At 48.0% G+C, this 288358-nt stretch overlaps 2 protein-coding genes across 2 annotated transcripts; both read right to left on the reverse strand.

The window, feature by feature from the left end:
• Positions 1-21773: 21773 nt before the first annotated feature.
• On the reverse strand, positions 21774-85660 carry LOC132395788 (SLAM family member 5-like). Its single transcript, XM_059972827.1, has 7 exons — positions 85571-85660; positions 71998-72079; positions 64580-64900; positions 54577-54849; positions 27823-27987; positions 27383-27468; positions 21774-23124 (listed from the first exon to the last, which is right to left on the reverse strand). The coding sequence occupies exons 2-7, from the start codon at positions 72041-72043 to the stop codon at positions 23002-23004; spliced, it is 1014 nt and encodes a 337-aa protein (XP_059828810.1). The 5' UTR covers positions 72044-72079; positions 85571-85660; the 3' UTR covers positions 21774-23001.
• A 23051-nt stretch (positions 85661-108711) lies between these two features.
• On the reverse strand, positions 108712-197398 carry LOC132395786 (SLAM family member 5-like). Its single transcript, XM_059972825.1, has 6 exons — positions 197303-197398; positions 165161-165481; positions 146800-147102; positions 115741-115905; positions 115302-115387; positions 108712-111407 (listed from the first exon to the last, which is right to left on the reverse strand). Exons 1-6 carry the CDS (start codon positions 197346-197348, stop codon positions 111285-111287), a joined length of 1044 nt encoding a protein of 347 aa, XP_059828808.1. The 5' UTR covers positions 197349-197398; the 3' UTR covers positions 108712-111284.
• Positions 197399-288358: the final 90960 nt, after the last annotated feature.

Genomic DNA, 288358 nt, shown 5'->3' on the forward strand with positions numbered 1-288358 from the left:
TATTTCCAGCTGTCCGAGCCCCTCTGGACCATCCAGGGGGATCAATTGTTTCTAGCTGCTCAAACCATAAGATATAGTAGAAGTAGGCCATTCAGCCCATCGAGTCTGTTTTGCTATTCAATCATAGGCCGATCCAATTCTTCCACTTCCCTGCTTTCACCCCATACCCCATGATGCCCTGGCTAATCAAGAACCTATCTATCTCTGCCTTAAATGCACCCAATGACTTGGCCTCCACAGCCACTCATGGCAACAAATTCCACAGATTTAACACCCTCCGACTAAAGTAATTTCTCCGCATCTCTGTTCTAAATGGACGTCCTTCAATCCTGAAGTCCTCTTGTCCTAGACTCCCCTAACATGGGAAATAACTTTGCCATATCTAATCTGTTCAGAGCTTTTAAACATTCATTCAGATTGTTTCTATGAGATCCCCCCCTCATTTTCCTGAACTCCAGAGAAGACAGCCCAAGAGGAGCCAGATGTTCCTCATACAGTAACCCTTTCATTCCTGGAATCATTCTCGTGAATCTTCTCTGAACCTTCTCAACTGTCAGTATTTCCTTTCTAAAATAAGGAGCCCAAAACTGCACACAACACTCCAAGTGTGGTCTCACCAGTGCCTTAAAGAGCCTCAACATCACATCCCTGCTCTTATATTCTACACCTATAGAAATAAATACCAACATTACATTTCCCTTCTTCACAACTGACTCAACCTGGAGGTTAACATTTAGGGTATCCTGTACAAGGGCTCCCAAGTCCCTTTGTATCTCTGCATTTTGATTCTCTCCCCATCTACCTGTTTATTTCTTCCACCGAAGTGCATGATCATACACTTTCCAACATTGTATTTCATTTGCCACCTCTTTGACCATTCCCTATACTATCTGAGTCTCTCTGCAGGCTCTCAGCACTACCCACTCCTCCAACTGTCTTTGAATCATCGGCAAATTTCCCCACAGGTCTATTAATCTCATGGTCCAAATCATTGACATACATCGTAAAAAGCAGTTGACCCAACACTGACCCCAGTGGAACTCCACTGGTAACTGGCAGTCAGCCAGAATAGGATTCCTACTCTCTGTTTTCTGCTGAACACCCAATGCTCCACCCACTAATAACTTCCCTGTAATTCCATGGGCTCTTAACTTGTTAAGCAGCCTAATGTACAGCACCTTGTCGAAGGTCTTCTGAAAATCCAAATACACCACATCCACTGCATCTCCTTTGTCTACCCTGCTTGTAATTTCCTCCAAAAATTGCAGTAGGTTAGTCAGGCAGGATTTTCCTTTCAGGAAACCATGATGGCTTTGGCCTATCTTGTCATGTGCCTCCAGATATTCTGTAATCTCATCCCTAACAATTGATTCCAACAACATCCCAATCACTGATGTCAGGCTAACAGGTCTATAGTTTCCTTTCTGCTGCCTCCCACCCTCTTAAATAACAATTTTCCAGTCATCCAGTACAATGCCAGAATCTATTGATTCTTCAAAGGATGCCTCTGCAATCTCTCCAGCTATTTCCTTCAGAACCCAAGGATGCATTCCATCAGATCCAGGAGATGCATCCACCCTCAGACCTTTAAGCTTCCTGAGCACCTTCTCAGCTGTAATTTGTACTGTACAAACTTCACTTCCCTGACACTCTTGAATGTCCGGTATACTGCAGATGTGTTCCACTGTGAAAACTGAAGAAAAATTCATATTCAGTTCCTCTGCCATCTCTGCGTCTCTCATTACAATATCACCAGCATCATGTTCTATTGGTCCTATATCCCCTCAACTATCATTTACCCTTTATATATTTATAAAAGCTTTTACTTTCTCCTTTGATATCAGTCATCAGCTTCCTTTCATAATTAATCTTTTTCTTCCTAATGACCTTCTTAGTTTCCCTGTGCAAAAGCATCCCAATCCTTTATCTTCCCACGAGCTTTGGCTTCCTTGTATGCCCTCTATTTTGCTTTTACTTTGGCTCTGACTTCACTTGTCAGCCATGGTAGTGTCCTTCTTCCATTCAAAAATTTCTTCTTATTTGGAATTTCTGTCTTACACTTCCCTCATTTTTTGCAGAAACTCAGTTATTGCTGCTCTGCTGTCCCTTTCCATTCAACTTTGGCTGGTTCCCTTTTCATACCATTGTAATTTCCTTTATTCCACTTGTTATGGATTCAAGCAACAATAAATATATGAGTTAGGCAGGGGTTTATATAACAAGTAACTCGTTTATTAAACACTGAAAACAAACCCCCCAAAAGTAAACATATCACTAACATAACCGGAAATCAGCTGCTCTGCAGCAGCTTAAACAGTTCTTAAAGCAATGAAGCTTAAACAGTTCTTAAAGCGATGTTGCAAAAACAGTTCTTCAAAGCAGTATTGCAAAAGTTCAAAATGCTCACGGTCCATTTAAGGGAGAGACTTATTAAGACGATTTAAGTTCTCTTTCACGTCGTGATGTTTCAGTTCCCAAATTGAACTTTTCCCACGAAGGATTTATGTAACAAAACGGCTTAAAGGCACTGACCTTTCCTTTATAGAACTGTTCCCAATCCTTTCTGCTATTTTACAGGGATTAACATGAGAACAGTTAATGAATTCCTTCCGAATAAGGATCAAACAAGGTCGAACTTGTTCCACCATCGAAATCGACTCTCCTCGATCTTTTATCTCCCAAACTCCGATCTTCACTCTCCACTGATTCTCAACTAGCAGTGTTATAAAGAAACTGCTGGCAATGACCTTTTAATATTTAGGCATTAAATAAAATTTCATCTTCCAACTAAACTGTGTCATAACATTAAATCACGCAGTGGCATGAAGTCAACATGGCAAATCCAGCCACGAACTGCCCCTCCTCAAAGGGAGGGGTCCTCCTTTTATACCCTGTAAAAAAAACCTGTCACATGACCTCTACTGGCAGGAAAATGATGTCACTCCACCATCACAAGTCCAGTATAGCTTCAACCCCAGTCACGTGACAAGGGTACGTAACACCTCCCTCCAAAGAAAATTGTCTGTCAAGAACAAAAATTTTAACAATTATTTACAAGAACAACAAATGTATACATTTTATAACATACACAATATACAATACAGTATCATCATATAACATCTTACAATACAGTAGGAGTGTTACAATTGTAAAAAAAACCACTCCATAAAAAAATTACATTGTACATTCAATATCAAGATAGACAATCAGCAACCACATTATCTTTACCTTTAATATGAGTTATCACAATATTGTACTCTTGTAACATCAAACTCCAATTTAATAATCTTCTGTTTTTGTTTTTCATCTTACTCAGAAAAACTAATGGATTATGATCAGTGTAAACAATAAGTGGTTTTTGAGTTGTACCAACAGATACCTCAAAATATTCCAAAGCTAAAACAAGAGATAACAATTCCTTCTCTATTGTCGAATAGTTTCTTTGATGCTTATCAAATTTCTTAGAAAAGTAAGCTACTGGATGATCAACCTCATCACCCTCATTCCTGTGCTTCCCTGTCTCTGTAACCCCAACAATTGTAGACCTCCCTGTCTCTGTAATCTGCTCCAATCCTATTAGAATTTCCTGTTTCTGTAAAACCATTCAACAACTTTAGATCTCCTTGTCACTGTAAACCCCACCAAACCTTATAGGCCTCCCTGGCTCTCCAACATACTCCAACCCCTGTAGACATCCCAGACTCTGCAAGATCCATCCAAACACTATAGACCCTCCTGTCACTGTAACAGGGGTCCTCCAACCCCTATGCTTCCAGCTCTGAACACCCCTCCAACCTCTATAGAACTTCCTGTTTCAGTGACCATTTCCAGACCCAAGACATGTCCCTGTAACTCCACTCCAACCCCGAAAGACCTCTCTTTCTCTGTCACTCTCTCCGAGCCCTTTAAACCTCCCTGACTGTGTAACTGACTGCAGACCCGACATACCTTGCTGTGTCTGTAACCTGCTCCAAATCCTATTGACCTCCCTGGCTCTGTAAAACCCTTTTAGACCTCTATGTAACTCTTTCCAAGCCCTACAGAATGCCCTGTCTCTGTAGACCGTCCAAAAACTATAGACCTCCCTGTCCCTGTAGACCAACCCCTATATAGACCTGTCCATTTCTGTAATCTCCTCCAAAAGCTATAAACCTCCCTGTCCATTTCCAGACTCAAGAGACGTCTCTGTCCCTACATCCCCTTTAGACGTTCCTCTCTGTAAACTCACTCCATTTCAGTAACAGTCCCTAGAGCCGAACGACCCTCCCCTGTCTCTGTAAAAGCCTCTAGACCCTATGTAACTCCATGCGTCCGTAACCCCCTCCTCTATAGAACTCCTTGTCTGTGACACCCCTCCAACTCCTATAGATAATCCTAGCTCAGTGACAGTCCTCAGACCTGCGACCTCCTTGTCCCTATAACCCCAAACAAACCATTTAGACCTCCCTCTCTGTAATCTCCTTTAGACCTCCCCCTCTGTAATCTCCTTTAGACCTCCTCTTTAACCCCACTCCAACCCCTATAGGCCTTTATGTTTCTGAAAATCTCCAGATTCAGATTCAGTCAGATTCTGACTTCCCTTTATCTATAACCCATCCAGCACTTTCAGACCTCCCTTTCTCTAAAGGGGTTGGAGGAGGCTTGTGGCTGGGATCCCAACATTTATAGGAATCCCAGTCTCTGTAGCCTCCTCCAACCCTTTTAGACCTCCCTGTTTCTGTCACCCCCTCCAACTTCTGTAGAAATTCCCTGTCTCTCTAATCCCATCAGACCACTATTGACCTCCATATCTCTACATACCCCTCCAACACCAAAAGACCTCCCTGTATCTGAAACAACCTCCAGATCATATAGAACTCCCTGTCTCTGTAACCACTTCCAAACCATATAGAAAAACCTGTCTCTGTAAGTGCCTTCAACCACCATGGACCTTCCTATCTCTGGAAACTCCTCCAGACCCAATAGACCTCACTGTCTCTGAACAGCCTCCAACCTTTTCTACCTCCCTGTTTCTGTAACAGCCTTCAACCCCAAAAGACCTTCCTGTCTCTGCATCCCCCTCCAAGCTCCATAGGCCTTCCTGTCTCTGAGATAGTTTCCAGTTTCTCTGGAACCCCACCAGACCATATAGACCATAGTCTCGGCAAACCTCTCCATCCTCAGTTTCTAGAACTCCATTTGAACCCCTTTACACCTTCCTCTCTGTAATCCCATCGTACAGACCACCCTTTCCCTGTAAACCACTCCAACTCTATAGACCTCCCCTCTCTGTAACATCCCTTCAATCGCTATAGACTGAGAGTCTGTGAGTCTCCGGACTCTGGATTTCCCTTTCTCTATAAATCCCATCAACCCCTTTAAACCTCCTTGTCTCTGTAACAGCCTACAACCTCTTTAGAGCTCCCTATCGGTAACACCCTCCAAACCCTATAAACCTCCTCGTCCATGGAACCTCTCCAACCCCTATAGACCTTCCTGTCCTTGTAAGCACCTCCTATCTCTATAGACAACCCTATCTCAATAACAGTCTACAACCTCCAATGCCTGTAGACCTCCCTGTCTCAGTAACCATCTACAATACCGACCCTATTGACATTCTGTCCATAACAGTCTATAACTCCAATAGACCTCCCCAATTCTGCAATTCCCTCCAACCCCTTAAGTCCTCTGTATGTCTGTAACCCCCTTCAACCCCAATAGACCTCTGTGTCACAATAACTCCCTCCAACCCTTATAGACCTCCCTGTCTCTGCAACCCACTCCAACCGCAGTAGATCTCCCTGACAGTCTCATATATATAACAATCACAGCATGGAAACAGGCCATCTCGGCTCTCCTAGTCCATGCCGAACTCTTAATCTCACCTAGTCCCACCTACCCGCACACAGCCCATAACCCTCCACTCCTTTCCTGTCCATATACCTATCCAATTTTACCTTAAATGACACAACTGAACTGGCCTCGACTACTTCTACAGGAAGCTCATTCCACACAGCTATCACTCTCTGAGTAAAGAAATACCCCCTCGTGTTTCCCTTAAACTTCTGCCCCCTAACTCTCAAATCATGTCCTCTCGTTTGAATCTCCCCTACTCTCAATGGAAGCAGCCTATTCACGTCAACTCTATCTATCCCTCTCAAAATTTTAAATACCTTGATCAAATCCCCCCTCAACCTTCTACGCTCCAATGAATAGAGACCTAACTTGTTCAACCTTTCTCTGTAACTTAAGTGCTGAAACCCAGGTAACGTCCTAGTAAATCGTCTCTGCACTCTCTCTAATTTATTGATATCTTTCCTATAATTCGGTGACCAGAACTGTACACAATATTCTAAATTTGGCCTTACCAATGCCTTGTACAATTTCAACATTACATCCCAACTTCTGTACTCAATGCTCTGATTTATAAAGGCCAGTGTTCCAAAAGCCTTCTTCACCACCCGATCTACATGAGACTCCACCTTTAGGGAACAATGCACTGTTATTCCTAGATCTCTCTGTTCCACTGCATTCCTCAATGCCTTACCATTTACCCTGTATGTTCTATTTGGATTATTCCTGCCAAAATGTAGAACCTCACACTTCTCAGCATTAAAATCCATCTGCCAACGTTCAGCCCATTCTTCTAACAGGCATAAATCTCCCTACAAGCTTTGAAAACCCACCTCATTATCCACAACACCTCCTACCTTAGTATCATCGGCATACTTACGAATCCAATCTACCACCCCATCATCCAGATCATTTATGTATATTACAAACAACACTTACAAGGTCACAGATCACAAGACAAAGGAGCAGAAGTAGGCCATTCGGCCCATTGAGTCTGCTCCGCCACTCCACCATGAGCTAAACTATTCTCCCATCTAGTTTCAATTTCCGGCTTTTTCCCCATATCCCTTGATACCCTAATTAGATACCTATCAACCTCCTCCTTAAACACCCTCCATGATCAGGCCTCCACAGCTATATCCTCGTCCTGGCTGTAGCCATAAATCCACAACCCTCTGGCTAAAAAAAAATACTTCTCATCTCTGTTTTAAATGGGTAGCCTCTAATTCTAAGATAGTGGCCTTTTGTCCTGGACTCACCCACCAAGGGAAACAGCCTTTCCACATCTACTCTGTCCAACCCTTTCAACATTCGAAATGTTTCTATGAGATCTTCTTTTATTCTTCTATACTCTAATGAATACAGTCCAAGAACCGACAAACGCTCCTCATATGTTAGCCCCTGCATTCCAGCAATCATCCTCATAAATCTTCTCTGAACTCTCTCCAACATCAGAACATCCCTTCTAAGATAAGGGGCCCAAAACTACACACAGTATTCCAAATGAGGTCTCACCAGTGCCCCATAGAGCCTCATCAACACCTCCTTACTCTTATACACTATTCCCCTTGAAATGAATGTCAACATAGCACTTGCTTTTCTTACTGCCAATTCAACTTCATGGTTAACCTTTAGCATATCCTGCAAAAGGATCCCCAATCCCCTTCGCACTTCAGATTTGTTTTTTAATTTTCTCTGTACATTTCTCAACATTGTATCTCATCTGCCATTTCTTTGCCCACTCTCATAAACTGACCAAGTCTCTCTGCAACCTTTCTGTTTCTTCAACACTTCCTGCTCCTCCACATATCTTGGTGTCATCCACAAACATAGCCACAAAACCATTTAATCCATAATTTAAATCATTGATATACAGTGTAAAAAGAAGTGGCCCCAACACAGACCCCTGCGGAACACCACTAGTAACCAGCAACCAACCAGAACAGGATCCCTGTATTCCCACCCTTTGCTTTCTGCCTATCAGCCAATGCTTCACCCATTCCAATATCTTGCCTGTAATTCCATGGGATCGCAGCTTATTAAGCAGCCTCTTATGCGGCACTTTATCAAAGGCCTTCTTGAAAATCCAAACACACAACATCCACAGACTCTCCCTTGTCAATTTTATTTGAGATTACCTCAAAAAATTCCAATAGGTTGGTGAGGCAGGATTTTCCCTTTATGAAACCATGCTGGCTTGGGCCTATCTTGTCATGCACCTCGAGGTATTTCATAATCTCATCCTTGAGGATCGACTCCAATAAATTTCCAGCTACTGATGTCGACTAATAGGTCTGTAATTCTCTTTTTGTTCCCTCCCTACTTTCTTAAACAGCGGAACTACATTTGCGACCTTCCAGTCCTCCGGAACCATGCCAGAGTCTATTGAATTGTATAGTCTCCTGGAAGATCACTTCCAATGCCTCCACAATCTCCAAAGCCACCTCCTTCAGAACCCATGGGTGCACCTCATCCAGTCTGGGAGACTTATCTATCCTTAGTGCATTTAGTTTCCCAAGTGCATTCTCTCTAGTAATCTTGAGTGTACCTAATTCTATTCTCTGAGGCCTCTGGCTATCAGGTATGTTGCTAATGTCTTCCACTGTGAAGACTGGTGCAAAATACTAATTTAGTTCCTCTGCCATCTCTTTGTTACCAATTATAATTTCTCCAGCATCATTTTCAATTTGTCCTATATTTACCTGTGTCACTCTTTTACACTTCATGTATTTTAAAATCTCTTAGTATCCATTTTTATGTTAATTGCCAACTTCCTTTCATAATTCATCTTTTCTTTTCTTTCCTAATGACTTTCTTAGTTTCCTTCTGTAAGTATTTAAATGTCGTCCAGTCCTCAGTTTTCCCACTAATTTTTGCTTCCTTGTACGCCATCCCTTTTGTCCAACTAGCAGAATCACTTGTCTGTTCCCCCACTATACAATTCCCTATAATTACTGCATTTCTCCTTGCTCTCTTGATCACGGCACTGGGCAGAGTGCCAGAGTCCCATTCACTGTGGTCTTCCTCTGTCAAGCCAACCTCTCCAACTGTATCTAAAACGATATATCGATTTCTGAGGGGGACTGTCACAGAGGTGCTGTCCACCATCTCTCTACAGGTATTATCAATCACCTCCTCACTTTCACTAATTATCTGAAGGTCATCAAGTTGCAGCTCCAGATCCTGAACATGGTCCTTAAAGAGCCTCATCTCAATGCACCTGATGCAGATGTAATCCTGGGGGAGGCTGGGAGTCTCCCAGGGTCCCCACATCTGGCACTCCAGACACAACACTGATCCTAGATGCATACCTCTAGTGCTGCTGTTATTACTAAATAAATAAACCTGTAACTTACCCCTTTACTATAAGACTAACTGGTTGTAGGAAGCCTCTTCCCGTTTCCGCCAAAGCCCGATCACTCTGCACCCTCTCACTCCGCTGCCCGCTGGATATGGTGGTGTTCTTTTCAAGCCTTCTGCGCTCTGAGGTTACGCGCCTGCACAGTCATGCCTCTTTAGTCCCAAGTAGTTAAACAAAAACTATCTGAATTTTCTCCTGAGAAATGGTGACTTACTCCGCTGCCTGTTTGTTGTGAATCAAAAAAACCATTGAAGATTGCTTCCCTTTTTAAACCTTCTGCGCTCTGAGGTTACGCGTCTGTGCATTCGTGTCCCCTCTTTCTACAATCCCCTCTAAAACCTTTAGGGTACCTTGTCTCTGTAACTCCCTCCAATTCCTATAAACCTCCTTGTCTTTGTAAACCCCTTCTATTCCTATAGACTTCCCCATCTTTGTAACCACCTCCAACCCCTATAGGATTCCCTGTCTCTGTAACTCCTTCCAACCCCTATAGAATTCCCTGTCTCTGTAACCACCTCCAACCCCTATAGAATTCCCTGTCTCTGTAACCACCTCCAACCCCTATAGAATTCCTTGTCTCTGGAAGCACCTCCAACCCCTATAGAATTTCCTGTCTCTGGAACTCCCTCCAAACCTATAGCGTTCCTTGTCTCTGTAACCACCTCTGTAACCAGAAAAGGTAGGTAATGTCACAGGATCCTCTTTTGAGTCAGTAGGGGTGGAAGTCAGGAACAGGAATGGAGCAGTTACTCTACTGGGGGTATTCTATAGGTTCCCTGGTAGCAGCAGAGATACCGAGGAGCAGATTGGGAGGCAGATTTTGGGAAGTTGCAAAAATAACAGGGTTGTTATCATGGGTGACTTTAGCTTCCCTAATATTGATTGTCACCTGATTAGTTCCAATGGTTTAGATGGGGCAGAGTTTGTTAAGTGCGTCCAGGACAGATTCCTGTCACAGTATGTTGACAGGCTATAAGGCTAGAACTTGTGAATTGGGATGATGTTTTTGCAGGGAGCTGGACTATGGACATGTGGTCGATGTTTAGGGATCCCTTGCAGGATGTTAGGGTAAAATTTGTCGCGGTGAGGAAGATAAAGAATGGTAGGGTGAGGAACCATGGGTGACAAGTGAGATGGAAAATCTAGTCTAGGTGGAAGAAGGCAGCAGACATGAGGTTTAGGAAGCAAGGATCAAATGGAGCTATTGAGGAATATAGGTTAGCAAGAAAGGAGATTAAGAAGCAGCTGAGGAGAGCAAGAAGGGGTCATGAGAAGGCCTTGGTGAGTAGGGTAAAGGAAAACCCCAAGTCATTTTTCAATTATGTGAAGAGCAAAAGTTTGACAGGAGTGAAGGTAGGTCTGATTAGAGATAAAGATGGGAAGATGTGCCTGGAAGCTATGGAAGAGAGCAAGGTCCTGAATGAATACTTCTCTTCAGTATTCACCAATGAGAGGGAACTTAATGACGGTCAGGACAATATGAGTGAGGTTGATGTTCTGGAGCATGTTGACATTAAGGGAGAGGAGGTGTTGGAGTTGCTAAAATACATTAGGATGGTTAAGTCCCTGAGGCCTGACGGAATATTGCCCGGGCTGCACACAAGGCAAGAGAAGAGATAGCTAAGACTCTGGCTAGGATCTTTATGTCTTCGTTGTCCACGGGAATGGTACCAAGGATTGGTGGGAGGCAAATGTTGTCCGCTTGTTCATAGAAGATAGTAGGGATAGTCCGGGTAATTATAGACCAGTGAGCCTTACATCTGTGGTAGGAAAGCTGTTGGAAAAGATTCTTAGAGATAGGATCTATGGGCATTTAGAGAATCATGGTCTGATCAGGGACAGTCAGCATGGCTTTGTGAAGGGCAGATCATGTCTAACAAGCCTGATAGAGTTCTTTGAGGAGCTGACCAGGCATATAGATGAGGGTAGTGCAATGGATGTGATCTACATGGATTTTAGTACGATATTTGACAAGGTTCCACATGGTAGGCTTATTCAGAAAGTCAGAAGGCATGGGATCCAGGGAAGTTTGGCCAGGTGGACTCAGAATTGGCTTGCCTGCAGAAGGCAGAGGGTTGTGGTGGAGGTAGTACATTCAGATTGGAGGGTTGTGACTAGTGGTGTCCCACAAGGATCGGTTCTGGGACCTCTACTTTTCGTGATTTTTATTAACGACCTGGATGTGAGGGTAGAAGGGTGGGTTGGCAAGTTTGCAGACAACACAAAGGTTGGTGGTATTGTGGATAGTGTAGAGGATTGTTGAAGAATGCTGAGAGACATTGATAGGATGCAGAAGTGGGCTGAGAATTGGCAGATGGAGTTCAACCCGGAGAAGTGTGAGGTGGTACACTTTGGAAGGACAAACTCTAAGGCAGAGTACAAAGTAAATGGCAGAATACTTGGTAGTGTGGAGGAGCAGAGAGATCTGAAGGTACATGTCCACAGATCCCTGAAAGTTGCCTCACAGGTAGATAAGGTAGTTAAGAAAGCTTATGGAGTGTTAGCTTTCATGTCAAGGGATAGAGTTTAAGAGTCGTGGAGTAATGATGTAGCTCTATAAAACTCTGTTTAGGCCACACTTGGAGTACTGTGTCCAGTTATGATTGCCTCACCACAGAAAGAATGGGGAAGCATTGGAAAGGGTACAAAGGAGATCTACCAGGATGCTGCCTGATTTAGAAAGTATGTATTATGATCAGAGATTAAGGGAGCTAGGTCTTTACTCTTTGGAGAGAAGGAGGATGAGAGGAGACATGATAGAGGTGTACAAGATATTAAGAGGAATAGATAGAGTGGACAGCCAGTGCCTCTTCCCCAGGGCACCAATGCTCAATTCAAGAGAACATGGCTTTAAGGTAAGGTGGGGGGAGTTCAAGGGGGATATTAGAGGAAGGCTTTTCACTCAGAGAGTGGTTGCTGCCTGAGTCAGTGGTGGAGGCAGATACACTAGTGAAGTTGAAGAGACTACTAGGCAGGTATATGGAACAATTTAAGATGGGGAGGATATATTGGATGCAGGGTTTAAGGGTTGGCACAACATTGTGGGCCAAAGGGCCTGTACTGTGCTGTACTATTTTATGTTCTATGAAAATAATTAATCTGCCATAACTTCCTGTTCCTATTCTCTCTGTCTGATGGCACAGGCAGCAATCTCAAGATTACCACGCTTGAGGTCCTGCTTTTTAACTTCTTTCCTAACTCCCTATATTCCTCTTTCAGGACTGCATCCCTACTCCTATCTATGTCATTGGTCCCCACGTGGACCACGACATCTGGCTGCTCCCCCTCTCTCCTGAGAATACAGAGAACTTGATCAGAGATATCGCTGACCATAGCACAGACCATCCGATATTCTCGATCTGTCCCACAGAACCTCTTATCTGTCCCCCTAACTATCGAATCCCCTATCAGCTTTCCTCTTTTCCCTCCTTCCCCTCTGAGCTGAGGGTCTAGTCTCGGTGCCAGAGACATGACCACTACAACTTATCCCTGGTAGATCGTCCCCACCAACAGTATCCAAAACAGTAAACTTTTTGTTGATGGGAACGGCCACAGGGGTGCTCTGCTCTTCCTGTCTATTCCCCTTCCCTCTCCTGACAGTCACCCTGTTAGCTACCTGTCTCCTGACTTTTAGGGGTGACTGTCTCCCTGAAACTCTGATCTATTATTGTCTCTGCCTCCCGAATGATCTGAAGTTCATCCAGCTCCGGCTCCAGTTCCCTAATTGGGTTTGACAGGAGCTGCAGCTGGATGCAGGTGTAGACATCAGAGACAATTGTGCTGTCCCTGACTTCCCACATCCTACAATCAGAGGCTGGACTGCCCTATCTACTGCCTCCATCACCAACTCCTAAGTTAATTAAAGAAAGAAACTTATCCACCCTTACCTCACTGGGAGCAAGTTCGTCCTCCGCCTCTTCTTGAGCCAAAGCCTCAAAGATCCACTCCTTTACAGGCCACTCGCCACTGGCCACTCTGCTTCAGCTACCCCTCTTTCTATTTGGCTGAGCTTCTCAATTTTCGATTGCCCAATCAAACTGATTGATCACCTGACCTCGATTGCCCAAATCGGCTGCTTTCTGCTGAGTCTGAGCTATTAAAACCCTGATTGACTTGATTGCACAATCCAACTGCCAAAACCTCTTGAGCCAAAGCCTCAAAGCTCCACTCCTTCACGGACCCACTCACTCACTCGCCGCTCTCCACTCCTGGTGGAGATAGTGCTGCCTCCACTTGTTTCTGGTTTGTTTGAATGGCCTCCCCAAGGCTTTTGCTGCTTCAATAGTCTTTTCATCTTTCCATATCGGAGGGGTGTTGCCTCCTCCCAATGGGATCTGGGATCCAGCAGGCATGGGGCACCCAATTGGAACCTCGAACCGAGTCAATTTAGTTCTTCGGTTGGCCTGATTCTGTAAGGTGTACAGGATGATAGGCAGAGCCTCGGGCCATTTTAACCCAGTTTCTTGACATGTTTTAGCCAACGTATGCCTTTGTATCCCGTACATTCGTTCCACCAGCCCAGGGGACTGGGGTTGATATGAGAGGTGGAATTCCGAGCCAAAACCCAGAGCCTAACTCAAATGTTTCAAAGGAACATTTAATGTCAGAGAAATGTATAAATTATACATCCTGAAATGCTTTTTCTTCACAACCATCCACGATAACAGAGGAGTGCACCAAAGAATGAATGACAGTTAAATGTTAGAACCCCAAAGTACCCCCCCTCCAGCTCCCCTCCCTCCTGCAGGTAAGTGGCAGCAAGCAACAATCCCTCCTCCCCCCCACCAGCAAAAAAAACATTGGCACCCACCACTGAGTACTAGAGCATGAGCAAAACAACAGCAAAGACAAAAGCTTGCAGTACTCCAAGACTACTTGTTCACACAGTATTTGACATACCACAGGCTCTCTCTCTCCCTAATAACTCAATTCCCTAATCAACTTCTCGTAAAATACATTCCCCTGTCCCTTTGACAAGGGTCCCCAAAGTGGGGAATGATATCCTTAATAAGGGTTTTGACCACAATTCTGGTATCATATTTCTGGGGTGGAAAGACCTCCATCCACTTATCAACCATTACTAACAAGTATTTAAACCCCTCCTCCCCCCACACTAGCTGCCATGTGCTCAAATTCAACCTGTAGGTTAACGAAAGGAGTCTCTGCCGGGGGCTCGTGAATAAATGTAGAGGATGATTTCCCTCTATTATATGTTAGGCAAATTTTACAACCTCGTAAAGTGTGCTCAGCCACTGATTGTAGACCCAGTGCAGACCACTGTTTTGATACCTGATGTATCATACTTCCTTTTCCTACATGACCCCTTCTGTAACTCATGCGAACGAGGACGTGTGGGAGACTCTGGGGACAAACCGGCCACCCACCAGAGTGGCACCACACACTGTTGGAGTCAGGAACACGTTTGGCCTTTTCCTGCGGTGGGGCAGAATTTTGGTTCGCTACTAGGTCCTCCAGGGTGGGCTGTGTGGGAGGTGTAATTTTACATGCTGCTTGGCTGTTGCATCAGCTGCCACGTTGTCTTGTGCTTCAGGATCTGTGGAATCAGTGTGGGTGTCGCACTTGATTGTTGCCGAACTATTTGGCAGCTGCACCGCCTGTAGCAGGTTCACCATCACACTGGCGTGTTGTATAGGCTTCCCAGATGAAGTAATAAATCCCCTATTTTCCACAGGGTCCCTAAGTCATGTACTACCCTACAGGCTTAACGAGAGTCAATATAGATATTGGCGGTCTTCCCGGCAGCGAAGATACAAGCCCAGGTTAACGCACAGAACTCGCCTGCCTCAGCAGATGTGCCTAGAGGGAGGACTGATGTTACTATCTCCACTACATTCAGGCAATCATGGGGTTGGGAGGACCAGGGAGAAGCATTAAAGTGGAGGGATTTAGGGCTGGTGTTCTGTGAAAAGAGAGGTTAGGTTTACATAGCAACATCACCTCTTAGCCGGTTCGGCGAGGTACGGTCAAATGCTGTGTTGTTGTTGAGTTGAGGAGCGGCATCTCTGAGTGGGGAGTGAGAACGGTGCAGCCATGATCTAAGACCAATGGCGTGGCCTTTCCCACCATAATGACAGTGGTGGTGACCACAGCACGGAGGCAGCAAGGACCTCGGGGCAGAAGGGTCAAATAGTTGGCTACAGACCATCGAAGTCCACTGTGTTCTTGGGTCAAGCAAACCCCTCCTTTTCATTCTGAAACCTTGGGAAGGGATTATTATAGTTCGGTAGCCCTAGTAGGGAAGCTTGTGTCAGAGCTTCTGTCAGTGCGGTGAAGGCCTTTTCCATTTCCTCCGTACAGTGGATGATTTTGGGCGCAGTTTATATCAAAGCCTCCTGAAGGGTCTAGTTATAGATCCTGTATTCAGGGACCCAGTGCCTGCAATAGCTTGTCATGCCCAGAAAGGTCATCACCTGCTTCTTGGTGAAAGGCTTTGGTGTGATGGCAGAATACATTTAGGACCTAAACTTCAAGTGCCCTCCTGAAATATCTACTCCAAGTAGGTGACAATTGTTTGGCAGTACTGTAATTTAGACAGAGAGGCTTGATGACCCTCTGCCGCAAGGTGGTTTAGGCGAGATAGTCTCCTTGCTACAGACAGCGAGAGTTTGAGAAGCGAGCAGCAAGTCACTGGCATAGTGTGACAGAGCACTCTCTCCAGAGAGGGGTACATCAGCCAGATCGTCTCTGACTACAATGGCGTAGACAGTGGGCTTTCCACGTAGCCCTGAGCACGTCGAGTCCATGTATATTGTTGACCATTGTAAATAAACGCCAAGAGGTACTGGTTGTCTTCATGCAGGGGGATGAAGAAGGCAGAGCATGTTGACCACAGAGTACAGTGGCTTTGGGAGAGAATGGGGGCCAATATAACATTGATATCCAGCACTACGGGCAAAATCAGTGGCATGATTTGATTAATGGCCCACAGGTCCTGGACAAACTGCCATTCCTCAGGCCTTCCGGGCCTAGGGACTAGCAAAATAGTTGTGCAGCATGGGCTCGGAGTGTGCTGAAGAACCCCACATTGTAGCAGGGTCTCGATCACAGGCCCGATGCCCTGCAGGGCGTCTGGCGAGATGTTGTACTGTTGGATAGAGGGTAGATGGCCAGTGTGCTTCAGAATAACCCAGTGGGGTGGGCAGGGAGTAGTGGTCATGGTCTTGACAAGACCTATGTGATGTTTATGTGGCATCCATAATCTGGGTTCACTTGGTGGATTTCGGCAGTTCAAGACCATAGTGGTTGGGACAGGGGATTACCATGTCCTGACTATTTGGGTACTGACAGGTGGTGACCACGACCTGACCATTGGGGTTGGGATGGGGATGACCATGCCTTGACCATTGGGGTTGGGACAGGGGGTGACCACGTCCTGACCATTGGGGTTGGGATGGGGATGACCATGTCTTGACCACTGCGGTTCTGATGGAGGGTGACCACGTCCTGACCATTGGGGTTGTGATGGGGATGACCATGTCTTGACCATTGGGGTTGGGACAGGGGGTGACCACGTCCTGACCATTGGGGTTGGGATGGGGATGACCATGTCTTGACCACTGTGGTTCTGATGGGAGGTGACCACGTCCTGACCATTGGGGTTGGGATGGGGATGACCATGTCCTGACCATTCGGGTTGGGATGGGGATGACCATGTCTTGACCACTGCGGTTCTGATGGGGGGGTGACCACATCCTGACCATTGGGGTTGGGATGGGGATGACCATGTCCTGACCATTCGGGTTGGGATGGGGATGACCATGTCTTGACCACTGCGGTTCTGATGGGGGGTGACCACGTCCTAACCATTGGGGTTGTGATGGGGATGACCATGTCTTGACCACTGGGGTTCTGACGGGGGATGACCACGTCCTGACCATTGGGGTTGGGACAGGGAGTGACCACGTCTTGACCATTGGGGTTGGGATCGGGGTGACCATGTCCTGACCATTGGGGTTGGGATGGGGTTGACCATGTCTTGACCACTGGGGTTCTAACGGGGGATGACCACGTCCTGTCCATTGGGGTTCTGATGGGGGATGACCACATCCTGACCGTTGGGGTTGGGATGGGGATGACCATGTCTTGACCATTGGGGTTGGGAGAGGGGATGACCATGTCCTGAGCATTGGGGTTGGGAAGTTGGATGACCATGTCCTGACCCTTGGGGTTATGGCAGGGGATGATGACAAGAAAATGTATCTTGTGGTGTGAGGGGTATTCATATTAATGTCCAATCTGGGGTTCAGGAAATGTAGCCTGGGTTCACAGGATAGGGACACGTTGACCAGTGTTCTCTTCATCATGAGGCACATCCTTCAGTGTGAAAGGTGGTTTCAGGGATCAAGAGACATAGGACCCTAGTGTATTTAGGAATAATTGAGTCTAAGCATGGAAAAAGCCAGGGTCTAAATAAACTTTGGCAGCTAGTCCAGACCAACTAAAGAACTTAATAGGAGTAATGCCATCTGGCCCACTGAACCCACTCCAACATTCAATAAGATCATGGCTGATTTTTCCATGGACTCATCTCCACCTACCTGCCTTTTCCCCATATCCCTTAAATTCCCCTACTACACAAAATTCTATCGAAACTTGTCTTAAATATGTTTACTGAGATAGGCTCCGCTTTTTTGGGCAGAGAATTCCACAGATTCACCACTCTTTGGAAAAGCAGTTCCTCCTTATCTCCGTACTAAATCTAATGCCACAAATCTTGAGGTTATGTTCCCGAGTTCTAGTCTCATCTGCCAGTGAAAACCACCTTCTTGCCTCCATCTTATCTATCCCTTTCATAATTTTATCTATTTCTATACGATCTCAGCTCATTCTTCTGAATTCCAGTGAGTACAGTTCAAGGAGACTTGGTTTCTCCTCATAGTCTAACCCCTCATCTCTGGAATCAACCTCGTGAACCTCCTCTGCACCTCCTCCAAAGCCAGTATATCCTTCCTTAAGTCAGCAGACCAGGACTAGACTCAGTACTCCAGGCGTGGCCTCACCAGTAACCTGTAAGGTTGCAGACTCTTGAATTCAATTCCTTTAGCAATAAAGGCCAACATTCTTGATAGTCTGCTGCACTTGCAAGCCAACCTTTTGTGATTCATGAACAAACACTCCAATGTTTTATCATTTAAATAATAATCTGCTCTTCCATTTCTTCCTTCCAAAATGAAAGACCTCGCATTTACCAACACCGCCACGCCCTTGCCCACTCACTTAATCTATCTATATCTCTCTGCAGACTCTCTGTATCTTCTGCACAATCTGCTTTTTCACTGAATTTACTATCATCAGCAAACTTAGATACACTACACCTGGTCCCCTCTTTCAGATCATTAACGTATGTCATGAACAGTTGCGGGCCCAGCACCGACCCCTGCGGCACACTGTTCACCACTGATTGCCAACCAGAGTAACACCCATGTATCTCAACTCTCTGCTTTCTCCTCTATCCATGCTAATACACCAACCCAACCCTATGCTCCTTATCTTACAGATGTCTTTTATGTGGCACCTTACTGAATGCCTTCTGGAAATACAAGTAAATAATGTCCATCTGTTCCCCTCTATCCACTGCGCTCATTATATCCTTAAAGAACTCTAATAAGTTTGTCAAACAGGACCTGCCTTTGCTGAATCGATGCTGTGTCTGCCTGATGGATCTATTTCTTTCCAGATGTCTTGCTATTTCTTCTTTAATGACAGCTTCAAGCATTTTCACAACTACAGATGTTAAACTAACTGGCTTACAGTAAACACGAGGAAATCTGCAGATGCTGGAAATTCAAACAACACCTACAAAATGCTAGTGGAACACAGCAGGCCAGGCAGCATCTATAAGGAGAAGCACTGTCGACGTTTCGGGCCGAGACCCTTCTTCAGAACTAACTGAAAGGAGAGATTGTAAGAGATTTGAAAGTAGTGGGGGGAAGGACAAATGCGAAATGATAGGAGAAGACCGGAGGGGGTGGGATGAAGCTAAGAGCTGGAAAGGTGATTGGAGAAAGTGATACAGAGCTGGAGGAGGGAAAGGATCATGGGACGGGAGGCCTCAGGAGAAAGAAAGGAAGGGGGGAAGCACTAGAGGGAAATGGAGAACAGGCAGAGTGATGGGCAGAGAGAAAGAGAAAAAAAAACAACTAAGTATGTCAGGGATGGGGTAAGAAGGGGAGGAGGGGCATTAATGGAAGTTAGAGAAGTCAATGTTCATGCCATCAGGTTGGAGGCTACCCAGCCGGTATATAAGGTGTTGTTCCTCCAACCTGAGTTTGGATTCATTTTGACAGTAGAGGAGGCCATGGATAGACATATCAGAATGGGAATGGGACGTGGAATTAAAATGTGTGGCCACTGGGAGATCCTGCTTTCTCTACAGTTACCTGCCTTTTGCCTATATCCTTTTTTGAACAGTGGTATGTCATTTGCCACCTTCCAATCTGCCTGGACCTACCCAGAGTCTAGAGAATTCTGGTAAATTGTCAGCAAAGCTTCTATAACTTCTATAACTTTTTCTATGATCATCTTCTATAACTTCTGCCATTTCTTTCAGCAGCCTGGGATGCATTCCATCAGGACCAGGGGATTTGTCTATCTTCAAGCCCACAAGTTTGCTCAGCATTACCTCTTTAGTGATAGCTATTGTATCGAGGTCCTCACCTCCCATTGCATCCATAACATCTCTCATTGGCATGTTAGAGTGTCCTCCATCATGAAGACTGACACAAGATAGTCATTCAAAGCCTCTGTCATTTCCTTCGTTACCCAATATCAATTCCCCCTTCTCATCCTGCAAGGGACGTACATTCACTTCAGCCACCCTTTTCTGCTTTATTTAAAAATACAGGTGGCTCCCGTTTTCCGAATGTTCAATTTACAACTGCTCGCTGTTAAGAAAGACCTACATTAGTTATCTGTTTTCGCTAGCCGAAGAGTGTTTTCACTGTTACAGGAAAAACCCAAGCAACCAAGCTCCTCCCCCGGAACAACATTCTAGCTGCCATAGCATAAACACGTGTCTGTGAGCATTTGTGCTTTATCTCCATTCAATTTGTGCATCTGTTAACAATATGAGTTCTAAGGTATCGGAAAAGCTCGTAAGGGTGTTATACTTAGTGCAAAACCAGACCTAATTAAGCATTTTGATCGTGGTCAACGAAGTAAGGACATTATCTGTGCGTTCAACTTGCCTGTGTCCACCATTCGCACTATTTACACGCAGAGGGAAAGAATCTTGAAAGCTGCCAATGTTACTGTTGGTTCTGCTTGTAGCAAAGTGGTCTCTTTTAGTCAGCATCCAATAATGGATAAAAAGGAAAGACTATTGCCTGAGTGGATTGATAGGTGTATAAAGTGTGGGGTTCCATTAAGTTATCTTAAACTTAAGGAGAAATCAGTTAGTCTTTTTAATAAGCTGAAACAGAAAGCACTCGACGATGGTGATTAAAGTGTTGTGAAAGTGGAATTTAAAGGTAGTCATGGGTGGTTTGATCAGTTTCTGAGGTGAGAGCAACTTCATAGTTTAACGTTTACTGAAGAGAGTTCTTCGGTTGATACTGAAGCTGCCGAAAAGTTTCCAGCAGAACTGAAGAAAATATTTACAGAAGGTGGTTATTCTTATAAGCAAGTGTTTAAATGTGCCGATACTGCAATTTATTGGAAAAAATCTTTCCAATATAAATTAAAGATATTTTGTGAAAATGGAATTTAAAGGTAGTTATGGGTGGATTGATTGTTTTTTGAGGAAACGGCAGCTTCATAGCGTAGAGGTTACTGGAGAGAGCGCTTCCACTGAGAGTGCTTGCGTTAGATTTTCACTATTCTTGACAGTGTCGCAATGATTGCAAAAAAGTATTTCTACTTTATATAGGCTGCATATTTATCATATCATTCCTGCTTTTACTATATATTAGTGTTATTTTAGTTTTATATGTTATTTGGTATGATTTGGTAGGTTTATCTTGTTGGGTCTAGGAAGCTCACAAATTTTTCCCATACAACTTATTGGTAATTACTTCTTCATTTTACGACATTCCAGCTTATGAACCATTTCACAGGAACACTCTACCTTTGGAAAGCGGGCGAAACCTTAAAAACTTATACTATCTGCTTTTATATTTTGTGCTAGATTATTTCCATAATCTATCTTCCCTTCCTTTTTACATGCTTAGTGGTTCTTTATTGCTTTTTAAAGTTTTCCCTATCTTCCAGTTTCCTATTACTCTTGGGGACATTATATGCACAAGCTTTTAGTTTGATGCCTTCTTTTATTTCCTTAGTTATCCAAGGCTGGTTGTCCTCACCCTTACTGTCCTTGCTTTAGGCATAATACTTGGTTTTAGATCAAACTATTGCACACTCCATTTCTCAATCATTTCTCAATGATTGAGAAACTCAATCATTCTGTGATCTCTTTCTAAGAGGATTCCTAGCAACAAGATCACTAATTTTATCTGTCTCATTGCACAGGACCAGATCTAAGATAACACATTCCCCTGTAGGTTCAGCAACATGCTGTTCAAGAAAGCCATCACCGATGCATTCCTCCTCAAGAGTGCCTCGACCAACCTAATTCACCCAATCTATCTGCAAGTTAAAGTCCTCCAAGTTAACTGCTGTTCCAATCTTACATGCCTCAGATATTTCTCTGTTTATTGCCTAAGCCACTATAATATTATTCAGTGGCCGACAGACAACTACCACCGGTGATTTTATTCCCTTTACTTTCACGAGTAGCTTCAGATTCTTCTGCTTGGAGCTGAGTCTGATCTGCGCTAATGATACATTGCTAGGACACTGCCATAACCGTAAACTACTTGAAAGTGGTTAGCAGCTTGAGCAGGGTGATATGATCATGAACAAGGCAGTTGCAAGGAACCGCTGACGAGGATTTGATCCAGAATAGCTATCAAGTTCTTGCAGCCTATGTAGATGCTAACAAAGACTGTGGCGAGGATAAGCTAAACGAAAACAGGTTCACACTGTCTATTCCAGCTCTGGGAGCAAAAACTGTGGGGCATAGAGGAAATATAGTTCAGGGTATAAACACTACTCTCTATTCCAACCTGAAATGTGTGACCTGTTTCATTGAGTTATAAAAATGAGAAATGCTGGATGGCTGTAATGAAGACAGAAAGAGCTCATGACTAATGCCTCCCCTGTCAGCACCGAGGTCTCGTCACTCAGATAGTGAACAGCTTACTGGTCCTGCAGACTACATGTGCTCTGAATTACATTTTATTATTTGTGGTAATAATGTGATGTTTTATGTGTTGTGTGTGGTATACGACTTGTGGGTGTGCCACACTCCAGAGGATGTTTGATTCATTTGGTTGTAAATAAAAACAGTCAGATGACAATAAACTTGAACTTGAGTTAGTAATTGGCAGATAATGGAGGCATCCGGTACCAGAGGGCATAGGTTTAATCTGAGGAGTAGAGGCATTCGAGGGGATCTCAGGAAAGCAAGTTTGCAACCTGAAACACAGTTCTCTCACAAGATTTGAAAGTATCTGGAGAATACTTGAATAGTCAAAGCACAGAGGCTACGGAGCAGGTGTTGGGGTGAATGGGTTTGGTACAGATGGTACTCGGTGAGCTGTATGAACAGGAAGGGTGAAGGATGGGGTGGGCAAGTTACCCGATATACATGCTCTACCTACCCCACCCACACCTACCCTCACGGGGGCACTGCCTGGGCCACAAGAGAAACCCATTGCAATATCTGCCCTCCCACCATCCCCACCCTGATTTAACACCCAGCACTCGCGACTGTGGCTGTCGAACACGGATCACATCCGTGGAGGATGGTTGTCTCCTGGTTCACAATGGTGGGTTATTTGAGGGGACCTAGGGGTCTTGACGGTGTCATACACGGTGGGAGGAATCTTCATCGTCTCCTCTTGACTGTGAACCTGCAGAGAAAGCACAGATTTCAGAGACGAGATGCAATCCTGGACATGGGAAATGCAGGTGGGGGACAAGACCATTCTCTCATTCTGCAGATACCCTCATTCCTCAACATTAACTACCTCTTCACCAATCTTTATATTATCCACAAACTTTACCACAAAGCCATCAGTTTTATGATGAAATTCATTGACATATAACATGAAAAGTCCCCAACACCAACCCCTGTGGAACACCACCGGTCACCGGCAGACAACCAGACAAATTCCCCTTTACTCCCACTCTTTGTCTCCTGCCAATCAGACAATCGTCTGTCCATATCGAGAAAATCTGTAATTGTTGGAAATCCAAGTAACACCCGCTGAATACTGAAGAGCAGGCCAGGCAGCATCAATGGAAATAGTCTCAGACTGACCCTTCATCAGGACTGGAAAACAGATGAGAAGTCAGAGACAGAAGGTGGGGTGAGGGGTGGGGAGGAAGAAGTACAAGGTGGTAAGTGATGGGTGAAACCGGGAGACGGGGAGGGGTGAAGTAAAGAGCTGGGAAGTTGATCAGTGAAAGAAATAAAGTTTTGGGAAGGGGGAATCTGATATGAGAGGCAAGAAGACCATGGAAGAAAGGGTAGGGAGGGGCACCAGAGGGAGGTGAAGGGCAGGTAAGGAGATAAAGGGAAAGAGGGAATTGTGAAGGGGAGAGTCAATTACCAAAAGTTTGAGAAATCCATGTTCATGCCATCAGGTTGCAGGCTACCCAGATAGAATACAAGGTGTTGCTCCTCCAACCTGAGTGTGACCTCAGTGCTGAAGCAGAGGGTGTTGTGGACTGACATGTCAGAATGGGAATGGGAAGTAGAAATGACATGGGGGCCACTGGAAGATCCTGCTCTACCCCAGCCAGCTCTCTCTTATACCTCTGTAATACCCATTGTACTACTAATAAATCTCACTTCAGCTTCTCCCTCTCAAACTGCAGGAGGGAAATATTTTATATCATCATCACTGCCTTCTACAGATCCTTTACCTCAAGCTCCCTGATGAAATCTGATCAAATAGCAGTGATTGGGTGTGAGGGTGTAATCTACCCCAGTGACTGGGTCTGAGAATGTAATCTACCCCAGTGACCAGGTGTGAGAATGTAATCTACCCCAGTGACTGGGTGTGAGAATGTAATCTACCCCAGTGACTGGGTGTGAGGGTGTAATCTACCCCAGTGACTGGGTGTGAGGGTGTAATCTACCCCAGTGACCAGTGTGAGGGTGTAATCTACCCCAGTGACTGGGTGTGAGAATGTAATCTACACCAGTGACTGGGTGTGAGGGTGTAATCTACCCCAGTGACCGGGTGTGAGGGTGTAATCTACTCCAGTGACCAGGTGTGAGGGTGTAAACTACCCCAGTGACTGGGTGTGAGAATGTAATCTACCCCAGTGACTGGGTGTGAGGGTATAATCTACCCCAGTGACCGGGTGTGAGGGTGTAATCTACTCCAGTGACCAGTTGTGAGGGTGTAAACTACCCCAGTGACTGGGTGTGAGAATGTAATCTACCCCAGTGACTGGGTGTGAGGGTATAATCTACCCCAGTGACCGGGTGTGAGGGTGTAATCTACTCCAGTGACCAGGTGTGAGGGTGTAAACTACCCCAGTGACTGGGTGTGAGAATGTAATCTACCCCAGTGACTGGGTGTGAGGGTGTAATCTACCCCAGTGACCGGGTGTGAGGGTGTAATCTACTCCAGTGACCAGGTGTGAGGGTGTAAACTACCCCAGTGACTGGGTGTGAGAATGTAATCTACCCCAGTGACTGGATGTGAGGGTGTAATCTACCCCGGTGACTGGGTGTGAGGGTGTAATCTACCCCAGTGACTGGGTGTGAGAATGTAATCTACCCCAGTGACCGGGTGTGAGAATGTAATCTACCTCAGTGACTGGGTGTGAGGGTATAATCTACCCCAGTGACTGGGTGTGAGAATGTAATCTACCCCAGTGACCGGGTGTGAGAGTGTAATCTACCCCAGTGACCGGGTGTGAGGGTGTAATCTACCCCAGTGACCGGGTGTGATCTACCCCAGTGACTGTGTGTGAGGGTGTAATCTACCCCAGTGACTGGGTGTGAGGGTATAATCTACCCCAGTGACTGGGTGTGAGGGTGTAATCTACCCCAGTGACCGGGTGTGAGGGTATAATCTACCCCAGTGACTGGGTGTGAGAATGTAATCTACCCCAGTGACTGGGTGTGAGAAGTTAATCTACCCCAGTGACCGGGTGTGAGGGTGTAATCTACCCCAGTGACTGGGTGTGAGGGTATAATCTACCCCAGTGACCAGTGTGAGGGTGTAATCTACCCCAGTGACCGGGTGTGAGAGTGTAATCTACCCCAGTGACCGGGTGTGAGGGTGTAATCTACCCCAGTGACCGGGTGTGATCTACCCCAGTGACTGTGTGTGAGGGTGTAATCTACCCCAGTGACTGGGTGTGAGGGTATAATCTACCCCAGTGACTGGGTGTGAGGGTGTAATCTACCCCAGTGACCGGGTGTGAGGGTATAATCTACCCCAGTGACTGGGTGTGAGAATGTAATCTACCCCAGTGACTGGGTGTGAGAAATTAATCTACCCCAGTGACCGGGTGTGAGGGTGTAATCTACCCCAGTGACCAGTGTGAGGGTGTAATCTACCCCAGTGACTGGGTGTGAGAATGTAATCTACACCAGTGACTGGGTGTGAGGGTGTAATCTACCCCAGTGACCGGGTGTGAGGGTGTAATCTACTCCAGTGACCAGGTGTGAGGGTGTAAACTACCCCAGTGACTGGGTGTGAGAATGTAATCTACCCCAGTGACTGGATGTGAGGGTGTAATCTACCCCAGTGACTGGGTGTGAGGGTGTAATCTACCCCAGTGTCTGGGTGTGAGAATGTAATCTACCCCAGTGACCGGGTGTGAGAATGTAATCTACCCCAGTCACTCAGTGTTTGGATGGAGACAATGTATCCCAGCGACTGGGTGTGTGTGTGTGTGTGGGAGGGACAGTGTACCCCAGTAACCCAGTGACCGTGTGTGTTTGGGCGGGGAGGACTGTGTACCCCAGTGACTGGGTGTCTGGAGGGGAAATGACAATGTACCCCAGTCACCAGGTGAGGGGTATATGATCGGACAGTGTACCCCAGTGACCGGTGTGTGTGGGAGGTCAGTGTGCCCCAGTGACAGTGTGTAGGTTGGAGGTTTGGGTGACAGTGTACCCCAGTGACCAGGAGTGTGTGTGCAGGGAGGTTGATAGTGTACTCCAGTGACTGAGTGTGGACAGAGGGGGACAGTGTACCTGTGTGTGTGTGTGTGTGTGTGTGTGTGTGTGTGTGTGTGTGTGTGTGTGTGTGTGTGTCTGGACAGTGTATCCCAGTGTTTGGGTATGTGGGAGCTCTCTTCCCCAGTGAATGGGTGCAGGGGAAGGTCAGATAACCACAGTGACTGGGGGGGGGCGTGGAGGGGTGGTGACAGTTAACCTCATTGACCAGGAGCAGGGAGGGCAGTGTACCCCAGTGGGCCAGGGTTTGGAGTGTACCCTTGTGACTGGTTGTGGAGGGAGGGGGATAGTGCACCTCAGTGACCGTGTATGTGTCTGGGGGGAGCAGTGTACTTCAGTGACCGTGTATGTGTCTGGGGGGAGTAAGTGTACTTCAGTGACCGTGTATGTGTCTTGGGGGAGCAGTGTACTTCAGTGACCGTGTATGTGTCTGGGGGGAGTAAGTGTACTTCAGTGACCGTGTATGTGTCTGGGGGGAGCAGTGTACTCCAGTGACCGGGTGCAGGGGAGTAAGTGTGCCCCAGTGTCTGGGTTTGTGTGTGGAGATTGTGCTGTGACAGTGTACCCCAGTAACTGAGTGTGTGGGGGCAGTGTACCCCTGCATATGAGTGGGAATGGAATCTTGCTGCCCTGGTTGAACCAATGTGAAGGTCACTGTTCAGTTTGAGGGGGATTCTCTTTGTTTATTGCCCGGGATCTCACAGAGCCTTTGTTTATGTTGCTCAGCTCTGTGGAATCTTTGACAGGACTGTAAGGGCGCTCAGCTTTGGCTCTCGATGAGCCTGCGATTGTCCTTTGTGCCAGCAACACCCAGTGGTCTGAGGATGGTCCGAGGACATTAAACTAGTACCCCTTCCCGAGGTAATGTGGCTGTCCTTCAGACTGTGAGAGTGGTCCCAGGGGATTGAAGAGTTCAGTCTGCAGTTTCCCCTCCCTTCACGGGGTAATACATCTCCTCTTACCATCTCGTTTCCCTCTGGAGGCTGCCGGTTGGTTGCTGTTCTGTTTATTGCCTGAACTTCTGAGTAAATAGTGCAGGGACTTGGGTCTGTGGAGCAGAGGAAGAGGAGATGAGGACCAGGCCCACCACAATGTTTCCTTCATGCCCCAATTACTGTCACCCCTCTGCACCACATCCACTGCCAATCCCCCATCTCTCTTGAATCCCCCCCTCATCTCTCCTTTCCCTCCCACCCTCCACTCCCTCTAACCTCTTTATTCCTTTCTCCAACCACCCACCTCCTCCCTCTCCCACCTGCACCCCATCTCCTATCGACCCCACACACCAACTACATCCCTTCTCTCACCTTCTGTCCCGAGATGTGAGGGTCAGGATGTGAGACACCTGCCTATACCACTCCCCTGCTCCCCGGTCCTTCGGGTAGGACAGTTGGGTACTTGCCTTCAGGCCTGCTCCCTTCTGTTGTCCTCCTCCCGTGGGTGAAATAAATCGAGCGAACTGAGCCCTTCATCTTAATGGCAACCACAAAGACGATGATTAGAGTGCCTGCAATGACTGCAATGGCTGCAATGACTGCAATGTTGTTGCTGTTTGACGATTTGTCAGCTACACCAGGAGAGGAGAAAAACAGCAGTGAATAATCCCATCCTCACGCTTCCAGTGATGGGAGATCGAAGGATCAATTTCATCCCACCTGCGGATGAAGAAAACTCCCATTCACCCCAACCATCACTCCCCACCCTTCTATTACCATCACTCCCCACCCCTCCATTACCCCTCATCACACCCCTCCACTTCATTACCTCTCCACATCACTCCTGATATCACTCCCCTCCAATACCCCTCATCACTCCCATCCCATCCATTACCCATTATCACTCAAATCCCCTCCATTACCCCTCATCACTCAGATCGCCATCATTAAACCTCATCACTCTCTCCTCCATTAACATATCTCCTGACCCCTCCATTAACCCTACCACTCTTCACATCACTCCCCTCCATTACCTCTCATCAGTCCCATCCCCTCCATTACCCCTCATCACTCCCCTCCCTTCCATTACACTTCATCACACCCTTCCACTCCACTACCCCTTATCACACCATTTCCCTCCATTAACCCTCATCAATTCACTCCCTTCGATTACCCCTCATAACTCCCTTCTCCTACATTACCCATCATCACTCCCCTACTCTCCATTACACTTCATCACTCAAATCCCATCCATTATCCCTCATCACTACCCTCCCCTCCATTACCCCTCATCACACCCCTAGACTCGATTACCCCTTATCACACCACTTCCCCTCCATTACCCCTCATCACCACCCTCCCCTCCATTACACCTCATCACTCTCCTTCCAGCCATTACCCCTAAACACTCCCCTCTCCTCCATTGACCCTCATATCTCCCATCCCGTCCATTAACCCATCACTTCTCACATCCTTCCCCTCCATTACCCTCAATCACTCCCTTCCCGTCCATTACTACTCATCACTTGCCTCCTATCCATTACCTCTCAGCACTATCCAGCATCCCTTACCTCTCATCACTCTATTCCCCACCATTATCCCCATCACTCCCAGCCTCTCCAAGTCCCCTTATCACATCACCCTCCTCCATTATCCCTCATCACTATCCTGCCCTCGATTATCCCTCATCACTCAAATCCCCTCCATTACCCCTCATCAATCCCATCCCTTTCATTACCCCGTTCACTCAAATCCCCTCCATTATCTGTGTTACTCCAGAAGCCCCCTCCTTTGTGAGAATCACAAGATCACTGTTGGGTTGGGTCAGGAGCGCCAGGAAATGAGAGAGAGATGTACGGAATGTCTCGTTCCCCCGGCAATTTAAAGCTACGGGACACGGCCATTGTCTCTTGGAGACGAACTTGTGGATTGAAATACTGTGCTACGTGGAAGCCCTCAGGCAAAGTGGGCTGGTTGAGGGAGGGATTGCATCACCCCCAGCCTGATTGACATCTGAGACCCTGTGAGTCAGGATAAAAGAGGGTCTGTGGGAACAGCCCCTCAGATGCACCAGAAGAAATGCTAGCGATCCCGTAATAGCGGAAGCCAGTAGGGAGGAGGCCACGTGCGTTCAGTTCCATTTGCCTGGAACTGGTGGCTGTACCACGGAAAACGGCTTTTAGCTAACAACGGGGAAACCAACTCCCCACGACTCAAAGGATTGGCATCATAAAAGACCTGGGCAAGTTTAACCCGTCTCTCTCTTAAACCCAAAACGCTGCAGCTTGAACCAACTAACAGTGACTTTTATATCAGACAATACATTATCCCCTAGACAATGATAGAGCTATTTCTTATTGATTATTATTATACCCGCGCTTTTAGATTTAGTATTGAGGATGTATATTATCTGTATGTTTGCATTACTCTTATTTTGGGCCCCTTTATCAATAAATACTTTTAAAAAATAGTACCATCAGACTTCAACGGACCTCTCTATCTTTGCTGGTAAGTGACCCAGTTACGGGGTTACGTAACAATTGGAGTTCTCACCTTGGGATTTGACACCAAATTGGGAGGCCTGTGAATCGAGCTTGTAAGTCCAAAACTTGGATCTGGTTACGTGGATAGCCAGACGGGGAACCAGCAAAGATGGACATGGGTGAATTTATAGAAAACCCAACTCTGGAGGCGCTAGAGGCGGCCACCAAATCAGACTTGATAAATTTGGCGAAGGAGTTAAACCTCGCAGAGGTGAGGTTGTCAATGAAAAAGCGGGAGGTGCGAAGGGCCATAACTCAGTATTATATCGGGAAGAATGTGTTTGCAGCTAAGGTATTGGAAGATATCCCTGAAAAGGTACCAGCTAGTGGGACGGCTCAGTTAGAGTTGGAGAAATTAAGGTTGGAACATGCAATTAAGTTAAAGCAGCTGGAAGCAGCCGAGAGAGAAAGGGAGCAGGCGCTCCAGCTAAAGGAGTTAGAGGTGAAACGGGAGCATGAAATTCAGTTGAAACAGCTGGAAGCAGCTGAGAAAGAGAAAGAGAGAGCTGAGAAAGAGAAAGAGAGAGAGAGAGAGGGCCAAGAAGGAGAGAGAGTATGGGGAGGCAGAGAAACAAAGGAAACATGACTAGGAGATGCAGAAGTTAAGGCAAGGGTGAAGAGATCAAGGGTCAGACTGAGAGGAGCGGTTTAATGTTAGTCGAGAGTTGAGGCTAGTACCTCCATTCAAGGAGACGGATGTTGATAGTTATTTCTTGCTTTTTGAAAAGGTGGCAGTGAATCAGAAGTGGCCCAGAGATCAGTGGGTGGTGCTGTTACAAAATGTGTTAAAAGGGAAGGCACAGTGGGCATATACGACGTTGGCCATGGAGAAGGGGAGTTATGACAAAGTAAAGGCGGCCATTCTCCAGAGTTACGAGTTAGTACCTGAAGCGTATAGACAAAAGTTTAGAAATTTAATGATAGGGTGGAATCAGACGTATACTGAGTTTGCCTATGAGAAGGGTGTGCTCTTGGACCATTGGTGCACCGCAGAGATAGTGGCAGAGGATTATTGGCGTCTCGGGGAGTTAATTCTGATTGAGGAATTTAAAGGTTGTGTTTCGGAGGATATCCGGATGTATTTGAATGAGAAGCCGAATAAGTCCATTTCAGAATTTGTTAGGTTCGCAGATGAATATGCCCTAACCCACAAGACAAAGTTTTCCTCGAATAAAAGTTCCCAGAGAGACCGTGGAAACGATCGAGAAAGTCCACAGGCTGAGGCAGAGGTCCCGCCAGGAGCTAGTGGTAAGGTTGAGGGGGAAAGGCCAGACGGCCAGAGATTTCCGGGCTTGACCTGTTTTAATTGTGGAAAGTGGGGGCATATTGCATCTAGGTGCTTTGCTCGGAGGAAAGAGACAGGAAAAGGGAAAGCAGCAGTCCCTATCGGATGTGCCGTGGTAATCAGTAAATCGACAAGAGAGCCCCGGGTAGACAGAGTACGAGAAGGGTCTGAGACTTGTCTGTCACATGGAACTGTGTCTGTGAGGGAGGGAGACACACCATTTCCCGTACGGATCTGGAGAGATACGGGGGCTGAGCTGTCGTTGATCAGCAGTAAGGTACTAGAGTTTGGTCACAAGACGAGAATGGTAGCTGTGAAAGGAATAAGTAAAGGGACAGAAATGGTGCCCTTACATAAGGTCATTATGGATTGTGAGCTGGTGTCTGGACCCGTTGAAACAGGGGTGCGATCAGAATTCCCGGACGCGGACGTCCTTCTCGGTAACGATTTAGCAGGTGGTAAGGTTTGGGCAACCATGATGCCGACCCGCCGACCGGCGAGTGCGGTGGCCCCGCCCCTAGAGTCCCAGATCTATCCCGCATGCGCGGTCACTCGCAGCCTGCCGAGAGAGGCAGCTGAGAACGAGAGCAGTTTAAATCCGGCCAGTTTCTATTTGGCCGAGACGTTTCTACCGACCCTGTACCACGAGGGTTTAGAGGATGGTAAAACGAAGAGTAGTAAAGTGAAAGAGGGTAAGGGAGAGGAGGTAGATCTGCCCTTAGCAAGGAGAAAGGTTCCAGAGGCAGAAAATAAAGATGAGGAACTGATAGAGCAGTTAAAAAGTCCAGGGTTGGACCTGGATGATCTGACTGGGTTGGCAGAACTGTTTGAAGAAGTTGAAAATGTTGGAGGTGTTCCCGATAATGAAATGAGGGCAGTCTTAGATGAAAAGGGTGCCCTTACCTTGAAGAAGTCTGCTGGGTTGGCAGATGAGGTTGTTTCAACGGCGGGGTTGAGTTTACTCCGGAAGGGAGTTGCCCAGAGAGTAACTGGGAGGATCAGGGGAACTTAGAATTTGAAAAGGGTATAGGTATTGAAAGCCTGGAAGAGGCCAATGTCCCGTTTGAGTGTGTCCAAGATGGGGATGCACATGGTACTGAACCTAGAAACGGAGCTCAGAAAAAGTCTGAGGTATTTGATTCAGTTGAATGAGACGGCTGTCCTTTTGGGTCAAATAGACTTGGTTCAGTGAAGAAAGGGTTAACCTTGGTAATAGTGAGAAGTGAGAGTTCCCAGGTGTTTGTGCTTGAAGGTGTGTTAAAAGTTAATGTGGAGCTCAAAACTGGGGAGATAAATATTGTTATTGAAGGAAACGGGAAATATGTAGTTCCCAAATCGAATGAAAAAATTTTAAACCCTGCGGATCGCTTCCAGATAAAGCCGGGAGGTGACCGGGGGGGGGGGGGGGGGGGGGGGCGTGCTATTGTTATTCCAGAGTGTGGTGTGAAAAGGCAGAATTTGAAAATGCTGCTTGAACAAAGAGTTCGAACTGAAACACACATACCCTGAAGGGTCCTGAAGAGAGGGCTAGCCACCGGTATAAAATTAAAGAATTGGGTGGAAATTCAGAAGATGGTCTAAGTTTGGGACACGGTGTTGATAAAATAACTCCTATGAAAGAAATGGGCGACAGTTTACCTCGCCAAGGTACCCAAGCCCCCCACATGGGAACTAACTGGAAAAGAGGTGATGGTTAATGGGGATGCCATTTTTAAATAGCAAAAGCCGGTTTTACGGAATTTCGACAAAGCATGTGAACAATAAAGACAACTCCATGGAAACCTGCCTGTTAAGTTTGAAAACAACCGAAAGAATAGTATTTACATAAACTTTTGTAGATGCACGGCAGCTAAGATCACAACTCCTTAGTTTTGTTGCTGAAGGGAAGAAATAAAAATAGGTGGTTATTAAATTGAAGTATGATGGTACAAGACTTTAGTATGGTACAAGATGTTGATATTAAAGGAAGTGACACTGTAATCGTTAACTGTTTGGATGCTGAATTGGATGTATAACTGTATTACTCTGTAGAGAAAAGGAAAAGCTTTTGTATTGTGTTAGATTCCACAATCCTGTAAGACTCTGTACTACTTCATTTTAACCGCTGGTAAAAACGCGTTGAAGAAAGGGGGTGTTACGCCTGCAGCCCCCTCCTTTGTGAGAATCGCAAGATCACTGTTGGGATGGGTCAGGAGTGCCAGGAAATGAGAGAGAGACATGCGGAATGTCTCGTTCCCCCGGCAATTTAAAGCTACGGGACACGGCCATTGTCTCTTGGAGACGAACTTGTGGATTGAAATACTGTGCTACTTGGAAGCCCTCAGGCAAAGTGGGCTGGTTGAGGGAGGGATTGCATCACCACCAACCTGATTGACATCTGCGACCCTGTGAGTCAGGATAAAAGAGGGTCTGTGGGAACAGCCCCTCAGCCGCACCAGAAGAAACGCTAGTGATCCCATAATAGCGGAAGCCATTGGAAGGAGGCCACGTGCGTTCAGTTCCGTTTGCCTGGAACTGGTGGCTGTACCACGGAAAACGGCCTTTAGCTAACAACGGGGAAACCAACTCCCCACGACTCAAAGGATTGGCATCATAAAAGACCTGGGCAAGTTTAACCCGTCTCTCTCTTAAACCCAAAACGCTGCAGCTTGAACCAACTAACAGTGACTTTTATATCAGACAATACATTATCCCCTAGACAATGATAGAGCTATTTCTTATTGATTATTATTGTACCCGCGCTTTTAGATTTAGTATTGACGACATATATTATCTGTATGTTTGCATTAATCTTATTTTTGGGCCCCTTTATCAATAAATACTTTTAAAAATAGTACCATCAGATTTCAACGGACCTCTCTATCTTTGCTGTTAAGTGACCCAGTTACGGGGTTACGTAACATCTGTCATCACTACCTTCTCCTGCGTTACCCTCATTACATCCCTTCCCTCTATTATCCCTTATTACTACACTCCCCTTCATTATTCCTCATCACTCACCTCCCTCCATTACTCCACAAACCTCCCCTCCACTCCATTAACACTCATATCTCCCAGCAAGTCCATTGCCCCATCACTTTTCACATCCCTCCCCTCCATTACCTTCAATAACTCCCGTCCCCTCCATTACCACTCATCACTACCCTCCCCCCATTACCCCGCATCAATATCCTCCACTCACATTACCCCTCATCACTCCCCTCCTCCCCATTACCCTTCAGCACTACCCTCTCCATTACCCCTCATCACTCAAATCGCCTCCATTATCCCTCATCACTCCCATCCTATCAATTACCACACATCACTCCCCTCCCCTCCATTAGCCCTCATCACTCTCCTCCCTCCATTACCCCTTAAACTTCCCCTCCCGTCCATTAACACTCATATCTCCCAGCAAGTCCATTGCCCCATCACTTTTCACATCCCTTCCATCCATTACCCTTCATCAGTCCACTCCCATCCATTACCCCCATCACTCTCCTCCCCTCCATTACCCCTTATCACTCCCATCCCCTCGATTACCCCTCATCACTACCCTCCATTACTCCTCATCACTCCCCTCTCCATTAACACTCATCTCTATTACCTCGATCACTCTTCACATCACTCCCCTCTGTTACCCCACATCACTCCCATCCCCTCTATTATGCCGCATCACTCAAATGCCCATTATTACTCATCACTCCCATCCTCACCATTACGCCTCATCACCGCATCCCATCCATTACCCCTCATTACCATCCTCCCCTCCATTACCGCTCAACACTCCTGTTCCCTTCATTAACCCTCATCACTCCCATCCCCTGAATTACCTCTCATCACTTAAAACCATTCCCTTACCCCTCATCACTCCCTTCTTCTCCATAACCCCTCATCACTCCCCTCCCCTTGATTACCCCTTATCACTCAAATCCCCTCCATTATCTCTCATCACTTCCCTCCCCGCGATTACTCCTAAACACTCCCCTCTCAACCATTAACCCTCATATCTCCCATCCCCTCCATTGACCCATCACTTCTCACATCCGTCCCCTCCATTACCCTCAATCACTCCCATCCCCTCCGTTACCGCTCAGCACCCCTCCACTCCATTACCACTTATCACTTTCATCTCCTCAATTACCTCTCATCACTACCCTCCCTTTGACTACCCCTCATCACTCCTATCCCCTCCATTACCACTCATCACTCCCCTCCTCTCCATTACCTCAATCACTCCCGTTCCCTCCATTACCCCTCATCAGTACTGTTCCCTTCCTTACCCATATCACTCACATCCCCTCCGTTGTCTCTCATCACCCAAATCCCCACCATTAAACCTTACCACTCCCCTCCCATCCATTACCCCTCAACTCTCCCATCCCCTCCATTACCCCTCATCACCCCCCTCCCCTCCATTACCTTTCATCACTTTCTTCTCCCCATTACCCCTCATCACAAACCTCCCCTCCATTACCCATCATCACTCCCGTCTCTTCCATTTACTCTCATATCTCCCTTCCACTCCATTACCCTCATCACTCAAATCCCTTCTATTATACCTCATCACTCCCATCCCTTCCATTACCCTTCATCACACCCCTCCACTCCACTACCCCTTATCACACCACTCCCCTCCATTAACCCTCATCACTGCACTCCCCTCCATTACTCCTCATCACTGCCCTCGCCTGCATTACGCCTCATCACTCCCATCCCCTCCATTACCCCTCATCACTCCCATCCCATCCATTACCCCTCATCACTCAGATCGCCACCATTAAACCTCATCACTCTCTCCTCCATTAACACTCATATCTCCCGATCCCTCCATTAACCCTATCACTCTTCACATCACTCCCCTCCATTACCTCTCATCACTCCCATCCCCTCCATTACCCCTCATCACTCCCGTCTCTTCCATTTACTCTCATATCTCCCTTCCACTCCATTACCCTCATCACTCAAATCCCTTCTATTATACCTCATCACTCCCATCCCCTCCATTAACCCTCCACTACTTTCTCCCCCATTACCCCTCATAAGTCCCCCCATTACCCATCATCAATATCGTCACCTCCATTACCTCTCATCACTCCCCTCTCCTCCATTAACCCTCATATATCCCATCCCCTCCTTTAAACCTATCACTCCTCAAATCACTCCCCTCCATTACCCTCAAGCACTTCCATCCATTCCATTACCTCTCATGACTCCCGACCCCTCCAATACCCCAATCCCTCCTACATTACCCCTCATCACTCCCCTCTCCATTAACCCTCATCTCTCCCATCCCATTACCTCGAACACTACTCACATCACTCCCGTCCCCTCCATTAGCACTCATTACTCTTGTTCCCTTCAATACCCCTGATCACTCCCATCCTATCCATTACCCGTCATCACTCAAATCCCTTCCATTACCCGTCATCACTCCTCTCCATTACTCCTTAGCACTCCTCTCCCCTCCATTACCCCTCATCACTCCCCTCCCTTCCATTACCCTTCATCACACCCCTCCACTCCACTACCCCTTATCACACCACTCCCCTCCATTAACCCTCATCACTGCACTCCCCTCCATTACTCCTCATCACTGCCCTCGCCTGCATTACGCCTCATCACTCCCATCCCCTCCATTACCCCTCATCACTCCCATCCCATCCATTACCCCTCATCACTCAGATCGCCACCATTAAACCTCATCACTCTCTCCTCCATTAACACTCATATCTCCCGATCCCTCCATTAACCCTATCACTCTTCACATCACTCCCCTCCATTACCTCTCATCACTCCCATCCCCTCCATTACCCCTCATCACTCCCCTCCCCATTACCATTCATCACTCCCTTCCACTCCACTACTCCTTATCACACCACTTCCCTCCATTAACCCTCATCAATACACTCCCTTCGATTACCCCTCATAACTCCCTTCTCCTACATTACCCATCATTACTCCCCTCCTCTCCATTATTCATCACTCAAATCCCATCTATTATCCCTCATCACTCCCATCCCCACCATTACCCCTCATCACTACCCTCCCCTCCATTACCCCTCATCACACCCCTAGACTCGATTACCCCTTATCACACCACTTCCCCTCCATTACCCCTCATCACCACCCTCCCCTCCATTACACCTCATCACTCTCCTTCCAGCCATTACCCCTAAACACTCCCCTCTCCTCCATTGACCATCATCTCTCCCATCCCATTACCTCGAACACTACTCACATCACTCCTGTCCTCCATTAGCACTCATCACTCTTGTTCCCTTCAATACCCCTGATCATTCCCATCCCATCCATTACCCGTCATCACTCAAATCCCCTCCATTACTCCTCATCACTCCCCTCCATTACCTCATCACTCAAATCTCCTCCATTACCCCTCATCACTCAGATCGCCACCATTAAACCTCATCATTCTCCTCTCCTCCATTAACACTTATATCTCCCGTCCCCTCCATTAACCCGAACATTCTTCACATCACTCCCTCCATTACCTCTCAACGCTCCCATCCCCTCCATTACCACTCCTCACTCCCATCCCCTCCATTACCACTCATCACTCCCATCCCCTCCATTACCCCTCATCACTACCCTCACCTCCATTACCCCTCATCACTCCCCTCCCCATTACCATTCATCACACCTCTCCACACCACTACCCCTTATCACACCACTCCCCTCCATTAACCCTCATCAATACACTCCCTTCGATTACCCCCATAACTCCCTTCTCCTACATTACCCTCCATCACACCCCTCCACTCCACTACCCCTTATCACACCACTCCCCTCCATTACCCCTCACACTGCCCTCGCCTGCATTATGCCTCATCCCACCCCTCCATTATCCCTCATCACTCTCCTTCCAGCCATTACCCCTAAACACTCCCCTGTCCTCCATTGACCCTCATATCTCCCATCCCGTCCATTAACCCATCACTTCTCACATCATTCCCCTCCATTACCCTCAATCACTCCCTTCCCATCCATTATCCCTCATCACTCCCACTCCACTCCATTAACACTCATCACTCACCTCCAATCCATTAACTCTCATGTCTCCCATCCTCTCCAGTACCCCTCATCACTGCCCTCCCCTGCATTTCCCCTTATCCCGACCCACCCCTCCATTACACCTTATCACTCCCGTCCTCTCCATTACCCCTCATCACTCCACTCTCCTACATTACCCCTTATCACTCCCATCCCCTCGATTACCCCTCATCGCTCCCCTCTCCACCATTACCCCTCATATCTTCCATCCTGTCCATTAAACCATCAATTCTCACATCCGTCCATTACCCTCAGTCATCCTGTCCCCTCCATTACTGCTCAGAACTCCCCTCCCCTCCATTACCCCTCAATACTCCCACCACTCCATTACCCCTCATCACTCCCATCCACTCCATTACCCCTCATCACTACCCTCCAATTACCGCTCATCACTCAAATCCTCTCCATTATCCCTCATCACTCCCATCCCGAATTACCTCTCATCACTTAAAACCCCTCCCTTACCCTCATCACTCCCCTCATCTGCATTACCCCTCATTTCTCCCCTCTCTGTCATTAACTCTCATACCTCCCATCACCTCCATTAACCACAACACTCCTGTCCCCTCAATTACACCTCATCAATCCCCTCTCCTCCATTAACTCTCATATCTAACAGTCCCTCCATTACCCCATATCACTCACATTCCCTGCATTAATCCTCATTTTACCCCTCCCCTCCATTACCCCTCATCAGTCCCATCCCCTCATTTACATCTCATCCCTCCCATCCATTTCCCCTCATCACTGCCTTCCCTTCCATTACCCCTCATTACTCCTGTTCCCTTCATTACCCCTCATCACACCCATCCCCTCCATAACACCTCATCTCTAAAATCCTCTATTATCCCATATCACTCCTTTCTCCTCCATTACCCCTCATCACTGTTTCTCCATTACCCCTCATCAATCCACTCCCCTCCATTACCCCATCTCTCCCCTCTCCTCCATTAAATGTCATATCTCTACTCCCCTACGTTACCCTTCATCACTATCCTCCCCTCCATTACCCCATCATTCCCTTGCCCTCCTTTACCCCATTACTACCGTCCACTCCATTAATCCCTCATCACTCCCATCACCTACATTACCATCATCACTATCCTCCACTCCATTACTAGTCATCACTACCTTCTCCTGCATTAACCCTCATCAGTTCCCTCCCCTACATTACCCCTTATCACTACCCTCCCTTCCATTACCCTCAACACTCCCCTCCCCTCCATTAACCCTCATATCTCCCAGCTCGACCACTGCTCCATCACTTCTCGCAACCCTCCCCTCCATTACATTCAATCACTCCCATCCACCCCATTACCACTCATCAATCCACTCCCATCCATTACCCCTCATCACCCCCTCCTCTCCATTACCCCCATCACTCAAATCACCTCCATTATCCCTCATTACTCCCAACTCCCCCATTACCACTCTTCACTGCTCTCCCTTCCATTACCCCTCATCACTATTCTCCCCTCCATTACACCTCATCATACCCTTCTGCATTACCCCTCATCACTCCTGTCCCCTCCATTACCCCTTATCACTACCCTCCCCACCATTACCCCTCACTCCCGTCTTCTCCATTAACTATCTCTCATCCCCTCCATTACCCCTCATCACTCCCCTCCACTGCATTACCCCTCATCACTATCCTATCCTCCATTAATTCTCATATTTCCAAGTCCACTCCATTACCCCTCATCACCCCATCTCCTTCACTCTCATACCTCCCATCCCCTCCAGTACCCCTCAGCACTCCCCTCTCCTCCATTAACTCTCATCACTAACCTCTGCTTGATTACCCCTCATCACTCAAATCCCCTCCATTATCACTCATCACTCCTTTCGCCATTATCCCTCATCAATCCCCTCCCCTCCATTACCTCCTATCACTACCCTCTCCACCATTACCCCTCCTCACTCCCATCTTCTCTATTGACTCTCATATCTCCCATCCACTCCATTACCCCTCATCACTACACTCCCCTCCATTAGCCCTCATCACTCCCTTATACTCCATTCCCCTCATCACTCCCTTCACCAATTAACTCTCATAATTCCCATCCCCTCCATTACCCCTCATCACTATCCTCTTCTCCATTAACTCTCAGATCTCCCATCCCCAACATTACACATCATCACTCCCATCCCATTCATTACCCCTCATCACTCCCCTCCCCTGCATTACCTCTCATCAATCCTCTCTCCTGCATTACCCATCATCACTCCTTTCTCCTCCATTAACTCTCATATCTCCCAGACCCTCCTTTACCCCTTATCACTCCCCTCCTCTCCATTGCCCTCAATGACTCCCATCCATTCCATTACCTCTCATCACTCCCGTCCCCTCCAATACCCCATTAATCCCCCTCCTACCCCCAGCTCTCCGCTCTCCATTAACTCTCATCTATCCCATTCCCTCTATTACCTCCTCACTTCACTCCCCTCCCCACCATTCCCCTTATCACCATACACATCACTCCCGTCTCATCCATTACCCCTCATCACTCCATCCTTTCATTACCCCTCATCACTGCTCACATCCCTCCCATCCTCACCATTTCCCCTCATCAGTCCTCACATCACTTCCCTCCATTATCTTATAAGACCATAAGATATATTAGCAGAAGTAGGCCTTCAGCCCATCAAGTCTGCTCCACCATTCACTAATGGGCTGATCCAATTCTCCAAGTCATCCCCACTCCCCTGCCTTCTCCCTATATCCTTTGAGGCCCTGGCTAATCAAGAACCTATCTATCTCTGCCTTAAATGCACCCAATGATTTGGCCTCCACAGCTGCTCATGGCAACAAATTCCACACATTTCCCACCATTTGACTGATGTTACTTTTCCTCATCTCTATTCTAAATGGACGTCCTTCAATCCTGAAGTCATGCCCTCTTGTACTAGACTCCCCTACCTTGGGAAATAACTTTGCCATATCTAATCAGTTCAGGCCTTTTAACATTTGGTATGTTCCTATTCTCCTCATTCCCCTGAACTCCAGGGAATACAGCCCAAGAGCTGCCAGACTTCCTCATATGGTAACCCTTTAATTCCTGGAATCATTCTCGTGAATCTTCTCTGAACCTTCTCCAATGTCAGTATATCCTTTCTAAACTAAAGAGCACAAAACTGCACATGATACTCCAAGTGTGGTCTCACGAGTGCCTTATAGAGGCTCAACATCACATCCCTGCTCTTGTATTCTTTACCTCTATAAATGAATGCCAACATTGCATTCACCTTCTTCACTACTGACTCAACCTGGAGGTTAACCTTTAGGGTATCCTGCACAAGATCTCCCAAGTCCCTTTGCATCTCTGCATTTTGAATTCTCTGCCCATCTAAATAATAGTCTGCCTGTTTAATTTTTCTACCAAAGTTCATGACCGTACACTTTCCAACATTGTATTTCATTTGCCACTTCTTTGCCCATTCCCCTAAACTATCTAAGTCTCTCTGCAGGCTCTCTGTTTCCTTAACAGTACCTGCTCCTTTACCTATGTTTATATCATCGCCAAATTTAGTCACAAATCCCACAGTCCAAATCATTGCCATATATCGTAAAAAGCAGTGGTCCCAAAACCGACCCCTGTGGAACTCCACTGGTAACCGGCAGCCAGACAGAATAGGATCCCTTTATTCCCACACTCTGTTTTCTGCCAATCAGCCAATGCTCCACCCATGCTAGTAACTTCCCTGTAATTCCATGGGCTCTTATCTTGCTAAGCAGCCTCATGTGCGGCACTTTGTCAAAGGCCTTCTGAAAATCCAAGTACACCACATATACTGCATCTCCTTCATCTATCCTGCTTGTAATTTCCTGAAAAAATTGCAGTAGGTTAATCAGACAACCATCTTTCAGGAAACCATCCGTCTTTGGCCTATCTTGTCATGTGCCTCCATGTTCTCCTGAATCTCATCCCTAACAATCGATTACAACAACTTCCCAACCACTGATGTCAGGCTAGCAAGTCTATAATTTCCTTTCTGCTGCTTCCCATCCTTCTTAAATAGCAGAGTAACATTTGCAATTTTCCAGTCATCCGGTACAATGACCAAAACTCTGCCTCTGCAATCTCTCCAGCTACTTCCATCAGAACCCAAGGGTGCATTTCATCAGGTCCAGGAGATTTATCCACCCTCGGACCATTAAGCTTTCTGAGCACATTCACAGCTGTCATTTTCACTGTACAAACTTCACTTTCCTGACACTCTTGAATGTCCAGTATACTGAACACGTCTTCCATTGTGAAGATTGATGCAAAATACGCATTCAGTTCCTCTGCCATCTCTGCGTCTCTCATTACAAAATCTCCACCGTCATTCTGTACTGGTCCTATATCTACCCTCAACCCTCTATTACCCTTTATATACTTTAAAAAGCTTTTAGTTTCTTCTTTGATGTTAGTCACCAGCTGCCTTTCATAATTCATCCTTTCCTTCCTAATGACCTTCTTAGTTTCCTTCTGCAAGTTTTTAAAATCTTCCCAATCCTTTATCTTCCCACTAGCTTTGGCTTCCTTGTATGCCCTCTCTTTTCTTTTTACTTTGACTCTGACTTCACTTGTCAGCCACGGTAGTGTCTTCTTCCATTCAAAAGTTTCTTCTTATTTGGAATACGTCTGTCTTGCACGTCCCTCATTTTTTGCAGAAACTCAGGCCATTGTTGATCTGCTGTCTTTCCTGCAAGTGTCCCTTTCCAGTCAACCTTACCCATCATCACTCCACACTCCATTCCCCACCCCTCCATTACCTCTCATCACTCCTCAAATTACACCTCTCTCCTCTATTACCACTTATCACTCCTCACATCACTGCCCTCTCTCCCCACACTCCGCTGGATTCTACCTCTCCATATATCAGTATACCATCTCTTTGCTCACCCTCCATTAATGTGTTTAATCAGCTCCTGTGTCAATCATGTGCACTGTTATCAACAGTATGTACGCAGGCACTTACATCTTGCATGCAAGTGAAACTCCCTGACCCCCATGAGGCCGTAACACGATGGGTTTGGACTGGATGTACCACACAGTTCCTCGTTTGTGCTCATTATCCGGGCTTGCACTTTCTCAAAAACAGCTCTGAACACGGGGTGAATGGGCAAGGTTTCAGAAAGCTCTCTCTAATTCTCTCCTTGCCACAATAGGAGTATTTATTCCCAAAAAGAATTGAAGCTTCGTCCTTCTGGACCAGGTCCAGATAAACCAACATTAACGTGTCAAGGATCTCAGCTACTCCCACATCTTTTTCCGAAAACTCCAGCTTCAATGACAAGTAACCATCATATGGGTAGTCATTCATTCTAAGACCTCAGATCTCTAGTGCACTGAGTGGTGTCACTGGTAAACTCGTCAAATACCAGTTGTAAAGTGAACAGTACAACAGAGTAACCTGAGACCCAGTGTCAAATATGGGTCTAGCATAAATACCCTCAATCCATAGTGATACACTGGAGCTTGACCCACTAAGACTTCAGAAATAGGGATTTTTTGCTTTTGGGTGTTCCTTGATACACTGTTTGGAATGTGTTCCTGTGGTGAACTACATATACCTGTGTAGACATGCCCCCTGCTGACTGCTCCTGTGGCTCCTCCCACAGACCCCTGTATAAAGGCGATCAAGGCCTGAGCCCGGCCTCTCAGTCTCCAGGATGTAGTATGGTGGTCACTCACTGTTTGTTCCTTCTTCCAGTCAATAAAAGCCGATATCTCGCCTTACGTCTCAGAGTGAGTTATTGATGGTGCATCAGTTCCCCTGAGACACCAGGCTGTTCCCTCTCTCTGAAGTTTCCCAACTTCCGCCGGAAGTGTCCCTCCTCAACACAGTTGTAGCAGACAATACCAGTCACTCCCCTTTTGAAAGAACCACATTCAATAGCAGTCCTCCAGAGCTCAGTAAACGAGTGTGGGGAGGGGGCTCATCTTACAAGGCTAAAAGCAATCATGTCCTGAGACTGTGCGCCCTTCACCACTTGGTCCACCCCTAATCGATTCACCTCAGCTAGTTCAATGGCTCCTTTACGCCACAAGCAGCTCAGCTCTCTCTCGAGCAGAAAAATGTAGGCAGGAAGCTTTTCCCCTTTCTCCTGGAACATGCTCTTAAACCCCAACCGACATAAGCTGCATTGGCCTTCCCATCATGTGAAAAACACTTTCTAGTGCATGCATGGAGCCCATAGAAGTAGCAAAGGACATTTGACGATGTCTCACCTCAGCAGCCGGAACTATCTTTTCACATTATCTGACACTGCCACTCATCCAGCAGCTGAGATGTCTGCTCTGCCCAAATCTCAAATTCCATCTCCCCATCGGGGTGGGCTTCAGTCCGAGAACAGTCTCAGCCTACGATAACTTTGACTCTCTGTTGGTGCACATTGCTATGTATCCACCAGGGACGTAATTGCCGCTACCAACTTAGAATGCTCACCCCTCGCTGGATGTCTCAATAGACCTTCCACATCAGACCACTCATCCCCTCACTCGGCAGCAATGAGAACAACTTGTCTTTAAAGTATTTGCCTTCAGCTTCCAATTCAGCACCTTCACCTACATCCCCTCCTCACTGAAAGTATGGATGGTCCATGGCCCTGACTCTCCCTGGACCCCAATAGTACCGGGCCAACCCATTTCAGTCATGCCATTGCTAGTCTGAACTAAAACGACATCTGTGCCTGTCTTCTAGTCAAACTGCTTTCACTAATACTTTAACAGTGATCGTACCTTTCCCTAATACTTTGACAGTGATCATAGCTTTCCCTGATACTTTGACGGCACTGAAAAACCCTAATCAACAATTCATCTGGGCTTCGGATATCGATGCCGCTCGGAACACAAGCCTTAGTTATGTGTGATCACTTTGAATTGCACCAATGCTTAATGCCTGCCTCATATCTTAATCACTTTCCTAGATAATAGTTTAACACAGGCTGAAACACAAACCCACTTAATCAATTCTCAACACAAACAAGAGAAAATCTGCATGTGCTGGAGGAACTCAGCATTTTTTATGTGTTAATCACTTCAACAAATTCAATCTGGGACGATAGCCCCCACAATGAAATCCCTTTTCACTGGGTGTTTCTAGAGACGCGGCTCGTTAACCCCTCGCTAACAGCCGGCGGACTCAGCGGTGAGGAAACCACCTTTCCAGAATCTGCATGTCCAGGGTCGATATAACTTTAGTCCCATCAGACCCGGGAAGTTGGCATGTCTCGCCCACACGAACCCCAATTTCTGTGAATACTGTGTAATTACTGCTCCCATGCAATCACCCAGTGGCAAGAAATAACAGAATGCACACTGCACAAAATTATAAAGAAAGTATATTTATGAATGTTAGCTTAACCAGTTAGTAAAGAAAAGAAAGAAAGCAAAAGGACCCATCATTATTAGACTGTCTAATGTGCACAGGGTGGAGCTCAAACCTTCCAATGTACTGAGAGTCCTGACCCATTTTCACCGATCACCACTAGAATTCCCTCTTGGGCTCTATCAGACTGCGCAATCCCATCGGACCAAATCCTATGGCCAGTTCTCTTGAGCTTCTCTCTCCATCTTCTACCGAAAAAAGACCTTGACCCACCTCAGTGTCGCTCACAAAACCTTTCCCCCAGCATTCTCTAGAACCTTCTCCCAGTTTCACCCTCCTGATTGGATGACACAAGATTCCTAAGCATCCTAACCCAAACACCTCCAGCAGCACACATTGCTTCCACAGAAAACCATTCAATGAAATACCCTACAACTTCAGCAGCAAAATCTTTACCGGGGGTTGCACTAGAGGAGATAATTTAAAGTGAGAGAGGTGAATTTTAAATTAGATGTGAGAGGAAAGTTTTTTCTCTCTCTCTTTTAATAATATACCACTGAAAGTACTGAATGCCTAAAATAAACTGAGCTGAGTGGAGGTAGAGCAGATACATCAGGGACTATATGTTTAGATGGGCACGAGAATATGAGGAAAACAGAAGGATATGGACATTGTGTAAGCAGATGGCGTTAGTTTACAGGTACAGGGGCCTCAGGACATATCCCACCAGGTTCAGGAATTTACTGCCCCTCAACCACCAGTTATTCCCTCCAGTCTTGAACCAGGAGTGGGGGTGGGGGGGGGTACTCTTGAACCAGAAAGAATACCTACACACACCTGAATGAACATAACATGGGGTAAAACAGTGTTAAATGAAGTTTTACAAAGTCTGTCCAGTTTCTTATACCATCTGTAACAAAGTAGCCAGTGAGCTGGATCGCATAGAGACAGAAGGAATTCTTTCCAAGGTTGCCTGGAGTCCATGGGTAACGCCAGTGATCCAGCAGCCAAGAATAGGTCTATCAGGATCTATGATGATTTAAAGGTCACCATCAACCCAATACTGAAAGTAGATCGATACCCTCTGCCCAGGATAGAGGATATCTTTGCAAACCCACCTGGAGGGAAACATTTCAGCAAAGTGGACAGCTGAGGCCTACGTACAGAAGGAGATGGAAGAAGAGTCCAAAGTGTTTCTCACCATGAACACTCACAAAGGGCTTTATCACTATAATAGGGGTATTTTTGGAGTAGCATCTGCAGCTGTACACTGGCAGAAAGCTCTGGACCAGGAGCTGCAAGGCTGCCCAGGCATTCAGTGTTACCAGAATGGCTTAATTGTTACCAATCAGGATAAGAAGGAGCATCTATCTCCAAAATCTCAAGACAGTGTTAAAAAGATTAGAAGATTATGGGTTCAGAGCATGACACAAGAAGTGTGAATTCTTTAAACCGAGCATCAGTTACTCTGGTCACACCATTGACACACAATACTTACACAAGTGTGCTGGGAAAATTCATGCACCCCTTGGACTAATTACTACAGATTATGAAGAAATGGCAATGGAGAAAGCAATGTGTGGTGGATTTCAAAAAGGCAAAGGAACTGGTGACATTGGACACTGTACTCACATTTAATGCCCTGGTTAAGAACATGTTTTATTGTATTTCTTCACTTATGCTGTGAGGTATTTTATTTTAGCAGTTTTTCTGCAAACACCGTGTACTCAGTTAGTTAAGCTTCTTACGTAAGTGTTTTTGGCTTCAGTTGAGATAAGGAGCCATTTGTTCAACTTAGGAATGTTACGTCAGCCAGTCGAGTTGGCCTTGTAACAGGTTGTAAGTCTGTTCAGTGGGATGCCATGAAACATTTGAGAGAGCTGGGTGGGACCAGACTTCTGAGGAACAGTGGGCTGGCTTTGATTGGCTGATGTTGGAAGAAAAAAGTGTGGAGAAGAACCCAGGGGAAGACACTGGCAGAATCCCGCCTGAAGGGGAGACCCTGTTGCAAGAATGTGTAGATGACTAGCACAGAGGAGGAGTTAGCCAGTTTGTTTGTAACATTTTTTGAGGGAAGTTCGACCAGTGGCTGGTGACGTGGGTTCAGCACCGTGAGTAAAGTGATACACCCAACTATTTTAGAAACGAGTTCTGATATTTATGTGCACATTTAGTCTGGTTTAACTGTGATGGTCCCTTTTTTCTTAACTTTTACTATGAAATGTTTGTGAAAGTTGAAATATCTGTAAATATATTTGCACTGTAAGTTTATGCTGGTGTAAGATATAAATCGCATAGAGGCAGTAGGAGTTCTTTCGAAGGTTGCCTGGAGTCCATGGGTAACGCCAGCGGTCCAGCAGCCAAGAATAGGTCTATCAGGATCTGTGCTGATTTAAAGGTCACCATCAACCCAATACTGGTGGTGGTATTAAGAGGAATAGATAGAGAGGACAACAAGTGCCTCTTCCCCAGGGCACCACAAGAGGACGTGGCTTTAAGGTAAGGGGTGGGAAGTTCAAGGGGGATATTAGAGAAAGGTTTTTTACTCAGAGAGTGGTTGGTGCGTGGAATGCACTGCCTGAGTCAGTGGTGGAGGTAGATACACTAGTGAAGTTGAAGAGACTATTGGACAGGTAATATGGAGGAATTTAAAATGGAGGGTTATATGGGGGGGGGGGGGGCAAGGTTTAAGGGTCGGCACAACATTGTGGGCAGAATAGTCTATACTGTGCTGTAATGTTCTTTGTTCTTTGTAAGGTCTGTTATTTCCTGGCAAACGACACCTTGGCACGGGAAAGCATTCGCCTCAAATCTGCATTCCCTCAGGGGAACATTCAACTTTCCTATTTGGTTAAACCTGAATCATACCAGCCCTAGGTATGTATTGCTTATTGAAGTAATGCCTTCTCACCATTACCCATGCAATACTGAGTCACGTGGCTGTTGGCCAGAGTTAGCCTATGAACTGAGTTGGTTAGAAGCCTCAGTGACAGGGTTATCCACATCATCCAGTGAAGCCTACCCATGATGCCTCACCTTACAGAATAGGTGTAATCATGTCACATGTTCTGAGTGATGAAGGCTTTGCATCACGCTCCCTAACTGCTGCAGATAAAAATCATGCGCAGATTGACAGAGGCGTTGAATCCGGTTTGGGGTATAAAACATTTCAACCAGTACTTGTATGGTGAGAGTTCACCCTCATTACTGATCATCATCCACTGGTGTCCATTTTCAATCCACAGACGGGTGTTCCAATAACAGCAGCAGCAGAAATGCTGAGATGGGCTCTGATTCTTGTAAGACACAAATAAAACATTGACTACAAGATGATTAATCATGGAAGTGCTGATGGATTGTCCTGTTTACCCTTAGAAAAGGAACTACCTGCAAAATTTACAAAAGAGGACACATCCTTTGATGCATTCACCCTCACGCAAATCGAACGTTACAGCAGAGCTGATCCAAAGGGAAACCAGGAAAGATCTCTGATCTACATGGCCACCCAAAATGGCTGGAGTGTGCTGCAGAAATCCCAGTCCCCCCATTTTTACCAGCGCTGGGATGAACTTGTCCTTGGTGGAGTTTTCCTTGTTTGAGTTTTCCTTGTTTGGGTTGTACCATCCAAGCTGACAGCTGGAGTGTCGGAGGACCTACATGCTGGTCATCTAAATGTGGTCAAAGTGAAAGCTTTGACTTGAAGCTTTGTCTGGTGGCCTCAGATAGATCAGCACATCGAGCAACTTGCCATGCGCTGTTCAGGTGATAAATGGAAAAAGTAGATAGCAGAAAGAGGAGGAATCTGATAGGAGAGCAGAGTAGACTATGGGAGAAGGGAAGGAGGAGGGAACTGAAGGGAAGTGAGGAGAAGGGGTAAGAGGAAAGCCAAATGGGAAATGGAATCATTTTGGGGGTTTTAACCAGGCCAGCTTGAAAAAGTCACTAAATAATTATCTTCAACAAATCATAAACACACTGGACCACTGTTACACCACCATTAAGAATACCTACCGTGCTATTCCACGCCCTCACTTCGGGAAGTCTGATCACCTGGCTGTACTTCTACTCCCTGAGTATAGACAGAGATTGAAGACTGCAGCTCCAGTCGTGAGGACCAAGAAGGTTTGGACCAGGGAAGCACAGGAGTGCCTACAGAACTGCTTTGAATTGGTGGACTGGACTGTATTCAGGGATTCATCTTCAACCCTGGATGTGTATACTGCAGTTGTTACCGACTTCATTAAAGCCTGTGTGGATGACTGTTTGCCTATGAGAACATACTGTATAATCCCAAACCAAAAGCCATGGGTGAATCAGGAGATTCGCTGTCTGCTGAGGACATTTAAGTCTGGGGACCCAGATCTGTACAAGAAAGATGTATGATGCAGGGGGCTATTTCAAGAGCAAAGAGATGATTTTGTGTGAGGTTGGGGGTGAGATCAGATGCATGTCAACTCTGGCAGGATTTGCAGGATATTATTTCCTACAAAGTCAAACCCAACAGCATAAACATAAGATCATAAGAAATAAGAGCAGGAGTCGGCCATCTGGCCTGTTAAGCCTGCTCCGCCATTCAATAAGATAATGGCTGATCTGGCCATGGACTCAGCTCCACCTACCTGCCTTTTCCTTTTAACCCTTAATTCCTCTACGATGCAAAAATCTATCCAAACTTGTCTTAAATATATTTACTCAGGTAACCTCCACTCTTTCATTGGGCAGAGAATTCCACAGTCTCACCAGTCTCTGTGAAAAGTAGTTCCTCCTCATCTCCGTCCTAAATTTACTCCTCCGAATCTTGTGGCTATGCCCCCGAGTTCTAGTGTCATCTACCAGTGGAAACAACTTTCCTATTTTATCTGTTACTATAAGATCTCCTCTCATCCTTTGAATTCCGGTGAGTACAGTCCCAGGAGACTCAATCTTTCCTAATATTCTAACATCTTTGTCTCTGGAATCAACCAGGTGAACTTCCTCTGCACCAATTCCAAAGCCAGTATATCCTTCCTCAAGTAAGGAGACCAGAATTGCACTCAGTACTCCAGGTGCGGCCTCACCAGCACCCTGTACAGTTGCAGCGCAGCCTCCCTGGTCTTAAATTCAATCCCTCTAGCAATGGAGGGCAACATTCCATTTGCCCTCTTGACAGCCTGCTGTACCTGCAAACCAACCTTTTGTAGTTCATACACAAGCACTCCCAAGTTCCTCTGCACAGCAGCATGCTGCAATTTTTACCATTTAAATAATAATCTGATCTTCCATTTTTCCTTCTAAAGTGGATGACTCAGTCTGCCAGACACTTGCCCACTCACCTATCTATATCTCGCTGCAGATTCTCCGTATCTTCTGCACAATTTGCTTTTCCACTGAATTTAGTATCATCAGCAAACTTAGATACACTACACCTGGTCCCCTCTTTCAGATCATTAATGTATATCGTGAACAGTTGCGGGCCCAGCACCGACCCCTGCGGCACACTGTTCACCACTGATTGCCAACCAGAGTAACACCCATGTATCTCAACTCTCTGCTTTCTCCTCTATCCATGCTAATACACCAACCCAACCCTATGCTTCCTTATCTTATGGATAAGTCTCTTATGTGCCACCTTATTGAACGTCTTCTGGAAATCCAATTAAATAACATCCATCTATTCGCTTCTATCCACTGCACTCATTATATCCTCAAAGAACTCCAGTAAGTTTGTCAAACAGGACCTGCTTTTGCTATTTCTTATTTAATGATAGCTTCAAGCATTTTCCCAACTACAGATATAAACATATAACAATTACAGCACGGAAACAGGTCATCTCGGCCCTTCTAGTCCATGCCGAACGCTTACTCTCACTTAATCCCACTGACCTGCACTCAGCCCATAACCCTCCATTCCTTTCCTGTCCATATACCTATCCAATTTTACTTTAACTGACAATATCGAACTGCCTCTACAACTTCGACTGGAAACTCATTCCACACAGCCACCACTCTCTGAGTAAAGAAGTTACCCCTTGTGTTACCCCCAATTACTGGAAGTTAGAGAAATCAATGTTTGTGCGATTCTCTGACAGAATATCAGGAGTTGCTCTCCAACCTGAGAGAGCTCGCACTGTGACAGTCGAGGAAGCCAATGGTCAAACTGTCAGAATGGGAGTGGAATGTGGGTTTGAAAGGGTGGCCTCCAGGGAATCTTGCCTTTTGTGGCAGATAGAGCAAAGCTGCGACACAAAGCAGCCCCCAGTCTACATAGGGTCTCACTGATGTAGAGGAGGCCGCACGAGGAGCACTGGATAGAGCAGATGAGCCCATCAGACTCACAGGTGAGGTGTCACCTCACCTGAAAGGAATGTTTGGGGCCCTGAAGGGTGATGCCCTTGTTCTGCTTGCAGGGATAAGTGCCATGAAGCTGATCATTGGGGAAGGGCAAGTGGACCAGGTACCCTCAGAGAGATCCGTCCCTGTGGAAAACAGAGAGTGAAGGGAGGGAGGATGTGCCTTGTGGTAGGATCCTGTTGAGCATTGTGGAAGTTATGGAGAATGATCTGCTGTACATGGCGGCCCATGGAGTGATAAGGGGAGCTCTATCCCTGATACGGTGGCAGGAAGATAGACTGAGGTGGATACCGGGAAATGAAGAAGATGTGAGTGAGGGCAACAGTGATGGTGGAGGAAGGAGAACACTGTTCTTTGAAGAAAGAGGACTCTTCAGATGGTCCGGAACGGAAAGCCTCATCATAGGAACAGATGTGGCAGAGATGGAGGAACTGAGAAAGGGGAAGAGTCAGGATTCCTGGAAGAGTAGGTTCTCTGTAGCTGTGCATGTGTATGTGTTCTGCATCATAGTGACGCCATGCTTGGATGATCATGTGGTGTGGGTCAAGCTCACCCCACTATGCATGTGGGTAGGGTGCAGCTCACTGTCTCTTTGACATGTAACTGGTGGAGGACAGCTGATTTTCAATCATCTCATCTAACTGAGAACTTATCTGGGTCCCACACTGACAAATTGATAGGAGGTAGCTTTTGAAAGTCACCAGCCACAAGGGTTTTAGTCATGACTGTTCCAAGTATTTTCCAATAAGGGCCGAGCACTGGTTGTAAATCAACTGGTGATTTCCATGCCATGGTCACCTTGCTCCCACCCCACGTCTCTCCCGCCAAGATCCAGAAGCAGATGGTGGATTTTCTGTGTGGCAAGGATTTCTGATATAGTTCTGAGACTCCTGATTGAGGAGAGTGGTCAGTCACGGGTGTGCTTCTAAAACCAGGTGGCAGCTGTCTGAATCTGGACCCTGCAGATCCCTGTATGTTGAGCATCTTCCCAGAGTGTAGTCACTCCTGATGCATTTCTTCCCCCAGGAATAGGGCTGAAGGGCTCTTTTCTCAGCTCTGTGTTACATTATGACGCCAGGCCCTCAGGACAACAAACGGCTCCCAGTGGCGAGCACCTGTTTCCCTGTTAAATCTGCCTGCCATTCACTGGAATCGGGGAATCCCTACCTCCAGGTACTGCGACTTGACAGGGAAGGAGTGAAATGCTTGAAGAGCGAAGCTGCACAGCACCAAGTCTTCTAGTGGATGATTTTGGTTTCCATGTCACCTTGTGATAAGAGATTTCTACATATTTTTACAGATATACTGTGGAGACATTCTAACAGGTTGCATCACCATCTGGTATGAAGGACCATTGCAAAGGATTGGGAAAAGCTGCAGATGGTTGCAATCTCAGCCAGCTCAGTCATGGGCACCAGACTCCTGAGTACTGGGGACACCTTCAAAAGGTGACAGTTAAACAAAGGAGATATCCGTCATTAAGGATCCTCATTACCCAGGACTGGCTCTAATCTCATCGCTGCCATCAATGAAGACATTTTAGGAACACCTTCCTCCATCAGCTTTCTGAATGGACGGTGAACCAACTCATGAACACTGCCACACTATTTGTTTTGCTCGCTTTTTGCACTACTTGTTTAATTTTCTTACTGTATTTTATATTCTATATATAAATAATACACAAGTGTCTTACTGTGACTTGGTACTTGACTGCACTGTGACCACAAAACAACATATGCCCGTCATATTAAACCTGATTCTGATTCCAATCAGGGGTCTCATGACCATTGTCTGCTCCCAACTGGACAGACTCCCATTTTCCAGGAATTGCTTCTTGGCCTGAGAGTCCTCAGAGACAGTCTTATACAATTATGCGCTGCTTCTTGCAAATGCCTTGTATCCACACACAGGCATTTCCTGTACACCCTAACTGTTCACCGTCATCTCCCCCATCTCTGGCCATTGTTCTGTGTCCTGGATATAGCTATATGGGACCTGGGGTGGGGTGTGTGCTGGTGGAAGCAGTGCTGTGCAGTAGAATTTTAATTTTATATTCACCTGTGGACTCATGGGTTCCTGTCTTTTTGTAGCCTGGATGAATATATGTTCCGTGTACAAGAAGGTGTGTCTCAATTCAGTATTTGATGTTTGCCTGGACTTAATCCCTGAACAAAGTGTGGCCAGATGTGAAGGGAGGGAGACCTCCTCATCATTCTGTTCATGAGCAAGGTGGCCATTCCTAGTGCAGACAATATCCCATCGAAAGCTCCACCTGAACCCACAGCCTGCCCATCATCCGAGGATATATCCATTCATGGACGTTAAATTAGAAGAAGTAAGCATTGTCTGCTGGAGACTTTCAAGGAGCAGTGGGCTCCACAAAGCTGGGTCCATTCTAGGAATGGGACAAATGCTTTAATCAAGCTTTGCCTAAAATAAGTGGGGAAAATATTGGGTACAGAATAAACCCCTCTCTCCAGTGATCTGTCAAACACTGCCAAGATACGTCAGATCTAGAGTAAAGCTCTTCTTTGCTGTCCCACCACACACTCTCAGCACAAGATTCAAAGTGAAGCTCTCTGTACACTGTCCCACCTAATGCTTCCAAGATACGGGCTAGATGCAGACTGAAGCTCCCTCTGCAGGGAAACAACACCCTCAGAATAACCTGGGTTCTTTACTCTGACACTCACCAGATGTGTCCAGTTTGCAGATGTCCTTCAGCTGGATCTCTGCCTTTCCATTACTGATGGGGTTCCTGTACACAGCGTCCTCGACCTCTGCAGTGTGATGAACCTCTAGCATATTTCCGAGTACCCAGATGTGCCGCGTGCTGTCATTTACCAAAGTTTCTCCTTCCCACCACCACTTGAAGCTGGTGGGGTCACCTGAGGTCACGGTGCAGGTCAAGGTGAGGTTGCAGATCCCAGTGGTCTGAACTATGATGTTTGCTCCTGACACAAGCTCTGAGGTTGGGACAGAGAGATGCAAGATGAGTAAAGGAAATCTTTGTGGACACTTCAATCACCAACTTCCCCATCCCATGCTGAACAGTCCCAAGTGAACATAAAGCTGATCCCAGTTCATATCCCCCCACCCGTTTAACCCTTCACTCATCTTCCATTCAGCCAGTTGCTGCTAGAGGAAGTTCCCACATGTGCTGTGCCCTCCATCCCAAAAATTGCCCAGGCTCATCCACAAGCACTCAGCTATGTCTTGTTGATGGCTCTGTATGCTGGGAATTCTCTCAGTTCCATGTCTTTTGTTGCTCCTGTGAGTGGTCCTGAATCTGGACCAAGAGCAGTAACCATGGGACTGTGACTGGCACAGAGCTAGACTGGAACAGTGTGCAGTGTTCCAGAGTGAACCTGACACTGGAGATCCTGGGTCACACACCTCCTCCCCCATTCATCAGCTCACAGACCAGGGCCATGGGGATGTTGTTTCCCATCTCACATTCTGAGAAGGGAAACGAGGCAGAGTGGGGAGTAGGATGCAGTGATGGGCAGTAATTTGGGATGACAAATTCAGCCTTCACTCAAGGGCAGCACTCCAAGTACAGCTGCAGCTTTGCAGAGCTGGAGACCGAGGTTCAATCCTGATCTTGGCTGGTGTCCGTGTGGAATTTGTATGTTCTCGGTGGAACGGCTTTGGTTTCCCCCGGGAGCTTTGGTTTCCTTCACATGTCAAAGTCATTAGGGTAGGGAAGCTAATTAGACATTGGACATGCATTGCCACTGGTCTGTATGTCTAGAGCAGTTTGATGAGAATGTGGGAGCAATTAAAAATGGAATTAGTGCAGGATTAGTGTGAATGTGCGATGGTCAGCGTGGATCAAGGGCTTAATGGCTTTTTGTGTTCTGATCATGGGCTAGAGGGCTTTTCCTGTTCCTTATATCAAAAAGACTTTCTCTGTTTATGCATGGGAGGGCAGGGAGCTGGGGGGACTTTGGGTTCTAACATTTAACAGTCTTTGGGGCATTTTTCTTTTCATGGATGGTTGCGATGAAAAAGATTTGGAGCAGGGATGTGAGTGAATGGCTGATTATTCGGAGCGAAGGGAGTTCTTTACTACTCGGGGTAAAAGAGAGGTGAGGCTGCGCAGGCACATGACATCAGCCAATAGTGCGCGAAAGGTTTAAAAAGAAGACCGCCGTATCCAGCGGGCAGTGGAGTAAGATGCAGCAGAGTGACAGGGCTTTGGCGGTAACGGGACGAGGCGAGGTAGGTTTAACTGTGTTAATTGCGGAAAGGAAGTAGTACGTGTGTGAGGCCAGTTTTCTGTGCTCGGTGTCAGATGTGGGGTATCCTGGAGTCTCCTAACCTCCCGGACGGCCATATCTGCACCCCGTGTGTCAAGCTGCAACTTCCCTAACTCTGAGTTAGGGAACTGGAGAGGCAGCTCGATGAACTTCAACTAGTCAGGAGAGCAATGAAGTGATAGAAAGGAGTTATAGGCAGGTTGTCACACCAGGGCCATGGGAGATGGACAAGTAGGTCACAGTCAGGAGGAGGAAGGGGAAGAGTCAGGTATGAGAGAGTACTCTTGTGGATGTACCCCTTGACAATAAGTACTCCTGTTTGAGTACTGTTGGTGGGGACAGCCTACCTGGGGGAAGCCGCAGTGGCCAGGCCTCTGACACAGAGTCTGGCCCTGTGGCTGTGAAGGGTAGGGAAGGGAAGAGGAAGGCAGTAGTGATAGGGGGTTCCATAGTTAGGGGGTCAGACAGGCAATTCTGTGGTCGCAGGAAAGAAACTCAGATGGTAGCTTGCCTCCCAGGTGCCAGGGTCTGCGATGTTTCAGATTGCGTCCATGATATCCTGCGGTGGAACGGAAAACAGCCAGAGGCCATGGTAAATATTGCTACCAATGACATAGGTAGGAAAAGGGAAGAGGTCTTGAAAAAAGACTACAGCAGTTAGGAAGGAAGTTAAGAAGCAGGACCACAAAGGTAGTAAGCTTGGGATTACTGCCTGTCCCACTCGACAGTGAGAATAGGAACAGGATGAGGTGCAGGATAAATGTGTGGCTGAGGAATTGGAGCAGGGGGCAGGGATTCAGATTTCTGGATCATGGAACCTCTTTTGGTCAGGTGTGACCTGTACAAAAAGGGACCGGTTGCATTTGAATCTCAGGAGGACCAATATCCTGGGGGTAAGGTTTGCTAAGGATACTGGGGAGAGTTTAAACCAGAATTGTTGGGGGCTGGGAACTGAACTGAAGAGACTGGGGAAGAGGAGGTTGATTCACAGATAGAGAAAGCTTGTAGATGGTGTGAGAGGGAGGATAGGCATGTGATAGAGAAGGGATGTGCTCAGGCCAAAGGTTTGAGATGTGTCTATTTTCATGCAAGGAGTGTTGTGAAGTTCGTGGAGTTTTTGGTGTGTTCAGGAAGGTTTCTTGACACAATATGTAGATAAGCCTACAAGAGGAGAGACTGTACTCAATTTGTTATTGTGAAATGAACCTGGTCAGGTGTCAGATCTCTCCGTGGGAGAGCATTTTGGAGATAGTATTCATAATTATGTCTCCTTTACAATAGCAATATAGAGAGGTAGAAACAGACAAGTTAGAAAATTGTTTAATTGGAGTAAAGGGAATTATGAGGCTATCAGGCAGGAAATTGGAGGCTTAAATTGGAAATAGATGTTCTCAGGGAAAAGTACGGAAGAAATGTGGCAAATATTCAGGGGATATTTGTGTGGAGATCTGTGTAGGTACATTCCAATGAGACAGGGAAGTTATGGTAGGGTACAGGAACTCTGGTGTACAAAGGCTGTAATAAATCTAGTCAAAAAGAAAAGAAAAGCTAACAAAAGGTTCAGAGAGCTAGGTAATGTTAGAAGTCTAGAAGATTATAAGGCTAATAGGAAGGAGCTTAAGGAGGAAATTAGGAAAGCCAGAAGGGGCCATGAGAAGGCCTTGGTGGGCAGGATTAAGGAAAACCCCAAGGCATTCTACAAGTATGTAAAGAGCAAGAGGATAAGACTTGAAAGGATAGGACCTATCAAGTGTGACAGTGGGAAAGTGTGTATGGAACCGGACAAAACAGCAGAGGTACTTAATGAACACTTTACTTCAGTATTCACTGTGGAAAAGGATCTTAGTGATTGTAGTGATGACTTACAGCAGACTGAAAAGCTTGAGCATGAAAATATTAAGAAAGGGGATGTGCTGGAGCTTTTGGAAAGCAACAAGTTGGATAAGTCACAGGGACCGGATGAGATGTACCCCAGGCTACTGTGGGAAGCAAGGGAGGAGATTGCTCAGCCTCTGGTGATGATCTTTGCATCATCAATGTGGATGGGAGAGTTTCCAGAGGATTGGAAGGTTGCAAATATTGTTCCTTTATTCAAGAAATGGAGTAAAGATAGCCTAGGAAATTATAGACCAGTGAGTCTTATCTCAGTGGTTGGTAAGTTGATGGAGAAGATTGTGAGAGGCAGGATTTATGAACATTTGGAGAGATATAATATGATTAGTAGTCAGCATGGCTTTGTCAAGGGCAGGTCGTGCCTTACAAGCCTGATTGAATTTTTTGAGAACGTGACAAAAATCATTGATGAAAGAAGAGTAGTAGATGTAGTGTATATAGATTTCAGCAAGGCATTTGATAAGGTACCCCATGCAAGGTTTATTGAGAAAGTAAAGAGGCATGGGATCCAAGGGGACATTGCTTTGTGGATCCAGAACTGTTTTGCCCACAGAAGGCAAAGAGTGGTTGTAGACGGGTCATATTCTGCATGGAGGGCAGTTACCAGTGGGGTGCCTCAGTGATCTGTTCTGGGACCCTTACTCATCATGATTTTTGACCTGGATGAGGAAGTGGAGGGATAGTTTAGTAAGTTTGCTTTAGACACAAAGGTTGGAGGTGTTGTAAATAGTGTGGAGGGCTGTCAGAGGTTACAGCGGGCATTGATAGGATGCAAAACTGGGCTGAGAAGTGGCAGATGGAGTACAACCCAGATAAGTGTGAAGTGGTAGGTCAAATATGATGGCAGCATATACTATTAATGGTAAGAATCTTGGCAGTGTGGAGGATCAGAGGGATTATGGGGTCCCAGTCCATAGCACGCTCAAAGCAGCTGAGCAGGTTGACTCTGTGGTTAAGAAGGTGTAGGTGTAGATGAAGGTATTGGCCTTCATCGATCTTGGAATTGAATTTAGGAGCCAAGAGGTAATGGTGCAGCTATATAGGACCCTGGTCAGACCCCATTTGGAGTACTGTACTCAGTCCTGTTTGCCTCACTACAGGAAGAATGTGGAAGCCATATAAAGGGAGCAGAAGTAAATTTACAAGGATGATGCCTGTATTGGGGAGCATGCCTAATGAGAATATGTTGAGTGAACTCGGCATTTTCTGCTTGGAGGGACGGAGGATGAGAGGTGACCTGATAGAAGTGTATAAGATGATCAGAGGCATTGATTGTGTGGACAGTCAGAGGCTTTTTTCCCAGGGCTGAAATGGTTACCACAGGAGGAAACATGAGGAAGTCTGCAGATGCTGGAAATTCAAACAACAACACACACAAAATGCTGGTGGAACACAGCAGGCTAGGCAGCATCTCATTTCTGCATACCTTGACACTGTCTTATCCCCCCTTGTTAAATCTCTTCCCACCTATGTTCGTGACACTTCTCATGCTTTGAATTTTTTCAATGATTTTAAGTTCCCTGGCCCCCACCGTCTTATTTTCACCATGGACGTCCAGTCCCTATATACCTCCATCCCCCACCAAGATAGTTTCGAAGCTCTTCGCTTTTTTTTGCATTCCAGACCTAACCAATTCCCCTCTACCACCACTCTCCTCCATCTAGCCAAATTAGTTCTTACTCTCAATAATTTCTCCTTTGCCTCCTCCCACTTCCTCCAAACCAAGGGTGTAGCCATGGGCACCCATATGGGTCCCAGTTATGCCTGCCTTTTTATTGGCTTTGTGGAACAGTCCATGTTTCAAGTCTATATCGGTATCCATCCCCCTCTTTTCCTTCGCTACATCAACGACTGCATTGGCGCTGCCTCTTGTACGCATGCTGAGCTTGTCGACTTCATTAACTTTGCCTCCAACTTTCACCCTGCCCTCAAATTTACCTGGTCCATTTCCGACACTTCCCTCCCCTTTCTTGATCTTTCTGTCTCCATCTCTGGAGACGGCCTATCTACTGATATCTACTATAAGCCTACAGACCCTCAATGCTACCTGGACTATTCCTCTTCCCACCTTGTCTCTTGCAAAAATGCTATCCCCTTCTCACAATTCCTCTGTCTCCGCCGCATCTGCTCTCAGGATGAGGCTTTTCATTCTAGGATGAAGGAGATGTCTTCCTTTTTTAAACAAAGGGGCTTCCCTTCGTCCACCATCAACTCTGCTCTCAAACGCAACTCTCCCATTTCCCGCACATCTGCCTTCACCCCATCCGCCCGCCACCCCACTCGGGAAAGGGTTCCCCTTGTTCTTACCTACCACCCCACCAGCCTCCAGGTCCAACGTATAATTCTCCGTAAGTGCCGCCACCTCCAACGGGATCCCACTACCAAACACATTTTTCCCTCCCCCCCCTTCTGCTTCTCACAGGGATCACTCCCTACATGACTCCCTTGTCCACTCGTCCCCCCCATCCCTTCCCACCGATCTCCCTCCTGGCACTTATCCTTGTAAACAGAACAAGTACTACACCTTCCCTTACACATCCTCCCTCACCACCATTCAGGGCCCCAGACAGTCCTTGCAGGTGAGGCGACACTTCACATGTGAGTCGGCTGGTGTGGTATACTGTGTCCGGTGCTCCCGGTGTGGCCTTTTATATATCGGTGAGACCCGACGCAGACTGGGAGACCATTTCGCTGAACACCTACGCTTGGTCCGCCAGAAAAAGCAGGATCTCCCAGTGGCCACACATTTTAATTCCACATCCCATTCCCATTCTGATATGTCTATGCATGGCCTCCTCTACTGTCAAAATGAATCCAAACTCAGGTTGGAGGAACAACACCTTATATACCGGCTGGGTAGCCTCCAACCTGATGGCATGAACATTGATTTCTCTAACTTCCGTTAATGACCCTCCTCCCCTTCTTACCCCATCCCTGACATATTTAGTTGTTTGCCTGTTTTCCATCTCCCTCTGGAGCACCCCCCCACTTTCTTTCTCCTGAGCCCTCTCGTCCCATGATCCTTTCCCTTCTCCAGCTCTGTATCACCTTTGCCAATCACCTTTCCAGCTCTTAGCTTCATCCCACCCCCTCCAGTCTTCTCCTATCATTTCGCATTTCCCCCTCCTCCCACTACTTTCAAATCTCTTACTATCTTTCCTTTCGGTTAGTCCTGATGAAGGGTCTCGGCCCGAAACGTCGACAGTGCTTCTCCCTGTAGATGCTGCCTGGCCTGCTGTGTTCCACCAGCATTTTGTGTTTGTTGTTGTTCCCACAAGAGGAAACAGGCTTAAGGTGCTGCGGAATAGGTACAGAGGAGATGTCAGGGGTAAATTTTTTACTCAGAGCGTGTTGAGTGCGTGGAATGGGCTGCTGTCAAGGGTGGTGGAGGCGGATACGATTGGGTCTTTTAAGGGACTTTTAGATACATACATGGAGCTTAGTAAAATAGAGAGACATAGGTAAGCCTAGTAATTTCTGAGGTAGGGACATGTTCGGCACAACTTTGTGGGCCGAAGAGCTTGTATTGTGCTGTAGGTTTTCTGTGTTATTTTCAGGATGTATATTGTATACATTTCTCTGACATTAAATGTACCTTTGAAACTTTTGATCATACTTGGCTGGACCATCCATAGTACCTATAGTTTTTGCCTGTCTTGGTTTAGAATCAGGAAATAATTCATAAAGCAGAATACAGACGTTCAACCAATCCCAGCTGTGGCAGTTGGGATGGATCTGTCTAGCACTGTTCACTCTGAGCTATGGGGATGCATGGCTGCACAGTGGCTGAAATACTCCCCACACGTAGCCTATGTTGATGCATTAACTGGAATTGGACGCAGCTAGAATAAGCTTTTGGGGACCCTGCAGCTCGTGCTCGTGTTCCCAGTATTATTTGTGTACTATTTCATTTGCACAGTTTATCCTCTTTTCTCCTCTGGATGTTTGTTGTTCTTTGTTCTATGTCTTTTTGTGGATTCAATTGTATTTCTTTGTTTTCCAGTGGTTCACTCACAAACACAATGAATCTCCCGGTAGTGTAGTGGTTTGTGAGATGCTAACGCTCAGGGCAATGGAGTTCAGTGTCCAATCCCAATGTTCTTCATTCTCCCCGTGACCGAGTGGGTTTCCTCCAGGTGCTCCGGTTTACTCCCACAGTCCAAAGCCGTACAGTTAGTTTGCTAATCAGTCATTGTAAATTCTCCTGTGATCAGGATCATATTAAATCTGTGGGTGCTGGGGGGTACGGATCATTGGGCCGGACGGGCCTGTTCCCCATTGTATCTCTAAGTAAGTACAAATGTGAAAGATCTTCTTTTTTGTACTCTGTTTCATTATACCCTACAACTAATAAAATCAGAAGAATGCGAATTATCAATTGTCTAGGTATTTATAGTATGCACATTACAGAGAAATTTCATGTGCTGTGGTGTCCAGGCTGTTTAAAGATTTCCTGCTCAGAACAAAGGTGCAGTTGTAAAAAATGTTTGCGTGAATGCTGATATCCAGCTTGATCCCAGCTTTCTACCGTGGCTCCATCCCTGCAGGTCGCAGTGTCTCAATTCACCTGTGTGCTGCTTGGATGTGGTAGGGCCTTTGCCTTCTCACCCTACCCATCAGCAAGTCCCAGATGTCCTGGCCCTCTTTGAGAAACCCCTTGATTCTGTCTCCTCCACCACCACAAATTTGTGCTTCGTGTCAACCCGACTGTCCAGGAAAACAGGTCCTCGTGAGCTTGTATTCAATCCTCTGTTTGGTAGTAAGAGTGTAATCTTAAACACACAGATGCTGGGAATCCAGAGCAACACACACAAAATGCTGGAGAACTCTGCAGGTCAGGCAGCATCTATGGAGAGGAAGCCTTCCTCAAGACTGGATAGGAAAGGGAAAGAAGCTGGGATAGAAAGGTGGAGGTGAGTGGGGTTCAAGAAGAGGTCAGCAAACAGGCTGTCTCCAGAGATCAAGGGAGAGGAGAGAGAGGTCAGAAATAGACTTAGTCAATCTCAGGGTGGAAGTTGGAGGCAAAGTTGACAAACTCCCCCATCTTCTTCTCCCTTCCTTTCCAATCCTGTTGAGGGGGTCTCGGCCCAGAACGTTGACTCTTTTTTCCTCTCCATAGATGTTTCCTGACCTGCTGAGTTCATCCAACATTTTGTGTGTGTTGCTCTGGGAGCAGAATCTTCCTGCTCTTACATTCTTTTTCTTAACTGATAAATAACATTCTGTTTGCCTGTTTAATCCCCAGTGGTCTGAGTTTTAAAGGCGTGTGGACACACGATCTGATGTTCTGTTGAATCTCCACTCTGTGTATGGCAGCAGCTCAACGCATAAAATCCATGGTCAAGGGATCAAGTTGTTGTTCAAACCAAAGATCAGAATGGGAAAGAAATGTGATCTTTGGCTGATGGGGTGTTTTGAGTATCTCCAAAACTGCTGATTTCTGGGATTTTCATGCACAATAATCTCAAGTTTACAGAGAAGGGTATGTAAACCAAAAAAAATCAATGACCAACAGATCTGTGAGCAAAAGTGCCTTGTTAGTGAGAGCAGTCAGAGGAGAATGGCCAGACTTGGCTTTGAAGTGGACAGGCTCCAGCAGGAGAACCCCACACCCTGCGGGTTCCACTCCCCTATCTAATAAAGAGGGCACTGACTCTACTTTTACATGACTATCAGTGTCCTCATCTCTCCAATACTTTGGACAGAAACTCTTCAGAATAGAGAATGACAGCTACGGGGGCGAACAGTGGCAAATGGAGCTGAGGTGTAATGGGGCCGAGGCAGTGCAGGGCTGGGGGAGATTATGAAGTGCCCCGGGACAGGGTGTGCACAGTACATAGAGCGAGGTGGAGATCACTTTACTAGGTACACGTACACCTGCTCCTTCATGTAAATGTCTAATCAGACAATCCTGTGACTACAGAAAGTTGTAAACTCAACCATCGTGGGCACTAACCAACCCAGCATTGAGCAGAACTTCAAAAAGTGGCATCTACCATTAAGTACCCCACCACCCAGAACATGCCCACTTCTCATTGCCTACATCAGGGAAGAGGTACAGGAGCCTGAAGTCACACACTCATCATTTCAGGAAAAGCTTCTTCCCCTCCCCCATCAGATTTCTGAATGGACAATGAACCCATTCACTCGACCTCACTTTCCTTTCATTGCTCTCTGTTTTGACTGTTTATTTAATTTTATATATATATATATATTCTTTATTGTTAATTGGAGTGTTTTTATCATGTACTGCTGCCTCGAAACACTAAATTTGATGACATATGCCAGTGATATTGAAACTGATTCTGATTCTGGTTCTGTTCTAATTGCACGTGTTTGTATCACACTCCTCCCTGCATGCTGTTTCTACAGGCTCAAGGCCTCAGGATCACCCTGAACAGCCACTGGCCTCATCTCCAGGGATGCAGTGGATGTGTTCCCCCAGCCCTGCACTGTCTCAGCCCAAATGTGGACACAGGCAGACAGTACATGATCTGCCCTCACCCATTAATCCAGGACCCTACACAAAGGTTTTACTCACCGTACACCTTAAGTTGGATATGCTCTAAGCGTTCTTTTCCTGAATCTCTTTCTGTAACAATGACCTCATATTCATCAGCATCCTCTTTCCTCAGATCATGGATTTCCAGGCTGAAGTTTCCAGAATGAAGAGTTATTCGATTGTTGTGATTGGTATTAAAGTACTTAATCGATCCTTGTGAGTATCGAGCTATCTTTTTTATGGGTGATAACCTTCTCCACACAACCTCATCCAAGTCCTGTCTGACTGGGATCGAAGGAAGCAAGGAAACCGAGTGTCCCAGGGTTCCATTCACGATGGCAGGGGAAGCTCCAGTCCTGGCTGAGGAGACAAGAGGAGGCAGTCAGAATGTGAGCTCAGTGACCGGAGGAGGAATCAGAGCTTGCAGGATCACAGACACAGGGGCAGGCCATGCGGCCCATTGTCTGGCTACTAGCCCATGAGTGATCTGCCCCACAGTTCCTCCATCACACAGTGAGCTCATGGGGGGAACAGAGTGAAGATTCTCCGCAGCCAGGCCTGAGAAATGAACTCATGGAGGTAGAGAGATGGCAAAGGAACTCAGTCAAGTGAACGGTTTCAGTGGAGAAGGTAGAAGCATTTGAGGAGTTTGAACAAAAGAGGAATAGAGCAACACTCTTACAGTTCAGCGCATTGGAGTTCAGAATCAACTCTGGCATCCTGTGTAAGCAAGTTTCTCCGTTCTTACCGTGAGTCCACCCACTGCCCAGAGACATACCGGTTAGAAGGTCAAATGCTCTTGTAAATTGTCCTGCAGTTAAGCTCGGGATAACTAGTTGGATAACTCGTCTGGCCGTAAGGACCTGTCCAAGTCATATCTCTAAGCTAATAAATAAATTGTATGGGGTAAATGGGAGGGTGTGAGCCATGTGGAGGAAGGGATTTCTGAAAATGGTGAGACATAAACGGTGAGGTGGAGAATCGAATACGAGAGAGTCTGAGGTTGGTAGCTTTGGAATAGAGATGGGCATTAGAAACGGTTTAAAGCAGTGATGAGGTTGCTTCGTTCATGTCAGTCATGATGCAGGCCTTGGTACAATTAATGAAATTAAAGTCATGTGCAAAGTGGTCATTCAGTAATCTGGGAACTTTAACAGGGAAAATTACGAACATCTCATTCTGTACTGTATAAAAGAAGGAACTGCTTATTTGGAATCCAGGATGCCCTGATTGTGAGGCAGACTCCCCGTGATATATTTTGTAAATATAGTGGGTTTGAGCCCTATCTTCAAGGAGTCCAATATCAAAATAGTTAGTTCAGCTAACAGCAGGAATTAATAGCACAAGAAAGTCTGTGGGCACAGGGAACCCAAAGCAACACAAACAGAGTGCTGGTGGAACTCAGCAGCTCAGGCAGAATGAATAGAGAGTCAAAGTTTTGGACCAAAACACTACTTCAGGACTGAGAGGGAAGGGGGAAGGTGCCAGAATAAAAAGGTGAGGGGAGGGAAAAGAGGCTAGCTGAGAGGTGGTAGGTGAAGCCAGGTGGGTGGGAAAGGTCAAGCGCTGGAGAAGAAGGAATCTGACAGGGAAGGAGAGTAGACCAACAAAGTGAGACTGCCTGGAAGTGCAGGTAATTCTCAGTACAAAACACTGTCTGCTGTTGTCTAAGTTTAGTACACTGGAGTATTAGATAATTCTGTTTATCTCTGAGAAAAAAAGAGTGAATAAACCTTTATAACTTGCATTTGTGGAGTACCGTAGGGACATTGTTTCTGTCCCAGACTACCCACAGTCATATCAGTGTGGAGTACCGTAGGGACATTGTTTTTATCCAAGACTACCCACAGTCATATCAGTGTGGAGTACCGTAGGGACATTGTTTTTATCCAAGACTACCCACAGTCATATCAGTGTGGAGTACCGTAGGGACATTGTTTTTATCCAAGACTACCCACAGTCATATCAGTGTGGAGTACCGTAGGGACATTGCTTCTGTCCCAGACTACCCACAGTCATATCAATGTGGAGTACCGTAGGGACATTGCTTCTGTCCCAGACTACCCACAGTCATATCAGTGTGGAGTACCGTAGGGACATTGTTTTTATCCCAGACTACCCACAGTCATATCAGTGTGGAGTACCGTAGGGACATTGTTTCTGTCCCAGACTACCCACAGTCATATCAGTGTGGAGTACCGTAGGGACATTGTTTTTATCCAAGACTACCCACAGTCATATCAGTGTGGAGTACCGTAGGGACATTGCTTCTGTCCCAGACTACCCACAGTCATATCAGTGCGGAGTACCGTAGGGACATTGTTTCTGTCCCAGACTACCCACAGTCATATTAGTGTGGAGTACCGTAGGGACATTGTTTTTATCCAAGACTACCCACAGTCATATCAGTGTGGAGTACCGTAGGGACATTGCTTCTGTCCCAGACTACCCACAGTCATATCAGTGCGGAGTACCGTAGGGACATTGTTTCTGTCCCAGACTACCCACAGTCATATCAGTGCGGAGTACTGTAGGGACATTGCTTCTGTCCCAGACTACCCACAGTCATATCAGTGTGGAGTTCCGTAGGGACATTGTTTCTGTCCCAGACTACCCACAGTCATATCAGTGTGGAGTACCGTAGGGACATTGCTTCTGTCCCAGACTATCCACAGTCACAGTGTGGAATTCTGTAATGATATTGCTCATACCTCAGACTATATCCAGTCATATCTGTGACCAAAATGATGACACCAAACCTAATATTTACAATTTTGACAATGATACCAAATGAAGTGAGATTTAGAGTTGTATTGTGAGTGTAATGATGTTTTAAAATGACAGACAGGCTGTGTGGGTGAGTAAGACCATGACAGATGGAGTATGTTATTGAAAAACATGGTTATCCTCGATCGAAAAGACAAAAGTACTAAGTTTAGTAAGTGTTGTTCAAAGGAAATAGATCCCCTGTACACATTGTCACATGGAATCAATGTTCAGATACAGGAAGTACTTTGGAAGGCAAAAACAATAGATTCTGCAGATGCTGGAAATCCAGAGCAACATACAGAAAATGCTGGAGAAATTCAGCAGATTAGCAGTCGATGTTTTGGACCGAGACCCTTCATTGGGACAGGAAAGGATAGGGGAAGATGGCAGAAAAAGAAGGAGGTGGGAGGGGAGATGCTCGGCAAAGTGGCCCCTTAATTTACATCGGGTCTCACCAATGAAGAGGAAGCACTGGACAGAATTGATGTCTCAAGTCGATTTGCAGGTGAAGTGTTGCCTCATCTGGAAGGACTGTTTGGGGCCCTGAATGGAGGTCTGTCCTCACTCCCACTGAGAACTTCTGTGGAAACGTTCAGAGGTGGCACAAGTGCAGAAAGAGAGAGAGACTTTGAAGCAGGTCAGCAGATCTCCGACTTCCATGAGAAATGTTGCAGAATTTGAGGAGAAGAAAATCAATAAACACTCAGCCAATGGGGCATGATGTTACTGAAGTTATTGAGAGGGGAGATGTTTCTGGCATTTTGTATAAAGTACTTGTAAAGTCTGGATTGTTTTCAAGACCTTTGACCTCGCTGAGAGAAATAGCTCTCTCAGATGCTGAGACAGTAGAAGTTGATTTGTTTAACTATGTTTTGGAATTTAAAGATAAACAACTTGGTGATGTTCAAGTTTGTGATTTGGAGAGATGAAGTTTGGAGACTTCTCAAAACAAAGGGAAGTGTTGTTTTGACCAAGAGGGGCCATCTGCAGGTGCTATTATGGAAACATAGAGATCTAAAGATCTTGGAAATAGATTTAATGACTTGTTTGGAAGTTCAGCGAATGGGCTTAGTTTAGAAAACATGAGTGATGGGTTGGCACCTGTGCAGGATGAAGTTCAGGATGTCCTTGAAAGCCCTGTTTGAGCTGATCACGTGATGGTTAAGTGTTCTGTGGTGAAGGGGAAGAAAGAAAATGGTTGATCAAACTCCATTTTGAATATAAAAAGATCTGGTTTTGCAGGAATTTGATTTTGTAACAAACTAGGTGAAAGGTAAAGGCAAAAACATGGTGGATTGATTGGATGTTAAGTTTAAGAATGAAATAGAAACTAGTATTTGTATAGGCTTCTGTAATGTGCTACATGTTAATCACAAATGTTTTGCTTTATATTCTGTAAACTACAGTTTAGAAAAATTTTGCTCTTTGATCAAAATTGTTCTTTCTTGGGTTTATGTGTTATGTACCCCATAGATCCTATCATATTCACCTCCTCCACTGTAGCTGGCAGCCCATTCCATGCACTCACCACTCTCTGCGTAAAAAACTTACCCCTGACATCTCCTCTGTAGCTACTCCCCAGCACTTTAAATCTGTGTCCTCTTGTGGTCACCATTTCAGCACTGGGAAAAAGCCTCTGACTATCCACACAATCAATGCCTCTCATCATCTTGTACACCTCTATCAGGTCACCTCTCATCCTCCTTTGCTCGAAGGAGATAAGGCCGAGTTCACTCAACCGATTCTCATAAAACATGCTCCCCAATCCAGGCAACATCCTTGTAAACATTCTCTGCACTCTTTCAACCTTATTAATATCTTTGCTGTAATTAGTTGACCAAAACTGCACACAATACTCCAAATTTACTCACCAATGTCTTATACAACCTCACCATTACATTCCAACTCTTATACTCAATACTTCGATTTATAAAGGCCAATGTACCAAAAGTTTTTGTTACAACCCTATACTTCTGGAACCACTTTTAAGGAATTATGTATCTGTATTCCCAGATCCCTCTGTTCTACTGCACTCCTCAGTGTCCTACCATTTACCTTGTATGTTCTACCTTGGTTTGACCTTCCGAAGTACAATACCTCACACTTGTCTGTATTAAACTCCACCTGTCATTTTTCAGCCCATTCCTCCAACTGGTGCACTTCCTCTGCAAGCTTTGAAAACCTTCCTCACTGTCCACTACACTTCCAATCTTTGTATCATCAGCAAATTTGCTGATCCAATTTGCCACGTTATCATCCAGATCATTGCTATAGATGACAAATCACAATGGACCCAGCACTAATCCCTGTGGCACACCACTAGTCACAGGCCTCCACTCAGAGTAGCAATCCTCCACTACCACTCTCTGGCTTCTTCCATTGAACCAATGTCTGATCCAATTTACTACCTCACCATGTATACCTAGCGACTGAATCTTCCTAACAAACCTCCCATGTGGGACCCTGTCAAAGGTCTTACTGAAGTCCATGTATACAACATCCACTGCCTTCTCTTCATCCACATTCCTGGTAACTTCCTACAAAAACTCTAATAGATTAGTTAAACATGACCTACCATGCACAAAGCCATGCTGACTTTTTCAAATAAGTCCCTGTCTATCTAAATACTTATCTCTTAGTATTCCTTCCAGTAATTTACCTACTACCAATGTCAAACTATAATTTCCCAGCTTACTTTTTGAGCTTTTTTTTAAAAAAATGGAACTACATGAGCAATGGAATAACACTGGAACTCCAATCCTCCAGCACCTGACACATGGATATTGACATTTTAAGTATTTCTGCCAGGGCCCCTGCGATTTCAAGGTCCGAAGGAATAGCCTGTCAAGTCCTGGGGATTTATCTACTCTGATATATTCATTTATTTTTTGTATGATTTTTAAGTTTATTTTGAAAGAAAGAAGTTCCGTTCTAATATTATCTACTTGGACTTATTCTTTTCTGAATACGTGATTAATACACTTTAGATGAATTTAAGATGGTTGTCACCAGTTACGATGTTATTGCTGTCAGACGTAACATTGCAGTATTTGAAATTTTATTATGGCTAATTTTGGTGGGATAATGGAGGATGGGGTTAAGTGTCATTAGCCTTAGCATGCAACTATCCTATCGGTCGCTTTTTTCTGGGCTTTCGGGGAGGGGGGCTATTAGAATAGTTTTTTTTCTCGACTGGGCGGTTCTAATGAGGTTACTTTTTTTCTCAAATATGTCGTCACTTCTGGTCAAATCAGTTTCTTTTGGATTAATGTGCGCTTCCACAATACTTTTCTTCATAAAACTTTAAATTAAATCTTAACCATGGATGTTAATAAGATTTTTGAATTTTCTCCCTATTTAGAAAACGGCATCAGGAAGTGTAGGGTCATGCGCTTTGGTAGAAATTAAAAAAGTAGACACTGTATTCTATCTGTCACTTCTTTGCCTATTCCCCTAATCTGCCAAAGACCTTCTGCAACCATCCCTGCTTCCTCAACACTACCTGCCCCTCCTGTACCTTTGTATTGTCCTCAAACTTGCCCAGAAGTCCATCAATTCCATCATCCAAGTCAATGAAAAGAAGTGGTGCAAACAGAAACCCCTGCAGAGCACCACTACTCTCCAGCAGCCAGCCAGAAAAAGCTCTCCGATGAGGGGAGGTTTGATAGAGGTATACAAAACTATGAGGAGTATCGAGTAAATGCAAGCAGACTCTTTTGACTGAGTTGGGTGGGTGGAACTAGAATTCATGGGTTCAGAATGAAAGCTGAACATCAGGACGAGCTTCTTCACTCAGAGGATGGTGAGGGTGTGGAATGAGCTGCCGGAGAAAGTGGTGAATGTGTGTTCAATTTCAAAATTTAAGAGAAATTTGGGTAATTACATGAATAGGAGGGGTTTGGAGAGTTTGTCTGGGTTTTGGTTTAATGGACTAGGCAGAATAACAGGTTAGCATGGTCTGGATGGGCTGAAGGGTCTGTTTCTGGACTGAAGTGCTCCATGAGACTATGCATCTCTGAAATCCAAATAGATCAATTAAAGCATCCTGAAAAGAATGTGATATCCCCTCCCTCTCTCTGGGAGGAGTTTCTCCCTCATGTCTCCAGACTGAAGGGATGGACAGGGAAGCAGGTGCTGGAGTCTAAGAGTTGGCGGGTCTAAGTGCCCCGAACTTCTATGAAAGGCGAGGAAAATGTCAGGATGTGATAAGCACGGCATCAAATGGTGACCAGACTGGAAATACATAGTTCGATGGTCACAGCAGGAGGCCAGCAATACGTGCAGCAGAAAGAGGAACATTATTTACCATTCAGACAAGTATACGGGAGGGGGAGGGAGGCAGATGGACTTGCTTGGATAGATATGTTGAAGGACCAAAAAAAGGTGAGAGCTATATGAGCAAAAGGAAAAAAGGATATTGAGGGTGAAAGTGTGTAGATAGACGGAGGTATAGAGCGAGCGAGAGAGAGAGACTTGTGGAGGTAGACCGAGATCAAGGCAGTTCAACAGAAGCTGAGGAAGTCAAGGGCTGAAGGTGAAAATTGGAATTGCGTATGTTCTGAGAAAGGGTTTGAATCAGCGGATCGGGACGTAACCACGATAAATAGTGCTTTCAGTGCTAGCACTGAAAACCTGATCACATCAAAATGTTCTGTAACCTGAGATGAAACATTGAAATCTGACCTTACCGAGATAGATGGCCAATACAAAAGCACAGTTCCAGGACGTCCCCATCTTCAAGCTTGTCTGGTGAGTTCGATGGCCTTGTGACTGTCTCAGGAGGAAGTAGAGCAGGAACTGAATATGTCATCACGAGACGAGAAGTACATATTTGACAAAAGAATCATACTGGGCCCACCCAGTTCCTTTATCTGACTCAAGTTTTAACTTTCCGATTTTGAACTACTAGCTCCCTCCTCACTACAAGCGTGCAGTACTGACAAGGCTGCTTCCACTGTGGTTTGCAGAACCGATCACCATCAGCTCTCAGCAACAGACCTCATTTCTCCGGATCATTTTCACTTCTCCCCACTGCCACACAGCCATTCCGAGCCCATTTGGAGCTTCAATTCCAGAAAAAGAAGTTGGATTGTCCGGGTGGATAAACGTTTTCAGTGGCCCGAGCCTCACTGGATCGTCCTGGTGGATCAGCTATTTCCAGCTGTCCGAGCCCCTCTGGACCATCCAGGGGGATCAATTGTTTCTAGCTGCTCAAACCATAAGATATAGTAGAAGTAGGCCATTCAGCCCATCGAGTCTGTTCTGCTATTCAATCATAGGCTGATCCAATTCTTCCACTTCCCTGCTTCCATACCCCTTGATGCCCTGGCTAATCAAGAACCTATCTATCTCTGCCTTAAATGCACCCAGTGACTTGGCCTCCACAGCCACTCATGGCAACAAATTCCACAGATTTAACACCCTCCGACTAAAGTAATTTCTCCACATCTCTGTTCGAAAAGGACATCTTTCAATCCTGAAGTCCTCTTGTCCTAGACTCCCCTACCATGGGAAATAACTTTGCCATATCTAATCTGGTCAGAGCTTTTAAACATTCATTCAGATTGTTTCTATAAGATCCCCCCTCATTCTCCTGAACTTCAGAGAATACAGCTCAAGAGGTGCTAGATGTTCCTCATATGGTAAACCTTTCATTCCTGGAATCATTCTTGTGAATCTTCTCTGAACCTTCTCAACTGTCAGTATTTCCTTTCTAAAATAAGGAGCCCAAAACTGCATACAATACTCCAAGTATGGCCTCACCAGTGCCTTATAGAGCTTCAACATCACATCCCTGCTCTTATATTCTACGCCTATAGAAATAAATACCAACTTGCCTTCTTCACAACCGAATCAACCTGGAGGTTTTAGGGTATTTAGGGTATCCTGCACAAGGACTCCCAAGTCCCTTTGTATCTCTGCATTTTGACTCTGTCCTCATCTAAATGATAGTCTGCCTGATTATTTCTTCCACCGAAGTGCATGACCATACACTTTCCAATATTGTATTTCATTTGCCACCTCTTTGACCATTCCCTAAACTATCTAAGTCTCTCTGCAGGCTCTCAACACTACCCACTCATCCAACTGTCTTTGTATCATCGGCAAATTTACCCACAAGTCTATGAATCCCATAGTCCAAATCATTGACATACATCATAAAAAGCAGTGATCCCAACACCGACCCCAGTGGAACTCCACTGGTAACTGGCAGTCAGCCAGAATAGGATTCCTACTCTCTGTTTTCTGCTGAACACCAATGCTCCACCCACTAATAACTTCCCTGTAATTCCATGGGCTCTTAACTTGTTAAGCAGCCTCATGTGCAGCACCTTGTCAAAGGTCTTCTGAAAATCCAAATACACCACATCCACTGCATCTCCTTTGTCTACCCTGCTTGTAATTTCCTCCAAAAATTGCAGTAGGTTAGTCAGGCAGGATTTTCCTTTCAGGAAACCATAATGGTTTAGGCCTATCTTGTCATGTGCCTCCAGATATTCTGTAATCTCATCCCTAACAATTGATTCCAACAACATCCCAATCACTGATGTCAGGCTAACAGGTCTATAGTTTCCTTTCTGCTGCCTCCCACCTTCTTAAATAACAATTTTCCAGTCATCCAGTACAATGCCAGAATCTATTGATTCTTCAAAGGATGTCTCTGCAATCTCTCCAGCTATTTCCTTCAGAACCCAAGGATGCATTCCATCAGATCCAGGAGATGCATCCACCCTCAGACCTTTAAGCTTCCTGAGCACCTTCTCAGCTGTAATTTGTACTGTACAAACTTCACTTCCCTGACACTCTTGAATGTTCAGTATACTGCAGATGTGTTCCACTGGGAAAAATGATGAAAAATTTATATTCAGTTCCTCTGCCATCTCTGCGTCTCTCATTACAATATCACCAGCGTCATGTTCTATTGGTCCTATATCTACCATCAACTCTCATTTACCCTTTATATATTTAAAAAAGCTTTTACTTTCTCCTTTGATATCAGTCATCAGCTTCCTTTCATAATTAATCTTTTTCTTCCTAATGACCTTCTTAGTTTCCCTGTGCAAAAGCATCCCAATCCTTTATCTTCCCACGAGCTTTGGCTTCCTTGTATGCCCTCTATTTTGCTTTTACTTTGGCTCTGACTTCACTTGTCAGCCACGGTAGTGTCCTTCTTCCATTCAAAAATTTCTTCTTATTTGGAATATCTGTCTTACACTTCCCTCATTTTTTGCAGAAACTCAGTTATTGCTGCTCTGCTGTCCCTTTCCATTCAACTTTGGCTGTTTCCCTTTTCATACCATTGTAATTTCCTTTATTCCTCTGAAATATCGACACATTGGAATTCAGCTTCTCCTTCGCAAATTTCAAAGTGAAATTTGTAATATTGTGATTACAGAACCCTAAAGGTTCCTTAACCTTAAGCTCTCTTATCACCTCTGGATCATTGCACAACACCCAATCCAGCACAGCCGATCCCCTAGTGGGCTCAACAAGCTGTTCTAAAAAGCCATCCTCCAGATATTCTAAAAATTCTCTCTCTTGAGGTCCAGTACTGGCCTGGTTTTCCCAATCCACTTTCATGTTAAAATCCCCAACAATTATCATGACATTGCCTTTCTGACATGCCTTCTCTATCTCCTTCTATCCCGGCTGTTGTTTGGAGGCATATATACAACTCCTATTAAGGTCCTTTTGCCCTTGCCATTTCTTAACTCAACTCATAGAGACTCTACACCTTCCGATCCTATGTCATTTCTTTCCAATGATTTAATATTATTTCTTATACACAGAGCTACACCACCCCTTCTGTCTACTAACCAATCTTTCTGATATACTGTATATCCTTGAACCTCCAGCTCCCAATGGTAGCCATCTTTTAGCCAAGATTCAGAGATGGCCACAACGTTGTATTTGCCAATCTGTAGCTGAATTTCAAGATTGTCCATTTTATTCTTTATGCTGTGTGCATTCAAATACAACACTCTCAGTCCAGTATTTGTTGCTTTCTGTTTTAGCTGCACCACACCTCTATTGCCCTATAACTCACGCCACTGGCTTTGATTAAGCCTTATCTCCTACATGTTCTTTCTATAATCTCTGTTGCACACTATCTTTGATTTATTTCTGTTTTCCTCTTCCTCAGCCCTATCACTCCGGTTCCCATCCCCCAGCCAAATTAGTTTAAACCCTCCTGAACAGCTGAATTAAATGTGCCTGCTAGAATATTGGACCCTTTTGGTTTCTGGTGTTACCTGTCCTTTTTGTACAGGTTGTACCTCCCCCAGAAGAGGCCTCAATGATCCAGGAATCTGAAGTTCTGCTCCCTACACCAGTCTTTTAGTCCCAAAATGATATGCCTGATCATGCTATTCTTGCGCTCACTAGCAGGTGGCACGGGCAGCAATCCTGAGAGGACTACCCGGGAGGTCCCATTTTCAGCTTCCTACCGAACTCCATGAATTCTTTCTTCAGGGCCTCCTCCCATTTTTTTCACCAACGTGTACCAAGACTTCTGGCTGGTCACCCTCTTCCTTCAGAATACTCTGCACCTGATCCGAGACATCCCATACCCTGGCATCTGGAAGGCAACACACCATGCGGCTAACTCTATCAGGCTGACAGAACCTCCTCTCTGTTCCCCTCACTATGGAATCCCCTATGACTACCACATTTATCATCTTCCTCTTTCCCTTCTGCACCACGGAACCAGGCTCAGTACCAGAGACCCGATCGCTGTGTTCGTCCTCTGTCAGGTTATCTCCCTCAACCGCTTCCAAAACAAGGTAACAATTACTGAGGGGGATGGCCACAGCGGTGCCCTCTACTATCTGAGCTCTTTCCCTCGTTTCCCTGATGATCACCCATTTATCTAACTCCTGCAGACTTGGGGTGACTAACTCCCCGTAGCTCCTCTCTATCTCCTGTTCACTCTCCCTAATCAGCTGTAGGTCATCAAGCTGCAGATCCAGATCCCTAACATGGTCTCTCAGGAGCTGCACCTGGTGCAGATGTGGCCACCTGGGAGACTGGAAGATTCCCAGGATTTCCATATCCAACAGCCTGAGCATGCCCTCCATGCAGTACTTCCCTGTCTTCCCTCTGCCTCAGTAAAGCAGCCACCATTGTCAGAGACCCCACCCATCTCAGACATTCTCTCCCATCCACCAGATGACTCAAAAACCTGAAGGCATTCACCAGCAGGATCAAAACTGTTGGCAGATACAGTGGGGACAATTAAGAAACTGTAACACAGGCAGATGGATGATAGAAAATTTAAGAGCAATGCTGGAAGTTCAAAGGTCTATTGTATAGTCAAAGTATGCATGTAGAACACAACTCTGATTTTGCCTTCTCCAGATAGCCAAGGAATATTGAAAGATCATGAGTATGGATAAAAGAAAAGACATCAACTCCCCCATCCCCGGCACAAAAAAGAATCAAAACAGAATAGTGTTTATTTCATTTCTTACATCTATCTCTCAACATGAGGGATTCAAAATCTTAATGTTGCATCTCCGTTGCCACATGTTGCCCAAACACTAAGATTGTGCATGTTATTGTTTTGTATACGTATTTACAATCAGATACAATGTCCAGTCAGATATACAATCAGATCAATGCGTATTGATAAATCTAATTGCCTGGTGAAAGAAGCTATCCCGGAGCCTGCTGTTCCTGGCCTTTTGCTGTGGTACCTCCATACGGAGGCAGCCAAAACAATTTGAGCTTGGGGTGGCTGGAGTCCCTGATTATCATCTGGGCCATTTTTATGCACCTGCTGCTGGAAATGTCCTGAATAGAGGTGGAAAATGACCCACTATAGACCTCACTGCTTCTGTGACAGTCCTCAGGCCCTATTGACCTGCCTGTCTCTACAATCCTCTCCAAACCCCATAGACCTCCCTGTCTCTTTAATCTCCTCCAGACCCTATATTCTTCTCTCTCTAATCTCCTCGAACATATATAGTCCTCCCATTCTCTGTAATCCCCTCCAATACCTTTGGTTCTCCCTGCCTCTGCAACAGCCCCCAACCCCTCTAAAATTCCTTGTTACTGCGACGTCCTCCAAGCCTCATAGACCTCACTGCCCCTGTGATGGTCTCCAGACCCTGTAATCCTCCCTGTCTAACCCTAACCCTAACCACTATAGATCTCACTGTCTCTGTAACCCCCTCCAGGCCCAATTGACCCCCTCTATCTGTAAGCCTACAACCCCAATAGGCCTTCCTGTCTCTGTAGCCCCCTCCAAGCTGCATCAACTTTGCTGGCTCTGAGATAGTCACCAGATTCTAAAATCCTCCCAGTCTCTGGAACCCCATCTTTGTCCTTCCTGTCTCTGGAAACCCAAAAACCATTGTACAGTAAACCTCCCTGTGTCTGTAACCTTCCAGATCCCATAGACATCACTGTCTCTGAAACAGCCTCTGATCCTTTCAGACCCTCCTGTCAACGTAACCCCCTCCAACCACTCTGGAGCTTCCTTTCCCTGTAACCCTCTCCAATTTCCATAGAGCTCCCCATTTCTGAGATAGTCTCCAAACCCTATAATCCCCCTCCAGGTCAAATAGACCACCCTACATCTATAACACCCACCAAATGCTATAGATCATCCTGTCTCTGGAAATCACTCCCAACCCCATATTCCTCACTGTATCTGAATCAGTCTCCAACCCTTACAGCCTCCCTGCCTTTGTAACACTCTCCAACACCTATTGACCCTCCTGTCTCTGTAACAATGCAGAGCCCATGGACCTCCTTGTCTCTGTAACCCCCACCTACCTCTGTAGAACTCCCTGTCTCTGTGACAGTCACCAGACCCTAGAGACCTCCCTGTCTCTATAACCCCACTCGAACCTCTTTCCACCTCCCTCTCTGTAACCCCACTCCAACCCCTTGTCTCTGAAAACCCTCCAACCGCTATAGACCTTCCTGCCTCTGGAAACCCACTCTGAGCTCCATAGACCTTCCTGTCTCTGAGACAGTCTCCAGATTCTATAATCCTTTCTATCCCTGTAAACCCCTCCAGACCAGATACATCTTCATGTCTCTGTAAACCCCTCAAACCACCATCGACCCTCCTGTCTCTGTAACTCCAGCAGACCATATAGACCTCTCAATCTCAGTAACCCACTCCATCCCCTATAGATCACTCTTTCTCTGTCACCTCCTCCAAGCCCTCACTTTCTGTGTAAGCCCCTCCAACCGCTATGGACCTCTCTCTGTGTAGCCCCCTCCAGAACATAAAGACACATCTGTCTCTGTAACCCACTCCAGTAACTGTTGCCTTTCCTGTCTCTGTAAACCCTTGCAGGCCACATGGACCTCCCCAACTTTGTAACTTCCTCCATTCCCTTTACTGAATCCTGTCTCTGTAACCCCCTCCAACCTCTATAGAACTCACTGTCTCTATGACAACATTCAGACCATGGAGACCTTCCTCTGTAGCCCCAGTCCAACCCCGAAAGACCTCACTTTCTCTGTCACCCTCTCCGAGCCCTTTAAACCTCCCTGTCTGTGTGACTGACTGCAGACCCGACATACCTTGCTGTGTCTGTATCCTGCTCCAAATCCTATTGACCCCACTGGCTCTGTAACTCCCTCTAAACCCCTTTAGACTTCTCTATGTAACTGCTTCCAATCCCTACAGAATGCCGTCTCTGTAGCCCCCTCCAAAAACTATAGACCTCCCTGTCTCTGTATCCCCCTCCAACCCCTATATAGACCTATCCATCTCTGTAATACACTCCAAAACCTATAGACCTCTCTGTCTCTGTAATCCCCTTGAACCCCTATAGACCTCCCTGTCTCTGTAATCCATTCCAAAGCCTATAGAACTCCGTCTCTAATTCCCCTCCAACCACTATAGATCTGCCTGTTTCTATAACCACCTTCAGACTCTATCAACCTCTCTGTCTCTGTAACAAACCACAACTCCAATTGAACTCCATGTCTCTGTAACCCCCTCCAGACCTTATCGACCCCCGTCTCCGTAACAGTCTAGAATTCCAATAGACCTTCCAATTTCTGTAACCCCTCCAAACCCTCCCTGTCTCTGTAACACCCTCCATATCCCTATAGATAACGATCTCCAACCCCTACAGATCTCCCTGTCTCTGTAACCCCCTCGATATCTCTATAGATAACAATTTCCATCCCCGATAGACCTCCATGTCTCTGTAACACCCTCCAGACCTTATCGACCCCCGTCTATGTAACAGTCTAAAATCCCAACAGACCTTCCTGTTTCTGTAACCCCTCCAAACCCTCCTTGTCTCTGTAACCCCCTCCATATCCCTATAGATAACAACCTCCAACCCCTATAGACCTCTATGTCTCATTAACCCCCTCCATATCCCTATAGATAACAATTTCCAACCCCAATGGTCCTGCCTGTCTGTGTAACAACTTCCAGATTACATAGACCTGCCTGTCTGAGTAACCCCCCCTCCAACCTCCATGGACCTTCTCTCTCTGAAACCCTTCCACATCCCACAGACCCATAGTGAATGGTGACTCCTTTGCATTATTGGAAACAGCTTTATTTCTCAGTTTGATATCTCTTTTTTCCCCTTTCAAGGTTCCTTTGAAGACCCTGACCTGAAGATAAACTCTGACTTCGGATCTTTGTGGGAATGGGACCCGCTCTCCGCCGCTTTTTGATATCCCAAGGACGCGCTCTGGAAGACTGGTTCAGCTTCAGGCTGCTGGATTTTCGTGCCTCTGGAGACGGGCTGATTCAAGGCTGACTGACATGTCGCGGGAGAACACGGAAGATCGGAAGCAGCGGGCTTGCTGCTGGCTGTGTGTCCAGAGGTACAGAGCTCAGAAAAAAGCGAGACCACAGACTTTTAACACCATAAATCAGTGAGTTGTTTTGTAGTGTCTCCCTTCTCGCTGTGAAATGGTGCCGCCTCTTTTTTCCCTTTTTCTGGAGAAAGGGAGTCTGTGGGTTGTCAAATTACCGGGTGAGCGAGTAGTCTTTGGGGTACTGCAAGACTGTGTCTTTATTGATGCTTTGCTGCACATTTGAGTGCTTGGTGGAAAGTGTTGAAGCATTTTTGCTCTTGTGGGGGAAGTTGGGAGGGGCTTTGGTGTTTTATCATTTTAACTGTCTTTCATTCTTTGGGGCACTCCTCAGTTTTCCTGGATGTTTACAAAGAAAAAGAATTTCAGGTGACATTAAATGTACCTATTGAATCCTCCCTGTCTCTAACAGCACTCCAACATTTATTGACCTTCCTGTTTCTGTAACGTCTTACCAGCTCCATAGATCTCCCTGTCTCTGTGATAGTCTCCACAAACTATAACCCTCCCTGCCTCTGGAACCCCACCAGACCATACAGACCTCCCTGTCTCTGTAACAGACCCTATAGTCTTTGTCTCTATAACAGCCTCCCTATCTTTATAATCTCATGCAGCTGCTTTAGATCTCCCTCTCCAGGTAACTCTCTCCAACCCCTGTTGACCTTCCTTTCTCTGTGATGCCCTCCAACCGCTATAGACCTTCCTGCCTCTGTAATCCTCTGAAGATGCCACAGACCTCCCAATCTGTGTAATTGCCTCCAGACCATGTACACCTCCTTGTCTCTGTAACCCCCTCCAGACCAGAAAGGCATTCCAGTCTCTGTAACCCCCTCTAAAACCTCTTGATCTTCCTGTCTCTGTAACAACCTGAAGACCCCATAGACATCCCTGTCTCTGTAGCGACATCAACCCCTATCAACCTCACCGTCTCCACACCCCAGAGACCTCCATGACCCTGTAACCCCCTCCAGATCATATAGATCTCCCTACCTGAGTAACCCATTCCAACCACTATAGACCTTCCTGTCTCTGAGTCCCCCTCCAGTCCACGTAGACCTCCCTGTCACTGTATACCCCTCCAAACCCCAGAATCTCCATCTCAGTAACCCCTTCCAACCCCAGTAGTCCTCCCTGTCACTGTATACCCCTCCAACCCCCGGAACCTCCATCTCAGTAACCCCTTCCAACCCCAGTAGTCCTCCCTTTCACTGTATACCCCTCCAAACCCCAGAATCTCCATCTAACCCCTTCCAACCCCAGTAGTTCTCCCTTTCACTGTATACCCCTCCAAACCCCAGAATCTCCATCTAACCCCTTCCAACCCCAGTAGTCCTCCCTTTCACTGTATACCCCTCCAAACCCCAGAATCTTTATCTCAGTAACCCCCTCTAGACGACATAGACCTCCCTGTCACTGTATACCCCTCCAACCCCCAGAACCTCCATCTCAGTAACCCCCTCCAGATCACGTAAACCTCCCTGTCACTGTATACCCCTCCAACCCCCAGAACCTCCATCTCAGTAACCCCCTCCAGATCACGTAAACCTCCCTGTCACTGTATAGCCCTCCAACCCCCAGAACCTCCCTCAGTAACCCCCTCCAACCACAATTGTCCTCCCTTTCACTGTATACCCCTCCAACCTCTCTAGACCTCCCTGCCTGTATAACACACTCCGACCATAGACCACCCTGTTTGAATAACCCTCTCCAGACCATAGACATCCCTGTCTCTGCAACTCAATCCAAAATCTATTGATCTCCCTGTCTTTGTAACCCCTCCAAGCCTTAGAGACCTCCCTGTCTCTGTAACAGCCTCCAGACCCTTTTGTCCTCCATCTTTATAACCCCCTCCAAATCATATAGACTTCCTTGTCTCTGTAACACCAACAATTGTAGACCTCCCTGTCTCTGTAATCTGCTCCAATCCTAATAGAATTTCCTGTTTCTGTAAAGCCATTCAACAACTTTAGATCTCCTTGTCACTGTAAACCCCACCAAACCTTATAGGCCTCCCTGGCTCTCCAACATACTCCAACCCCTGTAGACATCCCAGACTCTGCAAAACCCATCCAAACACTATAGACCCTCCTGTCACTGTAACAGGGGTCCTCCAACCCCTATGCTTCCAGCTCTGAACACCCCTCCAACCTCTATAGAACTTCCTGTTTCTGTGACCATTTCCAGACCCAAGAGACATCCCTGTAGCCCCACTCCAACCCCGAAAGACCTCCCTTTCTCTGTCACCATCTCCGAGCCCTTTAAACCTCCCTGTCTGTGTAACTGACTGCAGACCCGACATACCTTGCTGTGTCTGTAACCTGCTCCAAATCCTATTGACACCACTGGCTCTGTAACACCCTCCAAACCCCTTTAGACCTCTATGTAACTCCTTCCAATCCCTACAGAATGTCCCCTCCAAAATCTATAGACCTCCCTGTCCATTTCCAGACTCAAGAGTCGTCTCTGTCCCTACATCCCCTTTAGACTTTCCTCTCTGTAAACTCACTCCAACCCCCATTTCAGTAACAGTCCCTAGATCCGACAGACCCTCCCCTGTCTCTGTAACAGCCTCTAGACCCTATGTAACTCCATGCGTCTGTAACCCCCTCCTCTATAGAACTCCTTGTCTGTGACACCCCTCCAACTCCTATAGATAATCCTAGCTCAGTGACAGTCCTCAGACCTGAGACCTCCTTGTCCCAATAACCCCAAACAAACCATTTAGACCTCCCTCTCTGTAATCTCCTTTAGACCTCCCCCTCTGTAATCTCCTTTAGACCTCCCTCTCTATAATCTCCTTTAGACCTCCCTCTCTGTAATCTCCTTTAGACCTCCCCCTCTGTAATCTCCTTTAGACCTCCCCCTCTGTAATCTCCTTTAGACCTCCCCCTCTGTAATCTCCTTTAGACCTCCCCCTCTGTAATCTCCTTTAGACCTCCCCCTCTGTAATCTCCTTTAGACCTCCCTCTCTATAATCTCCTTTAGACCTCCTCTTTAACCCCACTCCAACCCCTATAGGCCTTTATGTTTCTGAAAATCTCCAGATTCAGATTCAGTCAGATTCTGACTTCCCTTTATCTATAACCCATCCAGCACTTTCAGACCTCCCTTTCTCTAAAGGGGTTGGAGGAGGCTTGTGGCTGGGATCCCAACATTTATAGGAATCCCAGTCTCTGTTGCCTCCTCCAACCCTTTTAGACCTCCCTGTTTCTGTCACCCCCTCCAACTTCTGTAGAAATTCCCTGTCTCTCTAATCCCATCAGACCACTATTGACCTCCATATCTCTACATACCCCTCCAACACCAAAAGACCTCCCTGTATCTGAAACAACCTCCAGATCATATAGAACTCCCTGTCTCTGTAACCACTTCCAAACCATATAGAAACACCTGTCTCTGTAAGTGCCTTCAACCACCATGGACCTTCCTATCTCTGGAAACTCCTCCAGACCCAATAGACCTCACTGTCTCTGAACAGCCTCCAACCTTTTCTACCTCCCTGTTTCTGTAACAGCCTTCAACCCCAAAAGACCTTCCTGTCTCTGCATCCCCCTCCAAGCTCCATAGGCCTTCCTGTCTCTGAGATAGTTTCCAGATCCTATAACCCTCCCTGTCTCTGGAACCCCACCAGACCATATAGACCATAGTCTCGGCAAACCTCTCCATCCTCTGTTTCTAGAACTCCATTTGAACCCTTTACACCTTCCTCTCTGTAATCCCATCGTACAGACCACCCTTTCCCTGTAAACCACTCCAACTCTATAGACCTCCCCTCTCTGTAACATCCCTTCAATCGCTATAGACTGAGAGTCTGTGAGTCTCTGGACTCTTTGGATTTCCCTTTCTCTATAAATCCCATCAACCCCTTTAAACCTCCTTGTCTCTGTAACAGCCTACAACCTCTTTAGAGCTCCCTATCGGTAACACCCTCCAAACCCTATAAACCCCCTCGTCCATGGAACCTCTCCAACCCCTATAGACCTTCCTGTCCTTGTAAGCACCTCCTATCTCTATAGACAACCCTATCTCAATAACAGTCTACAACCTCCAATGACCTCCCTGTCTCAGTAACCATCTACAATACCGACCCTATCGACATTCCTCTGTCCATAACAGTCTATAACTCCAATAGACCTCCCCAATTCTGTAATTCCCTCCAACCCCTTAAGTCCTCCATATGCCTGTAACCCCCTTCAATCCCAATAGACCTCTGTGACACAATAACTCCCTCCAACCCCAGTAGATCTCCCTGTCAGTTTCCACACCCTATAAGATTTCTGATCACAAGAAAAAGGAGCAGAAGTAGGCCATTCAGCTCCACCACTCCACCATGAGCTAAACTATTCTCCCATCTAGTTCCAATTTCCGGCTATTACCCCATATCCCTTGATACCCTGACTAATTAGATACCTATCAATCTCCTCCTTAAACACCCTCAATGATCAGGTCTCCACAGCTATATCCTCTTGTCCTGGCTGTAGCCATATATCCACAACACTCTGGCAAAAAAAAAAATATTTTCTCATCTCTGTTTTAAATGGGTACCCTCTAATTCTAAGACTGTGGCCTCTTGTCCTGGATTAACCCACCAAGGGAAACAGCCTTTCCACATTTACTCTGTCCAACCCTTTCAACATTCAAAATGTTTCTATGAGATCCCCTCTCATTCTTCTATACTCTAATGAATACAGTCTAAGAGCTGACAAACACTCCTCATATGTAAGTCCCTGCGTTCCAGCAATCATCCTCGTAAATCTTCTCTGAACTCTCTCCAACATCAGAACATCCCTTCTAAGATAAGGGGCCCAAAACTACACACTGTATTCCAAATGAGGTCTCACCAGTGCCCCATAGAGCCTCATCAACACCTCCTTACTCGTATACACTATTCCTCTTGAAATGAATGTCAACATAGCATTCTCTTTCCTTACTGCCGATCCAACCTGGTGTTTAACCTTTAGCATATCCTGCACGAGGATCCCCAATTCCCTTTGCACTTCCGATTTTGAATTTTCTCTGTACATTTCTCAACATTGTATCTCATCTGCCATTCCTTTGCCCACTCTCATAAACTGACCAATCTCTCTGCAACCTTTCCATTTCATAAACACTTCCTGCTCCTCCACATATCTTGGTGTCATCCACAAACTTAGCCACAAAACCATTTAATCCATAATCTAAGTCATCCATATACAGTGTAAAAAGAAGCAGCCCCAACACTGAACCCTGCGGAACACCACTAGTAACCAGCAACCAGCCAGAGTAGGATCCCTTTATTTCCACCCTTTGCTTTCTGTGATCAGCCAATGCTTCACCCATTCCAATATCTTGCCTGTAATTCCATGGGGTTGCAGTTTATTAAGCAGCCTCTTATGTGACACCTTATCGAAGGCCTTTTTGAAAATCCAAACAGACAACATCCACAGACTCTCCCTTGTCAATTTTATTTGAGATTACCTCAAAAAATTCCAATAGGTTGGTGAGGCAGGATCTTCCCTTTATGAAACAATGCTGGACTCCATCTCCCGCTTAAGGACATGTAAGACTTAGTAGCTTGCTGTCCGCCTTTAATATCTCCCTTTTCCGATTGAAACTTTGAAATGGCTTGAGTGAAGTGTCTCGCAGTGTAAAGACTGATAAGATTGGAAGATTTTATGGTTACAGAAAGTCTTTACCTTAAAATGCATTTTTTTATCTCTGAAAAAGACTGGTTTGGATGGTTTTAACCTCAGAAGATTTAGTGGGAGAACTGTTGATAGGCTGTAGTTAAGTTTGAACCATCTAGAATTTTTTTTCTGCAGCATTTAAATGAATTAATTGCTTTTTTTAAATTCCGTATCCTTTAGTGAAGATCTTTTAAGTAATTATTTGGATTTCCTTGTGTTTTAAAGATAGATTGGACAATTTAAAGATGGCGATTGTTTTTCTTTTGTGCAAATATTTCAAGAATATTATGAAGGTTACTCTCAAATTGAAGGTTGTCTTGTTTTACAAAAAAAGACCACTATCCTTCCAAGTTAATTATATTGAGATATACTTCGATTGTAATGAGATTTATGTTCAGTAGAGGGAGACAGAGATGACTTTTTAAAAATGTTTTTTATTACTTAGGTGGGCGGAGCTGTATCTGCATCTATGCTTTCCTTGGGGATTGCGTCAATTGATATCGACTTGTTTCTGGGCTTTGTAGTTTGGGTGGGTTTTTCCTTCTTTTCTTATCCCCATTATGGAATCCTGGAACATACGCTAATTATTTTTATTGTTGTTCATCTCTGCCATTTTCGACCACCTTATCCTGACATGCATCTAATTACTCTTTTTTAGATACAAAGTTTCATGATAATATCTAAACAGTTAAATGTTTTAACTTGGAATGTTCGTGGTTGGAATCATCCTATTAAGCGAGAAAACATTTCAAGTTATAAATCGACTCCAGCCTAATATAATCTTTACTCAAGAGACGTATATCAGGTAAAAATCAATTTTTTAAATTCTGGAAGGATCTTCAGTTTCATGCAAATTTCCAAAGTAAAACTAGAAGAGTCTCTATTTTTATTGATTCTAATATTCCTTTTAACGAGGAGGATATTATAGCCAATATTAATGGTAGATTTTTGAAAACTATTTCCTAGTATAGGCAACTACTGTGATAGATGTAAAACTGAAATAGCAACTTTGTCGTGTTATGTTCTGGTCATGTTCTTTGTTAAAATTATTTTGGAAATCTTTATTTTCTACAATTTCTAAAGCTCTGAAAATTAGTTTACAACCTAATAGACTGACTGTTCTATTTGGAATAGTTCCACATCATATTCAGGGTATTTCATCTTCAGATCAACATGTAATTGCATTTGTTACATTATTGGCAAGAAGGGCTTTTCTGTTAAAATGGAAAGGTATCTCTTCCCCTACATCAATTGAAAGGTTTTCTCAAGTAATGTTATATCTCAGTTTGGAAAAAAATTAGAAGTAGAACTTTTGAATCCTGATTCGATTTTGAGGGAAATGGGGTTCTTTCGCCAAATATTACCATTGAATTTGAATTATTCTATATGGTTTCCTTCCAATTTTATTTTTTTTAAATATGAATTGGCAGTTGATGACTCTTTCTCTTTGTATATTTAGATGATGGTTAAACGTATTGCTCTGGAGGGTAGATTCCTAATGGTTCTTTTTCCTCTTTTTTTGTAGTTATAGGGTTTTTTTTTTCTTAGACAGGTTTTTTTTCCCTTCTTTTTCCTATACATATATTTTCTTTTGTTACGTACTCGTGACACATGACAGTGGTGCCCTTGTCATGTGACTGGGGTTGAAGCTGTACTGGACTTGAGGTGATGGTCTTGTGATGGTGGAATGACGTCATTTTCCCGCCAGTAGAGATCATGTGATGGGTTTTTTACAGGTTATAAAAGGTAGACCCCACCCTGTGAGGAGGGGCAGTTCGTGGCTGGATTTGCCAAGTTGACTTCATGCCACTGCGTGTTTGAAGTGATGACGCAGTTTAGTTGAAGGATGAAGTTTTTATTTAATGCCTAAAGTTTAAAAGGTTAATGCCAACAGGTTCTTTATGATTCTGTTAGTTTGAGAATTAAAGGAGAGTGAAGATTCAAGGTTGGAAGTTAAAGATCGAGGAGAATCGCTTTCTACGGTGAAACGGGGGCGACCTTTGTTTGATCCTTATTTGGAAGGATTTCGTTGACTATCTTCGTGTTAATCCCTAGGTTTACCTAGAAAGGATTGAAGGTAGTGGAGAAGGAAAGGTCAGTGCCTTTAAGCCGTTCTGTTTCGTAAATTCTTCGTGGGAATTTCGACGTCGGGAATCGAAGCAAGCGACGTGAAAGAGAACGTAAATCGTCCTGTAAAGTCTCTCCTTTTAAATGGACTGTGAGCATATCGAACTTTTGGCAATATCACTTTAAGAACTGTTTTGGAATATCACTTTACGAACTGTTTGAACAGCCGCTCAGCAGCTGTTTCCGGTTACGGTAGTGTTTGTTTACTTTTGGGGAGTTTGTTTTCTGTGTTTAATAAACGTGTTGTTTTATTATAAGAAACCCTTGCCGAACTCATATATTTATTGTTGCCTGAATACGTAACACTTTTAATTCCCATTTTTATATATTACGATCAGCTTTTTTTTTTCTTCAGCTCTATTAATTGTATACATATTAATTTGTTGAAGTTTTGTATCATTCTATAGCTGTAGAAGATTATGTACCAGTAAAAATATTCTAAAAATGAAAATGAAACCATGCTGGCTTGGGCCTATCTTGTCATGCACCTCGAGGTATTTCATAACCTTATCCTTGAGAATTGACTCCAATAACTTTCCAACTACCGATGACAGACTAATAGGTCTGTGATTCTCTTTTTGCTGCGTCCCTCCTTTCTTAAACAGCGGAACTACATTTGCGACCTTCCAGTCCTCCGGAACCATGCCAGAGTCTATTGATTCCTGGAAGATCACTTCCAATGCCTCCACAATCTCCAAAGCCACCTTCTTCAGAACCTGTGGGTGCACCTCATCCAGTCTGGGAGACTTACCTATCCTTAGTGCATTTAGTTTCCCATGCATTTTCTCTCTAGTAATCTTGACTGTACCTAATTCTATTCAGATTCAGACTCAGCTTATTGTAATTTAGAAACCACAAATGCAATGCAGTTAAAAAATGAGACAACGTTCCTCCAGAATGATATCACAAAAACGCATGACAGAACAGACTACACCAGAAAATCCACATAACGTTTGACAATCCCCAATCCAGAGTCCGGAGAGGCTGCTGCATATTAATATCATGCTACCATCTTAACACATTCCCCGGAAAGGAGCTCCAATCCCACCAGACAAACTACAAGACCTGCACAAAACCACATAGTTACAACAGTGCAAACAATAGCATAATTGATTAAAAAAAACTGACCATGGGCACAGTAAAAATAGTCCAAAGATGTTAAAAGACTATAAGTTCGAAAGAAACCACCACACAGTTTCCACAAGTCCCCAGGGTCCCGATAGACTCATCATCCCACGGCGGCAGCAGAAGGGAATACCCTCGCTATGGACTTCCACGGCACCGCCCGACTCAGCCTCACAAACGCAGCACACAAAGCGACCTGATCGCAGCGGACCGTCGACAGTCCGTCAAACCTCTGAGCCTCCGACCATCCCCTCCGGCACAGCTTCTCCGAGCACCATTCTCTGCCGAGCGTATTAAGATAGCCCCGCCAATGGCCATCAGCAATGTGACCCCGAGGACAGTGGGCCTGTTCTTCCCAGCAGAGTCCCGGACCTCACAGCAGCAGCAGCAGCAACGAAGAAGGTCTTCCTGGAGATTTTCAGATGTTCCTCCGTGCTCCCACGTCCGTTTTTCATCTGATTACGATTGCGCATGGCACCCCGCTTCACAAATAACAGATAATCTGCTCTGGAGTGGCCGCTGCAATCTGCGTTGCGTCGCCATCTTGGAATATCAGGTATGATGCTAATGTCTTCCACTGTGAAGACTGATGCAAAATACTAATTTAGTTCCTCTGCCATCTCTTTGTTATCAATTATAATTTCTCCAGCATTATTTTCAATTTGTCCTATATTTACCTTTGTCACTCTTTTACTCTTCATATATTTTAAATCTCTTAGTATCCTTTTTTATGTTAATTGCCAACTTCCTTTCATAATTCATCTTTTCTTTCCTAATGACTTTCTTAGTTTCCTTCTGTAAGTTTTTAAAAGTCGTCCAGTCCTCAGATTTCCCACTAATTTTTGCTTCCTTGTACACCGTCTCTTTCGCTTTTATTTTAGCCTTAACCTCTCTCGTTAGCCACGTGTGTGCCATTTTTCCATTCATGATTTTCTTTTTTCTGGGAATATATTTATCCTGTACTTTCCTTATTTCTTGTAGGGATTTCATCCAATCCTGCTCTGCCGTCCCTCCATCTAGCTTATTATTCCAATCAATTTGGGCCAGTTCCTCTCTCATACCACCATAATTTCCTTTCTTCCACTGAAATATTGATACACCTGATACCAGCTTCTCCTTTTCAAATTTGAAACTGAACTCAATCATATTATGATCACTACTTCTAAGGGGTTCCATTACCTCTAGCTCCCTAATTGCCTCAGGTTCATTACACAGCACCCAATCCAAAACAGCTAATCCCCTGTTGGGCTTATAGAAACATAGAAACATAGAAAATAGGTGCAGGAGTAGGCCATTCAGCCCTTTGAGCCTGCACCACCATTCAGTATGATCATGGCTGATCATCCAACTCAGAACCCTGTACCTGCTTTCTCTCTATACCCCCTGATCCCTTTAGCCACAAGGGCCATATCTAACTTCCTCTTAAATATAGCCAATGAATCGGCCTCAGTTGTTTCCTGTGGCAGAGAATTCCACAGATTCACCACTCTCTACAATTATGGACAAGCTGCTCCAACAAGCCATCCTGTAGGCATGCTACAAACTCCCTCTCCTGAGATCCAGTGCCCACCTGCTTTTCCCAATCCGCTTTCATATTAAAATCCCCCATAATTATCTTGACATTTTCCTTCTGACATGCTTCTTCTATTTCCAGCTGTAACTTGTGGTCCACATCCCAGCTGCTGTTTTGAGGCCTGTATATAATTACTATTAGTGTCTTTTTACCCTTGCCATTTCTTAACTCAACCCATAAGGATTCTACCTCTTCTGATCCTACGCCCCATTCTTTCTAGTGATTTGATATCGTTGCTTACCATCAGGGCCACTCCACCCCCTTTACCTCCCTTCCTATCTTTCCTATACACTGTGTATCCTTGGACATTCAGCTCCCAATCACATCCATCATTTAGCCATGACCCAGTGATGGCCACAATGTCATATCCTTTAACCTGTAGCTGTACAACTAGGTTATCCACTTTACTTCTAGTGCTGTGTACATTTAAGTATAGTACATTTAGATCAGTATCTGTTACCGATTTTGCTATATTTCTGTCACACAGCAAATTACCCTGTCTACTCACCTGCCTGTCCTTCTTGCCATCTTTGCTGCACAGTATCTTTGACTTATTTCTATTTTTCTCTTCCTCGACCCGAACACATTGGTTTCCTTCCCCCTGCCAACTTAGTTTAAACCCTCCCTAAAAGCTATATTAAACAATCCCACCAGGATATTAGTACCCTTTGAGTTCAGGTGTAACCCATCATTTCTGTATAAGTCATGCCTCCCGCAAAATAGATCCCAGTAATCCAAGAATTTGAAGCCCTGCCCCCTGCACCAGTTACTCAGCCACACATTCATCTGCTTAATTCTGCTATTCTTATCTTCATTAGCGCGTGGCTCAGGCAGTAATCCTGAAAGATTATTACTCTGGAGGTCTGTCTTTCCAATTTTCTTCCTAGCTCCCAGTAATCTTCCTTCAGGACCTCCTCTCTTTTTCTGTCTATGTTATTGGTATCAACATGTACCAAGACTTCTGGTTGCTTGGTCTCTCCCCTGAGAATACTCTGGACCCAATCCGAGATATCTCAGACCCTCGCACCAGGGAGGCAACACACCATCCAGATATCCTTGTCCGGCTCGCAGGATCTCCTGTCTGTTCCCCTCACTATAGAATCCCAAGGCTCTCTTGATCACGGCACTGGGCAGAGTGCCAGAGTCCCATTCATTGTGGTCTTCCTCTGTCAGGTCAACCTCTCCAACAGTATCTAAAACGATATATCGATTCCTGAGGGGGACTGTCACAGAGGTGCTGTCCACCATCTCTCTACAGGTATTATCAATCACCTCCTCACTTTCCCTAATTAGCTGAAGGTCATCAAGTTGCAGCTCCAGATCCCTAACACTGTCCTTAAAGAGCCTCATCTCAATGCACCTGATGCAGATGTAATCCTGGGGGAGGCTGGGAGTCTCCCAGGGTCCCCACATCTGGCACTCCAGACACAACGCTGATCCTAGATGCATACCTCTAGTGCTGCTGTTATTACGAAATAAATAAACTTGTAACTTACCCCTTTACTATAAGACTAACTGGTTGCAGGAAGCCTCTTCCCGTTTCCGCCAAAGCCCGATCACTCTGCACCCTCTCACTCCGCTGCCCGCTGGATATGGTGGTGTTCTTTTCAAGCCTTCTGCGCTCTGAGGTTACGCGCCTGTGCATTCGTGTCCCCTCTTTCTACAATGCCCTCTAAAACCTTTAGGGTACCTTGTCTCTGTAACTCCCTCCAATTCCTATAAACCTCCTTGTCTGTGGAACCACCCCAGAGGACTTCTTGTCTTTGTAAACCCCTTCTATTCCTATAGACTTCCCCATCTTTGTAACCACCTCCAGCACCTATAGAATTCTCCGCCTCTGGAAGCCACTCCAACCCTATAGAATTCCCTGTCTCTGGAACTCCCTCCAACCCTATAGAATTCCCTGTCTCTGGAACTCCCTCCAACCCTATGGAATCCCCGTCTCTGGAACTCCCTCCAACCCTATAGAATCCCCTGTCTCTGGAACTCCCTCCAACCCTATGGAATCCCCGTCTCTGGAACTCCCTCCAACCCTATAGAATCCCCTGTCTCTGGAACTCCCTCCAACCCTATAGAATCCCCTGTCTCTGTAAACCCCCCTTCAAAAACTTCAGACTTCCCTGACTCAGTAATCCCCTCCAACCCATATAGACCTCTCTGCCTCAGGAAACCCCACTAACCTCAATAGAACTCCCTGTGTCTGTAACTGTCTGCAACCCCTATAGATTTCCATGTCTCAAAAACTTACTCCAACCACTATAAACTTCCTTGTCTGTGTAACTCCCTGTAATGCATATAAATCTCCTTTGTCTGTAAACCCCTCCAACCCTTACAGACCTTACTGTCTGTCTAAACATCTCCAACCTGTATAGACTTCCCTGTCTCTATAACATACTCCAAAACTGATGAATTCTCCTCTGGGAAAAGGGGGTTTAATGAAGGGTCTAAGGAATGCAGAGCCAGACAGTCCTCTTATCGTATTCTGGATCACTGGCCGTCTCGTGTCGGGGAGCTCAGATCCCCTGGCTAACTGGAGAATCACATCACCTGTATGAGTGTTTCTAGGCACTGGACACTAGAATACTACAGCACAGTACAGGCCCTACAGCCCTTGATGTTGTGCCGACCCATATATTCCTTAAAAAAGAAATACTGTAGCGGTGTGCTACAAGCAGCGCTAAAATTACGACACGGAGTCGGTAACTGCAGTCGAAGGAAAAACTTTATTCGAAAACTTCAGCCTCACTTTTAAGCCTCTGTCAACCGGCCCCCCATGGCGAAGAGGCTCCAAAGCTCTGTGCTCGCAAACCCCCGTAGGCTATCTAATTGTGAGTCGGTTCGCATACGCTAGGAAATGAGCCGCCACATAACCCCCCCCCAGAACCGGCGATACACCCCCCAATGTCCACAGCCTGGGCCAGAACCTGCTTGGGAGGTCGGCCTCTGCGCCGAGGCGCCGGAAACTCGGCCGGTTGCGCCAGGTCCACATGGGCCGGCTTGAGGCGGTCCACCGTGAAAACCTCCTCCTTCCCCCCAACGTCCAGCACGAACGTGGACCCGTTGTTCCGGAGCACCGTAAACGGCCCCTCGTATGGCCGCTGCAGCGGTGGCCGATGCCCGCCCCTTCGTACAAACACAAACTTACAGTTCCGTAGGTCTTTGGGTACGCAGGTCGGGTGCCGCCCATGCTGTGAAGTGGGTATGGGGGCCAGGTTACCGAGCTTCTCGCGAAGTCTGCCCAGGACTGCAGCGGGTTCTTCCTCTTGCCCCCTTGGGGCTGGTAGGAACTCCCCGGGGTCGGCCAGGGGCGCGCCGTATACCAACTCGGCCGACGAGGCGTGCAGGTCGTCCTTGGGCGCTGTGCGGATGCCGAGAAGGACCCAGGGAAGCTCGTCCGCCCAGTTGGCTCCTCGCAGGCGGGCCATGAGGGCCGACTTCAGGTGACGGTGGAAACGCTCCACTAGCCCGTTCGACTGTGGGTGGTAGGCAGTTGTGTGGTGCAGCTGAGTCCCCAAAAGGCTGGCCATAGCTGACCACAGGCTGGAGGTGAACTGGGCGCCTCTGTCGGAGGTAATGTGGGCTGGTACACCAAAGCGAGATATCCAGGTGGCGATCAGGGCTCGGGCGCAAGATTCGGAGGTGGTGTCGGTGAGCGGGACCGCCTCTGGCCATCTTGTGAACCGGTCCACGATAGTCAGAAGGTGCCGTGCTCCGCGCGACACTGGCAGGGGGCCCACGATATCCACATGAATGTGGTCGAAACGCCGGTGGGCGGGATGGAACTGCTGCGGTGGGGCTTTGGTGTGCCGCTGAACCTTGGCCGTCTGGCAGTGCATGCACGTCCTGGCCCATTCACTGACCTGTTTGCGGAGTCCGTGCCAAACGAACCTGCTGGAAACCATCCGGACAGTTGTCCGGATGGAGGGATGCGCCAAGTTATGAATGGAGTCGAAAACACGTCGCCGCCAGGCTGTCGGGACGACGGGACAGGGCTGGCCGGTGGCGACGTCACAGAGTAGGGTCCTCTCACCTGGGCCCACGGGGAGGTCCTGGAGCTGCAAACCAGAGACTGCAGTCCTGTAACTCGGAATCTCCTCATCTACCTGCTGTGCCTCTGCCAGTGCCTCAAAGTCTACCCCTTGGGAAAGGGCATGAACGGTAGGGCGAGAGAGCGCATCCGCCACGACATTGTCCTTACCCGAGACGTGCCGGACATCCGTCGTGTATTCAGAGATGTAGGACAGGTGGCGCTGCTGGCGGGACGACCAGGGGTCGGACGCTTTCGTAAACGCAAAGGTAAGCGGTTTGTGGTCCGTGAACGCGGTGAAGGGCCGACCTTCTAGGAAGTACCTGAAATGCCGGATTGCCAGGTAGAGCGCCAACAGTTCCCGGTCAAAAGCACTGTACTTGAGCTCGGGTGGCCGCAGGTGTTTGCTGAAAAACGCCAGGGGTTGCCAGCGACCTGCGATGAGCTGCTCCAGCACCCCACCGACTGCCGTGTTTGATGCGTCCACTGTGAGGGCGGTAGGGGTGTCCATTCTGGGATGTACTAGCATTGCGGCGTCAGCCAAAGCTTCCTTCGTTTGAACGAAAGCGGCGGCGGACTCCTCGTCCCAGGTAATGTCCTTGCTCGGACCCGACATCAGGGCGAACAGGGGGCGCATGATCCGGGCAGCTGAAGGGAGGAAGCGGCGGTAGAAATTGACCATACCTACGAATTCCTGAAGGCCTTTGATCGTGGTGGGTCGGGGGAAGTGGCGGACCGCATCTACCTTAGCGGGCAGAGGGGTTGCCCCGTCTTTAGTAATCCTGTGGCCCAGGAAGTCAATGGTATCAAGTCCGAACTGGCATTTGGCAGGGTTGATTGTAAGACCGTACTCACTCAGTCGGGCGCAGAGTTGACGGAGGTGGGACAGATGCTCCTGACGACTGCCGCTGGCTATGAGGATGTCATCCAAATAGATGAACGCAAAGTCCAGGTCCCGTCCCACCGCGTCCATTAACCGCTGGAACGTCTGTGCGGCATTCTTCAGGCCGAACGGCATGCGGAGGAACTCGAAGAGGCCAAACGGGGTGATGAGAGCCGTCTTGGGGACGTCGTCAGGATGCATCGGGATTTGATGGTACCCTCGGACAAGGTCGACCTTGGAGAAGATCCGGGCGCCGTGCAGGTTTGCCGCAAAGTCCTGAATGTGCGGCACAGGGTAGCGGTCCGGTGTGGTAGCCTCGTTCAGCCTGCGGTAGTCGCCGCACGGTCTCCAGCCCCCCGTCGCTTTGGGCACCATGTGCAGGGGGGAAGCCCAGGGGCTGTCGGACCGCCGGATGATCCCCAATTCCTCCATTCTCTGGAACTCCTCCTTCGCCAGTCGGAGCTTGTCCGGGGGAAGCCGCCGAGCACGGGCATGGAGGGGTGGTCCCTGTGTCGGGATGTGGTGCTGTACGCCGTGCCTGGGCATGGCTGCTGTGAACTGCGGTGCCAGAACCGATGGGAACTCCGCCAGGACCCTGGTGAAGTCGTTGTCGGACAGCGTGATGGAGCCGAGGTGAGGGGCTGGCAACTGGGCCGCGCCCAGGGAGAACGTCTGAAAGGTCTCGGCGTGTACCATTCTCTTCCTGGGCAGGTCAACCAGCAGGCTGTGAGCTCGCAAAAAATCCGCACCCAGAAGCGGTTGGGCTACGGCGGCCAGTGTGAAGTCCCACGTGAACTGGCTGGGGCCGAACAGTAGCTGCACCTGACGGGTGCCATAGGTCCTTACTGTGCTGCCATTCACGGCCCTCAGGGGGGGACCCGGTGCCCTGCTGCGAGTGTCGTAACTTGTCGGAGGTAAAACGCTGATCTCAGCCCCAGTATCGACCAAAAACCGGCGTCCCGACCTTCTATCCCACACATACAGGAGGCTATCCCGATGGCCAACCGCCGTAGCCATCAGCGGCGGCTGGCCCTGGCGTTTCCCGGGAACTTGCAGGGCGGGCGGCAACGGCGGGCTTCTGCGCCCCACCGCTGGTGGTAGAAGCACCAGTGGTCATTGGGCCGGGGGTTAGTGGGCTCTGCGGCCGGGCCTGGACTGGTTTGCTGCCGGGAGCGGGGCTGGGAGATCCGTGCGATGGACGCCCCGCTCACCTTTTTGGCGTTCCACAGCAAGTCCGCCCGGGCTGCCACCTTCCGGGGGTCACTGAAATCCGCGTCGGACAGCAGCAGGCGTATGTCCTCGGGCAGCTGCTCCAGGAATGCCTGCTCAAACATGAGGCCTGTGTGTCCCTCGGCCAGAGACAACATCTCATTCATTAAAGCCGATGGAGGTCTGTCGCCCAAGCCATCCAGGTGCAGTAAACGGGCAGCCCGCTCGCGCCGTGAGAGTCCGAAAGTCCTGAGGAGCAGGGCTTTGAATTCCATGTACTTGCCGTCTGCCGGGGGCGACTGTACGAACTCCGCGACCTGGGCCGCTGTGTCCTGGTCGAGGGAGCCCACCACGTAGTAGTAGCGGGTGTCTTCTGAGGTGATCCGGCGAACGTGGAATTGGGCTTCGGCTTGCTGGAACCATAGGTCCGGGCGCTGTGTCCAGAAACCCGGCAGTTTCAACGAAACCGCATGAACAGAGGCGGCGTCGGTCATTTCTGGTCCAAAAATCGTTTGGACCGTCGGGGTCACCAATTGTAGCGGTGTGCTACAAGCAGCGCTAAAATTACGACACGGAGTCGGTAACTGCAGTCGAAGGAAAAACTTTATTCGAAAACTTCAGCCTCACTTTTAAGCCTCTGTCAACCGGCCCCCCATGGCGAAGAGGCTCCAAAGCTCTGTGCTCGCAAACCCCCGTAGGCTATCTAATTGTGAGTCGGTTCGCATACGCTAGGAAATGAGCCGCCACAATACTAAACCCACACTACCCTGTAACCCTCTATTTTTCTTTCATCCATGTGCCTGTCCAAGAGGCTCTTAAATACCCTGAAAGTTTTAGCCTCCACCACCATCCCTGTCAAGTATTCCAGGCACTCACAACACTCTGTGTTAAAAAACTTACGCCTGATGTCTCCCCTAAACTTCCGGAAGCAGAAATAGACTGGAGTTTCCGGGGGATAATCACCCCTAAAAGTCAGGAGACAGGTAGCTGGGTGATTGTCAGGACAGGGAAGCGGATTAGACAGGAAGAGCAGAGCACCCCTGTGGGCCGTTCTCATCAATAATAATTATACCATTTTGGATACTGTTGTTGGGGATGACCTACCAGGGACAAGTTGCAGTGATTGCGTCTCTGGCACCAAGACTGTACCCTCAGCTCAGAAGGGAAGGAGGGAAAAGAGGAGAGCAGTATTGATAGGGGATTCGATAGTTAGGGGGACAGATAAGAGGTTCTGTGGGTAGATCTGTGGGTGAGCAGCCAGATGTCGTGTTCCATGTAGGGACCAATGACATGCATAGGAAGAAGGAGGAGATCCTGCAAAGAGAGTTTAGGGAGTTGGGTGCAAAGTTGAAGGACAGGACCACCAGGGCTGCAGTCTCAGGATTGCTACCCATGCCACGTGCTACTGAGGCTTGTAACAGGAAGATAATGCAACTGAATACGTGGCTAAGGAGTTGGTGCAGGAGGGAGGGCTTCATGTTTCTGGACAATTGGGCCTTGTTCTAGAGAAGGTGGGACCTGTTCCGATGGGATAGGTTGCAGCTGAACTGGAAGTGGACTAACATCCTTGCCGGAAGGTTGGCTAGTGCTGCTCCAGGGGGTTTAAACTAGGTTTGCAGGGGGAGGGGAACCAGAATGTTAGACCAGATAGTGAGGTGGAAGAGGTTAAAGGTCATACAAGTATAGCGCATGGAGTAAAGCCAGATCTAACATATGAAGAGGCTTTGAGGAAAGAGAAGCAGAATAAAAGGTTTAAAGGTAGTAAGGTAGAAGGGCTAAAGTGCGTGTACTTCAAAGCAAGAAGCATCAGGAACAAAGGTGATGAACTGAGAGCTTCCATGTACACATGGAATGATGATGTAGTGGCCATTATGGAGACCTGGCTGGCACCAGGGCAGGAATGGATTCTCAATATTCCTGGATTTCAGTGTTTTAAAAGGGATAGAGAAGGGGGAAAAGGGGAGGAGGGTGGCATTACTGGTCAGGGATACTATTACAGCTACAGAAAAGGTAGGTAATGTAGCAGGATCCTCTTTTGAGTCAGTATGGGTGGAAGTCAGAAACAGGAATGGAGCAGTTACTCTACTGGGGGTATTTTATAGGTCCCCTGGTAGCAGCAGAGATACCAAGGAGCAGATTGGGAGGCAGATTTTGGAAAGTTGCTAAAATAACAGGGTTGTTATCACGGGTGACTTTAACTTCCCTAATATTGAATGGCACCTGATTAGTTCCAATGGTTTAGATGGGGCAGAGTTTGTTAAGTGTGTCCAGGATGGATTCCTGTCACAGTATGTTGACAGGCTGACTAGCGGGAATGCCATACTAGATCTAGTACCAGTTAACAAACCGGGTCAGGTTACAGATCTCTCAGTGGGTGAGCATCTGGGGGACAGTGACCACCACTCTGTGACCTTTAGCATTATCATGCAAAAGGATAGAATCAGAGAGGACAGGAAAATTTTTAATTGGGGAAGGGCAAATTATGAGGCTATAAGGCTAGAAATTGTGAATTGGGATGATGTTTTAGCAGGGAGCAGTACTATGGACATGTGGTCGACGTTTGGAGATCTCGTGCAGAATGTTAGGGATAAATTTGTCCCGGTGAGGAAGATAAAGAATGGTAGGGTGAAGGAACCATGGGTGACAAGTGAGGTGGAAAATCTAGTCAGGTGGAAGAGATGAGGTTTAGGAAGCAAGGATCAAATGGGCCTATTGAGGAATATAGGGTAGCAAGAAAGGAGATTAAGAAGGGACTGAGGAGAGCAAGAAGGGGGCATAAGAAAGCCTTGGCGAGTAGGGTAAAGGAAAACCCTAAAGCATTCTTCAATTATGTGAAGAACAAAAGGATGACAGGAGTAAAGGTAGGACCGATTAGGGATAAAAGTGGGAAGATGTGCCTGGAGGCTGTGGAAGTGAGCGAGGTCCTCAATGAATACTTCCCTTCGGTATTCACCACTGAGAGGGAACTTGATGACGGTGAGGACAATATGAGTGAGGTTGATGTTCAGGAGCATGTTGATATTAAAGGAGAGGAGGTGTTGGAGTTGTTAAAATACATTAGGACTGATAAGTCCCCGGGGCCTGACAGAATATTCTCCAGGCAGCTCCATGAGGCAAGGGAAGAGATTGCTGAGACTCTGGCTAGGATCTTTATGTCCTCGTTGTCCATGGGAATGGTACCAGAGGAATGGAGAGAGGCAAATGTTGTCCCCTTGTTCATAGAAGATAGTAGGGATAGTCTGGGTAATTACAGACCAGTCAGCCTTACGTCTGTGGTGGGAAAGCTGTTGGAAAAGATTCTCAGAGATAGGATCTATGGGCATTTAGAGAATCGTGGTCTGATCAGGGACAGTCAGCATGGCTTTGTGAAGGGCAGATTGTGTCTAACAAGCCTGATAGAGTTCTTTGAGGAGGTGACCAGGCATATAGATGAGGGTAGTGCAGTGGATGTGATCTACATGGATTTCAGTAAGGCATTTGACAAGGTACCACATGGTAGGCTTATTCAGAAAGTCAGAAGGCTTGGGATCCAGGGAAGTTTGGCCAGGTGGATTCAGAATTGGCTTGCCTGCAGAAAGCAAAGGGTCATGGTGGAGGGGCTACATTCAGATTGGAGGGTTGTGACTAGTGGTGTCCCACAAGGATCGGTTCTGGGACCTCTACTTTTCGTGATTTTTATTAACAACCTGGATGTGGAGGTAGAAGGGTGGGTTGGCAAGTTTGCAGTCGACACAAAGGTTGGTGGTATTGTGGATAGTGTAGAGGATTGTCGAAGATTGCAGAGAGATATTGATAGGATGCAGAAGTGGACTGAGAATTGGCAAATGGTATTCAACCCGGAGAAGTGTGAGGTGGTACATTTTGGAAGGACAAACTCCAAAGCAGAGTACAAAGTAAATGGCAGGATACTTGGGAGTGTGGAGGAGCAGAGGGATCTGGGGGTACATGTACACAGATCCCTGAAAGATGCCTTACAGGTAGATAGGGTAGTTAAGAAAGCTTATGGGCTGCTAGCTTTCATAAGTTGAGGGATAGAATTTAAGGGTCGCGAGGTAATGATGCAGTTCTATAAAACTCTGGTTAGGCCAAACTTGGAGTACAGTGTGATTGCCTCGCCACAGAAAGGATGTGGAAGCATTGGAAAGGGTACAGAGGAGATTTACCAGGATGCTGCCTGATTTAGAGAGTATGGATTATGATCAGAGATTAAGGGAGCTAGGTCTTCACTCTTCGGAGAGAAGGAGGATGAGAAGAGACATGATAGAGGTGTACAAGATATTAAGAGGAATAGATAGAGTGGACAGCCAGTGCCTCTTTCCCAGGGCACCACTGCTCAGTACAAGAGGACATAGCTTTAAAGTAAGGTGGGGGGAGTTCAAGGGGGTTATTAGAGGAAGGCTATTCACTCAGAGAGTGGTTGGTGCGTGGAATGTACTTCCTGAGTCAGTGGTGGAGGCAGATACACTAGTGAAGTTTAAGAGACTACTAGACAGGTATATGGAGCAATTTAGGATGGGGGGGTATATATGGGATGCAGGGTTTAAGGGTCGGCACAACATTGTGGGCCAAAGGGCCTGTACTGTGCTGTACTATTCTATGTTCTATGTTATATGTCCTATGAAAATAATTAATCTGCCTGTTCCTATCCTCTCTGTCTCATGGCACAGGCAGCAATCTCGAGATTACCACCCTTGAGTTCCTGCTTTTTAACTTCTTTCCTAGCTTCCTATATTCCTCCTTCAGGACCGCATCCCTACTCCTATATATGTGTCATTGGTCTCCACGTGGACCATGACATCTGGCTGCTCACCTTCTCTCCTGAGAATACAGAGAACTTGATCAGAGATATCGCGGACCATAGCACAGTCCATCCGAGATTCTCAATCTGTCCCACAGAACCTCCTATCTGTCCCCCTAACTATCGAATCCCCTATCACTACAGCTTTCCTCTTTTCCCTCCTTCCCTTCTGAGCTGAGGGTCCAGACTCGGTGCCAGAGACATGACCACTACAACTTATCCCTGGTAGATCGTCCCCACCAACAGTATCCAAAACAGTAAACTTTTTGTTGATGAGTACGGCCACAGGTGTGCTCTGCTCTTTCTGCCTATTCCCCTTCCCCCTCCTGACAGTCACCCAGTTAGCTACCTGTCTCCCGACTTTTAGGGGTGACTGTCTCCCTGAAACTCTGATCTATTGCTCCCTCTTCCTCCCGAATGATCTGAAGTTCATCCAGCTCCGGCTCCAGTTCCCTAATTCGGTTTGACAGGAGCTGCAGCTGGATGCAGGTGTAGACATCAGAGACAATTGTGCTGTCCCTGACTTCCCACATCCTACAATCAGAGGCTGGACTGCCCTATCTACTGCCTCCATCACCAACTCCTAAGTTAATTAAAGAAATAAACTTACCCAGCCAAACCTCTTGAGCCAAAGCCTCAAAGCTCCACTCCTTTACAGGCCACTCGCCACTGGCCACTCTGCTTCAGCTACCCCTCTTTTTATTTGGTTGAACTTCTCAATTTTCGATTGCCCAATCAAACTGCTTGATCACCTGACCTCGATTGCCCAAATCAGCTGCTTTCTGCTGAGTCTGAGCTATTAAAACCTTGATTGACTTGATTGCACAATCCAACTGCCGAAACCTCTCGAACCAAAGCCTCAAAGCTCCACCCTTCACTCACTCACTCCCCACTCTCCACTCCCGGTTGAGGTAGAGCGGCCTCTACATGTTTCTGGTGTATTTGAATGGCCTCCCCAAGGTTTTTGTTGCTTCAATAGTCTTTTCATCTGGGCCGTGTGGGAGGTGTAATTTTACATGCTGCTTGGCTGCTTTATCAGCTGCCACATTGCCCCATGTTACGGGATCTGTGGTACCAGTGTGGGCACCGTACTTGATTGTTGCTGAACTATTTGGCAGCTGCACCGCCTGTAGCAGGTTCACCATCACACTGGCGTGTTGTATAGGCTTCCCAGATGAAGTAATAAATCCCCTATTTTCCACAGGGTCCCGAAGTCATCTACTACCCCACAGGCTTAACGAGAGTCAATATAGATATTGGCGGTCTTCCCGGCGGCGAAGATACAAGCCCAGGTTAACGCACAGAACTCGCCTGCCTCAGCAGATGTGCCTAGAGGGAGGACTGACGTTACTATCTCCACTACATTCAGGCAATCATGGGGTTGGGAGGACCAGGGAGAAGCATTAAAGTGGAAGGACTTAGGGCTGGTGTTCTGTGAAAAGAGAGGTTAGGTTTACATAGCAACATCACCTCTTAGCCGGTTCGGCGAGGTACGGTCAAATGCTGTGTTGTTGTTGAGTTGAGGAGCGGCAGCTCTGAGTGGGGAGTGAGAACAGTGCAGCCATGATCTAAGACCAATGGCGTGGCTTTTCCCACCATAATGACAGTGGTGGTGACCACAGCACAGAGGCAGCAAGGACCTCAGGGGGCAGAAGGGTCAAATAGTTGGCTACAGACCATCGAAGTCCACTGTGTTCTTGGGTCAAGACAGCACTAGCAAACCCCTCCATTCATTCTCAAATTTCAACAAATAATTGTTTCTGTGCATGGAAAAAGCCAGAGTTCAAATAAACTTCGGCAACTAGTCTCTCCAGGCCAAAACCTATGGCCCCACCAAAGAACTTAATAATAGGAGTAATGCCATCTGGCCCATTGAACCCGCTCTGGCATTCAATAAGATGATAGTTGATCTGTCCATGGACTCATCTCCACCTACCTGCCTTTTCCCCATATCCCTTAAATTCCCCTACTACACAAAATTCTATCGAAACTTGTCTTAGATATGTTTACTGAGATAGGCTCCACTGCTTCTTTGGCCAGAGAATTCCACAGATTCACCACTCTTTAGAAAAGCAGTTCCTCCTTATCTCCGTACTAAATGTAATGCCACAAATCTTGAGGCTATGTCCCCTAGTTCTAGTCTCATCTGCCAGTGAAAACCACCTTCTTGCCTCCATCTTATCTATCCCTTTCATAATTTTATCTGTTTCTATAAGATCTCATCTCATTCTTCTGAATTCCAGTGAGTACAGTATAAGGAGACTCGATCTCTCCTCATAGTCTAACCCCTCATCTCTGGAATCAACCTCGTGAACCTCCTTTGCACCGCCTCCAAAGCCAGTATACCCTTCCTCAAATAAGCAGACCAGGACTAGACTCAGTACTCCAGGTGTGGCCTCACCAGTAACCTGTACAGTTGCAGCCTCTTGAATTTAATCCCTTCAGTAATAAAGGCAAACATTCTATTGGCCTTCTTGATAGTCTGCTGCACTTGCAACTCAACCTTTTGTGATTCATGCACAAGCACTCTCAAGTCCCTCTGCACAGCAGAATGCTGCAAATTTTTTACCATTTCTTTACCATTTAATAATCTGCTCTTCCATGTCTTCCTTCCAAAGTGAATGACCTCACAGTTACCAACATTGTATTCCATCTGCCACCCCCTTGCCCACTCACTTAACCTATCTATGTCTCTCTGCAGACTCTCTGTATCTCCAGCACAATTTGCTTTTTCACTGAATTTAGTATCATCAGCAAACTCAGATACACTACACACGGTTCCCTCTTCCAGATCATTAACGTAGGTCATGAACAGTTGCGGGCAACTGGATCTTCTGGTCTTTCATGTGGCACCTTATCGAACACCTTCTGGAAATACAAATAAATAACATCCATCTGATCCCCTCTATCCACAGCGCTCTTTATATCCTCAAAGAACTCCAATAAGTTTGTCAAGCAGGATCAGTATTGGCTGAATCCATCCTGTGTCTGCTTCATGGATCCATTTCTTTCCAGATGCCTGACTATTTCTTATTTAATGATAGCTTCAAGCTTTTCCCAACTACAGATATTAAACTAACTGGCCTACAGTTACCTGCCTTTTGCTTAAATCCTTTTTTGAACAGTGGTGTGGCATTTGCCACCTTCCAATCTGACTGGAGCTGCCCAGAGTCTAGAGAATTTTGGTAAATTATAACCATATAACAATTACAGCACAGAAACAGGTCATCTTGGCCCTTCTGGTCTGTGCTGAACACTTACTCTCACCTAAACCCACTGAACTGCACTCAGCCCATAACCCTCCATTCCTTTCCTGTCCATATACTTATCCAATTTTTTTTAAATGACAGTATCGAACCTGCCTCTACCACTTCTACTAGAAGTTTGTTCCACACAGCTACCACTCTCTGAGAAAAGAAGTTTCCTCTCGTGTTACCCCTAAACTTTTGCCCCCTAACTCTCAACTCATGTCCTCTTGTTTGAATCTCCCTTACTCTCAATGGAAAAAGCCTATCCACGTCAACTCTATCCCCCTCATAATTTTAAATATCTCTATCAAGTCCCCCCTCAATCTTCTACGCTCCAAAGAATAAAGACCTAACTTGTTCAACCTTTCTCTGTAACTTAGGTACTGAAACCCAGTAATGTTCTAGTAAATCTTCTCTGCACTCTCTCTATTTTGTTGACATCTTTCCTATAATTCGGTGACCAAAACTGTACACAATACTCCAAATTTGGCCTCACCAATACCTTGCACAATTTTAACATTACATCCCAACTCCTACACTGAATGCTCTGATTTATAAAGGCCAGCATACCAAAAGCTTTCTTCACCACCCTATCCACATGAGTTTCCACCCTCAGGGAGCTATGCACCATTATTCCTAGATCACTCTGTTCTACAGCATTCCTCAATGCCCTACCACTTACCATGAATGTCCTATTCTGATTAGTCCTACCAAAATGTAGCACCTCACACTTATCAGCATTAAACTCCATCTACCATCTTTCAGCCTACTCTTCTAACTGGCCTAAATCTCTCTGTAAGCTTTGAAAACCTACTTCATTATCCACAATGCCACCTATCTTAGTATCATCTGCATACTTACTAATCCAATTTGCCACCCCATCATCCAGATCATTAATGTATATGACAAACAATATTGGACCCAGTACAGATCCCTGAGGCACACCACTCGTCACTGGCTTCCAACTTAACTAACAGTTATCCACCACTACTGTCTGGCATCTCCCATCTAGCCACTGTTGAATCCATTTTACTACTTCAATATTAACACCTAACGATTGAACCTTCCTAACTAACCTTCCATGCAGAACCTTGTCAAAGGCCTTACTGAAGTCATTATAGACAACATCCACTGCTTTACTCTCATCGACTTTACTAGTAACTTCGTCAAAAAATTCAGTAAGATTTGTCAAACATGACCTTCCTCTCACAAATCCATGTTCCTAATCAGACCCTGTCTATCCAGATAATTATATATACCATCTCTAAGAATACTTTCCAGTAATTTACCCACCATTGATGTCAAACTTACAGGCGATTATTGCTAGGTTTACTCTTAGAACCCTTTTTAAACAATGGAACCACATGAGCAATACACCAATTTTCCGGCACCATCCCCGTTTCTAATGACATTTGAAATATTTCTGTCTTCTATAACTTCTAACTTCCATAACTTTTTCTATGATCATCTTCTGTAACTTCTGCCATTTCTTTCAGCACCCTGGGATACAGTCCATCAAGACCGAGGACTTGTCTATCTTCAGGCCCACCTTCAGACCAAGTTTGCTCAGCATTACCTCTTTAGTGACAGCTATTGTATTGAGGTCCTCACCTCCCATTGCATCCATAACATCTCTCATTGGCATGTTAGGCGCGTCCTCCATCATGAGGATGGAGTTATTCAAAGACTCTGCCATTTCCTCATTACCCAAAATCAATTCCCCCTTCTTGTCCTTCAAGGGACCAACGTTCACTATAGCCACCCTTTTCTGCTTTATATAATAATACTGGTGGCCCGTTTTCCAAACGTTCACTTTACGACAGCTTGCTGTTACGAAAGACCCACATTAATTATCTGGTTTCGCTAGCCGAAGAGTGTTTTCACTGTTACAATAAAAAGGCAGCGCGCACCCCGAGCAGCCAAACTCCTCCCCCGGAACAACATTCTAGCTGCCATAGCTTAAACACGTGTCTGTGAGCATGTGTGCTTTATCTCGATTCATTTTGCGCATCCGTTAACAAGATGAGTTCTAAGGTATCGGAAAAGCCTAAGAGAGCTCGTAAGGATGCTATACTTAGCGCAAAACGGACTTAATTAAGCACTTCGATCATGGTCAACGAAGTAAGGACATTGTCCATGCGTTGAACTTGCCTGTGTCCACCATTCGCACTATTTACACACAGAGAGAAAGAATCTTGAAAGCTGCCAATGTTACTGTTGGTTCTGCTTGTAGCAGAGTGGTCTCTATTAGTCAGCATCCAATAATGGATAAAATGGAAAGTCTATTGCTTGAGTGGATTGATGTATGTACAAAGTGTGGTGTTTCTTTATCTTATACTTAAGGAGAAATCAGTCAATCTGTTTAATAAGCTGAAACAGAAAGCACTCGACGATGGTGATGAAAGGTAGTCATGGGTGGTTTGATCGGTTTCTGAGGTGAGGGCAGCTTCATAGTTTAACGTTTACTGGACAATGCGCTTCGGCTGATACTGAAGTTGCTGAAAAGTTCCCAGCAGAAGCGAAGAAAATAATTACAGAAGGTGATTATTCATATAAGCAAGTGTTTAACTGTGATGAAACTGCAATTTATTGGAAAAAAAATTTCCCACATGAATTAAATATTTTTGTGAAAATGGAATTTAAAGATAGTCATGGGTGCTTTGATCAGATTTTGAGGAGACAGCAGCTTCATAGCGTAAAGGCTACTGGAGAGAGCACTTCTACTGAGAGAGTTTGTGTGAGATTTTCACTACGCTTGACCGTACTGCAATGGTTGCAGAAAAGTATTGCTACTTTATATATAGGCTGTATATTTATCATATTATTCCTGCCTTTACTATATGTTAGTGTTATTTGGTATGTTATTTTGTTGGATCTGGGAACAGTCACAAACTTTTCCCATACAAATTATTGGTAATTGCTTCTTCACTTTACCACATTCCAGCTTACGAACCAATTCACAGGAACACTCTACTTTCGGATAGCAGGGGAAACCTGTAAAAACTTTTACTAAGCAACACGAGTGAATCTGCAGATGCTGGAAATAAATAAAAACACAAAATGCTGGCAGAACTCAACAGGCCAGACAGCATCTATGGGAGGAGGTAGTGATGACTTTTCGGGCCGAAACCCTTCATCAGGAGGGTTTTGGCCCGAAATGTGGCCACTACCTCCTCCCATAGATGCTGTCTGGCCTGTTGAGTTCTGCCAACATTTTGTGTTTTTAAAAACTTTTACTATCCTTTCTTATATTTTGTGCTAGTTTATTTCCATAATCTATCTTCCCTTCCTTTTTACTTGCTTAGTGGTTTTTTGTTGCTTTTTAAAGTTTTTCCTATCTTCCAGTTTCCCACTACCCTTGGTGACATTATATGCACAAGCTTTTAGTTCTTTTATTTCCTTAGTTGCTGGCTGTCCTCACCCTTACTGTCCTTGCTTTTAACTGGAATATACCTTTTCTGAGCACTGTGAAAAATGTCTGAAAGTCTTCCACTGCTCCTCAACTGTCCCACCATATAGCCTGTGTTCCCAGTCTACACTAGCCAAATCCTCCCTCATCCCATTGTAGGCGTAATACTCTGGTTTTAGATCAAACTATTGCACTCTCCATTTCTATGAGAAACTCAATCATTCTGTGATCACTCTTTCTAAGAGGATTCCTAGCAACAAGATCACTAATTTTATCTGTCTCATTGCACAGGACCAGATCTAAGATAGCACATTCCCCTGTAGGTTCAGCAACATGCTGTTCAAGAAAGCCATCACCGATGTATTCCTCCTCAAGAGTGCCTTGACCAACCTGATTCACCCAATCTCTGTGCAAGTTAAGGTCTTCCAAGTTAATTGCTGTTCCAATCTTACATGCCTCAGATATTTCAGTTCAGTTCAGTTTCTGTTTATTGTCATTTAGAAACCACAGGGTCAATGCAGTTAAAAAATGAGACAATGTTCCTCCAGAATGATATCACAAAAGCACACTACAAAACAGACTACACCAGAAAATCCACATAACATTTGGCAATCCCCAAATCCAGAGTCCGGAGAGGCTGCTGCATATTAAAATCATGTTACTGTCTTAGCACATTCCCCGGAAAGGAGCTCCAAATCCACCAGATAAAACAAGACTACCCAGACACACTAAGTCAGGAGACCAACTCTACCACCCAACAAACCAAAAACTAAAGCTACAAGACCTGCACAAAACCACATAGTTACAACAGTGCAAACAATAGAATAATTGATTAAAAAAAAACAGACCATAGGCACAGTAAAAATAGTCCAATGATGTTAAAAGACTATAAGTTCAAAAGAAACCACCGCACAGTTTCCACAAGTCCTTAGGGTCCCGATAGACTCATCAGCCCATGCAGGCGGCAGAAGGGAATACCCCCGCTCTCTCTGTTTCTCTGTTTATTGCCTAAGCCACTATAATATTATTCAGTGGCTGATAGACAACTACCACCGGTGATTTTATTCCCTTTACTTTCACAAGTAGCTTCAGATTCTTCTGCTTTGAGTTGAGTCTGATCTGCGCTAATGATACATTGCTAGGACACTGCCATAACCGTAAACTACTTGAAAGTGGTTAGCAGCTTGAGCAGGGTGATATGATCATGAACAAGGCAGTTGCAAGGAACCGCTGACGAGGATTTGATCCAGAATAGGTATCAAGTTCTTGCAGCCTATGTAGATGCTAACAAAGACTGTGGCGAGGATAAGCTAAACAAAAACAGGGTCACACTGTCTATTCCAGCTCTGGGAGCAAAAACTGTGGGGCATTGAGGAAATATAGATTAGGGTATAAACACTACTCTCTATTCCAACCTGACATGCGTGACCTGTTTCATTGAGTTATAAAAATGAGAAATGCTGGATGGCTGTAATGAAGACAGAAAGAGCTCATTATGTCAGCATCCTTGCGGGGAGATTGAGAACAGCTTTTCTTCACACTGCAGCTTCTTCATCAGGACTGACTGGGAAAGAGTGACTTCAGAATATGAACTACAAAAGGTAGTTTTCAGGTGTCACATGTTATCAAGTGGAATCTTGGCCTTCATTGTGAGAGGAACTGAGTTTAAGAGTAAAGCATTTTGCTGCAAATGTACGGGATACGTGGAGTCCAAGAATCCAGATAAGAACTTAGAATTAAGAACTAAAGTAGCTTTATTAATTTTATTAACAGTGACAATGCAGACTTTGTGGCACTACTGCATACCTGTCTTTTCTGGGCAAGCTCATGCAGTTCTCTCACACCAGTTGGACATGACATGTTAAACGCTCAACATTGCTTTTTCTCAGCACTATAAGGCAATCGTTCTACTTTGCTTTAAAAGTGTTGCAATGCATGAACACCCCCAGACGTGTCCTCCACTGTGAAGAATGACACAAGATAATCATTCAAAGCCTCTGTTGTTTTCTCATTCCCCAATATCAATTCATCTTTCTCATCCTCCAAGGGATTTACATTCACTTTAGCCAACCTTTTCCACTTTATATAATTTTAAAAACTTTTACTATCCATTTTTATATTTTGTGTTAGTCTCCATGTAGACAAGACAAAAGATGACTGTGGACTTCAGGAAGGCTCCTGTCAACCACTCTCCATTGCACATCAGTGGCTCTGCTGTAGAGAGTCTGAAGAGTATGAAGTTTCTTGGTGCGCTCAGAATAAAAGCCACCGAGAGGTTCAGCTGGGTCTCCCTCCCCCTGTTTGTCACATTTACTGGGAGTGTTGATAAAAGAGCCCAAAGTATTGATGAGGACCCCTTCCACCCATCTCAAAATCGCCAACACCATCAGGAAGGAGGTACTGAAGCAACAGGACTGGGACTGACAGATCGGGAACAGATTCTTCCCTCAGGCTGGGAGACTAATGCCTCCCCTGTCAGCACCGAGGTCTCGTCACTCAGATAGTGAACAGCTTACTGGTCCTGCAGACTACATGTGCTCGGAATTACATTTTATTATTTGTGGTAATAATGTGATGTTTTATGTGTTGTGTGTGGTATACGACTTGTGGGTGTGCCACACTCCAGAGGATGTTTGATTCATTTGGTTGTAAATAAAAACAGTCAGATGACAATAAACTTGAACTTGAGTTAGTAATTGGCAGATAATGGAGGAATCCTGAACCAGAGGGCATAGGTTTAATCTGAGGAGTAGAGGCATTCGAGGGGATCTCAGGAAAGCAAGTTTGCAACCTGAAACACAGTTCTCTCACAAGATTTGAAAGTATCTGGAGAATACTTGAATAGTCAAAGCACAGAGGCTACGGATCAGGTGTTGGGGTGAATGGGTTTGGTACAGATGGTACTCGGTGAGCTGTATGAACAGGAAGGGTGAAGGATGGGGTGGGCAAGTTACCCGATATACATGCTCTACCTACCCCACCCACACCTACCCTCACGGGGGTACTGCCTGGGCCACAAGAGAAACCCATTGCAATATCTGCCCTCCCACCATCCCCACCCTGATTTAACACCCAAGCACTCATGACTGTGGCTGTCGAACACGGATCACATCCGTGGAGGATGGTTGTCTCCTGGTTCACAATGGTGGGTTATTTGAGGGGACCTAGGGGTCTTGACGGTGTCATACACGGTGGGAGGAATCTTCATCATCTCCTCTTGACTGTGAACCTGCAGAGAAAGCACAGATTTCAGAGACGAGATGCAATCCTGGACACGGGAAATGCAGGTGGGGGACAAGACCATTCTCTCATTCTGCAGATACCCTCATTCCTCAACATTAACTACCCCTTCACCAATCTTTATATTATCCACAAACTTTACCACAAAGCCATCAGTTTTATGATGAAATTCATTGACATATAACATGAAAAGTCCCCAACACCAACCCCTGTGGAACACCAGTGGTTACCGGCAGACAACCAGACAAATTCCCCTTTACCCCCACTCTTTGTCTCCTGCCAATCAGACAATCGTCTGTCCATATCGAGAAAATCTGTAATTGCTGGAAATCCAAGCAACACCCGCTGAATACTGAAGGAACAGAGCAGGCCAGGCAGCATCTATGGAAATAGTCTCAGACTGACCCTTCATCAGGACTGGAAAACAGATGAGAAGTCAGAGACAGAAGGTGGGGTGAGGGGTGGGGAGGAAGAAGTACAAGGTGGTAAGTGATGGGTGAAACCGGGAGACGGGGAGGGGTGAAGTAAAGAGCTGGGAAGTTGATCAGTGAAAGAAATAAAGTTTTGGGAAGGGGGAATCTGATATGAGAGGCAAGAAGACCATGGAAGAAAGGGTAGGGAGGGGCATCAGAGGGAGGTGAAGGGCAGGTAAGGAGATAAAGGGAAAGAGGGAATTGTGAAGGGGAGAGTCAATTACCAAAAGTTTGAGAAATCCATGTTCATGCCATCAGGTTGCAGGCTACCCAGATAGAATACAAGGTGTTGCTCCTCCAACCTGAGTGTGACCTCAGTGCTGAAGCAGAGGGTGTTGTGGACTGACATGTCAGAATGGGAATGGGAAGTAGAAATGACATGGGGGCCACTGGAAGATCCTGCTCTACCCCAGCCAGCTCTCTCTTATACCTCTGTAATACCCATTGTACTACTAATAAATCTCACTTCAGCTTCTCCCTCTCAAACTGCAGGAGGGAAATATTTTATATCATCATCACTGCCTTCTACTGATCCTTTACCTCAAGCACCCTGATGAAATCTGCTCAAGTAGCAGTGATTGGGTGTGAGGGTATAATCTACCCCAGTGACCAGGTGTGAGGGTGTAATCTACCCCAGTGACTGGGTGTGAGAATGTAATCTACACCAGTGACTGGGTGTGAGGGTGTAATCTACCCCAGTGACCGGGTGTGAGGGTGTAATCTACTCCAGTGACCAGGTGTGAGGGTGTAAACTACCCCAGTGACTGGGTGTGAGAATGTAATCTACCCCAGTGTCTGGGTGTGAGGGTATAATCTACCCCAGTGACCGGGTGTGAGGGTGTAATCTACTCCAGTGACCAGGTGTGAGGGTGTAAACTACCCCAGTGACTGGGTGTGAGAATGTACTCTACCCCAGTGACTGGGTGTGAGGGTGTAATCTACCCCAGTGACTGGAAGTGAGGGTGTAATCTACCCCAGTGACTGGGTGTGAGGGTGTAATCTACCCCAGTGACCGGGTGTGCGGGTATAATCTACCCCAGTGACTGGGTGTGAGAATGTAATCTACCCAGTGACTGGGTGTGAGGGTGTAATCTACCCCAGTGACTGGGTGTGAGGGTGTAATCTACCCCAGTGTCTGGGTGTGAGAGTATAATCTACCCCAGTGACTGGGTGTGAGGGTGTAATCTACCCCAGTGACCGGGTGTGAGGGTATAATCTACCCCAGTGACCGGGTGTGAGAATGTAATCTACCCCAGTGACTGGGTGTGAGGGTATAATCTACCCCAGTGACTGGGTGTGAGGGTGTAATCTACCCCAGTGACCGGGTGTGAGGGTATAATCTACCCCAGTGACTGGGTGTGAGAATGTAAACTACTCCAGTGACTGGATGTGAGGGTATAATCTACCCCAGTGACTGGGTGTGAGGGTATAATCTACCCCAGTGACTGGGTGTGAGAATGTAATCTACCCCAGTGACTGGGTGTGAGGGTATAATCTACCCCAGTGACTGGATGTGAGGGTGTAATCTACCCCAGTGACTGGGTGTGAGGGTGTAATCTACCCCAGTGACTGGGTGTGAGGGTATAATCTACCCCAGTGACCGGGTGTGAGAATGTAATCTACCCCAGTGACTGGATGTGAGGGTATAATCTACCCCAGTGACTGGGTGTGAGGGTGTAATCTACCCCAGTGACCGGGTGTGAGGGTATAATCTACCCCAGTGACCGGGTGTGAGAATGTAATCTACCCCAGTGACTGGGTGTGAGGGTATAATCTACCCCAGTGACTGGGTGTGAGGGTGTAATCTACCCCAGTGACCGGGTGTGAGAATGTAAACTACTCCAGTGACTGGATGTGAGGGTGTAATCTACCCCAGTGACTGGGTGTGAGGGTGTAATCTACCCCAGTGACCGGGTGTGAGGGTATAATCTACCCCAGTGACTGGGTGTGTGGGGATAGTGCAGCCCGGTGAATGGGTGTTTGGGGGAGTGTATCCAGTGAGTGCATGTGTCGGGTCAGTGTACCCCAGTGATTTAGTGCTGGAGAGGACAGTGCATTCCAGTGAATGGATGCAGGGGGGCAGAGTACCCCAGTGATTGGGTGCGGAGGGCAGTGTACCCCAGTTAATGCGTGCGGGGGACAGTGTACCCCAGTGACCGTGTGCATGGAGGGGGAGAGTGTACTCCAGTGACCACGTGTGTGTGGGGGGTGCAGCGTAACCAAATGACCAGGTGTGTGAGGTGGGAGAGGCCAGTGTACCCCAGTCACTCAGTGTTTGGATGGAGACAATGTATCCCAGCGACTGGGTGTGTGTGTGTGTGGGAGGGACAGTGTACCCCAGTAACCGGGTGTGGAGGGGGGGATGTGTATCCCAGTGACCGTGTGTGTTTGGGCGGGGAGGACTGTGTACCCCAGTGACTGGGTGTCTGAAGGGGAAATGACAATGTACCCCAGTGACCAGGTGAGGGGTATATGATCGGACAGTGTACCCCAGTGACCAGTGTGTGTGGGAGGTCAGTGTGCCCCAGTGACAGTGTGTAGGTTGGAGGTTTGGGTGACAGTGTACCCCAGTGACCAGGAGTGTGTGTGCAGGGGGGTTGATAGTGTACTCCAGTGACTGAGTGTGGACAGAGGGGGACAGTGTACCTGTGTGTGTGTGTGTGTGTGTGTGTGTGTGTGTCTGGACAGTGTATCCCAGTGTTTGGGTATGTGGGAGCTCTCTTCCCCAGTGAATGGGTGCAGGGGAAGGTCAGATAACCACAGTGACTGGGGGGGGGCGTGGAGGGGTGGTGACAGTTAACCTCATTGACCAGGAGCAGGGAGGGCAGTGTACCCCAGTGGGCCAGGGTTTGGAGTGTACCCTTGTGACTGGTTGTGGAGGGAGGGGGATAGTGCACCTCAGTGACCGTGTATGTGTCTGGGGGGAGCAGTGTACTCCAGTGACCGGGTGCAAGGGAGTAAGTGTGCCCCAGTGTCTGGGTTTGTGTGTGGAGATTGTGCTGTGACAGTGTACCCCAGTAACTGAGTGTGTGGGGGCAGTGTACCCCTGCATATGAGTGGGAATGGAATCTTGCTGCCCTGGTTGAACCAATGTGAAGGTCACTGTTCAGTTTGAGGGGGATTCTCTTTGTTTATTGCCCGGGATCTCACAGAGCCTTTGTTTATGTTGCTCAGCTCTGTGGAATCTTTGACAGGACTGTAAGGGTGCTCAGCGTTGGCTCTCGATGAGCCTGCGATTGTCCTTTGTGCCAGCAACACCCAGTGGTCTGAGGATGGTCCGAGGACATTAAACTAGTACCCCTTCCCGAGGTAATGTGGCTGTCCTTCAGACTGTGAGAGTGGTCCCAGGGGATTGAAGATTTCAGTCTGCAGTTTCCCCTCCCTTCACGGGGTAATACATCTCCTCTTACCATCTCGTTTCCCTCTGGAGGCTGCCGGTTAGTTGCTGTTCTGTTTATTGCCTGAACTTCTGAGTAAATAGTGCAGGGACTTGGGTCTGTGGAGCAGAGGAAGAGGAGATGAGGACCAGGCCCACCACAATGTTTCCTTCATGCCCCAATTACTGTCACCCCTCTGCACCACATCCACTGCCAATCCCCCATCTCTCTTGAATCCCCCCTCATCTCTCCTTTCCCTCCCACCCTCCACTCCCTCTAACCTCTTTATTCCTTTCTCCAACCACCCACCTCCTCCCTCTCCCACCTGCACCCCATCTCCTATCGACCCCACACACCAACTACATCCCTTCTCTCACCTTTTGTCCCGAGATGTGAGGGTCAGGATGTGAGACACCTGCCTATACCGCTCCCCTGCTCCCCGGTCCTTCGGGTAGGACAGTTGGGTACTTGCCTTCAGGCCTGCTCCCTTCTGTTGTCCTCCTCCCGTGGGTGAAATAAATCGAGCGAACTGAGCCCTTCATCTTAATGGCAACCACAAAGACGATGATTAGAGTGCCTGCAATGACTGCAATGGCTGCAATGACTGCAATGTTGTTGCTGTTTGACGATTTGTCAGCTACACCAGGAGAGGAGAAAAACAGCAGTGAATAATCCCATCCTCACGCTTCCAGTGATGGGAGATCGAAGGATCAATTTCATCCCACCTGCGGATGAAGAAAACTCCCATTCACCCCAACCATCACTCCCCACCCTTCTATTACCATCACTCCCCACCCCTCCATTACCCCTCATCACACCCCTCCACTTCATTACCTCTCCACATCACTCCTGATATCACTCCCCTCCAATACCCCTCATCACTCCCCTCCAATACCCCTCATCACTCCCATCCCATCCATTACCCATTATCACTCAAATCCCCTCCATTACCCCTCATCACTCAAATCCCCTCCATTACCCCTCATCACTCAAATCGCCATCATTAAACCTCATCACTCTCTCCTCCATTAACACTCATATCTCCTGACCCCTCCATTAACCCTACCACTCTTCACATCACTCCCCTCCATTACCTCTCATCACTCCCCTCCCTTCCATTACACTTCATCACACCCTTCCACTCCACTACCCCTTATCACACCACTTCCCTCCATTAACCCTCATCAATTCACTCCCTTCGATTACCCCTCATAACTCCCTTCTTCTACATTACCCATCATCACTCCCCTCCTCTCCATTACACCATCACTCAAATCCCATCCATTATCCCTCATCACTCCCATCCCCACCATTACCCCTCATCACTACCCTCCCCTCCATTACCTCTCATCACACCCCTAGACTCGATTACCCCTTATCACACCACTCCCCTCCATTACCCCTCATCACAACCCTCCCCTCCATTACACCTCATCACTCTCCTTCCAGCCATTACCCCTAAACACTCCCCTCTCCTCCATTGACCCTCATATCTCCCATCCCGTCCATTAACCCATCACTTCTCACATCCTTCCCCTCCATTACCCTCAATCACTCCCTTCCCGTCCATTACTACTCATCACTTGCCTCCCATCCGTTACCTCTCAGCACTATCCAGCATCCCTTACCCCTCATCACTCTATTCCCCACCATTATCCCCATCACTCCCAGCCTCTCCAAGTCCCCTTATCACATCACCCTCCTCCATTATCCCTCATCACTATCCTGCCCTCGATTATCCCTCATCACTCAAATCCCCTCCATTATCTCTCATCACTCCCATCTCCTCCATTACCCCTCATCACTCCCATCCCTTTCATTACCCCGATCACTCAAATCCCCTCCATTATCTGTGTTACTCCTGCAGCCCCCTCCTTTGTGAGAATCGCAAGATCACTGTTGGGATGGGTCAGGAGTGCCAGGAAATGAGAGAGAGACGTGCGGAATGTCTCGTTCCCCCGGCAATTTAAAGCTACGGGACACGGCCATTGTCTCTTGGAGACGAACTTGTGGATTGAAATACTGTGCTACGTGGAAGCCCTCAGGCAAAGTGGGCTGGTTGAGGGAGGGATTGCATCACCCCCAACCTGATTGACATCTGCGACCCTGTGAGTCAGGATAAAAGAGGGTCTGTGGGAACAGCCCCTCAGACGCACCAGAAGAAATGTTAGCGATCCCGTAATAGCGGAAGCCAGTAGGGAGGAGGCCACGTGCGTTCAGTTCCATTGCCTTGAACTGGTGGCTTGTTCCACGGAAAATGGCCTTTAGCTAACAACGGGGAAACCAACTCCCCACGACTCAAAGGATTGGCATCATAAAAGACCTGGGCAAGTTTAACCCGTCTCTCTCTTAAACCCAAAACGCTGCAGCTTGAACGAACTAACAGTGACTTTTATATTTCCATCGGACAATACATTATCCCCTAGACAATGATAGAGCTATTTCTTATTGATTATTATTATACCCGCGCTTTTAGATTTAGTATTGACGATGTATATTATCTGTATGTTTGCATTAATCTTATTTTGGGCCCCTTTATCAATAAATACTTTTAAAAAATAGTACCATCAGACTTCAACGGACCTCTCTATCTTTGCTGGTAAGTGACCCAGTTACGGGGTTACGTAACAATTGGAGTTCTCGCCTTGGGATTTGACACCAAATTGGGAGGCCAGTGAATCGAGCTTGTAAGTCCAAAACTTGGATCTGGTTACGTGGATAGCCAGACGGGGAACCAGCAAAGATGGACGTGGGTGAATTTATAGAAAACCCAACTCTGGAGGCGCTAGAGGCGGCCACCAAATCAGACTTGATAAATTTGGCGAAGGAGTTAAACCTCGCAGAGGTGAGGTTGTCAATGAAAAAGCGGGAGGTGCGAAGGGCCATAACTCAGTATTATATCGGGAAGAATGTGTTTGCAGCTGAGGTATTGGAAGATATCCCTGAAAAGGTACCAGCTAGTGGGACGGCTCAGTTACAGTTGGAGAAATTAAGGTTGGAACATGCAATTAAGTTAAAGCAGCTGGAAGCAACCCAGAGAGAAAGGGAGCAGGCGCTCCAGCTAAAGGAGTTAGAGGTGAAACGGGAGCATGAAATTCAGTTGAAACAGCTGGAAGCAGCTGAGAAAGAGAAAGAGAGAGCTGAGAAAGAGAAAGAGAGAGAGAGAGAGAGAGAGAGGGCCAAGAAGGAGAGAGAGTATTGGGAGGCAGAGAAACAAAGGAAACATGACTAGGAGATGGAGAAGTTAAGGCAAGGGTGAAGAGATCAAGGGTCAGACTGAGAGGAGCGGTTTAATGTTAGTCGAGAGTTGAGGCTAGTACCTCCGTTCGAGGAGACGGATGTTGATAGTTATTTCTTGCTTTTTGAAAAGGTGGCAGTGAATCAGAAGTGGCCCAGAGATCAGTGGGTGGTGCTGTTACAAAATGTGTTAAAAGGGAAGGCACAGTGGGCATATACGACGTTGGCCATGGAGGAGGGGAGTTATAACAAAGTAAAGGCGGCCATTCTCCGGAGTTACGAGTTAGTACCTGAAGCGTATAGACAAAAGTTTAGAAATTTAAAGATAGGGTGGAATCAGACGTATACTGAGTTTGCCTATGAGAAGGGTGTGCTCTTGGACCATTGGTGCACCGCAGAGATAGTGGCAGAGGATTATTGGCGTCTCAGGGAGTTAATTCTGATTGAGGAATTTAAAGGTTGTGTTTCGGAGGATATCCAGATGTATTTGAATGAGAAGCCGAATAAGTCCATTTCAGAATTTGTTAGGTTCGCAGATGAATATGCCCTAACCCACAAGACAAAGTTTTCCTCGAATAAAAGTTCCCAGAGAGACCGTGGGAACGATCGAGAAAGTCCACAGGCTGAGGCAGAGGTCCCGCCAGGAGCTAGTGGTAAGGTTGAGGGGGAAAGGCCAGACGGTCAGAGATTTCCGGGCTTGACCTGTTTTAATTGTGGAAAGGGGGGGCATATTGCATCTCGGCGCTTTGCTCCGAGGAAAGAGACAGGAAAAGGGAAAGCAGCTGTCCCTATCGGATGTGCCGTGGTAATCAGTAAATCGACAAGAGAGCCCCGGGTAGACAGAGTACGAGAAGGGTCTGAGACTTGTCTGTCACATGGAACTGTGTCTGTGAGGGAGGGAGACACATCATTTCCCGTACGGATCTGGAGAGACACGGGGGCTGAGCTGTCATTGATCAGCAGTAAGGTACTAGAGTTTGGTCACAAGACGAGAATGGTAGCTGTGAAAGGAATCAGTAATGGTGCCCTTACATAAGGTCATTATGGATTGTGAGCTGGTGTCTGGACCCGTTGAAATAGGGGTGCGATCAGAATTCCCGAGAACTGACGCGGACATACTTCTCGGTAACGATTTAGCAGGTGGTAAGGTTTGGACAGCCTTGACGATGACCAGCCGGCCAGTGAGTGTTGCGGCCCCACCCCTAGAGTCCCAGATCTATCCCGCATGCGCGGTCACTCGCAGCCTGCCGAGAGAGGCAGCTGAGAACGAGAGCAGTTTAAATCCGGCCAGTTTCTATTTGGCCGAGACGTTTCTACCGACCCTGTACCATGAGTGTTTAGAGGGTGGTAAAACGAAGAGTAGTAAAGTGAAAGAGGGTAAGGGAGAGGAGGTAGATCTGCCCTTAGCAAGGAGAAAGGTTCCAGAGGGAGAAAATAAAGATGAGGAACTGATAGAGCAGTTAAAAAGTCCAGGGTTGGACCTGGATGATCTGACTGGGTTGGCAGAACTGTTTGAAGAAGTTGAAAATGTTGGAGGTGTGCCCGATAATGAAATGAGGGCAGTCTTAGATGAAAAGGGTGCCCTTACCTTGAAGAAGTCTGCTGGGTTGGCAGATGAGGTTGTTTCAACCGCAGGGTTGAGTTTACTCCGGAAGGGAGTTGCCCAGAGAGTAACTGGGAGGATCAGGGGAACTTAGAATTTGAAAAGGGTACGGGTATTGAAAGCCTGGAAGAGGCCAATGTCCCGTTTGAGTGTGGCCAAGATGGGGATGCACATGGTACTGAACCTAGAAACGGAGCTCAGAAAAAGTCTGAGGTATTTGATTCAGTTGAATGAGACGGCTGTCCTTTTGGGTCAAATAGACTTGGTTCAGTGAAGAAAGGGTTAACCTTGGTAATAGTGAGAAGTGAGAGTTCCCAGGTGTTTGTGCTTGAAGGCGTGTTAAAAGTTAATGTGGAGCTCAAAAATGGGGAGATAAATATTGCTATTGAAGGAAACGGGAAATATGTAGTTCCCAAATCGAATGAAAAAATTTTAAACCCTGCGGATCGCTTCCAGATAAAGCCGGGAGGTGACGGGGGGGGGGGGGGCGGTGGGGGGCGTGCTATTGTTATTCCAGAGTGTGGTGTGAAAAGGCAGAATTTGAAATGCTGCTTGAACAAAGAGTTCGAACTGAAACACACATACCCTGAAGGGTCCTGAAGAGAGGGCTAGCCACCGGTATAAAATTAAAGAATTGGGTGGAAATTCAGAAGATGGTCTAAGTTTGGGACACGGTGTTGATAAAATAACTCCTATGAAAGAAATGGGCGACAGTTTACCTCGCCAAGGTACCCAAGCCCCCCACATGGGAACTAACTGGAAAAGAGGTGATGGTTAATGGGGATGCCATTTTTAAATAGCAAAAGCCGGTTGTACAGGATTTCGACAAAGCATGTGAACAATAAAGACAACTCCATGGAAACCTGCCTGTTAAGTTTGAAAACAACCGAAAGAATAGTATTTACATAAACTTTTGTAGATGCACGGCAGCTAAGATCACAACTCCTTAGTTTTGTTGCTGAAGGGAAGAAATAAAAATAGGTGGTTATTAAATTGAAGTCTGATGCTACAAGACTTTAGTAAGGTACAAGATGTTGATATTAAAGGAAGTGACACTGTAATCGTTAACTGTTTGGATGCTGAATTGGATGTATAACTGTATTACTCTGTAGAGAAAAGGAAAAGCTTTTGTATTGTGTTAGATTCCACAATCCTGTAAGACTCTGTACTACTTCGTTTTAACTGCTGGTAAAAATGCGTTGAAGAAAGGGGGTGTTACGCCTGCAGCCCCCTCCTTTGTGAGAATCGCAAGATCACTGTTGGGATGGGTCAGGAGTGCCAGGAAATGAGAGAGAGACATGCGGAATGTCTCGTTCCCCCGGCAATTTAAAGCTACGGGACACGGCCATTGTCTCTTGGAGACGAACTTGTGGATTGAAATACTGTGCTACGTGGAAGCCCTCAGGCAAAGTGGGCTGGTTGAGGGAGGGATTGCATCACCCCCAACCTGATTGACATCTGCGACCCTGTGAGTCAGGATAAAAGAGGGTCTGTGGGAACAGCCCCTCAGCCGCACCAGAAGAAATGCTAGCGATCCCATAATAGCGGAAGCCATTGGAAGGAGGCCACGTGCGTTCAGTTCCGTTTGCCTGGAACTGGTGGCTGTACCACGGAAAACGGCTTTTAGCTAACAACGGGGAAACCAACTCCCCCCGACTCAAAGGATTGGCATCATAAAAGACCTGGGCAAGTTTAACCCGTCTCTCTCTTAAACCCAAAACGCTGCAGCTTGAACGAACTAACAGTGACTTTTATATTTCCATCGGACAATACATTATCCCCTAGACAATGATAGAGCTATTTCTTATTGATTATTATTGTACCCGCGCTTTTAGATTTAGTATTGACGACGTATATTATCTGTATGTTTGCATTAATCTTATTTTTGGGCCCCTTTATCAATAAATACTTTTAAAAATAGTACCATCAGATTTCAACGGACCTCTCTATCTTTGCTGGTAAGTGACCCAGTTACGGGGTTACGTAACATCTGTCATCACTACCTTCTCCTGCGTTACCCTCATTACATCCCTTCCCTCTATTATCCCTTATTACTACACTCCCCTTCATTATTCCTCATCACTCACCTCCCTCCATTACTCCACAAACCTCCCCTCCACTCCATTAACACTCATATCTCCCAGCAAGTCCATTGCCCCATCACTATTCACATCCCTCCCCTCCATTACCTTCAATAACTCCCGTCCCCTCCATTACCACTCATCACTACCCTCCCCCCATTACCCCGCATCAATATCCTCCACTCACATTACCCCTCATCACTCCCCTCCTCCCCATTACCCTTCAGCACTACCCTCTCCATTAACCCTCATCACTCAAATCGCCTCCATTATCCCTCATCACTCCCATCCTATCAATTACCACACATCACTCCCCTCCCCTCCATTAGCCCTCATCACTCTCCTCCCTCCATTACCCCTTAAACTTCCCCTCCCGTCCATTAACACTCATATCTCCCAGCAAGTCCATTGCCCCATCACTTTTCACATCCCTTCCATCCATTACCCTTCATCAGTCCACTCCCATCCATTACCCCCATCACTCTCCTCCCCTCCATTACCCCTTATCACTCCCATCCCCTCGATTACCCCTCATCACTACCCTCCATTACTCCTCATCACTCCCCTCTCCATTAACACTCATCTCTATTACCTCGATCACTCTTCACATCACTCCCCTCTGTTACCCCACATCACTCCCATCCCCTCTATTATGCCGCATCACTCAAATGCCCATTACTCATCACTCCCATCCTCACCATTACGCCTCATCACCGCATCCCATCCATTACCCCTCATTACCATCCTCCCCTCCATTACCGCTCAACACTCCTGTTCCCTTCATTAACCTTCATCACTCCCATCCCCTGAATTACCTCTCATCACTTAAAACCATTCCCTTACCCCTCATCACTCCCTTCTTCTCCATTACCTCTCATCACTTCCCTCCCCGCGATTACTCCTAAACACTCCCCTCTCAACCATTAACCCTCATATCTCCCATCCCGTCCATTGACCCATCACTTCTCACATCCGTCCCCTCCATTACCCTCAATCACTCCCGTCCCCTCCGTTACCGCTCAGCACTCCCCTCCACTCCATTACCACTTATCACTCTCATCTCCTCAATTACCTCTCATCACTACCCTCCCTTTGACTACCCCTCATCACTCCTATCCCCTCCATTACCACTCATCACTCCCCTCCCCTCCATTACCTCAATCACTCCCGTTCCCTCCATTTCCCCTCATCAGTACTGTTCCCTTCATTACCCATATCACTCACATCCCCTCCATTGTCTCTCATCACTCAAATCCCCACCATTAAACCTTACCACTCCCCTCCCCTCCATTACCCCTCATCACTCCCATCCCCTCCATTACCCCTCATCACTTTCTTCTCCCCATTACCCATCATCACAAACCTCCCCTCCATTACCCATCATCAATCCCGTCTCTTCCATTTACTCTCATATCTCCCTTCCACTCCATTACTCCTCATCACTCCCCTCCGCTCCATTACCCTCATCACTCAAATCCCTTCTATTATACCTCATCACTCCCATCCCCTCCATTAACCCTCCATTACTTTCTCCCCCATTACCCCTCATAAGTCCCCCCATTACCCATCATCAATCTCGTCACCTCCATTACCTCTCATCACTCCCCTCTCCTCCATTAACCCTCATATATCCCATCCCCTCCTTTAAACCTATCACTCCTCAAATCACTCCCCTCCATTACCCTCAAGCACTTCCATCCATTCCATTACCTCTCATGACTCCCGACCCCTCCAATACCCCAATCCCTCCTACATTACCCCTCATCACTCCCCTCTCCATTAACCCTCATCTCTCCCATCCCACTACCTCGAACACTACTCACATCACTCCCGTCCCCTCCATTAGCACTCATTACTCTTGTTCCCTTCAATACCCCTGATCACTCCCATCCCATCCATTATCCATCATCACTCAAATCCCTTCCATTACCCGTCATCACTCCTCTCCATTACCCCTCATCCCTCCCTTCCATTACCCTTCATCACACCCCTCCACTCCACTACCCTTTATCACACCACTCCCCTCCATTAACCCTCATCACTGCACTCCCCTCCATTACTCCTCATCACTGCCCTCGCCTGCATTACGCCTCATCACTCCCATCCCCTCCATTACCCCTCATCACTCCCATCCCATCCATTACCCCTCATCACTCAGATCGCCACCATTAAACCTCATCACTCTCTCCTCCATTAACACTCATATCTCCCGACCCCTCCATTAACCCTATCGTTCTTCACATCACTCCCCTCCATTACCTCTCATCACTCCCATCCCCTCCATTACCCCTCATCACTCCCCTCCCCATTACCATTCATCACACCCTTCCACTCCACTACCCCTTATCACACCACTTCCCTCCATTAACCCTCATCAATACACTCCCTTCGATTACCCCTCATAACTCCCTTCTCCTACATTACCCATCATCACTCCCCTCCTCTCCATTACACTTCATCACTCAAATCCCCACCATTACCCCTCATCACTACCCTCCCCTCCATTACCCCTCATCACACCCCTAGACTCGATTACCCCTTATCACACCACTTCCCCTCCATTACCCCTCATCACCACCCTCCCCTCCATTACACCTCATCACTCTCCTTCCAGCCATTACCCCTAAACACTCCCCTCTCCTCCATTGACCATCATCTCTCCCATCCCACTACCTCGAACACTACTCACATCACTCCTGTCCCCTCCATTAGCACTCATCACTCTTGTTCCCTTCAATACCCCTGATCACTCCCATCCCATCCATTACCCGTCATCACTCAAATCCCCTCCATTACTCCTCATCACTCCCCTCCATTACCCCATCGCTCAAATCTCCTCCATTACCCCTCATCACTCAGATCGCCACCATTAAACCTCATCATTCTCCTCTCCTCCATTAACACTTATATCTCCCGTCCCCTCCATTAACCCGAACATTCTTCACATCACTCCCTCCATTACTTCTCAACACTCCCATCCCCTCCATTACCACTCCTCACTCCCATCCCCTCCATTACCCCTCATCACTACCCTCACCTCCATTACCCCTCATCACTCCCCTCCCCATTACCATTCATCACACCTCTCCACACCACTACCCCTTATCACACCACTCCCCTCCATTAACCCTCATCAATACACTCCCTTCGATTACCCCCATAACTCCCTTCTCCTACATTACCCTTCATCACACCCCTCCACTCCACTACCCCTCACACTGCCCTCGCCTGCATTATGCCTCATCCCACCCCTCCATTATCCCTCATCACTCTCCTTCCAGCCATTACCCCTAAACACTCCCCTGTCCTCCATTGACCCTCATATCTCCCATCCCGTCCATTAACCCATCACTTCTCACATCATTCCCCTCCATTACCCTCAATCACTCCCTTCCCATCCATTATCCCTCATCACTCCCACTCCACTCCATTAACACTCATCACTCACCTCCAATCCATTAACTCTCATGTCTCCCATCCTCTCCAGTACCCCTCATCACTGCCCTCCCCTGCATTTCCCCTTATCCCGACCCACCCCTCCATTACACCTTATCACTCCCGTCCTCTCCATTACCCCTCATCACTCCACTCTCCTACATTACCCCTTATCACTCCCATCCCCTCGATTACCCCTCATCGCTCCCCTCTCCACGATTACCCCTCATATCTTCCATCCTGTCCATTAAACCATCAATTCTCACATCTGTCCATTACCCTCAGTCATCCTGTCCCCTCCATTACTGCTCAGAACTCCCCTCCCCTCCATTACCCCTCAATACTCCCACCACTCCATTACCCCTCATCACTCCCATCCACTCCATTACCCCTCATCACTACCCTCCAATTACCGCTCATCACTCAAATCCTCTCCATTATCCCTCATCACTCCCATCCCGAATTACCTCTCATCACTTAAAACCCCTCCCTTACCCTCATCACTCCCCTCATCTGCATTACCCCTCATTTCTCCCCTCTCTGTCATTAACTCTCATACCTCCCATCACCTCCATTAACCACAACACTCCTGTCCCCTCAATTACACCTCATCAATCCCCTCTCCTCCATTAACTCTCATATCTAACAGTCCCTCCATTACCCCATATCACTCACATTCCCTGCATTAATCCTCATTTTACCCCTCCCCTCCATTACCCCTCATCAGTCCCATCCCCTCATTTACATCTCATCCCTCCCATCCATTTCCCCTCATCACTGCCTTCCCTTCCATTACCCCTCATTACTCCTGTTCCCTTCATTACCCCTCATCACACCCATCCCCTCCATAACACCTCATCTCTAAAATCCTCTATTATCCCATATCACTCCTTTCTCCTCCATTACCCCTCATCACTGTTTCTCCATTACCCCTCATCAATCCCCTCCATTACCCCATCTCTCCCCTCTCCTCCATTAAATGTCATATCTCTACTCCCCTACGTTACCCTTCATCACTATCCTCCCCTCCATTACCCCATCATTCCCTTGCCCTCCTTTACCCCATTACTACCGTCCACTCCATTAATCCCTCATCACTCCCATCACCTACATTACCATCATCACTATCCTCCACTCCATTACTAGTCATCACTACCTTCTCCTGCATTAACCCTCATCAGTTCCCTCCCCTACATTACCCCTTATCACTACCCTCCCTTCCATTACCCTCAACACTCCCCTCCCCTCCATTAACCCTCATATCTCCCAGCCCGACCACTGCTCCATCACTTCTCGCAACCCTCCCCTCCATTACATTCAATCACTCCCATCCACCCCATTACCACTCATCAATCCACTCCCATCCATTACCCCTCATCACCCCCTCCTCTCCATTACCCCCATCACTCAAATCACCTCCATTATCCCTCATTACTCCCAACTCCCCCATTACCACTCTTCACTGCTCTCCCTTCCATTACCCCTCATCACTATTCTCCCCTCCATTACACCTCATCATACCCTTCTGCATTACCCCTCATCACTCCTGCCCCTCCATTACCCCTCACTCCCGTCTTCTCCATTAACTATCTCTCATCCCCTCCATTACCCCTCATCACTCCCCTCCACTGCATTACCCCTCATCACTATCCTATCCTCCATTAATTCTCATATTTCCAAATCCACTCCATTACCCCTCATCACCCCATCTCCTTCACTCTCATACCTCCCATCCCCTCCAGTACCCCTCAGCACTCCCCTCTCCTCCATTAACTCTCATCACTAACCTCTGCTTGATTACCCCTCATCACTCAAATCCCCTCTATTATCACTCATCACTCCTTTCGCCATTATCCCTCATCAATCCCCTCCCCTCCATTACCTCCTATCACTACCCTCTCCACCATTACCCCTCCTCACTCCCATCTTCTCTATTGACTCTCATATCTCCCATCCACTCCATTACCCCTCATCACTACACTCCCCTCCATTAGCCCTCATCACTCCCTTATACTCCATTCCCCTCATCACTCCCTTCACCAATTAACTCTCATAATTCCCATCCCCTCCATTACCCCTCATCACTATCCTCTTCTCCATTAACTCTCAGATCTCCCATCCCCAACATTACACATCATCACTCCCATCATCACTCCCATCCCATTCATTACCCCTCATCACTCCCCTCCCCTGCATTACCTCTCATCAATCCTCTCTCCTGCATTACCCATCATCACTCCTTTCTCCTCCATTAACTCTGATATCTCCCATCCCCTCAATTAACCCCATCACTCCCGTCCCCTCTATTACACCTCATCACTCCCCTCTCCTCCATTAACTCTCATATCTCCCAGACCCTCCTTTACCCCTTATCACTCCCCTCCTCTCCATTACCCTCAATGACTCCCATCCATTCCATTACCTCTCATCACTCCTGTCCCCTCCAATACCCCATTAATCCCCCTCCATTACCCCCAGCTCTCCGCTCTCCATTAACTCTCATCTATACCATTCCCTCTATTACCTCCTCACTTCACTCCCCTCCCCACCATTCCCCTTATCACCATTCACATCACTCCCGTCTCATCCATTACCCCTCATCACTCCATCCTTTCATTACCCCTCATCACTGCTCACATCCCTCCCATCCTCACCATTACCCCTCATCAGTCCTCACATCACTTCCCTCCATTACCTTATAAGACCATAAGATATATTAGCAGAAGTAGGCCTTCAGCCCATCAAGTCTGCTCCACCATTCACTAATGGGCTGATCCAATTCTCCAAGTCATCCCCACTCCCCTGCCTTCTCCCTATATCCTTTGAGGCCCTGGCTAATCAAGAACCTATCTATCTCTGCCTTAAATGCACCCAATGATTTGGCCTCCACAGCTGCTCATGGCAACAAATTCCACAGATTTGCCACCATTTGACTGATGTTACTTTTCCTCATCTCTATTCTAAATGGACGTCCTTCAATCCTGAAGTCATGCCCTCTTGTCCTAGACTCCCCTACCTTGGGAAATAACTTTGCCATATCTAATCAGTTCAGGCCTTTTAACATTTGATATGTTCCTATTCTCCTCATTCCCCTGAACTCCAGGGAATACAGCCCAAGAGCTGCCAGACTTCCTCATATGGTAACCCTTTAATTCCTGGAATCATTCTCGTGAATCTTCTCTGAACCTTCTCCAATGTCAGTATATCCTTTCTAAAATAAAGAGCACAAAACTGCACATGATACTCCAAGTGTGGTCTCACGAGTGCCTTATAGAGGCTCAACATCACATCCCTGCTCTTGTATTCTTTACCTCTAGAAATGAATGCCAACATTGCATTCACCTTCTTCACTACTGACTCAACCTGGAGGTTAACCTTTAGGGTATCCTGCACAAGATCTCCCAAGTACCTTTGCATCTCTGCATTTTGAATTCTCTGCCCATCTAAATAATAGTCTGCCTGTTTAATTTTTCCACCAAAGTTCATGACCATACACTTTCCAACATTGTATTTCATTTGCCACTTCTTTGCCCATTCCCCTAAACTATCTAAGTCTCTCTGCAGGCTCTCTGTTTCCTTAACAGTACCTGCTCCTTTACCTATGTTTATATCATCGCCAAATTTAGTCACAAATCCCACAGTCCAAATCATTGCCATATGTCGTAAAAAGCAGTGGTCCCAAAACCGACCCCTGTGGAACTCCACTAGTAACCGGCAGCCAGACAGAATAGGATCCCTTTATTCCCACACTCTGTTTTCTGCCAATCAGCCAATGCTCCACCCATGCTAGTAACTTCCCTGTAATTCCATGGGCTCTTATCTTGCTAAGCAGCCTCATGTGCGGCACTTTGTCAAAGGCCTTCTGAAAATCCAAGTACACCACATATACTGCATCTCCTTCATCTATCCTGCTTGTAATTTCCTGAAAAAATTGCAGTAGGTTAATCAGACAACCATCTTTCAGGAAACCATCCGTCTTTGGCCTCTCTTGTCACGTGCCTCCATGTTCTCCTGAATCTCATCCCTAACAATCGATTACAACAACTTCCCAACCACTGATGTCAGGCTAACAAGTCTATAATTTCCTTTCTGCTGCTTCCCATCCTTCTTAAATAGCAGAGTAACATTTGCAATTTTCCAGTCATCTGGTACAATGACTGTCGATTCTTGAAAAATCATTGTTAGTGCCTCTGCAATCTCTCCAGCTACTTCCATCAGAACCCAAGGGTGCATTTCATCAGGTCCAGGAGATTTATCCACCCTCGGACCATTAAGCTTTCTGAGCACATTCACAGCTGTCATTTTCACTGTACAAACTTCACTTTCCTGACACTCTTGAATGTCCAGTATACTGAACACGTCTTCCATTGTGAAGATTGATGCAAAATACGCATTCAGTTCCTCTGCCATCTTTGCGTCTCTCATTACAAAATCTCCACCGTCATTCTGTACTGGTCCTATATCTACCCTCAACCCTCTATTACCCTTTATATACTTTAAAAAGCTTTTAGTTTCTTCTTTGATGTTAGTCACCAGCTGCCTTTCATAATTCATCCTTTCCTTCCTAATGACCTTCTTAGTTTCCTTCTGCAAGTTTTTAAAATCTTCCCAATCCTTTATCTTCCCACTAGCTTTGGCTTCCTTGTATGCCCTCTCTTTTCTTTTTAGTTTGGCTCTGACTTCACTTGTCAGCCACGGTAGTGTCTTCTTCCATTCAAAAGTTTCTTCTTATTTGGAATACGTCTGTCTTGCACGTCCCTCATTTTTTGCAGAAACTCAGGCCATTGTTGATCTGCTGTCTTTCCTGCGAGTGTCCCTTTCCAGTCAACCTTACCCATCATCACTCCACACTCCATTCCCCACCCCTCCATTACCTCTCATCACTCCTCAAATTACACCTCTCTCCTCTATTACCACTTATCACTCCTCACATCACTGCCCTCTCTCCCCACACTCCGCTGGATTCTACCTCTCCATATATCAGTATACCATCTCTTTGCTCACCCTCCATTAATGTGTTTAATCAGCTCCTGTGTCAATCATGTGCACTGTTATCAACAGTATGTATGCATGCACTTACATCTTGCATGCAAGTGAAACTCCCTGACCCCCATGAGGCCGTAACACGATGGGTTTGGACTGGATGTACCACACAGTTCCTCGTTTGTGCTCATTATCCGGGCTTGCACTTTCTCAAAAACAGCTCTGAACACGGGGTGAATGGGCAAGGTTTCAGAAAGCTCTCTCTAATTCTCTCCTTGCCACAATAGGAGTATTTATTCCCAAAAAGAATTGAAGCTTCGTCCTTCTGGACCAGGTCCGGATAAACCAACATTAACGTGTCAAGGATCTCAGCTACTCCCGCATCTTTTTCCGAAAACTCCAGCTTCAATGACAAGTAACCATCATATGGGTAGTCATTCATTCTAAGACCTCAGATCTCTAGTGCACTGAGTGGTGTCACTGGTAAACTCGTCAAATACCAGTTGTAAAGTGAACAGTACAACAGAGTAACCTGAGACCCAGTGTCAAATATGGCTCTAGCATAAATACCCTCAATCCATAGTGATACACTGGAGCTTGACCCACTAAGACTTCAGAAATAGGGATTTTTTGCTTTTGGGTGTTCCTTGATACACTGTTTGGAATGTGTTCCTGTGGTGAACTACATATACCTGTCTAGACATGCCCCCTGCTGACTGCTCCTGTGGCTCCTCCCACAGACCCCTGTATAAAGGCGATCAAGGCCTGAGCCCGGCCTCTCAGTCTCCAGGATGTAGTATGGTGGTCACTCACTGTTTGTTCCTTCTTCCAGTCAATAAAAGCCGATATCTCGCCTTACGTCTCAGAGTGAGTTATTGATGGTGCATCAGTTCCCCTGAGACACCAGGCTGTTCCCTCTCTCTGAAGTTTCCCAACTTCCGCCGGAAGTGTCCCTCCTCAACACAGTTGTAGCAGACAATACCAGTCACTCCCCTTTTGAAAGAACCACATTCAATAGCAGTCCTCCAGAGCTCAGTAAACGAGTGTGGGGAGGGGGCTCATCTTACAAGGCTAAAAGCAATCATGTCCTGAGACTGTGCGCCCTTCACCACTTGGTCCACCCCTAATCGATTCACCTCAGCTAGTTCAATGGCTCCTTTACGCCACAAGCAGCTCAGCTCTCTCTCGAGCAGAAAAGTGTAGGCAGGAAGCTTTTCCCCTTTCTCCTGGAACATGCTCTTAAACCCCAACCGACATAAGCTGCATTGGCCTTCCCATCATGTGAAAAACACTTTCTAGTGCATGCATGGAGCCCATAGAAGTAGCAAAGGACATTTGACGATGTCTCACCTCAGCAGCCGGAACTATCTTTTCACATTATCTGACACTGCCACTCATCCAGCAGCTGAGATGTCTGCTCTGCCCAAATCTCAAATTCCATCTCCCCATCGGGGTGGGCTTCAGTCCGAGAACAGTCTCAGCCTACGATAACTTTGACTCTCTGTTGGTGCACATTGCTATGTATCCACCAGGGACGTAATTGCCGCTACCAACTTAGAATGCTCACCCCTCGCTGGATGTCTCAATAGACCTTCCACATCAGACCACTCATCCCCTCACTCGGCAGCAATGAGAACAACTTGTCTTTAAAGTATTTGCCTTCAGCTTCCAATTCAGCACCTTCACCTACATCCCCTCCTCACTGAAAGTATGGATGGTCCATGGCCCTGACTCTCCCTGGACGCCAATAGTACCGGGCCAACCCATTTCAGTCATGCCATTGCTAGTCTGAACTAAAACGACATCTGTGCCTGTCTTCTAGTCAAACTGCTTTCACTAATACTTTAACAGTGATCGTACCTTTCCCTAATACTTTGACAGTGATCATAGCTTTCCCTGATACTTTGACGGCACTGAAAAACCCTAATCAACAATTCATCTGGGCTTCGGATATCGATGCCGCTCGGAACACAAGCCTTAGTTATGTGTGATCACTTTGAATTGCACCAATGCTTAATGCCTGCCTCATATCTTAATCACTTTCCTAGATAATAGTTTAACACAGGCTGAAACACAAACCCACTTAATCAATTCTCAACACAAACAAGAGAAAATCTGCATGTGCTGGAGGAACTCAGCATTTTTTATGTGTTAATCACTTCAACAAATTCAATCTGGGACAATAGCCCCCACAATGAAATCCCTTTTCACTGGGTGTTTCTAGAGACGCGGCTCGTTAACCCCTCGCTAACAGCCGCCGGACTCAGCGGTGAGGAAACCACCTTTCCAGAATCTGCATGTCCAGGGTCGATATAACTTTAGTCCCATCAAACCCGGGAAGTTGGTATGTCTCGCCCACACGAACCCCAATTTCTGTGAATACTGTGTAATTACTGCTCCCATGCAATCACCCAGTGGCAAGAAATAACAGAATGCACACTGCACAAAATTATAAAGAAAGTATATTTATGAATGTTAGCTTAACCAGTTAGTAAAGAAAAGAAAGAAAGCAAAAGGACCCATCATTATTAGACTGTCTAATGTGCACAGGGTGGAGCTCAAACCTTCCAATGTACTGAGAGTCCTGACCCATTTTCACCGATCACCACTAGAATTCCCTCTTGGGCTCTATCAGACTGCGCAATCCCATCGGACCAAATCCTATGGCCAGTTCTCTTGAGCTTCTCTCTCCATCTTCTACCGAAAAAAGACCTTGACCCACCTCAGTGTCGCTCACAAAACCTTTCCCCCAGCATTCTCTAGAACCTTCTCCCAGTTTCACCCTCCTGATTGGATGACACAAGATTCCTAAGCATCCTAACCCAAACACCTCCAGCAGCACACATTGCTTCCACAGAAAACCATTCAATGAAATACCCTACAACTTCAGCAGCAAAATCTTTACCGGGGGTTGCACTAGAGGAGATAATTTAAAGTGAGAGAGGTGAATTTTAAATTAGATGTGAGAGGAAAGTTTTTTCTCTCTCTCTTTTAATAATATACCACTGAAAGTACTGAATGCCTAAAATAAACTGAGCTGAGTGGAGGTAGAGCAGATACATCAGGGACTATATGTTTAGATGGGCACGAGAATATGAGGAAAACAGAAGGATATGGACATTGTGTAAGCAGATGGCGTTAGTTTACAGGTACAGGGGCCTCAGGACATATCCCACCAGGTTCAGGAATTTACTGCCCCTCAACCACCAGTTATTCCCTCCAGTCTTGAACCAGTTGTGGGGGTGGGGGGGTACTCTTGAACCAGAAAGAATACCTACACACACCTGAATGAACATAACATGGGGTTATGTGAAATGAAGTTTTACAAAGCCTGTCCAGTTTCTTATACCATCTGTAACAAAGTAGCCAGTGAGCTGGATCGCGTAGAGGCAGAAGGAGTTCTTTCTAAGGTTGCCTGGAGTCCATGGGTAACACCAGTGATCCAGCAGCCAAGAATAGGTCTATCAGGATCTATGATGATTTAAAGGTCACCATCAACCCAATACTGAAAGTAGATCGATACCCTCTGCCCAGGATAGAGGATATCTTTGCAAACCCACCTGGAGGGAAACATTTCAGCAAAGTGGACAGCTGAGGCCTACGTACAGAAGGAGATGGAAGAAGAGTCCAAAGTGTTTCTCACCATGAACACTCACAAAGGGCTTTATCACTATAATAGGGGTATTTTTGGAGTAGCATCTGCAGCTGTACACTGGCAGAAAGCTCTGGACTAGGAGCTGCAAGGCTGCCCAGGCACTCAGTGTTACCAGAATGGCTTAATTGTTACCAATCAGGATAAGATCTCCAAAATCTCCAAAATCTCAAGACAGTGTTAAAAAGATTAGAAGATTATGGGTTCAGAGCATGACACAAGAAGTGTGAATTCTTTAAACCGAGCATCAGTTACTCTGGTCACACCATTGACACACAATACTTACACAAGTGTGCTGGGAAAATTCATGCACCCCTTGGACTAATTACTACAGATTATGAAGAAATGGCAATGGAGAAAGCAATGTGTGGTGGATTTCAAAAAGGCAAAGGAACTGGTGACATTGGACACTGTACTCACATTTAATGCCCTGGTTAAGAACATGTTTTACTGTATTTCTTCACTTATGCTGTGAGGTATTTTATTTTAGCAGTTTTTCTGCAAACACAGTGTGCTCAGTTAGTTAAGCTTCTTACGTAAGTGTTTTTGGCTTCAGTTGAGATAAGGAGCCATTTGTTCAACTTAGGAATGTTACGTCAGCCAGTCGAGTTGGCCTTGTAACAGGTTGTAAGTCTGTTCAGTGGGATGCCATGAAACATTTGAGAGAGCTGGGTGGGACCAGACTTCTGAGGAACAGTGGGCTGGCTTTGATTGGCTGATGTTGGAAGAAGAAAGTGTGGAGAAGAACCCAGGGGAAGACACTGGCAGAATCCCGCCTGAAGGGGAGACCCTGTTGCAAGAATGTGCAGATGACTAGCACAGAGGAGGAGTTAGTGAGTTTGTTTGTAACATTTTTTGAGGGAAGTTCGACCAGTGGCTGGTGACATGGGTTCAGCACCGTGAGTAAAGTGATACACCCAACTATTTTAGAAACGAGCTCTGATATTTATGTGCACATTTAGTCTGGTTTAACTGTGATGGTCCCTTTTTTCTTAACTTTTACTATGAAATGTTTGTGAAAGTTGAAATATCTGTAAATATATTTGCACTGTAAGTTTATGCTGGTGTAAGATATAAATCGCATAGAGGCAGTAGGAGTTCTTTCGAAGGTTGCCTGGAGTCCATGGGTAACGCCAGCGGTCCAGCAGCCAAGAATAGGTCTATCAGGATCTGTGCTGATTTAAAGGTCACCATCAACCCAATACTGGTGGTGGTATTAAGAGGAATAGATAGAGAGGACAACAAGTGCCTCTTCCCCAGGGCACCACAAGAGGACGTGGCTTTAAGGTAAGGGGTGGGAAGTTCAAGGGGGATATTAGAGGAAGGTTTTTCACTCAGGGAGTGGTTGGTGCGTGGAATGCACTGCCTGAGTCAGTGGTGGAGGTAGATACACTAGTGAAGTTGAAGAGACTATTGGACAGGTAATATGGAGGAATTTAAAATGGAGGGTTATATGGGGGGGGGGGCAAGGTTTAAGGGTCGGCACAACATTGTGGGCCGAATAGTCTATACTGTGCTGTAATGTTCTTTGTTCTTTGTAAGGTCTGTTATTTCCTGGCAAACGACACCTTGGCACGGGAAAGCATTCGCCTCAAATCTGCATTCCCTCAGGGGAACATTCAACTTTCCTATTTGGTTAAACCTGAATCATACCAGCCCTAGGTATGTATTGCTTATTGAAGTAATGCCTTCTCACCATTACCCATGCAATACTGAGTCACGTGGCTGTTGGCCAGAGTTAGCCTATGAAACGAGTTGGTTAGAGGCCTCAGTGACAGGGTTATCCACATCATCCAGTGAAGCCTACCCATGATGCCTCACCTTACAGAATAGGTGTAATCATGTCACATGTTCTGAGTGATGAAGGCTTTGCATCACGCTCCCTAACTGCTGCAGATAAAAATCATGCACAGATTGACAGAGGCTTTGAATCCGGTTTGGGGTATAAAACATTTCAACCAGTACTTGTATGGTGAGAGTTCACCCTCATTACTGATCATCATCCACTGGTGTCCATTTTCAATCCACAGACGGGTGTTCCAATAACAGCAGCAGCAGAAATGCTGAGATGGGCTCTGATTCTTGTAAGACACAAATAAAACATTGACTACAAGATGATTAATCATGGAAGTGCTGATGGATTGTCCTGTTTACCCTTAGAAAAGGAACTACCTGCAAAATTTACAAAAGAGGACACATCCTTTGATGCATTCACTCTCATGCAAATCGAACGTTACAGCAGAGCTGATCCAAAGGGAAACCAGGAAAGATCTCTGATCTACATGGCCACCCAAAATGGCTGGAGTGTGCTGCAGAAATCCCAGTCCCCCCATTTTTACCAGCGCTGGGATGAACTTGTCCTTCACGGAGTTTTCCTTGTTTGGGTTGTACCATCCAAGCTGACAGCTGGAGTGTCGGAGGACCTACATGCTGGTCATCTAAATGTGGTCAAAGTGAAAGCTTTGACTTGAAGCTTTGTCTGGTGGCCTCAGATAGATCAGCACATCGAGCAACTTGCCATGCGCTGTTCAGGTGATAAATGGAAAAAGTAGATAGCAGAAAGAGGAGGAATCTGATAGGAGAGCAGAGTAGACTATGGGAGAAGGGAAGGAGGAGGGAACTGAAGGGAAGTGAAGAGAAGGGGTAAGAGGAAAGCCAAATGGGAAATGGAATCATTTTGGGGTTTTAACCAGGCCAGCTTGAAAAAGTCACTAAATAATTAACTTCAACAAATCATAAACACACTGGACCACTGTTACACCACCATTAAGAATGCCAACCGTGCTATTCCACGCCCTCACTTTGGGAAGTCTGATCACCTGGCTGTACTTCTACTCCCTGAGTATAGGCAGAGATTGAAGACTGCAGCACCAGTCGTGAGGACCAAGAAGGTTTGGACCAGGGAAGCACAGGAGTGCCTACAGAACTGCTTTGAATTGGTGGACTGGACTGTATTCAGGGATTCATCTTCAACCCTGGATGTGTATGCTGCAGTTGTTACCGACTTCATTAAAGCCTGTGTGGATTACTGCCTATGAGAACATACTGTATAATCCCAAACCAAAAGCCATGGGTGAATCAGGAGATTCGCTGTCTGCTGAGGACGAGGTCTGTGGCATTTAAGTCTGGGGACCCAGATCTGTACAAGAAAGATGTATGATGCAGGGGGCTATTTCAAGAGCAAAGGGATGATTTTGTGTGAGGTTGGGGGTGAGATCAGATGCACGTCAACTCTGGCAGGATTTGCAGGATATTATTTCCTACAAAGTCAAACCCAACAGCATAAACATAAGATCATAAGAAATAAGAGCAGGAGTCGGCCATCTGGCCTGTTGAGCCTGCTCCGCCATTCAATAAGATAATGGCTGATCTGGCCATGGACTCAGCTCCACCTACCTGCCTTTTCCTTTTAACCCTTAATTCCTCTACGATGCAAAAATCTATCCAAACTTGTCTTAAATATATTTACTCAGGTAACCTCCACTCTTTCATTGGGCAGAGAATTCCACAGTCTCACCAGTCTCTGTGAAAAGTAGTTCCTCCTCATCTCTGTCCTAAATTTACTCCTCCGAATCTTGAGGCTTTGCCCCCGAGTTCTAGTGTCATCTACCAGTGGAAACAACTTTCCTATTTTATCTGTTACTATAAGATCTCCTCTCATCCTTTGAATTCCAGTGAGTACAGCCCCAGGAGACTCAATCTTTCCTAATATTCTAACATCTTTGTCTCTGGAATCAACCAGGTGAACTTCCTCTGCACCAATTCCAAAGCCAGTATATCCTTCCTCAAGTAAGGAGACCAGAATTGCACTCAGTACTCCAGGTGCGGCCTCACCAGCACCCTGTACAGTTGCAGCGCAGCCTCCCTGGTCTTAAATTCAATCCCTCTAGCAATTCCATTTGCCCTCTTGACAGCCTGCTGTACCTGCAAACCAACCTTTTGTAGTTCATACACAAGCACTCCCAAGTTCCTCTGCAATTTTTACCATTTAAGTAATAATCTGATCTTCCATTTTTCCTTCTAAAGTGGATGACTCAGTCTGCCAGACACTTGCCCACTCACCTATCTATATCTCGCTGCAGATTCTCCGTATCTTCTGCACAATTTGCTTTTCCACTGAATTTAGTATCATCAGCAAACTTAGATACACTACACCTGGTCCCCTCTTTCAGATCATTAATGTATATCGTGAACAGTTGCGGGCCCAGCACCGACCCCTGTGGCACACTGTTCACCACTGATTGCCAACCAGAGTAACACCCATGTATCTCAACTCTCTGCTTTCTCCTCTATCCATGCTAATACACCAACCCAACCCTATGCTTCCTTATCTTATGGATAAGTCTTTTATGTGGCACCTTATTGAATGTCTTCAGGAAATTAAATAACATCCATCTATTCGCTTCTATCCACTGCACTTATTATATCCTCAAAGAACTCCAGTAAGTTTGTCAAACAGGACCTGCTTTTGCTATTTCTTATTTAATGATAGCTTTAAGCATTTTCCCAACTACAGATATAAACATATAACAATTACAGCACGGAAACAGGTCATCTCGGCCCTTCTAGTCCGTGCCGAACACTTACTCTCACTTAATCCCACTGACCTGCACTCAGCCCATAACCCTCCATTCCTTTCCTGTCCATATACCTATCCAATTTTACTTTAAATGACAATATCGAAGTGCCTCTACAACTTCGACTGGAAACTTGTTCCACACAGCTACCACTCTCTGAGTAAAGAAGTTACCCCTTGTGTTACCCCCAAACTTTTGTCCCCTAGCTCACAACTCATGTCCTCTTGTTTGAATCTCCCCTACTCTCAGTGGAAAAAGCCTATCCATGTCAGCTCTATCTACCCCCACATTAGTTTAAATACCTCTATTAAGTCCCCCCTCAACCTTCTATGCTCCAGAGAATAAAGACATAACTTGTTTAACCATTCTCTGTAACTTAGGTGCTGAAACCCAGGTAACGTTCTAATAAATCTTCTCTGTACTCTCTCTATTTTGTTGAAATCTTTCCTATAATTCGGTGACCAGAACTGTACACTATACTCCAAATTTGGCCTTACCAAGGCCTTGTACAATTTTAACATTACATCCCAACTCCTATAATCAATGCTCTGATTTATAAAGGCCAGCATACCAAAAGATTTCTTCACCACCCTATCCACATGAGATTCCACCTTCAGGAAACTATGCACCATTATTCCTAGATCAATCTGTTCTACCGTATTCTTCAATGCCCTACAATTTACCATGCATGTCCTATTTTGATTAGTCCTACCAAAATGTAGCACCTCACACTTATCAGCATTAAACTCCATCCGCCACCTTTCAGCCCACTCTTCTAACTGGCCTAAATCTTTCCGCAAGCTTTGAAAACCTACTACATTATCCACAATGCTACCTATCTTAGTATCATCTGCATACTTACTAATCCAATTTACCACCTTATCATGCAGATAATTAATATAAATGACAAACAACATTGGATCCAGTATAGATCCCTGATGCACACCACTAGTCACCGGCCTCCAACCTGACAGTTATCCACCACTACTCTCTGGTATCTCCCATCCAGCCACTGTTCAATCCATTTTACTACTTCAATATTAATACCCAACAATTGAACCTTCCTAACTAACCTTCCATGCAGAACCTTGTCAAAGGCCTTACTGAAGTCCATATAGACAACATCCACTGCTTTACCCTCATCAACTTTCCTAGTAACCTCTTCAAAAAATTCAATAAGATTTGTCAAACATGACCTTCCACGCACAAATCCATGTTGACTGTTCCTAATCAGACAATTATCCAGATAATTATACATTACACATACCATCTCTAAGAATAATTTCCATTAATTTACCCATCACTAATATCAAACTTACAGACCTATAATTGCTAGGTTTACTCTTAGAACCCTTTTTAAACAATTGAACAACATGAGCAATACTCCGATCCTCTGGCACCATCCCATTTCTAATGACATTTGAAATATTTCTGTCAGAGCCCCTGCTATTTCTACATTAACTTCCCTCAAGGTCCGAGGGAAGATCCTGTCAGGACTTGGAGACTTATCCACTTTTATATTATTTAAAAGCACCAGTACTTCCTCTTCTTTAATCATCATAGTTTCCATAACTACCCTACATGTTCCCCTTACCTTACACAATTCAATATCCTTCTCCTTAGTGAATACCAAAGAAAAGAAATTGTTCAAAATCTCCCCCATCTCTTTTGGCTCCACACATTGTTGTTCACTCTGATTCTCTAAGGGACCAATTTTATCCCTCACTATCCTTTTGCTATTAATATAACTGTAGAAACCCTTTGAATTTATTTTCACCTTATTTGCCAAAGCAACCTCGTATCTTCTTTTAGCTTTTCTAATTTCTTTCTTAAGATTCTTTTTGCATTCTTTATCTTCCTCAAGCACCTCATTTACTCCATGCTGCCTATATTTATTGTAGATCTCTCTCTTTTTCTGAACCAAGTTTCCAATATCCCTTGAAAACCATGGCTCTCTCAAACCATGACATCCGAGACGACGGCGCGACACAGCTTGCAGCGGCTACTCCGGAGCTGATTATCTGTTACTTGTGAAGCGGGGTGCTGTGCACAATCATAATCGGTTGAAAACAGACATGGGAGCATGGAGGAACATCTGGAAATCTCCAGGAAGACCTTCTTCATTGCTGCTGCTGCTGTGAGGTCCGGGTCACTGCTGAGAAGAACAGGCCCCCAGACTTTGGGGTCGCGTTGCCGATGGCCATTGGTGGGGGGCATCTTAATACGCTCGGCAGAGGATGATACTCGGAGAAGCTGTGCTGGAGGGGATGGTCAGAGGCTCAGAGTTTCGACAGACTCGGAGTCCGATGCGATCAGGTTGCTTTCACTGTGTGCTGTGTCTGCAAGACTGGGTCCGGCAGCGCCGTGGAAGTCCATAGCGGGGGTATTCCCTTCAGCCACCAGCATGGGATGACGAGTCAATTGGGACCCTGAGAACTTGTGGAAACTGTATGGTGGTTTCTTTCGAATTTATAGTCTTATAACATCTTTGGACTATTTTTACTGTGCCCATAGTCTGTTTTTTTATCAATTATTCTATTGTTTGCACTGTTGTAACTATGTGGTTTTGTGCAGGTCTTGTAGCTTTAGTTTTTGGTCTTGTTTGTCTGGTGGATTTGGAGCTCCTTTCCAGGGAATGCGCTAAGATGGTAGTGCAATATTAATACGCAGCAGCCTCTCCGGACTCTGGATTGGGGATTGTCAAACATTATGTGGATTTTCTGGTGTAGTCTGTTTTGTCATATCATACTTTTGTGATATCATTCTGGAAGAACGTTGTCTCATTTTTTAACTGCATTGCATTTGTGGTTTCTAAATGACAATAAACTGAATCTGAATCTGAAACTTTTAACCTTTCTTTTCAACCTAACAGGAACATAAAGATTCTGTACTCTCAAAATTTCACCTTTAAATGACCTCCATCTCTCTCTTACATCCTTCCCATAAAACAAATTGACCCAATCCACTCCTTCTAAATCCTTTCGCATCTCCTCAAAGTTAGCCTTTCTCCAATCAAATATCTCAATGCTGGGTCCATTCCTATCCTTCTCCATAATTATATTGAAACTAACGGTATTGTGATCACTGGACCAGAAGTGCTCCACAACACATACCTCCATCACCTGACCTATCTCATTCCCTAACAGGAGATCCAACACTGCCCCTTCTCTCGTTGGTACCTCTATGTATTGCTGCAAAAATCTATCCTGCATTCATCTTACAAACTCCAAACCATTCAGCCCTTTTACAGAATAGGCTTCCTAGTCTACATGGAGAAAAGTAAAATCTCCCACAATCACAACCCTGTGCTTACTACAAGTATCCGCTATCTCCTTACAAACTTGCTCCTCCAATTCTTGCTCCCCATTAGGTGGTCTATAATACACCCCTATAAGTGTTACTACACCTTTCCCATTCCTCATTTCTACCCAAATAGTCTCCCTAGACGAGCCCTCTAATCTATCCTGCCAGAGCACCGCTGTAATATTTTCTCTGACAAGCAATGCAACACCTCCCCCTCTTGTCCCTCTGATTCTATCACACCTGAAACAACGAAATCCAGGAATATTTGGTTGCCAATCACCCCCCTCCTGCAACCATGTTTCACTAATAGCTATAACATCATATTTCCAGGTATCAATCCATGCTCTAAGCTCATCCACCTTTCTTACAGTGCTCCTAGCATTAAAATAAATGTATTTAAGAAATTCTCCACCTCTTCCTCTCTGTTTATCTCTAACGGTGCAAACAATTTTACTATCTTCTGTTTCTTTCTTCTCCCATTCATCTGTTCCTACACTTTGGTTCCCCTCCCCCCTTGTATCAAGTTTAAGTCCACTGGAGCCTCTCTAGCAAACCTACCTGCAAGAATATTTGTCCCACTCCAGTTCAGATGTAAACCGTCCTGCCAGAACAGGTCCCACCTTCCCTGGAAAACTGCCCAATTATCTATAAATCTGAAGCCCTCCCTCCTGCACCATGTCTTCAGCCACATGTTGATCTGCGCTATCTTACTACTTCTAAACCCACCTGCACATGGCACTGGTAGCAATCCTGAGATTGCTATCCTGGAAGTCATGTCCTTTAATTTGGTGCCTAACTCCCTAAACTCACCTTTCAGGACCTCCTCACTCTTCCTACCCATGTCATTAGTACCTACATGGATCATGACATCCGGCTGCTCACCCTCCCTCTTGAGAATACTGAGAACTCGATCCGAGATATCGCAGACCCTGGCACCAGGGAGGCAACAGACCATCTGGGATTCTCGATCTCTTCCACAGAACCTCCTATCTGTCTCCCTAACTATCGAATCCCCTATCACTACTGCTCTCCTCTTTTCCCTCCTTCCCTTCTGAGCTGATGGTCTAGTCTCGGTGCCAGAGACCAATCACTGCAACTTGTCTCTGGTAGGTCATCCTCACCAACAGTATCCAAAACGGTATACTTATTATTGATGGGAACAGCCACAGGGATGCTCTGCTCATTCTGTCTAATCCCCTTCCCTTTCCTGACAGTCACCCAGCTACCTGTCTCCTGCCACTTCCCAACTGGAAGATCACAATCTGTGCAAATTAGTGATAATATCTCAACCTCACTGGCGATCAACACTGGTGCATCTCAGGGCAAGTCCTAGGTATGGAGGCCCTTTTCTCACTGTTACCATCAGGGAGGAGATAGAGAAGCCTGAAGGCACAAACTCAGCGATTCAGGAACAGTTTTTTCCCTTCTGCCATCAGATTCCTAAATGGACATTGAACCCTTGAACACGACCTCACTTTTTTTGTTTTTATTTCTGTTTCTGCACTCTTCAATATGAATATACTTTCTGTAATGGACATTTATTTTTCTTTCCATATTGGTCATGTATTGTAGTGTACTGCTGCTGCAAAGTTAACGAATATCACGATATATGCCGGTGATATTAAACCTAATTCTGACAATATAGAAGGGGAGGGGTGAGAAATTACTAGAAGTTAGAGAAATCAATGTTCGTGTGATTCTCTGACAGAATATCAGGAGTTGCTCTCCAACCTGAGAGAGCTCGCACCGTGACAGTCGAGGAAGCCAATGGTCAAACTGTCAGAATGGGAGTGGAATGTGTGTTTGAAAGGGTGGCCTCCAGGGAATCTTGCCTTTTGTGGCAGATAGAGCAAAGCTGCGACACAAAGCAGCCCCCAGTCTACATAGGGTCTCACTGATGTAGAGGAGGCCGCACGAGGGGCACTGGATAGAGCAGATGAGCCCATCAGACTCACAGGTGAGGTGTCACCTCACCTGAAAGGAATGTTTGGGGCCCTGAAGGGTGATGCCCTTGTTCTGCCCTTGATAAGTGCCATGAAGCTGATCATTGGGGAAGGGCAAGTGGACCAGGTACCCTCAGAGAGATCCGTCCCTGTGGAAAACAGAGAGTGAAGGGAGGGAGGATGTGCCTTGTGGTAGGATCCTGTTGAGCATTGTGGAAGTTATGGAGAATGATCTGCTGTACATGGCGGCCCATGGAGTGATAAGGGGAGCTCTATCCCTGATACGGTGGCAGGAAGATAGACTGAGGTGGATAACCGGGAAATGAAGAAGATGTGAGTGAGGGCAACAGTGATGGTGGAGGAAGGAGAACACTGTTCTTTGAAGAAAGAGGACTCTTCAGATGGTCCGGAACGGAAAGCCTCATCATAGGAACAGATGTGGCAGAGATGGAGGAACGGAGAAAGGGGAAGAGTCAGGATTCCTGGAAGAGTAGGTTCTCTGTAGCTGTGCATGTGTATGTGTTCTGCATCATAGTGACGCCATGCTTGGACGATCATGTGGTGTGGGTGAAGCTCACCCCACTATGCTTGTGGGTAGGGTGCAGCTCACTCTCTCTTTGACATGTAACTGGTGGAGGACAGCTGATTTTCATTCATCTCATCTATCTGAGAACTTATCTGGGTCCCACACTGACAAATTGATAGGAGGTAGCTTTTGAAAGTCACCAGCCACAAGGGTTTTAGACATGACTGTTCCAAGTGTTTTCCAATAAGGGCCGAGCACTGGTTGTAAACCAACTGGTGATTTCCATACCATGGTAACCTTGTTCCCACCCTACGTCTCTCCCGCCAAGATCCAGAAGCAGATGGTGGATTTTCTGTGTGGCAAGGATTTCTGATATAGTTCTGAGACTCCTGATTGAGGAGAGTGGTCAGTCACAGGTGTGCTTCTAAAACCAGGTGGCAGCTCTCTGAATCTGGACCCTGCAGATCCCTGTATGTTGAGCATCTTCCCAGAGTGTAGTCACTCCTGATGCATTTCTTCCCCCAGGAATAGGGCTGAAGGGCTCTTTTCTCAGCTCTGTGTTACATTATGACGCCAGGTCCTCAGGACAACAAGCGGCTCCCAGTGGCGAGCACCTGTTTCCCTGTTAAAGCTGCCTGCCTATCACTGGAATCAGGGAATCCCTACCTCCAGGTACTGCGACTTGACAGGGAAGGAGTGAAATGCTTGAAGAGCGAAGCTGCACAGCACCAAGTCTTCTAGTGGATGATTTTGGTTTCCATGTCACCTTGTGATAAGATATTTCTACATATTTTTACAGATATACTGTGGAGACATTCTAACAGGTTGCATCACCATCTGGTATGAAGGACCATTGCAAAGGATTGGGAAAAGCTGCAGATGGTTGCAATCTCAGCCAGCTCAGTCATGGGCACCAGACTCCTGAGTACTGGGGACACCTTCAAAAGGTGACAGTTCAACAAAGGAGATATCCGTCATTAAGGATCCTCATTACCCAGGACTGGCTCTAATCTCATCGCTGCCATCAATGAAGACATTTTAGGAACACCTTCCGCCATCAGCTTTCTGAATGGACGGTGAACCAACTCATGAACACTGCCACACTATTTGTTTTGCTCGCTTTTTGCACTACTTGTTTAATTTTCTTAATGTATTTTATATTCTATATATAAATAATACACAAGTGTCTTACTGTGACTTGGTACTTGACTGCACTGCGACCACAAAACAACATATGCCTGTCATATTAAACCTGATTCTGATTCCAATCGGGGTCTTATGACCATTGTCTGCTCCCAACTGGACAGACTCCCATTTTCCAGGAATTGCTTCTTGGCCTGAGAGTCCTCAGAGACAGTCTTATACAATTATGGGCTGCTTCTTGCAAATACCTTGTATCCACATGGAGGCATTTCCTGTACACCCTAACTGTTCACCGTCATCTCCCCCATCTCTGGCCATTGTTCTGTGTCCTGGATATAGCTATATGGGACCTGGGGTGGGGTGTGTGCTGGTGGAAGCAGTGCTGTGCAGTAGAATTTTAATTTTATATTCACCTGTGGACTCATGGGTTCCTGTCTTTTTGTAGCCTGGATGAATATATGTTCCATGTACAAGAAGGTGTGTCTCAATTCAGTATTTGATGTTTGCCTGGACTTAATCCCTGAACAAAGTGTGGCCAGATGTGAAGGGAGGGAGACCTCCTCATCATTCTGTTCATGAGCAAGGTGGCCATTCCTAGTGCAGACAATATCCCATCGAAAGCTCCACCTGAACCCACAGCCTGCCCATCATCCGAGGATATATCCATTCATGGACGTTAAATTAGAAGAAGTAAGCATTGTCTGCTGGAGACTTTCAAGGAGCAGTGGGCTCCACAAAGCTGGGTCCATTCTAGGAATGGGACAAATGCTTTAATCAAGCTTTGCCTAAAATAAGTGGGGAAAATATTGGGTACAGAATAAACCCCTCTCTCCAGTGATCTGTCAAACACTGCCAAGATACATCAGATCTAGAGTAAAGCTCTTCTTTGCTGTCCCACCACACACTCTCAGCACAAGATTCAAAGTGAAGCTCTCTGTACACTGTCCCACCTAACGCTTCCAAGATACGGGCTCGATACAGACTGAAGCTCCCTCTGCAGGGAAACAACACCCTCAGAATAACCTGGGTTCTTTACTCCAACACTCACCATATGTGTTCAATTTGCAGATGTCCCTCAGCTTGATCTCTGCAGCTTCATTACTGATGGGGTTCCTGGCCTCACATATGTACACAGCGTCCTCGACCTCTGCAGTGTGATGAACCTCTAGCATATTTCCGAGTACCCAGATGTGCCAGGTGCTGTCTTTTACCAAAGCTTCTCCATTTCTCCACCACGTGAAGCTGGTGGGGTCACCTGAGGTCACGGCACAGGTCAAGGTGAAGTTGCAGCTCCCAGTGATGTTCTCAGCTGTGATGTTCTCAGCTGTGATGTTTGCTCCTGACACAAGCTCTGAGGTTGGGACAGAGAGATGCAAGATGAGTAAAGGAAATCTTTGTGGACACTTCAATCACCAACTTCCCCATCCCATGCTGAACAGTCCCAAGTGAACATAAAGCTGATCCCATCTCATATCCCCCCACCCATTTAACCCTTCACTCATCTTCCATTCAGCCAGTTGCTGCTAGAGGAAGTTCCCACATGTGCTGTGCCCTCCATCCCAAAAATTACCCAGGCTCATCCACAAGCACTCAGCTACGTCTTGTTGATGGCTCTGTATGCTGGGAATTCTCTCAGTTCCATGTATTTTGTTGCTCCTGAATCTGGACCAAGAGCAGTAACCATGGGACTGTGACTGGCACAGAGCTAGACTGGAACAGTGTGCAGTGTTCCAGAGTGAACCTGACACTGGAGATCCTGGGTCACACACCTCCTCCCCCATTCATCAGCTCACAGACCAGGGCCGTGGGGATGTTGTTTCCCATCTCACGTTCTGAGAAGGGAAACGAGGCAGAGTGGGGAGTAGGATGCAGTGATGGGCAGTAATTTGGGATGACAGATTCAGCCTTCACTCAAGGGCAGCACTCCAAGTACAGCTGCAGCTTTGCAGAGCTGGAGACCGAGGTTCAATCCTGATCTTGGCTGGTGTCCATGTGGAATTTGTATGTTCTCTGTGGAACGGCTTTGGTTTCCCCCGGGAGCTTTGGTTTCCTTCACATGTCAAAGTCATTAGGGTAGGGAAGCTAATTAGCCATTGGACATACATTAGCACTGGTCTGTATGTAAGCGGGGGCACCTGGGACAGGTTGATGAGAATGTGGGAGGATCTAAAAGATGGGACTAGTGCAGGATTAGTGTGAATGGGCAGATGGTCAGTGGGGATCAAGAGCTTAAAGGCTTTTTGTGTTCTGATCATGGACTAACGGGCTTTTCCTGTTCCATATATCTTACGGGCTTTTCCTGCTTCTTATATCTAAAGGGTTTTCCTGTACTGTACATCTGATGGGCTTTTCCTGTTCTGTATGTCTACAGGGCTCTTTTGGTTCTGTATATTTGACAATCTTTTCCTGTTCCTGTATATTGAAAGGGTTTTTCCTGTACTTGTCATGGTCCCTTCTGACAATTGCCCACCCTGGCTATTTTCCTCAGGAACTGGGTCTCAATCAGCTCATTTAGTTTCCAATCATTCCCGGCTTCCACTAACTACAAACACCTGATTTCCATCAGCAAATGCCGTATAAAAATCCTGTGACCACAACAAGGAGCTGCCAGTTTGTTTGGTCGACTTGTGTATGAGTAACTTTGTTCCATGGTTCTTAGGACTATCAGTTCTGAGTCTAGCATCGTCCCTGAATTCTCTACTAAGACTGAGACTCCAGGTAAAGATTCCCTTGGCACCCATTCCACGCTCGCTACGACTGTAATACCTCCCGACTCGGCCTCAGCTCCTGTGTTCAGCACTTGGATTCGTTCCACCGCCACATCCTTGCAACAGAATGAACTGGCCACAATGAACCCAGCAGACACGGATCCCGTACAACAGGCCCTGGCCAGCCAGGGCTACCCATTGGGCCATCCCATGGTCCACCTTACCTTCTTCAACCAGCCCTAACCTCTCTCCCCCTTCCGTTCCTTGCAGAGCTCCCGCTCCTACTGTTCTAGTGAGTCCGATGACACTCCCTTCAACCCCCCCAGACTCGGATGCAGATCCCGGCTACCGTGACTTTTCAATGACAGTCTCTGTCCCTTTCCGCTTTGGTGAATTCCGGCACCGAGGGCAATCTGCTGGACGAGGACATAGCCTCCCAGGCTGGAATACCTCATGTGCCGCTAACTACCCCCCTGGAGGCCCAGGCCCTGGATAGAAAACTGTTGGCTCGGGTGACCCACTGATCCTATCTGGCAACCATTGGGAGGAGGTACAGTTCAGTCTCATTCGTTCACCTCAAGCCCCGGTAGTTCTAGGGAACCCATAGCTGACCCAACACAATCTCCACATCGGCTGGTCTACCGGGAGGATAGCCAAATGGAGCCAGTCTTGCCACACCAACTGTCCGCGGTCAGCTCCATCTCCTAGGGAAGCTACCGTGACCCCGTCTGTCTCGGAACCCTTCTACTTGTCCCAAGTCCCCACCGAATACCAAGACCTGGGACCAGTATTCAGTAAACAGCGGGCCCTTTCCCTGCCTCCGCAGCGACCATATGATTGTGCCGTCGACCTTCTCCCTCGCTACCCACCAGTCGCCTTTTTAACCGATCCCGACTGTAGAGAGGGGCCATGGAGAAGTACACCAGCAAGTCCCTCGCGGCGGGCATTATCAGACCTTCATCTTCCCCGGCAGGCGCCGGTTTCTTTTTTGTAGAAAAGCAGGACGGGATGCTTCACCCTTGTATCGACTACCGAGGCCTAAATAATATAACCATTCAGAACAAGTACCCTCTAGCCCTCATTAGTTTGTCATTTGAGCCCCTGCACGGAGCCACCATCTTCTCAAAGCTGGATCTTCACAACACCTACCATTTAGTCAGGATGAGGGAGGGGGACTGTGGTGAACTACATATACCTGTCTGGACACGCCCCCCCCCCCCAGCTGACTGCTCCTGTGGCTTCTCCCACGGACCCCGGTATAAAGGCGAATCGAGACACAGCCCCGGCTTCAGTCCCCAGAATGTAGTATGGTGGTCAATTGCTGCTTGTTCTTTCTTCCAGCCAATAAAAGACTATATCTCGCCTCACGTCTCCGAGAGTTATTGATGCTGCATCAGGGACAAATGGAGGACGGCCTTCAATACATCGCTGGGCCACTTTGAAGATTTGGTCATGCCATTTGGCCTCACCAATGCTCCCGCCATTTTCCAAACCCTGATCAGTGATGTACTGAAGGACTTTATCAATCGGTTCATATTTGTTTACCTTAACGATATCTTCTTGCAGCCCCCAAGAACACATACACCATGTCCGTCAAGTCCTCCAGAGACAGTGGGAAAACCAGTTATTTGCAAAGGTGGAAAAATGTGAGTTCCACGTCCCTTCGGTCAGCTTCCTAGGCTCTATCATTGAAAGCGGACCTCGAGAAGATCCGGGCGGTGGAGGAATGGCCCAGACCCACGACATGCAAACAACTTTAACGATTTCTGAGGTTTGCAAATTTCTACTGCAGATTCATCAGGGACTACAATCGAGTGGCAGCCCCGCTTACCCCGCTTTCCTCACCTACCACATTGTTTTGCTCGGACTCCGAAGCGGACTCAGCATTCACCAACCTGAAGAGGCATTTCACCACCGCTCCCATCCTGGTCCATCCGGACCCATCCCGTCAATTCATCATTGAGGTTGACGCCTCTGACTCCGGTTTACCCTCACGAACCGTCCAGGATCCAAGAACGGGAAGCCAGACGTGCTATCCGGCCAGCATGACTCCAAGGATGACACCTCCAGTCCCGAGACAATCCTCCCACCATCCTGTGTGATGGCCACCCTCACTTGGGACATCGAGGGTAAAGTAAAGGAAGCCCAGGAAGACCCTGACCCTGGCAACGGACCCGGCATCACCTGTACGTGCCCGTCTCCGTCAGGTCTCAGGTTCTCCAATGGGGACACACATCCCGGTTCGCCTGCCACCCCAGGAGTGATCGGACCCTGGCTCTCCTGAGGAAGCACTTTTGGTGGCAGTCCATGGAGGGGGACACCCACTCTTATGTCTCGGCTTGTCCCATTTGTGCCCGGGGAAAAGGCCTCTCATCGACCACCAGCGGGTCTACTTCGTCCTCTACCTGTCCCTGGTCGTCTCTGGTCACACATTGCCCTAGATTTTGTCACTGGTTTACCCCCTGCCCGTGGAAACACCACTGTCCTCACCGTGGTAGACCGATTCTCCAAGGCGGTGCACTTTGTGGCCCTCCCGAAACTCCCTTCCTCTCAAGAAACGGCAGATCTTCTCATCCACCACGTCTTCCGCCTCCACGGAATCCCTGTGGACATCGTCTCCGATCGAGGTCCCCAGTTCCTCTCGCAGGTATGGAAGGCCTTCTGTCAAGCCTTGGGTGCATCGGTCAGCCTGTCATCCGGCTTCCACCCCCAGACGAACGGGCAGACGGAACAGGTCAACCAAGACCTGGAGACCACACTAAGTTGTGCAACGGAAAACAACCCGTCGACCTGGAGCGACCACCTCCCATGGGTTGAGTACGCCCACAACTCCCTTGTGAGCTCTGCCATTGGGAGGTCTCCATTTGAGTTCTCCCTTGGGTACCAACCCCACTCTTCCCCGTGCAAGAAGAAGAAATTGCAGTACCGTTGGTTCAAGACCATATTGATCGGTACCTTAAGATTTGGGAGGAAACATGCACGGCCCTACTCAGATCAGCAAATCGAAATCAAAGACAGCCGACTGACACCGGACTCCGGCGCCAGAGTCATCCCACTCAAAAATAAACATAGGAAACACGCCCTTCGCTTCCTGGGACCATTCAAGGTTGAAAGGGTTATCTATCCCACAGCGGTCCGCCTATAGCTGCCAGGGTCCATGCACATACACCCAACTTTTCATGTGTCTCAGTTAAAGCCAGTTTCCGTCAGCCCCTTGTGTTCCCCATCTGAGACTCCTCCCCCTGCCCGTATCAACGACAACCATCTGGCATACACTGTCCGACGACTACTAGATGTGCGCTGTAGGGGCAGGGGTCTCCAATACCTGGTAGACTGGGAAGGGTACAGTCCAGAAGAGCATTCCTGGGTCCCCCACTCCTTCATCCTCGACCCCTCATCCAGGATTTTCATCCAGACCATCCAGACAGGCCTGGAGGATCGCTGGGAGGCTCCCGTTGAGAGAGGGGTACTGTCATGGTCCTTTCTGGCAATTGCCCACCTGGCTATTTTCCTCAGGAATTGGACCTCAATCAGCTCATTTAGTTCCAAACATTCTCAGGTTCACTAACTACAAACACCTGTTCTCCATCAGCAAATGCCGTATAAAAATCCTGTGACCACTATAAAGAGCTGCCAGTTTGTTGGTTGACTCCTGTATGACTAACCTCATTACACAGTACCAAGGACTATCAGTTCTAAGTCTAGCATCATTCCTAAATTCTCTACTAAGACTGAGACTCTGGGTAAAGACTCCCATTCCATGCTTGCTACGACCACAACGCCTCCCGACTCTGCCTCCACACCCGTGTTCAGCACTTGGGCTCATTCCACCACCACGTCCTTGCAATAGTTCCGTATATCTACAGGGCTTTTCCTGTTCCATATATCTACAGGGCTTTTCCTGTTCCATATATTTACAGGGCTTTTCCAGTTCTGTATATCTCCAGGGCTTTTCCAGTTCTGTATATCTACAGGACTTTTCCAGTTCTGTATATCTACAGGGCTTTTCCTGTTCCATATATCTACAGGGCTTTTCCAGTTCCGTATATCTACAGGGCTTTTCCAGTTCTGTATATCTACAGGGCTTTTCCAGTTCTGTATATCTACAGGGCTTTTCCAGTTCTGTATATCTACAGGGCTTTTCCAGTTCTGTATATCTACAGGACTTTTCCAGTTCTGTATATCTAAAGAGCTTTTCCAGTTCTGTATATCTAAAGAGCTTTTCCAGTTCTGTATATCTAAAGAGCTTTTCCAGTTCCGTATATGTACAGGGCTTTTCCAGTTCCGTATATCTACAGGGCTCTTCCAGTTCCGTATATCTCCAGGGCTTTTCCAGTTCCGTATGTCTACAGGGCTTTTCCAGTTCCGTATATCTACGGGGCTTTTCCAGTTCCGTATATCTACAGGGCTTTTCCTGTTCCGTATATCTACAGGGCTTTTCCTGTTCCGTATATCTACAGGGCTTTTCCTGTTCCGTATATCTAAAGAGCTTTTCCAGTTCCGTATATCTAAAGAGCTTTTCCTGTTCCGTATATCTACAGGGCTTTTCCAGTTCTGTATATCTACAGGACTTTTCCAGTTCTGTATATCTACAGGGCTTTTCCAGTTCCGTATATCTAAAGAGCTTTTCCTGTTCCGTATATCTAAAGAGCTTTTCCTGTTCCGTATATCTACAGGGCTTTTCCAGTTCTGTATATCTACAGGGCTTTTCCAGTTCTGTATATTTACAGGGCTTTTCCTGTGCCATATACCTAAAGGACTGTTCTTTTTATGACTTTAAATGCAGAAAATATTAATGAGAGTAATGAGAAAGTGAAATTCATGGCTGGTTCTTTGTAGCAGAAAAGCAATCAGTTCTATGTAAATTGGAATCAAATATGCCTTTCCACTCCATGGTCTCTGAGCCCAATCTTATTTTCAATATCTCAGAGTCAGACCACACCGGGAGCACCGTCTATGGTTCCAGTCTCCATATCCCTGGGTCAGACCCACACCAAGAGCACCGTGCACAGTTCCAGTCTCCATATCCCTGGGTCCAACCCACACCAGGAGCACCGTGCACATTTCTGTCTCCATATCCCCGGGTCAGACCCACACCGGGAGCACCGTGCACAGTTCCAGTCTTCATATCCCTGGGTCAGACCCACACCGGGAGCACCGTGCACAGATCCAGTCTCCATATCCTTGTGTCAGATCCACACCAGGAGCACTGTACACAGTTCCAGTCTCCATATCCCTGGCTCTGACCCACACCAAGAGCACCGTGCACAGTTCCAGTCTCCATATCCCTGGGTCAGACCCACACTGGGAGCACTGTGCACAGTTCCAGTCTCTATATCCCTGGGTCAGACCCACACTGGGAGCACTGTGCACAGTTCCAGTCTCTATATCCCTGGGGCAGACCCACACCGAGAGCACCATGCACAGTTCCAGTCTCCATATCCCTGGGTCAGACCTACACTGGGAGCACTGTGCACAGTTCCAGTCTCCATATTCTTGTGTCAGGTCCACACCAGGAGCACCGTGCACAGTTCCAGTCTCCATATCCCTGGGTCAGACCCACACTGGGAGCACTATGCACAGTTCCAGTCTCTATATCCCTGGGTCAGACACACACCAAGAACACCGTGAACAGTTCTATCTCCATATCCCTGTGTCAGACCCACACTGGGAGCACCGTGCACAATTCCAGTCTCCATATTCCTGGGTCAGACTCACACTGGGAGCACCGTGCACAGTTCCAATCTCCATATTCCTGGGTCAGATCCACACTGGGAACACCGTGCACATTTCCAGTCTCCATATCCCTGGGTCAGACCCACACCGGGAGCACGGTGCACAATTCCAGTCTCGATATCCCTGGGTCAGACCCACACTGGGAGCACTGTGCACAGTTCCAGTCTCTATATCCCTGGGGCAGACCCACACCAGGAGCACCGTGAACATTTCTATCTCCATATCCCTGGGTCAGACCCACACCGAGAGCACCATGCACAGTTCCAGTCTCCATATCCCTGGGTCAGACCTACACTGGGAGCACTGTGCACAGTTCCAGTCTCCATATTCTTGTGTCAGATCCACACCAGGAGCACCGTGCACAGTTCCAGTCTCCATATCCCTGGGTCAGACCCACACTGGGAGCACTATGCACAGTTCCAGTCTCCATATCCCTGGGTCAGACCTACACTGGGAGCACTGTGCACAGTTCCAGTCTCCATATTCTTGTGTCAGATCCACACCAGGAGCACCGTGCACAGTTCCAGTCTCCATATCCCTGGGTCAGACACACACCAAGAACACCGTGAACAGTTCTATCTCCATATCCCTGGGTCAGACCCACACCAAGAGCACCGTGCACAGTTCTGTCTCCATATCCCTGTGTCAGACCCACACTGGGAGCACCGTGCACAATTCCAGTCTCCATATTCCTGGGTCAGACTCACACTGGGAGCACCGTGCACAGTTCCAATCTCCATATTCCTGGGTCAGATCCACACTGGGAGCACCGTGCACATTTCCAGTCTCCATATCTCTGGGTCAGACACACACCAAGAGCACAGTGCACAGTTCTGTCTCCATATCCCTGGGTCAGACCCACACTGGGAGCACCATGCACAGTTCCAGTCTCCATATCCCTGGGTCAGACCCACACCGAGAGCACCGTACACAGTTCCAGTCTCCATATCCCTGGGTCAGACCCACACCGGGAGCACCGTGCACAGTTCCAGTCTCTATATCCCTGGGGCAGACCCACACCAGGAGCACCGTGCACATTTCCAGGCTCCTTATCCCTGGGTCAGACCCACACCGAGAGCACCGTACACAGTTCCAGTCTCCATATCCCTGGGTCAGACCCACACCGGGAGCACCGTACACCGTTCCAGTCTCCATATCCCTGGGTCAGACCCACACCGAGAGCACCGTACACAGTTCCAGTCTCCATATCCCTGGGTCAGACCCACACCGGGAGCACCGTACACAGTTCCAGTCTCCATATTCCTGGGTCAGACCCACACTGGGAGCACTATGCACAGTTCCAGTCTCTATATCCCTGGGTCAGACACACACCAAGAACACCGTGAACAGTTCTATCTCCATATCCCTGGGTCAGACCCACACCAAGAGCACCGTGCACAGTTCTGTCTCCATATCCCTGTGTCAGACCCACACTGGGAGCACCGTGCACAATTCCAGTCTCCATATTCCTGGGTCAGACTCACACTGGGAGCACCGTGCACAGTTCCAATCTCCATATTCCTGGGTCAGATACACACTGGGAACACCGTGCACATTTCCAGTCTCCATATCCCTGGGTCAGACCCACACCGGGAGCACGGTGCACAATTCCAGTCTCGATATCCCTGGGTCAGACCCACACTGGGAGCACTATGTACCGTTCCAGTCTCCATGTCTCTGGGTCAGACCCACACTGGGAGCACTGTGCACAGTTCCAGTCTCTATATCCCTGGGGCAGACCCACACCAGGAGCACCGTGAACATTTCTATCTCCATATCCCTGGGTCAGACCCACACCAAGAGCACCGTGCACAGTTCTGTCTCCATATCCCTGGGTCAGACCCACACTGGGAGCACCATGCACAGTTCCAGTCTCCATATCCCTGGGTCAGACCCACACCAAGAGCACCGTGCACAGTTCTGTCTCCATATCCCTGGGTCAGACCCACACTGGGAGCACCATGCACAGTTCCAGTCTCCATATCCCTGGGTCAGACCCACACCAGGAGCACTACGTACCGTTCCAGTCTCCATGTCTCTGGGTCAGACCCACACCGGGAGCACGGTGCACAGTTCCAGTCTCGATATCCCTGGGTCAGACCCACACTGGGAGCACCGTGCACAGTTCCAGTCTCTATATCCCTGGGGCAGACCCACACCGAGAGCACCGTGCACAGTTCCAGTCTCCATATCCCTGGGTCAGACCTACACTGGGAGCACTATGCACAGTTCCAGTCTCCATATTCTTGTGTCAGATCCACACCAGGAGCACCGTGCACAGTTCCAGTCTCCATATCCCTGGGTCAGACCCACACTGGGAGCACTGTGCACAGTTCCAGTCTCTATATCCCTGGGTCAGACACACACCAAGAACACCGTGAACAGTTCTATCTCCATATCCCTGGGTCAGACCCACACCAAGAGCACCGTGCACAGTTCTGTCTCCATATCCCTGTGTCAGACCCACACTGGGAGCACCGTGCACAATTCCAGCCTCCATATTCCTGGGTCAGACTCACACTGGGAGCACCGTGCACAGTTCCAATCTCCATATTCCTGGGTCAGATCCACACTGGGAACACCGTGCACATTTCCTGTCTCCATATCCCTGGGTCAGACCCACACCGGGAGCACGGTGCACAATTCCAGTCTCGATATCCCTGGGTCAGACCCACACTGGGAGCACTGTGCACAGTTCCAGTCTCTATATCCCTGGGGCAGACCCACACCAGGAGCACCGTGAACATTTCTATCTCCATATCCCTGGGTCAGACCCACACCGAGAGCACCATGCACAGTTCCAGTCTCCATATCCCTGGGTCAGACCTACACTGGGAGCACTGTGCACAGTTCCAGTCTCCATATTCTTGTGTCAGATCCACACCAGGAGCACCGTGCACAGTTCCAGTCTCCATATTCCTGGGTCAGACTCACACTGGGAGCACCGTGCACAGTTCCAATCTCCATATTCCTGGGTCAGATCCACACTGGGAGCACCGTGCACATTTCCAGTCTCCATATCTCTGGGTCAGACCCACACCAAGAGCACCGTGCACAGTTCTGTCTCCATATCCCTGTGTCAGACCCACACTGGGAGCACCGTGCACAATTCCAGTCTCCATATTCCTGGGTCAGACTCACACTGGGAGCACCGTGCACATTTCCAGTCTCCATATCTCTGGGTCAGACCCACACCAAGAGCACCGTGCACAGTTCTGTCTCCATATCCCTGGGTCAGACCCACACTGGGAGCACCATGCACAGTTCCAGTTTCCATATCCCTGGGGCAGGCCCACACCAAGAGCACCATGTACAGTTCCAGTCTCTATATCCTTGGGTCTGACCCACACCGGGAGCACTGTGCACAGTTCCAGTCTTCATATCCCTGGGTCAGACCTACACCGGGAGCACCGTGCATAGTTCTGTCTCCATATCCCTGGGTCAGACCCACACTGGGAGCAGCATGCACAGTTCCAGTTTCCATATCCCTGGGTCAGGCCCACACCGAGAGCACCGTGCACAGTTCTGACTCCATATCCCTGGGTCAGACCCACACTGGGAGCACCATGCACAGTTCCAGTTTCCATATCCCTGGGTCAGACCCACACCGAGAGCACCATGTACAGTTCCAGTCTCTATATCCTTGGGTCTGACCCACACTGGGAGCACTGTACACCACCTTATTACCCATATCCCTGGTTCAGACCACATTGTGAGAAACATACTCAATTCCAGTTCCCATCTTCTTTGCGTGAACCACAGTTTTGGACTCTCTTGGTCAGACCACACTTAGAATCAGAAATTGCTTTATAATGCAGAAAACGGACATTCAGCCAATCCCAGCTGTGGCAGTTGGGATGGATCTGTCTAGCACTGTTGACTCTGAGCTACAGGGGTGCATGGCTGCACAGTGGCTGAAATACTCCCCACACATAGCCTATGTTGCTGTGTTAACTGGAATTGGATGCAGCTAGGGAACAATTACAGAATGTGAAAGTTTTTCTTTATTGTCCTGTCTTTCATTATATCCTTCAATTCATAAAATCAAAAGAATGTGATTTTTCAACTTTCTAAATATTCATAGTATGCACATTAAAGAGAAATTTAATGTGCTGTGAAGTTTCCAGGCTGTTTAAAGTTTTCCTGTTGAGAACAATGGTGGGTCCGCGCAGTTGTAAAAAATGTTTGCGTGAATGCTGATATCCAGCTTGATCCCAGCTTCCTACCGTGGCTCCATCCCTGCAGGTCACAGTGTCTCAATTCACCTGTGTGCTGCTTGGATGTGGTAGGGCCTTTGCCTTCTCACCCTACCCATCAGCAAGTCCCAGATGTCCTGGCCCTCTTTGAGAAACCCCTTGATTCTGTCTCCTTCCACCACCGCAAATTCCAGAGTGAACCTGACACTGGAGATCCTGGGTCACACACCTCCTCCCCCATTCATCAGCTCACAGACCAGGGCCGTGGGGATGTTGTTTCCCATCTCACGTTCTGAGAAGGGAAACGAGGCAGAGTGGGGAGTAGGATGCAGTCATGGGCAGTAATTTGGGATGACAGATTCAGCCTTCACTCAAGGGCAGCACTCCAAGTACAGCTGCAGCTTTGCAGAGCTGGAGACCGAGGTTCAATCCTGATCTTGGCTGGTGTCCGTGTGGAATTTGTATGTTCTCTGTGGAACGGCTTTGGTTTCCCCCGGGAGCTTTGGTTTCCTTTACATGTCAAAGTCATTAGGGTAGGGAAGCTGATTAGCCATTGGACATGCATTGCCATTGGTCTGTATGTAAGCAGGGGCATCTGGGGCAGGTTGATGAGAATGTGGGAGGAATTAAAAATGGAATTAGTGCAGGATTAGTGTGAATGTGCGATGGTCAGCGTGGATCAAGGGCTTAATGGCTTTTTGTGTTCTGATCAGGGGTTAGAGGGCTTTTCCTGTTCCGTGTATCTACAGGGATTTTCCTGTTCTGTATATCTACAAGGTTTTTTTCTGCTCCATATATCTGAAGGGCTTTTCCTGTTCTGTATATCTACAGGGCTTTTTCTGTTCCATATATCTAAAGGCTGTTCTTTTTATGACTTTAAATGCAGCAAATATTAATGTGAATAATGAGAAAGTGAAATTCATGGCTGGTTCTTTGCAGCAGAAAAGCAATCAGTTCTATCTAAATTGGGATCAAATTTGTCTTTCCACACCATGATCTCTGAGCCCAATCTTATTTTCAATATCCCTGGGTCAGACCACACCGGGAGCACTGTGCACAGTTCCAGTCTCCATATCCCTGGGTCAGACCCACACCGGGAGCACCGTGCACATTTCCAGGCTCCTTATCCCTGGGTCAGACCATACTGGGAGCACCGTACACAGTTCCAGTCTCCATATCCCTAGGTCAGACCACACCGGGAGCACTGTGCACAGTTCCAGTCTCCATATCCCTGGGTCAGACCCACACCGGGAGCACCGTGCACATTTCCAGGCTCCTTATCCCTGGGTCAGACCATACTGGGAGCTCCGTGCACAGTTACAGTCTCAATATCCCTGGGTTAGACCCACACTGGGAGCACTGTGGACAGTTCTGTCTCCATATTCCTGGGTCAGACCCACACCAGGAGCACCGTACACAGTTCCAGTCTCCATATCCCTGGGTCAGACCCACACCGGGAGCACCGTGCACAGTTCCAGTCTCCATATCCTTGGGTCAAAACCACACTGGGAGCACTATCCACCACTTTATTACCTATATCCCTGGTCCAGACCACATTGATAGATAGATAGATAGATAGATACTTTATTCATCCCCAAGGGGAAATTCAACATTTTTCCAGTGTCCCATACACTTATTGTAGCAAAACTAATTACATAAGTATTTAACTCAATATAAATATGATATGCATCTAAAATCACCCTCCCAAAAAGCTTTAATAAATAGCTTTTAAGAAGTTCTTAAATAGTTACTAAAGTGCATTGAGTGGTAACTTAAGCTCAGTCCTAACCCTAGCACTTTAACATGTCTTGCCCCTGGTGGTTGAATTGTAGAGCCAAATGGCGTTGGGGAGTAATGATCTCCTCATCCTGTCTGAGGAGCATTGCATTGACAGCAACCTGCCGCTGAAACTGCTTCTCTGTCTCTGGATGGTGCTGTGCAGAGGATGTTCAGGGTTTTCCATGATTGACCGTAGCCTACTCAGCACCCTCTGCTCTGCCACCAATGTCATACTCTCCAGTTCTGTGCCCACGACAAAGCCCGCCTTCCTTACCAGCTTATTAAGACGTGAGGCGTCCCTCTTCTTAATGCTGCCTCCCCAGCACGCCACCACAAAGAAGAGGGCGCTCTCCACAACTGACCGATAGAACATCTTCAGCATCTCACTACAAACATTGAATGACGCCAGCCTTCTGAGGAAGTACAGTCGACTCTGTGCTTTCCTGCACAGGGCATCTGTGTTGGCAATCCAGTCTAGCTTCTCGTCTAACTGCACTCCCAGATACTTGTATGTCTTAACCTGCTCCACACATTCTCCATTAATGATCACTGGCTCCATATGAGGCCGAGGTCTCCTAAAGTCCACCACCATCTCCTTGGTCTTGGTGATATTGAGACGCAGGTAGTTTGAGTTGCACCATATCACAAAGTCCTGTATCAGTTTCCTATACTCTTCCTCCTGACCATTCCTGACACACCCCACTATGGCCGTGTCATCAGCGAACTTCTGCACATGGCAGGACTCCGAGTTATATTGGAAGTCTGATGTGTACAGGGTGAACAGGACCAGAGAGAGAGCAGTCCCCTGCGGCGCTCCTGTGCTGCTGACCACCGTGTCAGACCTACAGTCTCCCAACTGCACATACTGAGGTCTGTCTGTCAAGTAGTCAGTTATCCAAGCCACCATGTGTGAGTCTACTCCCATCTCCATTAGCTTGTGCCTTAAGATCCTGGACTGGATGGTGTTAAAGGCACTAGAGAAGTCCAGGAATGTAATCCTCACAGCACCACTGACCCTGTCCAGGTGAGAGAGGGATTTGTGCAGCAAGTACGTGATAGCATCCTCCACTCCCACCTTCTCCTGATACGCAAACTGAAGAGGATCCCGGGCGTGCCTGGTTTGTGGCCTCAGATTCTGTATTATCAGCCGCTCCATGGTCTTCATCACGTGCGACGTCAAAGCAACAGGTCTGAAGTCATTCATCTCCCTGGTTTCTTCAGTACCGAGACAATACAGGATGTTTTCCACTGTCTGGGTACCCTTCTCTGCTCCAGGCTCATGTTGAAGATGCGCTGAAGGGGTTCTCCCAGCTCAGACATACAGGCCCTCAGTAATCGTGGGGATACTCCATCCGGTCCAGCCGCCTTGCTGGTACAGATCTTCCTCAGTTGACCTTTCACCTGTGTAGCCGTAATCTTGGGCGTGGGTAAGGTCTCCTGTGAGTGGCTATTTTCCTGTGAGGGAAGTGAGAGGGAGGACGAGTAGAGAGACAAGCCTGGTTAGGAATTCTGTGGTGAGGATGAGATTGTGCTATCGAACCTATTGAAGAAGTTATTCAGCTGGTTCGCTTTCTCCACATCTCCACTTATGTTTGCCCCCCGCTTTGCACCGCATCCGGTAATGATCTTCATCCCGTCCCACACCTCCTTCATGCTTTTGTTCTGCAGCTTTTGTTCTAGCTTCCTCCTACACTGCTCCTTTGCCCCCCTGAGCTGTACCCTGAGTTCCTTCTGAACTCTTTTAAGCTCCAACTGATCGCCATCTTTAAAGGCCCACTTCTTCTGGTTTAGGAGGCCTTTGATGTGATGGCCTTTGATCCAGGGCTTATTATTGGGATAGCAGCGAACAGTTCTAACAGGAACAACGGCGTCCACACAAAAGTTAATATAGTCCGTTGTGCAGTCAGTGACCTCCTCAACGCCCCCACAGAGCTGCCCTTGCAGTACATCCCACTTGGCAGTACCAAAGCAGTCTCTCAGGGCCTGTTCAGCTTCAGGAGTCCACTTTCTAAAAGAGCGTGTGGTAGTGGGATGCCTCATCACAATTGATTTATATCTGGGCTGTAACAAAACCAGGTAGTGATCTGCTTTCCCCAGTGCAGGCAGCGGGGAGGCACTGTATGCGTCCTCTACGTTTGCATTCAGTAGGTCAATAGTCCTAACTCCCCTGCTGTAACAGTCCACATACTGGGAGAAAGCAGGTAGTGTCGTGTCCAAAGCCACATGATTGAAGTCCCCTGTGATTAACACCAGTGCCTCAGGGTGCTGTGTCTGAAGCCTAGCCACAGCGGAGTTGATGACGTCACAATACTAAACAAATACTAAACATAAAGCACTACGACTAAAAACAAACAAAAAAAAATTATCAAGTTCTCGGGAGCAACTGGAAAAGGCTGCCGCACAGGTCGGCGCCGTGGGTGAAAAGCATGGCAGCATTGTGAGAAACATACTCAATTCCAGTCCCTAGCTTCCTTGCGTTTTGGACTCTCTTGGTCAGACCACACTCAGAATCAGAAATTATTTTATAAAGCGGAAAACGGACATTCAGCCAATCCCAGCTGTGGCAGTTGGGATGGATCTGTCTAGCACTGTTGACTCTGAGCTACGGGGGTGCACGGCTGCACAGTGGCTGAAATACTCCCCACACGTAGCCTATGTTGTTGTGTTAACTGAAAATGGACGCAGCTAGGGAAAGATTACAGAATGTGAAAGATTTTCTTTATTGTATTGTCTTTCATTATATCCTTCAATTCATAAAATCAAAAGTATGTGATTTTTCAACTTTCTAAATATTCATAATATGTGCGACACAGAAAAATTTGAAGCGCTGCGAAGTTTCCAGGCTGGTTAAAATATTCCTGCTCAGAACAATGGTGGGTCCGCGCAGTTGTAAAAAATGTTTGCGTGAATGCTGATATCCAGTTTGATCCCAGCTTCCTACCGTGGCTCCATCCCTGCAGGTCACAGTGTCTCAATTCACCTGTGTGCTGCTTGGATGTGGTAGGGCCTTTGCCTTCTCACCCTACCCATCAGCAAGTCCCAGATGTCCTGGCCCTCTTTGAGAAACCCCTTAATTCTGTCTCCTCCACCACCACAAATTTGTGCTTCGTGTCAACCCGACTGTCCAGGAAAACAGGTCCTCGTGAGCTTGTATTCAATCCTCTGTTTGGTAGTAAGAGTGTAATCTTAAACACACAGATGCTGGAAATCCAGAGCAACACACACAAAATGCTGGAGAACTCTGCAGGTCAGGCAGCATCTATGGAGAGGAAGCCTTCCTCAAGACTGGATAGGAAAGGGAAAGAAGCTGGGATAGAAAGGTGGAGGTGAGTGGGGTTCAAGAAGAGGTCAGCAAACAGGCTATCTCCAGAGATCAAGGGAGAGGAGAGAGAGGTCAGAAATAGACTTAGTCAATCTCAGGGTGGAAGTTGGAGGCAAAGTTGACAAACTCCCCCCATCTTCTTCCCCCTTCCTTTCCAATCCTGATGAGGGGGTCTCGGCCCAGAACGTTGACTCTTTTTCCCTCTCCATAGATGTTGCCTGACCTGCTGAGTTCAGCCAGCATTTTGTGTGTGTTGCTCTGGGAGCAGAATCTTCCTGCTCTTACATTCTTATCCTTAACTGATAAATAACATTCTGTTTGCCTGTTTAACCCCCAGTGGTCTGAGTTTTAAAGGTGTGTGGACACACGGACTGATGTTCTGTTGAATCTCCACGCTGTGTATGACAGCAGCTCAATGCATAAAATCCATGGTCAAGGGATCAAGTTGTTGTTCAGACCAAAGATCAGAATGGGAAAGAAATGTGATCTTTGGCTGTGGGATGATGGCTGATGGGCTGTTTTGAGTATCTCCAAAACTGCTGATTTCTGGGATTTTCATGCACAACAGTCTCAAGTTTACAGAGAAGGGTATGTAAACCAAAAAAAAATCAATGACCAACAGATCTGTGAGCAAAAGTGCCTTGTTAGTGAGAGCAGTCAGAGGAGAATGGCCAGACTTGGTTTTGAAGTGGACAGGCTCCAGCAGGAGAACCCCACACCCTGCGGGTTCCACTCCCCCATCTAATAAAGAGAGCACTGACTCTACTTTTACATGACTATCAGTGTCCTCAACTCTCCAACACTTTGGGCAGAAACTCTTCAGAATAGAGAATGACAGCTACGGGGGAGAGCAGTGGCAAATGGAGCTGAGGTGTAGTGGGGCCGAGGCAATGCAGGGCTGGGGGAGATTATGAAGTGCCCCGGGACAGGGTGTGCACAGTACATAGAGCAAGGTGGAGATCACTTTACTAGGTACACGTACACCTGCTCCTTCATGTAAATGTCTAATCAGACAATCCTGTGACTACAGAAAGTTGTAAACTCTACCATCATGGGCATTAGCCTCCCCAGCATTGAGGACACCTTCAAAAAGTGGCATCTACCATTAAGTACCCCACTACCCAGGACATGCCCACTTCTCATTGCCTACATCAGGGAAGAGGTACAGGAGCCTGAAGTCACACACTCATCATTTCAGGAAAAGCTTCTTCCCCTCCCCCATCAGATTTCTGGATGAACAATGAACCCATTCACTCGACCTCACTACTTTTTCCTTTCATTGCTCTCTGTTTTGACTGGTTATTTAATTTTATATATATTCCTTATTGTTAATTGGAGTGTTTTTATCATGTACTGCTGCCTCGAAACACTAAATTTGATGACATATGCCAGTGATATTGAAACTGATTCTGATTCTGGTTCTGTTCTAATTGTACGTGTTTGTACCACACTTCTCCCCGTATGCTGCTTCTCCAGGTTCGGGGCCACAGGGTCACCCTGCACGGCCACTGGCCTCATCTCCAGGGATGCAGTGGATGTGTTCCCCCAGCCCTGCATTGTCTCAGCCCCACTACACTGGGACCGTGAGCCCAAATGTGGACACAGGCAGACAGTACATGATCTGCCCTCACCCATTAATCCAGGACCCTACACAGAGGTTTTACTCACCGTACACCTTAAGTTGGATACGCTCTCTGCGTTCGTCTCCTGAATCTCCTGCTGTAACAATGACCTCGTATTCATCAGCATCCTCTTTCCTCAGATCATGGATTTCCAGGCTGAAGTTTCCGGAATGAAGAGTTATTCGGTTGTTGTAACTGGTATTAAAGTATTTAATCGACCGTTCCAAGTATCGTGCTATCTTTGTGCTGGATGATGACCTTCTCCACACAACCTCATCCATGTCCTGTCTGACTGGGATCGAAGGAAGCAAGGAAACCGAGTGTCCCAGGGTTCCATTCACGATGGCAGGGGAAGCTCCAGTCCTGGCTGAGGAGACAAGAGGAGGCAGTCAGAATGTGAGCTCAGTGACCGGAGGAGGAATCAGAGCTTGCAGGATCACAGACACAGGGGCAGGTCATGCGGCCCATTGTCTGGCTACTGGCCCACGAGTGATCAGCCCCACAGTTCCTCCATCACACAGGGAGCTCATGGGGGGAACAGAGTGAAGATTCTCTGCAGCCAGGCCTGAGAATTGAAGTCATGGAGGTAGAGAGATGGTAAAGGAACTCGGTCAAGTGAATGGTATTGGTGGAGAAGGTAGAAGCATTTGGGGAGTTTGAACAAAAGAGGAATAGAGCAACACTCTTACAGTTCAGCGCATTGGAGTTCAGAGTCAACTCTGGCATCCTGTGTAAGCAAGTTTCTCCGTTCTTACCGTGAGTCCACCCACTGCCCAGAGACATACCGGTTAGAAGGTCAAATGCTCTTGTAAATTGTCCTGCAGTTAAGCTCAGGATAACTTGTTGGGTAGCTCGTCTGGCCGTAAGGACCTGTCCAAGTCATATCTCTAAACCAATAAATAAATTGTATGGGGTAAATGGGAGGGTGTGAGCCATGTGGAGGAAGGGATTTCTGAAAATGGTAAAAGACATAAACGGTGAGGTGGAGAATCGAATACGAGAGAGTCTGAGGTTGGTAGCTTTGGAATAGAGATGGGCATTAGAAACGGTTTAAAGCAGTGATGATGTTGCTTTGTTCATGTCAGTCGTGATGCAGGCCTTGGTACAATTAATGAAATTAAAGGCATGTGCAAAGTAATTCAGTAATCTGGGAACTTTAACAGGGAAAATTACGAACATCTCATTCTGTACTGTATAAAAGAAAGAACTGCTTATTTGGAATCCAGGATGCCCTGATTGTGAGGCAGACTCCCCGTGATATATTTTATAAATAAAGTGGGTTTGATCCTCGTTTTCATGGAGTCCAATATCAAAATAGTTTGTTCATTAAACAGCAGGAATTAATAGCACAAGAAAGTCTGTGGGCACAGGGAATCCAAAGCAACTCAAACAGAGTGCTGGTGGAACTCAGCAGCTCAGGCAGCGTCTACACAAATGAATAGAGAGTCAAAGTTTTGGACCAAGACACTACTTCAGGACTGAGAGGGAAGGGGGAAGGTGCCAGAATAAAAAGATGAGGGGAGGGAAAAGAGGCTAGCTGAGAGGTGGTAGGTGAAGCCAGGTGGGTGGGAAAGGTCAAGCGCTGGAGAAGAAGGAATCTGACTGAAGGAGAGTAGACCAACGAAGTGAGACTGCCTGGAAGTGCAGGTAATTCTCAGTACAAAACACTCTCTGCTGTTAGTCTAAGTTTAGTACACTGGAGTATTAGATAATTCTGTCTATCTCTGAGAAAAAAGAGTGAATAAACCTTTACAACTTGTATTAGTAGAGTACTGTAGGGACATTGTTTCTGTCCCAGACTACCCATAGTCACAGTGTGGAGTTCTGTAATGATATTGCTCACACCTCAGACTGTATCCAGTCATATCTGTGACCAAGAGGATGACACCAAACCTAATATTTACAATTTTGACAATGATACCAAATGAAGTGAGAATTAGAGTTGTATTGTGAGTGTAATGATGTTTTAAAGTGACAGACAAGCTGTGGGGTGAGTAAGATCATGACAGGTGCAGTACATTGCTGAAAAACATGAAGTTATCCTCGATCAAAAAGACAGAAATACTAAGTTTAGAAAATGTTGTTCAAAGGAATTGATCCCCTGTGCACATTGTCACAGGAAATCAATGTTCAGATCAGGAGGCACTTTGGAAGGCAAAAACAAGAGATTCTGCAGATGCTGGAAATCCAGAGCAACATACAGAAAATGCTGGAGAAATTCAGCAGATCAGCAGTTGACATTTGGGACCGAGACCCTTCATTGGGATAGGAAAGTATAGGGAAAGATGGCAGAATAAGAAGGAGGTGGGAGGGGAGATGCTCGACAAAGCGGTCCCCCAATTTACGTCAGGTCTCACCAATGAAGAGGAAGCACTGGACAGAATTGATGTCTCGAGTGGATTTGCAGGTGAAGTGTTGTCTCACCTGGAAGGTCTGTTTGGGGCCCTGAATGGAGGTCTGCCCTCACTCCCACTGAGAACTTCTGTCGAAACGTTCAGAGGTGGCACAAGTGCAGAAAGAGAGAGAGACTCTGAAGCAGGTCAGCAGATTTCTGACTTCCATGAAAATTTTGCAGAATTTGAGAAGAAGAAAATCAATAAACACTCAGCCATTGGGCCTGTTAACTGAGACTGAAAGCTAAAAGGCAACACAGCGACTGCAAACACTAAGTGAATAACGCTCCTTTACAGCATCAAACAAAATGGTAGTCCTTTATCCAGGCAAGTACCAGGGTGAGCAGAGCGCAACATGTCACTGTGCATCTGAACAAGACCTGAGAGAATAGGACCAACCAAGTGTGACAGTGGAAAAGTGTGTATGGAACCGGAGATAGCAGAGGTAATTAATGATTACTTTGCTTCAGTATTCACTATGGAAAAGGATCTTAGTGATTGTAGGGATGACTTGCAGCAGACTGAAAAGCTTGAGCATGAAAATATTAAGAAAGAGGATGTGCTGGAGCTTTTGGAAAGCATCAAGTTGGATAAGTCACAGGGACTGGAAGGGATGTACCCCAGGCTACTGTGGGAGGCAAGGGAGGAGATTGCTGAGCCTCTGGCGATGATCTTTGCATCATAAATGGGGGTGGGAGAGGTACCAGCGGATTGGAGGGTTTTGGATGCTGTTCTATTATTCAAGAAAGGGAGTAAAGATAGCCCAGGAAGTTACAGGCCAGTGAGTCTTACTTCAGTGGTTGATAAGTTGATGGACAAGATCCTGAGAGGCAGGATTTATGAACATTTGTAGAAACATAATATAATTAGGAATAGTCAGCATGGTTTTGTCAAAGGCAGATCATGCCTTACGAGTCTGATTGAATTTTCTGAGGATGTGACTAAATACATTGATGAAAGTAGAGCAGTAGATGTAGTGTAAATGGATTTCAGCAAAGCATCTGACAAGGTATCCCATGCAAGGCTTATTGAGAAAGTAAGGAGGCATGGCATCCAAGGGGCCATTGCTTTGTGGATCCAGAACTAATTTGCCCACAGAAGGCAAAGAGTGGTTGTAGACGGGTAATATTCTGCATGGAGGTCAGTGACCAGTTGTGTGCCTCAGGGATTTGTTCTGGGACCCTTATTCTGTGATTTTTATAAATGACCCGGATGAAGAAGTGGAGGGACAGGTTAGTAAGTTTGCTGATGTCACACAAGTTAAGGGTGTTGTGGATAGTGTGGAGGGCTGTCAGAGGTTACAGCAGGACATTGGTAGGATGCAAAACTGGGCTGAGAAGTGGTAGATGGAGTTCAACCCAAATGAGTGTGAGATGGTTCATTTTGGTACGTCAAATATGATGGCAGGATATAGTATTAATGGTAAGACTCTTGGCCGTGTAGAAGATCAGAGGCATCTTGGGGTCCGAGTCCATAGGACACTCAATGCAGCTGTGCAGGTTGACTCTGTTGACTCCATACAGTGTATTGGCCTTCATCAATTGTGGAATTTAATTTAGGAGCGGAGATGTAATTTTGCTGCTATATAGGACACTGGTCAGACCGCACTTGGAGTACTGTTCTCAGTTCTGGTTGCCTCACTATAGGAAGGATGTGGAAACCATAAAAAGGGTGCAGAGGAGATTTACAAGGATGTTGCCTGGATTGGGAAGTATGTCTTATGAGAATATGTTGAGTGAACTCAGCCTTTTCTCCTTGGAGCGACGGAGGATGAGAGGTGACCTGATAAAGGTGTATAAGATGATAAGAAGAATTGATCATGTGGATAGTCAGAGGCTTTTCCCCAGGGCTGGAATGGCTAGCATGAGAGGGCATAGTTTTATGGTGCTTGGGAGTAGGTACAGAAGAGATGACAGGGGTAAGTTTTCAACGCAGAGAGTGGTGTGTGTGTGGAATGGGCTGCCGGCAACAGTGGTGTAGGCAGATACAAAAGGGTCTTTTAAGAGACTGCTGGACAGGTACATGGAGCTCAGAAAAATAGAGGGCTATGTGTAGCTCTAGGTAATTTCTAAGGTATGTTCAGCACAGCTTTGTGAGCTAAAGGGCCTGTATTGTGCCGTAGGTTTTCTATGTTCCTAACAAGAGGAAGTGAGTTAAATGCCACCATAATGAAAAATTAATTCGCTGGAAGGTTCATTCTCACGAGCGTGATTGCTGACCTACTCCACAGCCCGCCTGTGTGTGCCCAGACCCTACAGTAGGGTTTGTGATTGTGACAGCTTTGGTGGGTACTGCAATAAAATCACAACTGCTATTGCTTGTGGAGTCCATCCGCACCGTCCTGAGAAAGGTGCGTGGTATTGGTATGGGCTCAGTTTAATCAGGCCAATTTAAAGCATTCCGCTCTGAAGTGAAAAGGATGTGGAGGGGATGAGTGAGAGTGAGAGTCACTCCGGTGCTGGAATTAAGTATTAAACTGTTGGAAGTGAATGTGACCATGACAAACCTTGGCCTCACTGGTTCTTTTAACCCGTTACAGGGTATGTAACAAAATTGAGGCCTGCGTCTGGGATATGAACAAATTGGTTGTAGTCATTTTAATTTGTTGGGGGCTTAATTGAGTGATTAATGGTCGATCTGGTTGGGGAAAATCCCTTCTGATTTACTTGAGTGGAAAATCAGCAACAATGAAATTTGAGGTCTGTAAGTTTCTGGCAGAACCAACCCCTGAAGTGTTGGATGATGCTAAGAGGGAAGTACTGTTGGGAATTGCTCATGAGTTAAAACTTAAGGTGACCACTAGAATGAAGAATGCTCAGATGCAGATGTTAATAGCACAGTATTATATATCTAAGGGAAAGTTTGAAGAGGATGTGTTGGAAATGTTTGCTGAAAGTAAACCTACTGAGGTGGAGGTTCAGCTTCAGTTAGAAAAATTAAAGATGGAGAATACATTGCAACAAAAACAACTCAAGGTTGATGAAGCAGAAAAGCAGAGGCAATATGAAGCTAGAGGAGCAGAAAAACAGAGAGTGTTTGAGATGCAGAAATGGCAGTAAAGAGGTCAAGTGTCAGATCTTAATGATGGGTTTAGAGTCAGTCGATAAATTAAGTTGGTACCTCCATTTAATGAAGCAGAAGTTGACAAGTACTTCCTGCATTTTGGGGAAGAGGCTGTGACCCTTTCTGAGACTGCTAAATTGGCAGATGAGTTTGCTTTAAACCCTAAGGTTAAGTTTATCCCAAATGAGAGCTTCCAAGAGAGTAGCTCGGAACTGCAATTTGGAATTGGGACTAGTAATGAAAGCCAAGAAGAGGCCGCTGGCCTGTTTATCTGTGTTCAGGTTTTTGAAGTACCCGTGAATTCACAGGGTACTGAACCTTGTGTTGAAACTCAGTCAAGGACTCAGTTGAAAAGGAATGCCGTCCTTTTGTGTCAGATGGACTTGGTTCAGTGAATAAGGGTTTAACCTTGGTACCAGTGGAAATTGAGCATTCTCAGTCACTTCAGTTAGATGGCATTCTAAAAGTTGGTGATGAGATGAAAACTGGTGAGGTAAATGTTACTGAAGATATTGAGAGGGGTGCTGTTTCTGGACTTTTGTATAAAGTACTTGTAAAGTCTGGATTGGTTTCAAGACCTTTGACCTCGCTGAGAGAAACAGCTCTCTCAGATGCTGAGACGGTAGATGTTGATTTGTTTAACTATGTTTTGGAATTTAAAGATAAACAACTTGGTGATGTTCTTCAAATTTGTGATTTGGAAAGACAGAGTTTGGAGACTTCTCAAAACAAAGGGAAGTGTTGTTTTGACCAAGAGAGGCCATCTGCAAGTGTTATTATGGAAAAATAGAGAACTAAAGATCTTGGAGATAGATTTAATGACTTGTTTGCAACAAAGGACTTGTTTGGAAGTTCAGCGAATGGGCTTAGTTTAGAAAACATGAGTGATGGGTTGGCACCTGTGCAGGGTGAAGTTCAGGCCATCCTTGAAACCCCTGTTTGAGCTGATCATGTGATGGTTAAGTGTTCTGTGGTGAAGGGGAAGAGAGAAAATGGGTGATCAAACTCCATTTTGAATATAACAAGATCTGGTTTTGCAGGAATTTGATTTTGTAACAAACTAGGTGAAAGGTAAAGGCAATAACATGGTGGATTGATTGTCTGGATGATAAGTTTAAGAATAAAATAGAAACTGGTATTTGTATACGCTTCTGTAATGTGCTACACGTTAATCACATATGTTTTGCTTTATATTCTGTAATCTACAGTTTTTAAAAAAATTGCTCTTTGATCAAAATCTTGCTTTCTTGGAGGGAAGTGTTATGTACCCCATAGATTCTATCATATCTGCCTCCACCATTGTTGCTGGCAACCCATTCCACGCACTCATCTGTACCCCTGACATCTCCTCTGTACCTAGTCCCCAGCACCTTAAACCTATGTCCTCTTGTGGCAACAATTTCAGCCCTGGGAAAAAGCCTATGACTATCCACAAGATCATTTCCTTTCATCATCTTGTACAACTCTGTCAGGTCACCTCTCATCCTCCTTCGCTACAAGGAGAAAAGGCCGAGTTCACTCAACTTATTCGCATAAGGCATGCTCCCCAATCCAGGCAACATCCTTGTAAATCTCCTCTGAATCATTTCTATAGCTTCCACATCCTGTAGTGAGGCAACCAGAACTGAGCACAGTACTCCAAGTGGGGTCTGTCCAGGGTCCTATATAGCTGCAACATTACCTCTCGGCTCCAAAATCACTTCCACAATTGATGAAGGCCAATGCACCGTATGGCTTCTTAACCACAGAGTCAACTTACTCAGCTGCTTTGAGCGTCCGATGGACACAGACCCTAATATCACTCTGATCCTCCATATTGCGAAGAGTCTTACCATTAATACTATATTCTTCCATCATATTTAACCTACCAAAATGAACCACCTCATACTTATCTGGGTTGAACTCCAGCTTCCACTTCTCAGCCCAGTTTTATATCCTATCAATGTCCCGCTGTATCCTTTGACAGCCCTCCACACTATCCATGACATCTCCAACCTTTGTGTCATCAGCAAACTTACTAACCCATCCCCCCACATCCTCATCCAGGACATTTATAAAAATCACAAGGAGTAAGGGCCCCAGAACAGATCCCTGAAGCACTCCACTGGTGACCGACCTACACGCAGAATATGACCCGTCTATAACCACTCTTTGCCTTTTGTGGACAAGCCAATTCTGGATTCACAAAGCAATGTCTCCATGGATCCCACGCCTCCTTACTTTCTCAATATGACCTTGCATGGGGAACCTTATCAAATGCCTTGCTGAAATCCATATACACTACATCTACTGCACTACCTTATTCAATGTGTTTAGTCACATCCACAAAAAATTCAATCAGGCTCATAAGGCATGACCTGCCCTTGACAAAGCCATGCTGACTATTCCTAATCATATTATACCTCTCCAAATGTTCATAAATTCTGCCTCTCAGGATCTTGTCCACCAACTTACCAACCACTGAGGTAAGACTCACTGGTCTATAATTTCCTGGGCTATCACTACTCCCTTTCTTGAATAAAGGAACAACATCTGCAACCTTCCAATCCTCCACAACCTCTCCTGCCAGCATTCATGATGTAACGATCATCACCAGAGGCTCAGCAATCTCCTCCCTCTCCTCCCACGGTAGCCTGGGGTACATCTCATCTGGTTCTGGTGACTTATCCAACTTGATGCTTTCTAAAAGCTCCATCACATCCTCTTTCTGCATATCTACATGCTCAAGCTTTTCAGTCTGCTGCAAGCCATCCCTACAATTGCCAAGATCCTTTTCCATAGTGAATACTGAAGTAAAGTATTTGTTAAGTACCTCCGCTATTTCCTCTGGTTCCATACACACTTTCCCACTGTCACACTTGATAGGTCTGATTCTTTCACGGCTTTTACTCTTGCTCTTCTCATACTGGTAGATTGCCTGGGGGTTTTCCTTAATTCTGCCCACCAAGGCCTTCTGATGGCCCTTTAAGGAGTCGGAATGGGGTGGGGTCTGCTCTCTTTTTCTTATTAACTTTTTATGCATTTCTACAAAGCAACTACTGACAAAAAACCCAACAACAAAGTGAAGATTAATACAGTGCAAAATAAGCATATCAATTATATAATTTGTAACAATAAGGAAACAGCACCCAGAATAAAATCATATAAAGTTAGTATCCTCCCCTCCCTCCCTCCCACAATGAAACTCCAGGCTGACTATTACAATATGTAAAAAAAATTATTGGAGCATTCAACCCCACAAAACTGTAAATATAAATAAAAAAATAATAGTAATGCCTCTTACCAAAAGTATGAAGTAATTTCCATCAAAAAGAAACCATAAAACATACAGAGAGAAAAATTACTGAAAGTAAGGGATTTAAAAGAATAAACTTAATCTAAAGGCAAGTTTTAAAGTATTCAAGAAAAGGTCACCACACCTTTTGACACTTTATGTCCAACTTGAGAAGTGAGTAATGAAATTTTTCAAGGTCTAAACAGGACATAGTATCATTAAGCCATTGAGCATGAGTGGGTGGGGCGACATCTCTTCATCTAAGGAGAATTAAGCATCTAGCCAAAAGATAGGCAAAAGATAATGTTTGACGCTCAATCGGATTCAAATGCATGTCTGCCTCACGCAAGGTACCAAAAAGAGCAATCAATGGATTATGTTCTAAGTGGCAATTAAGAATATGGGATAAAGATAAAAAAACTTCTCCCCAGAATTCCTCTAGACTAGGACAAGCCCACTACATATGGATAAGAGGAACATCGCCCCCTTTACACTTGTCACAAACAGGACTAATGTCAGGATAAAACTGTGACAATTGAGTTTTAGAAATCTGAGCCCTATGTACTACCTTAAACTGTAAAAGACAGTGGCGAGCACATAAAGAGGTTGAATTAACTGACTTTAGAATTGAATCCTATACCGCATCAGATAAAGAAATATTTCAATCATGCTCCCAGGCAGTTCTAATTTTATCAAAGGGGGCACACCTCAATATCACTAATTTATCATGAATAAAAGATATTAAGCCTTTACCAAATGGATTAATACAAAGAAAGAGGTCCACAATGTTTTTCTCAGGCATCTCAGGAAAATTAGATAATAAAGGGTTAATGAAATGTCTAATTTGAAGGTATCTAAAGAAATGGGTATTAGGTAGATTAAACTTTACAGACAGTTGTTGAAAAGTTGCAAAACGATTATTTATGAAAAGATCTTCAAAGCACCTAGTGCCCTTTCTATACCAATCATGAAATGTTGAGTCTTGCATAGAAGGTAGGAAAAGATGGTTGTGTAAAATAGTAGAGAGAGAGAAACCACGAAAGCCAATATATTTTCTAAACTGAGCCCATATTCTCAGAATATGTCTAATAAGAAGTTTAACAATTAGTCTAGGCAAGAGACAAGTGCAGAAATAGAGATATCCTTAGTAGAGTTCAACTCCATTGTCACCTATTTTAGACAGTCAGACTGATTATAAAAAAAGGACCAAAAAGTAAGACAGCAAATATTGGCTGCCCAATAATATAAACGGAAGTAAGGCAAAGCCATGCCACATCCTTTTTTGATTTTTGGAGGTAAGCTTTATTACGTCTAGAATGTTTACCCTTCCTTAGATAGGACAAAATGATAGAATCTAACGATTCAAAAAAAGCTTTAGAAATAAAATCTGGTAAAAACTGAAATAAGTGTAAAAATTTAGGATGGATATACATTTTAATAACATTAATTCAACCTACCAGGGACATAGGTAAGGGTGACCATTGTGTAAAACTCTGTTTTGTAGAATTTAAAAGATTCGCAAAATTTTCTCAAAAAAAAGATTCTTGAAGTTCCTTGTTACTGTAATACCAAGGTAAGTAAATAAGTAAATAGATTATTAACTACTTTAAAAGGGAGGTCATGAAATACCAATGCTTGTGCTTCTCTATTAATCGGGAAGAGTTCACTCTTATGTAAATTATGTTTATAACCAGAAAGCTGGCTGAATTGATCAAGAAATAAAAACATTGAGATTAAGGAAGTGGATGGATTTGATACAAAAAGTAACTGATTGTTGGCACAAAGAGAAACTTTATGCTCAACACCTCCCCTCCAAATCCCCATAAATTCAGGATGACTTCGAAACGCGATCACCAGTGGCTCTCTAGCCAAATCAAAAGTTCAAGTTCAAATTCAAGTCACTTTTTATTGCCATTTCAACCATAACTGCAGGTACAGTACACAGTAAAAACGAGACAACGTTTTTCAGGTGTTACCTGAAACTGTACAAAAACTACACTGAAATACATGAGAACAACACAGAAAAAAGAACCACACCAGATTACAGACCTACCCAGGACTGCATAAAGTGCACAAAACAGTGTGGGCATTACAATAAATAATAGACAAGACAATAGGCACAGTAGAGGGCAGTAAGTTGCTGTCAGTCCAGTCTCTGGGTATTGAGGAGACTGATAGTTTGGGGGAAGAAACTGTTACATAGTCTGGTTGTGAGAGCCCGAATGCTCCGGTGCCTTTTCCCAAATGGCAAGTGGGAGAATAGATTGTATGAGGGGTGCATGGGTTCTTTCATAATGCTGTTTGCCTTGCAGATGCAGCGTGTAGTCTAAAGGTCTGTAATGACAGGAAGATGACCTTCTCAGCTGACCTCACTATCCGCTGCAGGGTCTTGTGATCCAAGATGGTGCAATTTCCAAACTAGACAGTGATGCATCTGCTCAGGATGCTCTCAATACAACCCCAGTAGAATGTGATGAGGATTGGGGGGGGTGGGAGATGGACTTTCCTCAGCCTTCGCAGAAAGTAGAGACGCTGCTTGGCTTTCTTTGCTATGGAGCTGGTGTTGAGGGACCAGGTGAGATTCTCCGCCAGATGAACACCAAATTTGGTGATCTTAACTATCTCTACCGAGGAGCCGTCGATGTTCAGTGGGGAGTGGTCGCTCCGTGCCCTCCTGAAGTCAACAACCATCTCTTTTGTTTTGTTCAAAGTAAGGGACTTAAAGGGCATCCTTGTCGAGTGCCACGTTTAAGGCTAAAAGACTGGGATTGCTGAGAGTTGGTCAAAACAGAAACAGTGGGACATAAATATAGCAGATATATATTTATATAGCAATATAAATTTGTTGGATCTTTACCTTTTTTAGCTAAAAGAATAATACATGCCTCATTAAATGATAGTGACAATTTACCATGTTTAAATGAATCAGATAGAACTAAAATTAACTGAGATGAAAGTAGTGAAGAAAATGATTTATAAAATTCTGCAGAAAACCCATCAGGTCCAGGAGATTTACCCAACTGCAGTGCAGACATGGCAGTGGATATTTCTTCTAGTAATAAAGGTTCATTGAGGTATACTTTAAAGTCAGAGGAGAGCAAAGGAATATTCAAACTATTTAAAAAATGGTCAACAGAAATATTATCATTTAAAGATTCGGAGGTGTAAAGTGGAGTATCATTCTTAAAATGTATCACTAATTTCAGAATGATTCGAAGTAATATTCCCATTTCCCATTCGCATTTTTGTAATATGTTGTTTAGCTTTCGAGCGTCTCAGTTGGTTAACTAAGATCTTGCCAGGTTTATCACCATGAATATAAAATCGGCTCTTGCTTTCAAGAAGTTGACGTTGAACTGGTTGAGTGGAAATAAGGTCAAATTTAGTTTGAAGTTCTACCCGCTTCTTGTACAGTTCCAGATTTTAGTCAGGGGTGGGGCTCTGATCCCTTTGGTTTCATTGTGGGAAGATTTGGAGAGTTGTTCACTACCCTTCAACAGCCCAGGAGTGTGACAGGCTGACCATAAAGTTGCTGTTGTGAGATTCCCAGTGATGGGGAAAATGCTCTTTGTGTGGTGCAAGGCAGCCATCATCCTGCTGTCTGAATGGAGTCATTACCAGTTTTAACAATCTCAATGTGTTCTCTCCCTCCTTAACGCAGATCATAGAATCATTGCCCAGCTTTCCAATAGTCTGGCTTCCCCCTCATCTGGCTTCATCTATCAGCTTTTCAGGTTGTACTCCTTCACTTCCCTCTACCAACTTACTCTGACTTCTTCGCCCGTTCTCTCCAGTCCCGATGACCAAGATCTCACTCGGACAGCGACCTGTTCACAGTTTACTGTTCAGGGTTCAATGGCTGAGAAGGCATTGGAGCAGCGCATTGTGGAGTGTGTAGGGTGCGGCAGAGCACTTAAGAAGATGCGACCATCCAATGCAGCCAAGGAAGATGCCAGATGTAATGATTCTTTGTGCCACTGGATCCTGACTTCTGAGGCCGAGAGAGTGGGATCGTCTCTGTGCAAGGCTCTTCCACTTTAATATCTTTCACGCACTGGTTACATTGTGCAAAAGGTCAGCTTGTGTCACAGTGAGATCAGCGCCAGGCTCAAGAATGGAGATTCCCCAGTTCAATCCAGTGACAGGCCGCCCCCGAGCGTGCTCTCCATCCATGCTGGGTTGATGTCGAACTCACAACTTGGTCTCGTAAAAAACATACTGCCACCCTGCACAATGTAGTCTTCCTCAGACCCCGAGAGATAACCGTATTCATTTACTGTTCACCTGTTCACTGTTTACCTGTTTATTATATTGTTTACCTGTGCTGTGCTCTACATGCACATATAATTACATTTTATTAACTTATTAATGGTAATATTTTGTTTTACGCACTGTGTGTGAGTGTCAGGGTCCGTTCCGGTCCGGAATCCACGTTCTGGATCTCGATCCGGTCCGAGTGCTCTGGACTCCGGGTCTTGCAGCTGTCCCTCCTGGCCCCTTTGAGCCTGTTAAGATCATCCCGGATCAAAGATGCACACCTGTGGCTAATTTGGCTGCAGGTGTTTATAAGGGGCCGTGGGACAGAGACTGGGTGGGTGGTTGTTTTGTTCTGCATTTGTCTGTTCTGTACCTGGACTGTCAGCTCTGAATCCTGTCTGTGTCCTGTTCTGCCCTGGTTGCTGGCCTGGCCTATCCTGTATATGCTCTATCTGGTTGGCCTTGTTCCCCTGCTTCTCTCCTGTGTGCTGGTTCTGCTGTTCTGCCTTATTCTACTTGCTTGCACTGCCATGCTGTTGGTTGCCTTTCCCAATTTACCAATGTACGCGGTGGATCACTGTAGTTCTGCTGCTTTCCCTGGACCCAGCTTCTTACCTGTTGCCTCTGTCGGATGGGTCTGGCCATATTACCGCTGCCCAACAGGGGCTCTGCCCCTTCCTACCCGTTGCCTCTGTCGGGCAGGTCCGGCTGGACTGCTGATGCCTGGTGGGGGTTCTGCTCCTTCCACCTATTGCTCCCTAAGGGTTGTGACCTGCACCTGCCCAGGTGTCTGTGACTGGCCCAGGCCTCTGTGTTTTCTGCCTGGGAGGTGGCCCTGCCCGGGATCTATACGGCCCGCCCTAGGGACTCCTACCCTTTCCTCCCCTCATTTGCCATGGATTGTGCCCCACACCTGCCCAGGTATCCGTGACTGACCCAGGCCTCTGTGCTCCCGCCTGAGAGGCAGCCCTGCCCGGGAACCCTGCGGCCTGCCATGAGGGCAGGTCTCTCGAAATAATAATCTAGAGGAATTTAAAGTTGCTGACCCCCCTCTGCCTCTGATCCTCCCATGAGGACTGGATCCTGGACCTCTGGATTTCTCCTCCTGAGGTCAATAATCAGCTCGTGGGTCTTGCTGATATTGAGTGAGAGGTTGTTGTTATGGCACCAACCAGCCAGATTTTCAATCTCCCTCCTGTATGTTGATTTGTCATCACCTTTGATTCCCCCTATAACAGCGGTGTCGTAAACAAACTTGAACATACAGTTTAGCCACACCATCACAAGTGTAAGGCAAGTAGAGCAGAGGTCTAAGCACACAGCCTGAGGTGAACCTGAGCTAATGGAGATTTTGGAGGAGGGGGTGTTTCTAATCTGATCTGACTAGGGTCTGCAAGTGAGGTAACCGAGGATCAAATTATAATCAAGGAGGTATTGAGGCCAAGGTTTTGAAGCTTACTAATTAGTTTTCAGTGGACAATGCTATTGAATGTCAAGCTGCAGTCGATAAAGAGCATCCTTTTTTTTTTACTAATTTTTTAGTGGAACACCAACAAATTACATTCAATACAACCAATTACCAATTACATTTTGACTATTTAACCCAGCCACCCCCCAACCTTCCTCACCATCCCCCCTCTACCCCCTCCCCTCCACCCACCAACTGCATAGTAGTGCATACACAGACAAAGCATTCCTATTTTAACAAAAGATCTTTTTAGTTAGATATCAAATATGTCCACATTAAGATTGTGTTTGGTCGTGCATCATTTACTCTTGCTGATGGAAGTTCCAAGTAAGAAATGTCTATAAAGCTCTGAAGCCAGTGAATATATGAAATATCATGGGGAGGTTTCCAAAGCCGGACTACAATCTTCTTAGCTGCAGTCAGACCTGCCAGCCAGACTTTGCATGTTTTTTCCGTAAGGGAAAGGTGAGTCAGCATTTAGAAGATGTACAGTGGGGTCCATTGGTAATTGTACCCCCATTAGTTCTGTAAGAGTACTGATAATCTTCCCCCACAAACCAAAACCCCTGGACATTCCCATACAACATGTATAAAAGAGCCAATGGTTCCGTGGGGGCAAAATGAGCAATATGGGTCAGAAACCAGTTCCATATGATGTCTAATTCTTGGTGTTAGATATGCTCCATGACAAAATTTCAAGTCTATATACCGATGATTTGGGTTTTTCGAAGCACCGGCAGCAATATCCCAAATCCCATCCCAGTCTAAGTCTTGTCCCAATTCAGATATGTCCCTATCCCAGGCTTTCATTCCTGATGTGGGCATATAATTCTGTGAGTTTAATTTATCATAGATATATGACACTATCTGTTTTGGAGCACCCTGTATCCAACTTAAAATGGGATGGTCCTTTAAATCTGACCTCAGGGAACCCCGTAGGCTTTACAAGCTGATCTCACTCTAAAGTAGAAAAGAGAGTGTTTATCAATATTATATCAAGATCAGTTCTTGAAAGCTAAGGATAGTACTTGCCCCATTAATATCTTGAAGAGTAGCAATACCTTTATCTTCCCAAGTTCTGTTAGTGAATGGTTCCCCCCCCCCAGATAGAAAATGATTATTGTTCCATAATGGAGATGACTTGCACCATAAGCTTTTAAATTTTAGGAATTTTTCTGCTGCTCTAAACACTTGTAGCACATGAGTTAAAATTGGACCGTAATATAAATCACATTTTTTGGTAGAAAAATTCTTTCTGTAAGGAAAAAGTCCTTCAACCTTATTGGTGCTATTAGCTCTTGTTCTATATTTTTCCATCATGAAACTTTATCCTCCTCCATCCAATAGCTAAGACTTTTTAGTACAAATGCCCAGTGATACAATTTAAAATTTGGACATGCCAATCCCCTATCTGACTTTTTGAATTGTAGAGTTGACCACTTTATATTGGGTCGTTTACCGTTCCAAACATAGCATTGTAGTAAGGAGTCCAATTTTTGCCAATATCCTGCTGGAGGTGCAAGTGGGATCATTGAGCTGATAAAATTAATGCGGGGTAAAATGTTCATTTTAACGACTGATATACGGGCTGGGACTGATGCTGGCAGGTGTCTCCATCTTCTACTTTTTTCAAAATTAAAGAGTAATTTGTTTTATCCACAAATGATAGGGAAGTATTAACTTTAATACTCAAGTACCGGACCTCATTTGTAACCATGATTTGGGGAGGGAGAGACACTTTACTTTTATCCATATTAATCAGCTTCATTGCTGATTTTGACAAATTACCTTTGTATCCTGAAAGAAATCCAAATTGCTCCGGTGTTTTTAAATCATAGGGGAGAGTTTGTTGAACATTTGCCATATAAACTATATAAACTAGCGTAAAGTGATAGTGAATGTGAAATTGTACCTATTGTAATAGGGGAGATCTGCGGAGAGTTTCTCTGTGCAAGTAGTTCAATAGATATAGTGAAAACTAAAGGGGTCAAAGGGTCCCCTTGTCGTGTCCCCCATCCTATGTCAAATAACTCTGAGAAACCTCCTCCTACACATACCCGGGCTGAAGGATTAGCATACAATGTTTGAATCATATTAATAAATTTATCACCAAACTTAAATTCTTTAAGAACTCTCCAAAGATATGGCCATTCAAGACAAAAGAATGCTTTTTCAGCAGGTGGAATTTTATGTGTTGCACTCAGTATTTGTAAGAGCCGGCGAATATTATCAGATGCGAGATGCCCCTTGATAATGCCCGTCTAATCTGGGTTAATTATTTTCCCAACTACTGTCTCAAGTCTACTGGCTAAGACTTTGGAAAATATCTTGAGGTCGGCATTTATCAAGGAGATTGGATGGTAATTGACACACTCCAAGGGGTCCTTACCGGACTTGGGTATAACTGTGATCAGGGCTGTGTTTAGATCTCTATGGAAAGTGCCATTTCCAAAAGCATAATTTAATGTTTCTAACCATACTGATCCAAGAATATCCCAAAGTGCTAGGTAAAGTTCCACAGGTATGCCATCTATACCTGGCATACAGCATCTATTTGTAGCTTTGACTGCTTTCAGTAGCTCATCCAGTGTAATAAGAGAGTCTAGAGTTTTGGTGTCCTCTAATGACAACGTAGGGAGGTCTAATCCACTAAAAAAAATCGGTGAAGTCATTCTCAGAAGGAACTGAGCCACTTGTATACAATTCTTTAATTCTTGAATGTCTCATTTATTTCCTCTGTTGAAGATACTACTCCACGTTTAGCACACCTAATCGCTGGTGTAGCCCTTTTAGCTTCCTGTTGTTTGAGCGTTAGTGCCAAAAGATGGTTCGGTCTGCTGCCTTCTGCATAACACGTATGTTTGGTTATATGGATTATATATTCTGCCCTGCTTCTTAATAAATCATTTAATTCTGCTTGTTTTGTTTTGAGCTTGTTTCCTTTTGTTATGGTGTATCTCCTTTTGAGATCATTTTTGAAAACCTTACATTGTCCTTCTAGGGTGGAAATTTTTTGAAGCCAGCTTTTTTGTAGATGGGCACTGAACCATATGGCGTTATTCTGTAAGAAACCATTGATGGAGGCCCAAATCACTGTCACAGCTGAGACACTATTTTTATTTAAATTCATAAATTCTGTCAGTTTTGTTCTCAGTTGTGATAGAAATTTGTCATTTTTTAGAAGGGTGGAGTTAAACCTCCACCTAGTAGCCTTATTTATAATTTTGCCATAATTAAAAGTAGATATGACTGGGTTGTGATCAGATAAATGTCTGGGCAAAAATTCTATTGAGTGTACTAAAGGCAGCAGACCAGAGGATACAAGAATGTAATCTATCCGAGAGAAAGTTTTATGTCTTGTGGAGAAGAAGGTATAGTCTTCAGCAGATGAATTATACACCCTCCACATATCAATTAAATTTAAATCCGTTAGAAAAAGATTAAGTGGTTTGGAAGCAGATTCTTGAGAGCTTGATATAGTTGAGGAAGATTTATCGAGGTTAATGTTTACCAAAGCATTCATGTCCGAACCAACATATAGTTGGTAGTCACTTATCTTCAGTAATTGTGAGGTAATTGAGGGAAAAAATTCAACCTCGAAAATAGCTGGGGCATATAGGCTAATGAATGCAACTTTTTTACCCTGAATGGATGTACAGCAAAAAGCTAGACGTCCTTTATTGTCCTTTCAATTGCTACATTAATATTACGTCTCATTAATACCATAACTCCTTTGGTACGAGTACCATCAGCTGATGCCACAACGGGTTTATAAAAGCGGTTTTGAACCCTGGGAATGTCATTAGGTTTAAGATATGTTTCCTGTAACAGTGCGATATCTATTTTCTTCCTGCGTAAGAAACCTAAAACATTTGAACGTTTGTAGAGAGAGTTTAATCCTCTAACATTAAATGATAGAATAGTAAGATTTTCTAATTTATCAGTGTTGCTCATCTTCCCCTGGCTCTGTTGTTGTAAGTCGGTGGTGGAGCCCTGAGTTACCCCCTTCCCATCCCCCCCTCCCATCACCCCTCATATTCAACCCTTTACTTTGTAACATCTGTGAGTGTCACTTAGCAATGTCAAACACCGAACACTGACATTAACCGCCCCCCTCTAGCAACAACAAATTAGAAAGGTAAAGCAGTTCTCATAGACAATCATATCAAAGAGAAAAGAAAAAAAACCTGGACAAACCCGTTAACCTATATAATTAAAACCATTTCCTTCTCAAATATAGTATAACACATTATCAGGACCCCAACAGCTCTCTCGCGAGAAACTGTCACTTTAACAGATGGTCGCTTGGCGATGGCTCCAGTGCCGTCTTATCCGGTGCCCAGTGTTATGAATGTACCACAGTTCTGAGGGACCGAAGGGGCGGGAGCAGCCCCCTCCTTCCGGAGAATCGTAAGAGCACTATTAATTCGGGTCTCGGACCCAGGCAAATGAGAGACAATGTAATGGTTTTGGCCATGGCTCTTAGAGACACCTGTGCTAAGGGCATGACCCTGCTACGTGACAGCTACCACGGATATGGACACCCTCGGGCAATGTGGGGGTGGGGATTGCATCACCCTACTTTGATGGACATCTACAACTCTGCAAGTCAAGATAAAAGGGGACTGCAGAAGGCGGTACCCCAGCGACGCACCAGAAGGACTCGATCGCCCAACGTTCCCGTGATAGCTGGAAGCCAGTCAAAAGCCACGTAACTTCTCTGCCTGGGGAGCGGGTGGCTGATAATACCGAGAAGGACTTCAAACTAACAACGGGGAAACAAAGCTCCCCTGATTCAAAGGAGTTGCTTCATCAAAGACCCGGGCAAGTTTTGTCGTTTCTCCTCACTCTCTCTGAAACACGTGAAACCCAGCGATTCCCCAAAAAGACTGAAGCCTGCAGACTTCTGAGTGACTTTTATATTTCCAACGGACAATATATTATCCCCTAGACAACAGTTGAGATTATTTCTTAATGATGATTATTGCTATACCCGCGCTTTAGATTGAGTTTTGCCGATGTATATGTTCTGAATGTTTGTATTAACCTTACTTTTGTGCCCCCCTTTATGAATAAAACCGTTCGAAAATAGTGCCATCAGACTCCAATGGACCTCTCTATCTTTGCTGGTGAGTTATCCAGTTACGGGATATGTAACACCAGGAACGTAAACAAGACTACTGGAGACTTAATGTTCTAAGTTATTCAGAACAAACTGCTGTTTTTCAGCTTCATTCTTGATGAAGTATGACAATTGGGGATATTGAATATCACCTTAAAACTCTGACCTGCAATACTCAGAAACAAATTGGCCCCTTAATTAACTAAATACAAAAATGCAATGAATGACTTTCCAGTAAAAGTATAACCAGAGAACGTCACACCTAGAATTTGCCCGTGCCTGTTAGACTGCGCATACAGGCTAGTCCAAGCTCTTAATACAGTTCCATCTCCTCCTGAGGGGCATGTGGACTTTGCCCATGGTGTTCTTCCATATCTCCCAGCACCGATAATTTCAGAACTTCTTTTGTTTCCTTTGCCGAGTTAAACGACATCTTCATGCCCTTGATGTTCACTTTCAAAATCGCCAGGTATAAGAGAAATGAGTTGATGCCCTTCTATCGAAGCTTAGCATGGATCTCCTTGTACCCCTGCCATTCCTGCATCATGCCGGGGCTGTAGTCGGCGAAGAACTGCAGCTGGGTGCCATCAGGGAGAGTAGGTTTGGCTTTCCTTGCACCCTCCAGGATAGCCTGCCGGTCGGTGTACCGTAGAAGCTTAAAAATCTTGGTACGCAGTCTTGAGGTGTTGTTGGAGAAGATCCTATGTGCTCTATCGATCTCCAATGGAGGGCTGTGGGAGTTCTTGAGCGCTGGAGTCCAATTAGGCAGCATCTCCTGGAGGTAACCTCTTCGATCGTCGCCATCAGTGCCTGTCGGTAGGTTGACCAGCCGCACATTGTTTCTCCTGGATCTGTCCTCCAAGTTGTTTAGGTTCTTCCTTATCTTAGTCACCTCCGCGAGACAGGAGTTAGTAACTTTCTCATTCTTGTGTAAGCAAACCTGAATGTTGTTTATTTTGTTGAAGACCATGCTAAATTTTTTAGCATAGATGTCCGCTTGCTCCTTTAACGACCGGAGAATGTTACCATTCTCTGCCATATGCATCTGTATGGGGTCGAGAGCCTTTTCCAGCAACTCCTTTAGCATGTGGGCTACGTTTCTTGCAGCGATTCCATCTCCGTTGCCATTGTTTGCTTAATTAGCAAAGCTATTTCCTCAGATGAATCGCTAGCTTGGTGTCGTCTGCTGGTATCTTGTTTCCTGGTTGAGTTTGAATTTTTGAGGCCATGTCTTTAGTAAGAGCTTTCTCCAACTCAACCTTGTATTAAGACTGTCTATGAGCCCTGAAGAACTTGAAAAAGGAGGGTTTTATGTCAGCGTTCAGTGCCATGTTGCCATCTTGCCTCATGCCTCACTGGAAGTCCCTCGATAAAGAACATCGTGATATATGTAGTTTTGCTGTCCAGGTGTTCCAGGATTGAGTGAAGAGCCAATGCGATGGCATCTGCTGTGGACCTGTTGCTCCGGTAGGCAAACTGGAGCAGATTCAAGTCACTTCTCTGGCACAAGCTGATATGTTTCAACACAAACCTCTCAAAACACTTCATCACAGTGGATGTAAGTGCTACTGGACGATAACCACTGAGGCAGGTTACCTTCTTAGGCACTGATATAATCGAACCCTGTTAGAAGCAGGTGGGTACCTCAGACTATCGAAGTGAGAGTTTAAAGGTCTCAGTGAACACTCCAAACAGCTGATCAGCACAGGTCTTTAGTACTTGGCCAGCTACCCTGTCTGAGCAAGATGCTTTTTGTGAATCCCCCTCCTGAAGGCTGCTCACATGTTGGCCTCAGAGATTACAGGATCATTTGGGTCTGTGGAAGTTTGTGATAATTCCTCCCAGTTTTTAAGGACAAAGTGAGCATAGAAGACATTGATTTCATCTGGAGCGAAGCCCTGTTGTCGCCTATGTCGCTTGATTTAACGTAATAAGCAGTGATGGTATCCGAGCCCTGCCACAACTGTCGAGCATTCTTCGTTTAGTCTAGAATTGCCACTTCACCCATGAGATTACTTTCCGCAAATTGCACTTAGATCTCCTGTAACCTTCATGGTCACCAGCTGTGAACGTGTCCAATCTGGCCCTCAGCAGACTGTAGATCTCACGGTTCATTCAGGGCTTCTGGTTGGGAAAGATTCTGAGTGATTTTGTGGGGACACACTCAAAGTCTGTGACGATCATGGTGTAGTCATCCTGATCCACAGCTGAGTCCTTGAACACGGCCCAGCCCACTGACTCGAAGCAATCTCTTAGCCACTCCTCTACCTCCCATGACCACCCTTTGTTGTGCTAATCTCCAGAGTTTTACTCTTTAGACTCTGCCTGTGTGCAAGAGGGTGAAGGACAGTCAAGTGATCTGATTTACTGAGATGTGGTCTGGCCATGGAAGAGTAGACATATGACAGTGGTCTTATGTGTTGCGACCTCTGATGCTACAGGTGATATGCTGTTGGTATTTGGACAGGGTTTTCTTCAAGCAAGCCTGCTTGTAGTCCCTGACTATGATTTGAAATGTTTTGGGACAGACTGTTCCTCATTTGGAGACAGTATCATGCAGTATTGTTGATAGTCGGCCGCTGGTTGTATATCAACTGCGGTCAGGATTATGGAGAACTTGCTTGGTAAATAAGATGGATGGCATTTAACCATCAGGTGTTTAAGGTCAGGGGAACACGAGTTCAACAAAGCCACCACATTGGAGCACCACTGCAAGTTTGTAATGGAACAGACATGCCTTTTCTGAATCAGCAGTTTTGTCTATCCTGTGAATCGAGAAGCCCTCGGGTCTGATCACCATATCTGGTGTGCTGGTAGTAAGCCATGTTACGTTCAAACAGAGAACTCAACAGTCTCACACTTCTCTCTAATACAACACCCTTGCCCTCAGATCCTCAGTTTTGTTCTCCAGCCACTGCACATTTGCTAACAAAATGCTGGGTAGAGGGGCCTCATCCCTTTGTGTTTCAGCCTGGCTTGGAGACACCCCCTCCTGCCTCGTTTCCAGCCATGGTGATGAACATTTATCAGCATAAAGGTGCCATACCTGCTTGTTCGGGAGCTAAGTCTGCCAAGCCCTTTATCAGATCACAATTATTTATTTATAGATTTATAGATTTCATAAACTATATTGTATTTCTTTATTTTCCTGAGAAAGCAAATCTCAAGGCAGGTATACTGTGACCTGTATATCCTTTGATAATAAATTTACTTTGAACTTTTGGATCAAAATAGATCACTGAGGGGGTAGCTGTGCACCAGAGGAGACAGGAAAGACCATCACTCTCCCTGGGCACTGTCAAGGGAGCCTCAAAGTTCAAATAAGTTTATCAACTCTGAATTGATTCCACAACTTCGGAGGTATGTCACCAAATACTTTGAGATTCATCTTCTTTCAGACATTCATAGTAGAATAAAGAAATTCAATAAACTCAGTCTGAAGCTATAACACAAAGACTGAGAGACAATGTGCAAAAGATGACAAACGGCACAAATAAAAATAATAGTGGTAATAATAAATAATAATGTTCCGAGCAAGAGTCATAGAGTCCTTTTGGAAGTTTGTCCCTAGGTAATGAAATCAGTTCAGAATTAAAGTTCAAAGAAATACACTTATTATCAAAGTATGTACAAATTATCCAACCTTGAGATTTGTCTGCTGGTCTTTGACAGCCACAAAGCATGAAACCCGAATAACCCAATTAAGCAAAAGACCAACACCCAATGCAGAGAGAGAAAAGAAACACAAATCCTGCAAACAATAAAGGCAAGCAAGACCATTCCAAATCAACCCAGCCACAGACCTGGACGTTTGTTCTGATGAAAGGTCTCGGACTGAAACATCGACCGTTTACTCTTGTCTATAGATGCAGCTTTTGCCTTCTCTGCCGATTTTCTCATCCATACACCCAGAGGTCAGAGCAGCCAGAGCAGGCCCAAAGCCTCAGCCTCGGTTCATCACACAGCGGGGAAAATTACTTGCAGATACAAAACTTGGAGCAGACAAGGCAGTTTCACAGCCTCAGAACTGCCAAGAGAGGAGCAAATGTTGTGAAAGAGCAAGAGAAATCAGCCTGACACTGCTTCTGGTCCCAACATTCTGCCTTTTAACAGAGAAACATAGAAAACCTACAAAACAGTACAAGCCCTTCAGCCCACAAAGCTGTGCTGAACATGTCCTTGCCATAGGAGTTACCTTGGGCTGCCCATAGCCCTCTATTTTCCTAAGCTCCATTTACCCATCCAGGAGTCTCTTGAAATACCCTATCATTTCCACCGCCACCACCATTGCCAGCAGCCCATTCCACACACTCACCACTCTCTGAGTAAAAAACATACCCCTGACATCTCCTCTGTACCTACTTCCTTAAAACTGTGCCCTCTCTTGCTAGCCCTGAGAAAAAGCCTCTGACTAAACACACGATCAATCCCTCTCATCAACTTATACACCTCCATCAGGTTACCTCTCATCCTCCGTTCACTCAACCTATTCTCATAGGTCATGCTCTCCAATCCAGGCAATGTCCTTATAAATCTCCTCTGCACCCTTTCTATAGTTTCCACATCCGTAGTGTAGTGAGATGACCAGAACTGAGCACAGTACTCCAAGTGGGGTCTTACCAGGGTCCTATATAGCTGCAACATTACCTCTCGGCTCCTAAACCTAATCACATGATTGACGAAGGCCAATAAACCGTATGCCTTCTTAACCACAGAGTCAAGCTGTACAGCTGCTTTGAGCATCGTATGGACTCGGACCCCAAATCCCTCTGATCCTCCACACTGCCAAGAGTTTTACCATTAATGCTGTATCCTGCCATCGTACTTGACTTACCAATATGATCCACTTCACACTTATCTGAGTTGAACTCCATCTGCCACTTCTCAGCCCAATTTTGCATCCTATCAATGTCCCACTGTAACCTCTGACAGCCCTCTACACTATCCACAACACATCCAACATTTGTGTCATCAGCAAATTTATTAACCCATCCCTCCACTTCCTCATCCACGTCATTTATAAAAATTACAAAGAGTTGGGGTCCCAGAACAGATCCCTGAGAAACACCACAGGTCACCTACCTCCATGCAGAATATGACCCGTCTACAACTACTCTTTGCCTTCTGTGGGCAAGCCAGTTCTGGATCCACAAAGCAATGTCCCCTTGGATCCCATGCCTCCTTACTTTCTCAATAAACCTTGCATGGGGTACCTTGTCAAATGCCTTGCTGAAATCCATATGCACTACATCAACTGCTCTAACTTCATCAATGTGATTAATCACATCTTCAGAAAATTCAATCAGGCTTGTAAAACATGACCTGCTTTTGACAAAGCCACGCTGACTATTCCTAATCATATAATGCCTCTCCAAATGTTCATAAAACCTGCCTCTCAGGATTTTCTCCATCAATTTACCAATGACTAAGGTAAGACTGTCAGGTCTATAATTTGCTGGTCTATCTCTACTCCCTTTCTTGAATAAAGGAACAACATCCGCAACCCTCCCAAACCTCCGGAACCTCTCCTATCTCCATTGATGATGCAAAGATCATCGCCAGAGGCTCAGTAATCTCCTTCCTCACCTCCCACAGTAGCCTGGGGTACATCTCATCCAGTCCCAGTGACTTATCCAACTTGATACTTTCCAAAAGCTCCAGCACATCCTCTTTCTTAATATCTACATGCTCAAGCTTTTCAGTCCACTATAAGTCATCCCTACAATTGCCAAGATCCTTTTCCATAGTGAATACTGAAGCAAAGTATTCATTAAGTACCTCTGCTATCTCCTCTGTTTCCAAACACACACTGTCACACTTGATTGGTCCTATTCTTTCGCATCATATCCTCTTGCTCTTCACATACTTATACTTTGTAGAATGCCTTGGAGTTTTCCTTAATTCTGCCTGCCAAGGCCTTCTCATTACCCCTTCTAGCTTTCCTAATTCCATTTTGAAGCTCCTTCCCGCTAGCTTTATAATTTTCTAGATCTCATTACCTAGTCTTTTGAACCTTTCATAAACTTTCTTTTCTTCTTGACTAGATGTTTGTACATCATGGTTCCTGTACCCTACTATCCTTTCTCTGTCTCAGTGGAATGTACCTGTGCAGAACTCCACCAAAATACCCCCTGAATATTTGCCAAATTTCTTCCGTACATTTCCTTGAGAACATCTGTTCCCAATTTATGCTTCCAATTTCCTGCCTGATAGCCTCATAATTCCCGTTATTCCAATTAAACAATTTCCTACTTGTCTGTTCCTATCTCTCTCCAATGCTCTGGTAAAGGAGACAGAATTATGAATACTATCTTCAAAATGCTCTCCCACTGAGAGATCTGACACCTGACCAGGTTCATTTCACAATACCAGATCAAGTACGGTCTCTCCTCTTGTAGGCTTATCTATATATTGTGTCAAGAAACCTTCCTGAACACACCTAACAAACTCCACCCCATCTAAACCCCTTGCTCTAGGGAGATGCTAATCGATATTTGGGAAATTAAAATCTCCCACCATGACAACCCTGCTATTATTACACCTCTCTAGAATCTGTCTCCCTATCTGCTCTTCGGTCTCTGTTACTATTGGGTGTTCTATAAAAAACACCCAGTAGAGCTATTGACCCCTTCTTGTTTCTAACTTCCATCCACAGAGACTCTGTAGACAATCCCTCCATGACTTCCTCCTTTTCTGCAGCCATAACACTATCTCTGATCAACAGTGCCACGCCCTCACATCCTTTGCTTTCCTTCCTCTCCTTTCTGAAACATCTAAAATCGGCACTTGAAGTAACCATTCCTGCCCCTGAGCCATACATGTCTCTGTAATGGCCACAACATCATAGCTCCAAGTACTGATCCTCACTCTAAGCTCATCTGCTTTGTTCATGATACTCCTCGCATTAAAATAGACACATCTCATAACATTGGTTTGAGCGAGTCCCTTCTCTATCACCTGCCTATCCTCCCTCTCACACTGTCTCCAAGCTTTCTCTATTTGTGAGCCAACCGCTTCTTCCTCTGTCACTTCAGTTCAATTCCCACCCCCCCAGCAGTTCTTGCTTAAACTTTCCCAAAAGCCTTAGCAAATCTCCCCGCCAGGATATTGGTCCCCCTGGGATTCAAGTGCAACCCGTCCTTTTTACACAGGTCATACCTGTCCCAAAAGTGGTCCCAATGATCCAGAAATCTTCCCCCTGCTCCAATCCTTCAGCCATACATTTACCCTCCACCTCACTCTTTTCCTATCCTCACTGTTGCGTGGCACAGGCAGTAATCCTGAGATTACTACCTTTGAGGTCCTGCTTCTCAACTTCCTTCCTAACTCCCTGTATTCTGCTTTCAGTCTATCTGTGTCAGTGTTTAAATTGTCAAAACACTGGATGGTGCCGCACACTAGGGCCTGAGCCTGTAGCCCACTGCCCAAACTGTGGCTGTTCTCCACCTCTCCAAATTGTCTCAGTGTTTAGAATGGCCCAATCTCACCCCCGGTCTAGGTGGACAGGCTCCAAAACTCCTCTGCACCAACTCCTCTCCAACACGCTCACTCCAGCTCCATCTTGATCATGCCTCAATCTCACTTCTAATCGAACATGCCACGCTCTGACTTTGCACCATACCCGCACAGCTCAACCCTCGAGTCAGCCTCATCTTTGCTCACCTCTTCATGGTTTGTGGTGATAGTACACCACAGAAAAAGTGCTATTAATAAAGTATTTAGACATATTTCTTGCCTTACGAACCACCATTAACCTGGCCTTTAGTGATGTTCAGTACTCAGAAGGTTGGGTAATAACTATTTCTAAACCTGGCGGTGTTGGGCCTGAGGCTCCTGTATCGCCTTCCCGACAGTAGCAGTGAGACGAGAGCATGGCCTCTATGGTGGGGTCATTGATGATGGATGATCTTCCTGTGGCATTGTTATGATCGCAGCCCCCTCCTTCTTGAGACTCGCAAGATCACTGTTAACTCGGGTCTTGGACTCAGGAAATGAGAGAGAAGCCTCAAGGTTTAAGGAATGTGGCCTGGCCCCTCAGCAAGACAAAGCCACGGAAAACGGCCATTGTCTCTTGGAGACACCTTTGTGGAATGGGGACTGGACTACGTGCAAGCCCTCAGGGCAACGTGGGCTGAGTGACGGGGAGGGATTGCATCATCCCAACCTGACCGACATCTGAGACCCCGTTAGTAAGGATAAAAGGGGGGCTGCAGTGGGCAGTTCCCCAGCGACGCACCAGAAGGACACACCATCGCTCATCGCTCCCGTGCTAGCGGGAAGCCATTCAAAGCCACGTGCGTTCCGTTCTCCTTTGCCTGGGGAGCGGGTGGCTGATAACACCGAAAAGGACTTCGAACTAACAACGGGGAACCAACGTTCCCGATTCAATGGATTTGCTTCATAAACGACTGGGCAAGTTTCTTTTCTCACAAATCTCTCTTTCCAACAAGTGAAACCCAGCGGTCCCCAAAAGGCTGAAGCCTGCAGACTTCTGAGTGACTCTTATATTTCCAACGGGCAATATATTATCCCCTAGACAAACGATAGAATGATTTCTTAATGATGATTATTACTATACCCGCACTTTAGATTGAGTATTGACGACATATATTATCTGAAATGTTTGTATTAACCTTACTTTTGTGCCTCTTTATAAATAAAGACTTTTAAAAATAGTACCATCAGACTTCAACGGACCTCTCTATCTTTGCTGGTAAGTGATCCAGTTACGGGATACGTAACACAGCCCTCCCCTCCGTGTAGTTGTGCTCAGTGATGGGAAGAGCTTTGCCTGTGATGATCTGGGCTGTGTCCACCACTTTCTTGTAGACTTTTCTGTCCCTGGGTATCAGTGTTTCCATACCAAGCCTGGCCAAGCTTCAGAAAACGAAGGCAAGTGTTGCCACCCACTAGGGTGATGGACGGGACCTCTCCACCAGGGCTGAGCTCTCGGGGCATCTGTACTGTGTAACCTGTTGGTCTTTTTGAGTTCACTCCTTTTTGCTGATGAGATCAGGGTGAATCTGATGGATTTTGCTGGGCAAGAGGAGAGTGGTCAGGTGTGTGAGTAAACCCAGGTAGTGACTCCATCTTCAAAACCTGCAGAGCATCGTCTCGGGTGAAGCAATTTATATTTTCCATCAGTGCACTGCCTTATGAGATAACACACACCTCTGAGGGGGTTGGCATGGCTTTTACTGGGACATTTTCCACAAAGTCTGGCACTCTGACATCTTAATTAAAGCTTTATTTCCTCTATTTGTCTCTATTTGCTGAGGAGGCTGAGGTCCTTTAACATCTGCCAGACGATGCTAAGAATGATCTACAAGTCTGTGGTGGCCAGTGCTATCATGTTTGGTGTTGTGTGCTGAGGCAGCAGGCTGAGGGTAGCAGACACCAACAGAATCAACAAGCTCATTCGTAAGGCCAGTGATGTTGTGGGGGTGGAACTGCACTCTCTGACGGTGGTGTCTGAAAAGAGGATGCTGTCCAAGTTGCATGCCATCTTGGACAAAGTCTCCCATCCACTCCATAATGTACTGCTTAGGCACAGGAGTACATTCAGCCAGAGACTCATTCCACCATGATGTAACACTGAGTGTCATAGGAAGTCATTCCTGCCTGTGGCCATCAAACTTTACAACTCCTCCTTCGGAGTGTCAGACACCCTGAGCCAATAGGCTGGTCCTGGACTTATTTCCACTTGGCATGATTAACTTATCATTTATTTATTTATTTGTTTATTTATGGTTTTATATTGCTATATTTCTACACTATCCTTGGTTGGTGTGGCAGTACCGAAACCCAGCTTCCCTCGGGATCAATAAAGTATGTCTGTCTGTTATTTTGTCTCCTTTTATAATAAGGTTACTTTAGGAAAAAATAAATGCACAAAGAGAAAGGCTGGAGTAGAGGCCAAGGGAAGTGAAGCATAGTTGCTTCTGACTAAGACCATAACACCACATTGCAGCAGAAGTAGGCCATTTGGCCCATCGAGTCAGCACTGTCATTCCATCATGGCTGATTTACTTTCCCTCTCAACCCTATTTTCCTGTCTTCTCCCCTTAGCCTTTGATGCCCTGACTCATCGAGAACCTACCAACCTCCACTTCGAATATAATCAATGACTTGGCCTCCACAGCCGTCTGTGCCAGTGCATTCCACAGATTCACCACCTCTGACTAAAGAAATTCCTCCTTAGATCTATTCCAAAAGGATGTCCCTCTATTCGGAGGCCATGCTCTCTGGTCCTAGACTTCCAAACTACAGGAAACATCCTTTCCACGTCCAATCCATCTAGGCCTTACCAGGTTTCAAGGAGATCCCCCTCATTATCCTAAACTCCAGAGAGAACAGGCATAGAGACATCAATCGTTGCTCATATGTTAACCCATTAATTCCCAGAATCATTCTTATAATCTACTCTGGGTCCAACATTTTGATGAAACTGCGAAGAAAACACAACAGCGACTGTGTTTCATTAGGACTTTAGGTAGGTTTGATATGTCAACAAAAACATTCGAAAATTTCTACAAAGAGCATTCTAACTGGCTGTACCACTGTCTGGGATGAGGGGGTGGCTACTGTACAGGATCGAAGTAAACTGGAGAGAGCTGTCAACTTTGTCAGATCCATTATGTGCTCTAGGCTCCATAATATCCAGGATATCCACAAGGAGCAGTGCCTCAAAAAGGTGGCATCCATCATTCAGGACCCCAACCTCCAGGACTTCTCATTGTTACTGTCAGAAAGGGGGTATGGGAGCCTGAAGGCACAAATTCAATCATTCAAGTAGTTTCTTCCTCTCTGCCATCAGATTTCTGAACGAACTTTGAATCCATGAACACTATCTCAATACTATTTTATTTTTATCTTTGCACTACATAATTAATTTAATTATTTAATATATATGTACCGTAATTCACATTTTTCTCTATTATTACTTATTGCATTATACTGCTACTGCAAAGTCAACAAATTTCATGACATATGACAGTGATGTTAAACCTGCTTCTGACTCTCTCCAGTGCCAGAACATGTTTTCCTAGATAAGGGGTTCAAAACAGCTCACAACACTCCAGTCTGAGCAACGCTTCATAAACCCTCAGCATTACATGCTTGCTGTTATCTTCATGTCCTGTTGAAATGAATACGAATGTTGCATTTGCTTTCCTTACATAGGAACTCCAAACTCCCTTTGCACTTCAGATTTTTGAATTTTCTCTCTGTTTAGAAAACAGAGTCAGGAAGTGTATGGTCATGTGCTTTGGTAGAAGGAATAAATTGTACACTGTTTTCTGCAGGGTGTCTGGCAGATGGAATATTGTTGGGAAGTGTATGGTCATGCGCTTTGGTAGAAGGAAAAAAAGTAGACACTGTATTCCATCTGCCACTTCTTTGCCTATTCCCCTAGTCTGTCAAAGACCTTCTGCAACCATCCCTGCTTCCTCAACACTACCTGCCCCTCCCGTACCTTTGTATTGTCCTCAAACTTGCCCAGAAGTCCATCAATTCCATCATCCAAGTCAATGAAAAGAAGTGGTGCAAACAGAAACCCCTGCAGAGCACTACTACTCTCCAGCAGCCAGCCAGAAAAAGCTCTCCGATGAGGGGAGATTTGATAGAGGTATACAAAACTATGAGGAGTATCGTGTAAATGCAAGCAGACTCTTTTGACTGAGTTGGGTGGGTGGAACTTGAATTCATGGGTTCAGAATGAAAACTGAACATCAGGACGAGCTTCTTCACTCAGAGGATGGTGAGGGTGTGGAACAAGCTGCCGGATGAACTGGTGGATGTGTGTTCCATTTCAAAATTTAAGAGAAATTTGTGTAAGTACATGAATGGGACAGGAATGTTTGAGTTTTGTTTTAATGGAATAACAGGTTAGCATGGTCTGGATGGGCTGAAGGGTCTGTCTTTAGGCTGATGTGTTCCTTGAGACTATGCCTCTCTGAAATCCAAATAGATCAATTAAAACATCCTGAAATAAATGTGATATCCCCTCCCTCTCTCTGGGAGGAGTTTCTCCCTCATGTCTCCAGACTGAAGGGATGGACAGGGAAGCAGGTGCTGGAGTCTAAGAGTTGGTGGGTCTGACTGCCCCGAACTTCTATGAAAGGCGAGGAAAATGTCAGGATGTGATAAGCACGGCATCAAACAGTGACAGGATGTGGTTAGAGGGTCACAGCATGAGAACAGCAATATGTGCAGCAGAAACAAGTATACGGGAGGGGGAGGGAGACAGAAGGACTTGCATGAAGAAAATGATAGACATGATGAAGGACCAAAAAAATAATAAAAGAGCTAAATGAGACCAAAAGGAAGACAAGGATATTGAGGGTGAAAGTGTGTGGATAGACGGAGGTATTGAGAGAGAGAGAGAGAGAGAGAGAGAGAGAGACTTGTGGAGGTAGACCGAGATCAAGGCAGTTCAACAGAAGCTGAGGAAGTCAAAGGCTGAAGGTAAAAATTGGAAGTGCGCATGTTCTGAGAAAGGGTTTGAATCAGCGGATCAGGATGTGACCACGATAAATGTTTTCACGCACTGAAAACCTGATCACATCAAAATGTTCTGTAACCAGAGATGAAACATTGAAATCTGACCTTACCGAGAAAGATCGCCAATACAAAAGCACAGTTCCAGGACGTCCCCATCTTCAAGCTTGTCTGGTGAGTTCGATGGCCTTGTGACTGTCACAGGAGGAAGTAGAGCAGGAACTGAACATGTCATCATGAGACGAGAAGTACGTATGTGACGAAAGTATCATACTGGGCCCACCCAGTTCCCTTATCTGACTCAAGTTTTAACTTTCAAATTTTGAACTACTAGCACCCTCCTCACTGACAAGGCTGATTCCACTGTGGTTTGCAAAACCGATAACAATGCCCTGCCCTTCCCTTCCCTGATAGTCACCCACTTATCTAACTCCTGCAGCCTCGTAGGTCCTATCTGTCTCCTGCTCACTTTCCCTAAAAAGCTGTAGATCATCAAGCCACAGCTCCAGATCCATAACACAGTCTCTCAGGAGCTGCCCTGTTGCCTTTTTATGGGACACTGGAAGATTCCGAACCACCATCAACACCACTAGTGAAATACATGGTAAAATTATCCCAGTTGGATTCACGGGACATTCACAAGTGGGACATGTGGTTGTACCATTGGAAGTTAGAATAGCAGACGTAGCACTGGAACATTCAGTAGTGTTGGTGGAATTAACCAGGGAGCAGGAACATATACTGGGGAGTGGTTACGTGGTCAAAGTGGGGCTTTACTTTGATCCAGTTAACTGTATCATTTGGCAGATGCCAACTGGCATGAACAACATACACCACATGTAGATCCCAGTTGGAGAATATCAGGATAGAGTATGCACAATGGGTGAAATGTGGACAAAACCAGAGGAGATGAGCAATGATCAGAAGGTGCAGCAAATAGTTGCACAGAACCCACGGGCATTTGCAAGGCACAAGCATGACTGTGGAAAGATGGCTGACAGTGTGTGCATACAAGGTCCAGACCCCAAACCACAGAAGCAATATAGGTTTCCCAAAAAAGCAGAGGAAGATGTCGGTAAGGTAATACAGAGTTTGGTACAACAAGGGGGTCTGAGGCCAGCAGCCTCCACTAATAACTCACCAATATGGCCAGTGAGGAAACCAGATGGTAGTTGGAGACTGACAATAGATTATCAACAGGTGAATAAATTTAACAGCCCCAACTATAGCAACTAACCCAGAGACAGTGGTCAAACAGAATGGAAGAGCGCATAAATAGATTTAGACATAAATATTGGATTTTAGTCTATTCCACTCAAACCAAAGTTTGCATTTACCTTTCCGGGACAGCAGTATACATGGTCTGCCCTACAATGGGGGTTCCATAATTCCTCATCATTGTGTCACCAACGATTAGGAGAAGGGTAAAACAATTTTCAAAAACCGAGTGATTGGTCCAATATGTAAATAATCTGCTCCTGCAGGCTGAAACCAAGCAGGAACATTATCAGCTATTGACAGAACTGTTGCAATTAATACGTGCATTGGGACTAAAGGTAAACCCTAAAAAACTACAGGTGATGAAACAAGAAGCTAGTTATTTAGGAATGATCTTGTCACCAGGAAAAAGGGAGATTGATAAACAAAGAATAGAATCGGTTATGAAACTGCTTATTCCCCGAGACCTGAAAGGGCTGTGGTCCTTTCTGGGGCTGGTAGGATACTGTAGAGATCACATTGATGGATTTTCCACTAAGGCAGCTCCTTTAATGGAGTTGCTGAAACAGAACGTGGTGTGGGAATGGAAACCGGGTCACACCCAGGTCATCACAGACCAGAAACAAGCAATTGCCACTGCGCCTGCATTAAAAACCCCAAATCCGAATGACCCATTCTCATTGAAAGTGGCTACAACTGATACCACCCTCTCAGCAGTGCTCTTACAGGAAACACGTGGGAAGATAAGACCAGTAGCATATGCATCACACATGCTCCCACCAGTAGAACAGGGGTATACTGTGTGTGAGAAACACTTGTTAGCGGTTTTCTGGGTGGTATGACATTTCACCTACATAGTGGGACTTAATCCACTTACAATACTGACAGAACACACCCCCAAACAAATACTGTTAGATGGAAGGATTAAAAATGGTTCAGTAAACCGAAGGAGAATTGCTAGGTGGACATTGCTGTTGCAAAGGAGACATATTAGTGTAAAGCAAGTAAACACTACTTGGGCGATAACCTGGTGTAACAAGGAAGTGAACATGAGTGTCACGTTCTGACAGCAAATGATCCCAAGGGTCTATTTATATCAAAACAAAAAAGAGGGGCTGGAAGCAGATCAGATAAAGTAATGACTGAGAACACAGACACAAAGGAAAAAGAAAAACCTTATTTTAAAATTTTTGTTGATGGTCCCTCATTAGTACAGGATGTGAGAGGAGAAGTGGGTGTGGCATCTATGTAGAGGATGAACATGGCTGGGAAAGGTATAGTATAGCTTTAAAGTTACCCAAGACCATGAGTGCACAGGCAGAGAATTGACAGCTGTAGCATATGTGGTTAGCCACCCAGAGCATTTTCCGCCAGGGTCAGTCTTACACTCTGATATGTTTGTAACAGCCTTACAGAACTTTTGCCTCTGTGGGAAGCCAGAGGGTTTGTTTCAGCTGATGGGGGGCCCCTCCCATCCACTGCTTTATTGCAATATATATTTGGGAAAAGAATATGGAGTGGTAAAGGTGAAAGCTCAGTCTAAATTATCTCTTGAGGGAAACAGAAGGGCTGATGAATTGGCAAAGCAAGGTGCTTTATTTGGGCAGGAATGGCAGCCACAGATTGGGGAGATTGGGTGGCAGAAGGAACAACAGATTAAGGTTATGGATTGAACAGAGGAGCAGAAGAAAGATAAAGCATTTTAAAAATTGATAGAAGGTGCAGGGTCTGAAATATACAAAGAGCACAAGGGAGTGTTTGTCACAGATGGAGTTGTCCTTCATGTTTGTGGAAAGTTTGTGGTTCCAGAGTGAGGATGAACTCAGATGATCCATTGGTACCATGATCTATGGGGACACCAGGGGTGCCGCACCCTGGAAAAGATCAGGGATGTGGGCTGGTGGCCTAAGATGAAGGATGATGTGGAGCATTATGTCAGAAATTGCTTTATTTGTGCACAATATAATCCTGATAGAAATGTAAAGAAAGTGATATGACAGAGGTATATAAAATTATGATGGGTATAGATAGAGTGAATGCAAGCAGGCTTTTTCCACTGAGGCTAGGGGAGAAAAAAAACCAGAGGTCATGGGTTAAGGGTGAAGGGGGAAAAGTTTAAAGGAAACATTAGGGGGGGTGGGGGCTTCTTCACACAGAGAGTGTTGGGAGTGTGGAATGAGCTGCCAGATAAAATGGTGAATGCGGGCTCACTTTTGACATTTAAGAAAAACTTGAACAGGTATATGGATGAGAAGGGTTTGGAAGGATATGGCCCGGGTGCAGGTCAGTGGGACTAGGCAGAAAATGGTTCGGCAGAGCAAAGAAGGGCGAAAAGGCCTGTTTCTGTGCTGTAATGTTCTATGGTTCTATGATTCTAAAGTAACCCTTCGACACAACAGACCAGTGGAAGGGCCTTGGACTAATTTGCAGATAGATTATGTTGGTCCCTTACCACAGTGATCCCCAACATGCAGGCGGTGGACCGGTACCAGACCGCAAAGCATGTGTTACCAGATCATGAGGAAATGATATGATTTGACGATATGAAACGATATGAGTCAGCTGCAACTTTCCTCATTCCCTGTCACACCCACTGTTGAACTTGAATGCACGCGAGGTCATCGGTCACCTAAACGCAGTGACATCCTCACGCCAGGCATCACTGGTTGGCCTCAGGTAACTAGCCACCTCGTGCGGCTGGCGAGAAGTAACCGATGCTACTGGCCTGGAGGGCTGACAGATGGGTGCCACCTCTAAACCTGTGTAGCACACTGAATGTTCATGGGGAACCCGGTGCTAAAATATTCACAGAGAATCTAATTCGGGCTCAGGGTTTCGTAAGTAGCAGAGCAGCTACCTCGCTGCGATCCACTGAAAGTCATTCCCCGAGCCAAAGATCCTACCTACCTATGGAGGGGGAAGGAGGGGCGCCCCGTCGCACTCCTCGCTCCGTCAATCTCTCCAGACTGCAGTCGCCGCAGCCCTGGTACGGAGACCTCCAGCCCTTACCTTGTCCTCTCACTGGTGTGTTGCAATGATTTTATATGTTCATACGAGGAAAATAAATGCTCTACATTTAATATCTAAGTGTCACTTAAAATGTTATGATGCTATTGATTTATAAGTGAGTTATAATTGACTTACCACTACATTCATGTGAGGAAAATATGTGCTGTGTGTCTAATATTAAATTTGTTCGATAAACCCTTTTAGAAACAAAATTGAGTGTATTAGCCAATTATAAGTGACTTATAGTTGACTTATCACTTATATTCCGGTCATGATTAACACCACCACCCCCACCCCCTGTTGGCCGGTCCGCAAGAATATTGTCAATATTATACCAGTCAGCGGTGCTAAAAAGGTTCATGACTTAACACCCACCTCAGGAGGGTACAAATATACACTGACAGTAATAGATACCTTTACCAATTGGGTGGAAGGTTTCCTGGCTAAGACAAAGACAGCAAAGGCCACTGCAAAAATCCTGTTGGAAAGGATATTGACTCACTGGGGACTACCCAGGAGTATCGAATCAGATCAAGGCACACACTTCACAGCACAGATAATGCAAGATGTGATGGCACTTTTAGGGATCAAGCAGAGATTTCACATACCCTATAGACCAAAGCAGAGATTTCATACACCCTATAGACCAAAGCAGAGATTTCAAATGCCCTATAGACCAAAGCAGAGATTTCATACACCCTATAGACCAAAGCAGAGATTTCACATACCCTATTACCCTATAGACCAAAGCAGAGATTTCATACACCCTATAGACCAAAGCAGAGATTTCACATACCCTATTACCCTATAGACCAAAGCAGAGATTTCACATACCCTATTACTCTATAGACCAAAGCAGAGATTTCATACACCTTATAGACCAAAGCAGGGATTTCATACACCCTATTACCCTATAGATCAAAGCAGAGATTTCATACACCCTATAGACCAAAGCAGAGATTTCATACACCCTATAGACCAAAGCAGAGATTTCAAATGCCCTATAGACCAAAGCAGAGATTTCATACACCCTATAGACCAAAGCAGAGATTTCACATACCCTATTACCCTATAGACCAAAGCAGAGATTTCATACACCCGATAGACCAAAGCAGAGATTTCACATACCCTATTACCCTATAGACCAAAGCAGAGATTTCATACACCCTATAGACCAAAGCAGAGATTTCACATACCCTATTACCCTATAGATCAAAGCAGAGATTTCATACACCCTATAGACCAAAGCAGAGATTTCACATACCCTATTACTCTATAGACCAAAGCAGAGATTTCATACACCTTATAGACCAAAGCAGAGATTTCATACACCCTATAGACCAAAGCAGAGATTTCACATACCCTATTACCCTATAGACCAAAGCAGAGATTTCATACACCCTATAGACCAAAGCAGAGATTTCATACACCGTATAGACTAAAGCAGAGATTTCATACACCCTATAGAGCAAAGCAGAGATTTCACATACCCTATTACCCTATAGACCAAAGCAGAGATTTCATATACCCTATAGACCAAAGCAGAGATTTCAAATACCCTATAGACCAAAGCAGAGATTTCATACACCGTATAGAGCAAAGCAGAGATTTCATACACCCTATAGACCAGTCTAGTAGAATTGTGGAAAAGATGAATCAAACACTAAAAAATATCATTGCAAAAATTGTGCAACAACACGGAACAACATGGAAAATATGGCAAAAGCAGATAAAAACAGATAAATATATTTGGATCAAGAGGAGAGAGATGTTGGCCAGAAGAAACTTCAGTCTGATCAAGGACAGAGGAAGCAGGCAAACCAGTTCTCTTTATTCCCCCTATTATGTGGACTTGGATCTTATTCTTGCTCTTGGACAATCTAATCAGAGCAACTGAATGTAGACACAGGAAGCTTCAGGTGCTCCTGCTACACCTGAGACCATTCTCAAACAGGTTGCTATTTGTTATATAAAGGCCGTGGGCTCTGAAGCGATTCTAGACTCTGGGACAATCTAATCAGAGCATTAAATTTGAGACTATTCTCGGAGGAGTAGCTAATTCCAGACCTACAAATAAAGCAATCTGTAATCTTGTTTGATTCTGTCTGGACTCTCTTCTGGGTAGCTCATGGAGTAAGACACTTGTTGGCTCTACTCCATCCTTTCATAACCTACTTTCCACTGCTTCTTTTGTTTAAACTTTGAGAATTCATTACTTTTAGTGAAGGATTTACAATTTAATTACGATGGCTGGAACCTGAAGTGGAAAGGAATTAAGACGTGGCAATATTGTTTCTGAAACTGAACAAACTGAGTTAACAAAGGAGACAGAAGAAGCCTTATACTCCAGAAAGAATGTTTTCTTTGATGCAAGATACAAATACCAAAAATTGGAACAGTGGACTCTAAAATTGATAAACCAATTGATAAACCTCCAGGAATCTGGGATCTCAATATCAAACACTTAAAATGGATACCAATAGAACCGGAAAACAACAGGAGACAATACATCAAGTGATTACAGAACAGGAATTAAAGATCTCTACCATGGAAAAGAGAATTGTTGAGGTTTCTTCAGAATTATCAAGAATTAGGAAGAAAACGATCGATCTGGAAAGCAGAAGTCGAAGGATGAATTTACACATGTTGGGTTTGCCTGAAAATATGGAAACCGGTGAGCCATTAAAGTTTTTTTTATGAACATGTTATACTCACTTTTTAGTGAGATACTAAAAGCTTCTCCGTTAATAGATAGAGCTCACCGAATGCCCCTCCTGAAGCCTTCAGTTGAGATGAAACCACATCCAGTGATTCTGTGTCTGCATTATTTTGCAACTAAAGAAGCAATTCTTCTACTAAAGAAGCAATTCTTCGAGATGCCAGAAAGTGGGGGAAGCTAATTTACAATGGAGTAGAATTTCATATAGTTGAAGATGTTGTCTCTGAGGTTTATGCAGGAAGAATTAAATATCATGAAGTAATGGCTGAACTTTATAAGATGAAATGTTATCCCTCTCTGCGCTATGATGCTCATTTGATAATTTTTCTGCCTAACGCCCGTCCAAAACAACTTGATTCTCCAGAGGAGGCTTGGAAATTTGTCAGGGAGTTTAAGACTATCATGTAAGCAACTCCAACACTGCCTGTTTTGCAAGAAACTCCAACATTTAATCCTTAGCTGAAAATCATTTGCAGCTGAATTGTTGAAAGTTCAGTCTACGTTCTATGTCTGCATAGCCATTGCTTTGACTCCTGGATTTTTTTTCCTTAAGATTTGTAAGAACTTAACACCAATCGTAACATATTATTTGCTTGGATTTATCTTTTCTGAACATATGATCAATTTTTATTAAATGAATTTAAGATGGCCACTTTAATTACGTTCTAACATCTATTAGACATAATATTGAATTCAATCTTTAGCTAAGAGTCATTTGCAGCTGAATCATTGAAAGTTTAATTTACATTCTTTGTTGGTCCAGACATCATTCGGGCGGTTTATTTTTTTCTTCTTTTCTTAGGATTTGTAAGAGCTTAATATCAGTCATATCATATTGTTTGGTTGGATATTTCTTTTTTGAATGTATGATCAATTTTTATTAAATGAATCTAGGATGGCCACTGTTAACTACATTCTAACCTCTGTTAGGAATAATATCATAATATTTGGAGTTCTCAGTTTTTTTACATATCTGATGTGTCTTTAGTCAGTGGTGTCAGTATATAACTTTTTTTTAAAGAAGAGTCTGCCTATTAGAGACAAAGGGATTAGGTGTTTAGTTTAACGTGCTGTCTGCTTATTGGCTTTTTCTGGCTTTGGTGGGAGAGGGTGGCTATTAGTTTAGGTTTTTTCGACTGGGCAGTCCTGAGAGGTTTTCCTGTCACTTATGTTGTTTTTTTTCCTTTCTGATCGAATCCATAATGTGTTCTTCCCTGCGGCTTTGGTTTGTGTCGGTGCACTAATTCATTTTAGAAATGCTTAAATTAAAGTCTTAGTGTGGATGTTAATAAAATTAATATAATTTCCTGGAACCTGAATGGCTTGAACCGACCTATTATGCGTAGCAAGATCTTTAAGAAATTTGAAACATTTCAAGGCAGTATTATCTACCCTCTACCCTGGACTCTATACTCTATTTGGTATACTCTACCCTACTCTAGCCAGTATTCAACAGTAGATGAAAACTGTTTTTTTTATTTTAGAGGAGCTCTCAGTTTTACTCTTCATCAGTAACAAAAAATAGAGGGGCGTCTATTTTTATTAATTTTAAAGTCTCTTTCATACATTTTATACTGTCACTGTTTCCGTTGGAAGATACTTAATTGTTATTGGCTTGTTATGTGGTCAAAAGGTGGCTTTTGTGTGTGTGTATGCACCTAATGTAGATAGCCCTAAATTTTTAAGAGGTTATTTTCTGCACTGCCAAATTTACATGAATGTAAGTTGATTATGGGTGGTGACTTTAACTGCTGTCTCAATCCCTTGAGTGATAGGTCATCAACTAATCCATGCCTTCATAATAATGCTGCGACCTGTATAAATTCCTTTTTACTAGAATACAGTTTGGTGGATATTAGGAGATTTATTTATCCTAAAGATAAAGAGTTTTCTTTTTTATTCACATGTACTTCATAAATACTCAAGAATTGATTATTTTCTGATGGATATGCGATTGGTGTCTTTAGTTGCTGATTGTGTGTATGACACTATTGCGCTGTCGGATCATGCGCCCATGGGACTTACACTGAAGCTCTCTGATAAATCATGGAATGCAGCTCAGTAGAAATGTAATGCTGCATTATTCCATGATTCAGCATTTGTAAGTCTTATTAAAGAACAAATCTCTTTATTTTTTGAATTAAATACAACTGAGGGTATGTCAAATTTGGTTATTTGGGATACAATGAAATCTTTTCTTAGGGGACAGATAATTTCATGTTCAGCAGCTTTAGGAAGGAAAAATAAAGTGGAGCTTTTCGTGATTACTAACAGGATTAAAGAAATAGATAAAGTTTATTCAGTATCACCTACTGAAGATTTATATAAGGAAAGGATGAAACTTCAAACACAGCGTGACTTGCTACTGAGCAGTGAGCAGCAATTATTGAAAATGAAAAGTCAATTTTATATACATGGAGATAAGTCAAGTAAATTGTTGGCTGCTCAACTCAAAGCAACTATGGCTAGAAGGCAGATTTTGAAATTACGAAGATCTGACAGAACTGAAACATCAGATTGTCAGGATATTAATAAGGTTTTTTTGGACTTTTACTCTAATCTTTATAAATCTGATTTTCCAGACAACACTACTTATATAAATGAATTTTGTGAAGATTGAGTATACCCTAAATCTCTACCCAAGATATAAATACTTTAAATGCACTCTTTACTCGAGAAGAAATAGCAAGAGTTATATCTTCTTTTCAATCAGGTTAAGCTCCGGGACCAAGTAGGTTTATGGTAGAATTTTTTAAGACATTTGCAGAAATACTTACACCTCATTAATACCAAATATTCACTGATTCTATATCTTCTGGTACCCTCCCAAAAAATGTTTATGAGGCATCAATTTCATTAATTCCCAAAAAAGAAAAAGTTTTAGCTAAATGTGCCCCTTACTGACTAATTTCCTTATTAAATGTGGGTTCTAAAATTCTTTCTAAGATTTTGGCTAACAGGCTTGAGAATGCTTTACCTGAGTTTATTTCTAAGGATCAAACTGGTTTTATTAAGAATAGTCATATTTTAATATTCAATTATTGAACATTATTCATTCCTCTCCATCTAAAGAATCTGAATGTATTGTTTCCCTTGATGCAGAGGAAGCCTTTGATAGGGTAGAATGGCCCTATTTATTCAAGGTTTTAGAAAGATTTGATTTTGGTCCAGGTTTTATTTCCTGGATTAAGCTAATCTATCAAGCCCCTATGACAGCATTTATAACTGCCAATCAAAAATCTCCTTATTTTAGGTTGTACAAGGCTGGCAAGGCTGTCCTCTTAGTCCGTTGTTATTCAACGTGGCATTAAAACCTCTTGCTACTGCTTTTTGGGACTCCAATAAGGTTCAAGGTATTAATAGAGGAGATAAAGTGCATAAGGTTTTGTTGTATGCAGATGACCTGTTAGTTTATATTTCAGATCCAAAGAAATCTATTCCTGCTATGTTATTTATATTTTCTGAATGTAGTAGTTTTTCTGGATATAAATTAAATTTCCACAAAAGTCAGTTATTTCCTATTAACAGCTATTTGGATCAATAGAACCAAATTCCTTTTAGTATTGCTAAAAATAACTTCACTTATCTTGTATTAAAATTACCAAAAATTTTAACGACCTGTATAAATATAACTTTCTTCCATTAATTGAGTACACGCAACAAGTAATATCTAAATGGTTTCCTATGACATTATCATTAATTGGTCGAATTAATGCTATTAAAATGATAGTGTTACCAAAGTTTCTATATGTTTCTATATATAATCCCTTCTTTTGTTCCCAAACTGTTTTTGATAGAAGACTCTAAAATTCTATCTTTCATTTGGAATAATAAAAATCCTAGATTGAGTAAACCTTTACTGCAGAAATTAATAAAGTATGGTGGTATGGCTTTGCCAAATTTTAGAATGTATTACTGGGCAATTAATATTCGATATATCTCTTTTTGGATTCATTTTTCAGATATATATGACTGACCTTTATGGGTGGATTTTGACAAAAACTCAGTGATGGGGTATTCCTTGGCCTCTTTACTAGGAGCTCCTCTTCCTTCTTTACTTTCTAAGATTGGTAGTCAAGACGTTAATCCTATTATTAAACATACATTAAGAATTTGGTTTCAGTTTTGTAGATTATTTGACTTTAATAATTTTGTTCCTTATAACCATATAACAATTACAGCATGAAAACAGGCCATCTTGGCCCTTCAAGTCCGTGCTGAACGCTTACTCTCACCTAGTCCCACTGACCTGCATTCAGCCCATAACCCTCCATTCCCTTCTGGTCCATATACCTAACCAATTTTACTTTAAATGACAATACCGAACCTGCCTCTACAACTTCTACTGGAAGCTCGTTCCACACAGCTACCACTCTCTGAGTAAAGAAATTCCCCCTCGTGTTACCCCTAAACTTTTGCGCCCTAACTCTCAAGTCATGTCCTCCTGTTTGAATCTCCCTTTCAATGGAGAAAGCCTATCCATGTCAACTCTATCTATCCCCCTCATAATTTTAAATACCTCTATCAAGTCGCCCCTCAACCTTCTATGCTCCAAAGACCTAACTTGTTCAACCTTTCTCTGCAACTTAGGCACTGAAACCCAGGTAACATTCTAGTAAATCTCCTCGGTACTCTCTCTATTTTGTTGACATCTTCCCTATATTGGATGACCAGAACTGTACACAATACTCCAAATTTGGCCTTACAAATGCCTTGTACAAATTTAACATTACATCCCAACTCCTATACTCAATGCTCTTATTCAAAAAGGCCAGCATACCAAAAGCTTTTATCACCAGCCTATCCAGATGAGATTCCACCTTCAGGGAATTATGCACCATTATTCTTAGATCACTCTGTTCTACCGTATTCTTCAATTCCCTACAATTTACCATGTATGTCTTATTTTGATTAGTCCTACCAAAATGTAGCACCTTACACTTATCAGCATTAAACTCCATCTGCCATCTTTCAGCCCAATCTTCTAACTGGCCTAAATCTCTCTACAAGCTTTGAAAATCTATTTCATTATCCACCATGGAACCTATCTTAGTATCATCTGCATACTTACTAATCCAATTTACTACCCCATCATCCAGATCATTAATGTATATGACCCAGTACAGATCCCTGAGGCACACCACTAGTCAATAAGATTTGTTGAACATGACCTTCCACACTCAAATCCATATTGACTGTTCCTAATCAGACCCTGTCCATCCAGATAATTATATATACCATCTCTAAGAACAGACAATAGACAATAGACAATAGGTGCAGAAGTACTCCATTTGGCCCTTCGAGCCTGCACCTCCATTCTGAGATCATGGCTGATCATCTACTCTCAATACCCGGTTCCTGCCTTGTCCCCATATCCCTTGATTCCCCTATCCATAAGATATCTATCTAGCTCCATCCTGAAAACATCCAGAGAATAGGCCTCCACTGCCTTCCAAGGCAGTGCATTCCAGACACCCACAACTCTCTGGGAGAAGAAGTTTTTCCTTAACTCTGTCCTAAATGACCTACCCCTTATTCTCAAACCATGCCCTCTGGTACTGGACTCTCCCAGCATCTGGAACATATTTCCTGCCTCTATCTTGTCCAATCTCTTAATGATCTTATATGTTTCAATCAGATCCCCTCTCATCTCCTTAATTCCAGCGTGTACAAGCCCAGTCTCTCTAACCTCTCTGCGTAAGATATTCCGGACATCCCAGGAATTAACCTTGTGAATCTACACTGCACTTCCTCTACAGCCAGGATGTTCTTCCTTAACCCTTCAGACCAAAACTGTACACAATACTCCAGGTGTGGTCTCACCAGGGCCCTGTACAAATGCTAAAGGATTTCCTTGCTCTTGTACTCAATTCCCTTTGTAATAAAGGCCAACATTCCATTAGCCTTCTTCACTGCCTGCTGCACTTGCTCATTCACCTTCAGTGACTGATGAACAAGGACTCCTAGATCTCTTTGTATTTCTCCCTTATCTAACTCTACACCATTCAGATAATAATCTGCCTTCCTGTTCTTACTCCCAAAGTGGATAACCTCACACTTATTCACATTAAACATCATCTGCCAAGTATCTGTCCACTCACCCAGCCTATCCAAGTCACCCTGAATTCTCCTAACATCCTCATCGCATGTCACACTGCCACCCAGCTTAGTATCATCAGCAAACTTGCTGATGTTATTCTCAATGCCTTCATCTAAATCGTTGATGTAAATCGTAAACATCCGCAGACCATCAGTCCCATCAGTCTACTCATCACCATTTCCTTCCTAATGTCAATACTTTCCATTAATCTACCCACCATTGACATCAAACTTACAGGCCTATAATTGCTAGGTTAACTCTTAGAACCCTTTTCAAACAATGGAACAACATAAGCAATACGCCAATCCTCTGGCACCATTCCCATTTCTAATGACATTTGAAATATTTCTCAGGGCCCCTGCTACTTCTACACTAACTTCCCTCAAGGTCCTAGGGAATAACCTGTCAGGACCCAGAGAATTATCAACATTTATATTCCTTAAAAGCACCAGTACTTCCTCCTCTTTAATCATCATAGTTTCCATAACTTTACTACTTGTTTCCCTTAGCTTACACAATTCAATAACCTTCTCATTAGTGAATACTGAAGAAAAGAATTTGTTCAAAATCTCCCCCATCTCTCCCATCTCTTTTGGCTCCACACACAGATGTCCATTCTGATTCTATAAGGGACCAATTGTATCTCTCACTATCCTTTTGCTATTAATAGAACTGTAGAAACCCTTTGGATTTACTTTCATCTTACTTGCCAAAGCAACCTTGTATCTTCTTTTAGCTTTTCTAATTTCTTTCTTAAGATTCTTTTTACATTCTTTATATTCCTCAAGCACCTCATTTACATTCCATGCTGCCTATGTTTATTGTAGATCTCTCCCTTTTTCCGAACCAAGTTTCCAATATCCCTTGAAAACCATGGGTCTCTCTAACTTTTAACCTTTCCTTTCAACCTAACAGGAACATAAGGATTCTGTACCCTCTAAATTTCTCCTTTAAATGACCTCCATTTTTCTATTACATCCTTCCCAAAAAACAAATTGTCCCAATCCACTCCTTCTAAATCCTTTCGCATCTCCTCAAAGTTAGCCTTTCTCCAATCAAAAATCTCAACCCTGGGTTCAGTCCTATTCTTCTCCATAATTATATTGAAACTAATGGTATTGTGATCACTGGACCCGAACTGCTCCCCAACACATACCTCCATCACCTGACCTATCTCATTCCCTAACAGGAAATCCAACACTGCCCCTTCTCTAGTTGCTACCTCTATGTATTGCTGCAAAAATCTTGCATACATTTTACAAACTCCAAACCATCTAGCCTCTTTACAGTATGGGCTTCCCAGTCTATGTGTGGAAAATTAAAATCTCCCACAATCACAACCTTGTGCTTACTACAAATATCTGCTATCTCCTTACAAATTTGCTCCTCCAATTCTTGCTCCCCATTAGGTGGTCTATAATACACCCCTATAAGTGTTACTACACCTTTCCCATTCCTCAATTCCACCCAAATAGTCTCCCTGGACGAGCCCTCTAATCTATTCCGCCAGAGCATCACTGTAATATTTTCTCTGACAAGCAATGCAACACCTCTCCCTCTTGTCCCTCCAATTCTATCACACCTGAACAATGAAATCCAAGAATATTTAGTTGCCAATCATACCCATCCTGCAATCATGTTTCAATAATGGCTACAACGTCATATTTCAAGGTGACAATCCATGCTCCAAGCTCGTCCACTTTTCTTACAATGCTCCTAGCATTAAAATAAATGCATTTAAGAAATTCTCCACCTCTTACTCTCTGTTTATCTCTAACGGTGCAAACAATTTTACTATCTTCTTTTTCTTCCTTCTCCCATACATCTGTTCCTACACTCTAGTTCCCCTCTCCCCTTGTATCTAATTTAAATCCACTGGAGCCTCTCTAGCAAACCTACCTGCAAGAATATTTGTCTCCTTCCAGTTCAGATATGAACCATCCCACTGGAACAGGTCCCACCTTCCCTGGAAAACTGCCCAATTATCTATAAATCTGAACCCCTCCCTCCTGCACCATGTCTTCAGCAATGTATTGATCTGCGCTATCTTACTATTTCTAAACCCGCCTACACGTGGCTCTGGTAGCAATCCTGAGATTGCTATCCTGGAGGTCTTGTCCTTTAACTTGGTGCCTAACTCCCTAAACTCACCTTTCAGGACCTCCTCAGTCTTCCTACCCACGTCATTGATCCCTACATGGATCATGACATCCGGCTGCTCACTTTCCCTTTTGAGAATACTGAGAACTCCATCTGGGATATTGTGGACCCTGACACCAGGGAGGTAGCAGACCATCCGGGATTCTCGATCTCTTCCACAGAACCTCCTATCTGTCCCCCTAACTATCAAATCCCCTATCACTACTGTTCTCATCTTTTCCCTCCTTCCCATCTGAGCTGAGGGTCCAGTCTCAGTGCCAGAGACGCATCCACTGCAACTTGTCTCTGGTAGGTCGTCCCCACCAACAGTATCCAAAACTGTATACTTATTATTGATGGAAATGGCCACAGGGGTCCTCTGCTCATTCTGTCTATTCTCCTTCCTTCTCCTGACAGTCACCCAGCTACCTGTCTCTTGACTCTTAGGGGTGACTATCTCCTGTAGCTCCTGTTTCTGCCTCTACCTCCTGAATGATCCAAAGATCATTCAGCTCCCGTTCTCTAACGTGGTTTGTCAGGAGCTGCAGCTGGATGCACCTTTTGCAGGTGTAGTCATCAGGGACAGCTGTGCTCGCCCTAACTTCCCACATACTGCAAATGGAGCACTCGACTGCCCTAACTGCTGCCTCCATTACCTACTCCTAAGCTAATTAAATTCATTAAAGGAACCTACCCATCTTTACCACACTTGGAGTGAAGCTTGTCCTCAGCCCCTGTTTGCTTTTAAAATTCTCCCCCTGATCTCAGAAGCCGACTTTCACGCACTTGCTCATTCATGCCCCTTTCAAACCTCGCCTCTGCCTATTCTCACCGAAGCCATCCCACTCTGCCTCAGTCCACTCTGACGATGGCTGCTGTATGTGGCAGACTTTTTTTAAAATTTTTGGTGCGCTACGTCACACGCCTGCGAAATCTAGCCTCTTTACCAGATCAGTTAAAAAAAAACGGCTTCTCTCCGAGATGCCTTTACTTCTTCCCTCTCTGCTTCTTGCTTCGATTTCTCTTAAAATCCATCTCAATTATGACTTTAAACCATCAATTTCTTTCTCAGGTTAAACCATTTCTAAAAGGACTGATAGCTATAATTTATAAATGTTTATTGAATTTGTGTATGTTATCTAATGATAAAATTAAAACTGCGTGGGAACTGGAATCTCAAAAGTCACTTTCAGATAATCAATAGGATAAATTTTTTTATTTGGTAAATACTTCATCTATTTGTCCCTGTGTTGCCTTTAAGGCATTTGTTTAGCTTATTATATTTTTGCTTTAGTAATTCGTTTGTTATCATTTTCTAGTTAAAGTTAAGATTGTTTAAAGTAAATTCATTGTCTGTGATATATCGCGGCATGCGATGATGTCACACCCGGTTTTGCCGCGTCTTGTGGGAAAATACTGGTTTGGAGAAACAGGAAGGAGAGGGCTTGTGTGTGCAGGATCAGCACGAGAAAAGTTTTCTTTCTACGCACTAGAAACATTAGTGAAGCAACACTGTAAGTTCATGAGATAATCGATATGTTGAATTAAAAATGTTAACGCTGATTCTTTTTAAAATAAAGACGGTTGATAAAGTTTATGTTTTTTGTTATTTAAAGAGTTTCGGATAGCTTGTGTTGAAGTGTATTTAAAGCCAGTCGATGGCGTAGGTAGATTCTGACTGTATGTTGCACTTTAATGTAATATAGGTTGTAGTTTTACTTTTGCAAGTATTTATGATGTAAATGTGATGTCAAGAAGGAAACAAATACTGTATATATTTTGTATTGTTTTAGCAACAGTTTTCACCATATGTTAATGTGGAAGAGTAAACAGTAAACGGTTAATCTTACAGGGACCACCTCATTGATTGGTTTATGCTTGGTGTTTAGTTCAGAGTTCTTTTACACCTGTGCGAGAACACTGCAGTCCCCATCATTCCTTGATACATTTCAAGGTAGTGCATCGGGCGCAGATGTCAAAGGACAAATTAGCCCGTATCTTTTCTCGTATTAATCCTATTTGCGATAGATGTAATATTAAGGTGGCTACTTTAACACATATATATTGGTCTTGTATCAAATTAGATCATTTTTGGAAAGAAGTCTTTAAAACTTTATCAAAAGTCTTGAATTTGGATCTGTTACGTATCCTGTAACTGGATAACTTACCAGCAAAGATAGAGAGGTCCATTGAAGTCTGATGGTACTATTTTCAAACCTTTTTTTTTCATTTATAAAGGGGCACAAAGGTAAGGTTAATGCAAACATTCAGATAATGTACATCACCAATGCAATCTAAAGCGTGGGTATAGTAATAATCATCATTAAGAAGTAATCTCTGCTGTTGTCTAGGGGATAATATTTTTTTGTCCATTGGAAATAGAAAAAGTCATTCAGAAGTCTGCAGACTTTAGCCTTTTGAGGAATCGTTGGGTTTCACGTGTTTTAGAGGGATCGGTGAAAACGAAAAGAAAACTTGCCCGTGTCTTTATGAAGCCACTCCGTTAAAATCAGGGGAGCGTTGTTTTCCCCGTTATTAGTTCGAAGTCCTTCTCGGTATTATCAGCCACTCGCTCCCCAGGCAGTTAGGAGCACATTGGCTTCCAGCTCTCACGGGAGCGTTGAGCGAGCAAGTTCTTCTGCTGCGTCGCTAGCGTACTGCCTCCTGCAGTCCGCTTTTATCTTTACTTGCAGAGTTGTAGATGTCCATCAAAGTAGGGGGATGCAATCTCCACCCCCACATTGCCCGAGGGTGTCCATGTCCATGGTAGCTGTCACGTAGCAGGGACATGCACATGTCACAGGTGCCTCTAAGAACAATGGCCAGAACCATTGCATTGTCTCTCACTTCCGAGTCCCGAATTAATAGCGATCTTGCGATACTCCGGAAGGAGGGGGCTGCTCCCGCTCCTTCAGCCCCTCAGAGCTGTGGTATCTTCATAACACCTCCCCTCTAAAAACCACGTTTTTTACCAGCGGTTAAAAATGGAGTTGTCCAGTGTCTTACAGGATTTTTAATCTAACACAATACCCAAGCTTTTTCTCTTCACAGAATACTACCGTTATACATTCAAGTCAGTATCTAAATAGTTAACGATTACAGTGCCCCTTTCTTTAATATCTTAAAATCGCATACTGTACTAAAGTCTTGTAGCATCAGACTTCAATTCAATAAACACCTATTTATTATTATTATCTTTTTTCACAACAAAACTAAGGAGGTGGGACCTTAGCTTAGGTGCATTTACAAAAGTTTATGCGAACACTGATCGTTTCAGTCGTTTTACGTAACCAGCAGGTCTCCAAAGGGGCTGTCTTTATTATTCACTGGCTTTGGCGCAAACCCGTTCAACCTGCTTGGCTGTTTAACAATGGCATCCCCATTAACCGTTGCCTCTTTTTCGGCGAGCCCCCCCGTGGGGAACTTGAGTAATTTTTCGTGGTGAACTCCCGCCAGCCTCGTTCATCGGGGTTATTTTTGCAACACCATGCCCCAAACTTAGACCCTTTCCATCCAATTCTTCGATTTTACCCAGGTGGCTGGCCCTTTTATCAGTCCCCTTCAGGCTATTGGGGTTTGATTCGAACTCTTCGCTCAAGTAGCATGTCGAAGGCAGCCTTTTCACATCCCATCCAACAATAGCGTGGGGGGCCCCGCTATCCCCCGGCTCACTCTGTGAGCGATCTGCCAGGTTTAAGATTTCTTCCTTCGACTTGGAAACTACAGACTTTCCATTTCCTTCAACAACAATCCTCATCCCCCCATTCTTAAATTCTGCATTAACTTTGAACCCACCTTCGAGTACAAACACCAGGGAACTCACACTTCCCCCGGTTACCAAGGTTAACCCTTTTCCCAGTGAACCAAGTCTATCTGACCCACAAGGACGGCCGCCCCGTTCCACTGGATCAGATACCTCAGACTCCTTCTGAGCTCCGTTACCAGGTTCAACACCACGTGCATCCCCATCTCGGACACACTCAAACGGGACATTGGCCTCTTCCAGGCTTTCAACACCCGTACCTTTTTCAAATTCTAACCTCCCCCGATCCTCCCAGTTACTCTCTGGGCAGCTCCCACCCGGGGAAGGCGCAACCCTGCGAGCTGAAACAACCTCCTCGGCCTTTTCAGCAGACCCCTTCAAGGCAAGGGTATCCTTTCCATCTAGGACTGCCCTCCTCTCATTATCGGGAACACATTTTGAACTCTCAAGTTCTTCAAACAATTCTGCCAAACCAGACAGATCATCCATGTCCAACTCTGGAACTTTTAACAGCTTTATCTGTTTCTCATCTTTATTTCCTACCTTTAGGACCTTTCTCTTCGCTAAAGGCAGATCTATCTCCTCTCCCTTACCCCCTTTCACTTTACTACTCTTCGTCTTACCACCCTCTAAACCCTCGTGGCACAGGGTCAGCAAAGACGTCTCGGCCAAATCAAAACTGGCCAGATTTAAACTGCTCTCGTTCACAGCTCTCTCTCTCGACAGGCTGCGAGTGACCACACCGGCGAGAGGGTCCTTGGGCGCTAGGGGCGGGGCCACCACACTCGCCGGTCGCCAGGTCGGCAGCATGGCTGACCAAACCTTACCCCCTGCTAAGTCGTTTCCCAGCAGGATGTCCACGTCAGCTCTCGGGAATTCTGAGGGTACCCCTATTTCAACTGATCCATACACCAGCTCACAATCCAGAATGACCTTATATAAGGGCACCATTTCTATCCTCTTATTTATTCCTTCCACCTTTACTATGCCCGTTTTCCGACCAAATTCTAGTACCTTACAGCTAAACAGAGACAGTTCAGCACCCGTATCCCTCCAGATTCGTACGGGAAATGGTGTGTCTCCCTCCGTCACAGACACGGTTCCGTGTGACAGACAACTCTCAGAGCCTTCTCGTACTCTGTCTACCCTCGGCTCTCTGGTCGATCTGCTGATTACCACGGCACACCCGATAGGGACTGCCGCTTTCCCTCTTCCTATCTCCTTTCTCGGAGCAAAGCATCGAGATGCAACGTGCCCCTCCTTTCCACAATTAAAACAGGTCAAACCCGGAACCCTCTGGCCGCCTTGCCTTTCCCCCTCAACCTTACCGCTAGTTCCCGGAGGGACCTCTGCCTCACTCGTCGGACTTTCTCGATCGTTCCCCCGGTCTCTCTGGGGACCTTTATTCGAGGAAGTTTTGTCTTGTGGGTTAGGACATATTATGGCAATATCCATAGCGTGGATATTGGGTACAAGTTGATTAGGGAGTTAACATTGGCATGTGCTAAAGGTAATGCAGTCGTTATGGGAGATTTCAACATGCAGGTGAACTGGGAGAATCAGGTCGGTGCTGGACCCCAGGATAGGGAGTTTGTGGAGTGTCTAAGGGATGTATTTTTGGAACAGCTTGTGCTTGAGCCAACCAGGAACGAGGCTATTTTGGACTTGGTGATGTGTAATGAACAGGAATTGATAAGTGATCTTGAAGTAAAGGAGCCATTAGGAAGTAGTGATCATAACATGATAAGTTTTTATCTACAATTTGAGAGGGATAAGAGCAGATCAGAGGTGTCAATGTTGCAATTAAATAAAGGAAACTACGCAGCCATGAGGGAAGAGCTGGCCAAAGTTAAATGGGCGGATGCCCTGGTAGGAAAGACAGTGGATCAGCAGTGGCAGATATTCTTGGGCATAATACAAAAGATGCAAAAGCAGTTCATTCCAATGAGAAGGAAGGATTCAAAGAGGGGGAAGGGGCCACAGTGGTTGACAAAGGAAGTCAGAGATTGTATAGCATTAAAGAAAAAGAAGTATGACAGGGCTAAGATGAGTGGGAATACAGATGATTGGGAAAGTTTTAAGGAACAGCAGATCTTAACTAAAAAAGCAATACGGAGAGAAAAAGTCAGGTATGAGCTCAGTCTAGCCAGGAATATAAAAGGGGATAGCAAAAGCTTTTTTAGCTATGTGAAGAGAAAGAAGATAGTTAAGAACAATGTTGGCCCCTTGAAGAATGAATTGGGAGAAATTGTTATGGGAAGCAGGGAAATGGCAACAGAATTTAATGCGTACTTTAGATCTGTCTTCACCAGGGAGGACACAAGCAATCTCCCAGATGTATGGATGGGCCAGGGTCATAAGATATCAGAGGAATTGAGACAGATTGACATTAGGAAAGAAACTGTGATGAGTAGACTGGTAGGACTGAAGGCTAATAAATCCCCGGGTCCAGATGGTCTGCATCCGAGGGTTCTAAAAGAGGTGGCTCAGGAAATTGCAGATGCATTGGTAATCATTTTCCAATGTTCCTTAGATTCAGGATCAGTTCCTGAAGATTGGAGAGTGGCTAATGTTGTCCCACTTTTCAAGAAGGGAGGGAAGGAGAAAACGGAGAACTATCACCCTGTTAGCCTAACGTCAGTCGTGGGGAAGATGCTTGAGTCCATTATTAAGGACGAAATAGTGGCACATCTTGATGGCAGAAATAGGATTAGGCCGAGCCAGCATGGATTTACCAAGGGCAAATCATGCTTGACTAATCTGTTGGAGTTTTTTGAGGGTGTAACAAGGATGTTAGACGAGGGTAAGCCCATGGATGTAGTGTACCTAGATTTTCAGAAGGCATTCGATAAGGTGCCACATAGGAGATTGGTGAGTAAAATCAGAGCTCATGGCATTGGGGGCAGGGTTTCAACATGGATAGAAAACTGGTTGGCAGATAGAAAGCAAAGGGTAGCAGTGAATGGGTGTTTCTCGGACTGGCTGGAGGTGACTAGTGGGGTACCACAGGGCTCTGTATTGGGACCACAGCTCTTTACGATTTATGTCAACGATTTAGATGGGGGCATTGAAAACTATATCAGCAAGTTTGCTGACGATACTAAACTGGGTGGCAGTGTGACATGCGAAGAGGACGTTAGGAGAATACAGGGAGACTTGGATAGGCTGGGTGAGTGGGCAGATACTTGGCAGATGTCATTCAATGTGAATAAATGTGAAGTTATCTGCTTTGGAAGCAGGAACAAGAGGGCAGAGTATTGTCTGAACGGTGTAGAGTTAGGTAAGGGAGAAATGCAAAGAGATCTAGGAGTCCTAGTTCACCAGTCAATGAAGGTGAATGAGCAAGTGCAACAGGCAGTGAAGAGGGCAAATGGAATGTTGGCCTTTGTTACAAGGGGAATTGAGTACAAGAGCAAGGATGTCCTTTTGCATTTGTACAGGGCCCTGGTGAGACCACACCTGGAATATTGTGTACAGTTTTGGTCTCCAGGTTTAAGGAAGGACATTCGGGCAATTGAGGAAGTGCAGCGTAGATTCACTAGGTTGATTCCTGGGATGGCAGGGCTGTCTTACGGAGAGAGATTGGAGAGATTGGGCTTGTACACACTGGAATTGAGGAGATTGAGAGGGGATCTGATTGAAACGTTTAAGATAATTAAAGGATTTGATAGGATTGAGGCAGGAAATATGTTCCAGATGTTGGGAGAGTCCAGTACCAGAGGGCATGGATTGAGAATAAGAGGTCAGTTATTTAAAACAGAGTTGAGGAAGAGCTTCTTCTCCCAGAGAGTTGTGGAGGTGTGGATTGCACTGCCTCAGAAGACGGTGGAGGCCAATTCTCTGGATGCTTTCAAGAAGGAGCTAGATATATATCTGATGGATAGGGGAATCAAGGGATATGGGGACAAGGCAGGGACTGGGTATTGATAGTGAATGATCAGCCATGATCTCAGAATGGCGGTGCAGACTCGAGGGGCCGAATGGTCTACTTCTGCACCTATTGTCTATTGTCTATTGACATATTCATCCGCAAACCTAGCAAATTCTGAAATGGACTTATCCGGCTTCTCATTCAAATACATCCGGATCTCCTCCGGAACACAACTTTTAAATTCCTCAATCAAAAATAACTCCCTGAGACGCCCATAATCCTCGTCCACCCTTTCCGCGGTGCACCAACGGTCCAAGAGCACCCCCTTCTCATGGGCTAGCTCGGTATACGTTTGATTCCACCCTTTCCTTAAATTTCTAAACTTTTGTCTATAGGCCTCAGGTACCAATTCATAAGTCCGGAGAATGGCCTTCCTTACCTCATCATAATTCTCCGCTCCTCCCTCCTCCAGAGACAACGCCGCATATGCTCGTTGGGCCTTCCCCTTTAACACACTTTGTAACAACGCCACCCATTGCTCTTTTGGCCACTTCTGATTTACTGCCACCTTTTCAAAAAGCAAGAAATAACTATCGACACCTGTCTCCTCGAACGGGGGCACCAATCTCAACTCCCTACTAACATTAAACCGCTCCGCTTGGTCTAACCCAGGGGTGGGCAAACTTTTTGACTTGTGGGTCACAAAGGGTTCTAAAATTTGACAGGGGGGCTGGACCAGGAACAGATGGACAGAGTGTTTTGGTAATACACCTCATAAGAGAAAATAAAATATCATGGGATATGTAGAAGACATGTGCTTTAATTTCAATTGAAAATGAACAAATGCATTACAACAAAATATCTGTCTTTGAAGTCCCATGGTATTTAGCTATTTATTGAAATGACTTTTAAAACACTGAAAATTAAATGAATAAAATACAGCTTTTTTAATAGTAACAGTTATTATTTTAAAGCACTGAAAATTCTGTTATCCTTCAAGATATTATCATCATCACTCTCCTCCTGACTGTCTTTATTTCAAAAACGGTAGGAGATGCAGGTCTACTAGTCCTGCTCCTTCTTATTCAATTGTCCCCTGTGCCAAAACTCAACAACGACCAGCACAAGGACAGAACAGTGACAGCACGCCAGTATGCGGAGCGCGTTATTTGATCTGGAGCGCATTTTTTATTTTGAGAACGTACGTGCACCTGCGCACTACTCATGTCCATCACTTAACAGAAATGACATGTAACATGTAAGGCTTATTGAAAAAAATATTTTCAAATGCATTTTTTACATAACACAACGAAGAAACTTATTTTTAATTTCAGTGGGAACAGTGTTGTTGGTCTCCCTTTTTAGCCAGTACATCAAAGTCCGGATTTAGTTTTGTTGTGGCGATTCTCAGGATGGATCTGAGGTGTTGGTCAGTAAACTTGGATCTGTGGCTGGCTTTGTTGATGTTCATGATGCTGAACGCCTGTTCACACAAATAGGTCGAGCCGAACAAAGAGTAAAGTGCAAATGTGGAGTAATACTCTACACCTCAACAAAGGTCAATGTATATAGAGTGCGTCATCTATTGGGAAAACGCCAGAATTGTGGGGAAAAAACGTTAACAAGGTTTATTAATATAATTTCATCAAGTTCTGCGGGCCGGATTAAAAAGCTTAACGGGTCGCATATGGCCCCCGGGCCGTAGTTTGCCCATGCCTGGTCTAACCCTTGATCTCTTCGCTCGTTCCTCATTTTCTCAATTTCCTGGTCAGTTTGCCTCTGTTTCTCTTTCTCGGCCCGTTCCCTCTCTTTCTTGGCCCTTTCCCTCTCTTTCTCTTCTGCTTCTAGCTTCTTTAGGTGAATTTCATGCTGTCTTTGCTTTTCTCTCTCTCTCTCAACCTTTTCTTTCTCTCTCTCCGCCACTTCCAGCTCTTTTAACTTAATATCACGTTCCAACCTTAATTTCTCCACCTCTAACTGAACCATCCCACTTGATGGTACTTTTTCAGGGATATCTCCCAATACCTCATCTTCAAACACACTCTTCCCAACATAATACTGAGTTATGGCCCTTTGTACCTCCAGCTTTTTCATGGACGACCTCACTTCTGCGAGGTTCAACCCCTTCGCTAAATTTAACAAGTCTGATTTGGTGGCCGCCTCTAGCGCCCCCACCGTCGGGTTTTTCTTAAATTCACCCACGTCCATCTTTGCTGGTTTCCCGTCTGGCTACCCGCATAACCAGATTCAAGTTTTTGATTTACAAGCCCGATTCACTGGCCTCCCAATTTGGTGTCAAATCTCGAGATGAGAACCCCAAGTTGTTACGTATCCCGTAACTGGATAACTTACCAGCAAAGATAGAGAGGTCCATTGAAGTCTGATGTCACTATTTTCAAACGTTTTTTTTTCATTTATCAAGGGGCACAAAGGTAAGGTTAATGCAAACATTCAGATAATGTACATCACCAATACTCAATCTAAAGCGTGGGTATAGTAAGAATCATCATTAAGAAGTAATCTCTGCTGTTGTCTAGGGGATAATATTTTTTTGTCCATTGGAAATAGAAAAAGTCATTCAGAAGTCTGCAGACTTTAGCCTTTCGAGGAATCTTTGGGTTTCACGTGTTTTAGAGGGATCGGTGAAAACGAAAAGAAAACTTGCCCGTGTCTTTATGAAGCCACTCCATTAAAATCAGGGGAGCGTTGTTTTCCCCGTTATTAGTTCGAAGTCCTTCTCGGTATTATCAGCCACCCGCTCCCCAGGCAGTTAGGAGCACATTGGCTTCCAGCTCTCACGGGAGCGTTGAGCGAGCAAGTTCTTCTGCTGCGTCGCTAGCGTACTGCCTCCTGCAGTCCGCTTTTATCTTTACTTGCAGAGTTGTAGATGTCCATCAAAGTAGGGGGATGCAATCTCCACCCCCACATTGCCCGAGGGTGTCCATGTCCATGGCAGCTGTCACGTAGCAGGGACATGCACATGACACAGGTGCCTCTAAGAACAATGTCCAAAACCGTTGCATTGTCTCTCACTTCCGAGACCCGAATTAATAGCGATCTTGCGATTCTCCGGAAGGAGGGGGCTGTTCCCGCTCCTTCGGCCCCTCAGAGCTGTGGTACCTTCATAACAGATCTAAAACCGAATTTACTTACGGCAATTTTTGGGATCGTTCCATCGGAAGCAAGATATATTCATGTTTCTGCTCAATGGATGGTAGCTTTTACAACTTTCTTGGGTAGGAGAGCCATTTTGCTTAAATGGAAGGATTCTAATCCACCTACTGCTATTTTGTGGTTTACTTCAATTATGTTCTGTTTAAGTTAAGAGAAAATAGGAAGTTGGACATTTGATACATCCTTTAAAGTTGAGGAAACTTGGCGACCTAGTATTCAATATTTTCATATCCTTTGGCTTATGGCCCTTCCAGATACCTTCTCGAAGTGCTGGATTTGATATGAAAGTTTTTCTTTTTTCTCGCTTTCTGTCCATGTTGCATCATTTAACTGGTTTGGACCAGTCAGAGTGTAAAGACACAAATACACAAGGCTGGGGTGGGCAGAGCCATGAAACAATGTTGGCTGTATCCCTGTGCGATGACCAGTGAGGAGGTGACCCGGGTAGGTCAGGTGACCTTGAGCCAATGGGGTGGAGATCCAATGGTTCAATTGATGAGGAACAGTACAAGACTCAGGAGCTCCAAATACGCAGGGGCGATAACTCTCCAGCAGCCAGAGACCAACCATTGTGGATAAGGGGGACCCCACGGACACGTGGAGATCGGGACCACGAGGAACGTCCAGCCAGCGTAGACTCCTTTCCCGGGTAATACCTTTTCTCTTCATTGACTCTTCATGGAAGGTCAGGGATTCTCATGGGGTGCACATAGCTAGATTGTTTGTGAACCACATGCTTTTCAGTTGAATTAATAAAAGTTATTTGTTGGTAAATACAAATTCTCTGTGCCTCACTGATCATAATTACAAGGGGCAAGTCTAGTCACAGAATTGGCGTCCCTGGGTGGGCTCAAGGATAAATCTCTTTCTTCAGCGGGAGACTCGAGTCGAACCACGTGGGTGAGGTAAAGAAATCCATGGGTAGGTAGTTAACGGTTACTGACCCAGGATGAAGAATTCAGGAAATTCTGCAAGTCTGAAGGATTACTTTGATTGGAGGGGATACCTCCTGAAATGCGTGTTGGGGAAGTGGCCACAATATGAGGAGTTTGTCAGTCAGCCTGGCTGTGCCCTATAGAAAATTGCCTGAGGGCAGCTGTTGAGCAGGAAGTTTAAACAATTACAAAAAACAGTCGCAGTTGGCTGTTTAATTGAGGTTTCGATAGAATTCCGAGAAAATGATGAGGCAAAACGGAACGGCACAGAATCAGAAAACTAATGTAGGCATTAAGCAGAAGCTGAGCGAGGAAATCCTAGAGTACTGACGAAAATCTGAAGCAGAACGAGCGAGTTTACAACAGGAAATCCTAGAATATCAGCGAAAAGCAGAAGCTGAGCGAGGTAAGTTAGAAGGAAAACACAGAAGGTTCCAAAAGGGGGTAGAAACCTTTAGAGAGGGGGGTTCTGGTGACATCATTGTCGAGAATGGCAGCTTAAGTCACTAGCTCCTTCAGAAAAATGTGTATTAAGCCCCATTAACTTGTCAAATATATTTTATTTTTAGAAAAATATTTGAACTGAAAAGAGGGGCAAGAATGGAGAGAAGAAATGGAAATAAAAAAAGCGACACTGCGGAGCCTGTGTCCGAGAGGAGTGCAGCGAGTGGCTCTCTGATCCGACCGCGTGCGAGCGAGGCGGCTGCTGGGCCTCGCTAAGGTGAAGTGTCGAATATCTTCGAAATCCTGAAAGAAATAATGGAGGTCCGGAAAGATATGAAGCAGCAGCTCCGTGATATTAAGGCAGAGTTCACCAGTGTTAATCAAAAAATAGCGGTGGCAGAGACTCTCATTGAGAAGGTGGAAGATCGCATTCAAAACGTGGAACGGATATTGAGCAAAACAATAAAAATATTACATCACCAAGAAGACAAACTACTTGACCTGGAGGGAAGATCACGGCGGAAAAATATCAGAATCTACAACATTCCCAAAGGAGTGGAGGGCTTGTCTATGACGGAGTTTGTAGGAAAGTTACTACGGGATGTGCTGGATCTTCCCCGGGCTATGAAGCTGGAAGTCGAAAGAGACCACCGTGCGTTAGTCCCAAAACCTACCCAGGATAGAAAGCCACGCTCAATAATAATTAAATTCCTTTGGGGCAGCACCAAGATGGAGATTCTATGAAGGGCCTGGGGTAAGAAGAGAGTGTTTTTAGAGGATAAATTAATATATTTTGACCAAGATTACCCCCCCCACCCGCGGTCCTCCAGAAACACAAAGAATACTCCGAAGTAAAGCGAGTATTAAAGCAAAATAAGATTAGATTTCAAATTCCGTACCCTGCTAAACTTCAAGTGTTTTATGACAACAGGACATGGTTGTACCAGACAGTGGAAGAAGCGACTACAGACATGAAGGCCAGAGGGTTGCCCGTCAGCGTGAGCAAAACGAAGGAAAGCCTGGCTGAGGAGTTGTCCCGCTCGACTTGGGAAATAGTGCGAGAAACGAGAAGGCAGGAGACGGGAGGAGGCCGAGAGAAATATATCAGGAAGAGACCGGGAGTTTCCCAAAGACGGTCCTCTCCCCCTTCAGAAGAGCCATAAGGTTTGGCTAACTTTAAAAATGTTGAGAAGCTAAACAGAAGCAAAAGTACACGGTGATATACCTATCTTGAGAAATACTTACTATAATATGAATTTTATATTACTAAGTTGTTATTCTTTATTTGCTCACTTACTCCTTTTTCCCCACCAAAATGAGAATATATATATATATATATATGTGTGTGCATATATGTGTATGTGTGTAATGTGTGTGTGTGTGTGTGTGTGTGCGCGCGCGCGCGCGCGCGTGTGTGTATATATATATGTGTGTGTGTGTGTGTGTGTGTGTGTATATATATATAGGACACAGGGAAATCTTTTCTGTGTAATGGATTTGTTCACTGACTTTTATGAATACTGCAATGGGGGCCCTCAACTCACAAGTAAGAGGGGTTATCCCCCACAGCTAGACATTTCCTCTAGCTCAACACAGGGTCATCTACTAGAGACCTCAGCCTTGGAATCACATGTTCGTTGTTGACATTTTTGTTATTATTTGCATTTTTTGGTTCTTATTTGTTCAATGAAGTTTTATTCTAATTTCAATGATATGTTGACAGATAAATACAGATGGCTAAGGACAAGGTAAAATTCATTTCTCTTAATGTCAATGGGCTATTAAGTCCAATCAAACGTAAGAGAATTTTATCCAAAATGGAAAAAAAAGAACAAGTCCATGTAGTATATTTACAGGAAATTCATTCAAGTGATAATGAGCATAAAAAACTAAAGAGAATGGGCTTCACTAATCTGTTTTTCTCCTCATATAAATCAGGACATAGGAGAGGACTTGCTATTCTTATCTCAAGCAAGCTAAATTTTGAAAAAGTATTCAAAATGGGAGATAAAGAGGGCAGATATATTCTGGTAAGGGGGAATATAGACGGCGATTCAGTTACTCTATTGAATATATACGCACACCCAGGAAGTGATATTGGTTTCTTTCAGAAAATTACTGATATTATGGTAACAGAAACAGAAGGTCTTCTGATATGTGGGGGAAACTTAAATTTACACTTGCAACCAAACTTTGACTCTTCCAATAGAAAAACCTATTAAACAAAATCTTTACATAAGAAAGTTAATACACTTTTTGAGGATGTTGGTTTAATTGATATATGGAGGGACCTTTTCCCTGACAGAAGGGATTACACTCATTATTCTGCTCTCCATTCTGTATATACAAGAATAGACTATTTCATAACATTTGGAAAAGACAAGGACAAAATAAACACCTGTGGAATTGGGACAATAGATGTAAGTGACCATGCATCTATATATTTATCTGTTGATTTTGACCTGCAACCAAAGAATACTACTTGGAAACTAAATTCAAGTCTACTCAATGATCTATACTTTAAGGAACAAATTGAGAAAGAAATTGGTCTGTACTTACAATTTAATGATAATGGAGAGGTTTCACCTCCCATTTTATGGGATACTCTGAAGGCAGTCTTAAGAGGGAAAATTATAGCAATATCTTCATATAAGAAAAAAAAGGGAATAAAACATTAGAGGCATTACAAAATAGGCTGAAGGAACTAGAGAAAAAACACAAATTGAATTTGGCACAGGATACTTTAGGGGAAATTAAGAGATTTAGGAATGAGATAAATAGTTTGGCTACGCAAGAAATCAGGAAATGTTTCTGAAACAAAGACATTATGAAAGTGAATTGAAATCTGTGAAAATACTAGTGTGGAAACTAAAAAAAAAATAACAGAAAATACAATTCATAGAATTAGGGACCCAAGAACGAAAATAACAAAAAAAAGCTAAGTGAAATTCAAGAAGCTTTTGAAGTGTTTTACAAAACTCTATATTCCAAAGTTCCAGGGGGAAGCATAACCCAAATTGACACCTTCTTGAATTCTCTAGAGTTACCCACTTTAAGTGAAGAACAAATTAGAACGATGACTGCTGACATAACTGAAGTTGAATTAAAAGCTTCAATTAGTAGGCTTAAATTAAGCAAGTCACCAGGATCAGATGGGTACAAAGAATTTAAAAATGAGTTAATTCCTGTTTTACTCCCCACACTGAACTGGGCTCTAAAAAAGGCAAAAATGCCACCCAGTTGGAAGGAAATAATAATCTCAGCTAAATTGAAAGAAGGCTTATTTAATAAACCTTAATAAAAAGATTTGGCAAAATTATCAGAATGTAATTATCAGCCTTTATATAAAAAATTAAGGAAGATGTGGCAAGATGGAACCTGATTCCTTTTTTCAGTTTCAGTTCAAGGATTGAATCTATTAAAATGAATATACTGCCCAGACTGTTATATCTCTCTCGGACTTTACCAATAGAGATTAATCAAAATCAATTCAATGAATGGAACAAGATGTTATCAAGGTATATTTGGCAGGGTAAAAGGCCTAGAGTTTGTCTCAAAACTTTGCAATTAGCAAAGGAAAGTGGGCAGATGGGGCCTACCTTCTTTTAGAGATTATTATTTTGCAGCACAGTTGAGAGCTGTGATATGTTGGTGCAACCCATCATATGACGCTCAATGGAAAAACTTTGAGGAGCGGGTACTTCCCATCCCCATACAAGCAGTTTTGGCTGATAGCAACTTGCAAAGGTACATAAATGCTATTGATAACCCATGGGTGAAATTGACTCTTAAAATATGGAAAACTACTATAAAAGAATATAATCTAGAGGGAGATATTGCAATTCGTAAATGGTGTGTATATGACTTGGATTTTACACCAAATAAATCGGATGCTAGATTTAAGGACTGGACAGCTAAAGGAATAACATTTCTTTGCAACATAATGAAAAAAGGAACACTGTTCAGTTTTGAAATGCTTAAAGAGAAACACTTATTAGAAAAACAAGATTTTTATCGATATTTACAGATGCAACAATCTGTTAATAAGATGTTTAAAAATGTAACCAAGGCAAATACATGCTTGATAGAGCTCTTCAGAAAAGCATATAATTCAGATAATGGTAGTAGAATCATTTCAAGCATGTATAAGGGGTTGTCAAATCTTAAAACACATTCGACTTCATACATTACAACAAAATGGGAGAAGGAAGGAGGGATAATTATATTTAAGGACGAATGGACAACAATATGGAGATATCAATGGAAGTGTACCAGATCACAGAAATGAAGGGAGTTTGGATGGAAAAACTTGATAAGAAATTTTATTACACCCTCTCAGAAATCCCATTATGATAGTAACGTCCCTGTTTGTTGGAAAAATTGTGGAAATCAAAATGCAAATCATTATGATATTTTTTGGGACTGCCCTGTTATCAAAAACTATTGGAGGGGGATACACAATGCCCTACAAGACATTGTTAAATGTGAAATACCCTTGGAGAGTAAGACCATATATTTTGGATATATGCCTCAAGAATGGTTGAAAAGAGATAAATATTTAATAAATATACTGTTGGTGGCTGGTAAAAAGACTCTTAGTAGAAAATGGTTAGCGCAGGAGAGCCCAACTTTAAATACGTGGATGGAAATTACAATGGACATTTACAAAATTGAGAAGATTTTATCTGTTAATTGCATTTCTTAATCATAAGCTGGAACAATTTGATTCATACTAGGAAAAATGGTTTAACTACATAATGCCTCATAGGCCTGATTTTATTCTCACAAAACAATGAATCTGTTGTTAAAAAAAAGATCACTCTCTACTTGTACATAGTTCTTTCATTTTGCTTGTTTTTTCTTTCCACTCTTTTCTATAAGTGTATACCCCAGATAAATGCTTTGTGGAGATTTTGTGATATATATGTACAATGTCTGAAATACATCTTACGGAAATGTTTGTTTGATGAACTTCAATAAAAAAAATTACACAAAAGAAACCTTTAGAGAAAGGACTACTGGTTTACAGGGTCAGAGAGGTATGGATGATGCATATGAGTGAGTTTCAGACAAAGTGTGACAAATTACTTAAAGTGAAAAGTAAACTAGAAGAAACAGCTGAACTAGTGAAGGATGAAGTGGAAGGATTAAGGAAGCACTGGGGTGATTTAAAGATGGCTCTGAATGTGATTGAGAAATCAGCTGAATAAAGTAACTCCATTAACAGCCCCAACAATAGCAACTAACCCAGAGACAGTGGTCAAACAGAATGATTGGGTAGAATGGTTCACAGTTTTAGACATAAATAATAGATTTTTGTCCATCCCACTGGAAATAGAGTGTCAATACAAGTTTGCATTTACCTTTCAGGAACAGCAATATATATAGACTGCCCTACCACAGGGGTTGCATAATTCCCCATCTATGTCACCAGCGCTTACACGAAGGATTAAAATGGTTTTCATAGCATGAATTCTTGGTCTAATATGTAGATGATCAACTTCTGCAGACTGAAACCAAGCAATTACTGACAAACTGTCGCAGGTAATACTTGTATTGAGGTTAAAAGACAATTCTAAAAAAACACAGGTGATGAAATAAGAAGTTAGTTATTTGGGAATGGTCTTGACACCGGGAGAAAGAGAGACTGATAACCAAAGAGTAGAATTGGATATGAAACTGCCTATTCCCTGAGACCTGAAAGGGCTGTGGTCCTTTCTGGGGCTGGGAGGATACTGTAGAGATCATATTGATAGATTTTCCAATAAATCAGCTCCTTTAATGGAGTTACTGAAACAGAACGTGGTGTGGGAATGGAATCCAGGTCACACCCAGGCCATCACAGACTGGAAGCAAGCATTGGCCACTGTGCCTGCTTTAAAAACCCCAAATCTGAATGACTCATTCTCATTGGAGGTGGCTACAACTGATACCACCCTCTCAGCAGTGCTCTTACAGGAAACACGTGGGAAGATAAGACCAGTAGCATATGCATCACACATGCTCCCACCAGTAGAACAGTACTGTGTGTGAGAAACACTTGTTAGCGGTTTTCTGGGTGGTATGACATTTCACCTACATAGTGGGACTTAATCCACTTACAATACTGACAGAACACACCCCCGTACAAATACTGTTAGATGGAAGGATTAAAGATAGTTCAGTAAACCAAAACAGAATTGCTAGATTGACATTGCTGTTGCAAAGGAGACATATTAGTGTAAAGCAAGTAAACACTACTTGGGCGATAACCTGGTGTAACAAGGAAGTGAACATGAGTGTCACGTTCTGACAGCAAATGATCCCAAGGGTCTATTTATATCAAAACAAAAAAGAGGGGCTGGAAGCAGATCAGATAAAGTAATGACTGAGAACACAGACACAAAGGGAAAAGAAAAACCTTATTTTAAAATTTTTGTTGATGGTCCCTCATTAGTACAGGATGTGAGAGGAGAAGTGGGTGTGGCATCTATGTAGAGGATGAACATGGCTGGGAAAGGTATAGTATAGCTTTAAAGTTACCCAAGACCATGAGTGCACAGGCAGAGAATTGACAGCTGTAGCATATGTGGTTAGCCACCCAGAGCATTTTCCGCCAGGGTCACTCTTACACTCTGATATGTTTGTAACAGCCTTACAGAACATTTGCCTCTGTGGGAAGCCAGAGGGTTTGTTTCAGCTGATGGGGGGCCCCTCCCATCCACTGCTTTATTGCAATATATATTTGGGAAAAGAATATGGAGTGGTAAAGGTGAAAGCTCAGTCTAAATTATCTCTTGAGGGAAACAGAAGGGCTGATGAATTGGCAAAGCAAGGTGCTTTATTTGGGCAGGAATGGCAGCCACAGATTGGGGAGATTGGGTGGCAGAAGGAACAACAGATTAAGGTTATGGATTGAACAGAGGAGCAGAAGAAAGATAAAGCATTTAAAAAATTGATAGAAGGTACAGGGTCTGAAATATACAAAGAGCACAAGGGAGTGTTTGTCACAGATGGAGTTGTCCTTCATGTTTGTGGAAAGTTTGTGGTTCCAGAGTGAGGATGAACTCAGATGATCCATTGGTACCATGATCTATGGGGACACCAGGGGTGCAGACACCCTGGAAAAGATCAAGGAAGTGGGCTGGTGGCCTAAGATGAAGGATGATGTGGAGCACAATGTCAGAAATTGCTTGATTTGTGCACAATATAATCCTGATAGAAATGTAAAGAAAGAAGCCCTTAGACACACCAGACCAGTGGAAGGGCCTTGGACTAATTTTCAGACAGATTACATTGCTCCCTTACCACCCACCTCAGGAGGATACAAATATATTCTGATAGTAATAGATACTTTTACCAAGTGGGTGGAAGGTTTCCTGGCTAAGACAAAGACAGCAAAGGCCACTGCAAAAATCCTATTGGAAAGGATATTGACTCACTGGGGACTACCCAGGAGTATCGAATCAGATCAAGGCACACACTTCACAGCACAGATAATGCAAGATGTCATGGCACTTTTAGGGATCAAGCAGAGATTTCACACACTCTATAGACAAAAGCAGAGATTTCACACACCCTATAGACCAAAGCAGAGATTTCACATACCCTGTAGACCAAAGCACAGATTTCATACACCCTATAGACCAAAGCAGAGATTTCACATAGCCTATAAACCAAAGCAGAGACTTCACATGCCCTATAGACCAAAGCAGAGACTTCACATGCCCTATAGACCAAATCAGAGACTTCACATACCCTGTAGACCAAAGCAGAGTTTTCATACACTCTATAGACCAAATCAGAGACTTCACATACCCTGTAGACCAAAGCAGAATTTTCATACACTCTATAGACCAAAGCAGAGATTTCACCTACCCTATAGACCAAAGCAGAGATTTCATACACCCTTTTGACCACAGTCTAGTAGAATTGTGGAAAGGATGAATCAAACACTAAAAAATATGATTGCAAAACTGGCGCAACAACATGGAACAACATGGCAAGTAGTTTTGCTTTATGCATTGATGATAATAAGGAATACAGTGGCATCTTCAACTGGTTATCTCTTATAAACTCATAACCGGAAGGGACATGAAAGGGTTGGGGGTTTGTTAGGATTAGGTATCTCAGAACCTGAAATTGATGGGATTGTGTCAGAAAAGTGGGTACAACAATTGGTAGAGACAGTGAAAGAGGCTAATTATGTGACAGCCCACCAAATAGGAAAGAAAAAACAACAGAGTAAAGCCTACTCAAAAGTCAGTCCCATAGAATTAAGCCCAGGACAAAGAGTGATGATCAGAATACACCAACCCACCTCAATTTTAAATCCAAGGTTTGCAGGGCCCTATGAAATTATATTCAAAGCAAGCCCTTCAGTGTACAAAGTTCTGACTTCTCCAGATAAATGAGGGTGGTATCATTGGTGGGGGAGAAACAGGATTTTTATCACCATCGGCACATAACAATCAATGTACATGATAGCCCTGATTTGGGAGACTTGAAGATGAAAAATCTGTTCCAAGAAGATATGGACAGGCCCTATCAAGGGAGTAACTTTCAGTCCCCTTATCCTGAGAATCAGGGAAGCTTTGTCAAAAAATCAAAGCAAAAGGAAGAAAAGCCAGCGCTTGTCCCTCCCACCCTGAAATGAAACTGGGTGAGGAAAAATGGACACCTCAAATCCAAGGATAATTTGGGATCGGGCTTGGGTGGTCTAGAAAGAGAAAAAAACAAAATATGGACAAGATAATTACAAATTTACACTGGAAATAAGAGCAGTTATTACCCTTGTGGGTTACAGATTTAACTCAAAATGAAGAGAATAATATATTTTGTTGCGATGGAATTTACCATGACTGGGACCATGGTCAGTCTTGTTCCAGGGCCAGTTCAGTGGACAAATTTGTCAACAGTGCTATCATTGCTTGGAAAACACTCAGTGAGAAAAAACATATCTTCTTAATGGACACCGGAAATACGGTCTAACAAAGGAGAAATGGAGGACTCAATTTTGTATTATACACAGTAATGAGGGAGAACCTCAAGATCCAACAAACTGATACAGATGTTGTTACTGAATTGCCGTCAGTTTCTCACTTGACCACAGATGGGACTCGTGTTGTGGAGGAGGCAAGGGAGATTATCCATCAATGGACGAAACACACTAAAGTTATTAAAACACACGCTGGTAAGGCAAATGAAATATTCAATGACCCAGGCTTTTGGAGTAAATTTTGGAATTAGGGGAGAAATGTTCAAATACAGCTGTGGGTAAGAATAATATCACCTGCTGCTGTAATACTAATTTTATTTACTTGATGATTGTATTGCTCAATGTATATCACTGAGAGGATGGAAGGCTGAAATAATGGAAAAAAATCAAGGATAATGCTTTCATGAAACATCAGAGATGATTGGCAGAATAGAGTGGGTGAATTTCATTAGTAAATGTTCATATATTTATAGAATGTAACTGTTGCACACCTGCTGGGGTTACATGGCAGTCCTATATCAAGTGAAGTGAAGTCAAATCAAGTCACTTTTATTGTCATTTTGACCATAACTGCTTGTACAGTACATAGTAAAAATGAGACATTTTTCAGGACCATGGTGTTACATGACACAATACAAAAACTACACTGATTTTGTCATGGTCCGGATCGGTTCCCATTTAAATTTAGTTAGGTTGCATTATGATCCGGACCATTTACTCCTTGTTCCCTGCTAATCCCGTTTCACGTGTCCCTTGAGGTTGTCCATTAAGGTAATTTACTCTCGACCCGAACTGGCAGCTTATAAGCCCCTGGCTTTAGCCGTTCAGGGTAAGTGTGTTAAGAAGCCTTAGCAAGACGCCATTGCTACCACAAGTCAGAGTTATCCAATCCCGCATCGGATGCCGGCAATTCGCCTTCCTTTGCCAGAGTAGGTCTGGGCAAGATCAATTGCCAGGGGTGAGTTGAAGGTGGAGTCCTGGCTCGACGTTCATGTCTAGTTCTGTGTCTACAACTCGAAGAAGAGTCCCAGCTCTATGCCTGACCTGAAGGAAGAGTCCCGGCGTGGTGTGTCAAGTCCAAGTGTCCACGTCCCTGGCTGTGGCGATTCATGATGTCCATGTCCCTGGCTGTGGTGAACCATGGTGTCCACGTCCCTGGCTGTGGCGATTCATGATGTCCATGTCCCTGGCTGTGGTGATCCATGGTGTCCATGTCCCTGGCTGTGGTGAACCATGGTGTCCACGTCCCTGGCTGTGGCGATTCATGGTGTCCATGTCCCTGGTTGTGGTGATCCATGGTGTCCATGTCCCTGGCTGTGGTGAACCATGGTGTCCACGTCCCTGGTTGTGGCGATTCATGGTGTCCACGTCCCTGGCTGTGGCGATTCATGGTGTCCATGTCCTGGTATCTATGTTGATTGTCCTTTGAAGAAGAGTCCCGGCTCAATGCCTGACCTGAAGGCAGAGACCTGGCTCGGTCTGTCAAGTCCAAGTGTCCACGTACCTGGTTGTGCCGATTCATGGTGTCCACGTCCCTGGTTGTGGCGATTCATGGTATCCATGTCCCTGGTTATGGTGATCCATGGTGTCCATGTCCCTGGCTGTGGTGAACCATGGTGTCCACGTCCCTGGCTGTGGCGATTCATAGTGTCCACGTCCCTGGCTGTGGTGATTCATGGTGTCCACGTCCCTGGTTGTGGTGATCCATGGTGTCCATGTCCCTGGCTGTGGTGAACCATGGTGTCCACGTCCCTGGTTGTGGCGATTCATGGTGTCCATGTCCCTGGCTGTGGTGAACCATGGTGTCCACGTCCCTGGCTGTGGTGATCCATGGTGTCCACGTCCCTGGCTGTGGTGATCCATGGTGTCCACGTCCCTGGCTGTGGTGATCCATGGTGTCCACGTCCCCGGTTGTGGCGATTCATGGTGTCCACGTCCCTGGCTGTGGTGATCCATGGTGTCCACGTCCCTGGCTGTGGTGATCCATGGTGTCCACGTCCCTGGCTGTGGTGATCCAAGGTGTCCACGTCCCTGGCTGTGGTGATCCATGGTGTCCACGTCACAGGTTGTGGTGATCCATGGTGTCCACGTCCCTGGCTGTGGTGATCCATGGTGTCCACGTCCCTGGTTGTGGTGATCCATGGTGTCCACGTCCCTGGTTGTGGTGATCCATGGTGTCCACGTCCCTGGCTGTGGTGATCCATGGTGTCCACGTCCCTGGTTGTGGTGATCCATGGTGTCCACGTCCCTGGCTGTGGTGATCCATGGTGTCCACGTCCCTGGTTGTGGTGATCCATGGTGTCCACGTCCCTGGTTGTGGTGATCCATGGTGTCCACGTCCCTGGCTGTGGTGATCCATGGTGTCCACGTCCCTGGTTGTGGTGATCCATGGTGTCCACGTCCCTGGTTGTGGTGATCCATGGTGTCCACGTCCCTGGCTGTGGTGATCCATGGTGTCCACGTCCCTGGTTGTGGTGATCCATGGTGTCCACGACCCTGGTTGTGGTGATACATGGTGTCCACGTCCCTGGTTGTGGCGATTCATGGTGTCCACGTCCCTGGCTGTGGTGATCCATGGTGTCCACGTCCCTGGCTGCGGTGATCCATGGTGTCCACGTCCCTGGCTGTGGCGAACCATGGTGTCCACGTCCCTGGCTGTGGTGATCCATGGTGTCCATGTCACTGGCTGTGGCGACTCATGGTGTCCACGTCCCTGGCTGTGGTGATTCATGGTGTCCACGTCCTGGTTGTGGTGATCCATGGTGTCCATGTCCCTGGCTGTGGTGAACCATGGTGTCCACGTCCCTGGTTGTGGTGATCCATGGGGTCCACGTCCCTGGTTGTGGTGATCCATGGTGTCCACGTCCCTGGCTGTGGCGATTCATGGTGTCCACGTCCCTGCCTGTGGTGATTCATGGTGTCCACGTCCCTGGCTGTGGTGATCCATGGTGTCCACGTCCCTGGCTGTGGCGATTCATGGTGTCCACGTCCCTGGTTGTGGTGGTCCATGGTGTCCACGTCCCTGGCTGTGGTGATCCATGGTGTCCACGTCCCTGGCTATGGAGAACCATGGTGTCCACGTCACTGGCTGTGGTGATCCATGGTGTCCACGTCCCTGGCTGTGGCGATACATGGTGCCACGTCCCTGGCTGTGGTGATCCATGGTGTCCAAGTCCCTGGTTGTGGCGATCCATGGTGTCCACGTCCCTGGCAGTGGTGATTCATGGTGTCCACGTCCCTGGCTGTGGCGATACATGGTGCCACGTCCCTGGCTGTGGTGATCCATGGTGTCCATGTCCCTGGCTGTGGTGATCCATGGTGTCCACGTCCCATGCTGTGGTGATCCATGGTGTTCACGTCCCTGGCTGTGGTGATCCATGGTGTCCACGTCCCTGGCTGTGGCGAACCATGGTGTCCACGTCCCTGGTTGTGGCGATCCATGGTGACCACGTCCCTGACTGTGGTGATCCATGGTGTCCACGTCCCTGGCTGTGGTGAACCATGGTGTCCACGTCCCTGGCTGTGGCGATCCATGGTGTCCACGTCCCTGGCTGTGGTGAACCATGGTGTCCACGTCCCTGGCTGTGGTGATCCATGGTGTCCACGTCCCTGGCTGTGGTGATCCATGGTGTCCACGTCCCTGGCTGTGGTGATCCATGATGTCCACGTCCCCGGTTGTGGCGATTCATGGGGTCCACGTCCCTGGTTGTGGCGATTCATGGTGTCCACGTCCCTGGCTGTGGTGATCCATGGTGTCCACGTCCCTGGCTGTGGTGATCCATGGTGTCCAAGTCCCTGGCTGTGGTGATCCAAGGTGTCCACGTCCCTGGCTGTGGTGATCCAGGGTGTCCACATCACAGGTTGTGGTGATCCATGGTGTCCACGTCCCTGGCTGTGGTGATCCATGGTGTCCACGTCCCTGGTTGTGGTGATCCATGGTGTCCACGTCCCTGGTTGTGGTGATCCATGGTGTCCACGTCCCTGGCTGTGGTGATCCATGGTGTCCACGTCCCTGGTTGTGGTGATCCATGGTGTCCACGTCCCTGGCTGTGGTGATCCATGGTGTCCACGTCCCTGGCTGTGGTGAACCATGGTGTCCACGTCCCTGGCTGTGGCGATCCATGGTGTCCACGTCCCTGGCTGTGGTGAACCATGGTGTCCACGTCCCTGGCAGTGGTGATCTATGGTGTCCACGTCCCTGGCTGTGGTGTTCCATGGTGTCCACGTCCCTGGCTGTGGTGATCCATGATGTCCACGTCCCCGGTTGTGGCGATTCATGGTGTCCACGTCCCTGGTTGTGGCGATTCATGGTGTCCACGTCCCTGGCTGTGGTGATCCATTGTGTCCACGTCCCTGGCTGTGGTGATCCATGGTGTCCAAGTCCCTGGCTGTGGTGATCCAAGGTGTCCACGTCCCTGGCTGTGGTGATCCATGGTGTCCACATCACAGGTTGTGGTGATCCATGGTGTCCACGTCCCTGGCTATGGTGATCCATGGTGTCCACGTCCCTGGTTGTGGTGATCCATGGTGTCCACGTCCCTGGTTGTGGTGATCCATGGTGTCCACGTCCCTGGCTGTGGTGATCCATGGTGTCCACGTCCCTGGTTGTGGTGATCCATGGTGTCCACGTCCCTGGCTGTGGTGATCCATGGTGTCCACGTCCCTGGCTGTGGTGATCCATGGTGTCCACGTCCCTGGTTGTGGTGATCCATGGTGTCCACGTCCCTGGCTGTGGTGATCCATGGTGTCCACGTCCCTGGTTGTGTCGATTCATGGTGTCCACGTCCCTGGTTGTGGCGATTCATGGTGTCCACGTCCCTGGCTCTGGTGATCCATGGTGTCCACGTCCCTGGCTGTGGTGATCCATGGTGTCCACGTCCCTGGCTGTGGTGATCCATGGTGTCCACGTCCCTGGCTGTGGCGAACCATGGTGTCCACGTCCCTGGTTGTGGTGATCCATGGTATCCACGTCCCTGGCTGTGGCGAACCATGGTGTCCACGTCCCTGGCTGTGGTGATCCATGGTGTCCACGTCCCTGGCTGTGGCGATTCATGGTGTCCACTTCCCTGGCTGTGGTGATTCCTGGTGTCCACGTCCCTGGCTGTGGTGATCCATGGTGTCCACGTCCCTGGCTATGGCGAACCATGGTGTCCACGTCCCTGGTTGTGGTGATCCATGGTGTCCACGTCCCTGGCTGTGGTGATCCATGGTGTCCACGTCCCTGGTTATGGCGATCCATGGTGTCCACGTCCCTGGCTGTGGCGATCCATGGTGTACACGTCCCTGGTTGTGGCGAACCATGGTGTCCACGTCCCTGGCTGTGGTGATCCATGGTGTCCAAGTCCCTGGTTGTGGCGATCCATGGTGTCCACGTCCCTGGCTGTGGTGATCCATGGTGTCCACGTCCCTGGCTGTGGCGATACATGGTGCCACGTCCCTGGCTGTGGTGATCCATGGTGTCCAAGTCCCTGGTTGTGGCGATCCATGGTGTCCACGTCCCTGGCAGTGGTGATTCATGGTGTCCACGTCCCTGGCTGTGGCGATACATGGTGCCACGTCCCTGGCTGTGGTGATCCATGGTGTCCATGTCCCTGGCTGTGGTGATCCATGGTGTCCACGTCCCATGCTGTGGTGATCCATGGTGTTCACGTCCCTGGCTGTGGTGATCCATGGTGTCCACGTCCCTGGCTGTGGCGATTCATGGTGTCCACGTCCCTGGCTGTGGCGAACCATGGTGTCCACGTCCCTGGTTGTGGCGATCCATGGTGACCACGTCCCTGACTGTGGTGATCCATGGTGTCCACGTCCCTGGCTGTGGTGAACCATGGTGTCCACGTCCCTGGCTGTGGCGATCCATGGTGTCCACGTCCCTGGCTGTGGTGAACCATGGTGTCCACGTCCCTGGCTGTGGTGATCCATGGTGTCCACGTCCCTGGCTGTGGTGATCCATGATGTCCACGTCCCCGGTTGTGGCGATTCATGGTGTCCACGTCCCTGGTTGTGGCGATTCATGGTGTCCACGTCCCTGGCTGTGGTGATCCATGGTGTCCACGTCCCTGGCTGTGGTGATCCATGGTGTCCACGTCCCTGGCTGTTGTGATCCAAGGTGTCCACGTCCCTGGCTGTGGTGATCCATGGTGTCCACATCACAGGTTGTGGTGATCCATGGTGTCCACGTCCCTGGCTGTGGTGATCCATGGTGTCCACTTCCCTGGTTGTGGTGATCCATGGTGTCCACGTCCCTGGTTGTGGTGATCCATGGTGTCCACGTCCCTGGCTGTGGTGATCCATGGTGTCCACGTCCCTGGTTGTGGTGATCCATGGTGTCCACGTCCCTGGCTGTGGTTATCCATGGTGTCCACGTCCCTGGCTGTGGTGATCCATGGTGTCCACGTCCCTGGTTGTGGTGATCCATGGTGTCCACGTCCCTGGCTGTGGTGATCCATGGTGTCCACGTCCCTGGTTGTGTCGATTCATGGTGTCCACGTCCCTGGTTGTGGCGATTCATGGTGTCCACGTCCCTGGCTCTGGTAATCCATGGTGTCCACGTCCCTGGCTGTGGTGATCCATGGTGTCCACGTCCCTGGCTGTGGTGATCCATGGTGTCCACGTCCCTGGCTGTGGCGAACCATGGTGTCCACGTCCCTGGTTGTGGTGATCCATGGTGTCCACGTCCCTGGCTGTGGCGAACCATGGTGTCCACGTCCCTGGCTGTGGGGATCCATGGTGTCCACGTCCCTGGCTGTGGCGATTCATGGTGTCCACGTCCCTGGCTGTGGTGATTCCTGGTGTCCACGTCCCTGGTTGTGGTGATCCATGGTGTCCATGTCCCTGGCTGTGGTGAACCATGGTGTCCACGTTCCTGGTTGTGGTGATCCATGGTGTCCACGTCCCTGGTTGTGGTGATCCATGGTGTGCACATCACAGGTTGTGGTGATCCATGGTGTCCACGTCCCTTGCTGTGGTGATCCATGGTGTCCACGTCCCTGGCTGTGGTGATCCATGGTGTCCACGTCCCTGGCTGTGGTGATCCATGGTGTCCACGTCCCTGGCTCTTTGTGATCCATGGTGTCCACGTCCCTGGCTGTGGTGATCCATGGTGTCCACGTCCCTGGCTGTGGTGATCCATGGTGTCCACGTCCCTGGCTGTGGCGAACCATGGTGTCCACGTCCCTGGTTGTGGTGATCCATGGTGTCCACGTCCCTGGCTGTGGCCAACCATGGTGTCCACGTCCCTGGCTGTGGGGATCCATGGTGTCCACGTCCCTGGCTGTGGCGATTCATGGTGTCCACGTCCCTGGCTGTGGTGATTCCTGGTGTCCACGTCCCTGGTTGTGGTGATCCATGGTGTCCATGTCCCTGGCTGTGGTGAACCATGGTGTCCACGTCCCTGGTTGTGGTGATCCATGGTGTCCACGTCCCTGGTTGTGGTGATCCATGGTGTCCAGGTCCCTGGCTGTGGCGATTCATGGTGTCCACGTCCCTGCCTGTGGTGATTCATGGTGTCCACGTCCCTGGCTGTGGTGATCCATGGTGTCCACGTCCCTGGCTGTGGCGATTCATGGTGTCCACGTCCCTGGTTGTGGTGATCCATGGTGTCCACGTCCCTGGCTGTGGTGATCCATGGTGTCCACGTCCCTGGCTATGGGGAACCATGGTGTCCACGTCCCTGGTTGTGGTGATCCATGGTGTCCACGTCCCTGGTTATGGCGATCCATGGTGTCCACGTCCCTGGCTGTGGCGATCCATGGTGTCCACGTCCCTGGTTGTGGCGAACCATGCTGTCCACGTCCCTGGCTTTGGTGATCGATGGTGTCCAAGTCCCTGGTTGTGGCGATCCATGGTGTCCACGTCCCTGGCTGTGGTGATCCATGGTGTACACGTCCCTGGCTGTGGTGATTCATGGTGTCCACGTCCCTGGCTGTGGAGATCCATGGTGTCCACGTCCCTGGCTGTAGCGATCCATGGTGTTCACGTCCCTGGCAGTGGTGATCCATGGTGTCCACGTCCCTGGCTGTGGTGATCCATGGTATCCACGTCCCTGGCTGTGGTGAACCATGGTGTCCACGTCCCTGGCTGTGGCGATCCATGGTGTCCAGGTCCCTGGCTGTGGTGAACCATGGTGTCCACGTCCCTGGCTGTGGTGATCCATGGTGTCCACGTCCCTGGCTGTGGTGATCCATGGTGTCCACGTCCCTGGCTGTGGTGATCCATGATGTCCACGTCCCCGGTTGTGGCGATTCATGGTGTCCACGTCCCTGGTTGTGGCGATTCATGGTGTCCATGTCCCTGGCTGTGGTGATCCATGGTGTCCACGTCTCTGGTTGTGGTGATCCATGGTGTCCACGTCCCCGGCTGTGGTGATCCATGGTATCCATGTCCCTGGTTGTGGTGATCCATGGTGTCCACGTCCCCGGTTGGGGCGATTCATGGTGTCCACGTCCCTGGCTGTGGTGATCCATGGTGTCCACGTCCCCGGTTGTGGCGATTCATGGTGTCCACGTCCCTGGTTGTGGCGATGTATGGTGTCCACGTCCCTGGCTGTGGTGATCCATGGTGTCCACGTCCCTGCTTGTGGCGATTCATGGTGTCCACGTCCCTGGCTGTGGTGAACCATGGTGTCCACGTCCCTGGCTGTGGTGATCCATGGTGTCCACGTCCCTGGCTGTGGCGATTCATGGTATCCATGTCCCTGGTTGTGGTGATCCATGGTGTCCACGTCCCCGGTTGGGGCGATTCATGGTGTCCACGTCCCTGGCTGTGGTGATCCATGGTGTCCACGTCCCCGGTTGTGGCGATTCATGGTGTCCACGTCCCTGGTTGTGGCGATGTATGGTGTCCACGTCCCTGGCTGTGGTGATCCATGGTGTCCACGTCCCTGGTTGTGGCGATTCATGGTGTCCACGTCCCTGGCTGTGGTGAACCATGGTGTCCACGTCCCTGGCTGTGGTGATCCATGGTGTCCACGTCCCTGGCTGTGGCGATTCATGGTGTCCACGTCCCAGGCTGTGGTGATCCATGGTGTCCATGTCCCTGGCTGTGGTGATCCATGGTGTCCACGTCCCTGGCTGTGGTGATCCATGGTGTCCACGTCCCTGGCTGTGGCGATTCATGGTGTCCACGTCCCTGGCTGTGGCGAACCATGGTGTCCACGTCCCTGGTTGTGGCGATCCATGGTGTCCACGTCCCTGACTGTGGTGATCCATGGTGTCCACGTCCCTGGCTGTGGTGATCCATGGTGTCCACGTCCCTGTTTGTGGTGATCCATGGTGTCCACGTCCCCGGTTGGGGCGATTCATGTTGTCCACGTCCCTGGCTGTGGTGATCCATGGTGTCCACGTCACCGGTTGTGGCGATTCATGGTGTCCACGTCCCTGGTTGTGGCGATGTATGGTGTCCACGTCCCTGGCTGTGGTGATCCATGGTGTCCACGTCCCTGGTTGTGGCGATTCATGGTGTCCACGTCCTTGGCTGTGGTGAACCATGGTGTCCACGTCCCTGGCTGTGGTGAACCATGGTGTCCACGTCCCTGGCTGTGGTGATCCATGGTGTCCACGTCCCTGGCTGTGGTGATCCATGGTGTCCACGTCCCTGGCTGTGGTGATCCATGGTGTCCACGTCCCTGGCTGTGGTGATCCATCGTGTCCACGTCCCTGGTTGTGGCGATTCATAGTGTCCACGTCCCTGGCTGTGGTGATCCATGGTGTCCACGTCCCTGGCTGTGGTGATCCATGGTGTCCACGTCCCTGGCTGTGGTGATCCATGGTGTCCACGTCCCTTGCTGTGGTGATCCATGGTGTCCACGTCCCTGGTTGTGGTGATCCATGGTGTCCACGTCCCTGGCTGTGGTGATCCATGGTGTCCACGTCCCTGGTTGTGGTGATCCATGGTGTCCACGTCCCTGGCTGTGGTGATCCATGGTGTCCACGTCCCTGTTTGTGGTGATCCATGGTGTCCACGTCCCCGGTTGGGGCGATTCATGGTGTCCACGTCCCTGGCTGTGGTGATCCATGGTGTCCACGTCCCCGGTTGTGGCGATTCATGGTGTCCACGTCCCTGGTTGTGGCGATGTATGGTGTCCACGTCCCTGGCTGTGGTGATCCATGGTGTCCACGTCCCTGGTTGTGGCGATTCATGGTGTCCACGTCCTTGGCTGTGGTGAACCATGGTGTCCACGTCCCTGGCTGTGGTGAACCATGGTGTCCACGTCCCTGGCTGTGGTGATCCATGGTGTCCACGTACCTGGCTGTGGTGATCCATGGTGTCCACGTCCCTGGCTGTGGTGATCCATGGTGTCCACGTCCCTGGCTGTGGTGATCCATCGTGTCCACGTCCCTGGTTGTGGCGATTCATAGTGTCCACGTCCCTGGCTGTGGTGATCCATGGTGTCCACGTCCCTGGCTGTGGTGATCCATGGTGTCCACGTCCCTGGCTGTGGTGATCCATGGTGTCCACGTCCCTGGCTGTGGTGATCCATGGTGTCCACGTCCCTTGCTGTGGTGATCCATGGTGTCCACGTCCCTGGTTGTGGTGATCCATGGTGTCCACGTCCCTGGCTGTGGTGATCCATGGTGTCCACGTCCCTGGTTGTGGTGATCCATGGTGTCCACGTCCCTGGTTGTGGTGATCCATGGTGTCCACGTCACTGGCTGTGGTGATCCATGGTGTCCACGTCCCTGGCTGTGGCGATCCATGGTGTCGACGTCCCTGGTTGTGGTGATCCATGGTGTCCACGTCCCTGGTTGTGGCGATTCATGGTGTCCACGTCCCGGGCTGTGGTGATCCATGGTGTCCACGTCCCTGGCTGTGGCGATCCATGGTGTCCACGTCCCTGGCTGTGGTGATCCCTGGTGTCCACGTCCCTGGCTGTGGTGATCCATGGTGTCCACGTCCCTGGCTGTGGTGATTCATGGTGTCCACGTCCCTGGCTGTGGCGATCCATGGTGTCCACGTCCCTGGCTGTGGTGATCCATGGTGTCCATGTCCCTGGCTGTGGTGATCCATGGTGTCCACGTCCCATGCTGTGGTGATCCATGCTGTCCACGTCCCTGACTGTGGTGATCCATGGTGTCAAAGTCCCTGGTTGTGGTGATCCATGGTGTCCATGTCCCTGGCTGTGGTGATCCATGGTGTCCACGTCCCTGGCTGTGGCGATTCATGGTGTCCACGTCCCTGGTTGTGGCGATTCATGGTGTCCACGTCCCTGGCTGTGGTGATCCATGGTGTCCACGTCCCTGGTTGTGGCGATTCATGGTGTCCACGTCCCTGGCTGTGGTGAACCATGGTGTCCACGTCCCTGGCTGTGGTGATCCATGGTGTCCACGTCCCTGGCTGTGGCGATTCATGGTGTCCACGTCCCAGGCTGTGGTGATCCATGGTGTCCATGTCCCTGGCTGTGGTGATCCATGGTGTCCACGTCCCTGGCTGTGGTGATCCATGGTGTCCACGTCCCTGGCTGTGGCGATTCATGGTGTCCACGTCCCTGGCTGTGGCGAACCATGGTGTCCACGTCCCTGGTTGTGGCGATCCATGGTGTCCACGTCCCTGACTGTGGTGATCCATGGTGTCCACGTCCCTGGCTGTGGTGATCCATGGTGTCCACGTCCCTGTTTGTGGTGATCCATGGTGTCCACGTCCCCGGTTGGGGCGATTCATGTTGTCCACGTCCCTGGCTGTGGTGATCCATGGTGTCCACGTCACCGGTTGTGGCGATTCATGGTGTCCACGTCCCTGGTTGTGGCGATGTATGGTGTCCACGTCCCTGGCTGTGGTGATCCATGGTGTCCACGTCCCTGGTTGTGGCGATTCATGGTGTCCACGTCCTTGGCTGTGGTGAACCATGGTGTCCACGTCCCTGGCTGTGGTGAACCATGGTGTCCACGTCCCTGGCTGTGGTGATCCATGGTGTCCACGTCCCTGGCTGTGGTGATCCATGGTGTCCACGTCCCTGGCTGTGGTGATCCATGGTGTCCACGTCCCTGGCTGTGGTGATCCATCGTGTCCACGTCCCTGGTTGTGGCGATTCATAGTGTCCACGTCCCTGGCTGTGGTGATCCATGGTGTCCACGTCCCTGGCTGTGGTGATCCATGGTGTCCACGTCCCTGGCTGTGGTGATCCATGGTGTCCACGTCCCTTGCTGTGGTGATCCATGGTGTCCACGTCCCTGGTTGTGGTGATCCATGGTGTCCACGTCCCTGGCTGTGGTGATCCATGGTGTCCACGTCCCTGGTTGTGGTGATCCATGGTGTCCACGTCCCTGGCTGTGGTGATCCATGGTGTCCACGTCCCTGTTTGTGGTGATCCATGGTGTCCACGTCCCCGGTTGGGGCGATTCATGGTGTCCACGTCCCTGGCTGTGGTGATCCATGGTGTCCACGTCCCCGGTTGTGGCGATTCATGGTGTCCACGTCCCTGGTTGTGGCGATGTATGGTGTCCACGTCCCTGGCTGTGGTGATCCATGGTGTCCACGTCCCTGGTTGTGGCGATTCATGGTGTCCACGTCCTTGGCTGTGGTGAACCATGGTGTCCACGTCCCTGGCTGTGGTGAACCATGGTGTCCACGTCCCTGGCTGTGGTGATCCATGGTGTCCACGTACCTGGCTGTGGTGATCCATGGTGTCCACGTCCCTGGCTGTGGTGATCCATGGTGTCCACGTACCTGGCTGTGGTGATCCATCGTGTCCACGTCCCTGGTTGTGGCGATTCATAGTGTCCACGTCCCTGGCTGTGGTGATCCATGGTGTCCACGTCCCTGGCTGTGGTGATCCATGGTGTCCACGTCCCTGGCTGTGGTGATCCATGGTGTCCACGTCCCTTGCTGTGGTGATCCATGGTGTCCACGTCCCTGGTTGTGGTGATCCATGGTGTCCACGTCCCTGGCTGTGGTGATCCATGGTGTCCACGTCCCTGGTTGTGGTGATCCATGGTGTCCACGTCCCTGGTTGTGGTGATCCATGGTGTCCACGTCACTGGCTGTGGTGATCCATGGTGTCCACGTCCCTGGCTGTGGCGATCCATGGTGTCGACGTCCCTGGTTGTGGTGATCCATGGTGTCCACGTCCCTGGTTGTGGCGATTCATGGTGTCCACGTCCCGGGCTGTGGTGATCCATGGTGTCCACGTCCCTGGCTGTGGCGATCCATGGTGTCCACGTCCCTGGCTGTGGTGATCCCTGGTGTCCACGTCCCTGGCTGTGGTGATCCATGGTGTCCACGTCCCTGGCTGTGGTGATTCATGGTGTCCACGTCCCTGGCTGTGGCGATCCATGGTGTCCACGTCCCTGGCTGTGGTGATCCATGGTGTCCATGTCCCTGGCTGTGGTGATCCATGGTGTCCACGTCCCATGCTGTGGTGATCCATGCTGTCCACGTCCCTGACTGTGGTGATCCATGGTGTCAAAGTCCCTGGTTGTGGTGATCCATGGTGTCCATGTCCCTGGCTGTGGTGATCCATGGTGTCCACGTCCCTGGCTGTGGCGATTCATGGTGTCCACGTCCCTGGTTGTGGCGATTCATGGTGTCCACGTCCCTGGTTGTGGTGATCCATGGTGTACACGTCCCTGGTTGTGGTGATCCATGGTGTCCACGTCCCTGGCTGTGGTGATCCATGGTGTCCACGTCCCTGGCTGTGGTGATCCATGGTGTCCACGTCCCTGGCTGTGGCGAACCATGGTGTCCACGTCCCTGGCCGTGGTGATCCATGGTGTACACGTCCCTGGCTGTGGCGAACCATGGTGTCCACGTCCCTGGCTGTGGGGATCCATGGTGTCCACGTCCCTGGCTGTGGCGATTCATGGTGTCCACGTCCCTGGCTGTGGTGATTCCTGGTGTCCACGTCCCTGGTTGTGGTGATCCATGGTGTCCATGTCCCTGGCTGTGGTGAACCATGGTGTCCACGTCCCTGGTTGTGGTGATCCATGGTGTCCACGTCCCTGGTTGTAGTGATCCATGGTGTCCAGGTCCCTGGCTGTGGCGATTCATGGTGTCCACGTCCCTGCCTGTGGTGATTCATGGTGTCCACGTCCCTGGCTGTGGTGATCCATGGTGTCCACGTCCCTGGCTGTGGCGATTCATGGTGTCCACGTCCCTGGTTGTGGTGATCCATGGTGTCCACGTCCCTGGCTGTGGTGATCCATGGTGTCCACGTCCCTGGCTATGGAGAACCATGGTGTCCACGTCCCTGGTTGTGGTGATCCATGGTGTCCACGTCCCTGGTTATGGCGATCCATGGTGTCCACGTCCCTGGCTGTGGAGATCCATGGTGTCCACGTCCCTGGTTGTGGCGAACCATGGTGTCCACGTCCCTGGCTTTGGTGATCGATGGTGTCCAAGTCCCTGGTTGTGGCGATCCATGGTGTCCACGTCCCTGGCTGTGGTGATCCATGGTGTACACGTCCCTGGCTGTGGTGATTCATGGTGTCCACGTCCCTGGCTGTGGAGATCCATGGTGTCCACGTCCCTGGCTGTGGCGATCCATGGTGTTCACGTCCCTGGCAGTGGTGATCCATGGTGTCCACGTCCCTGGCTGTGGTGATCCATGGTATCCACGTCCCTGGCTGTGGTGAACCATGGTGTCCACGTCCCTGGCTGTGGCGATCCATGGTGTCCAGGTCCCTGGCTGTGGTGAACCATGGTGTCCACGTCCCTGGCTGTGGTGATCCATGGTGTCCACGTCCCTGGCTGTGGTGATCCATGGTGTCCACGTCCCTGGCTGTGGTGATCCATGATGTCCACGTCCCCGGTTGTGGCGATTCATGGTGTCCACGTCCCTGGTTGTGGCGATTCATGGTGTCCATGTCCCTGGCTGTGGTGATCCATGGTGTCCACGTCCCTGGTTGTGGTGATCCATGGTGTCCACGTCCCCGGCTGTGGTGATCCATGGTGTCCACGTCCCTGGTTGTGGTGATCCATGGTGTCCACGTCCCCGGTTGGGGCGATTCATGGTGTCCACGTCCCTGGCTGTGGTGATCCATGGTGTCCACGTCCCCGGTTGTGGCGATTCATGGTGTCCACGTCCCTGGTTGTGGCGATGTATGGTGTCCACGTCCCTGGCTGTGGTGATCCATGGTGTCCACGTCCCTGGTTGTGGCGATTCATGGTGTCCACGTCCCTGGCTGTGGTGAACCATGGTGTCCACGTCCCTGGCTGTGGTGATCCATGGTGTCCACGTCCCTGGCTGTGGTGATCCATGGTGTCCACGTCCCTGGCTGTGGCGATTCATGGTGTCCACGTCCCTGGCTGTGGCGAACCATGGTGTCCACGTCCCTGGTTGTGGCGATCCATGGTGTCCACGTCCCTGACTGTGGTGATCCATGGTGTCCACGTCCCTGTTTGTGGTGATCCATGGTGTCCACGTCCCCGGTTGGGGCGATTCATGGTGTCCACGTCCCTGGCTGTGGTGATCCATGGTGTCCACGTCCCCGGTTGTGGTGATCCATGGTGTCCACGTCCCTGGTTGTGGCGATTCATGGTGTCCACGTCCTTGGCTGTGGTGAACCATGGTGTCCACGTCCCTGGCTGTGGTGAACCATGGTGTCCACGTCCCTGGCTGTGGTGATCCATGGTGTCCACGTCCCTGGCTGTGGTGATCCATGGTGTCCACGTCCCTGGCTGTGGTGATCCATGGTGTCCACGTCCCTGGCTGTGGTGATCCATCGTGTCCACGTCCCTGGTTGTGGCGATTCATAGTGTCCACGTCCCTGGCTGTGGTGATCCATGGTGTCCACGTCCCTGGCTGTGGTGATCCATGGTGTCCACGTCCCTGGCTGTGGTGATCCATGGTGTCCACGTCCCTTGCTGTGGTGATCCATGGTGTCCACGTCCCTGGTTGTGGTGATCCATGGTGTCCACGTCCCTGGCTGTGGTGATCCATGGTGTCCACGTCCCTGGTTGTGGTGATCCATGGTGTCCACGTCCCTGGTTGTGGTGATCCATGGTGTCCACGTCACTGGCTGTGGTGATCCATGGTGTCCACGTCCCTGGCTTTGGCGATCCATGGTGTCGACGTCCCTGGTTGTGGTGATCCATGGTGTCCACGTCCCTGGTTGTGGCGATTCATGGTGTCCACGTCCCTGGTTGTGGTGATCCATGGTGTCCGCGTCCCTGGTTGTGGCGATTCATGGTGTCCACGTCCCTGGCTGTGGTGAACCATGGTGTCCGCGTCCCTGGCTGTGGTGATCCATGGTGTCCACGTCCCTGGTTGTGGCGATTCATGGTGTCCACGTCCCGGGCTGTGGTGATCCATGGTGTCCACGTCCCTGGCTGTGGCGATCCATGGTGTCCACGTCCCTGGCTGTGGTGATCCATGGTGTCCACGTCCCTGGCTGTGGTGATCCATGGTGTCCACGTCCCTGGCTGTGGTGATTCATGGTGTCCACGTCCCTGGCTGTGGCGATCCATGGTGTCCACGTCCCTGGCTGTGGTGATCCATGGTGTCCATGTCCCTGGCTGTGGTGATCCATGGTGTCCACGTCCCATGCTGTGGTGATCCATGCTGTCCACGTCCCTGACTGTGGTGATCCATGGTGTCAAAGTCCCTGGTTGTGGTGATCCATGGTGTCCATGTCCCTGGCTGTGGTGATCCATGGTGTCAAAGTCCCTGGTTGTGGTGATCCATGGTGTCCACGTCCCTGGCTGTGGTGATCCATGGTGTCCACGTCCCTGGTTGTGGTGATCCATGGTGTCCACGTCCCTGGTTGTGGTGATCCATGGTGTCCACGTCACTGGCTGTGGTGATCCATGGTGTCCACGTCCCTGGCTTTGGCGATCCATGGTGTCGACGTCCCTGGTTGTGGTGATCCATGGTGTCCACGTCCCTGGTTGTGGCGATTCATGGTGTCCACGTCCCTGGTTGTGGTGATCCATGGTGTCCGCGTCCCTGGTTGTGGCGATTCATGGTGTCCACGTCCCTGGCTGTGGTGAACCATGGTGTCCGCGTCCCTGGCTGTGGTGATCCATGGTGTCCACGTCCCTGGTTGTGGCGATTCATGGTGTCCACGTCCCGGGCTGTGGTGATCCATGGTGTCCACGTCCCTGGCTGTGGCGATCCATGGTGTCCACGTCCCTGGCTGTGGTGATCCATGGTGTCCACGTCCCTGGCTGTGGTGATCCATGGTGTCCACGTCCCTGGCTGTGGTGATTCATGGTGTCCACGTCCCTGGCTGTGGCGATCCATGGTGTCCACGTCCCTGGCTGTGGTGATCCATGGTGTCCATGTCTATGGCTGTGGTGATCCATGGTGTCCACGTCCCATGCTGTGGTGATCCATGCTGTCCACTTCACTGACTGTGGTGATCCATGGTGTCAAAGTCCCTGGTTGTGGTGATCCATGGTGTCCATGTCCCTGGCTGTGGTGATCCATGGTGTCCACATCCCTGGCTGTGGCGATTCATGGTGTCCACGTCCCTGGTTGTGGCGATTCATGGTGTCCACGTCCCTGGTTGTGGTGATTCATGGTGTCCACGTCCCTGGCTGTGGCGAACAATGGTGTCCACGTCCCTGGTTGTGGCGATCCATGGTGTCCACGTCCCTGACTGTGGTAATCCATGGTGTCCACGTCCCTGGCTGTGGCGATCCATGGTGTCGACGTCCCTGGTTGTGGTGATCCATGGTGTCCACGTCCCTGGCTGTGGCGATCCATGGTGTCCACGTCCCTGGCTGTGGTGATCCATGGTGTCCATGTCCCTGGCTGTGGTGATCCATGGTGTCCACGTCCCATGCTGTGGTGATCCATGCTGTCCACGTCCCTGACTGTGGTGATCCATGGTGTCAAAGTCCCTGGTTGTGGTGATCCATGGTGTCCATGTCCCTGGCTGTGGTGATCCATGGTGTCCACGTCCCTGGCTGTGGCGATTCATGGTGTCCACGTCCCTGGTTGTGGCGATTCATGGTGTCCACGTCCCTGGTTGTGGTGATCCATGGTGTACACGTCCCTGGTTGTGGTGATCCATGTTGTCCACGTCCCTGGTTGTGGAGTTTCATGGTGTCCACGTCCCTGGCTGTGGCAATCCATGGTGTCCACGTTCCTGGCTGTGGCGATTCATGGTGTCCACGTTCCTGGTTGTGGTGATCCATGGTGTCCACGTCCCTGGTGGTGGTGATCCATGGTGTCCACGTCCCTGGCTGTGGCGATTCATGGTGTCCACGTCCCAGGCTGTGGTGATCCATGGTGTCCACGTCCCTGGCTGTGGTGATCCATGGTGTCCACGTCCCTGGCAGTGGCGAACCATGGTGTCCACGTCCCTGGTTGTGGCGATCCATGGTGACCACGTCCCTGACTGTGGTGATCCATGGTGTCCACGTCCCTGGCTGTGGTGATCCATGGTGTCCACGTCCCTGGTTGTGGTGATCCATGGTGTCCACGTCCCCGGCTGTGGTGATCCATGGTGTCCACGTCCCTGGTTGTGGCGATTCATGGTGTCCACGTCCCTGGCTGTGGTGATCCATGGTGTCCACGTCCCTGATTGTGGCGATTCATGGTGTCCACGTCCCTGGCTGTGGTGAACCATGGTGTCCACGTCCCTGGCTGTGGTGATCCATGGTGTCCTCGTCCCTGGCTGTGGTGATCCATGGTGTCCACGTCCCTGGCTGTGGTGATCCATGGTTTCCACGTCCCTGGCTGTGGTGATCCATGGTGTCCACGTCCCCGGTTGTGGCGATTCATGGTGTCCACCTCCCTGGCTGTGGTGATCCATGGTGTCCACGTCCCCGGTTGTGGCGATTCATGGTGTCCACGTCCCTGGTTGTGGCGATTCATGGTGTCCACGTCCCTGGCTGTGGTGATCCATGGTGTCCACGTCCCTGGTTGTGGCGATTCATGGTGTCCACGTCCCTGGCTGTGGTGAACCATGGAGTCCACGTCCCTGGCTGTGGTGATCCATGGTGTCCACGTCCCTGGCTGTGGTGATCCATGGTGTCCACGTCCCTGGCTGTGGTGATCCATGGTTTCCACGTCCCTGGCTGTGGTGATCCATGGTGTCCACGTCCCTGGCTGTGGTGATCCATGGTGTCCACGTCCCTGGCTGTGGCGATTCATGGTGTCCACGTCCCAGGCTGTGGTGATCCATGGTGTCCATGTCCCTGGCTGTGGTGATCCATGGTGTCCACGTCCCATGCTGTGGTGATCCATGGTGTCCACGTCCCTGGTTGTGGCGATTCATGGTGTCCACATCCCTGGCTGTGGCGAACCATGGTGTCCACGTCCCTGGTTGTGGCGATCCATGGTGACCACGTCCCTGACTGTGGTGATCCATGGTGTCCACGTCTCTGGCTGTGGTGATCCATTTTGTCCACGTCCCTGGTTGTGGTGATCCATGGTGTCCACGTCCCCGGCTGTGGTGATCCATGGTGTCCACGTCCCTGGTTGTGGTGATCCATGGTGTCCACGTCCCCGGTTGTGGCGATTCATGGTGTCCACCTCCCTGGCTGTGGTGAACCATGGTGTCCGCGTCCCTGGCTGTGGTGACCCATGGTGTCCACGTCCCTGGCTGTGGCGATTCATGGTGTCCACGTCCCGGGCTGTGGTGATCCATGGTGTCCACGTCCCTGGCTGTGGCGATCCATGGTGTCCACGTCCCTGGCTGTGGTGATCCATGGTGTCCACGTCCCTGGCTGTGGTGATCCATGGTGTCCACGTCCCTGGCTGTGGTGATTCATGGTGTCCACGTCCCTGGCTGTGGCGATCCATGGTGTCCACGTCCCTGGCTGTGGTGATCCATGGTGTCCATGTCCCTGGCTGTGGTGATCCATGGTGTCCACGTCCCATGCTGTGGTGATCCATGCTGTCCACGTCCCTGACTGTGGTGATCCATGGTGTCAAAGTCCCTGGTTGTGGTGATCCATGGTGTCCATGTCCCTGGCTGTGGTGATCCATGGTGTCCACGTCCCTGGCTGTGGCGATTCATGGTGTCCACGTCCCTGGTTGTGGCGATTCATGGTGTCCACGTCCCTGGTTGTGGTGATCCATGGTGTACACGTCCCTGGTTGTGGTGATCCATGTTGTCCACGTCCCTGGTTGTGGAGTTTCATGGTGTCCACGTCCCTGGCTGTGGCAATCCATGGTGTCCACGTTCCTGGCTGTGGCGATTCATGGTGTCCACGTTCCTGGTTGTGGTGATCCATGGTGTCCACGTCCCTGGTGGTGGTGATCCATGGTGTCCACGTCCCTGGCTGTGGCGATTCATGGTGTCCACGTCCCAGGCTGTGGTGATCCATGGTGTCCACGTCCCTGGCTGTGGTGATCCATGGTGTCCACGTCCCTGGCTGTGGCGAACCATGGTGACCACGTCCCTGAATGTGGTGATCCATGGTGTCCACGTCCCTGGCTGTGGTGATCCATGGTGTCCACGTCCCTGGTTGTGGTGATCCATGGTGTCCACGTCCCCGGCTGTGGTGATCCATGGTGTCCACGTCCCTGGTTGTGGCGATTCATGGTGTCCACGTCCCTGGCTGTGGTGATCCATGGTGTCCACGTCCCTGATTGTGGCGATTCATGGTGTCCACGTCCCTGGCTGTGGTGAACCATGGTGTCCACGTCCCTGGCTGTGGTGATCCATGGTGTCCACGTCCCTGGCTGTGGTGATCCATGGTGTCCACGTCCCTGGCTGTGGTGATCCATGGTTTCCACGTCCCTGGCTGTGGTGATCCATGGTGTCCACGTCCCCGGTTGTGGCAATTCATGGTGTCCACCTCCCTGGCTGTGGTGATCCATGGTGTCCACGTCCCCGGTTGTGGCGATTCATGGTGTCCACGTCCCTGGTTGTGGCGATTCATGGTGTCCACGTCCCTGGCTGTGGTGATCCATGGTGTCCACGTCCCTGATTGTGGCGATTCATGGTGTCCACGTCCCTGGCTGTGGTGAACCATGGAGTCCACGTCCCTGGCTGTGGTGATCCATGGTGTCCACGTCCCTGGCTGTGGTGATCCATGGTGTCCACGTCCCTGGCTGTGGTGATCCATGGTTTCCACGTCCCTGGCTGTGGTGATCCATGGTGTCCACGTCCCTGGCTGTGGTGATCCATGGTGTCCACGTCCCTGGCTGTGGCGATTCATGGTGTCCACGTCCCAGGCTGTGGTGATCCATGGTGTCCATGTCCCTGGCTGTGGTGATCCATGGTGTCCACGTCCCATGCTGTGGTGATCCATGGTGTCCACGTCCCTGGTTGTGGCGATTCATGGTGTCCACATCCCTGGCTGTGGCGAACCATGGTGTCCACGTCCCTGGTTGTGGCGATCCATGGTGACCACGTCCCTGACTGTGGTGATCCATGGTGTCCACGTCTCTGGCTGTGGTGATCCATGTTGTCCACGTCCCTGGTTGTGGTGATCCATGGTGTCCACGTCCCCGGCTGTGGTGATCCATGGTGTCCACGTCCCTGGTTGTGGTGATCCATGGTGTCCACGTCCCCGGTTGTGGCGATTCATGGTGTCCACCTCCCTGGCTGTGGTGATCCATGGTGTCCACGTCCCCGGTTGTGGCGATTCATGGTGTCCACGTCCCTGGTTGTGGCGATTCATGGTGTCCACGTCCCTGGCTGTGGTGATCCATGGTGTCCACTTCCCTGGTTGTGGCGATTCATGGTGTCCACGTCCCTGGCTGTGGTGAACCATGGTGTCCACGTCCCTGGCTGTGGTGATCCATGGTGTCCACGTCCCTGGCTGTGGTGATCCATGGTGTCCACGTCCCTGGCTGTGGTTATCCATGGTTTCCACGTCCCTGGTTGTGGTGATCCATGGTGTCCACGTCCCCGGTTGTGGCGATTCATGGTGTCCACCTCCCTGGCTGTGGTGATCCATGGTGTCCACGTCCCCGGTTGTGGCGATTCATGGAGTCCACGTCCCTGGTTGTGGCGATTCATGGTGTCCACGTCCCTGGCTGTGGTGATCCATGGTGTCCACGTCCCTGGTTGTGGCGATTCATGGTGTCCACGTCCCTGGCTGTGGTGAACCATGGTGTCCACGTCCCTGGCTGTGGTGATCCATGGTGTCCACGTCCCTGGCTGTGGTGATCCATGGTGTCCACGTCCCTGGCTGTGGTGATCCATGGTTTCCACGTCCCTGGCTGTGGTGATCCATGGTGTCCACGTCCCTGGCTGTGGTGATCCATGGTGTCCACGTCCCTGGCTGTGGTGATCCATGGTGTCCACGTCCCTTGCTGTGGTGATCCATGGTGTCCACGTCCCTGGTTGTGGTGATACATGGTGTCCACGTCCCTGGCTGTGGTGATCCATGGTGTCCACGTCCCTGGCTGTGGTGATCCATGGTGTCCACGTCCCTGGTTGTGGTGATCCATGGTGTCCACGTCCCTGGTTGTGGTGATCCATGGTGTCCACGTCCCTGGCTGTGGTGATCCATGGTGTCCACGTTTCTGGCTGTGGTGATCCATGGTGTCGACGTCCCTGGTTGTGGTGATCCATGGTGTCCACGTCCCTGGTTGTGGCGATTCATGGTGTCCACGTCCCTGGTTGTGGTGATCCATGGTGTCCGCGTCCCTGGTTGTGGCGATTCATGGTGTCCACGTCCCTGGCTGTGGTGAACCATGGTGTCCGCGTCCCTGGCTGTGGTGATCCATGGTGTCCACGTCCCTGGTTGTGGCGATTCATGGTGTCCAAGTCCCTGGCTGTGGTGATCCATGGTGTCCACGTCCCTGGATGTGGCGATCCATGGTGTCCACGTCCCTGGCTGTGGTGATCCATGGTGTCCACGTCCCTGGCTGTGGTGATCCATGGTGTCCACGTCCCTGGCTGTGGTGATTCATGGTGTCCACTTCCCTGGCTGTGGCGATCCATGGTGTCCACGTCCCTGGCTGTAGTGATCCATGGTGTCCATGTCCCTGGCTGTGGTGATCCATGGTGTCCACGTCCCATGCTGTGGTGACCCATGCTGTCCACGTCCCTGACTGTGGTGATCCATGGTGTCAAAGTCCCTGGTTGTGGTGATCCATGGTGTCCCTGTCCCTGGCTGTGGTGATCCATCGTGTCCACGTCCCTGGCTGTGGCGATTGATGGTGTCCACGTCTCTGGTCGTGGCGATTCATGGTGTCCACGTCCCTGGTTGTGGTGATCCATGGTGTACACGTCCCTGGCTGTGGCGATTCATGGTGTCCACGTCCCTGGTTGTGGTGATCCATGGTGTCCAAGTCCCTGGTTGTGGTGATCCATGTTGTCCACGTCCCTGGTTGTGGAGTTTCTTGGTGTCCACGTTCCTGGTTGTGGTGATCCATGGTGTCCACGTCCCTGGTGGTGGTGATCCATGGTGTCCACGTCCCTGGCTGTGGCGGTTCATGGTGTCCACGTCCCAGGCTGTGGTGATCCATGGTGTCCACGTCCCTGGCTGTGGTGATCCATGGTGTCCACGTCCCTGGCTGTGGTGATCCATGGTTTCCACGTCCCTGGCTGTGGTGATCCATGGTGTCCACGTCCCTGGCTGTGGTGATCCATGGTGTCCACGTCCCTGGCTGTGGTGATCCATGGTGTCCACGTCCCTTGCTGTGGTGATCCATGGTGTCCACGTCCCTGGTTGTGGTGATACATGGTGTCCACGTCCCTGGCTGTGGTGATCCATGGTGTCCACGTCCCTGGCTGTGGTGATCCATGGTGTCCACGTCCCTGGTTGTGGTGATCCATGGTGTCCACGTCCCTGGTTGTGGTGATCCATGGTGTCCACGTCCCTGGCTGTGGTGATCCATGGTGTCCACGTTTCTGGCTGTGGTGATCCATGGTGTCGACGTCCCTGGTTGTGGTGATCCATGGTGTCCACGTCCCTGGTTGTGGCGATTCATGGTGTCCACGTCCCTGGTTGTGGTGATCCATGGTGTCCGCGTCCCTGGTTGTGGCGATTCATGGTGTCCACGTCCCTGGCTATGGTGAACCATGGTGTCCGCGTCCCTGGCTGTGGTGATCCATGGTGTCCACGTCCCTGGTTGTGGCGATTCATGGTGTCCAAGTCCCTGGCTGTGGTGATCCATGGTGTCCACGTCCCTGGCTGTGGCGATCCATGGTGTCCACGTCCCTGGCTGTGGTGATCCATGGTGTCCACGTCCCTGGCTGTAGTGATCCATGGTGTCCATGTCCCTGGCTGTGGTGATCCATGGTGTCCACGTCCCATGCTGTGGTGACCCATGCTGTCCACGTCCCTGACTGTGGTGATCCATGGTGTCAAAGTCCCTGGTTGTGGTGATCCATGGTGTCCCTGTCCCTGGCTGTGGTGATCCATGGTGTCCACGTCCCTGGCTGTGGCGATTGATGGTGTCCACGTCCCTGGTCGTGGCGATTCATGGTGTCCACGTCCCTGGTTGTGGTGATCCATGGTGTACACGTCCCTGGCTGTGGCGATTCATGGTGTCCACGTCCCTGGTTGTGGTGATCCATGGTGTCCAAGTCCCTGGTTGTGGAGTTTCTTGGTGTCCACGTTCCTGGTTGTGGTGATCCATGGTGTCCACGTCCCTGGTGGTGGTGATCCATGGTGTCCACGTCCCTGGCTGTGGCGGTTCATGGTGTCCACGTCCCAGGCTGTGGTGATTCATGGTGTCCACGTCCCTGGCTGTGGTGATCCATGGTGTCCACGTCCCATGCTGTGGTGATCCATGGTGTCCACGTCCCTGGCTGTGGCGATTCATGGTGTCCACGTCCCTGGCTGTGGCGAACCATGGTGTCCACGTCCCTGGTTGTGGCGATCCATGGTGACCACGTCCCCGGCTGTGGTGATCCATGGTGTCCACGTCCCTGGTTGTGGTGATCCATGGTGTCCACGTCCCCGGTTGTGGCGATTCATGGTGTCCACCTCCCTGGCTGTGGTGATCCATGGTGTCCACGTCCCCGGTTGTGGCGATTCATGGTGTCCACGTCCCTGGCTGTGGTGATCGATGGTGTCCACGTCCCCGGTTGTGGCGATTCATGGTGTCGACCTCCCTGGCTGTGGTGATCCATGGTGTCCACGTCCCCGGTTGTGGCGATTCATGGTGTCCACGTCCCTGGCTGTGGTGATCCATGGTGTCCACGTCCCTTGCTGTGGTGATCCATGGTGTCCACGTCCCTGGTTGTGGTGATCCATGGTGTCCACGTCCCTGGCTGTGGTGATCCATGGTGTCCACGTCCCTGGCTGTGGTGATCCATGGTGTCCACGTCCCTGATTGTGGTGATCCATGGTGTACACGTCCCTGGTTGTGGTGATCCATGGTGTCCACGTCCCTGGCTGTGGTGATCCATGGTGTCCACGTCTCTGGCTGTGGCGATCCATGGTGTCGACGTCCCTGGTTGTGGTGATCCATGGTGTCCACGTCCCTGGTTGTGGCGATTCATGGTGTCCACGTCCCTGGTTGTGGTGATCCATGGTGTCCGCGTCCCTGGTTGTGGCGATTCATGGTGTCCACGTACCTGGCTGTGGTGAACCATGGTGTCCGCGTCCCTAGCTGTGGTGATCCATGGTGTCCACGTCCCTGGATGTGGAGATTCATGGTGTCCACGTCCCTGGCTGTGGTGATCCATGGTGTCCACGTCCCTGGCTGTGGCGATCCATGGTGTCCACGTCCCTGTCTGTGGTGATCCATGGTGTCCACGTCCCTGGCTGTGGTGATCCATGGTGTCCACCTCCCTGGCTGTGGTGATTCATGGTGTCCACTTCCCTGGCTGTGGCGATCCATGGTGTCCACGTCCCTGGCTGTGGTGATCCATGATGTCCACGTCCCTGGCTGTGGTGATCCATGGTGTCCACGTCCCTGGCTGTGGTGATCCATGGTGTCCACGTCCCTGGTTGTGGTGATCCATGGTGTCCACGTCCCTGGTTGTGGTGATCCATGGTGTCCACGTCCCTGGCTGTGGTGATCCATGGTGTCCACGTCCCTGGTTGTGTCGATTCATGGTGTCCACGTCCCTGGTTGTGGCGATTCATGGTGTCCACGTCCCTGGCTGTGGTGATCCATGGTGTCCACGTCCCTGGCTGTGGTGATCCATGGTGTCCACGTCCCTGGCTGTGGTGATCCATGGTGTCCACGTCCCTGGCTGTGGCGAACCATGGTGTCCACGTCCCTGGTTGTGGTGATCCATGGTGTCCACGTCCCTGGTTGTGGTGATCCATGGTGTCCACGTCCCCGGCTGTGGTGATCCATGGTGTCCACGTCCCTGGTTGTGGTGATCCATGGTGTCCACGTCCCCGGTTGGGGCGATTCATGGTGTCCACGTCCCTGGCTGTGGTGATCCATGGAGTCCACGTCCCCGGTTGTGGCGATTCATGGTGTCCACGTCCCTGGTGGTGGCGATGTATGGTGTCCACGTCCCTGGCTGTGGTGATCCATGGTGTCCACGTCCCTGGTTGTGGCGATTCATGGTGTCCACGTCCCTGGCTGTGGTGAACCATAGTGTCCACGTCCCTGGCTGTGGTGATCCATGGTGTCCACGTCCCTGGTTGTGGTGATCCATGGTGTCCACGTCCCAGGCTGTGGTGATCCATGGTGTCCATGTCCCTGGCTGTGGTGATTCATGGTGTCCACGTCCCAGGCTGTGGTGATCCATGGTGTCCATGTCCCTGGCTGTGGTGATCCATGGTGTCCACGTCCCTGGCTGTGGTGATCCATGGAGTCCACGTCCCTGGCTGTGGCGATTCATGGTGTCCACGTCCCTGGCTGTGGCGAACCATGGTGTCCACGTCCCTGGTTGTGGCGATCCATGGTGTCCACGTCCCTGACTGTGGTGATCCATGGTGTCCACGTCCCTGGCTGTGGTGATCCATGGTGTCCACGTCCCTGGTTGTGGTGATCCATGGTGTCCACGTCCCCGGCTGTGGTGATCCATGGTGTCCACGTCCCTGGCTGTGGTGATCCATGGTGTCCACGACCCCGGTTGTGGCGATTCATGGTGTCCACGTCCCTGGTTGTGGCGATTCATTGTGTCCACGTCCCTGGCTGTGGTGATCCATGGTGTCCACGTCCCTGGCTGTGGTGATCCATGGTGTCCACGTCCCTGGCTGTGGTGATCCAAGGTGTCCACGTCCCTGGCTGTGGTGATCCATGGTGTCCACGTCACAGGTTGTGGTGAACCATGGTGTCCACGTCCCTGGCTGTGGTGATCCATGGTGTCCACGTCCCTGGTTGTGGTGATCCATGGTGTCCACGTCCCTGGTTGTGGTGATCCATGGTGTCCACGTCCCTGGCTGTGGTGATCCATGGTGTCCACGTCCCTGGTTGTGGTGATCCATGATGTCCACGTCCCTGGCAGTGGTGATCCATGGTGTCCAAGTCCCTGGCTGTGGTGATCCATGGTGTCCACGTCCCTGGTTGTTGTGATCCATGGTGTCCACGTCCCTGGTTGTGGTGATCCATGGTGTCCACGTCCCTGGCTGTGGTGATCCATGGTGTCCACGTCCCTGGTTGTGTCGATTCATGGTGTCCACGTCCCTGGTTGTGGCGATTCATGGTGTCCACGTCCCTGGCTGTGGTGATCCATGGTGTCCACGTCCCTGGCTGTGGTGATCCATGGTGTCCACGTCCCTGGCTGTGGTGATCCATGGTGTCCACGTCCCTGGCTGTGGCGAACCATGGTGTCCACGTCCCTGGTTGTGGTGATCCATGGTGTCCACGTCCCTGGCTGTGGCGAACCATGGTGTCCACGTCCCTGGCTGTGGTGATCCATGGTGTCCACGTCCCTGGCTGTGGCGGTCCATGGTGTCCACGTCCCAGGCTGTGGTGATCCATGGTGTCCATGTCCCTGGCTGTGGTGATCCATGGTGTCCACGTCCCTGGCTGTGGTGATCCATGGTGTCCACGTCCCTGGCTGTGGCGATTCATGGTGTCCACGTCCCTGGCTGTGGCGAACCATGGTGTCCACGTCCCTGGTTGTGGCGATCCATGGTGTCCACGTCCCTGACTGTGGTGATCCATGGTGTCCACGTCCCTGGCTGTGGTGATCCATGGTGTCCACGTCCCTGGTTGTGGTGATCCATGGTGTCCAAGTCCCCGGTTGGGGCGATTCATGGTGTCCACGTCCCTGGCTGTGGTGATCCATGGTGTACACGTCCCCGGTTGTGGCGATTCATGGTGTCCACGTCCCTGGTTGTGGCGATGTATGGTGTCCACGTCCCTGGCTGTGGTGATCCATGGTGTCCACGTCCCTGGTTGTGGCGATTCATGGTGTCCACGTCCCTGGCTGTGGTGAACCATGGTGTCCACGTCCCTGGCTGTGGTGATCCATGGTGTCCACGTCCCTGGCTGTGGCGATTCATGGTGTCCACGTCCCAGGCTGTGGTGATCCATGGTGTCCATGTCCCTGGCTGTGGTGATCCATGGTGTCCACGTCCCTGGCTGTGGTGATCCATGGTGTCCACGTCCCTGGCTGTGGCGATTCATGGTGTCCACGTCCCTGGCTGTGGCGAACCATGGTGTCCACGTCCCTGGCTGTGGTGATCCATGGTGTCCACGTCCCTGGTTGTGGTGATCCATGGTGTCCACGTCCCCGGCTGTGGTGATCCATGGCGTACACGTCCCTGGTTGTGGTGATCCATGGTGTCCACGTCCCCGGTTGGGGCGAATCATGGTGTCCACGTCCCTGGCTGTGGTGATCCATGGTGTCCACGTCCCCGGTTGTGGTGATCCATGGTGTCCACGTCCCTGGTTGTGGTGATCCATGGTGTCCACGTCCCTGGCTGTGGTGATCCATGGTGTCCACGTCCCTGGTTGTGGTAATCCATGATGTCCACGTCCCTGGCAGTGGTGATCCATGGTGTCCACGTCCCTGGCTGTGGTGATCCATGGTGTCCACGTCCCTGGTTGTGGTGATCCATGGTGTCCACGTCCCTGGTTGTGGTGATCCATGGTGTCCACGTCCCTGGCTGTGGTGATCCATGGTGTCCACGTCCCTGGTTGTGTCGATTCATGGTGTCCACGTCCCTGGTTGTGGCGATTCATGGTGTCCACGTCCCTGGCTGTGGTGATCCATGGTGTCCACGTCCCTGGCTGTGGTGATCCATGGTGTCCACGTCCCTGGCTGTGGTGATCCATGGTGTCCACGTCCCTGGCTGTGGCGAACCATGGTGTCCACGTCCCTGGTTGTGGTGATCCATGGTGTCCACGTCCCTGGCTGTGGCGAACCATGGTGTCCACGTCCCTGGCTGTGGTGATCCATGGTGTCCACGTCCCTGGCTGTGGCGGTTCATGGTGTCCACGTCCCAGGCTGTGGTGATCCATGGTGTCCATGTCCCTGGCTGTGGTGATCCATGGTGTCCACGTCCCTGGCTGTGGTGATCCATGGTGTCCACGTCCCTGGCTGTGGCGATTCATGGTGTCCACGTCCCTGGCTGTGGCGAACCATGGTGTCCACGTCCCTGGTTGTGGCGATCCATGGTGTCCACGTCCCTGACTGTGGTGATCCATGGTGTCCACGTCCCTGGCTGTGGTGATCCATGGTGTCCACGTCCCTGGTTGTGGTGATCCATGGTGTCCACGTCCCTGGCTGTGGTGATCCATGGTGTCCACGTCCCTGGTTGTGGTGATCCATGGTGTCCACGTCCCCGGCTGTGGTGATCCATGGTGTCCACGTCCCTGGTTGTGGTGATCCATGGTGTCCACGTCCCCGGTTGGGGCGATTCATGGTGTCCACGTCCCTGGCTGTGGTGATCCATGGTGTCCACGTCCCCGGTTGTGGCGATTCATGGTGTCCACGTCCCTGGTTGTGGCGATGTATGGTGTCCACGTCCCTGGCTGTGGTGATCCATGGTGTCCACGTCCCTGGTTGTGGCGATTCATGGTGTCCACGTCCCTGGCTGTGGTGAACCATGGTGTCCACGTCCCTGGCTGTGGTTATCCATGGTGTCCACGTCCCTGGCTGTGGCGATTCATGGTGTCCACGTCCCTGGCTGTGGTGATCCATGGTGTCCACGTCCCTGGTTGTGGCGATTCATGGTGTCCACGTCCCTGGCTGTGGTGAACCATGGTGTCCACGTCCCTGGCTGTGGTGATTCATGGTGTCCACGTCCCTGGCTGTGGCGATCCATGGTGTCCACGTCCCTGGCTGTGGTGATCCATGGTGTCCATGTCCCTGGCTGTGGTGATCCATGGTGTCCACGTCCCATGCTGTGGTGATCCATGCTGTCCACGTCCCTGACTGTGGTGATCCATGGTGTCAAAGTCCCTGGTTGTGGTGATCCATGGTGTCCATGTCCCTGGCTGTGGTGATCCATGGTGTCCACGTCCCTGGCTGTGGCGATTCATGGTGTCCACGTCCCTGGCTGTGGCAATCCATGGTGTCCACGTTCCTGGCTGTGGCGATTCATGGTGTCCACGTTCCTGGTTGTGGTGATCCATGGTGTCCACGTCCCTGGTGGTGGTGATCCATGGTGTCCACGTCCCTGGCTGTGGCGATTCATGGTGTCCACGTCCCAGGCTGTGGTGATCCATGGTGTCCACGTCCCTGGCTGTGGTGATCCATGGTGTCCACGTCCCTGGCTGCGGCGAACCATGGTGTCCACGTCCCTGGTTGTGGCGATCCATGGTGAACACGTCCCTGACTGTGGTGATCCATGGTGTCCACGTCCCTGGCTGTGGTGATCCATGGTGTCCACGTCCCTGGTTGTGGTGATCCATGGTGTCCACGTCCCCGGCTGTGGTGATCCATGGTGTCCACGTCCCTGGTTGTGGCGATTCATGGTGTCCACGTCCCTGGCTGTGGTGATCCATGGTGTCCACGTCCCTGGTTGTGGCGATTCATGGTGTCCACGTCCCTGGCTGTGGTGAACCATGGTGTCCACGTCCCTGGCTGTGGTGATCCATGGTGTCCACGTCCCTGGCTGTGGTGATCCATGGTGTCCACGTCCCTGGCTGTGGTGATCCATGGTTTCCACGTCCCTGGCTGTGGTGATCCATGGTGTCCACGTCCCCGGTTGTGGCGATTCATGGTGTCCACCTCCCTGGCTGTGGTGATCCATGGTGTCCACGTCCCCGGTTGTGGCGATTCATGGTGTCCACGTCCCTGGTTGTGGCGATTCATGGTGTCCACGTCCCTGGCTGTGGTGATCCATGGTGTCCACGTCCCTGGTTGTGGCGATTCATGGTGTCCACGTCCCTGGCTGTGGTGAACCATGGAGTCCACGTCCCTGGCTGTGGTGATCCATGGTGTCCACGTCCCTGGCTGTGGTGATCCATGGTGTCCACGTCCCTGGCTGTGGTGATCCATGGTTTCCACGTCCCTGTCTGTGGTGATCCATGGTGTCCACGTCCCTGGCTGTGGTGATCCATGGTGTCCACGTCCCTGGCTGTGGCGATTCATGGTGTCCACGTCCCAGGCTGTGGTGATCCATGGTGTCCATGTCCCTGGCTCTGGTGATCCATGGTGTCCACGTCCCATGCTGTGGTGATCCATGGTGTCCACGTCCCTGGTTGTGGCGATTCATGGTGTCCACGTCCCAGGCTGTGGTGATCCATGGTGTCCACGTCCCTGGCTCTGGTGATCCATGGTGTCCACGTCCCTGGCTGTGGTGATCCATGGTTTCCACGTCCCTGGCGGTGGTGATCCATGGTGTCCAAGTCCCTGGCTGTGGTGATCCATGGTGTCCACGTCCCTGGCTGTGGCGATTCATGGTGTCCACGTCCCAGGCTGTGGTGATCCATGGTGTCCATGTCCCTGGCTCTGGTGATCCATGGTGTCCACGTCACATGCTGTGGTGATCCATGGTGTCCACGTCCCTGGTTGTGGCGATTCATGGTGTCCACGCCCCTTGCTGTGGTGATCCATGGTGTCCACGTCCCTGGTTGTGGTGATACATGGTGTCCACGTCCCTGGCTGTGGTGATCCATGGTGACCACGTCCCTGGCTGTGGTGATCCATGGTGTCCACGTCCCTGGTTGTGGTGATCCATGGTGTCCACGTCCCTGGTTGTGGTGATCCATGGTGTCCACGTCCCTGGCTGTGGTGATCCATGGTGTCCACGTTTCTGGCTGTGGCGATCCATGGTGTCGACGTCCCTGGTTGTGGTGATCCATGGTGTCCACGTCCCTGGTTGTGGCGATTCATGGTGTCCACGTCCCTGGTTGTGGTGATCCATGGTGTCCGCGTCCCTGGTTGTGGCGATTCATGGTGTCCACGTCCCTGGCTGTGGTGAACCATGGTGTCCGCGTCCCTGGCTGTGGTGATCCATGGTGTCCACGTCCCTGGTTGTGGTGATCCATGGTGTCCACGTCCCTGGTTGTGGTGATCCATGGTGTCCACGTCCCCGGTTGTGGCGATTCATGGTGTCCACCTCCCTGGCTGTGGTGATCCATGGTGTCCACGTCCCCGGCTGTGGCGATTCATGGTGTCCACGTCCCTGGTTGTGGCGATTCATGGTGTCCACGTCCCTGGCTGTGGTGATCCATGGTGTCCACGTCCCCGGCTGTGGTGATCCATGGTGTCCACGTCCCTGGTTGTGGCGATTCATGGTGTCCACGTCCCTGGCTGTGGCGAACCATGGTGTCCACGTCCCTGGTTGTGGCGATCCATGGTGACCACGTCCCTGATTGTGGTAATCCATGGTGTCCACGTCCCTGGCTGTGGTGATCCATGGTGTCCACGTCCCTGGTTGTGGTGATCCATGGTGTCCACGTCCCTGGTTGTGGTGATCCATGGTGTCCACGTCCCCGGTTGTGGCGATTCATGGTGTCCACCTCCCTGGCTGTGGTGATCCATGGTGTCCACGTCCCCGGCTGTGGCGATTCATGGTGTCCACGTCCCTGGTTGTGGCGATTCATGGTGTCCACGTCCCTGGCTGTGGTGATCCATGGTGTCCACGTCCCTGGTTGTGGCGATTCATGCTGTCCACGTCCCTGGCTGTGGTGAACCATGATGTCCACGTCCCTGGCTGTGGTGATCCATGGTGTCCACGTCCCTGGCTGTGGTGATCCATGGTGTCCACGTCCCTGGCTGTGGTTATCCATGGTTTCCACGTCCCTGGTTGTGGTGATCCATGGTGTCCACGTCCCCGGTTGTGGCGATTCATGGAGTCCACGTCCCTGGTTGTGGCGATTCATGGTGTCCACGTCCCTGGCTGTGGTGATCCATGGTGTCCACGTCCCTGGTTGTGGCGATTCATGGTGTCCACGTCCCTGGCTGTGGTGAACCATGGTGTCCACGTCCCTGGCTGTGGTGATCCATGGTGTCCACGTCCCTGGCTGTGGTGATCCATGGTGTCCACGTCCCTGGCTGTGGTGATCCATGGTTTCCACGTCCCTGGCTGTGGTGATCCATGGTGTCCACGTCCCTGGCTGTGGTGATCCATGGTGTCCACGTCACTGGCTGTGGGGATCCATGGTGTCCACGTCCCTTGCTGTGGTGATCCATGGTGTCCACGTCCCTGGTTGTGGTGATACATGGTGTCCACGTCCCTGGCTGTGGTGATCCATGGTGACCACGTCCCTGGCTGTGGTGATCCATGGTGTCCACGTCCCTGGTTGTGGTGATCCATGGTGTCCACGTCCCTGGTTGTGGTGATCCATGGTGTCCACGTCCCCGGTTGTGGCGATTCATGGTGTCCACCTCCCTGGCTGTGGTGATCCATGGTGTCCACGTCCCCGGCTGTGGCGATTCATGGTGTCCACGTCCCTGGTTGTGGCGATTCATGGTGTCCACGTCCCTGGCTGTGGTGATCCATGGTGTCCACGTCCCTGGTTGTGGCGATTCATGCTGTCCACGTCCCTGGCTGTGGTGAACCATGGTGTCCACGTCCCTGGCTGTGGTGATCCATGGTGTCCACGTCCCTGGCTGTGGTGATCCATGGTGTCCACGTCCCTGGCTGTGGTTATCCATGGTTTCCACGTCCCTGGTTGTGGTGATCCATGGTGTCCACGTCCCCGGTTGTGGCGATTCATGGAGTCCACGTCCCTGGTTGTGGCGATTCATGGTGTCCACGTCCCTGGCCGTGGTGATCCATGGTGTCCACGTCCCTGGTTGTGGCGATTCATGGTGTCCACGTCCCTGGCTGTGGTGAACCATGGTGTCCACGTCCCTGGCTGTGGTGATCCATGGTGTCCACGTCCCTGGCTGTGGTGATCCATGGTGTCCACGTCCCTGGCTGTGGTGATCCATGGTTTCCACGTCCCTGGCTGTGGTGATCCATGGTGTCCACGTCCCTGGCTGTGGTGATCCATGGTGTCCACGTCACTGGCTGTGGGGATCCATGGTGTCCACGTCCCTTGCTGTGGTGATCCATGGTGTCCACGTCCCTGGTTGTGGTGATACATGGTGTCCACGTCCCTGGCTGTGGTGATCCATGGTGACCACGTCCCTGGCTGTGGTGATCCATGGTGTCCACGTCCCTGGTTGTGGTGATCCATGGTGTCCACGTCACTGGTTGTGGTGATCCATGGTGTCCACGTCCCTGGCTGTGGTGATCCATGGTGTCCACGTTTCTGGCTGTGGTGATCCATGGTGTCGACGTCCCTGGTTGTGGTGATCCATGGTGTCCACGTCCCTGGTTGTGGCGATTCATGGTGTCCACGTCCCTGGTTGTGGTGATCCATGGTGTCCGCGTCCATGGTTGTGGCGATTCATGGTGTCCACGTCCCTGGCTGTAGTGAACCATGGTGTCCGCGTCCCTGGCTGTGGTGATCCATGGTGTCCACGTCCCTGGTTGTGGCGATACATGGTGTCCACGTCCCTGGCTGTGGTGATCCATGGTGTCCACGTCCCTGGCTGTGGCGATCGATGGTGTCCACGTCCCTGGCTGTGGTGATCCATGGTGTCCACTTCCCTGGCTGTGGTGATCCATGGTGTCCACGTCCCTGGCTGTGGTGATTCATGGTGTCCACTTCCCTGGCTGTGGCGATCCATGGTGTCCACGTCCCTGGCTGTGGTGATCCATGGTGTCCATGTCCCTGGTTGTGGTGATCCATGGTGTCCACGTCCCATGCTGTGGTGACCCATGCTGTCCACGTCCCTGACTGTGGTGATCCATGGTGTCAAAGTCCCTGGTTGTGGTGATCCATGGTGTCCCTGTCCCTGGCTGTGGTGATCCATGGTGTCCACGTCCCTGGCTGTGGCGATTGATGGTGTCCACGTCCCTGGTTGTGGCGATTCATGGTGTCCACGTCCCTGGTTGTGGTGATCCATGGTGTACACGTCCCTGGCTGTGGCGATTCATGGTGTCCACGTCCCTGGTTGTGGTGATCCATGGTGTCCAAGTCCCTGGTTGTGGTGATCCATGTTGTCCACGTCCCTGGTTGTGGAGTTTCTTGGTGTCCACGTTCCTGGTTGTGGTGATCCATGGTGTCCACGTCCCTGGTGGTGGTGATCCATGGTGTCCACGTCCCTGGCTGTGGCGGTTCATGGTGTCCACGTCCCAGGCTGTGGTGATCCATGGTGTCCACGTCCCTGGCTGTGGCGATTCATGGTGTCCACGTCCCTGGCTGTGGCGAACCATGGTGTCCACGTCCCTGGTTGTGGCGATACATGGTGACCACGTCCCTGACTGTGGTGATCCATGGTGTCCACGTCCCTGGCTGTGGTGATCCATGGTGTCCACGTCCCTGGTTGTGGTGATCCATGGTGTCCACGTCCCCGGCTGTGGTGATCCATGGTGTCCACGTCCCTGGTTGTGGTGATCCATGGTGTCCACGTCCCCGGTTGTGGCGATTCATGGTGTCCACCTCCCTGGCTGTGGTGATCCATGGTGTCCACGTCCCTGGTTGTGGCGATTCATGGTGTCCACGTCCCTGGCTGTGGTGAACCATGGAGTCCACGTCCCTGGCTGTGGTGATCCATGGTGTCCACGTCCCTGGCTGTGGTGATCCATGGTGTCCACGTCCCTGGCTGTGGTGATCCATGGTTTCCACGTCCCTGGCTGTGGTGATCCATGGTGTCCACGTCCCTGGCTGTGGTGATCCATGGTGTCCACGTCCCTGGCTGTGGCGATTCATGGTGTCCACGTCCCAGGCTGTGGTGATCCATGGTGTCCATGTCCCTGGCTCTGGTGATCCATGGTGTCCACGTCCCATGCTGTGGTGATCCATGGTGTCCACGTCCCTGGTTGTGGCGATTCATGGTGTCCACGTACCTGGCTGTGGCGAACCATGGTGTCCACGTCCCTGGTTGTGGCGATCCATGGTGACCACGTCCCTGATTGTGGTGATCCATGGTGTCCATGTCCCTGGCTGTGGTGATCCATGGTGTCCACGTCCCTGGTTGTGGTGATCCATGGTGTCCACGTCCCTGGTTGTGGTGATCCATGGTGTCCACGTCCCTGGCTGTGGTGATCCATGGTGTCCACGTCCCTGGTTGTGGTGATCCATGGTGTCCACGTCCCTGGTTGTGGTGATCCATGGTGTCCACGTCCCCGGTTGTGGCGATTCATGGTGTCCACCTCCCTGGCTGTGGTGATCCATGGTGTCCACGTCCCCGGCTGTGGCGATTCATGGTGTCCACGTCCCTGGTTGTGGCGATTCATGGTGTCCACGTCCCTGGCTGTGGTGATCCATGGTGTCCACGTCCCCGGCTGTGGTGATCCATGGTGTCCACGTCCCTGGTTGTGGCGATTCATGGTGTCCACGTCCCTGGCTGTGGCGAACCATGGTGTCCACGTCCCTGGTTTTGGCGATCCATGGTGACCACGTCCCTGATTGTGGTGATCCATGGTGTCCACGTCCCTGGCTGTGGTGATCCATGGTGTCCACGTCCCTGGTTGTGGTGATCCATGGTGTCCACGTCCCTGGTTGTGGTGATCCATGGTGTCCACGTCCCCGGTTGTGGCGATTCATGGTGTCCACCTCCCTGGCTGTGGTGATCCATGGTGTCCACGTCCCCGGCTGTGGCGATTCATGGTGTCCACGTCCCTGGTTGTGGCGATTCATGGTGTCCACGTCCCTGGCTGTGGTGATCCATGGTGCCCACGTCCCTGGTTGTGGCGATTCATGCTGTCCACGTCCCTGGCTGTGGTGAACCATGGTGTCCACGTCCCTGGCTGTGGTGATCCATGGTGTCCACGTCCCTGGCTGTGGTGATCCATGGTGTCCACGTCCCTGGCTGTGGTTATCCATGGTTTCCACGTCCCTGGTTGTGGTGATCCATGGTGTCCACGTCCCCGGTTGTGGCGATTCATGGAGTCCACGTCCCTGGTTGTGGCGATTCATGGTGTCCACGTCCCTGGCTGTGGTGATCCATGGTGTCCACGTCCCTGGTTGTGGCGATTCATGGTGTCCACGTCCCTGGCTGTGGTGTACCATGGTGTCCACGTCCCTGGCTGTGGTGATCCATGGTGTCCACGTCCCTGGCTGTGGTGATCCATGGTGTCCACGTCCCTGGCTGTGGTGATCCATGGTTTCCACGTCCCTGGCTGTGGTGATCCATGGTGTCCACGTCCCTGGCTGTGGTGATCCATGGTGTCCACGTCACTGGCTGTGGTGATCCATGGTGTCCACGTCCCTTGCTGTGGTGATCCATGGTGTCCACTTCCCTGGTTGTGGTGATACATGGTGTCCACGTCCCTGGCTGTGGTGATCCATGGTGACCACGTCCCTGGCTGTGGTGATCCATGGTGTCCACGTCCCTGGTTGTGGTGATCCATGGTGTCCACGTCCCTGGTTGTGGTGATCCATGGTGTCCACGTCCCTGGCTGTGGTGATCCATGGTGTCCACGTTTCTGACTGTGGTGATCCATGGTGTCGACGTCCCTGGTTGTTTTGATCCATGGTGTCCACGTCCCTGGTTGTGGCGATTCATGGTGTCCACGTCCCTGGTTGTGGTGATCCATGGTGTCCGCGTCCTTGGTTGTGGCGATTCATGGTGTCCACGTCCCTGGCTGTGGTGAACCATGGTGTCCGCGTCCCTGGCTGTGGTGATCCATGGTGTCCACGTCACTGGTTGTGGCGATTCATGGTGTCCACGTCCCTGGCTGTGGTGATCCATGGTGTCCACGTCCCTGGCTGTGGCGATCGATGGTGTCCACGTCCCTGGCTGTGGTGATCCATGGTGTCCACGTCCCTGGCTGTGGTGATCCATGGTGTCCACGTCCCCGGCTGTGGTGATCCATGGTGTCCACGTCCCTGGTTGTGGTGATCCATGGTGTCCACGTCCCCGGTTGTGGCGATTCATGGTGTCCACGTCCCTGGTTTTGGCGATCCATGGTGACCACGTCCCTGATTGTGGTGATCCATGGTGTCCACGTCCCTGGCTGTGGTGATCCATGGTGTCCACGTCCCTGGTTGTGGTGATCCATGGTGTCCACGTCCCTGGTTGTGGTGATCCATGGTGTCCACGTCCCCGGTTGTGGCGATTCATGGTGTCCACCTCCCTGGCTGTGGTGATCCATGGTGTCCACGTCCCCGGCTGTGGCGATTCATGGTGTCCACGTCCCTGGTTGTGGCGATTCATGGTGTCCACGTCCCTGGCTGTGGTGATCCATGGTGCCCACGTCCCTGGTTGTGGCGATTCATGCTGTCCACGTCCCTGGCTGTGGTGAACCATGGTGTCCACGTCCCTGGCTGTGGTGATCCATGGTGTCCACGTCCCTGGCTGTGGTGATCCATGGTGTCCACGTCCCTGGCTGTGGTTATCCATGGTTTCCACGTCCCTGGTTGTGGTGATCCATGGTGTCCACGTCCCCGGTTGTGGCGATTCATGGAGTCCACGTCCCTGGTTGTGGCGATTCATGGTGTCCACGTCCCTGGCTGTGGTGATCCATGGTGTCCACGTCCCTGGTTGTGGCGATTCATGGTGTCCACGTCCCTGGCTGTGGTGAACCATGGTGTCCACGTCCCTGGCTGTGGTGATCCATGGTGTCCACGTCCCTGGCTGTGGTGATCCATGGTGTCCACGTCCCTGGCTGTGGTGATCCATGGTTTCCACGTCCCTGGCTGTGGTGATCCATGGTGTCCACGTCCCTGGCTGTGGTGATCCATGGTGTCCACGTCACTGGCTGTGGTGATCCATGGTGTCCACGTCCCTTGCTGTGGTGATCCATGGTGTCCACGTCCCTGGTTGTGGTGATACATGGTGTCCACGTCCCTGGCTGTGGTGATCCATGGTGACCACGTCCCTGGCTGTGGTGATCCATGGTGTCCACGTCCCTGGTTGTGGTGATCCATGGTGTCCACGTCCCTGGTTGTGGTGATCCATGGTGTCCACGTCCCTGGCTGTGGTGATCCATGGTGTCCACGTTTCTGACTGTGGTGATCCATGGTGTCGACGTCCCTGGTTGTTTTGATCCATGGTGTCCACGTCCCTGGTTGTGGCGATTCATGGTGTCCACGTCCCTGGTTGTGGTGATCCATGGTGTCCGCGTCCCTGGTTGTGGCGATTCATGGTGTCCACGTCCCTGGCTGTGGTGAACCATGGTGTCCGCGTCCCTGGCTGTGGTGATCCATGGTGTCCACGTCCCTGGTTGTGGCGATTCATGGTGTCCACGTCCCTGGCTGTGGTGATCCATGGTGTCCACGTCCCTGGCTGTGGCGATCGATGGTGTGCACGTCCCTGGCTGTGGTGATCCATGGTGTCCACGTCCCTGGCTGTGGTGATCCATGGTGTCCACGTCCCCGGCTGTGGTGATCCATGGTGTCCACGTCCCTGGTTGTGGTGATCCATGGTGTCCACGTCCCCGGTTGTGGCGATTCATGGTGTCCACCTCCCTGGCTGTGGTGATCCATGGTGTCCACGTCCCTGGTTGTGGCGATTCATGGTGTCCACGTCCCTGGCTGTGGTGAACCATGGAGTCCACGTCCCTGGCTGTGGTGATACATGGTGTCCACGTCCCTGGCTGTGGTGATCCATGGTGTCCACGTCCCTGGCTGTGGTGATCCATGGTTTCCACGTCCCTGGCTGTGGTGATCCATGGTGTCCACGTCCCTGGCTGTGGTGATCCATGGTGTCCACGTCCCTGGCTGTGGCGATTCATGGTGTCCACGTCCCAGGCTGTGGTGATCCATGGTGTCCATGTCCCTGGCTCTGGTGATCCATGGTGTCCACGTCCCATGCTGTGGTGATCCATGGTGTCCACGTCCCTGGTTGTGGCGATTCATGGTGTCCACGTCCCTGGCTGTGGCGAACCATGGTGTCCACGTCCCTGGTTGTGGCGATCCATGGTGACCACGTCCCTGATTGTGGTGATCCATGGTGTCCACGTCCCTGGCTGTGGTGATCCATGGTGTCCACGTCCCTGGTTGTGGTGATCCATGGTGTCCACGTCCCTGGCTGTGGTGATCCATGGTGTCCACGTCCCTGGTTGTGGTGATCCATGGTGTCCACGTCCCTGGTTGTGGTGATCCATGGTGTCCACGTCCCCGGTTGTGGCGATTCATGGTGTCCACCTCCCTGGCTGTGGTGATCCATGGTGTCCACGTCCCCGGCTGTGGCGATTCATGGTGTCCACGTCCCTGGTTGTGGCGATTCATGGTGTCCACGTCCCTGGCTGTGGTGATCCATGGTGTCCACGTCCCCGGCTGTGGTGATCCATGGTGTCCACGTCCCTGGCTGTGGCGATTCATGGTGTCCACGTCCCTGACTGTGGCGAACCATGGTGTCCACGTCCCTGGTTGTGGCGATGCATGGTGACCACGTCCCTGATTGTGGTGATCCATGGTGTCCACGTCCCTGGCTGTGGTGATCCATGGTGTCCACGTCCCTGGTTGTGGTGATCCATGTTGTCCGCGTCCCTGGTTGTGGTGATCCATGGTGTCCACGTCCCCGGTTGTGGCGATTCATGGTGTCCACCTCCCTGGCTGTGGTGATCCATGGTGTCCACGTCCCCGGCTGTGGCGATTCATGGTGTCCACGTCCCTGGTTGTGGCGATTCATGGTGTCCACGTCCCTGGCTGTGGTGATCCATGGTGCCCACGTCCCTGGTTGTGGCGATTCATGCTGTCCACGTCCCTGGCTGTGGTGAACCATGGTGTCCACGTCCCTGGCTGTGGTGATCCATGGTGTCCACGTCCCTGGCTGTGGTGATCCATGGTGTCCACGTCCCTGGCTGTGGTTATCCATGGTTTCCACGTCCCTGGTTGTGGTGATCCATGGTGTCCACGTCCCCGGTTGTGGCGATTCATGGAGTCCACGACCCTGGTTGTGGCGATTCATGGTGTCCACGTCCCTGGCTGTGGTGATCCATGGTGTCCACGTCCCTGGTTGTGGCGATTCATGGTGTCCACGTCCCTGGCTGTGGTGAACCATGGTGTCCACGTCCCTGGCTGTGGTGATCCATGGTGTCCACGTCCCTGGCTGTGGTGATCCATGGTGTCCACGTCCCTGGCTGTGGTGATCCATGGTTTCCACGTCCCTGGCTGTGGTGATCCATGGTGTCCACGTCCCTGGCTGTGGTGATCCATGGTGTCCACGTCACTGGCTGTGGTGATCCATGGTGTCCACGTCCCTTGCTGTGGTGATCCATGGTGTCCACGTCCCTGGTTGTGGTGATACATGGTGTCCACGTCCCTGGCTGTGGTGATCCATGGTGACCACGTCCCTGGCTGTGGTGATCCATGGTGTCCACGTCCCTGGTTGTGGTGATCCATGGTGTCCACGTCCCTGGTTGTGGTGATCCATGGTGTCCACGTCCCTGGCTGTGGTGATCCATGGTGTCCACGTTTCTGGCTGTGGTGATCCATGGTGTCTACGTCCCTGGTTGTTTTGATCCATGGTGTCCACGTCCCTGGTTGTGGCGATTCATAGTGTCCACGTCCCTGGTTGTGGTGATCCATGGTGTCCGCGTCCCTGGTTGTGGCGATTCATGGTGTCCACGTCCCTGGCTGTGGTGAACCATGGTGTCCGCGTACCTGGCTGTGGTGATCCATGGTGTCCACGTCCCTGGTTGTGGCGATTCATGGTGTCCACGTCCCTGGCTGTGGTGATCCATGGTGTCCACGTCCCTGGCTGTGGCGATCGATGGTGTCCACGTCCCTGGCTGTGGTGATCCATGGTGTCCACGTCCCTGGCTGTGGTGATCCATGGAGTCCACGTCCCTGGCTGTGGTGATTCATGGTGTCCACTTCCCTGGCTGTGGCGATCCATGGTGTCCACGTCCCTGGCTGTGGTGATCCATGGTGTCCATGTCCCTGGTTGTGGTGATCCATGGTGTCCACGTCCCATGCTGTGGTGACCCATGCTGTCCACGTCCCTGACTGTGGTGATCCATGGTGTCAAAGTCCCTGGTTGTGGTGATCCATGGTGTCCCTGTCCCTGGCTGTGGTGATCCATGGTGTCCACGTCCCTGGCTGTGGCGATTGATGGTGTCCACGTCCCTGGTTGTGGCGATTCATGGTGTCCACGTCCCTGGTTGTGGTGATCCATGGTGTACACGTCCCTGGCTGTGGCGATTCATGGTGTCCACGTCCCTGGTTGTGGTGATCCATGGTGTCCAAGTCCCTGGTTGTGGTGATCCATGTTGTCCACGTCCCTGGTTGTGGAGTTTCTTGGTGTCCACGTTCCTGGTTGTGGTGATCCATGGTGTCCACGTCCCTGGTGGTGGTGATCCATGGTGTCCACGTCCCTGGCTGTGGCGGTTCATGGTGTCCACGTCCCAGGCTGTGGTGATCCATGGTGTCCACGTCCCTGGCTGTGGCGATTCATGGTGTCCACGTCCCTGGCTGTGGCGAACCATGGTGTCCACGTCCCTGGTTGTGGCGATCCATGGTGACCACGTCCCTGACTGTGGTGATCCATGGTGTCCACGTCCCTGGCTGTGGTGATCCATGGTGTCCACGTCCCTGGTTGTGGTGATCCATGGTGTCCACGTCCCCGGCTGTGGTGATCCATGGTGTCCACGTCCCTGGTTGTGGTGATCCATCGTGTCCACGTCCCCGGTTGTGGCGATTCATGGTGTCCACCTCCCTGGCTGTGGTGATCCATGGTGTCCACGTCCCCGGTTGTGGCGATTCATGTTGTCCACGTCCCTGGTTGTGGCGATTCATGGTGTCCACGTCCCTGGCTGTGGTGATCCATAGTGTCCACGTCCCCTGTTGTGGCGATTCATGGTGTCGACCTCCCTGGCTGTGGTGATCCATGGTGTCCACGTCCCCGGTTGTGGCGATTCATGGTGTCCACGTCCCTGGTTGTGGCGATTCATGGTGTCCACGTCCCTGGCTGTGGTGATCCATGGTGTCCACGTCCCTGGTTGTGGCGATTCATGGTGTCCACGTCCCTGGCTGTGGTGAACCATGGTGTCCACGTCCCTGGCTGTGGTGATCCATGGTGTCCACGTCCCTGGCTGTGGAGATCCATGGTGTCCACGTCCCTTGCTGTGGTGATCCATGGTTTCCACGTCCCTGGCTGTGGTGATCCATGGTGTCCACGTCCCTTGCTGTGGTGATCCATGGTGTCCACGGCCCTGGCTGTGGTGATCCATGGTGTCCACGTCCCTTGCTGTGGTGATCCATGGTGTCCACGTTCCTGGTTGTGGTGATCCATGGTGTCCACGTCCCTGGCTGTGGTGATCCATGGTGTCCACGTCCCTGGCTGTGGTGATCCATGGTGTCCACGTCCCTGGTTGTGGTGATCCATGGTGTCCACGTCCCTGGTTGTGGTGATCCATGGTGTCCACGTCCCTGGCTGTGGTGATCCATGGTGTCCACGTCTCTGGCTGTGGTGATCCATGGTGTCGACGTCCCTGGTTGTGGTGATCCATGGTGTCCACGTCCCTGGTTGTGGCGATTCATGGTGTCCACGTCCCTGGTTGTGGTGATCCATGGTGTCCTCGTCCCTAGTTGTGGCGATTCATGGTGTCCACGTCCCTGGCTGTGGTGAACCATGGTGTCCGCGTCCCTGGCTGTGGTGATCCATGGTGTCCACGTCCCTGGATGTGGCGATTCATGGTGTCCACGTCCCTGGCTGTGGTGATCCATGGTGTCCACGTCCCTGGCTGTGGCGATCCATGGTGTCCACTTCCCTGGCTGTGGTGATCCATGGTGTCCACGTCCCTGGCTGTGGTGATCCATGGTGTCCACGTCCCTGGCTGTGGCGATCGATGGTGTCCACTTCCCTGGCTGTGGCGATCCATGGTGTCCACGTCCCTGGCTGTGGTGATCCATGGTGTCCATGTCCCTGGCTGTGGTGATCCATGGTGTCCACGTCCCATGCTGTGGTGACCCATGCTGTCCACGTCCCTGACTGTGGTGATCCATGGTGTCAAAGTCCCTGGTTGTGGTGATCCATGGTGTCCATGTCCCTGGCTGTGGTGATCCATGGTGTCCACGTTCCTGGCTGTGGCGATTCATGGTGTCCACGTCCCTGTTTGTCGCGATTCATGGTGTCCACGTCCCTGGTTGTGGTGATCCATGGTGTACACGTCCCTGGCTGTGGCGATTCATGGTGTCCACGTCCCTGGTTGTGGTGATCCATGGTGTCCATGTCCCTGGTTGTGGTGATCCATGTTGTCCACGTCCCTGGTTGTGGAGTTTCTTGGTGTCCACGTTCCTGGTTGTGGTGATCCATGGTGTCCACGTCCCTGGTGGTGGTGATCCATGGTGTCCACGTCCCTGGCTGTGGCGGTTCATGGTGTCCACGTCCCAGGCTGTGGTGATCCATGGTGTCCATGTCCCTGGCTGTGGTGATCCATGGTGTCCACGTCCCATGCTGTGGTGATCCATGGTGTCCACGTCCCTGGCTGTGGCGATTCATGGTGTCCACGTCCCTGGCTGTGGCGAACCATGGTGTCCACGTCCCTGGTTGTGGCGATCCATGGTGACCACGTCCCTGACTGTGGTGATCCATGGTGTCCACGTCCCTGGCTGTGGTGATCCATGGTGTCCACGTCCCTGGTTGTGGCGATTCATGGTGTCCACGTCCCTGGCTGTGGTGATCCATGGTGTCCACGTCCCTGGCTGTGGTGATCCATGGTGTCCACGTCCCTGGCTGTGGTGATCCATGGTGTCCACGTCACAGGTTGTGGTGATCCATGGTGTCCATGTCCCTGGCTGTGGTGATCCATGGTGTCCACGTCCCTGGTTGTGGTGATCCATGGTGTCCACGTCCCTGGTTGTGGTGATCCATGGTGTCCACGTCCCTGGCTGTGGTGATCCATGGTGTCCACGTCCATGGTTGTGGTGATCCATGGTGTCCACGTCCCTGGTTGTGGCGATCCATGGTGACCACGTCCCTGACTGTGGTGATCCATGGTGTCCACGTCCCTGGCTGTGGTGATCCATGGTGTCCACGTCCCTGGTTGTGGCGATTCATGGTGTCCACGTCCCTGGCTGTGGTGATCCATGGTGTCCACGTCCCTGGCTGTGGTGATCCATGGTGTCCACGTCCCTGGCTGTGGTGATCCATGGTGTCCACGTCACAGGTTGTGGTGATCCATGGTGTCCATGTCCCTGGCTGTGGTGATCCATGGTGTCCACGTCCCTGGTTGTGGTGATCCATGGTGTCCACGTCCCTGGTTGTGGTGATCCATGGTGTCCACGTCCCTGGCTGTGGTGATCCATGGTGTCCACGTCCATGGTTGTGGTGATCCATGGTGTCCACGTCCCTGGCTGTGGTGATCCATGGTGTCCACGTCCCTGGCTGTGGTGATCCATGGTGTCCACGTCCCTGGTTGTGGTGATCCATGGTGTCCACGTCCCTGGTTGTGGCGATTCATGGTGTCCACGTCACTGGTTGTGGTGATCCATGGTGTCCACTTCCCTGGTTGTGGCGATTCATGGTGTCCACGTCCCTGGCTGTGGTGAACCATGGTATCCACGTCCCTGGCTGAGGTGATCCATGGTGTCCACGTCCCTGGTTGTGTTGATCCATGGGGTCCGCGTCCCTGTTTGTGGCGATTCATGGTGTCCACGTCCCTGGCTGTGGTGATCCATGGTGTCCGCGTCCCTGGTTGTTGCGATTCATGGTGTCCACGTCCCTGGCTGTGGTGACCCATGGTGTCCGCGTCCCTGGCTGTGGTGCTCTATGGTGTCCACGTCCCTGGCTGTGGTGATCCATGGTGTCCCCGTCCCTGGTTGTGGTGATCCATGGTGTCCACGTCCCTGGTTGTGGTGATCCATGTTGTCCACGTCCCTGGCTGTGGTGATCCATGATGTCCACGTCCCTGGTTGTGTCGATTCATGGTGTCCACGTCCCTGGTTGTGGCGATTCATGGTGTCCACGTCCCTGGCTGTGGTGATCCATGGTGTCCACGTCCCTGGCTGTGGTGATCCATGGTGTCCACGTCCCTAGCTGTGGTGATCCATGGTGTCCACGTCCCTGGCTGTGGCGAACCATGCTGTCCACGTCCCTGGTTGTGGTGATCCATGGTGTCCACGTCCCTGGCTATGGCGAACCATGGTGTCCACGTCCCTGGCTGTGGTGATCCATGGTGTCCACGTCCCTGGTTGTGGTGATCCATGGTGTCCATGTCCCTGGTTGTGGCGATTCATGGTGTCCACGTCCCTGGTTGTGGCGAACCATGGTGTCCACGTCCCTGGCTGGGGCGAACCATGCTATCCACGTCCCTGGTTGTGGCGAACCATGGTGTCCACGTCCCTGGCTGTGGTGATCCATGGTGTCCACGTCCCTGGTTGTGGAGAACCATGGTGTCCACGTCCCTGGCTGTGGTGATTCATGGTGTCCACGTCCCTGGCTGTAGCGAACCATGGTGTCCACGTCCCTGGTTGTGGCGAACCATGGTGTCCCCGTCCCTGGCTGTGGTGATTCATGGTGTCCACGTCCCTGGCTGTGGCGAACCATGGTGTCCACGTCCCTGGTTGTGGCGAACCATGGTGTCCCCGTCCCTGGCTGTGGTGATCCATGGTGTCCACGTCCCTGGTTGTGGTGATCCATGGTGTCCACGTCCCCGGTTGTGGCGATTCATGGTGTCCACCTCCCTGGCTGTGGTGATCCATGGTGTCCACGTCCCCGGTTGTGGCGATTCATGTTGTCCACGTCCCTGGTTGTGGCGATTCATGGTGTCCACGTCCCTGGCTGTGGTGATCCATGGTGTCCACGTCCCCGGTTGTGGCGATTCATGGTGTCCACCTCCCTGGCTGTGGTGATCCATGGTGTCCACGTCCCCGGTTGTGGCGATTCATGGTGTCCACGTCCCTGGTTGTGGCGATTCATGGTGTCCACGTCCCTGGCTGTGGTGATCCATGGTGTCCACGTCCCTGGTTGTGGCGATTCATGGTGTCCACGTCCCTGGCTGTGGTGAACCATGGTGTCCACGTCCCTGGCTGTGGTGATCCATGGTGTCCACGTCCCTGGCTGTGGAGATCCATGGTGTCCACGTCCCTTGCTGTGGTGATCCATGGTTTCCACGTCCCTGGCTGTGGTGATCCATGGTGTCCACGTCCCTTGCTGTGGTGATCCATGGTGTCCACGTCCCTGGCTGTGGTGATCCATGGTGTCCACGTCCCTTGCTGTGGTGATCCATGGTGTCCACGTCCCTGGCTGTGGTGATCCATGGTGTCCACGTCCCTGGCTGTGGTGATCCATGGTGTCCACGTCCCTGGTTGTGGTGATCCATGGTGTCCACGTCCCTGGTTGTGGTGATCCATGGTGTCCACGTCCCTGGCTGTGGTGATCCATGGTGTCCACGTCTCTGGCTGTGGTGATCCATGGTGTCGACGTCCCTGGTTGTGGTGATCCATGGTGTCCACGTCCCTGGTTGTGGCGATTCATGGTGTCCACGTCCCTGGTTGTGGTGATCCATGGTGTCCGCGTCCCTGGTTGTGGCGATTCATGGTGTCCACGTCCCTGGCTGGGGTGAACCATGGTGTCCGCGTCCCTGGCTGTGGTGATCCATGGTGTCCACGTCCCGGGATGTGGCGATTCATGGTGTCCACGTCCCTGGCTGTGGTGATCCATGGTGTCCACGTCCCTGGCTGTGGCGATCCATGGTGTCCACGTCCCTGGCTGTGGTGATCCATGGTGTCCACGTCCCTGGCTGTGGTGATCCATGGTGTCCACCTCCCTGGCTGTGGTGATTCATGGTGTCCACTTCCCTGGCTGTGGCGATCCATGGTGTCCACGTCCCTGGCTGTGGTGATCCATGGTGTCCATGTCCCTGGCTGTGGTGATCCATGGTGTCCACGTCCCATGCTGTGGTGACCCATGCTGTCCACGTCCCTGACTGTGGTGATCCATGGTGTCAAAGTCCCTGGTTGTGGTGATCCATGGTGTCCACGTCCCTGGCTGTGGCGATTCATGGTGTCCACGTCCCTGTTTGTCGCGATTCATGGTGTCCACGTCCCTGGTTGTGGTGATCCATGGTGTACACGTCCCTGGCTGTGGCGATTCATGGTGTCCACGTCCCTGGTTGTGGTGATCCATGGTGTCCATGTCCCTGGTTGTGGTGATCCATGTTGTCCACGTCCCTGGTTGTGGAGTTTCTTGGTGTCCACGTTCCTGGTTGTGGTGATCCATGGTGTCCACGTCCCTGGTGGTGGTGATCCATGGTGTCCACGTCCCTGGCTGTGGCGGTTCATGGTGTCCACGTCCCAGGCTGTGGTGACCCATGGTGTCCATGTCCCTGGCTGTGGTGATCCATGGTGTCCACGTCCCATGCTGTGGTGATCCATGGTGTCCACGTCGCTGGCTGTGGCGATTCATGGTGTCCACGTCCCTGGCTGTGGCGAACCATGGTGTCCACGTCCCTGGTTGTGGCGATCCATGGTGACCACGTCCCTGACTGTGGTGATCCATGGTGTCCACGTCCCTGGCTGTGGTGATCCATGGTGTCCACGTCCCTGGTTGTGGCGATTCATGGTGTCCACGTCCCTGGCTGTGGTGATCCATGGTGTCCACGTCCCTGGCTGTGGTGATCCATGGTGTCCACGTCCTTGGCTGTGGTGATCCATGGTGTCCACGTCACAGGTTGTGGTGATCCATGGTGTCCATGTCCCTGGCTGTGGTGATCCATGGTGTCCACGTCCCTGGTTGTGGTGATCCATGGTGTCCACGTCCCTGGATGTGGTGATCCATGGTGTCCACGTCCCTGGCTGTGGTGATCCATGGTGTCCACGTCCCTGGTTGTGGTGATCCATGGTGTCCACGTCCCTGGCTGTGGTGATCCACGGTGTCCACGTCCCTGGCTGTGGTGATCCATGGTGTCCACCTCCCTGGTTCTGGTGATCCATGGTGTCCACGTCCCTGGTTGTGGCGATTCATGGTGTCCACGTCACTGGTTGTGGTGATCCATGGTGTCCACTTCCCTGGTTGTGGCGATTCATGGTGTCCACGTCCCTGGCTGTGGTGAACCATGGTGTCCACGTCCCTGGCTGAGGTGATCCATGGTGTCCACGTCCCTGGTTGTGTTGATCCATGGGGTCCGCGTCCCTGTTTGTGGCGATTCATGGTGTCCACGTCCCTGGCTGTGGTGATCCATGGTGTCCGCGTCCCTGGTTCTGGCGATTCATGGTGTCCACGTCCCTGGCTGTGGTGAACCATGGTGTCCGCGTCCCTGGCTGTGGTGCTCCATGGTGTCCACGTCCCTGGCTGTGGTGATCCATGGTGTCCCCGTCCCTGGTTGTGGTGATCCATGGTGTCCACGTCCCTGGTTGTGGTGATCCATGTTGTCCACTTCCCTGGCTGTGGTGATCCATGGTGTCCACGTCCCTGGTTGTGTCGATTCATGGTGTCCACTTCCCTGGTTGTGGCGATTCATGGTGTCCACGTCCCTGGCTGTGGTGATCCATGGTGTCCACTTCCCTGGCTGTGGTGATCCATGGTGTCCACGTCCCTAGCTGTGGTGATCCATGGTGTCCACGTCCCTGGCTGTGGCGAACCATGCTGTCCACGTCCCTGGTTGTGGTGATCCATGGTGTCCACGTCCCTGGCTATGGCGAACCATGGTGTCCACGTCCCTGGCTGTGGTGATCCATGGTGTCCACGTCCCTGGTTGTGGTGATCCATGGTGTCCATGTCCCTGGTTGTGGCGATTCATGGTGTCCACGTCCCTGGTTGTGGCGAACCATGGTGTCCACGTCCCTGGCTGGGGCGAACCATGCTGTCCACGTCCCTGGTTGTGGCGAACCATGGTGTCCACGTCCCTGGCTGTGGTGATCCATGGTGTCCACGTCCCTGGTTGTGGAGAACCATGGTGTCCACGTCCCTGGCTGTGGTGATTCATGGTGTCCACGTCCCTGGCTGTAGCGAACCATGGTGTCCACGTCCCTGGTTGTGGCGAACCATGGTGTCCCCGTCCCTGGCTGTGGTGATTCATGGTGTCCACGTCCCTGGCTGTGGCGAACCATGGTGTCCATGTCCCTGGTTGTGGTGATCCATGGTGTCCACGTCCCTAGTTGTGGTGATTCATGGTGTCCAAGTCCCTGGCTGTGTTGATTCATGGTGTCCACGTCCCTGGCTGTGGCGAACCATGGTGTCCACGTCCCTGGTTGTGGTGATTCATGGTGTCCACGTCCCTGGCTGTGGTGATTCATGGTGTCCGCGTCCCTGGTTGTGGCGATCCATGGTGTCCACGTCCCCGGTTGTGGCGATTCATGGTGTCCACGTCCCTGGCTGTGGTGAACCATGGTGTCCACGTCCCTGGCTGAGGTGATCCATGGTGTCCACGTCCCTGGTTGTGGTGATCCACGGGGTCCGCGTCCCTGGTTGTGGCGATTCATGGTGTCCACGTCCCTGGCTGTGGTGATCCATGGTGTCCGCGTCCCTGGTTGTGGCGATTCATGGTGTCCACGTCCCTGGTTGTGTCGATTCATGGTGTCCACGTCCCTGGTTGTGGCGATTCATGGTGTCCACGTCCCTGGCTGTGGTGATCCATGGTGTCCACGTCCCTGGCTGTGGAGATCCATGGTGTCCACGTCCCTGGCTGTGGCGAACCATGGTGTCCACGTCCCTGGTTGTGGTGATCCATGGTGTCCACGTCCCTGGCTGTGGCGAACCATGGTGTCCACGTCCCTGGCTGTGGTGATCCATGGTGTCCACGTCCCTGTTTGTGGTGATCCATGGTGTCCATGTCCCTGGTTGTGGCGATTCATGGTGTCCACGTCCCTGCTTGTGGCGAACCATGGTGTCCACGTCCCTGGCTGTGGCGAACCATGCTGTCCACGTCCCTGGTTGTGGTGACCCATGGGGTCCGCGTCCCTGGTTGTGGCGATCCATGGTGACCACGTCCCTGACTGTGGTGATCCATGGTGTCCACGTCCCTGGCTGTGGTGATCCATGGTGTCCACGTCCCTGGTTGTGGTGATCCATGGTGTCCACGTCCCCGGCTTTGGTGATCCATGGTGTCCAAGTCCCTGGTTGTGGTGATCCATGGTGTCCACGTCCCCGGCTGTGGTGATCCATGGTGTCCACGTCCCTGGTTGTGGTGATCCATGGTGTCCACGTCCCCGGTTGTGGCGATTCATGGTGTCCACGTCCCTGGCTGTGGCGATTCATGGGGTCCACGTCCCTGGTTGTGGCGATTCATGGTGTCCATCTCCCTGGCTGTGGTGATTCATGGTGTCCACATCCCTGGCTGTGGCGATTCATGGTGTCCACGTCCCTGGTTGTAGCGAACCATGGTGTCCGCGTCCCTGGTTGTGGTGATTCATGGTGTCCACGTCCCTGGCTGTGGTGATTCATGGTGTCAACGTCCCTGGCTGTGGTGATTCATGGTGTACACGTCCCTGGCTGTGGTGATTCATGGTGTCCACGTCCCTGGCTGTGGTGATTCATGGTGTCCACGTGCCTGGCTGTGGTGATTCATGGTGTCCACGTCCCTGGCTGTGGTGACTCATGGTGTCCACTTCCCTGGCTGTGGTGATTCATGGTGTCCACGTCCCTGTTTGTGGTGATCCATGGTGTCCACGTCCCTGGTTGTGGCGATTCATGGTGTCCACGTCCCTGGCTGTGGTGAACCATGGTGTCCACTTCCCTGGCTGTGGCGATTCATGGTGTCCACGTCCCTGTCTGTGGTGAACCATGGTGTCCACATCCCTGGCTGTGGTGATCCATGGTGTCCACATCCCTGGCTGTGGTGATCCATGGTGTCCACGTCCCTGGTTGTGGTAATCCATGGTGTCCACATCCCTGGTTGTGGTGATCCATGGTGTCCACGTCCCTGGCTGTGGTGATCCATGGTGTCCACGTCCCTGGTTGTGGTGATCCATGGTGTCCACGTCCCTGGTTGTGGCTTTTCATGGTGTCCACGTCCCTGGCTGTGGTGATCCATGGTGTCCACGTCCCCGGCTGTGGTGATCCATGGTTTCCACGTCCCTGGTTGTGCCGATTCATGGTGTCCACGTCCCCGGCTGTGGTGATCCATGGTGTCCACGTCCCTGGTTGTGGTGATCCATGGTGTCCACGTCCCCGGTTGTGGCGATTCATGGTGTCCACGTCCCTGGCTGTGGTGATCCATGCTGTCCACGTCCCCGGTTGTGGCGATTCATGGTGTCCACGTCCCTGTTTGTGGCGATTCATGGTGTCCACGTCCCTGGCTGTGGTGATCCATGGTGTCCACGTCCCTGGTTGTGGTGATCCATGGTGTCCACGTCCCCGGTTGTGGTGATCCATGGTGTCCACGTCCCTGGTTGTGGCTTTTCATGGTGTCCACGTCCCTGGCTGTGGTGATCCATGGTGTCCACGTCCCCGGCTGTGGTGATCCATGGTGTCCACGTCCCTGGTTGTGCCGATTCATGGTGTCCACGTCCCCGGCTGTGGTGATCCATGGTGTCCACGTCCCTGGTTGTGGTGATCCATGGTGTCCACGTCCCCGGTTGTGGCGATTCATGGTGTCCACGTCCCTGGCTGTGGTGATCCATGGTGTCCACGTCCCCGGTTGTGGCGATTCATGGTGTCCACGTCCCTGGCTGTGGTGATCCATGGTGTCCACGTCCCTGGCTGTGGTGATCCATGGTGTCCACATCCCTGGCTGTGGTGATCCAATGTGTCCACGTCCCCGGTTATGGCGATCCATGGTGTCCACGTCACTGGTTGGGGCGATTCATGGTGTCCACGTCCCTGGCTGTGGTGATCCATGGTGTCCACGTCCCTGGCTGTGGTGATCCATGGTGTCCACGTCCCTGGTTGTGGCGATTCATGGTGTCCATGTCCCTGGCTGTGGTGATTCCTGGTGTCCACGTCCCTGGCTGTGGCGATTCATGGTGTCCACGTCCCTGGTTGTGGCGAACCATGGTGTGCACGTCCCTGGTTGTGGTGATCCATGGTGTCCATGTCCCTGGTTGTGGCGATTCATGGTGTCCACGTCCCTGGTTGTGGCGAACCATGGTGTTCACGTCCCTGGCTGTGGCGAACCATGTTGTCCTCGTCCCTGGTTGTGGTGATCCATGGGGTCCGCGTCCCTGGTTGTGGCGATTCATGGTGTCCACGTCCCTGGCTGTGGTGATCCATGGTGTCCGCGTCCCTGGTTGTGGCGATTCATGGTGTCCACGTCCCTGGCTGCGGTGAACCATGGTGTCTGCGTCCCTGGCTGTGGTGATCCATGGTGTCCACGTCCCTGGTTGTGGCGATTCATGGTGTCCACGTCCCTGGCTCTGGCGAACCATGCTGTCCACGTCCCTGGTTGTGGCGAACCATGGTGTCTACGTCCCTGGCTGTGGTGATCCATGGTGTCCACGTCCCTGGTTGTGGCGAACCATGGTGTCCACGTCCCTGGCTGTGGTGATTCATGGTGTCCACGTCCCTGGCTGTAGCGAACCATGGTGTCCACGTCCCTGGTTGTGGCGAACCATGGTGTCCACGTCCCTGGCTGTGGTGATTCATGGTGTCCACGTCCCTGGCTGTGGCGAACCATGGTGTCCATGTCCCTGGTTGTGGTGATCCATGGTGTCCACGTCCCTGGTTGTGGTGATTCGTGGTGTCCTCGTCCCTGGCTGTGTTGATTCATGGTGTCCACGTCCCTGGCTGTAGTGATCCATGGTGTCCACATCCCTGGCTGTGGTGATCCAAGGTGTCCACGTCCCCGGTTGTGGCGATCCATGGTGTCCACGTCACTGGTTGTGGCGATTAATGGTGTCCACGTCCCTGGCTGTGGTGATCCATGGTGTCCACGTCCCTGGCTGTGGTGATCCATGGTGTCCACGTCCCTGGTTGTGGTGATCCATGGTGTCCACGTCCCCGGCTTTGGTGATCCATGGTGTCCAAGTCCCTGGTTGTGGTGATCCATGGTGTCCACGTCCCCGGCTGTGGTGATCCATGGTGTCCACGTCCCTGGTTGTGGTGATCCATGGTGTCCACGTCCCCGGTTGTGGCGATTCATGGTGTCCACGTCCCTGGCTGTGGCGATTCATGAGGTCCACGTCCCTGGTTGTGGCGATTCATGGTGTCCATCTCCCTGGCTGTGGTGATTCATGGTGTCCACATCCCTGGCTGTGGCGATTCATGGTGTCCACGTGCCTGGTTGTAGCGAACCATGGTGTCCGCGTCCCTGGTTGTGGTGATTCATGGTGTCCACGTCCCTGGCTGTGGTGATTCATGGTGTCAACGTCCCTGGCTGTGGTGATTCATGGTGTACACGTCCCTGGCTGTGGTGATTCATGGTGTCCACGTCCCTGGCTGTGGTGATTCATGGTGTCCACGTGCCTGGCTGTGGTGATTCATGGTGTCCACGTCCCTGGCTGTGGTGACTCATGGTGTCCACTTCCCTGGCTGTGGTGATTCATGGTGTCCACGTCCCTGTTTGTGGTGATCCATGGTGTCCACGTCCCTGGTTGTGGCGATTCATGATGCCCACGTCCCTGGCTGTGGTGAACCATGGTGTCCACGTCCCTGGTTGTGGCGATTCATGGTGCCCACGTCCCTGGCTGTGGTGAACCATGGTGTCCACGTCCCTGGCTGTGGCGATTCATGGTGTCCACGTCCCTGTCTGTGGTGAACCATGGTGTCCACATCCCTGGCTGTGGTGATCCATGGTGTCCACATCCCTGGCTGTGGTGATCCATGGTGTCCACGTCCCTGGTTGTGGTAATCCATGGTGTCCACATCCCTGGTTGTGGTGATCCATGGTGTCCACGTCC

Source organism: Hypanus sabinus, chromosome 6 (genome assembly GCF_030144855.1).
Source record: "Hypanus sabinus isolate sHypSab1 chromosome 6, sHypSab1.hap1, whole genome shotgun sequence".
Classification (NCBI taxonomy): domain Eukaryota; kingdom Metazoa; phylum Chordata; class Chondrichthyes; order Myliobatiformes; family Dasyatidae; genus Hypanus; species Hypanus sabinus.

Bases quoted from the DNA above. Each gene is read 5' to 3' on its own strand.
- LOC132395788 (XM_059972827.1), bottom strand. From the start codon at position 72,043: ATGGGGACGTCCTGGAACTGTGCTTTTGTATTGGCCATCTATCTCG. The intron at 64,901-71,997 runs GTAAGGTCAGAT...TTGTCTCCTCAG, and splicing joins TGTATTGGCCATCTATCTCG to CCAGGACTGGAGCTTCCCCT. The intron at 54,850-64,579 runs GTGAGTAAAACC...TCCCAACCTCAG, and splicing joins TATCCAACTTAAGGTGTACG to AGCTTGTGTCAGGAGCAAAC.
- LOC132395786 (XM_059972825.1), bottom strand. From the start codon at position 197,348: ATGGGGACGTCCTGGAACTGTGCTTTTGTATTGGCGATCTTTCTCG. The intron at 115,388-115,740 runs GCAAGTACCCAA...TCTGCTCCACAG, and splicing joins AGAAGGGAGCAGGCCTGAAG to ACCCAAGTCCCTGCACTATT. The intron at 111,408-115,301 runs GTAAGAGGAGAT...CTTTCTCTGCAG, and splicing joins CTCCAGAGGGAAACGAGATG to GTTCACAGTCAAGAGGAGAT.